At 41.2% G+C, this 285,095-nt stretch overlaps 19 protein-coding genes across 25 annotated transcripts in view; 9 read left to right on the plus strand and 10 right to left on the minus strand.

The window, feature by feature from the left end:
• Positions 1 to 320: 320 nt before the first annotated feature.
• On the minus strand, positions 321 to 21,029 carry ppm1aa (protein phosphatase, Mg2+/Mn2+ dependent, 1Aa). Its single transcript, XM_080043071.1, has 6 exons — positions 20,701 to 21,029; positions 18,920 to 19,773; positions 18,686 to 18,803; positions 14,897 to 15,008; positions 14,715 to 14,772; positions 321 to 5,350 (listed from the first exon to the last, which is right to left on the minus strand). Exons 2-6 carry the CDS (start codon positions 19,754 to 19,756, stop codon positions 5,321 to 5,323), a joined length of 1,155 nt encoding a protein of 384 aa, XP_079899197.1. The 5' UTR covers positions 19,757 to 19,773; positions 20,701 to 21,029; the 3' UTR covers positions 321 to 5,320.
• Positions 21,030 to 24,238: 3,209 nt separating this feature from the next.
• Positions 24,239 to 32,770, plus strand: dhrs7 (dehydrogenase/reductase (SDR family) member 7). 2 transcript variants are annotated; one of them, XM_080041792.1, is made up of 7 exons: positions 24,239 to 24,470; positions 28,814 to 28,966; positions 29,223 to 29,329; positions 29,584 to 29,823; positions 30,054 to 30,176; positions 30,287 to 30,506; positions 32,520 to 32,770. In XM_080041792.1, the coding sequence occupies exons 1-7, from the start codon at positions 24,338 to 24,340 to the stop codon at positions 32,525 to 32,527; spliced, it is 984 nt and encodes a 327-aa protein (XP_079897918.1). In that variant the 5' UTR covers positions 24,239 to 24,337; the 3' UTR covers positions 32,528 to 32,770. The 2 variants fall into 2 exon arrangements, with proteins under 2 accessions (XP_079897918.1, XP_079897917.1); XM_080041791.1 differs by having other exon boundaries at positions 30,287 to 30,502.
• Positions 32,771 to 32,879: 109 nt separating this feature from the next.
• Positions 32,880 to 44,761, minus strand: pcnx4 (pecanex 4). Its single transcript, XM_080042979.1, has 11 exons — positions 44,633 to 44,761; positions 42,989 to 43,763; positions 42,694 to 42,873; positions 41,425 to 41,963; positions 40,926 to 41,026; positions 40,524 to 40,646; positions 39,502 to 39,862; positions 37,652 to 37,755; positions 34,995 to 36,100; positions 34,699 to 34,885; positions 32,880 to 33,874 (listed from the first exon to the last, which is right to left on the minus strand). Exons 2-11 carry the CDS (start codon positions 43,684 to 43,686, stop codon positions 33,623 to 33,625), a joined length of 3,651 nt encoding a protein of 1,216 aa, XP_079899105.1. The 5' UTR covers positions 43,687 to 43,763; positions 44,633 to 44,761; the 3' UTR covers positions 32,880 to 33,622.
• Positions 44,762 to 49,190: 4,429 nt separating this feature from the next.
• Positions 49,191 to 63,306, minus strand: lrrc9 (leucine rich repeat containing 9; the record flags this gene model as incomplete). The annotated part of the gene is made up of 32 exons (XM_080042263.1): positions 49,191 to 49,224; positions 49,339 to 49,495; positions 49,689 to 49,878; positions 50,878 to 51,003; positions 51,908 to 51,976; positions 52,819 to 53,036; positions 54,500 to 54,636; positions 55,135 to 55,274; positions 55,361 to 55,469; positions 55,603 to 55,733; positions 55,819 to 55,941; positions 56,028 to 56,248; positions 56,357 to 56,534; positions 56,712 to 56,852; positions 57,252 to 57,377; positions 57,461 to 57,652; positions 57,857 to 57,976; positions 58,066 to 58,245; positions 58,591 to 58,715; positions 58,805 to 58,945; positions 59,049 to 59,184; positions 59,532 to 59,652; positions 59,752 to 59,931; positions 60,020 to 60,151; positions 60,271 to 60,479; positions 60,621 to 60,776; positions 61,044 to 61,226; positions 62,088 to 62,158; positions 62,255 to 62,318; positions 62,565 to 62,705; positions 62,901 to 63,119; positions 63,250 to 63,306. 32 exons carry the CDS (start codon positions 63,304 to 63,306, stop codon positions 49,191 to 49,193), a joined length of 4,527 nt encoding a protein of 1,508 aa, XP_079898389.1.
• A 979-nt stretch (positions 63,307 to 64,285) lies between these two features.
• On the plus strand, positions 64,286 to 84,052 carry rtn1a (reticulon 1a). Of its 3 annotated transcripts, XM_080042110.1 has the most exons (9): positions 64,286 to 64,699; positions 72,280 to 73,005; positions 73,888 to 74,562; positions 81,397 to 81,604; positions 81,692 to 81,830; positions 82,007 to 82,076; positions 82,365 to 82,411; positions 82,498 to 82,556; positions 83,221 to 84,052. In XM_080042110.1, the coding sequence occupies exons 1-9, from the start codon at positions 64,477 to 64,479 to the stop codon at positions 83,261 to 83,263; spliced, it is 2,190 nt and encodes a 729-aa protein (XP_079898236.1). In that variant the 5' UTR covers positions 64,286 to 64,476; the 3' UTR covers positions 83,264 to 84,052. The 3 variants fall into 3 exon arrangements, with proteins under 3 accessions (XP_079898236.1, XP_079898237.1, XP_079898238.1); XM_080042111.1 differs by lacking the exons at positions 64,286 to 64,699; positions 72,280 to 73,005; positions 73,888 to 74,562 and adding an exon at positions 74,698 to 74,771; XM_080042112.1 differs by lacking the exons at positions 64,286 to 64,699; positions 72,280 to 73,005; positions 73,888 to 74,562 and adding an exon at positions 79,507 to 79,636.
• Positions 84,053 to 84,645: 593 nt separating this feature from the next.
• Positions 84,646 to 121,428, minus strand: tdrd9 (tudor domain containing 9; the record flags this gene model as incomplete). The annotated part of the gene is made up of 37 exons (XM_080042264.1): positions 84,646 to 84,744; positions 84,878 to 84,950; positions 85,040 to 85,158; positions 85,502 to 85,640; positions 85,723 to 85,819; positions 86,012 to 86,121; positions 86,215 to 86,285; positions 87,000 to 87,167; positions 95,652 to 95,909; positions 96,019 to 96,108; positions 97,098 to 97,313; positions 97,425 to 97,536; positions 100,083 to 100,253; positions 100,355 to 100,455; positions 100,648 to 100,755; positions 100,935 to 101,051; positions 101,845 to 101,898; positions 102,280 to 102,324; positions 102,880 to 102,943; positions 103,073 to 103,136; positions 103,287 to 103,449; positions 103,632 to 103,763; positions 103,849 to 103,946; positions 104,024 to 104,128; positions 104,242 to 104,299; positions 104,380 to 104,464; positions 105,267 to 105,386; positions 105,476 to 105,579; positions 105,661 to 105,825; positions 105,903 to 105,983; positions 107,454 to 107,576; positions 110,713 to 110,934; positions 111,401 to 111,468; positions 117,992 to 118,110; positions 119,106 to 119,214; positions 120,010 to 120,113; positions 121,301 to 121,428. The coding sequence occupies 37 exons, from the start codon at positions 121,426 to 121,428 to the stop codon at positions 84,646 to 84,648; spliced, it is 4,260 nt and encodes a 1,419-aa protein (XP_079898390.1).
• Positions 119,015 to 120,401, plus strand: rd3l (RD3 like; the record flags this gene model as incomplete). The annotated part of the gene is made up of 2 exons (XM_080042903.1): positions 119,015 to 119,328; positions 120,035 to 120,401. 2 exons carry the CDS (start codon positions 119,015 to 119,017, stop codon positions 120,399 to 120,401), a joined length of 681 nt encoding a protein of 226 aa, XP_079899029.1.
• A 387-nt stretch (positions 121,429 to 121,815) lies between the features above and the next one.
• kif15 (kinesin family member 15) lies at positions 121,816 to 135,551 on the minus strand. The gene is made up of 35 exons (XM_080042534.1): positions 135,442 to 135,551; positions 135,151 to 135,181; positions 134,552 to 134,738; positions 134,308 to 134,384; positions 134,148 to 134,185; positions 133,954 to 134,051; positions 133,673 to 133,852; positions 133,290 to 133,499; positions 133,076 to 133,201; positions 132,464 to 132,586; positions 132,198 to 132,345; positions 131,871 to 131,950; positions 131,552 to 131,761; positions 131,200 to 131,365; positions 130,979 to 131,102; positions 130,273 to 130,414; positions 129,988 to 130,152; positions 129,770 to 129,898; positions 129,384 to 129,486; positions 129,103 to 129,268; positions 128,875 to 129,025; positions 128,682 to 128,767; positions 128,492 to 128,570; positions 125,992 to 126,078; positions 125,796 to 125,900; positions 125,511 to 125,633; positions 125,209 to 125,355; positions 124,996 to 125,073; positions 124,693 to 124,857; positions 124,350 to 124,444; positions 124,178 to 124,244; positions 124,054 to 124,091; positions 123,813 to 123,945; positions 122,675 to 122,806; positions 121,816 to 122,574 (listed from the first exon to the last, which is right to left on the minus strand). Exons 1-35 carry the CDS (start codon positions 135,458 to 135,460, stop codon positions 122,491 to 122,493), a joined length of 4,092 nt encoding a protein of 1,363 aa, XP_079898660.1. The 5' UTR covers positions 135,461 to 135,551; the 3' UTR covers positions 121,816 to 122,490.
• A 2,685-nt stretch (positions 135,552 to 138,236) lies between these two features.
• On the plus strand, positions 138,237 to 147,516 carry tacc3 (transforming, acidic coiled-coil containing protein 3). Its single transcript, XM_080041788.1, has 17 exons — positions 138,237 to 138,334; positions 140,332 to 140,497; positions 140,913 to 141,043; positions 141,871 to 141,917; positions 142,005 to 143,736; positions 143,855 to 143,897; positions 144,001 to 144,109; positions 144,323 to 144,381; positions 144,473 to 144,603; positions 144,722 to 144,809; positions 144,952 to 145,080; positions 146,466 to 146,533; positions 146,623 to 146,666; positions 146,756 to 146,916; positions 147,015 to 147,121; positions 147,204 to 147,324; positions 147,424 to 147,516. Exons 2-17 carry the CDS (start codon positions 140,333 to 140,335, stop codon positions 147,487 to 147,489), a joined length of 3,201 nt encoding a protein of 1,066 aa, XP_079897914.1. The 5' UTR covers positions 138,237 to 138,334; position 140,332; the 3' UTR covers positions 147,490 to 147,516.
• A 1,064-nt stretch (positions 147,517 to 148,580) lies between these two features.
• Positions 148,581 to 176,470, minus strand: LOC307261310 (fibroblast growth factor receptor-like 1). The gene is made up of 7 exons (XM_080041816.1): positions 176,208 to 176,470; positions 175,429 to 175,524; positions 159,553 to 159,825; positions 153,667 to 153,753; positions 153,043 to 153,327; positions 152,090 to 152,443; positions 148,581 to 149,948 (listed from the first exon to the last, which is right to left on the minus strand). Exons 2-7 carry the CDS (start codon positions 175,511 to 175,513, stop codon positions 149,500 to 149,502), a joined length of 1,533 nt encoding a protein of 510 aa, XP_079897942.1. The 5' UTR covers positions 175,514 to 175,524; positions 176,208 to 176,470; the 3' UTR covers positions 148,581 to 149,499.
• A 1,479-nt stretch (positions 176,471 to 177,949) lies between these two features.
• Positions 177,950 to 202,728, minus strand: zfyve28 (zinc finger, FYVE domain containing 28). Of its 3 annotated transcripts, none has more exons than XM_080041903.1 (14): positions 202,391 to 202,728; positions 187,989 to 188,129; positions 185,596 to 185,733; positions 185,192 to 185,394; positions 184,959 to 185,048; positions 184,748 to 184,837; positions 184,552 to 184,653; positions 182,961 to 184,439; positions 182,624 to 182,719; positions 181,967 to 182,130; positions 181,760 to 181,876; positions 180,033 to 180,134; positions 179,784 to 179,887; positions 177,950 to 179,648 (listed from the first exon to the last, which is right to left on the minus strand). In XM_080041903.1, exons 1-14 carry the CDS (start codon positions 202,424 to 202,426, stop codon positions 179,517 to 179,519), a joined length of 2,994 nt encoding a protein of 997 aa, XP_079898029.1. In that variant the 5' UTR covers positions 202,427 to 202,728; the 3' UTR covers positions 177,950 to 179,516. The 3 variants fall into 3 exon arrangements, with proteins under 3 accessions (XP_079898029.1, XP_079898028.1, XP_079898030.1); XM_080041902.1 differs by having other exon boundaries at positions 180,033 to 180,137; XM_080041904.1 differs by lacking the exon at positions 182,624 to 182,719 and having other exon boundaries at positions 180,033 to 180,137.
• A 1,792-nt stretch (positions 202,729 to 204,520) lies between these two features.
• On the plus strand, positions 204,521 to 208,569 carry cfap99 (cilia and flagella associated protein 99; the record flags this gene model as incomplete). Its single annotated transcript, XM_080042868.1, has 15 exons — positions 204,521 to 204,634; positions 204,722 to 204,866; positions 204,975 to 205,069; positions 205,183 to 205,289; positions 205,392 to 205,569; positions 205,730 to 205,810; positions 205,999 to 206,067; positions 206,198 to 206,284; positions 206,405 to 206,493; positions 206,743 to 206,947; positions 207,133 to 207,274; positions 207,364 to 207,512; positions 207,770 to 207,975; positions 208,102 to 208,291; positions 208,447 to 208,569. 15 exons carry the CDS (start codon positions 204,521 to 204,523, stop codon positions 208,552 to 208,554), a joined length of 1,965 nt encoding a protein of 654 aa, XP_079898994.1. The 3' UTR covers positions 208,555 to 208,569.
• Positions 208,570 to 209,681: 1,112 nt separating this feature from the next.
• Positions 209,682 to 215,399, plus strand: LOC307262059 (uncharacterized protein). The gene is made up of 9 exons (XM_080042798.1): positions 209,682 to 209,781; positions 211,084 to 211,257; positions 211,713 to 211,851; positions 211,953 to 212,041; positions 212,302 to 212,365; positions 213,347 to 213,435; positions 213,528 to 213,640; positions 213,750 to 213,906; positions 214,718 to 215,399. Exons 1-9 carry the CDS (start codon positions 209,724 to 209,726, stop codon positions 214,873 to 214,875), a joined length of 1,041 nt encoding a protein of 346 aa, XP_079898924.1. The 5' UTR covers positions 209,682 to 209,723; the 3' UTR covers positions 214,876 to 215,399.
• Positions 215,400 to 216,053: 654 nt separating this feature from the next.
• Positions 216,054 to 218,113, plus strand: mrpl35 (mitochondrial ribosomal protein L35). The gene is made up of 4 exons (XM_080042947.1): positions 216,054 to 216,097; positions 216,324 to 216,489; positions 217,592 to 217,736; positions 217,850 to 218,113. Exons 1-4 carry the CDS (start codon positions 216,067 to 216,069, stop codon positions 218,036 to 218,038), a joined length of 531 nt encoding a protein of 176 aa, XP_079899073.1. The 5' UTR covers positions 216,054 to 216,066; the 3' UTR covers positions 218,039 to 218,113.
• A 146-nt stretch (positions 218,114 to 218,259) lies between these two features.
• reep1 (receptor accessory protein 1) lies at positions 218,260 to 226,306 on the minus strand. Of its 2 annotated transcripts, XM_080042102.1 has the most exons (8): positions 226,238 to 226,306; positions 224,485 to 224,557; positions 224,296 to 224,372; positions 224,060 to 224,180; positions 223,524 to 223,637; positions 223,121 to 223,283; positions 221,401 to 221,663; positions 218,260 to 220,386 (listed from the first exon to the last, which is right to left on the minus strand). In XM_080042102.1, the coding sequence occupies exons 1-8, from the start codon at positions 226,267 to 226,269 to the stop codon at positions 220,315 to 220,317; spliced, it is 915 nt and encodes a 304-aa protein (XP_079898228.1). In that variant the 5' UTR covers positions 226,270 to 226,306; the 3' UTR covers positions 218,260 to 220,314. The 2 variants fall into 2 exon arrangements, with proteins under 2 accessions (XP_079898228.1, XP_079898229.1); XM_080042103.1 differs by lacking the exon at positions 221,401 to 221,663.
• A 926-nt stretch (positions 226,307 to 227,232) lies between these two features.
• chmp3 (charged multivesicular body protein 3) lies at positions 227,233 to 231,016 on the minus strand. The gene is made up of 6 exons (XM_080042397.1): positions 230,878 to 231,016; positions 230,378 to 230,438; positions 229,669 to 229,848; positions 229,410 to 229,531; positions 229,159 to 229,273; positions 227,233 to 228,992 (listed from the first exon to the last, which is right to left on the minus strand). Exons 1-6 carry the CDS (start codon positions 230,920 to 230,922, stop codon positions 228,853 to 228,855), a joined length of 663 nt encoding a protein of 220 aa, XP_079898523.1. The 5' UTR covers positions 230,923 to 231,016; the 3' UTR covers positions 227,233 to 228,852.
• A 2,140-nt stretch (positions 231,017 to 233,156) lies between these two features.
• On the plus strand, positions 233,157 to 240,522 carry hspa4l (heat shock protein 4 like). Its single transcript, XM_080042514.1, has 19 exons — positions 233,157 to 233,480; positions 234,516 to 234,573; positions 234,683 to 234,823; positions 235,069 to 235,191; positions 235,280 to 235,379; positions 235,655 to 235,788; positions 235,878 to 236,122; positions 236,212 to 236,288; positions 236,385 to 236,536; positions 236,651 to 236,757; positions 236,920 to 237,053; positions 237,500 to 237,696; positions 238,003 to 238,077; positions 238,435 to 238,578; positions 238,675 to 238,800; positions 238,945 to 239,052; positions 239,200 to 239,319; positions 239,550 to 239,711; positions 239,814 to 240,522. The coding sequence occupies exons 1-19, from the start codon at positions 233,374 to 233,376 to the stop codon at positions 239,994 to 239,996; spliced, it is 2,493 nt and encodes an 830-aa protein (XP_079898640.1). The 5' UTR covers positions 233,157 to 233,373; the 3' UTR covers positions 239,997 to 240,522.
• Positions 240,523 to 250,814: 10,292 nt separating this feature from the next.
• Positions 250,815 to 257,007, plus strand: plk4 (polo-like kinase 4). Its single transcript, XM_080041950.1, has 15 exons — positions 250,815 to 250,934; positions 251,903 to 251,998; positions 252,322 to 252,417; positions 252,981 to 253,095; positions 253,199 to 254,165; positions 254,261 to 254,352; positions 254,524 to 254,870; positions 254,970 to 255,074; positions 255,205 to 255,307; positions 255,409 to 255,558; positions 255,665 to 255,893; positions 255,992 to 256,094; positions 256,318 to 256,455; positions 256,544 to 256,650; positions 256,741 to 257,007. The coding sequence occupies exons 1-15, from the start codon at positions 250,905 to 250,907 to the stop codon at positions 256,850 to 256,852; spliced, it is 2,790 nt and encodes a 929-aa protein (XP_079898076.1). The 5' UTR covers positions 250,815 to 250,904; the 3' UTR covers positions 256,853 to 257,007.
• A 439-nt stretch (positions 257,008 to 257,446) lies between these two features.
• itpk1b (inositol-tetrakisphosphate 1-kinase b) overlaps positions 257,447 to 285,095 on the minus strand; it is a 28,148-nt gene continuing 499 nt past the window's right edge. The window contains exons 2-11 of the mRNA XM_080041771.1: positions 284,746 to 284,899; positions 280,926 to 280,950; positions 274,005 to 274,130; positions 269,666 to 269,783; positions 262,701 to 262,799; positions 262,362 to 262,402; positions 261,867 to 262,032; positions 260,617 to 260,684; positions 260,364 to 260,520; positions 257,447 to 260,099 (exon numbers count right to left, since the gene is read on the minus strand). Coding sequence (XP_079897897.1) covers positions 259,780 to 260,099; positions 260,364 to 260,520; positions 260,617 to 260,684; positions 261,867 to 262,032; positions 262,362 to 262,402; positions 262,701 to 262,799; positions 269,666 to 269,783; positions 274,005 to 274,130; positions 280,926 to 280,950; positions 284,746 to 284,840 — 1,215 coding nt within the window. The 5' untranslated portion in view covers positions 284,841 to 284,899 and the 3' untranslated portion in view covers positions 257,447 to 259,779. The remainder of the gene's footprint in view (positions 260,100 to 260,363; positions 260,521 to 260,616; positions 260,685 to 261,866; positions 262,033 to 262,361; positions 262,403 to 262,700; positions 262,800 to 269,665; positions 269,784 to 274,004; positions 274,131 to 280,925; positions 280,951 to 284,745; positions 284,900 to 285,095) is intronic.

Here is a 285,095-nt window from a genome sequence, read left to right on the forward strand (position 1 = left end):
AGCGGCCATGGGCAAACATCCTCTCTAAAAATCGGTATCGGTATTATACAAACCCATATCGATCAACCACTATAGCAGAATATTGTACTGTGGTGCATTTTCAAGTGGCAACATGGAGCAAAGCAGGTTAATTTTCCAACAAATATTAGATAACTCACAATTTTCTGATACCAACCAGCATGTTTGGAATATTTATATTTATGGACTTTCAGCCCTTGCCATTACATTTTTCATTATATAATGTAGCTTTCCCTGAAATAACAGCAATTATGTTTCACTTGTGCAACAGGCCCAAACATATAAAGTGATGAAATGAGAGGTACAAGATGACAACCCATTTATTTAGTAATACATTCTGCAAACTAGAAATTTTATTCAAACTTCAAAGGCTAAAAAAATTAAAGAAAGGAGGGAAAGAAGGGGGAAATGTATGGAGCAGGGAAAAAATGCATCAATTCACAAGCAAGGAATGCAATTTGTTCAACACATATAGTACAATTTAGTTCAGGGAACAAAGCATTTTTAAACAATTTCTTTTTTTCTGCCATTCCTTTGGAGCTAGAACATAATACAAAATATACAGTTATTGAACTTTGTAAAATCACTCACATAGGCCTCTGAGAAGCATTTGAATCAACAGCAACAATATTTATCTACAGCACTCTAAAGCTATTCTTGAATGGAACCATAACTATAGCAGACATGAATGTATGTATGCACATATTGAATGCTTACGAGGTTACCATGTTAAAACACTTGCATTTGTTAGAAGTATGACATCACCTGCAGTGGAAAGTTAAATAAGCTTTCAAAACCGAGATTCAATAACATGGGAAGAAAAAGAAAAAAAAGCATAAAAACCACCAATGGTTGAAAAGTTGTACCTTGTGACAACCAGGACCAAGTCACTTTGTTGATAGCTTAAGTACCCTTAAACACGGGGACAGATTAATCTAGAAGATAGTGATGCCAGCAGCATCACTCCTCCTCATAGTGTTTGTACTTTAGGGGGCAACATGAGATTGGGTAAGGCAAATCGGTGAGCTTATTAATGAGCTTAAAAGGGTCAGCATAGTGAGGCTAAGGTCGCCCTGTCAGGAGACAAATAAACCGCCACTTCTGAGGGTCACACAGTTAACGCAACAAAGGAGGTACATCAATAAGTACAAGAGAGCAAAAGCATTTAAAATCTCTACCAACTTCTGCCAGGCAGTCCTCCGTACGTACAAGAATATACAGGATGCATTCCAGGCAACCAAAGGTAACTCTGTAAATAGCTATTTAATCTTTTTTCAACGATAACAGTTCTTAAACAAAAACAAAGCTAATTATACAGATGATCAGTGCATATGACAATTGTCATTTAGTCACACCTATTTTTCTCACACATCTTACACCCTGAACTCTCGATACAATTCTAGATTTGAGCTAATTGAGAATCACACAAGTTAAATAACACAGGTGAGCATTGGGGTCAGCTTATATGACAAGGCAAATAGTGTCCCTAGTTACTAGAATAAGTTGTCATTTGCAGGGGCCACTTAAAGCTTGATTACTTGTTTAGTCAACATCAGCACAATTCAATCAAATACTGCACATGAGCACAGGGTAATCCTATTCAAATACATCAGTGTTCATTGGTTCTAGGTAGGGTGGGGTTGTTTTCATTAATGTCTCTCCACGTGAACTGGTTTCTGAACAGTTTGGATCTACATTAAACAAGAAAACAGCATTTACTATAAATGTTATGAGGTATTTCAGTTCATGAAAACTTTAAAACAAGTAGAATAGATGTTTTTTTATGTTTTTTTGTTCTTTTTTTGGAGGTGTTTTTACAATTGGGAGTAAAAGGTGGAAAGTGTAATGGAAACTTTCCATAAACTAAACACCCAGATATGACTCTCGATATCTGCACACATTACAACTACAGCAATTTGATTTTAAAAGCAAATTTTTCCCTTCTGTGGAAATGGGTTATTATATGGCATCATTTAAGGGCCACATTTTGAATTGTAACATTTCTGGAAAGTCCAGGGGCGTAGGGGGTATCAGTGGCCTTCAGAGGCAATGAAATATTGTTTGTTCCTTTTTAAACATGAAGAAAGATTGAAATGTTGCTTTAAAAGTCATCACCACCTACCAGGTTTGCAAGACGCAGCTGGGTGCTAAAAGGTGTTCAATAAGACAGACATTTAATGTACTCACTTAATGAATAAGCAATTTAGCGCAAAATAAAACAGCTAACAAATCCTGCCTAGTGAAAAAAAAAGCCATTTTCATACACACTAATACGTTATTTTCTCTAACACACTAAGTCAATTGATGTGTGTTCAATAGTAGGTACACAAGTATTGGTGGTAGAAATACAAAACTGCAAATTCAAACCAAAAAGACGTGAATTAAATAACATTTAGTTTCAATTTAGTTTTTTGCTTTTTTATGGGAAGAAATAAAAACAATAAGAAAACATCCACATTTTCATGCAAACACACAACAAAATAAATGTTCCTATTCAACATGTTTACAGTCTTGAGTCAGCAACACTTTGACAGGGGATCTGCTGAATTATGTTCTTATTCATGCCACTTATTGACTGACTGCTGTTCAAAAGTTCCCTATAGAGTTTCCACTGTAAAACCAGTTAGGCTAACATTCAAACTTTTACCAAAATGCATTTCACGTGTCTTTAAGGCCTAACGCACATGTGTAATGCTATTGAATACCTCACATAAACCTGTACTCTTTACATCAGCTTATCGTCTTTTATTGGTTTATTAACAACACTTTAATGCCACATTTCCATGACACAAACTGTTGATACACATTACGGCCCCCTGCAGGCAGCAGAAGGGTGTTTCATGTCACCCGGCCTGTAGGTTCATGCTTGTAGAGCAAATACCTTCTCATTAAAACATTTCTCTATAGCACTACCGGTGGCCAAAACATCCACAGTGTGTCTTTAAGTAAAAAATTTCACATTAAAGTAACCATCGATTTTAATTGCTTTTTATGAATTTTACAGGATTATAGCTAATGTCTAGATTATATTGTCCATTTGATAGATTTAGCATTTACAAAAATGTAGTGGTCTTTGGCCTCTTGCCACAAAAGCATATTCAGAAAGCAGCTACTTCAGGATTATAGTTAAAGTCTGTTAAAGATTAAAGATTTAATAATACGTCACCATAAACCTAAATGCAGTGAAATTGTTAGGATTGTCATTTTAATAAATGAATTACAAATTTAGTAAATTATTGTTTCTTATGAAAAGAAACTGTTCGAACCCTCCTAATAGATTGGAGAGAAACATTTGTTTCTTTCCAAAAACACACAAACTGAACTAACCATTTCAAGACAAACCAGAATAACATTTTGTCCATGGCAAAAACTAACTCAAGCGACATGATTTATTCCTTGAAAGTTTAAGTCAAAATATATACATACATATCCAACAATGCAATTTTAGATAATAGAACATTTTTGCAGAAAATAAAATTGAAATAAAACCATTTCTCTTCAGAAACACATCTGCTGTTTGTGAGTTGAATACAGATTAAGTCAGTGACTATGTTTTCAGAGGGAGAACATATACCAAACAATAACAACCCATAGATTATACACATTAGCAGCAAACTGTATTGTGCTCTGGGTTGTGGTGCCGGGTTTTGAGCAAAGCAAACTTGATGGTACTAAGAAGGTGCTATACAACCATGAGAACTAATTGCAGTTAGCGGATTTGTTCTTGGTTTGAATGTCAAAATTAAAAAACTGATCCTTAAAAGTTTTAGAGTCAACAATTTCTCCAATCATCAAACAGGTCATTTAATTTTATCTAAAATAGTCAGTGCTTAAACTGTGCACATTAGTCAAATTGTCAGCTTTGAAGGTAGAGGCTAAAAATCTATCTGTACCACAAAGAAAAAAAAAACTTGGCATAGGCTGTCATAAAGCTGAAACAAGTGATTTTAAATCATATGGCACCCACAGAGGGAACTGGTAACAATGTTTGCTTAGAAACTGAAACCTGACTAGCTGCAAAGCATTGTACACTATTGGTAAATTGAACTACTTGTGTAATCTCAGGTTACAGTATAGATAGCTTGAAGTTGTTCAAATAGCGTAACATGTAAACTCTGTTATCCAAAGCTTTTTGGAATTAGAAGTAGTGAAAGCCTATGTTGGGTTGATATGAAACGCTTGCTAAAATAAAAAGGGTAAGCATTGGGAGAGCTATTTCCTTCAACTCCAGCCTGGTCTGCTGTCTTAACCACCTTAGAATATTTAAATTAGAGTTGCACATACAGATCTGCCTTTACACCAACAGACTTGCGCACATACATACAAATAAGCACCCACGCACGCTTGCAAGTATCTATTTGCACTGACAAAAGGTGTTAACAGGGGTCTCTTTTCCTCAAATGCCTCGAAGAAATAAAAAAATTTAAATAAAAAGATTAGTTTTCACTTCACACTTCCAAAATGACTGAGAAACACTTTGCCATTATTATTTGAGCATGTACAGAAAAACCACTTACAAAAATAAAATACGATAAAAAAGCACAGGGGAAAAAAATTCGGATTTAAATGGTTTGATATAGAGAGCTTACTGTGCTGTCAACTATACAATTTACCCGTTTCTTGGAGCATAAACTAACTGAAAAAATAAAATGAAAAAATATTTAAGTAAAGTAAAAGCGCAGAGAGTTTGTGCCTGGAGGACAAGCAGAAATATTCACTGAATAGACATTTGTTACAATTCCAGAAGAGCAGGAAAAGGCAGATAGTGCATAAAAGGTTCTCTTTTTCATTTCTTTCATTTTTTAACTTAAAATCAAACTGCATTAAATACAGGCTGTTTGTACAGGACAATTGCACTTCACAAAAACAGAAATATACAAACACACAAGGAAATGTGAATCAAATTAATTACAGCAACAACAACAAAAAATACATAACAAAATCTTACTAATTAGCTGATTATTAACAAAAAGAAAGAAGACCTTGTCGACTCGCTTTTTATGGATTTTCTTTAGAGGTGAGTATTAAGGTGGGTGAAAATAAAGGGGAGACAATACAGTGGGGATCCTGAACTCCAGAGTGGACTGGTGCTGCACTATTCCAGGTTTGTGTGCATGCAACTCCTCTTCTTCCTCTTCCTCCTCCTCCTCTTCTTACTCCTCCTCCTCGTCCCATGAAATTCCCTTCTTAGAAACCAAAAGCTCAGCTTGACGGAGAGACAAACTGCTGAGCTGAGCTGCAGTGGGTCTTGAGAGGATGGTGGTTTGTAAACTCTATGCTGTGTTAGTGGTAGAAGGTTGTGTTACCACATGTCGTCTGTGGACGCCGAGTCCTTGATAAGAGAGAAGAGGAAGGAAAAACCCTTCAGACTCTGGGAAATCAACCACCACCAGATCCCTATCAAGAGCTGGACAGGTTCAAACATGTATGGTACAAAATCATCCAGGAGTGAATGGAGATACCTTGGTAGTAACACCATTATCCTCCCCAACATATTTGATGCAATTGTAGATACATTACAAATAATTTAGAGATGAAGTAATACAAAATAAATAAATGCTCTCATTTTCAATTGCTTCCTGAACAAATGCACTTCCCGCCAGCAAGCGCTTAGGCTCTGGCGTCGTAAAAACACTACTGCTTATGTCGAAAGGGGATGCTAGAATCAACAGAGACAGAGTTCCTCGTAGCCACTTTAAGGCCTTCTTATTATTGGGATTGTTTAAGGTTTGTAGGGAAGTGTCTATTTTTAGAAACTCCTATTGAAAAATAATATCTAATTTGCCATAGTTGCTAAATAAATTTGGATACAAGTGAATTAAATGGAATGGAAAAAAATATATTACAAGCTCACGTATTAAAATTGTTCAGACTGATTGTTTGAGGCAAACCTTATGACCTTTCACTGCCAGTTTAATATAGTAATTAATCATCCTTTGTGTTGGAACAGTACATGTGAACATGAGCAAATACTCATAATAATGACTGCCAAAAGTGTTGCAACTGCCAATTTTTGCCTGGCACCGCCCGCCTACGTACTTCCGCTCAATTTCCCTTCAGTATCAGTCAGGGTCTGCGGTATATTCGTGGGTTTTCTCCACCAGATTTTTTGGAGGTCCAATCAGCGAGAGTGGCAACAGAGAGAGTGGCTGAGAACAATGACGTTGAGTGTCAGTTGTAGTCAGAAGCCGGGCATGACATACGTCACAACCAAACATTATGCAATTGGTTGGAAGATCCAATAGTTTTAAACTTCAACAGTCACCCGCCTTCAAGTGAGGTAAGGTTTGTCAATTGAGCGATTCCAGACCCTCGGTACAAATTAAATTAAGTACGATGGTCTGGTAGGACCAGGCTATGCCATTTTAGCACTTCCTGCAGAATACATCACTAATAGTCATGTTTAAAGCCACTATGAGTAACATTTAAATATCTTTTAAACAGCCTCATGTTTCCTCTGATAATCATAAATTACCTTTAACAGCAAAGATCATCAGAGCAAAGAAAGACGTTTTTATTAGGGCTGTCAAATTAACACGTTCATTTCGATTAATTAATCACAGAAAAATTAACGCGATTAAAAAAATTAACGCAGATTAATCGCACTTCTATAATGCCCTTTGACCCGGTGCAAAAGTGGTGCGGAGCTGCACCATGGACATATGAGCTGCACCTGTAGCTTGCCGGCCCGGGCGCGCGGTTAAAAGGGAGAAAAGTGAAGAGAGAAGCAGGGGAAAGAGGGCGACTCGAGGGCTCTATGGACGGTTTATGCGATGCTTCGGGCAAATAAGCATGAAGGTAGGAAGACATCTTACTTTATTCTCCGCAGTGTCCGTGCATTATTGATTTAGTGGGTGCAGTAGGCCTATCTCTCAATCTTATTTTGTTTGCTAGCTGTCTCGCATTTAAACGGACACCCGACCCATGTGTGTGTGTGTGTGTGTGTGTGTGTGTGTGTGTGTCATTATTTTTGCCTATGAGTACGAAAATGGTGAATGAATCGGCATAGGCTATGCCGATTCATCGGTGGCAGTGCAGCGCTGTCTGTTGTGGGAGATGGAAAGTCGTAATTTAGTCTGCTTGTTTTTTTGAGAAAATTCGGCGCTAGTTTATGTATAAAGCTGGCTGAAGGGAGGAGACAGAAGTTAGAAAACAGCTTTACGACAGCTGGCGTAGTAAAAATACTACCGCTTTTGTCCGAAGGGGCCGCCAACTGACAAAGTTACTCGTAGTGGCTTTAAATCATGATTGACTAGTAAATGGTATGACAAATTTGAATATGCTTCAGATCTCTACTAAGCAGCATCGATGTAGAGGTAGAAATAGTTTTTTTTGTCACTGATGCATAGTATTTAGATTTTTCATACTGATTATATACTTTATATATTGTATAACAATCTTCTATGAGCTATGATGACGGCATGCTCGACAGAAGCTAAGCTTGAGAAGGGAAAAGTTTCACAAACAGACAAATGTCACTAACCACTCTCACGGAGCCGAAAAGAGTCCGGTGCCCTCACACTTCAACACACGGACATGCACTATATTGCGTCCTAATCATTTGACACTCGCACGGCCGGCGCACGCTAGAAAACAGCTTTACGACAGCTGGCGTCGTAAAAATACTACCGCTTTTGTCCAAAGGGGCCACCAACTGACTCGTAGTGGCTTTAACAGCAAATCCTAAATTTCAGTAAATATGATATTTGAATGGGTCACTATCAGTTCTATTTAATATGATCAAATTCCCATCCTTTCACCATTGTTAAAAATCTGCAATCCTTTAAGGGAGCCTGGCTGTACAGTGCAAACATTCTGGCAAAAATGCAAGTGAAAAATAAGACATAATTTTTGACAGTCAATTTTCGCCAAGGGCACAACATTTTCTTTTGGACAGATCTGAGTTGATATATTTAATTAGTTGTCAGGTGGTATTTTGAGTGTGCACTGGGCAGCTGTGTTATTTTGATAAAGATATGCTTTGGGATTGGCCTTGGTACCCATTATCAAAGGACTTTTGAATATGCGAGTTGTGACTTCACCTAGACACAATGAGTGAACTGTCTGCAACCAGCTTGGCTGCTAGTCGACAGACCAGTTCCAGAAGCTCACTCATTCAGAATCAATGTCAGTTCTGTCTCAGTTAAGTCTAAAATAATCCAAATAAAGAGGAAATAAACATATTTTTAAGCCAATTTAAGACAGTTAAATAAATACCAATGGAATTGTAACTCGGTCCGTGAAAATAATTTTCCACTTTGTTCCATTTGTCATTTGACTATTTAGCTACCTATTTAATTTAATTTTAGTATTTATTAACCTACCTAAAACGTTAGGAATTGTTAAACTTTTCATATACATTTCATTCTTATTCAAAAAGAAAACATTACATTTTAATTCTTTATACCAAAATACTAGTACAAGGATGGAGTAGTTAACCTCCATACTAAAGTTGATTGTGGTTTTGTCAAAGTAACACATTTAATCTTTTAAGAAAAACATCTTTAGTTTCTTAAACTGCTATGATTTCAATGTAAAAGGAATTGTCACAATCATTAATAAGGCCTTCGGACTAATAGTTTCCCCTACTATACAAACAAAAAAAACTGCCAATGTGTAATTTCGCTATGCAAGAGATTCAAAACAGAGGTAATTCCAAATACCCACCAGAGTCTACAAGGTTTGTCAGAGAGAAAATAACACAAAAGAAACAGAAAAAGTGTTCATCTGGGCCAACTACCACTGTATGTAGTAATTTTGTTCTTGACTACATGTATTAATCCACCTCTGACATTTTTTGTATTTTGTGGTGCTACAGCATGAATTTATGATCGTGAATTTCTTATCATACATCAAATTTTTTTCTTCTTCAGAAGGTTTCCCATCAATGTGAAAGTTTTCTCTGAAGAATAAGGGGCTAGAATGTGCTGGATGGATACTACCAGTGAAGGATATAAGACTATTCCTACAGGGTTATACTTTAATAAAATAAAAAACTGCATATACTTTATTAAAGCGATTCAGACTGGGTAACAGAGGAGAGCTATACACTCACCGGCCACTTTATTAGGTACAGCTGTTAATTTTCTTGTTAACACGTATAACTTATCAGCCAATCACATAAAAAGCAACTCAATGCATTTAGGCATGTAGACCTGGACAGGACAACTTATTGACGTTAAAACCAAGCATCAGAATGGGAAAGAAAGGGGGATTAAGTGACTTTATACATAGCAATGTTGATGTGCCAGAAGGGCTGGTCTGAGTATTTCAGAAACTGCTGATCTACTGGGATTTTCACACACAACCATCTCTAGGGCTTACAGAGAATGGCCAGAAAAAGAAAAAATATCCAGTGAGCGGCATTTGTGTGGCCGAAAATGCCTTGTTGATGTCAGAGGTCAGAGGAGGATGGGCATACTGGTTCAAGATGATAGAAAAGCAACAGTAACTCAAATAACCACTCGTTACAACAAGGGTATGCAGAATACCATCTCTGAACGCTAAAAAGCAACCAACCTTGAAGCAGATGGGCTACAGCAGCAGAAGACCCCATCGGGTGCTACTCCTGTCAGCTAAAAACAGGAAACTGAGGCTTCAATATGCACAGGCTCACCAAAATTGGACAATCAAAGATGCCCTCTACCATGCCATGTTAAAAGTCACTTAAATCCTCTTTCTTCTGCATTCTGATTAGGGGTGGGAAAAATAATCGATTCTCCGATGCATCGCGATTCTCTCTCGAACGATTCCGAATCGATTCAGAAAAGTTAATAATCGATTTATAAAAAATAAATAAATAAATAAATTCAATACTAGTATTTCCTGCGCCACAGCGCATGGACACCACACAAGTGCGAGTTGTTAAAAGTGGCGACAAAAGTGCTGAGAGCAGCAAACCCATATGACCTGCACTGGCTTTGTGTCTGTTTACGTTTTTGTATGAGAGCTGAATTCCAAGCCATACTTTTTGCACAATGTGTTGAGATGACATAGAAAATAATAGAATAGAAATCCTATAGAAACATGATTTACATGAGTAGAAAGAAAATTAAAGTGAATCAGTTTTACATACTTCCATATTGTGTTTAAATGCAAGCTGCATTGATTATTGCACTGTTCATAGAAAGTCATATTTGTTTTTGTTTAGTTTTTTTAGATTTTTTTTTTGGCATTTTCATGCTTTTTATTGATAGTGTAGAGACAGAGCCGAAATGGGGCAGAGAGGGGAGTGACATGCAGAGAACAACTGCGGGCCGGAACCGAACCCGGGTCCGCTGCTGGCCGAGGCCCATGGGGGGGGACCCTACCAACTGAGCCAAGGGCGCCCCCCTGAAAGTCATATTTGTGACAAGAAAAGCTTTTTCTCTAAAACAATATTAGAGAAGGCAATTCATCTGTTGATTGTATTTAATGATCATCACAAAAGTAGGAAGTGATTAGCAAACTCTGAGTAGCAAACTCAGATGTATAAATATATTTTAGAAAATCACACAAGGGTATGTACTTTAAAAAAAAAAAAAATGCATCGGGATGCATTGAGAATCGATTTTGAATTGAACCGTTGACCTCTGAATCGGATCGAATCGTGAGGTGCCAAGAGATTCCCACCCCTAATTCTGATGCTCTGTTTTAACTTCAGCATGTTGTCTTGACCACATCTACATGCCTAAATGCACGGAGTTGCTGCCATGTGATAGGAAGATTAACTTTTTGTTTTTATAAGCAATTGAACAGGTGTACCTAATAAAGTGGCCGGTGAGTGAGTGTGTGTGTGTTTTGGGAGTCGTTCCTCCAATGCTTATTTCAGATTGTGAGTGGACCTGCACTATACGCCTGTGTGTGGTTGCTATGGCGCTGCTGCAGCCAAGGCTCCAGTCCAAAATGAATGACTGGCGGCTGTTACTAACGTTCATGAAGCGTTTGGTTTGAACGCAGGGTTACAAGTAGTCCTATTGCAAATTTCTTTTCTGTTCTTTCACCGGTAGTCCCAGAGTCACACACGGAAGACACTACCAGTGAAGGCAGCACAGTGGGGCTAGGAAGCGCAATGTTCCGATTTCCGCTTCAAAATAAGTAAAAATGTACTTTAAAGCTGCAGTTGAGAGTTTTTTTACTGTAATATTTGGCAAAACTGTCATAATAGCCATTCAGCTATATGTAGGTGAAGTGGTCTGAAAATATTTTTTTATCACTTTGCTCCCCCCTGCCTCTGTGTGCTGCCCCCCAAAATTGCCACCGCTCATGTTAATTTTGACCAATCAGAGCGAGGTCAGATTCTCCATTCTTATTGGCTGTGGGACCTTGGCAACGACGTTGATGCGTCAGTTGCGTGAGCGTTCACGACCCTAGCAGTCTGACACTAGCCTACTGTTTGGTACAAAGCTACTACGGCGGACAGCGAGTAGCAATGTCTTCACAAACGAACCCTCAATTTACCATTCCCAGTATATTAACAACTAACACCGCTAAGACAGCAAAAAAACGAGGAAAGACGAATATTGAAAAGTTAACTGCTGAAAGGGAGACGGAGAGAGCTTGAAAAAAAGTACACCGGCCATGTCTTCTTGCCCTATCACATCAAGACCTCTCTGACCGCGACCTCGCGACTTTTCTTTTCAAAACAGCGACAAGCGACAAATCTAGCTTTTTTTCTGGTGTTATTGGTGACTTTTTTCGCCAAAGCAAGTATCATCTCTTCTCAACGAGCAGCGGGAGCACTGACACGCAGCCCGCTCTGACCGCAGCTGGGAGGGGCTGCTGCGCGAGGACCGGGCCGTCTGTCAGTGCTCTGTGACGGGGGACGGGCCAGGAGGCTCCCGCTGCTCGTTGAGAAGCGTTAAAAGTGATATTTGCTTCGGCGAAAAAGTCACCAATTACACCAGAAAAAAAGCTAGATTTGTCGTTTGTCGCTGTTTTAAAAAAAAAGTCGCCATGGGGGCTCAAAAGTAGCTAAATATAGCGACAAAATTGCTAAGTTGGCAACACTGCCCGAGCAGCCCCTCCCAGCTGCGGTCAGAGCAGGAGCATTAGTAGGAGATACACACACACACACCTCTCCGCTCTGTTGCAATTAGTTTGCTATCTTGCCTGGCTGTTACAGCTACTTTTGTTAGGCCTACCAGCACACTTACAATGATTTTAAGCTAACATACATGTCTGTGATTAAAATGTATGCTCAATATGTACGTATGTAGTTATCATTACTAATGTTTAAGCACCTCGGAATCGGACATGGTGTTTGTCTCCTGTCAATGTAACTGAATTCACATGAACGCGCGTAGCTGTCGCTCAGAGGGAGGAGCTACAGCAGGTAGAGCGTTGGGAAAACAGCCGTTGGGATCCCAACGGCTGAAATTATCAACTGCAGCTTTAAGTATTGCCAGTTAAATGCTTTTAATGTGATGTTACGCTGAAGGAAATGTTCAGTTTGAATTAACAGTAACTTAACTTTGAGCTACATGTATTGTTTGTGGTGTTGTAGGGTTTTCTAACATTACTAGTTTTTGCAACAGCATGTGAAGAAACTACAATGTTTGTTAAGATAAAATTAAAGTTAATCTTGCGATAAATACACACACACACACCAAAAAGGCTGCATGGCATAATATTTGTTGTTTGAAAAGAAGGTAAGTGAAGACTGAAAGGCACAAAGAGTCCAAACTCAGCCAACTGGTGGGAACAACTAAATACTGACAGAATGTTTGTGCTTTAAAAAGACTAACAGTGCACTAGGGGTGTAAGACTTCTGTGACATCACAATAAGCAATTTACAAGTAGATTATAATGGCATTAATTACTTTGTGAGGCACAAAAAGTGTATCTAAACAAAAAGAAAAACAAAACTTAGCCGCATTCCCTCCCTTCAAATGAGAAAACAAGTGGACAATATCCAGATGTGCGAAAGATTATAAAGATGTGTCGTAGAAGATCCTAAATTGTAAATGCTGCCAGTTGTGGTTCAAATGACTACTCACTGAAAAGGTTAAACACAGTTACAAATACTCGAAGAGTTGCTTTGAATACGTTTGCAAAAATCAAAACCCAATTTTTACTTTCTCCATTTAATGCTTTGTGTAGACTGGCAGCGATTGGTATTCAGGTTGCACCACATTATACAGAGAAAGTCAAGAAGCAAACAACTAATCTCACAGATAGCTCAATGTGTGAAAATAATTCAAAAAGTCCATCTTTATACAAACATTAAATAATTAAAACAAAAAAATAAATGTTTAACTGTCAAGGTCAAGATGACATGCACAATTAAAATGCAGCTGACCCACTGAACTTAGCTGAGGAAAATTGAAAAGCAGAATATCTGAGTGGACAAGGGTGACAGCTTTGAAGTCTGTTTTTGTACAACAAATGATGAGCAATGTTCATTCTAAACCAGTAAATGAAAGTATGTAAGTTATTATTTCATCTCCACACAGAATACAAGACAATTTCACATATCAGCTCCTGTCTTTGATTTACCGAGCGCTAATAAGTGAAAACAGTGTGGTTAAAAACAGACTCTTTGGCACAGGACCCGCAAGGCAATTGTGGCCTTTGTCAAAATTAAACCAAGTTATGCAGTTTAACTAGGACTATTTGTGTCCAGCCAGACAGAAAACTTGTCAAATTACAGCAACATGATGGTGTTTTGATAAATGTTCTTGTTTTCTACGCAGATAAAACTAGACAGCAGGCAAAGAGACAACCTGGATAGGTCACTTTGTCTTCACAGAGTCAATTGAAAATAATTTTCTTCAGGCTTAATTTTGAGTTAATTACACTTAAAGGAATACTTCACCCATACGAAACAGGCGTTCTATCATTATAAAATCACTATCATAATATAATGAATGAGGTTTTTCTTCCCTCTGTCTTCCCTCGGCCCAGCTGTCCTGTTAATCCTACTGTGATGTCACAGTAAGGAAAATGTAGGCATAGACATAAAACACTCTTTCTGCCTTTTCTCAGGCTAGGATGAACCAATTAAATTTGCACATTTATACTAAATAGGATCTCAGAATTCAATACACCTTCATATTCACACCGGTGAAGTAGGTTTTTAAAGAGGACCTATGATACTTTGACTTTTATGACCTATAAACGTTGTTATAATGATTTATAGTCATGTGTAACCATACTAGAGTATCAAATAATTACGTACATGCATTTCGACTGGGGTGGCTATGCAGAGCACTAAACACTATGGCAGCCGGTCGAGCCGAACTCGTTCAAATTTCCGGATTGTTTCTGTCACGCTCGGGTCGTTTCTGTCATGTTTCCATGTATGGTAATGCTGCCGCTCAGGCAAGCTCCGGCTGCATGCCCCCACCTTCCTGAAAATGTCCCGCCGCTGGAAGGAAGGTAACCAATCACAACGGAGTGGGGTTTGCAGCAGGGGGGAAGGGGCGGAGAAGCTCAAAGCAGTGTGTAGAGAGAGACTGCTGTGCTCGCTAGGGTAAGAGGAAGAGTGTCCCGAAAATCTACATAGTTTTTTGTGATGTGATTCGTGTCAGGTTGCTCTATAGCAGTTTTTAACAAGAAATGAAGACCAGAAAAGTAGTATAATAGGATCTCTTTAACATGTATGCCTCCCATCGTGTTGAATACCAATGACATGCAACAAGTCACACTTCAAAAAGCACGCCTACTTTAAGCCAAGCACAACTATAGGGAGTTAAAAGACGAGCTTGTATACTTACTGTGTCATCACTTCGGTAGGGGTTGAGTTTGTTATAGACTGCTTCAACAACACTTCGTCTGAACAGAAGAAAAAGACAAATATTTGATTAGTTTGAATTCAAACAAGAAAGGAGAAAAAGACAACCAGTGATTTAACTGACATCACATCCAGAAACAAAGACTATCTGCAAAGCCAACTTACTTGCTTGCCAGCTCTCCGCCTGGAGGGAGGTTAGGGATGCTCTCAGATGCTAGCGTTCGCATAACATGGACCAAATCTGGGACACCTTCATCCCCTTGCTTTTTGATAATCTCTGTTGGAAAACCAAATTGTAAAAGTTTTTTTTTTTGGTTGAGAAATATTATGGTAAACCTCCCTTACTATAAGAAGGATTTGGCTTTGTTAATATCAAAGTTTTACTATTATCAATATAGCTCTTTGTAGAAACACTCTCTTTCTCTGATGTAATAGAGAAAAAGTAATAAGATACCTATCCATGTACACAGAAAAGTTAAGTGTACCTTTAATTCATCATCATTACAATAAGGTTTTTCTTTGTACACATCACATCTAAAGATTTGATTTGATTTGAATATTTTATTATTGTGTCATGCATTAGCATGCCCAGCCCACAAGGGCTTACGAGACGCCATTATAAAAACACAGACAGACCAAAAACCAAAAATAGATGCTAAACAATACTAACATTAACGATATAAACCATCCTGACGTTTCAAGCATTGCACATCCTATTTCTAAAGTTGTTTTTCCGCAGAGGAAAGTAATTTGAATAAAGGGTCGGAAATAAGAGATTAGAGGTTGCTGTTTATATTGCTTTGCTTTTGGCTTTTATAGAATTGATTTGACTTCATGGCATGGGTCAGTGCGGCTCAGATCGGGACAGTTCAGTTACGCTAAATCTGGCGTGCGTCTTCACCGCCACCACTACCCTTTAGGTAGGCGGGGTTTATACCGGATGGCGATAGCCGCCACCAGAATATGGGTCAGTGCATCGAACCGTGGAACGACTGTGGTCAAACCAGCTGTCTCCAGTTTTTGCTTGGTCAAACCAGCTGCTTATATATTTATACCCCCCGTATTGCGAGTGTATATGACGGTAAATGCACAGAGATAGCCAGGCTTGGGGTGAGTCAACAGGCACAGCGAGCGAACAGCGCTTGCTGCTGCAGCTATGTGACTCTGGTGACATCATAGCAGCAGGACACAGTGTAGCCCGCTGATTTACTCAATAAAGAGGAAAAACACCACACAAACAGTACTGCGTGCAGACATTTTTCACTTAACACAAGACTTCTAGGGCCCTATGAAATCCGTTTTATTTTTTTCCAAATTCCGTTTTATTTTTTCACAAATTCCGTTTTAATCTCATGACTTCCGTTTTTTGACTATTAACACTCATTTAATAATCAGAACTAGTGTCTAATTAATGCGAACAAATATTCTAACAATTTAATCAGATATAAGACTAAATTTAAAATACATCACAACATTTCACTGTTTTTAGTGCTTCAAATAAAAACAACTAGGCTACATGATTGTAAAACGAAAAACCAGATGTGTTGGTTATAACAGAAAATAAAGCCATTCATTTTGTCCTTTAAGTAAAACATTAAATATTTTTTTTGCATAAATAATAAAGTCCTTATAAACTTTTCAAGAAGCTGGACTAGAGTGAATATTGGACAGGCTTCATAGGTCCATGGCTTTTACATGTGGGACAGCGATTCAACAACCTACAGTCTGTTGTGCGACGGAGAGCTAGTTAACATAGCATCAGCGTTAGCCGACATCACGACAACAGCTGAATAATGTAACACATAAACACAAGTTACACTACATGAAAACAACGGGCTGTTGACGCTAGAGTTATAATTGCGTGTAAGGAAACATTGTTGAGACTGGAATTTATACCGCAGCGGCCGTTCCATAATACAACACTTCCTTTAGCAATGATTGAATATAAGACCTTCCTGTGCTGTGTATCTGCGGGAACGAGTGGCATTAATAACATCAAAACAGTAAACGTTTAACATGATTACGTGCTTTTAGATGCTTTAATCATATGCTGAATGTATAAACAGACCATATTATTAACAATAAATTAAGTTATGTGCATGCCAGAGTTACGTTTATGGATACATTAGTAAGTAATCATTGAATAAACAGATTTGTTAAAGGGGTTTGGCGCCGTGTGTTACATTATCGGTACTGCAGCCAGGCTCTACTTTTCGCGGCAGTATTTTAGTCTTTAGATGTCACCAAACCAAAATTCCTCCCTAGTTCTGCTTTAATTTCAACCGTGTTGTAGGCCTATCCCTTTGCCTTGGAAACTGAATTTCACCAAAATAATGGCGAATTCCGTGACATTCCGTGTTAACAGTACATTCCGTTTTTATTGCGTGATTCCGTCCGCGTTTTCGTTATTGCGGAAAACATAGGGCCATAGACTAGAAAGAAAGAGTAGAAAAACCTTAACCAGAAAATGATTTCAGAGAGTTCAAGTCAACATTGAAATCCAGGTGGCAAGTTTAATTCCAAGATGAAACGGTCACCAATTTGAACACGCAAAGAGTCTCATCCATTGATGCCGTTAACATGTTAATCACTGTGGATTGCTTTTGTAAAAAGATGACTCAAGTTTCTTCTCTATTACGTTACATTTAGGGATGCACCGAAATGAAAATTCTTGGCCGAAACCGAAACCGAATAAAATGAAACAGTTGGCCGAATGGCCGAAACCGAATACCGAAAGAGGCTTTTGCAGCTTTGTTTATTTATTTTGCCACTTCTTTCAACATTGCATACATGAACTCCCAAATGTTCTCCTCTAAACATAGCCTACAACTAAAAATCAACCCAAAATAAATAAACAGTAAAACCTTAAAATCTAAGAGTAAAATTAACATTTTACTAGGAATGTGATTGTGAACCACTCATTGATTTGTACCTTGACTTATATGAGGAAGAATCTACAAAAAGATCGACTTATTGCCATTTTTTTCTTTTCTTTTTTTGCAATGCAGTGCAGGTTGAGTTGCTCTAAAAAACTGCACCACAACTCCCACCGTAATGATCAGACTTCAGAATTTGCATCAAAGCCTAATGATCATAACAATGAGAGGCTTTAAACGATGTCCATGCTTAGGAGGTGATTGTAACTTTTTCGGCTGTAGACTGAAACTAACGGGGGGAGGCGGCTCACTGGACATATATTTAGTTACGCTGTCAGTTTGCCAAGATGGCTCTGTATTCCATGGACATATAAAGAAATGTATTCAGGCTCGAGCAATGCAATCAGATCGCAATGACTTATTTTGCCATTTTTGGTGGCCGAATGTTCGGTGCATCCCTAGTTACATTTACAGTGAATGTCATGTAATATGTTCTACAATATAATAGCCATTTAGCTGAAATATATTTGAAATAAAAATCTTTACACATTAGAGTGTGCCAACACATACTGATTGTCAAGTGGTTAAAACATTTTTTTCAAATGGTTCAAACTAAAATACACAAACCACTGTATACTGCTGCTGATACAGTGCACCCAAAAATGGCCTATACATATACAAGGATACACCTAAGAGGTTAAGTGTGATCTTATTAAAATGCGTTGGACATTTAAGAAACCCCAGCAGTTATGTGTAATTATGCAGATTACAATAACATTTGTAAACCTAGTTTATACTGCTCTAGTTTTTGTAATTTAATATTTTTGTGCTTGGACATCAAGTGAATCATACAAACACAATTGCTTTGTTTTAGACAGGCTTCTGGATGTCTAGACACAACTGTAGCATATATACATTTAAAAATGTTGTTTTCCCATCAGCCTAAATTTTAGAAGGATGCAAACCATTTCAAATCTAATGTAAAAAAACAAGTAAAACATGAAGTTAACATTAAACAAGGAAAAAGCATTCAAAAGAGAAGAAATTACTAACCCCAAATATATTTTTTCTCCCTTACCTTCTACTCTGCCCTCCAGATATTTATCAAGCTCAGCCTCCCGTTTCACTGCTTCTGGAGTTACCTTTGGGGCTCCAGGCAAGCAGATTAACACAACACTCATATTGTCCCGGCTTCCCTGTGAAAAAAAAAACAAAAACAAAAAAAACAATCAGTCGCATGAAAATTAACCATGATACAAAACAGACAAGTGTATAACAACAATTCAATGTGGGTTTTATAGACATGCCATACCTTGTACAAGCAGGTGTCAACAATTTCATTGCTGACTCTTTCCAGATCATCTGTCACCTCTAGCCTTGACCTGACAAAGTCACACAGTTCCTCGTTGGCCATGACATCCCAGATGCCATCACAAGCTAGTACAATGAATTCATCTTCTCCTTCGCTTCTCTCTATTGCATAAACTTCAGGCTCAGGAGACACCAGCTGCTCTGTCGGCCCTTTCCCATGCACACACTTGTAGTCGAAGTCTCCCAAAGCCCGAGATACAGCTAGGGACCCATTCACACGCTGGATCATGACTGAGCCACCGGCATTCTGGATCCTTTCCTTCTCCAGAGGGTTGCTGGGTTTGTGATCCTGTGTGAAGAAGTGAACAGCTCCGCCCCGGCTGAGGAGTCCCCGTGAGTCGCCACAGTTGATAAAGTAGATATGGCTTTGAGAAATCATCACTCCCACTGCAGTGGAGCCACTGCGATCCACACCATGCTTCTTCTCGGAGATGGTTCGCATGTGTTCGTCAATCTGCAGGAATCCTGTGCGGATCCCATTCTTCACACTATCCACGGAGGTGTCCTCCTGCAGAGCTCTCTGGAAGTCTGGGTTGCTGGTGATGTGCTCCAGCAGGTGCTCACAGCAGTACTTTGCCACCTGCGAGCCAGCATGCCCATCATACACGGCAAAGAACGACCAGAGGTCGAGACCATGTGGCAGACCAATTACTGCTGTGTGTGCATCTTCCATCTCTACCCGCCAACCCTGCATGCTACTGAGCCCATACGTAAGGTTGTTACCCTCACCGCGGGAATTATACTTTTCCATCTTTGGTTTGTCCAGAAATGCACCCATTGTGTCCCTCTACGGACCTGAAACACAAATGAAAAGAGAGAAACATATTTAAAAAATACGATATTACAAAATATGGCAGAAAGGTAGTGTTTTAAAATATATACAATAAAATGTTTTGGAAAAAAACAACTGTGATTTATAAAGTTATTATGCAAAGGTATATTGGAAAAATCTGAATAATAGTACCAACAAATATGTAAAGGCCAACTAAATGTAGGGCTGAACAGAGGAACACAATGTTCTATATTAAATGAGTTAAAACAGATATAATCCATCTATTTGTGGCAAAAGATTATAATCTTGGAGTCGAGTTCAGGCTCCCTGCTGTAATCTAAAAATAGTGGACCTGGGTGCACATTTTGGTTACATATTAGGAACAGCGCTGGTGAGGATCAGACTGAAACGCCCTTAGACCACTGGCTGATCAAGATAAACATTAAATCTAATTATATGAATACAATAATTTGACGTTAATCTCTGACCTTTGCATTGCATATCATTTGAACGTATTAGCTAGTGGGGGTAATATAAATTTAAGTCGTTACATGCCTGCAGAGCTAACGTGAGCTAACTGACTTTACCAACCAGTTACTCGTTAACAGTTACTCGATAACCAACAAAAAACTATTTCAGGAGATCTGACAAAACCAACATAACGCCGACGATGTGTTAAGATAATTACACCACGAACCTGCTCAGTAGGATTGATTTTACTGCTGGATTAACAAATTAGCTCCGTAGCAAGTGCAGACCACAACCCAAATAAACAAACAGCTCTCCCTGGTTGCGGGCCTTGACCCTTGTCCCTCACAGCTAACTTTGACAGGCCTCCCTCTGCCATAGCCCTCGGCCTCTGCTAATGTATAATTGCTAAATGCTAACACCGCTAACTGCCAGAGGTTCATGAACAGCTGCTAGCTTACAGAAATATGAGTATGACTTACCAAATAACCGAAATAGCAGTTGACAGCAACGAACGCTGAGACAGTGACACAGAATGACTGACCGCGGTTCAAACTGGAGGCTCACGGTCGAAACTAGGGGGCTTTAGCTAGGCTAGCTAGCCTGTGAGCTAGCAATGAGCAGTCGTCAGTGAAGACTCAAATATAAATGTTGTAAGTGCGAAGGTCCCTCTGTGCGCGTGCCCGAGCGGCATTACATTATCTCAGCCGGCAAATGGACTGTTTCCTAGCGGGTATTTCTTGTAGTTTGATGGGCCGGAGCTTTGTGTGGCCGAGCCAGGGGGAAGCTGAAACGTCTGTCCCAGCCTCTCCACCAGACAGCTTGACAGCTCGCGAGCTAACGTTAGCTTCTGAGGAGCTTCACAGGCGCGAGCCCCTGAACGGCGCAGTGGCTGCGCTGTGTAATTACAACTTCCGGGATCATCACGTCACGCGCACTGGCCCAAAAAAGCCTTTTCCCCATGCACAACAATTGGAAAAGGAGCGGCTGTAGAACGATAAATAGTTTTTTTCAGCGTTACAAACCATATGAAATAACTATTTTTATAATCATAATTTAGTCCATTCCGTCTACTAGCGTTCAGAAATTAAGTATCCCATTCGTGTCGTGTGTGCGGGTGACCAGTATTCAGGTTTTGACCGCGCATGCTCATTACTGGCTCTACCGGAGAAGGACTCCTACGTCCATGGGTCAACAACATGCTTTATGAAGCCCGTGGGATCATGGCGGGGGCTCATGTGTTCTCAGTGAGCAACTTAAATGTGAATGAATGGGGCACCATCTTTAAACGCGGTATCAAGGTCTCTTAAACGTAGGGTGAATTCGGGTAATGTGGGACGATTTTTGCAATTTTGACTTCAGCGACCTATTGCGATAACTATCCAACACATAATCTCAACATATTATACATTTCTGAAATCTGTAGAATGTTTTCTACAACACCAGAAGAAAAAAAATGTAGATATGATACCAAGAAGAGACATGCCACAACTATTAGAGTTCTTTGTGACAAATTAAATATTCGGCCTAAATTTGATAATCTGGGACAGGTGACGTTGTAATCTGGGACAGTTGTATTAGCCTTTAAAAAAAAGCCTAAATCACCGTATTTTCTGCAGTTTAGCCTCACTATCAACAAGTCCTATACAAGCATTGTGGGAAAATGACAAAAAGAAAGCTGAATAAGTCAAATACATTGTACACTTGATGAATTGATCTACCATATGCAATTATTCAAAACATTTTCTTTCAGTCGTAGTCTCTTTTCCTGACATTGTGGGGCCATTGTACTCTGTAGGCCTAATGCATTGAATTTTGTACATTATAGGTCATTTATTTTTATATATTTTATGAGGTAGGCTATTGTATTGTACTTTGCATTAGTAGTTAAGCACTGTAAATGCATATTTTTCCAATTTGGATCATTTAAATGACTGTCCCAGATTACCCAAACCATGCCGTCCCAGATTATCAATCATATTTGATAATCTGGGACAGCAACATAATGGTTGAAAAATAAAAATCTAAAACAAATATTCAACATATTATTGCATATTTTGTTTCTTTAACATATCACAAACATAATTGCCAAAAAAAACAAGAATATGCATTATTTTTGAAAGAGTTATATCCTTAACATTAAATTGATCAGAATCCTATGTCATTGACCAATTCTCGAAATTCTCAGGGGAGCTTCTGTTTGATAAGTGCTCTTCCTCTTCCTGTGACATCCCCCCCATGAAGACATATCATTTCAGTTGCGTGACATTCATACTAATCCTGTAGTATTTTTTTTTTTTTTTAAACTTTGTTAGATAAGGAAATAAACACATTTGACCTTAAGTGTCCCAGATTACCCAATGTCCCAGATTACCCGAATTCACCCTACTCCGAATACTCCATGGCACAGTGCCTCATAGGCAGGACCCGGATGTTGCAGGTTGCGTACCATATAGCCTACTCGAAAACATTACATCATCCCTAAAGTGCTGTGGCTGCTCTGGTTGCAACACAGAGGGCATGCATGCATGAACACAAATAATTGTTTTCTAACTTTACAGTAGGCCTATAACTTCAATTTAGGCAGAATGTTCTATTCCACAATGATGCATTAAACAGTTAAATGTGTTCTGTAAAAAGAATAAATACTGTCAATACATTTATGCATCCCACAATAAGATACAGTATTATAGGCACAAATATCGATTCCCCAGTTATTCTGTAGCCTATTTGTTAACTTTAAATGGGTGAAATTATTGTATCAAAACTAAATATATTGAAATCAGTCTTTGAATTAACCACCATGGCTCAATTTATTTTCTTATTTCAAATATGAACTTGTCTGGTTGACAAACCCTCAGATTCCAGGAAAATATACAGAGGACATAACTTCATTGTCCTCGGTTTTTAATGCTTACAAGCAGTTTCATTTAAGACCATGTTGTTGCTCTGTGGTGTTCAGAATTAGAAAAGGATTTTACAAGCCAGTACTGATCTGTAAAAAGCCAACTGTATGACCTTTCCCATGAATTAATCAATAATCAGATTATATTAACTGACTTTTCAACTACAAATGCACAATGTTTAATATGAGACATCCGGTACCTTGTGTTTTATGCCCAAATGGGCTTTTTGCACAGGCCCAGTGTCACAGTCATCTTCTTTATTTTTATTTTTTTTAGCTTTTATCGTCCATTCTCTGTTGACCTGTGCATCATTACAACAACATTCGAGACCCTGGACAGAATTGTCATATCTCCCCTGGTTGTGATAAGTTGACAGGCCACTGCTGGACATTTAAAAGGTGAGTTTGGCCTATTTTGTTTTTCGGTCTCTGCTCTGAAAGAGTATTGTGTTTAGAGACAACAATCACTTTTAGAGAACAATCAAGGGTGTGCAACTGTTGTGGTCAGTTCAAGATTGCAAAAGAGGACATTTACCACAGAGAAAAGAAGGACAGTTTCTGCAACTTCAAGAGGGAAGGAAGGATGGCATCTAATACCTTTTGAACGAAAAGCAGATAAAGAAGATTTATTGATTGAATGATTGATTCATTTATGGATTGATTGGTTGCAAAACCTGCATTATAGTAAAAAAAAATTTAAACTGGGGAGGGAAATATCACTTAAGCACAATAACACTTGACATATTAGCGACAAATACTATTTTTAAGACATTCATTGTTTTGGTCCAATATTTGCTTACTAATAAATGTTCATAAATGATTAGATTTTTACCAAATAACCACACAGAAAACCTGGGGCAACATCAAGACGGCAGGAATAAGGACATATAGCCTTTTTAACTAAAAGCAGATAAAGAAGATTGATTTATTGATTGGTTGGAAAAAATATTTTAAAAAACTAGGGAAAAACTGAAGAAATTCCATATTTTGTATGAATGTCATGACTTTTGCTCGAAGGCTTCCAATAAATATTTTAAAACACAATCGTCATGCGCCCAGCTTTAATTTTGAAAATATCCTAGCGGAAGTGATATAATTTTGCCTGAGTTGTTTCTATGTTTTTGTACTGGTAGACTACAGGGCACACAGTATTTCCTCGTTACTTTGGTTATAAGTCCATTAACTCGTTGTTAACATTAACTCGTTGTTAACAAATGGACTGCTGTCTTTTATCTGCTCTGTGGTGTGTCATACCGCTTTGTTTACTTATTCTATCCCTTATTGGGTTCGTGTTTGCGGATGCAGACTTCACTATGCGCTGGGCGACTGTGTTAGGACACAGTCCAGGTGAGTTAAACTCGTGTCTTTTAGTGAGCCGTCACAAACGAATAAATGTTTTGAGTGTGAGAGGGCGACAGTGACACACAGTGACTTTGACCCTTTGAGGTAATGTCGGACGATGTTAAACGTTCAGTATAATCCTTTAGCTAGCCTTCATGTTTGAACCATGACAGTAACTCACTTCATTCGAGGTTTTCATAGGCTACCTCAACACATTTGCATTTTAATTGCAGTGGGAAATCTTCCACAATGGCGTAGTTGTTCTCGATATGAACCAAAAGTAAATGGTAGTAGAAGGCCTATAAAGCAAAAGCTCTGTTACAGCTGAAAGTACACCAAAATCAATTACAACCCCAATTCGAAAAAGTTGGGTAGTTATGTAAAACTTATATAAAAGCGAATGTGATCATTTGTTAATCCTTTTTCACATACAATCAGGTTGAAAACCATACAAAGGCAATGTATTTTATGTTTTAACCTATCTATTTCATTGTTCTTTGCATGTGCTGCTTATTCAGAATTTGATGCCAGCAACACATTTGAATTTTTTTTTAGGACAGGGGCATTAAAAAGCTGATTGTTAAAACAAAACAAAAAAACAGTTTTGAACATTACTCACATGAACATGTTAACTGGTAAGAGGTGATATTATCATGAATGGATATAAAGGGGTATCCCATAAAGGTTCAGACTTCACAAGCATTTATGGGGTGAGGCCCAACACTTTGGTAAGAACTGCAGAGGAAAACAGTCCAACAGTTTAAATACAACATTCCTGCAAATAATTTAAGAATTATTATTATATTATCGACAATCCATAATATAATTAAAATGTTTTGAGAATCCGGAGAAATCTCTGCACGTAAGGGGCAAGGTTCAAAATTAAAATGTAATGCCCATGACGTCAGGTGGCACTGCATTAAAAAATGACATGATTTTATAAAGGATATCTCTAGATGGGCCATGGAACACTTTAGAAAATCATTGTCGGTAAACACAGTTCGTCGCTACATCCACAAATGCAAGATAAGATTCTACCATGCAAAGTGAAAGCCTTCAACATCCACATATGCTGCAGACTTCTCTGGGCTCATCCAAGATGGACTGACGCAAAGTGTAACAGTGGGCTGTGGTCTGACAAGTCTACATTTCAAATAGTTTTTTGTAAATCATGGATGTTGTGTCCTCTGCGCTCCAGAGGAAAAGGACCATCCAGATTCTTACCAATACAAAGTTGAAAAGCCAGTATCTGTGATGGTATGGGGGTGGGTTAGTGCCCATGACATGGGTAACTTGCACATCTATGAAGGCACCATTAATGCTGAAAATTACAAACAGATTTTGGAGCAACATGCTGCCATCCAGACAACGTCTATTTCAGGGATGTCCCGTCTTATTTCAGCTAGACAATACCGAGCCACATTCTGCACTTCTTAAAGGTTCAGTAAGCGGAATGGTCAGTTTAGCTAACTTCCTGTCACTAGCCCCTTTTACACAGAGATTGCAGCATATTGACGGAACAACATCACTCCAATATGCCATCTTTGCTTGCTTCTGTGTTATTTACACAGAACCAAGCAACGCCGGCCTGCTGGCGCATCAGTAGCCCCTTTTACACAGCGTTCCGGAATGAAAGAGGTGCTTGTAAACAGCGTCAGGTGTGACGTAAACATTTAGCGCCGCGCCGGTCAGCTGCTTTACGACAACAACACTGGCCGGTGAATTGAGAGCAGAAGTGCTGGAGCTTGCAGTAAGAGGGCCGTATTTTACTGTCCCCACGATGTGCCGGTTGATCTCGCGACGCACTGAGTCCAACATCTCTGGGACTGTTAACCAAACTGACAAAAATCACTCCGCTGCTCACTGCTTCACCTCTGTGCCTGTGTGTGTTTGTGTGACAGGTTGGCTGTGAGCAAGTCTCTTTGTGAGGGCAGATATCTGCCAATCAGACATACACATACACACAGTGTGTGAAGTCACGTTACTGTAGACAGAAATAAAGTGTGGATATACGCTCAGACTTATAATAATAGCGGCGGCGATCCGGTCGCAGCCTAGCTTAGCCTAGCCTAGCTTTCCCATTGTGTGTGTGTTTGTGTGACAGGTTGGCTGTGAGCGAGTCTCTTTGTGAGAGCAGCGATCAGACATACACACACACACAGTGTGTGAAGTCACGTTACTGTAGACAGAAATAAAGTGTGGATATACGCTCAGACTTAGGATAATAATATATAATAGCGGCGGCGATCCGGTCGCAGCCTAGCTTAGCCTAGCCTAGCTTTCCCATTGTGTGTGTTTGTGTGACAGGTTGGCTGTGAGCGAGTCTCTTTGAGAGAGCAGTGATCAGACATACACACACACACACACACACAGTGTGTGAAGTCACGTTACTGTTGACAGAAATAAAGTGTGGATATACGCTCAGACTTAGGATAATAATAGCTGCGGCGATCCGGTCGCAGCCTAGCTTAGCTTAGCCTAGCCTAGCTTTCCCATTGTACAACTTCCCCCGGGCAGAAATAGACTCATACACTCCGCAAAATGAAGCGTGGGGGTTTGTATTGAGCAGCAGACCTTATGACCAGCTAGATTATACGCCGTTCCTTTTATTTGGTGATTTTTACGGGACATCAGGCCGCCGTGGTTAATCTTAAACACACGTCCTTCAACTGCTAACATGGTTGCATGTTTAGAACGTAGGCTATGGAACATCAAACGCCCCCCTGTTCCGCATCAACAAGCTGGCCGCATGTAAACAGAGAGGCGGAACTGATTGTGTCGGCATTCCCGGAACAATCTCTCGCACCTTTCTTCCCTCGTTCCGCAACGGTCGCATTTATACAGCAGGGCGGAGGGCCGAAATTCCAGCATATTCCTGGCTTTCACTGGCTGTGTAAAAGGGGCTAGTGACTGCAGTTAGCAGTTCCCTCCCTCGTCCCCACGTCACCACATTAATGCACTGCGGTCTTCAAACAGCGAGTTATCTAGCACCATCTCAGATAAGTAAGTGTGATAAAACATGATAAAAACCATCAAAACAGACATTGGGAAGGATTTTTACCTGCTCCGCCATTGTAGGCGCATAAACATTCACCAATCTGTCGCTCTGGCGTGTACCGGCAGTGAGACCATGAGTGAGACAGGTGTCGGTTTGTAGCGTTCTCTCTTGTGATTGGATATTGATTTCGGGATCCCCGAAAAGTTTATTTGCCGATTACATGCAGAGCAGCTGACTGAGAGATCGGCTTTATGAAACTAGCACACTATGTAAGTGATCACTGTATGAATAAAGAGCGATTTAACACTTATATTAACATAAATTGCTTACTTCACCTTTAATACAGCTTCGCTTCGTAAGAACAGAGTGTGGGTAATATAGACTGGCCTGTCTGCAGTCTATACCTGTCTCCCAATGAAAAAATGTGGTGCATTATGAAGCACAAAATATCACAATGGAGACCCCGGAATGTTGAGCATCAGAAGTTGTATTTAAATCAAAAATGGGAAATAATTTTGCTTTCAAAATCTCAACAATTAATGTCCTCAGTTCCCAAATGCTTACTGAGTGTTGTTAAAAGAAAGGGTGATGTAACACAGCGGTAAACATGCCCCTGTCCAAACGTTTTTGAAACCTGTTGCAGGCACAACATTTAAAATGTGTGTTTACGTATTTACAAAAAACAATAAAGTTGATCAGTTTAAACAAATACATATGATGTGCTTGTACTGATATTGAATACACGTCGAAAAGGATTAGGAAATGATCACATTCTGTTTTATTGACATTTACATAACGTCCCACCTTTTTCTGAATTGGGGTTGTACACTATAGTGCATAATAGCCTATGATAATAGCCTATTGGCAATCTAGGTTTGATGGTAAAAGCACTCATTATGCCGAACGGCCCATGTCAGAGTGATATTATTAACTCGATTAGGTAACTGTTATTAGAACAAAAAGCATTTTAGAAATGCATTACCATTTTGGGTTTTATTAGTTTCGCAGGGGAAAACCTGTTTACAGCAAGCAGGCCTATAGCTGTGAGGTTAGTATGGTGTAAAGTAGCAATAGAAATACACAAGCAAAGTTAAGGTTCTTCAAAACTATACCAAAGTAAATGTTACTTGAGCCCCATATGTTGTATCTAAGCTGAAGTCTGATTTTGAAATTAGTAGTGGATTATTAGGGCTGAAATTGAGGGGACTTGTTATGATGCTTTGTTGACTTTTTCAGTTCACTCTGTTTTATGCGTTCTACGTTTGCTTCCAGGGAGCTGTCACTGCAAAAACCTATATTATTTATTTTACGGAATATTAGTTGACTTTTGTTGTGTCTTTTTGTTTACCAGAGAAGAAGCTGAAGGGGCTGGTGGTGTGGGTCACTGGAGCCTCCAGTGGAATCGGAGAGGAGTTGGCCTACCAGCTAGCATTGTGTGGCTGCCGTCTCATCCTGTCTGCTCGACGTGAGGATGAGCTGAATAGGGTCAAACGTCGCTGTTTAGGTGAGAATTTTTTTTACTGCAAGCTAATATAATGCATGGCCTGCCTAAAATCAATCCTTCTTAACCCCCCCCCCCCCCCCATTTTAACTTGAACTCTTTATCCGTGGCAGCAATAACACTGCAGTACTTTCCTTTTGTTCTCAAACCAACCGTAAACTGCATAAAGGTTTCTATACGTAACAAGAGTTTTTAGTTTTGTTAACATTCAGTCTTTAGTTGTGACCAGCTGAATTATTTTCATCATATATTCCTCAAGAGTGCTCCGACCTCCAGGATAAAGATGTTCTTGTCCTTCCTCTTGATTTGCTGGAGCGGACATCGCACCAGGGAAAAACAAAGGCCGCAATCGAGTACTTTGGACATGTAAGGCCACCCTCATTGCATTGTAAAAAAGTTTCTGTAATAGATTGCCTTTGCATCATTAGTTTTATTACAAATGACAATATTTGACTTACTGGTTTTCAGTTGCACAGTACACTCCCTCTTCGCTTTGTTACAATGACATATTATACTGTGTACAGATGTTACTTAGACCAAGCCTTAGCATATTGTTCAGGTCAAACACATTTTGTTTCAAAAATCATGTGTTTTTCCTGTTCTTTCCTGTGACTTTTCAGATCGATATCCTAATAAACAATGGCGGCCGGAGCCAGCGCTCTCTGTGCTTGGAGACCAGTGTGGATGTGTATCAGGCCTTAATGGAACTCAACTTCCTGGGAACGGTCTCCATGACCAAGCAGGTGCTGCCTCACATGACGAAGCAGGGCAGCGGGAGCATCGTGACTGTCAGCAGCGTAGTTGGCATCGCCGGGGCACCACTGGCAACTGGATACTCTGCTAGCAAGCATGCTCTGCAGGTGAAGGGAACAGAAATGGCAACTGTTTGGACCAGAGTTACAATAATCACATACCTTTTTAGGTTTTTATTGGTTTTCTCTGATTTAAAATGTGTCCCCAGAGAGTGGTTGCAAATAAGTTGTTGATGAATATTTAATATCTTGATTTATCTCGATCACCCTCCACTTTGTGTTCCCTTTTCGGCCAAGCCCATGTATATTGTGTGTGCTGTTACTATATTTTTCCACAGGGATTCTTTAATTCGCTTCGGACTGAACTGACTGACTTTCCAAACATACTCATCAGCACAGTGTGTCCAGGGCCTGTGCAATCCCAGATTGTCCAAAATGCCTTCACAGAGAAGCTGGACAAGGTAATGTATTCTGCTCCCTATAAGGTAGTATTATACCTGTTTTCTTAAATATTTGTGTAGCTACTTCAGTAGTTTGTTTTAAGTTTCCTGTTTTCCTTCCATTACCTAAGAACGTGGCAACAGCTGGTAACCAGGAACACAAGATGCCAACAAGTCGCTGTGTGCGTTTGATGCTGGTGGGAATTGCCAACGGTGTGAAGGAAATGTGGATCGCACAGCAGCCATTCCTCCTGTTTTACTATGCATGGCAGTACACCCCAACGTTTGCCTGGTTTATCACAAACATGTTGGGCAGAAAAAGGGTGCAGAATTTCAAAGCTGGCCTGGTAGGTATACAGTTTCCCTTTTTAGAATGGCTTTTTTAGGTGTTTCAATCGTTTATTAGACAGTTAGAGATAGAGTGTGAATGGGAATGGGGAGACAGGAGGGGGGTATTTAGAGAATGGCCTGGTCCTGAGTCGAAGTAGCTGTGAGAAGTACTGAGCCTTTATGGTACGTGCTCTGCCCGCTACATCATGGGAGCGCCACACCATATAACCTTTTAATAAACATTCCTCGCTGTACTCAGAAATCGATTAATATGATAAAATCAGTTAGTTTCTTTACGTTTGGCCAGTGGCGTGCACAGGTAGACCTGAAGTGGTGCTGAAGCACCTGCCCCTTTCCCCTGGCCCAATCAAGTGCCCTTTTGAAAAAAAAAAATTATAATCTGAAAGTTCGTTTTTTTTTATTTGTTTTTTTTACAGTGTATGTGGCGACATTATCATCTATAAATGCTCAACGATTAAAAACTTTTGACAATAATGCCCCAATACATATGCCCCCCCTCCTCCTCCTCCGCACACACTTCCTTTGTCAACGTGAACGCGCAGAGTGGACACAAACGGAGGCGCGTTGCCGCAGCAGTTCACAGCTTTTGCACACACACACCTCACCTACTCCCCGGACTGCCCTGCCCCACCAGCGAGGTAACACATACATGAATGGAGTCAAGAGTGTATTATTTGCCCCCTAAGCCTCAGTTGCCAAGCTATAACTTGCATTTATTTGTCTCTGTTATAAAGTAGCCTCTATCATGCAGCGCCACACAGCTGAGCATAAATTAGCCGACTGTCCTGCTTAACAAGCTAGCCCCCCCCAAAAAAATAGATATGACGTGATGAACACAACTAATGTCGGCAGAGTTTGTCATTGGTACAGCATGTGAATCTATCAGTATGCTGAATATTTAGTGTTGTTTAGGTAGGTTTACTTTAGGCTATATAATTAACACTTCACTTGCAGTAATTTATTTGCTAAATGACAGAAAAAGTAGCCTTGTGCCTTGTTGTAATGTAACCAAGCAGTCTTATTCATATGGTTGGTTTACAAATTGCAGTATAATGCCTAGAAAGGAGAGGATAAAAAAGGGAAAAGAATGGGACCTACAGCAGGCAGCCCAGGGGAGCAGCTCTCTGCTCTCCTCGATGAAAGCATCCACCAGCAGCTAGAAGGACGATGATGAAGATGAAAGGTCAGAGTTAAGACCAGAGTCATGTTAACTGTTCAGGGCCTTTTAAAGCTTAGATTTTAATGTTGAACTGTTCCTCAAATGTTATTGAAATATCTTAAAAGCTGTCCACACATTTTATTTTATTTTTTTGGGGGGGAGGTTTGTACAAGTACCCTTAAAATGATTTGGTCATTCATCGATAGAATATACTGTATTGTGCCCTTTTTTTTGCACTGAGCACCTGCCCCCCAAAATGTCTGTGCACGCCACTGCGTTTGGCCTAGGTTCTCACAGTGTCAAAAGACTGAAAACACTTGGATTAGCAGAACATGGCAAGACACTATGCAGAGCTGTCTCTTAACAGCTGTGGGGCCTCAGCTGTTGTTGACCTTGCTTGAGTCTAAGAAGAAGAAGAAGACGGTGGCCAGGGAGTGACAGTGAGCATGAGTATTTCCCTGCAGTGTTTGTTGACTGACTTTTTGACTGACCAGTGTGTGTGTTTGCTGGACAGTGACAGCTGAGGGCCACGGCGAAAGGTCACGTTCCAACCAGCCAGACATTGGAACATGCAACATGCTTATGCTTCAGTAAGGTCTCGAAGTATAAACTGCTGTCTGGAGCCTATGCAATTTAACACAATCTACACAGTATTCATCGACAGGGAAGACACTGGAGTTAAGGCAATGTCAAGGTCATTCTTGTTGAGACACTACAATTACTACAAAATGTACAAATCTCACCACGATGCAGTACATAGACAGTTTTCATGTTGGAATAAAAGTGTTACAAATTTTGAATCCATTTTGCAGGAGCCATCAGTGCTAACAGCTAGCCTTTTTTTATTTTCACAGGATGCTGACTCTGCCTACTTCAGTAAGCCAAAGACCTCCTGAAAGTCACATCCTCAAGAGGAAACACGTTTATTGCATTTCTTAAGTTTGAAGTGATTGGGTCCCTTTTTATTTAAACACCTATATTAAACAGTTTGTTTTTTTGGGAACAAGGATCTTTAGATAATGTGATCTACTGGATGAGAGCCCACATGAACTTGTAACAAAGTTGGATTCTATGTATGAATAAAACACGTGTTCTAAGCTTTTGAAAGCCTAATAAAATTCAGTTTGGATACATTTTCTGCTCTGATGAGTTTGTTTATTGAGAAACAACAGAACTGCTTCTGCCAAGCTATTTTATTATAAGTATATACAGTTACACATATAAAAATCCACATGATGTACAAAGAACTAAGGACACAGATTCTTTGAACTCTTCATTCCAAGTTGTAAACAAGTGAAGTGTAAACAAAACAATAGCACAAAACACCTTACACATACAGCGAGAAATATCCAAGGCACATCCTTGATATCTTAAAACATTAAAATTCTTGTCCAGTTTTTTTTATTGTGGACACAGGGGATATCACGTGAAAATCGTGAAATCTAAAAAGTACAATAAAACCAGAAGTATTCAGCAGGTGTGTCCTAAGTGGGCAAATGTATTCATTTTTAAGCACACACATTAATAAACAAACCACAAAACGCATGTGCTTCGGTGGGAACCTATCAGGACTCATTCAAGATACAATAGGAATTTTTCACCTTTTAATGTGCTATTCTTGGAGGTAGTCCACACGGTCAGGCAAAATCTGTCGACAAAGATTTTGCAACTTATGCAAGAGTTCAGTGGTGATGCCACTGCTTCTTCCTCTGTGGTGCAAGAAATGAAGCGCCATAAAAGTCAAATCAATGTGAAAACAACAGGTTCCAGTACATACATTCCTTTAATGAACTCTTGTGAGTCAACTCTTTCAAAAGTGAAACTCCAAAATTGATTAAAGTTCTCTCTTTATTTTTACAGACATTGACTTTGGAAAATTGACATTTAGCTGTTGTCGTACCAACTGAAATGCATCGTCTTCCCTCTCCAGAGCAGAAAGGGCAGAAGGAGCCATAGGTCAGAGGCAGGGGAAGTGAAGGGGAGCTGATGAGTAGATGGGGTATCCTAGAGGGGGATCGGCTGCCTGGACAGTTAGGTTCCTTAGCATGAAGGGGTGAGCCTGGATGCTGTAACGCTCCTCGTCGTCATTAGTAGCATACAGGAGCTCCCAGGAAAGGTTTGCCCACTGGCCTCGCACCCCCTCCCCATTCAGACGGCCCACGTGCACTAGCTGCTCCTGCAGGGACAGGACTCGCCCTGTGTAGGTACCCTGTTCACAAGGACAGTCATACAAATGTAAGACATTCATTTCACTGATTGGCTCCAAATCGTAATTTTAATTAACCAAAATTTTATAGAACAAAAAACAAAGAATAAGCAGCAGATCAACAGCAGTTGTAGATGAACAGATGTACTTTAACCCATTGATGACTATGGCAATCTAGGATGCATGTCCTTAATGCCTGAGGGTTTTCTGAAAAAATAGTACGAATTGTCAAGTCTACCAAAACCTTAATATCTAAGCCTGTGTAGCACATAGAAACATGAAATAAAATACATTTAAAAGTTAAGGTTCACAGGTTTTATTTAAACATGCTCCCTTAGCGCTTACAAACCAACAAATATTTCTAAAAATCGTCAAAATTAGATGAATTAGAAAATTATTAAATATTGTTAATAAATAGATGCAATGTGTTGTGTGATTTTCGTCAGTAGTCTATAGTAGACCTTGATTCTGCGCACCAAACGCCACTAACTGTTCTGTCGCCGACATAGCTGGCGTATTTTTTTATTATTATTTTGTTTTATTTTTTGATTTTTTTTTTTTTTGATTGACATGATTTTCGGCAAACCACACAACTTTTGGGTGGTCACGTGGTCTTAAAAAAATCAACAAAACCCATCTCATGTGTATTTGAACCAATGACAGTGCATTCTATGCTGGGATTGCCATGAAAATTAGATAAAGTAATAATGCTGCGCGACGCAGCATCAGGCAGGAGAGCCAATGTGGCATCGCGCAGCAGCCGTCATCAATGGGTTAATATTCGCAAGGTAAGACAGAATGTAAACAAGAAATGGTCATGTTATTACCATAGCGAGGTCGTGTCCTAGAGAGAATAGGAAAGGTTTCTCCTGAAGGACACTGTCGTGCCAGCCTTTCTCTGTCACCAAGCCGATGTACCAATCCCTTTCGTATTCCTCAAGTGTGCTGAACAACTCCTCAGGGGATTCCATGGGCCCTAGACTTGCTTGATCAAACAGCAGCTTGAAACTGAACCTGAAGCCGTACAAAACCATAAAGACAGCATTAATTGAGACGTATCTTTTTTTTCTGGTAACAATAAGCCCTAGTCATCAGGAATACTGAAACCTATGAACAATTTTACCTGAAAGCACGAAGTGCGAGCTGGTAAAGTTCTTTACTGGAGGAGAGCCAGTCGAGTCCTTCCGTCCACGGTATATCTCCACAATAGAGTCTGTAGACGTAGCTGGGACTGGTGAAGGCAGACTCTGCCCCCAGAGAGATGAGACATGAAAGTGCAACCTGTGCGTGCAGCTCCTTCAAGGCATCATCCTCTTTCAGGGCTTTGGTCATGTCCTCTGAGGTCTCGCCCTGCATAGCGCGCCCAAACTGCCCCAAGGTAAACCGAAACCAGTCCTCAGGAAACAAAGGCCTGAGCTGCAGCAGGCGCGATGGTAGCAAAGGTGCTGTCCTCCACCCTGTTGGCAGATTGAATACCTCCGACTGGGGGCAGCTGAAGTTCAGCTGGGGGAGTGAGCCAGGACTCTCTCTGAAGACTTCTGGGTTCCTTCCTTTATCCACTGCTGGCATCCCGATGCCTAGACCCAGAGGCTGCAGCGGCTGCAGGGCAGAGAGAGCCATGTTTTCAAAAAGACTGTCCATCTCCACTGAGCCTGGTAGAGAAGCCCCTGTCTGCAGCACTGTGTGTCCTGGCTGGGCCTCTGCAGTCACTAATGCCACTGTCCGCCTGGCTGGTTGAGGTCCAAATAAGTCATCCTCGTCCGACCAATCACCAAAGGAGGTCAAACTGGAGCTGTCCTGTCTAAACCTGAGAGAAGACACGTTGGACTCCACCAGGACGGCTTCGGTTGGCTGGTTACAAGTGGTCTGGGCCAACTGGGAAGACTGGGACTTCCTGCCTCCGACCCCCGGCCCTTCTTCACTGCTCCATAGGAATCCTTTGTGCTTCTGCACACAATATCTGAGGAGCAACCACACCAGGGCTTTCAGGAATTCATCCTGAAGTTTTCTCAAGTTGTCATGAGAGTCGATGATGCCGGAGAGCACATTTCGGGCATCGGAGTAGACGCGCACTGCGAGGCCAGCACAAGGGGTGAGAGCGTTCCCCCAGTGCAGGTTTAAGCCCTGGGTCAAACCAAGCCGCTCAGGGCGCTCGAAGGCGGCCTCGAACACCTCATCCACCCTCCGTGCCTCTACTGTGTGGCAAGAGGTCTCCTGCAGCTCCAGACCCTATAACAAACCACATCACACTTAGGCCTTTCACACCGCTGCAAAATCGGAGCTAGTTCCGGGCTAGTTCGGAGCTAGAGCCAGTGTTTTGGTTTCACAACGCCAGAGAGCCGGCTCCAGGCTGTAAAAACCGGTTCAACTCAAACCCCAGGATTGAGCAGGGTTTGAGGTAAGAACTGCTTGCGCCAGCGGCTGGGGGAGGGATTATCCTGACCAACCAGACCAACTCAAACCTCATGCCCGCCATATTTAAAAACACCGCTACTACGAGACGTAAAAATAACATAATTACCGAACGTAGCGATCAAATTGACTGGCAAAAATACGCTGTATGGGTCCTGTTTGCAAAGTAGGGTGACCAGATCCCAATTCACCAGATGTGGGCCAAAGACTACGTTTGTGCGGGACAATGTGCCGTTTTTTTTAGCAAAATAAACTTGTGTCACCACCGGTAATGCCAGAGACACGGCTTTCTATATTGAAAAACACTATCTTTAGATCAGCGCGCAGCAGTTAAGTTACAAATAGAGCATTAAGGCTTCGGCTTCACATTAAAAGCATTTCACTGGCTTCACATTAGCATTTCTCTGGACAAACGTGAGTTGGCTTTTATTTTGAAGTAACATGAAAGTAAACGCTGAAGCAGGCAGCACCTTCACAGTATGGACATATAAACACAGAGCCCACTGAGCCGAGCAGCGCGACAAACGGAGACACACACACACACACACACACACACAGATAAAGTGAGAGCCAACACGTGTAAAAATAAGACGTATTCGCCGCTGTTGTTGTGCTTAAAGCTAGCGCTAGCTTTAGCGTTAGCCACGAGAGCAGCGGCGTCGGGCGACGTACACACACGTTTACAGTGACGTCATGACGTTGCTCTCTTGCCGGCTCCATGGCTGGCTCTGGTCGTTGTGAAACCAACCGGTTCATAACTGGGATAAGGCTGTAACCAGTTTTGAACTGGCTCATGGTTCTTTTTGGTGTGAAAGGCCTAACTGTGTACTTTTGTTGCAAATAACTGCAGTGATTCTTAAAGGTGCACTACGTAACTTTGTGCGTGTCAGATATGTGAATTTTTTTAAAGTATATTTTCATAACTTAATAAACAAGCTTTTGTCACAGGAAAATTGGATCCATGGAACACTGAAGTTAGAAAGCTACATTAAAAGTTAGTTTAACTGTTGTTGTTTACAGCAGCAGGGCCCACAGTTTTGTTTACAAACATCTTACGTTTGTTCCAGGTGCCTCAAAATAATTTGGTTTTGATTTAGGATAGAATTATTCAATACTAAATATAACACGTGTAAAAAATATGTTTTGGGGGGCGCCCATAGCTCAGTTGGTAGGGCGTCCCCCGCCCCCGGGCCGGGCCCAGCAGCAGACCCGGGTTCGATCAGTAAAGCATAAAAATGCCCCCCCAAAAAAAAATATAATAATTATATATATTGTAAACTAACTGAAGGCTCTGCAAATGTAAACAAATCCCCCTACCTTTGAAACCGCATAGTGCACCTTTAATGGACAAAAAAAAACATACGGTACCTTAATATTGACTGTACAGTATCCATATCCTCTCTCCAGGATCATTATCCAAACCATACGGTCCTGAAAGCGGCCAAGAAAATGAGAGCCTGGGGCTAAAGAACCTACAGACGGGGGAAAAACCATCAGCCATCCATGCATCAAACAAGTAAAGACAGTTGATATGTACATTTGGGGGCAAGAAGCAAGGGAAACAGAAAATGTATGTCATGTAATCACACTTAAGTAAGGGACTGCGCATCCCTTTCATTTTGCATCAGCTGCACGTCCCTCTGCTGACTATGTGGATAACATGGCTACTGGATGAGCTGCAGGGAGACGTGTACCATCCAGTTGTACAGGAAGGTCATGATACTGTTTTAACTGCCTGAGTGCACAGAGATCTAAATATTGAATATTTCCTCTGCCTTAGTTTTCCATTCGTCTCTAAGATCTCACTCCCTTTTATCCATTGCTGGCTTTTCTTTTTTTGGGCAGCAGACGTTTATTTCAAGTCAGATGAACAGAGATGGCAAGGTGACGGGAGGTTTTTGTTTTAAGTTGCCCGGCTCAAGAATAATGTCATTTCCCATAGCAGCGTCTCAGAATAGTCCCTGCCACTACCTCATGATGGGAAGTGACACGCTGGGCCAGCCTTTCCTGCCCGCTGCTCCACGGCCCCCAGTGTGAGCAAAGCAAAAGAACACTACAAACTGCCATCGTTAAGACTGTGAGCATCAACCTAACAAGCCCTTATTCTGAATAATGCATCCACAGCTACAGCAGCCTGAGCCCTCTCTCACACAGACAAACAAGGAATGACTTCACCGCTGCTGTTTTTTTATTCAGTTTTGAATCATCAATCCATAAATAATGCTTTTCTCTACTATTTTTCCTTTCCCCCCTTGCTGATGAAGCAGAGAGTAAAATCCTCGCAGCAGCTCCGTTTGGCCTAAAAGTATTATGCGGTTAATGGTGCGGAAACATTTGGATGTAATGAATACAGATCAGAGCAATTTTTTTTGGGTCACTTCACAGGAAGCTTAACTGGATCATGCAAGCTCACATTACTGCCAGCAATTCCAAAGAGCTGCTCACGACAACATTCGTCTTACTATTAAACCATATGAGGTGATGGTTCACTGCTCTTTGATCTGCACACTCGCCCTACTTGACCGATAGGAAAGTTCAGTCACTGCCATTACCACACAAGTCAAAACACAAATTCATGAAAATATCAAAAGAATTGGAATATTGGTGGAGCTCTGTAGACAAGTGTGTGTACTGTGTACCGTTTTGGGCTGTAAATTTCAAAAATCAGCAAATAGAAATACTGCTTAGCAAACTAAAACGTTAAGACACACAAAATGTGTTTTTATAATAAAAATTGTCAGCATTATTTAGATTTCATTGAAATATACAGTACTTGTATGCACTTAATTCTACTACTATTGATATGTCTATTTTCATTTTATGAGTATTTTATTGTGAAGCTTGTAATGCATGTAATTGTATAATTCTTAAGCACTTTGAGCTGCATTTCATATGAAATGCAGATCAAATTCTTGTATGAAAGGTGCTATACAAATATAATGTATTATTATTATTATTATTATTATGATTATTATTATTATTATTATTATTATTAATAATAAATAATTTTATTAATGGGCGACTTTCAGGCCACTCAAGGACACCTTACATCTACAAATAATTAAAGATAATGTGGTTATCATCACAATAGAATATTCAGATTTGCGGATCTACAAACTAAAATTTTAAACACTGTTTTCTTGAAACATTTGAGAAAGATTTTGAAAAAAAAAGACAGACACCATAGACAGAGGGGATATCAAGCGTGGATAACTTACCCAGTGACCCTCTTGCAAAGGCCATCCTCAGAGCTGAGGCCAGACTTCTGCTCATCTGTTGGTAGAAGATGGAGTCCGGGCAGGGACAGGCGGTACCCACGGCGCCTGGCCAACTGCGCTGAGGCCTGGGGAACCCCACCAGGAAGATGGGTAGGGTGAAGAGTGGCAGCAGAGGGGCAGAGAGCAGGGCAGAAAGGGTTACCACCGCTAGCAGCAGTGGGCACATGGAGGCGTTCAGAGCCAAGAGAGTTCCAGCCGACTGCCGGCGCTGCTTCTTCTCGGTCCAAGACGTCACCAGCACAGTCAGGGTGAACTTGAGCTTTGCGAGGAACTGGGTCAGTCTGTCAAAGAGGAGGCCAACCTAAATCAGAAACAAGCAGATAAAACATTAAGAGCACTCACCTACTGAGGCACCATCAGGTCTTATCAGTCTGTGTGACATACGGTATGTAAAAGTGACTTGTGTGCTTCATTCACTTTTTAAAATTTTTACTTAATGTAGTTTTGGTTAAGTTTTTTTTTTAAGGTTATTTTTTGGGAATTTTTTTGCTTTATTAGACAGATTGGGGAGACAGTGTTGAAATGGGGCAAAGAGGAGAGGACATGCAGAGAACTGACCCGGGCAGGATTCGAACCCGGGTCCGCTGCGGGGCCTTGGCCCGGGGGGGGGGGGGGGGGGGGGGGGGGGACGCCCTATCAACTGAGCTATGGGCGCCCCTAACATTTCGGATGTAATACAGGCAAACCAAACCATATATTTTACTGCAATATTATCAAGATGCACTAATCTCAGCCACAAATTCTACCTCTACAAGAAAAGAAAAGCACAAGTTTGACTGACACTGTCCGAGAGGTATTCATTTATTAACTATTTGTTTACTATTGAGGTTGTAGTGTGTAGTGGTGATGACCTGGACTAAATGATACTAAGATGTGTTTTGAATGGTTTTCCTCAATGCGGATAACACATAAAAAGCAGAAGAATATAATCTGAATTTAAAATAAGGAAGAAAATGTATCACCAGAAGAAGTTGAACTCCCGTGCCCAGGTTGTCCCACCCTGGCAGCATGTTGTTTCCAGCTGCAATCCGCACTAAGACCACCACCACCATTTGCATCAGAGCATCCTCAGAACTCTGCCACACCTGCACCGCAACAAAGAGCAACCATTGCGCTGAGCACGACATGCATAAAAATCCATTAAACATAATGGGATGAATCACAGCTCATATTAAGAAAAAAAAACAAGAAAATTGTTGTGTTTCATTTTATTTTAAACAATGATCTATGATTCGATTTGAATTGGTTAAATTAAGAATCAGCCAGGAGTAACATTAAAAAAGGTCTTCTCTATAATAATTATTATCTGCCTGTTATGTACACATTTATACTTAGAATTGATAGAATAATGAGTGTAAGCATACCACTCTAAAGGCTCGCGTGAATCCCACACAAAGGGAAATTCTGTGGAGCAGCTGCAGAGATTTGTCCATTGACAGAAAAGCAATCATTGCAAATGGAGAAACTGTGAAGTAAAATGGTAAACACAGGTTTAAAAGATGTCCATTTGGAGTTGTTTTAAACACCTGAGAGAGAAGTTAAGATTTGAAAACATGAGGTGGCATCAGCGTTTCTGGAGAATGCTTGTTGTCAAAATCAGTGAACTCACAAGTGTTAATACACAGCTTTCTGTAAAGGGGCATGTTGCAAGCCTTGCAAACCTTTGTTTGTTGATGTGCATGTTTGTGTTTACAGAGCCTAGGCTGTGTATTAACAACAGACTTATTTTCAATGTGCACACAGCTAGCGGATCGTGATTAAGACAAAATTAAGATTGTGATTTTGACAATAAGCGATTTTAACAACAAGCTTTCTCCAGAATCACTGACTCCACCTTTAAAATACACACTATTACAGTCTCACCAAGATAAAGAAGGACTCTTCTGATTGCTGCGGCAACGTATAATCCTCTGTTCCTCTGCTTAAAGGTCTGCACACTGGACATGCCTTTAGGGTACAGAGGATTGAGGAACACCCCTCCAAATACATAGGCCCCCTGGATCTCTCGGAGAGCCCAGCAGAGGCAGAACAGTACGAGGAGGAGGTAGCTGACAGAGGCTTGGGGTCCTGTAACCAAGCTCTGGGACTGAAATGACCCGAGGAAGTGATGCAACAGTCCCGCTTCCACCATGGCCACCAGTGGAAGGCTTAAGTACAGCAGCAGCTCCCTGCAACCCAGATTCCAGCCAAAGGAACTGGGAGGAGGAGGAGGAGACACCCCTCTGCAAAATCCACGGTCTGCATAGGCTGCCCCGGGACCTCTGCAGAACGCGCTAACCTGGCTGAGGTCCAGGCTCAGCAGAAATCCCGTAGAGATGGAGAAGAGAATCACACCCAGTGTTGAGGGGATGAAGTAATTACACACAGCCACGCCGGCGGATCCACCAAACATCAACAGCAGCCTGTGGGACGGCGTTCACACAAAAACACAGGGCTGATGTTGTACAGGCAACTGTCACATTTGTCACATCAATGGCTCTATTATAATCTAAAGACTGGCCTTCCCCCAAACATTACTAGGATGTGAATGAACAAAAACTGTGTTTTGCTTAAATTTCTGCTATAATAATCACCAAATCGGCTGTCTGTCTGGCTATTTTAGTGTGTGTGTTGAAGCAATGAATAGACATGGCATCTAATAAAATACTATGTTTAAAAGCAGAGCTCAAATACAGGGTAGAATGATTAACATAAATAAACTTTACATAGTATGTGTGATCTAGTGTTACAATAACTAGAACCTCAAAAAACAAATACAAATGGATGACTATGGTATATCTTACTTGCACAGACACATGCAGGATACTAGATATATGAAATGACAAATGCAACCTGGCCCTAACTTCCGAATCGCATACTCTTTCTTTTGTGACCTACTAAATCTTTTTTCTACCATACTATACTAAATAGTAGAAAGTATGCGATTCGGAACGCAGGGATAGCCTTCATTTGAGCCAGAGTAAACTGAACACATAGGAGGGATCCACTGATGTTATTCGCTAACATGATGTTGTTGTTTATGTGCTTTCAAAGTATGTGTAAAAATATGTTACTAATAAAAATACTTTGATTAACACCAGTGTAAATCTACTGATGAAAGCTACGGGTGAAGGATGTACTTCTAATTTGTACCTGAGGTTGCTGGACATGGGCGAGCCTCCTAAGCCAAACACAAGAGCCTGCTCCATTCCCCAGAGGAGCAGGGCATCCAGTGGGGGAAGGATACCCAGCGCCCACAGCAGAGGTAGGAAGAGGAACATCACATGGAGAACCTGGCTGGCCAGCTGGAGCTCAGGGACTGGGCTTGAGAACCTAAATCAGAGCAAGACACATATATATATACGGCAGAATTGTGAAACACAGTGGCATTCCTCAAAGAGGGCTTCTCAATTCATCAGTCGACGGTGTTGCTGTTGCTGTTGCTCACCTGTCAGCCAAGTCCACAGCAATGAAAATAAAAATGTATAGGGGCCGGGTGAGTGGAGTGATCTCATAAGTGTCCTGTGCCTGGAAAGTGGCCGTCTCTGTGGCTGTATTTACGATGAGGGAATACTCAGCAATACACAGCGTCACCCAACTCAAGACAAAAACAACCAGGGATATGCCAATGCTGCCGTAGAGGGCAGTCAGTCTGCCCAGGAACACGTACCATGTCCCAAAGCCACACAGCACCCCGGCCAGCACCGTATGCAGCACCACATTCAGCCCAAACCTCTTCCCGGGGGCAATGAATCGGACCGTCTCTGGGCTCACGCAATGGGTGAATTCCACTTCCTCCTCATCGACCAGGATGTTGGGAGGACCGAGCCTCTCCACTGTGCCATTTCTCTGAGCCGCATACAACGCCAGGGCCTGGACACCAGCTGCAGCCCCGAACATTAGCATACCAGCAAGCACTGTTGCGTGGAGCTCCTGGAGCAGCTGCAGCTGGCAGAGCAGAGTGGCAATGCCCCCAAAAAGCCATGGTGTCAAGAACAGCAACACCTGGTTGACGTAGACATACGGCGGAGCACAGTAGCCCAACTTGAAGCGTGGACCCCCCAACACCGTCTGTGGGAAGCGCTTCCAGAAGAACTCCTGCTTGTACTCATTAAGAAGGGGCACATCTGGCCCCATTCTGACCATTCCCAAACGGGTGGCAGGTCATCTCCACACAGCTGAAGGAGGCTTTCCATTCATCGTCCCATACACGATGAAGCTGTCTGCAACAAAGCACACCTTCAGTTAGGCAATATGAAGGATAAATAATTACAAAAAAAAATAGAGATGCACTTACACACCACTTATAATACATATTTTAAAAGTGCAACATACTGTCAAAGTATGTCTACTGCCTGTACCTTTTTTGGAAATGCATAACAACTTCTCATAAGCCAGAAGTCACACTTCGTACAGCTTTCAATCTATAAAAAATAATATATAAATGGTCTACTGCAAACAGGGATTGAAGTGAATACGCACTAAGATAATGACACTTGTTGTTTGGCCATTGTAATTTTTCTCTACAAAATAACAACTGTTAAAGCCAACAAGAGAGGCATGTCTGATAAGCCGTACTCTCTTTATCAATCTGATAACATAACGTTATCAGAGCATCCCTGAAACAGTGAGTGTACTCTGACATGTTGAAATTGTAGTTGGGAATTATACAGTTAGTCTTAGAAGTTATTAGAAGAGGATGTTTTGATAACAGGTCTCGAATATCTTTCGGTTAATAACGTTTAGCACAAAATAAGATACAGGGCACGCGCAACAGCTGCCGAGTTGCCATGAAAACATCACAGAAGAAGCAGCTCGTGGATGCGCTAACATGTTCAAGATACTGACGGTGACCCGAGAATTCCGAGTCACATCTCATATAAACAAACCTGGTAACTTCCGAAAAGTATAAATGTTTTCTGGACCTCTCTGCGACAGTTATTATGTTTATTTTGTGTCTTTACCTTAGCTAGCTATGTTTCTGCTAGCTAGCCAGTATTTTCAGCTCGACTGTCCGTTAGCTTGCTATTACCAACAGGTAAATAATAGTAGGTTGGCTACATGCGGTGTCTCTCGCAAGAGCCAAACTTACCGTTAACAGCAGAGTAGCCACCTGAAGGTAGGCTTTGTGTAGTGTTTGATGATGTAGATAGTTGTAAGAGGAAACAGGCTAAAATCTCCAGCTTTAACATTGGCTGCGAGCTAACCGCTTGAAAGCCAAGCAACATCGGCATTATACACAGACAGATTGTAACCAATAGCAGTGGAGACAAGAGGAGAGCGCGACCCGTGATTGGCTTATAATACATAAACCCCGCCCCTTCAACACGTTCTTAATACATAAACAAGTCTTGTGCCTTTGGATAAATAGCAAATAGGCACAAGGCACTCTTGTCAGACTTTAGGTTGAACCTACCTGGATTTTCTTTTCATTATTTTCAACCCATTAAGGTTAAGCGAATGAACAGCCATCAGCAAATTACATCAAAGCAGTGTTACTGATATGACGTTGTCTGCACTAATTCATGTTAATAATATTAAAATGCATACCACACACACAATAAATAAATAAATAAATAAAAGGCGAAAAATTAAGTCTTTCTCTGTATTTACAGTTAACAGCAGATGTATGTTGGTGAGGACCGAGCGCGGCGCTCTGCTATGCACTGAACTACCCGCCATTAGCCTACCGTTAGAAATGCAGATACATTAAAAATAAATAAAAAATCCAGGTTGTTTTCCACTGAACAATGACCATCTCTCTTTGCATTAATAAAGCATCAATTGACACATCGCAAGGATTTGTTAATCCTCCTTTGTCTGAATATTTTTCAACCTGTCACTTGCCAATATCTTTAAATCCTGGGTCTAATGCTGTTTATTTGACCCCATACATTGACACAGGATTAGAGATATTAGTCTTACATTCCAAATCCATGTTATTTTGTTCTCAATACAAAAAGAGCAAATCCTACAAGTATAATATTATTTTAATATAATGAAAGTGATTTTGGCCCAGTGTCTGCCTTTCCAAAATGTTGATTTACTTAGCGAGAAGCAGGGCAAAAAGGAGGATCATGAGGTGATCAACTAAAAAGACCACAATATCAACACAAAGAAAGATAATAATCTGGAGCCAATGAGATTAAATTGCTGTTTTTGTTGTTGTGATTCTTCTTTTGGGATGAGGGTCGGCAGGATGTTGTGTTTCCTTGTCATCTTGAAAAAGCAATTTCTGCTAGGACACAATAAACAAAAGAAAAGCCCATTGTCAGTTGCAACAACATGTATTGCACCCTGTAATCCTCCCATAGCAACACTGGTTAAAATAATTTCTCTATGTTTGTTATGGCTGCCTGATAGAAGCATATCAAGTTGAATTTAGACTTGAGTCATTAATGGGGAAACAAATGCAAATATCGTAAAAGATAAAACAAAACTGGCCACAATCTACAAAAAGCAGACCAATGCTCTTAAAATTGATTCCCATTAAATTTAAAAGAAAGTAGGTATTTGTCTGTTGGGTTGTGGTTGTTATTACCTTGTTTTTGCCATTTTAACCACACACCACCCTTTGTGTGATTGCAATAATTTGATAAATCACACCCAAGTCCAGAAATGAATAGCATTTAAGATTTAATGCCTCTGTGAGGCGTGCTCTCAACCAAAATGTCTGCGCAAAATAAAAGCATTTTCCTTTTCATTCTAATTGTCACTCTTACTACATTCTTTTATCCGTATTTTCCCAATTCGCTTTCTTCATTCACTCTTTATTCTAGGGGGCCTCACAGGAAACAAATTACAGGGAAATGACAAGAATCAACAATAACTCAATGACAGATTTCAAGAGAAGCAATATGTCAAGATTGTTTTTGAATTGGGATGTATTTGTGTGGGTGAAAAACGAGCTCTGGACATAATATGAATCTTTTAAAAAACGAAATAATTCCTACATCTTGATAATGACCTGCAGTTGGTTTCCATTTTTTTTATATAATAGCAATTCCAAGTCGAGTGGGTTTGCTGGTGTAAATGTAACCTTCACTGAGGCACTTGTGAAGACAATACAAGCTGGTAAATGTGAAATGCATGTGGAGTTTAATCAAGCTGGTAAATGTGAAATGCATGTGGAGTTTAATGCTGTTCATCCATAACACATACTGCGCATAATGCTTCGATAAGCAATCGCACAAGATGCAGCATTATCTTCGGCATCACACATCAATCAACGTCCTGCTCCCCTCTCACCTCACCCACAGCCTCAACCAACACTAGAACCGGAGCAGATAGCAGTGAAAACATGGTCCATTCAGCAATTATTCACAGAGTCTTGGACTAATGGGGCTGCAGATGCACAGACACAGCAAATGTAGGGAGTTAGTGGACCAGCATTAATGGCCCCATACAGAGCATGTGTTTTTCTGTGTGTGTGTGTGTGTGTGTGTGTGTGTGTGTGTGTGTCTGTGTATTTGTGGGGATGGGGGAAAGAACATCATCTATAACTGATTCACAACAAGCACAAACATGTCTAATTATGAATCCAGACCAACTCACTTTCCGCCTTCCACTCGCCCTCTCTCTTTCTCCCCCTGCGCCCGAGCCAGGCTCCATATCAGGCAGATGAAAACATAACCTGTCACATTCCATCCCATTAAACCAGCTACAAACCATGTGGTCTACTCACACTGAGGAGTGAAGAGAGGGAGAGAGATAGGCAGAGAGCAGTGCATCTGGGTTCACTCAGAGCAGATGAATTATTCACAATCTTTATGCAAATGTCATTTTAATGTTAAAAATACTGACAGATATGCAAAGAGAGACGTAGCTACTGTATGAAGTGCAGTGCTAACTAGAAGCTTACACAACACATAAATAACCATTGCATTAAAAACAGTTCTATCTCTACCATATCCATGCTGCACATACTGTACACAGTACATATGAAATGTTTAATTATCCTTTGCAATACTTAATGCATTAGAGAGCTCTAGCTGAGCCCCCCAAATCTGTGAATTAGAGTGTTGTTTAATGTGAGTTCATCAGCTGACATTTGACGGTAGGCAGAGCAAGGTAATGCCAGGGCACTCACTTGCACAGTCATTAGCCCTGCTTAATGCTGGGAATTAACACAAATTAAGTGAAGTTAAGTACATGCATTAGAGGAGCTTTTTCTGTGAGAGGTTTTCATTTTTGCTGCCTAAAATCTGGATGTTGCCTCACATGCCTAAACAGCAAAGGCAGCACAGGCCTGAACACAGAACTCAACCATACACAGGCATCTGCCTCCTACTGATACATTACTACCTTCAGGGCAGGTGGTAAATTAATTGATGCCTGATTAAGCTGTCATAATGGGGGAGTTTATGGAGCTCTAAGGACACCTAGTGGTCACATAAACACCACTGATCCGTAAAGACCAACGCTCATGTTGGTGATAGAAATATTAAAAGAAAATGATGCTTCTTTTGGCTTTAGTGGATTCAAAGTTATGTTATTTGGAAAATGTGGAAAATAAAATCTTTGCTTTTGCTGATGTGATTTTTTTAAGGAATAAATCTTATTAAAAAGTACAGGTTTCACGTTAAACACAATATTAGTTAAATTGTAGGCGGCCTGCACTGGGACAGTAATAAAAGCTTTCTTTCCCGAGCTAAATAACATGTATGGTTGATGGATGGGAATGGCTGTCCTATTTAAATCTTCTCACATTGAGGTTTTAATGGTACAATTATTTGTTTAGACATGCCAGAATTAAAAGGTTTTAGATCACATAGCACAGGCTGTATCCTCCACATTTAAGGCTCAGACTGCTGTTTTTGTTAACTACAGGACCGCTAAATTGACAGGAAGACAGGGGGGTTTATAATCTAAAGCTCAGTGGAAACGAACATCATGAATATCAAGGGGAGTAGGTTCATTTCCCCAAGATTTGCCTATTACTGCGGTGGGCTATTTCGAAAAGAGGCTAACATGATGAAACCGAAATCCATTTGGACTTCATTCAAGATTATGTCTTTATCTGAGTGACTGCAGATTATTGTCCATTGAGAGGTGTGCTAAAGCTGGATTATCCACTTGTTGGGGGATGCATTTGACCCAATGGACGCAGCATGCCACTCTCACACGCCCTTACATCTGTGGGTGTTTTTTCGCTTGTTTGAGTCCAAGAATGGGATAGCAGTAGAAATGACACCAAAACCTCTCATCCTCAGATTACCATGGTTAGTGATCCACATATGTAGATGGGAAATAAGGTCACAGTCATTATGAATGCATTCGAAAGGGATGAACTACCATCAACCTTCAAGTACTCAAATATTTATTTAATACAAAACATGTTCTAATCTTAACTAAAGATTAAAATATGTGATTTATTGATTCGTAAACATCAAAAAACAGGAAGTCATTTGCGAAAAACAAAAGGCAACTGCATTGCCCTATTTCCTGACTTTTTCCTCATTAAATGTATGTATGAAATTAATGTAGCCCCTCAAATACAAAAAGGTACACTTACAAAAACACCACCTTCAAGATATGTCCTAAAATGCTATGATATATGACCACACCACAGTCATGGCTGCCCTATGTGTTCACCTTATGATTGTGTACTGGTTGATGAGTATCGGTGTATGATCCATCTCTTCTGCCTGCTACATGGGTGGAGGTTTGCCACTATTTGTAAATCTGGAACAAAAGAACAAAGAAGACAGTCAACTGGCAGTGTACTATGTTTAAACAGATCCCTTCACATTTTAAAAGAAGCAGAATTATATCTCTTGGGATGTTGGATTTACCGACCTGGTGTCTTGCTCCTGGTTGGGATACGTGATGGTGAATCTGTTCGCATCATGAAGAAGAACTGTGGCTGGCAGGTTGTTTCTCGTTCTTCGAATGTGTCTTAAGGCAATGTCAGTTTGGGCACTTCGAGCTGTAATAATGGGCTTGTTCTTCTTTTCTGAATTGGGAATTAACACAAGGGGATAGGTTAGATCACCGCCATACCAGTGGTCAACTTATTGAACAGCTTTCTCGTATATCTAAAAAGTGAATCCCTAATGTTTGTTTAGCGAAGATCGATGGCCCACGTTAAGAACAACCACATTTATCAAGTTACTATTGACCATCGCGAAGAGAAACGTAACACTCACGCTTGTATGAGTAATGACATTGGGCTTCGTCCATGTTACTTGGAAGGATATCTTGCCCAAGCATACAGTTGTGTAGTCCTCCACTAATACTCATTCCTCTTAGAGGGGTATTTCGAGGCACAAGAGGTCGCAGTCCGAGTAGGTTTATTTCAGTGGTAGGAAGAGAAGCTCCAGGGCATTGGGAGCATACCTTTAAGAGAAAAAATAAAAAGGGAGCATGGGGTTGTTAGAAGAAATACTTCAGGAGAAGATTACAATGAAAAAAATAAGCAAATATTCAAATAATGTGTAAGAAATATCTCTTCAGTGCCTCAAGGGTCAACACGACCTCCTAACCCTGCAACAGTTTCCTTTTTCTTAACCTTCCCATGGCTTCTACTGACACTGTAGTGAATTCACTACAACCACATACTTGACAGGGGCTTGGTCATTTGAATGCTTGTTGTTCCACATACATAAGCAACTTGTAAGGGAATAGTAATTACCACTCATCAATAACAATGTTCAAATACAAACAATGCCAGACGCAAGTTCAGAATAATAACTGCGATGACAATTATGAAAGTCATTAGTGGGAGGTTTGTAATTGTGTTTTTAATGAGAAAACCCAGGATCTGTGCTCGGTCATTTCCACATCTACGATTAATAAGCAGAGGGGGTCGTGTTGACCTGGCTAATAGGGGGTAAATCCACTGGTGCATTATCGGCCGGGCACATTTCATCTAATCAGCAGGATGATGCCAGTAGCCTTTAGGCTGCTTTAAATTCAGAGCTGCAGGAGAATTATTGCCCCGGTCTCTCAGTACATGAACATCCAACCATTTAGATCAAGTGTTTGATCCAGGCTTTTCCCATTTTTTTGGCGGCTGCGGTTCAGTTGTTGTCATTTTGTCTTTCAGTTGGACTATATTTTGCATGATGAGGCCCATTAAGATCTTTTACACAAACAAGGTATTTGTCATTCAGTTTCTTACTGAAATACATACAAGATTCCTTTATTTTCCTAAGTAAAACATCTTGAAGTGTTAAATTGCTTTAGCTAGAATATTTTAGGAAACACTTTTTATGTCTCAACCATAAGTTCTAAATGTTATTCCACACTGCCACAATAGAATCATGGGGCATAAATGCTGGAGCCTTATTAGAGTATGTGTGAGTGTTTCTGTTTCAGTTGTGTTGCAATTCTCACTGATGGATCAGCACTGAGGAGTTCCGCCCTGGTCCTTTCCTCCAGGGTCACCATCACTCCATCCAGCACCTGCAGCCGGGTCAAACGGAGCATTACCGCTGGTCTGTGGAGAGAATTTTTGGCCACCTGCAAGAGAATAAGAAAGCACAGCTTTTACCAATGTTTTCGTAATGATGTATACTGACCCTAAGTATCATAGAGCAATCTGACTGTGGAGCCTGAGTGAATCCGGGGCAGAGACATCTGGGATAAACATGATGCTTTGTGGGTCCCAATGTAGTTATTATGTGTAACTTTTGCAGTGACCCAGCTGAAGCAGCACATAGCGCCATTCCCAGCTGAGGGCACATTTTGGACAGGGTTCAGATTCAAGACTTAGAACTTCATGTTTCTATAGGACACTGCTGCTGTGAATAAGTTAAGTGATTTCATGCCAATGGATGTCCAATGGAGAGGAGGAGACAGACTTTGGCAAGAGGAACATGGGTGAGGTAAGGATCTCATGATGTCAACAGCAGGAGGCATTGTCTCCAGGGTGGCTGTTGGCCTCCACCCCCTGGCAGGATAAACCTCTCCTCTGGGAAGAGAACGGGGGATGGGGCATAGCACCACCACAGCTGGGCATAGCTCTATCGACGATAGGGAGGCCCTGGGCTCCAGGCTCTGCTCAGGCCTGATCTATGAGCTCCAGATGGGTGATGTAACGGGGCCAATAGCGCCCTGCCATTTGGTCATCGGATTTGTTCTTGATGCCGGCCAGTTTGAGGCACAGCAGATGGCCCATCATGTAATCGCTTAATTTGGAACTACGGAGTTACACCGGGATAGTGTTTTGGATTGTGCAAGTCAGAAATCTAGCCTGTGAGTGCACTTTTGATGATTTGTCTGACAGTGAAAATGTCCGAAGTGTCCTGTGACTGACAAGTGAGTAGATCCACATCACTTGGCAAAACTATAAGAAAAACATAGGCCTACCTGGATAATATTATTTCCAAGTTGTTTAAATGCACAAAACACTTCTTATACTCACCGGATTGCCAACAAGAGAGAGCTCTGACAGCGAAGGTAGGACTTCTAGTTTGTCAAGCTCTGTGATTTCCTACAAAAAGCAAAGAAACAAAGAACATTCACTTCCTCCTGGTTGTAGCATACTGTGGGTTAAAAATGGAGACACATGCATGAGGGCTGAACCTTTCATAATTTTGGTGTAGGGAGGATGGAAGAAGCTGATGGGAGAGATTACATGTGTGACCTCTTATTAATCTCATGAGAGAGTTTGGGCACGCAACATGCAGGGCATGGAGGGGGTGGTTCTGTTATTCCCAGGTTCATGGCTGCACTTGGCTGTGATTCAAAGAGGCCCCCTACTGTGAGAGCTGTTGAGCTGGGATGATTGCTGTATTTTATGTCTTAATTGAATGCATGAAAACATTTAGGAAGTGAAGGGAATAAAGAACTGGCAACAAAAGTGCAAATCACCCACCCTGGGTGAATAAGGAGATGCAGACTGAGAAGCTGATTACACGTTGTCCTGATTGTTCAGCTCTTCCTTCATACACACAGCCATGACCTTCAATCAAAATTGATTCTCCTTAATGCTACCCCTTGCATGCCACAGTGGGGTGGTAATGACTCATGATTACTATATTTCATGTCTTACTTTGCAAATGCACGGAAAAGTAATACTGCTCCACACCGAATGAAATACATTCTTAAACATCTGATACACTTTGCGTATGAACCAATCAGTAAGATTCGGTTGCAAATCAAACCTGCACAAAAGCTTTCTGTGACCTTGGTGGTTGCCTTGGGAAATCACTGTATTATGAGTGGTTGAGGAAGCCCTATTGAAAATCTGTATATGTCGTTTTATTAAAAAAACTGAATACAAGTATTCAAAAATCCAGCATGTGAGGAGACTAATGCTGCCGGAGGAGCTACCTGCAGCTTGTTCATGCCAAGAAAGAGCTTGCGGAGCTCAGTCAAATAATCTAAATTGTTGAGCTCCCGGATCCGGTTCTCTGCTAGGTGCAGTTCTAGCAGGACCTTCTGGGCTATGAAAGAGTTATCGGCAAAGGCTTTGATCCGGTTCCTGTCTAGCACAAGCTCTCTGAGCTGGTGAAGCCCCTCCAATCCTTCCACCTGGCTGATCTCATTACCTAAGGCGAGAGAAAACAATGTCAGTGAAAACAATTATCGAAACAATGGAATATAAATGTTCTTCTTTACTCCTGCCAGTCTTGTTAGATGTTGAATGACTCCCAACGTTATCTCAAGCTTCTATTTTACTTCTACTGAAAAATTAAATAAAGATCCAGCGGAAAGCAGCCCCTCTTCATACTGTGGTCGCTCATGGATTAGTGGTTAGAGCGTCCCCTAGAGGATCAGTACTCATTGCAGCAGACCCGGTTTGAATCAGAACCATGGTTGATTCTCTGCATGTTCCTCCCCTCTTTGCCCCATTTCAATTCTGTCTCCAGAATCTGTCTAATAAAGCGAAAAAGGCCAAAAAATAATCTTTATATTTTGTTTTGGTATAATGTGGTCACATTTTAATTTCTTCTTACTTTCTGTAGCATTGAAATCATCCCCCCTTATCACAAGCATTCTAAGAGCTGGCATGGTATATTGGGTTGTATGTCACGGCACTGTGATCAGTGTTGATAATATCTTACATATATTATACACCTTTGGTTCAATCCTAGTTTAAAACAATTTTGATAGAATTTTTTTTTTTCTATTAATGCAGTAGCAACACTGGCTATGGCTATGTAGGAGTAAATATTGAATATATCCTCCCAGCTCTTCATAAAAAGTAATTTTCAGAGCTGATAACCGAAATTAAAGAAGCTTTGCAGTGCTGGTCTATACAACCTAGTGTTTTTGCCTAAATTTTTTTTATTAGCTTTAATAAGATGATCTCATCATTTAGCTTGGCATGCAAACCCCCAAGAGCCTGAAAGATTATTATTCAGACAAACAAAGAAGACATTTGTCTGGTGTTGCCTCATCTGATTTATAATTTTTTTTAATGTTTTTGTTACGTTTCGAATTTATTTTAGTTAAACTGATAGGTCCTTGTTAACATACAGTTATATTTGTTGCAAATATGGTGGTTGCAAAATAATTGGTATGTATATTTTTCTACATTCACAACTGTGTTTTGTTTCGCAATTGAGTGATATTTCTATATTAAACAAAATTAGAGTAAATTGCGCATTCTAAACAATACAAAAAGCAGCATTTTAAGTTAATATTAACATTTGTAAGGTATTTTGTTGTGTGCCCTGGGTGTAAAAGGCACTGAAATTACAGAGACAGCTTTGAAACCTTTCTAAGCAAAAGGGGGGGGGGGGGGGGGGGGTTGGGAGGGTTAGGGGGGGGGGAGACAAGTAAGGTTGGCTTTGTGGGACAAATCATCCTGACAAAGCAAAACTCAATCAAAATTCATCAATAGCAGTTGAAAAGAAAGTCAGTCATTCTTTTCTTCAAAAGTCCCACCTCCCACCTGGCCTAAGGTCTATGGGAGACATTGCCCTCAGCGCTTGCCTTTTCACAGGCTATATGCACTGCACTTTTAACAGGCTTTGTGAGGGAAGTGTGGCACAGCAACCATACATACCTTGAAGAAAGAGTGCTTTAAGATTGGTGAGCCTGCTGAGCTGCAGATTGGCCATATTGGAGATGCCATTGTGACTCAAATGCAGTACCTCCAGGCTTCCCATCAGTGGCTCCAGCCTGCCAGTGGGCCCAGTTTCCCTTAAACACAGTCACATAATGACAGTTTGCAACATCTGTGGTTAAATGAACATCTCTTTCTCCCCCCCCCCCCCCCCCCCCCCCGCTGCTTCGTTTAACTGGTCAGATCTCACAGGTGCAGACCACCTAACGGCAATTATTGTTTGGGCAAGACTGTCATAGCACAAGAAAAATGTGATTGGAAGATCATATCATTATTCCATTAATGTGTTGTCAATGTATAAATGTAATATATATAAACCAAGATTTAAATATTCAATGAGTTTTAGAGCTACTGTACATTAACTTTTCTATACAGTGTTGTTAAAGAAAACATAACATTTACATTTTTTTTAAATTGCAGTATCATGAAAATGTGTTTAGAAATATTTTATTATGTATGTAATAGGTTTATAGGCAAAAACTCTGACAAAATCTGATGTAAGTGTGAAGAGGGCTTTCATACATTGGGTGGTCAGTGCTGCCCCCTAATGGTAACAGTCTAGAGTTGAAGTTTACCCTTTGCCTTTAGATGGGCTCTGTTGTCCGTAGCCACTGGAGTGAACTTTGCTGTACAGTATCTGTCTGTTTGTCAGATGAGCCTGAGTCTTTTGTCTGGGCAGGATGGACTCCACGTGGTTGTAGTTCAGACACAGAGCCTGTAAAAAATGTATATATTTGTCCACATCTCAGGTGCAAAGCATAGCAGGTGCATGTTGATTTTTCAAATTTTTGTAAGTTGTACTTTGATGTTGGGAAGGTAGATGAGGCCTGAGAAAGAGGTAAGGTTGTTGTGGTCTAAGTTGACGCTGCGCAAACTACAAAACAGGTCTGCCGGAGACAGATCGACCATCCTGAGGGTGGAAAAAACACGTTTTAGTCGCCCTGTATTTCAACGCCTACTTTTTCAATACAGTAAATTACCGTAATTGTGCTCATTATTGGAGGAGGTTTGCGTTTTTCTTTCAGTGTCTTTCAGGCTAGTACCTAATGGAGCTAGACTGCAGGGTGAGGTAGGTGATGTCTGTGTAGTTTGAGTGGCCAAGCTTCTCTGTGACCATGTCAGGGTTAAGTCTTCCCCCAAATATATCCTTTGCACTTTCACACTCAGTTGCCTCCTAGAAAAACAACAGAAGATACAATTATGTCACCACCACTTCAATATCTGAGAGGTTCTGGATGTTTTCTGTCGTCGGTACATACCACTGCAATGCCATCCAGAGCTTTTAGGGAGGGTAGGTGGAACACGACATAAATGCGATAGTTTTCCAGTTTCTCCAATAAAGGATTCCCATAAAGATCTAGAATGATGAGGTTTGCCAATCCCTACATGGAAAGAGGAGTACAAGTTCAGGAAACACAATGAAAAGAGTGGAAATCTAAAACCTATTGTCATCATCCCCCCTGCTTGCCTTCAAAAAGTAGATGTCTTGGGAAGTAGAAATGTGGTTGTTGCCGATGTAGAGCTCAAGAAGAGAGCGAGCTCTCTGGATGCCATGAAGGGAACTGATAAAGTTATTCTCCACTGACAGAAAAGACAGGTTTGGGAGCTGATCTAGGACAGAGGCATCCAGACTAGAAAGCTGATTCCCATCTACACTCAGTTTGTTTAGGCAGCGCAGTCTTGATAGGCCTGAAGAAACAGAGCAAAGACAGACACATAAACAATGAAGAAGAACACCTATTTTTCAGGTTTATCTGAATGTGGTGTTATCTTCAAGTTCATTGTGAAGTGACAAACCAATGAGTGTGCTGATGCTGTTGTTGTTGAGGGAAAGCTCCTCCAGCTTCAAGCAGCTGTCAAGACCCTCTACTTTAGAAATGTCATTTTCATTAAAGGAGGCCCAGCGCAGGTTGACTAACTTATTCAGATTGATCATTTTGGAAATCCTCTGGTTGTCAAGGTTCAGGGCAGTGATCTGGTCAAAATGGGGGGTCACATTTGCATTAAAAATACAAATTATTACAGATGTTAAAACTTGTATTACAATTGCTACAGTATGGACAGCATGGTATCTGGTCTATCCCTGGCCGAAGGGATAGACCCAAAAATTTGCTAATTTTTTTTTAGAATTCACTCCTTTATTATAGCCCACCTTTGCAGGCCAATCAGGCTCCAGCTCTGGTTTGAGCCCCCAGTGTCCCGGAGTGAGACGACATAAGAGCTGGGCTGTTGACAGCAGGCTGAGACTGCGGGGACGGTCACTGTTGGAGCGCGAGTGAGCTAGCAGAGATTCCTGCAAGCAGAGTGTCAACAGGTCTGATTTAATTACAGTACATCCTGAAATATGCAGACAGATGTGCAGTTCACATACTGCACTAAAATAACAATAAATCCACATTTAAAAGTACAAAAGATGTCTATTTCTCACGATCCAAGAACAAATTATAGTCACATGAAATGGGCCTAGGACTGAAACTAGATCTCAGTTAAAAACATTTGTTATTTATAGACGTTACATGTTTTCCATACATGTTATGGAAACATGTATGGCCCTCATACATGAGGACCGTTAGACGGCCCAGTACGATAATTCTGACTGCTTCAGGCTGGTAATAGGAAAATAGCTTGACTTTATACTTCTGCATTCTTTCAGCCACATTTGCAGAAACTACAGCATGTATAAGTTCTTTACCTGGTTCATTTTGGATCCGGCAGCCGTCTGAGCAGCATCAGCAGCCTCATCCTCCGCTACCATCACATCGTCCAGATGTGTGAGGGCCGTTAGACGGCCCAGGACGATCATTCTGACTGCTTCGGGCTGGAAAAATTAAATTAACTTGACTTTATACTTCTTCATTGTGCCTTGTATGGCATCTGATTGTATTTAATAAGAGCACACACCCTTATCCAGGGGTTGTATCGGGTGTCTAGCTTCAGCAGAGCAGGTGTGTGTTTTCTCAGCACAGCCGTATCCTCTCTGGCCTTGGTCAAGTGGTTCCAGCGCACATCAAGCTGTTTAAGCACTCCTAAACCCTTCAGCCCTTCTAGGGTCACTAGGCAATTATAGCTAGCGTCCAAAAATTCAAGGTTGGGCTGCAATTTAGGTAAAGCAAACAAAAGAAAAAACATACCTATGCATTTAATACTGTGGTCCAAAACTCTCTGCATCATGTGCCACTCCTCTATTCTATTTCATTACATTTTACAGAAGCAGGTCACTACTAAAATGCTGCTCTTTAATGACTTTTGACACAAGTCATTAGAAACCTAGAAAGCAATAATAATATTTGATTTTACCATGTGAGAAATGTCATCCAGGCGTGTTAACTCATTGAAGCTGATGGTAAGATGCCGCAAAGCTGTGAGGCGTGAAATCTCCTTTATTTTACTCAGACTGTTGCCATGAAGGTTCAGCACCTGGGAATTCAATACATTGAAGGTATTCCATTGTAAGTGTATGAATTGGCTTAAAAATCTGTTGACCTTTACAAAGCCAGGGCACTTACAGTGATCTGACTGAGGACGTTGGCTCTGGCCACATTAAGCAGGATTTTGTCATCCAAGCTCAACAACTTGGGCTGTGGTTTCAGCACAGGTTCCATGTTGAGGACTTCTTTGTCTAGCATGATATCGTTGGAAGGGGCATCATCTCTGCCTGTAACATGGCCCGGCATAGTCGGCTGTTCCTTGTAACAACATATAAAAAAGATTTAAAACAAACTGCCCACTAGGTACACAACGTTCATATGTAAAACATTTATAAAACGTATATATATAGTATGTATATATATATATATATATATATATTAGATAAATAGCAACAAGGAATGAGACACAAATAAGAATGATGTTTTATGCTCAGTGAGCTTTGGTTAAAACCCTTGCTCCTATTTTTTGATTAACTCAGAGCTTTTACTCCTTTTTTTTGTGCTCAATTTAATTTAAGTTTAAAATAACCTGTCGAGCTGCAACAGCCTGTTGATTTGCCACGCCATCGGGCTATACAATGAAAACACCAATGATTTAATTACCCCGGTGATGTATTCAAAAGATATGATGTACTCGGGCAGGACAAGCTCATGGTCAAACACAAACCACTGTCTACGTCTGGGAGCACACTCAGGAACAGTGTTTGTTTTGGAGGAGCGGGGTCTCTCTGAAAGAAAAACACACACAGATGCAATGGTATTGTACATATACTGACTGAAAAATAATTGTATTCATGTCTTTTGATAGATGGTACACCTTCACTCATGGCAGCCCGTTGCTTAGTGTCGACATTGCGATATACAGAGTGGGCTCTGGGGTAGCTGCTTCTGTCCATCGATTCTCCCGCTCGGATAGGCACACTGTGGCCCACAAACACTTTGGAAACGACAATTTGACCTACAGACAAGAAACTAGCCTTTTAGCATTAAAGAAATATAACAACATCACTTGAAGGTAAGGGGAATATGGGGACATAATACTATGAGCAAAACTAACTTACTGTGCCTGAAGGGGATCGTTTCCATACTTTGTTTGGAATCGCACTGGCTGTCCCTGCACAGTGCCTGTTCCATTCTGATCTGTTCGGTTTCACTCAGGCTATTGGATAACATTATAGCTCCCTCTCTCCCCAAAGCCTAGTTCAAAGTCATCATGAGTTACGAGTTAGGTGAAAATAAAATGTTGTTGTGTTGCATATCACTTGTGTAATTCTTTCTGTATACAAAAGGGTGACCATGGTGTTGACCCAACTAAGGCTTTCAATACGTTCATACTAATAGAACGTTTCCTTGTACAAAAAAAGTTGTGGAAATTCCATTTTTCAAATGTTCTTTATCATGTTATGTCTACGAACTGACTTTCTACATGAATTACTAGCTGAACATTTTCCCTTAAGGTTAGGAGTAATACATTCTATGTGAGGGGACTAAGTGTTTGTAGTAATCACGAATTTTGAAAATAACAGGAACAGCAGTGTACAAACCTTATATTGTTCGGCTGTTTTGAAGCCTTCCTCTAAAATGCATAACAGTTCTTCCTTCTCATTAATTTTTTGAGTGTCAGCTTTGTAGAACAAGTGCTCTAGCCGACGTCTGTAATTCCTGCTTGAAAAGTTTCAAAAAAATAACGAAGGGTTACTACCTGTCACTGTTTCAATTAGGACAACCACTACACCAGGAGCGCTACAATCTAGTTTAGCTTACTGTGAAAAGATTGCAGACTCTTCGTTGGCTAGCAGGGTGTGAAGTCTGTCCTCAAAGCGAAGCCTCAAAGCACTGTTGTGGATGCGGATAACTCTATTGAACTTAATGTCAGTGATGCCGTGAACCTTGAAGTCTGAATAAGAGAAGCGGGAGAGCAGGAGGTCGCAACAGGAAGTAAACCTGAAGACAACATAGGAACTAGGAGTTAAGGGAAGTCTGTGAATTGTAATGATGGTTTTAATTGTACTTAATGAAACTTAGTATGTACCAAGGGTCTGTTGAGCAACCCTCTTCCAAACGAATATTTCCAACACTTTCTAGCTCCATCAATAGAAACTGGACCGTACATTTCATCATGCTTGTTGCATGGGCCATATCCCGCTCAAACCAGGCTTCTATCCTGAGTGTAGAGGAGGGAACATAATTCACATTAGAGCTGTTCCTTTCACCAGGAAATATGAGACTAAATCGTATAAAGCGCTGAAAAATTCTCTCCGTATATTATTTAAATATACTGACTCATGCAGCCTCCTAGTCCATAGTGCCAGTCTCTCTCTCAGTGCTTCCATCTTCCTGAGTATCTTGTGCTCCGTGGCAGGATCGCGACTGACATCAGTGGGCTGGTCACTTCTGTCAGCTGAACCTTCAACCAGGTGGGTCGATCCATCCTCCGAAACGCAGGCATGCTTCTTACAACCAGCCCGCACCCTGGAGAGTTCACGTTCAAGCTAGGTATGCATCCAAATAAAAGCAGGCGACTTAATGGTGAACATCAACAGCAACCTGCAGATTACAGCTAAATAACAAATCCAGTACTTACAGATGCTAAAATATACATTTGCAATTTTTCAAGGTTTTTTTTTACATACATTTTTGAGAGTGTGATTGACTGTTCTGATGCATTCTTCAGGTAACTCTAACATAGTTTTCTTCCTTTCTAACAGACTGAGTCGGGTCTCTTTCAGGTTCCTTTGAGCAGTACGAACACGCATGTTGTAGTACATCATTTTCTTCATTACTGTGGACTAAAGGAAGAAAAAAAGGTAAACAAAACACATAATCCATAAAATATCTAGAACTCGGGATATACTGTAGGAAAAGTGTGAATCCAGTATTTGAATATTTAACTTATAACAGAAATATAGGGCAATTTCAGGGAAAACCACTTAGAATTTGAAGCAAATGATTAGCCATCGACATAAATAGAAAATGTGTATCATCTCAAGAGCCAAACAGATACTCAGGTGAACTAAAAATTGGTAACAGAAGGGTTCTGCTCGTCTTCTCTGTACCTCAGCTGCTTCCTTGACTTGCTTGCTCGAGACATCATAGGTGTCAAGTCGCTGGAGGCCTGGCATGTGGTAAAGAACGTGGGTGGCATAGTTACACAGTAGACACACTGGGTTTGGCGTTGACGTGGGGTCCTTCAGTGCCAGTTCTCTCAGATGGGGTAAGCGGGCAAGCAGGGTCAGCTCCTGTTACAAAGACAGCAACAGAACACACAGGCCAGTTGATAACTAGGGTTTTCTACGGATCAGGTCGTGCCATGAAAACACTAATGTTTCTCAAGAAACATTTTAGTCAAAGAGGAATTATATACAAATCAGATGCCCAGATGTGCAAAACAAACTGTCTGTAGCCCCTGTCTTCTGACTCTTACTAAAAACGAAGTTTAAATATTAAACAAATGCCATATTGAGACAAAAAATATATATCTTGGATCTTACAATTTATTTTTCTTCCTCTCCATACTCATTGCACAGCAGATAAAAATAAATGTCAAATTATAATGACTAAGAAGCAAATACTTTTTCTTTTTCTTTCATTTAAATTATTGCAAAATCCTGGGCACTCTGTGCAGTGAGCAACATGATTGCTTTCTTTTCAAAAGGTGGATTGCAGGAATATGATATGAGGTGTTAATATAATAAAAGCTGAAGCCACAGCACTTTTTTGTGTTTCCTTCCAAAATGACCTCGAACAAGACAACGATTCAGTGTAAATACTCTGAATGAGCTTGTCAGCAGCAGAATATATCTAAAATGTACAAACAAACTGGCCTTCAAAAAAGTTCTTACATTGTATTTTAAAATACTTTTTTTAAATAGATGTAATCATGAATGTATATCATTGAACACATAATGAAAAACATTTTAATTATACTGCTCAATAACTCAATGAAGAGTGAAGACCTTGCTGTTGTAGAATTGATGGAAAATCTGAATTGGATACCCTAACAGTTCATAAGACATTTAGACCAAGGATGTTAATACAATTTTACAAAATAAATACTAAATGTTTTCACAGAAAACAAAACAAATACAGTTTAATCTTACCTTAAAGGAGTTAATTTTGTTCCCAGACAGATTTAGATGCTGAAGGCTGGAATTAGGATCAAGGCTATGCCCTTAAAAGAAGTTAAACATTTATGTAATTTTTTTTATAGATTATTTAATCTCAATCAAATTTGACACAGAAAATACAAAGTCTTCGAAAAACATACCAATCTTTTCCACATTGTTGTCAGCAAGGTTTAGTTCTTTGAGGTTTTGAAGTGAGTCCATGCCCTTCGGATGAAAAAAAAAAGCACAATCACGCACAACAGGCAACTGATCACGAATGGAAATGAGCTACATATTTACTGAAATATTAAATTGAGGTTTCGGTGAAAATGAAATATGATGCCATAAATTGGATAGATAGATAGATAGATAGATAGATAGATAGATAGATAGATAGATAGATAGATAGATAGATAGATAGATAGATAGATAGATAGATAGATAGAAGAGTTCATAATTTACAGTTCAAACCTGTATCTGAGTAATGGAGTTATTGTTGAGCCACAGGACTTCTAGGTTGACCTGCAATTCTAAATGTGTTATGTCACATATTTTATTATCATAAAGGTATAGTTTCTCAAGCTGCAGACAATTGTGTAGTCCAGATATTCCCTGTAAAAAGAGAAAATGGGACAAATTGTTGTTTATACGATATATGTTGTACAATGCACTAATACAGGATAATATATATTGCTAAACGAAGGATTGGGCTGTCCATGCAAGATGTGTTGTCATTAGATGCCACAGATTGTTTCATATTATTGTAGTATGTGAGAATTAGAAATCTTGTAATCAAAACAGACTTACTGTGAGATGGCACTGGACTACCCAGAGCTCCCGAAGCAGAGGACAGCACTCAAGTCCTTCAATGTGTTTTATGTTCTGGCCCACTATGGTAAGCTGGCGGAGCCTTGGGAAGAAGGAAAGTCCAACCATTCGAGGGAAACCAGAGAAGAAAATCTCCAGGGAGCTGATGTTGCTTCCTTCTTGTGCAATTTTTTCATAGGACACCCCATTGGCAATGCACTGTTCAAAAAATATTCATGTCACAGAAGAACTTAGGCTATGCTATAAGCATCTTTAGGATAATTTAAAAGATCGAATGGGCCTATATACCATTATAATTTTAAGGAAACAATGTGAATGTCATACTTACCAGCTCTTTGACAACCTCCTCATCACCGCGGTGCTTTTGACTCTCACTCTGTATCATAACTTATTTGCCTTGAAATGTAGCCTACTGCAACTGAGCTAAACTTATGTAGAGTTGTTAGTTATTTTGCCCCTATAAATAATTCATAAAGTTATGTTACATAATGCCTCATTCTCCGAATAATGTTAGTCTATTAGAAGAATAAAGGGAAAAGCCATGGCAATTAGGCTCCCAGATACAACAAGGTTGGCCTAAGCATGGCAAGGTAAGTAAACAAATCCACTACGCGTCGCCACACATTCATGCTAACTTCACTAGCCTCTATAGTTATGCGCGGATATTGGGACTGTTAGCTCACGTTAGTTAAGTCCCAATAATGCCTGTTTAAACAAAACATAAGATAATAAATTCAACTTTGCATGGCAGTTACCATTAGCATTGCAAATTGCATAATACCGGGGAACGTCTGCTCGAACACCAAACTCTCCGTGGCCTGCCGCCTGTCTGAGTTTTAGCAATGTTTGGCATCAGCCGGTGTCCAGGCAGGAGCGTCCGGTTGCTAAGGAGCCATGTTGACACTTTGGCGGGTCCTGGTCATATTTTAATCTACCACACGAGGACGCCACACTGCAAGATATATATATACAGTAGCCTATATATATATATTTTTTTTTAATAATGCTTTATTGTTATTCTATTTTATTTCACAGGGACGTCACATTTGAAATTCTAACTATGTTTTATATTATTTCTTTTTTTATTTTATGACCTCCTTCAGCTTGTATTTCTTTGTCCTCGCGCGCTATTTCACTGTCTTATCTGAAGAGTCACTGTTGCTTGTTTCCACCACACAAAGCGTTTTACTCTGTCAATGTCAAACATTTTACTTCAGTTACTTGTGCACCAAAAAACGCCTCTCATATTTGACTTAGCCCAAAATTTGAAAAGTGCCAACCCCGAGCCTCGCGGATACTATGACGTCACCCTTGGAGCAGTGAACTAAAACAATCACCCTCACTCCTCTCCTTTACTCCCCGACCGACCGCACCGCCTCGTCCGCGGCGTCTACATACCGCCAGGCTTAGCTGACAGGCGCCAGCCAAAGAAGCTGCATTGTTTTTGCGTTTGTCTCCGTCACCCATACTCAGATTACTACATCACGGCCCCGGTACACGGTAGAGAAGAAGAAGCCCTGGTAGCTAGTATATCTGTCCGACAACAGGAAAAGACATGTCTGCTCAGCCCGGTGAGGAGCTAGGCTCGGAAGGGAAGTGGTTTGGAGATGACTCTGAAAGGAACGGCCTGTTTGGGAACACACCGACCCGTTTCGACGAGCTACGTGAAGAATTTAAGCCGACAGACGGCGTGGTGGCGGACGACCTGGATCGACAATTCCATCCTTTCCAGGACGACGGGAAAAGGCCTCCTGTTGCTATGGAAACTGCATCTACAGGTAAAGCAGACAGTTATCTCACAGAAGTCTCTGTATTTACCTATTTGTTGTAGCCTATTTCAACCTCGATTTCCCCCCCAGTCTGTCATTTAACCCATGACGGTATATTTGAGGTGAAAATACAGCGAGAGGGACGCAGCCTAGTCCATTTCTCACAGATTGAGCGTTACGACAGTCGGCCTGTCTTTCTGTCTGTCTGTCCCTGAGTTAACTTCTCACAAAAACAAAGGTGCTAGCAAGTAGCCTAACTTTCATTGCGTGGTGAGCTGTCACAACAGAGGTTTTGAAGTGAATGATGATAGACATCTTCAGAGTTAAATTCATTCAGATTTAGGCTAGTGTTTACAGCTTTAGGCCTACAGCCTGTTATAGTTATGGCACACGAGATTGGACCCATTGTTTCCCCCGCTAGTCTACACACGTATTTGGCTGATGAGATTTAAATCCGTAGGGAGGATTCAGATGGGATGTAGCATGCATTAACAAAAAACCTGTTGAACTCAGAGTGGCCTATGAACATTCCCACTGGCAAAACTGCTGTGGGCCTACCAGCTACCAGCTCTATACCTGCACTCCTGATATGGTGGGATAGAGGGATGCTAGATAGATTACAGGCCTTAGCCCCTTAGCAACGGTAGCCAGTGACTGGGTGCAAAATAAACAAATACTACTGTTTATCAACAGAATGAGGTCTGACCAAAATATTTTGTTAGTCCTGCCATAATGTGGAGACTGCATGAAGACAGGTGTTTTATATCCCTGTTGTGGTAGTGTTGATGATGAGACATATTATTGGATGCTGGAGGCAGTGTTTTTGTGGTAACATCATGCAGACCTAAGTCCGTCACTCTCCTCGGCAAAGCTCGCCTCATAGTGCTATTTTTAATCCCGGAGAAAACAGGTTCTCACTATTCACTTGGCGAGCAAAACTAGAGCTTTGCACTTTCATTCACGAATTCACTGAAAAATTCATGAGATGATGTTAAAAAGAAAGAAAGAAAAAAAACGGCGCCTAGTTTCCTCTCTTTGCTGCTCCGGCCTCTCTCATATCGCTGGCCTTTTTTGGTGTATCTCTTTAGAATAGCATTATATTGATTGCATGAATTTGACTTGAATCCATTGGGGCACCGAATTTGGTAGAACTTTAACATGTGCTTGAAGGGTTGCAATGGAACACAAGGTCTAAGCTAAACAAAAAAAGCTAAATATGATCCGCTGTAAGCAGACTGAGATGATGATGTGTCTATTCGATCATTTGGATGTCCTACTTTCTGCAAAAAACAAACAAACGAAGCACATGGTACTACTACTTTCATAAACGTCTGCCAGAAAGGCTTTACCTTGTGCAGACACAAAAACACAGGCAGACAGATTATGTTTTGAATTTCCTAAAACAGAAAATAATTGCTGTCTCTGATTGCTGCGATTCTTGCTGAGCCGTGTCCCTACCAGTGAAGTGATCTACTCCGTCACTTATCTTGTTTGTGGGCACTTAGCAGATCTCATCATATAGTATACAGCAGTGCAGAGTGGACATTTTCCTTTTGACATTTTCCTTTTGACATGTTAGTCTGTTCTGATCTTTGTCAGTGGACATTCACTCCGTCTTAGACAAACTTTCTCTCTCTCTCTCTGCTTTGCTGGTTCTAGTGTATAATCACAGATTAATACATTTTCAAGTTTTGGAAACTTAAACATAAACATTATTTTTTTTTACTCAGGCCAGAGAAGAACGTTGGTCTTTGAAGGGTACAAACTCTAAAATAGTATCTCTTCAAGATGTCTAGAATTGCCTGGCTAAGTAATCGATCCAGGCCTGTCTTAAATCTTGTTCACACTACACTGATCTACCCACAGGACACCGATAATGCTGATTCCAGTTGTATTCTGTTACCACGACAGAGCAGAACCTCAGCCTCAGATCACAGACAGTACAGTGTAGCCCCCATTTATCTTCAAAAGTTTCCCCATCTGTTACATTTTTAAAAAGACATGAGAAATAAAGTTGTGGCAGACATTGCTCTCTAGCATAGAAGAAAACAACTAAGTGCATTTTGTACAGAAAGTGACACCTCGTTTTGACCTCCCTTTTTTTCCCTAACAAGCTCTTCGTAACTTTGTATAGTGCATTATAATGGTCACTGTATTAGGTCCTGACAGAATGTATCAGTCATGAAAAACGTTCTCCCACAATCCAGTCCTCGATAGATGGATTACACACACACGCCTTTCTCTGTTTCAGCACACGGGCAGTGACAAGGATGAGACAGCTTAGTCTGGCCGTGTCCTTTCCTTATCCGTCAGATAGAGAAAGCACTTAGTGGACTCGGCTGGACTGCATAAGCCCTAACAGTGCATTTGTGCCTTTAGCTCGTTAGAGCCCTGCCTCTTTTCCCAGGGGGCCAAGCAGTGCTACATCTTTTCAGTCCAGATGATAAAGATGCAAGATAATACAGAAATGGAGGAGGAGGGTGGGGGGAGGGGCGGGGGCTTAATCGTAAGAGAGGCAAGGCTGTTCCGAGAGGGCCCATAGTTCAAACGGCCAGACTGTCAGGGAAAAATAGGAATTACAAATAACTGTCCTTCACAGACGTCAGTGGTCAGCAGAGCAGCTCCCATCCAAAGCCAGTATCTGCACGTACCTCTATTAAAGGTAGAGTCAGCGTGGCTCTCCGGTGGCGTAGTGGATAGAGCGCTTACCATATTGGCTCCGGCCTTCGTTGCAGTGGTCGCAGGTTCGAATCCGACCCTTGGACCTTTACTGCAGCCTGCAGGTCATCCCCCCTCTCTCGCTGTCTCCCCATTTCAACTATGTACTATCCAATAAAGCTTGAAAAAAAAAATGCCAAAAAAATTATCTTAAAAAAATAAAAAGGTAAAGTCAGCAATTCCGGAGGACGCTTCTTGTCTAAATTACTTTTTGTCCAAATCTATGAATATCTCCTCACAATGTGTTACCTGTACTGTGTGTGCGCTGTTAATACACAGCCTATCAGGCTATTTAAACTACTTTGTAAACAAACACTGTAGCTAGCAACATGCCTGTTTACAGAGCCTGGGCTGTGAATTTACACTGGATTGCTGATAACCGGACAGGTAGCAGATCGTAAAGGAGATATTCACTGATTTTGACAAAGTGAGTTTGACAACAAGTGTTCTCCAGAATAGCTGATTCACCTTTAACTGTTTTTGTTCTAATGTGTTGTCCAGCACCTTACATTATTTAGTGAGGCTTAAGGCGTAGTGCAATATACTAGTGTGTCTGCTCTCAAGAATAATTTGGGCCCACTTGTGTTCATCCGATGTTACCTGCCAGGTTTCTAATCTCATTTATTTGTCTCCAGGACCAATTAGCTAATGATGAGGGATGAAAGGATAGATAAAAGCAAGACACACCATCCAATAAAGCCCCACTGCACGGAACAACAACAAAGCATTACTGCTACGCATATCAATAAATCATAATTTATCATGTCCTTTGATCGCCTGTGTCTGCTCTGAAAACAATTAAAAGCAAGCATATGAAATATGATGCTATATTCAAAACGTCCGGCTAGGCAGCCTGTGGGCATACAGTAGAGTAATCCCTGAGTAGTGTTGCAAAACTGCTCATGGGATTAGAGACACTGACATCAGTGGCACTTCCAAACAGCATTGTCCTTCTAAAATCTATGTGTTGTTTAATCTACGCATGGCTGACACGATGTCTCTATATGTCTGTATATGTGCGCTGTGATGTCAAAATCTGTCTGTAAATTTAAAGGCAAAATCCAGTCCAAAGTCACCCTATATTGACAACTTTGACCCAAAGCAGACCACCTGCAGATACTCAGTCTGGATCCTTCCACATCCTCTCCATTCATCCATGAGGCTCCAGCCAAGATAGAGAATTATGATCGATAGAATGAATGACAGGTACTGTACGTACCAACACCGCTTCAGTATTCAAATGGGGACAGATTAGCTTCTATTTAAACAGGCTCTACATTGATTTATCTTTGAAAAAAGGCTGCTGGAACAACAACACTTGTCCTGTGTGGCGTTCAGTGATTTTATTTAAATGGTGGAGAGGAGACGCTGACTTTTCTTACAGTAATTTTACATTCTCATTGTTTTGGATCAATGCAGCTAAGAGCGTTGAATCCCACTGCACAACTGTTCCCCTATCGACCTCCTTTAGTAGTTTTGCAGTACCTCAGCTTTTAGTATATGTCTTTGTGCTCTTCATTGTATTTCTTATCTTAGCCAACATTAAAGTGGGGTAGTTTGGTTATTCATCTATTGGTACAGTCTATGTTAATGTGTGGCAGCCAGAGACAGTAAATCGTCAGAGTGAAGCTTCAGTTAAACTGTGACAAATAAGTAGGGACTTAATATAGGAATCTTATATTATACCACCTTCTAATATAATCATTGTGATTCAGTTATGTCATCCTTATGACTAATTAATACATTTCATTGTTAGTATCAATTCCAGAATTCAAAATGTGATTTGCATCCATTATTATGGGGGGAGAGATCACTATCATTTAGTCTAGATTTAATTGTTCACGTGGACTTTTGCATTGGACTGTTCCCAGTAAATATGAAGGTTTATGCCTAAAATAATAAAAGCTGTTGCATTTAAAATATTCAACATCACAGGCACAGATGGTTTCGAAAGACGAGTACAGTGAGCATTTTGATGGATTGGTTTCCCCAAGGTCATGGAGTGAAAGAGAACTCCTGAAACGTAACACCACGGCCGAGAGGGTCACAGATGGAGTAATGGAATCATTACAGTGAGGTAGATTCAAAGATGTTTAAGTAAACACGGACAAACATGGACTATTCCTTTTTTTACAGTCTGTTTTTGATGTAAAGAGTAGAGTTTAGACTGATAAATCGGTCGGCCGATGTCTACATTTATTTAATAAATGTTAATTTAAGTTATATTTTTAGTTTGCCATATGCTATTATTATTAAATTAAGTTAACAACTTGATACAGGCATTATTTATCGTCCTTTGGCTTACCTGCCCTCTTCATGCCTGTATCTGCATTGACCATTGCAAAACCCGTATCAGTCGACTGTGTCTGCACTAGACTCTTTGCTACGAAAAGTGAAACATGATGTTCTCGAGATAAACAAACGGGAGAAATTTCTCTTTTCATCTCCTGAAGCAATTTCAAAATTCCCTTCCTATCATTTACATTAGTAGTATTTTGTTGTCTCATTCTATTCCACATTGGATATTGTCTTCAATGGAGTCCCACGTGCAGCTCACTAAAATCTTAATTTCAAAGTTGTAATTTGTTAATTTTGCAACTGACGAAAACATGTGAGCACAGACAGTAACTAAAGGGCCGGCCTTTATGCATCGTCTGTGCTCACATGTTTTTGTCAGTAGCTTGCAATTAGGAGCCCATGCTTTGGCACGGCAAAGATTGTCAGGCTGCATTAGTTTCGGAGTTGCACTGGCTGCACAGAGGACTACAAAAGGACTGCCCCTTCACAGTACATCCACCAGGACTTATTTATTTAACTGCACCACCCTTTCTATGACATGATTATGGTGTGTGACTACAGTGCGAGCTGAGGATTCCTCTGTTGTCGCATCCAATCCCATCTGAGCGCAAAGCATTTGTTTCAGCCTCATAGGGTTTTTCTCCCAGTGTCTGGGTGCTACGCTACATCAGCAGATTGAAAATGCCCTCGATCTCAGCACACCAACATCTTCAGAGCGGCTGGCCACATGGCAGTTAAAGCCTCCAGCTTCTTTATTGTTACATACACCTAATGGAACTGCTGATGAGTTTACCAGAGTTTTTGCATAGAATGGGTCGATTGGGGAAGGGTTCATACAGTCGACAGGATTCCTGGCAGTTCTCAGATCCACAGATCACCTCACTTCACAGTTTTGGAGTAGCTCTGAGTGCTTCCCACATCTGCACAGTGGGTATGTGTGTACCTTGAATCAGTGAGTGTTAATCATGATGGTGTTGCCAGGGTGATTGCTGATGGGACCTTTAGGACGGTAGAACACTAAGAGGGTTATACATTTAACGACATTCATGTCGCTGAACTGAACGTTGCTCAGTAGCAATGTTGCATAGGCCTACTGCCTGGATAATCTGGAGCTCAACAGTGACACGTCTCCCCTCCCCCTGTGTCCCAGCATGGGTGTGTAGTGTTTATGCCATTGTACTGCGGTATGATGTATTGTTAATGACCGAGGGAGCAGCAGTAGAAGGGACAACAAAAAGGAAGGGTGGAGGGGCTTTTTGGAGGAAGCAATGGGCGGGACGGGACGGGACGTCCTGACCTGTTGGGTCTTCTGTCAGTCAGTCTGCATCCTCCCGAGCTGACCCTAAGGCTGCTTTCTAAATCCCCCCCTCTCATCCAGCCCAACAGCTGGACCTAGCCTATTTATAGCACCACCGCTGCCCCGGGAGAAGCAGGGCTTGAGAGCAGGAGGAGCAACTCGCTTTGTGGACGTAGGACTTGTACAAAGCACAACACAAATATTAGCATCAAATGTGTGGTGAGGCTTAGTGTGTTTGTGCAGGGTTACTGTTTATACTGTATGTGTGTACAGGAGGCAGTGTGTGTTTATTGGCAGAGTTAGTAGCATGACTTGGACTTGAAGTTTGATATAAAGTCAACAATTCAGAATTCTTGATTCGACTTTGGTATCTGACCTGATGATATTAATAACTCCCACATCGTGTCTGCCTCTTCCTGTTTCGCAAGTAATATGAAATATGAGCATTGAGCATCCTTAACGTTTCCCAGCAGCACTGTAACAAATTATTCAGTGAGATGTTGAGATATTTTTACAGTGGAGCACACACAAAGTCACAGCTGACATCAACGCTGTCTGTCGGTATTGAATTCTTAATTGTAGATTTAAAAACCCTTACCATAACAAGTGTTATTGTTACTGTCACTGTTTTAATTAGCGTTTCAGATTTGCGTGTGTGTGTGTGTGTGTTGAATATGAGGAGCTAGTGAGCGTGCAGTGTTTAAAATATTTATGACTTTACAGTTTTGTCAACCAACCTGACATAGCCTAGCTTATACCATTACAACTCTGGAGATGCTAGCTACCTCACATATGTTGTTCATATCTTACTGTACATGTGTGTTCATTTTCATGACACTCATTTGTGAGGGGAGCTGCAGAATGAATGATTACAGAGCAGAGATGTGACTATAGAAAGCCCATTGCCTGCTTGATTTAGAACAGCCTCTGGTTGTGGTGGCACTGTGTTTTTTTTGGGGGGGGGGGGGGGGGGTGAACAATCCCCCTTTGTCCCGCACCGGGTACAAGTCCCCTCTGTTACTGCTGCCTCGCTGATCTTCACAGCCGAGCACCCAGTCTGAATGTGCCACGGCCCAGCTCCCTGGCAGCAGCGCCGGCTACAGCATTGCCTTGTTTGACTAGATGTTTATATTATTCGAACAGCGCAGGCGCAGGCTGATTGATTTGATTTGATCGTGTGACACAAAGAGCGCTGTCATTAATCCCTGACAGTTTTTTCTTGTGTGTAAAATTCTGATTGAGTTTTATCTTTCTGTTCCTGTACATTTCTCTGTAGATGACCCCATGTCTGTCCTGTTTAAGAAGCCTATGAATGACGACGGCGATGTCTACACTTCCCTGCTGTCAAACCAGAGCTTCACATCGGGTCGAGAGGCCTCCTACCTGTCGGACGACCTAAAACCTTCCAAGCCCTCCTCCGGATTCTCTGACCTGGATCAATTCTCCAGCGACGCCTATAGCTTCAGCTCCAGCACAAAGATGACTTCTGAGCTACTTGACGACATGCCAAAATCCATGTTGGGCTCGGATAAGACAGAATCCTACAACTACATGGACATCAGCCATGGGGACGAGCGCCATGACCAACACCCCACGGCTCCACACAGCCTGTTGGACATGGGATCAACTGGTTGTGACTCATTGGGCGGCTACATGGACAATAGCCCTGGAAGAGATGAGGAGGAAGAGGAAGAGGAAAACCTAGGACCAGCGCTGGACTCCCACTCCTTCCCCTACGTGGAGGAGCCGTCCGACGAAGAGCTGTCTGACTACCGCTCCTACCGAAACCTGGGTGGCACCCCGCAGACGGCCAGCCCAGTGAAGATCACCTTGACTGAGTCCCAATCTCCAACTGTCAAGACCAAGCTGCCACAAGCCGCTCCAGTCACTGTGTCCGAGCGAGAGAACGTCCTCAGCGTGGGCCTACAGGGGGTTCCCACGGTGACGCTATCAGAGCCAGAAGACGACAGCCCCGCTTCCACCCCCAACGCTTCACCAACACGTAGGAGACACAGCACGCACACACAAACACCTGTGATCAAAGATACAAGTGGGATTTTGGGTTATCGTCACATGGCCTCTGATGTTGATGCCAAGTCAGGGCTACTTCAGCATTTAAAAAGAATAATAATTTGGAGTCACATTGTTGTTTAGAATCAACCTGAGTCCAATTTTAAACAGTGATCTATCTTTTTTTAATATAATATTTAAAAAATAAATAATAACATTAACAAAAGAACCATTGTTGTTTTTAAAAGAAAGAAGATGCAGCAGGGAATATACCAAATCAAAAAAACAAATTCAAACAAAAGAAGGCAGTTTCTGGGATATGTCTCTTCCACTTTTCCAAATTTACTATATTGAGCCTCATTGAGAAAGTGTTTATTTCCATTATAAAGTGTTCACAGATAATACTATACCAATCTTCTAGTGAGGGAATGTCTGGTTTATGCCATTTCCTTGTAATTGCTTTTCTAGCAACTACAACTTCAGCACTTTAAAAGTTAAACTTTGTAGCATAACCAAAGCAGAAGTAGAAAAGAGCCATAAAGTCAACAAACTTCCTCAACAATGTAATTTATATAACAATAGCAACCTTAAGTTTGTTAACATAAACTAATATTAGTCACCATAAGCTGCTAGACATACCAGGCCCAATAAGGTAGTATCAGGAAAACCCCTGAGTATGTTGGATATAGCAAGGATGTGTTTTATTGCTTATGAGGCCAACATTTCATTTTGATTTCAAGTAAATTGTGTTGTTTTGTCTTTCAAAAGTTACATGCTAACAAGTCATACAGTATGTGCAAGGACTGTATGTATGAATTTGTAATGTCAGTGAAGACTCTAATGTCCACTTTTCTTTGCACTTCTTTGTGAGCAGAAAAAGAATTCCCATCCCATGACATGTACAAGGCTGACACAGTGAAGCCTGCAGCTTCCAAAAGCACAAAGGCCGGCAGCAGGGAGCACGACGGCAGCAGCGCCGAGTCTGGAGACTCTGAGATTGAACTGGTGTCTGAGGAGCCTCCAAAAGCCAGTAGCAACCCATTTGCCCAGCCTCCTAAGAGCAAAGGCCCTTCCAGCCAGCCCAGCAACCCCTTTGACAATCCCCCAGTTGCCAAGGGGGGTTTGGGCCTGGCTGGAAACCACGCTCCACCCACAGCTTACAGCATTCTGAGGGAGGAGAGAGAGGCAGAGCTCGACAGTGATCTCTTCATTGAGTCTGCGTCTGAAGAGAGCCCAAAGAGAGAGCAGGGCTTCGGTGGCCCCAAACAGGGAGTGAGCCCTCCCTCTCCCCTGGTTCCCAGTGCCGTCCCTCCCCGTGCCACGGCCGAAGCGGCGCCTGCTGAGCCCCTGATCACAGAAAAGGGCAAAACCCCAGTAAAAACAGACGAAGATCGCCCCAGCAAGCCCAAGCCCCCCACTGCTGCCGTGCCCCCAGAGGTGCGTTCGGAGAAGCCCCACCAGGACAACATGGAAATGCACAGCAATGAGGGAAAAGGAAGCCTAGGGAAACCCGCTGCCTCGGTCTCTCTGGGATTCAATAAACAAAAAGGTCAGTTAAAAAAATCTGGATTTTCTCATTTGGTTGGAACTTGTTTTTTTTTTTATGAAGAATATATAATATAATATAATTTGTTTGTTGAAGTTAGGGTTTCACAAAACCTGTAATCTTTTCATTGTTGCAGTGCTTTCACCTTGGCTTATAAGCTACTATCTTGAGTACTGGCTTTCCAGAAATAATGCTGTCAGCTTCTGGAACAGGTAGTGTTGTATGTACTGATGTGTCTTCATGCATGAAAAAAAAACTCCCCCATCATAGCTAAGGATACAAAATGTTTGGAAATGATTGACAGTTTTTCTAACCAAATCACTAACGCAGTACACGTCTTTGTTTACTTCCTGGTAGCTAGCTGCATGGTGTGCTTTGACGTCCTTTTGTTGACGAGGCCAGGAAAGTGAAAAGGATTCGAGAGGGATGGGATGTTCCAATAGTGAGTCTGTGTCTGTGCAAAGGGCGGGTGGGAAGTGTTTGTGTTGTACTTTCCTGAGGTCTGCTTCCCCCTGGTGGTAGATTTGAAAACAAAAAGCAGAGTAAAGATGATTTGATTCACATTAATGGCAACGCATGGAGACTGGAACTCAGCAGCTACACTGTCTTGCCTGTGATAATTCCTCTCTGCCTTCAGAGGAAACAGATTATGGAACTGCAGACGTCCTGCATCTTGACAGCAACTGGCTCCTTACAACACGCATGTAATCACAGCATCCTGTGATTACATGCGTTGGACATGCCAGTCGCAGTCAGTAGGAATTAATTCTGTCTAAGCTGCACATTTGATGATGGCAAGGGTATTTTGACTTCTATTGGCGGTGCTCTCTGTCCTTGTAAACAGTGGGTTTACATAATCCTATGATGTCAAAACTGGGCCAGACTCTTACTCTGGGGCTTCCTCTTGAATTTCAGAGTTACAGAGCTAAAATAAAGAAGAAAAAAAGACATTTGAATGAATGGTGTTTGGCTCCTCTATGGTGAGACAGAGACGGGTGCCTGGGTTTTCTGAAACTACCAACTACTGATGAACCCTTATTCAACAGAATGATTGATTCAGGAAAACATAAATACATTTAGCTGTTGAGGTGACATAGCGGATAAGAGAGGTTCTTGTTTTGTTTATTCAGACTGTAAGAAGATTCTGGAAATGTTGAAAAGCAGGTCATGTGTTTTATATCCACCACTAGAGGGCGTAGCGCACCTTCGTCATTGTCGCTCTATGAAAGACTAGCAGATCAGTGGGTGCACTTCCAAACCAGTTGCCATGGCAACAGTGATGGGGGCACGTATTCAGTCTGGTTCAGAGAAATCAGTTTTTGTCAATCCTTTTGGTTGGTACTGGCGGTGAAGCTAAAAAATGATGTTAGCCATAGAATGTAAGAGGCATCGTTTTCTGCTCAGTGTTGTCACCACAGCAACAGAGCTATTTCTTTTAGACATCGTACATTGCTCTTTCAGACTCAGGTCTCTTACAGCTCCATTTGCATTTCAAATATATTCTAGGGAGGAAACTGTATCACCTCTGGAGGGTCCTAAACAAGGAGCATTGGTGGTATAATGCAGTGTCTCTCGTCATGAATTATTAAACCACATGCACTTTGCCTCCTCAATTATCAGTGAGTCATGAACAGCTAATTGAGTCTCTGGCTACAACCTTAAATATTGTTCGCCGGAAATAAAGAACATGGTACCTGGCTGTTGGCCAAATTTGTTTTCTTAGCAGCATGGTCTCAGGTCTAGCCATTTTCATCATAAAAACATTACTATTGCATCTTGTCTGGTATGAAACATGGAATCAGACTATTGATTACTGCCTCTTTTAGGTTGAACAGAGGGTGGTAACATGCTATAAATGTAGCCTATTGTACTGATTGCACCAATAAATACGCTTCTGTAACACAATGAAACTAACAAGCTAGAAGAGCATGCTAGATAGCATATGACAATGCTTTGGTGTCTGTTGGGTGCGCCTCCCCCTGCTTTTATCACAAATATTACCACTCTATAACAAGGCTGTTTGGGCTTTTATTGTGAAAGCTACTGTATCCTACCTTTTCAAGAAAGAAGCTTAGCATCTTCCGATCACCCACCCTCTAAACCCCCCTAGCCTCTTAATCATTGCATGCATGGTTTGCTGCAGCAGCTACTGTGCTACGGTGTTTACAATTTGACCCCCCCTTCCCCCTCCCCCAGCACACAGACATACACATACGCACTTTCCCCACCGCTGCCTCTGTTCTAGCCATCGCTGCTCCACAGCATCAGTCTGTGTGCTCCGCGAGCCGGCAGCACCTTGGAAACCTTTCCTCCCTCCCTCCCTTCTTCACTTTACGAAAGTCATCTCCGCATCCTTTTTTTTTTACCATTCATTCCTTTCTGGGATGAGTGGGTAAGTCGGTGCTACTGGAGAGGTTGACAAAGAAGAAAAAGGATATCATAAAGAGAAAGAACAGGGACATAACTGATCACCAGCATGCAGGCCGCTGCAGACGTGACCAAGAAGGAATGCTCCTGGACTGGATGGAAGGGCCAGGGTACTGATGCGTTTTCTGTGATTTTCTCATAAGTGTGTCTGAGCTTTGTTGCTGTGAGAGACATGTGGTTATCTCTGCATGTAGGCTAAACATCCATGATTCTATACTGTTTGCCTGTATCCTTGAATGTGTGCATTGCATGTGTACATTTCTTGTAATCTAACTGTATGTCAAGAGTTGGGGCTGCGCTGTCAGCGCTGTTTACCTGGACCTCCTGTCTCGCGGACACGCCCTGATGACGGATCCTTTCTGCTGCATGTGTGTGCGTCCGACAAAAAAAAAGGAGTGGGGGGTGACAGACGCTGGTGGGTGTTTTGGAAAATAAGCGTGAACAGCAGCATGCTGGGAGCCATCTGTTTTGGGATAGTATGGATGCCAGTGTTGTGTTGAGTCATTGTTATCCCCCTTCCCGCACAACCATGCAGGGGAGTAGCTTTTATATGGGGTATACTCCATTTTTTTGTAAAAAGGTAATCCGTTCACCCGGATGGCACTGACACAATGTCTCCATGGTAACCAGGGCACACCCATTCTGATTACATCAGCCCTATCTCCCTGGCTGCCATGGTACCTTGCAGAGACTAGGCTTGAGAACAGCATTCCCGTCTGTCTGTTTTCATAGCATGGAGGGCTCGTAGAAACCAAGAGAGAAAATGGCGCCCCGTCCCCTACACTGGTTATGGTTAATATCTTCCAATTATTTTACGTTTTGCTCAGCAGTGAAAATGCAATAGAACGGTCCATTTATTATATCCCTATCCCTATAACAGAGACAGCATCAGTCACTTATTGTGGACTTGCAGCTTTATGAAAATGATCTTGATGACAAACCCCCATTTGTCATTATTCATTTCCTTTGGCCAAAATTAATATCTGAGGCTATGAAACATGATCCCTAGCTGATTGGATCAGTCTGCATATCGGGGAACGCATCAAATGAAGCTGATAGTTAATCAAAGCACAGGACAACATTTAGCAGATTTACCTTCTGCAGTTGAATGTTGGGACATCGCCTTGAAGCCGTGGTGATTTTTTCTGTTTAGTCATTGTCGTTGCACATTCCCAGTTCTGACTCTGCCCCGAAACTACTCAACAATAATGATAGTTATGCATGAATAGCCAAAATTGAGTCATGCACCTACAGGGCTCAAAATGACACATAACGGCCTGTAGGTTTTCTAATGCATGCTAAAGACCAAACGTTATCATTTCTACTGTGTACAACATATTAGTGGCTCATTTACTGCATTTGAAATAATGTCACAACCACAAAGATGAACTACAGATGTTTCGCTTAATATGGCAGCTATAGAACCATATTTAATTTGGTACATTCTAAAATACACGAACATCAAATCTTAGATACTCTTGCATATTCAGTGGTGGTGTTTAAAACTTTAACACCCAATTCAAGTTCTCGTCACTGAAGTCCTGAATCCCAACTGTTGGCAGCAAAGTCCCTTTACATGTTTGCTAACTCTGGCTGATGGCTTGTTTGAGGCCACAAGGATGTCTTCAGTGATTTAATGAGGTCAGGCTAAACTAGTGTCACTACAGAAAGAGGGAGGGGCAATCATATTATTATCACTAGCTTTAATCATTTGATCTAGTTTTGCTCAGTGTATGTGTCAAATATCAAGAGGAACGAGCTTTGTTTGTACTTCCTCTCTACTCGCATTCAAATTTCCGCGGTTCTGACATTTGACACATACCATCCTTTGTTGTCAGAAATTAGACTCACATTTATAAAATTATATAAGTCAGTTAACTATTGTTAATTATTTATTTATACATTTCTCGACAGACTAACTAGCCTTGTTAAACCTGCCATTGTCCCTTTGTGCTCCACAATAAAGGAAGATGCTGTCTTCATATGTCGGGGTGTGGAGACATTATGTGCTGCTGATCCCCCAGATTCTGGCAAATTAATCTCTCTCTGTTCCCAAAGGAACGCTCTTTCCCCTCCCTCAGTCTCTCTCCTGGCCCATCCCTTTCTCCATCTCTCAGTGAGTGGGGAGAAAATGGAGCATGGTTACTATGGTAACTGCATCAGGCAGGTGCTCAGCAGATCCTTGCCACTGAAGCGTTTTAATGGAGAGGTGGAAAATGGCTACGGTCCGTTTGGTTTGTTAGCACACAATATTATACGGTAGTCGTCTCATCTTAAGCCACTGAATTAATTTGATGCAATCTTGACTGCGGTTTCATTTACCATTTACATAGTCTTTTTATAGTCACCGCTTGCAGTCTTTGTCACGTGTCAGCAGGGCTGTGCTTAAAAGCCTCAGCATAAAAGAGCTCACAGAGAGAGGGCGTATTTGTGTGTGTTGGATTGCAATGTGATTCTTTGGCAACCGCACCCCATAGCCCCCCCCACCCCCCCCCCCTCCCTCAGTCCCCCCTGCGCAAGTGGATGCTGATTTGCTGGTGTGTCTGTGGCCCCTCCCCTCCTGTGCAGGGGGGACTCCCCCTCCGGTGCTCTCCTTTTGTCCGTGGATAAAGCAGCTGCTTCTTTCCCTGTTCAGCCATGGGAGCCGCAGGTCAGTACATGTTTCTACTGCACTAGCTAAAGCTTTTCAGTCTGGTTGCAGCCTGTGCAGCAAATCACATTGCACAGCCGCTGTCACCTGTCAACACCTGTCTGTTGCTGATGTGTGCGGTTACAGCTGCTACTTGTCCTACCTGTGCCTGGCTGTGTGTGTTTTTTGTGTGAGCATCTCCATTCAAATCAGTAGCCACATGGAAATCTTGTCACTTAATGCCACCAACAATGGCTTGTGTGGGGAGTGGTGTCTGTACAGCAGCTGGGGCACATCATGGATCCTTTTATCACTGTGTCTGAATGAGTAGTGTCTTGATTGTATTGGGAGGAGCTGTACATCAATATTGGTTGCTGAGAGGATACAATAGATAATACATGTTATTTTATAGAATGGGAATAGTTAGTGTGAGTGTAGCAGGAATGTTCTCCTGCCACCAAGGTTTAGCCTGCCCTTTTGGCATCCACAGATGCCTTTTAGTGGAGAGTAAAGATGGCCGTCATCACTATGCTGCTCACAGCTCCACGGCTAAAATTAGAGCAGGCAAGCTGGCGGACAGCTCAGAGAGGAAGAGCAAGACACCCAAGAGACCACAGCAGTGATTCTCTCTTTACCTTTACATTAACATACCGGTTCTGCTTGTTTCCCTCCATGGCACAAAGGATTTCCAGGTGCCAGAACCAACAAATGGACACTTAGCCCTTGTGGTGCTGTTAGACTTGCAATGAATGGTAGGGTGTGGGGGGGGGGGGGTGTAAGACAAGCAGCCGACAGTTCTCATGGAAACAGGGCCGCATTTCCAGCAGACACAGACGACTGCCAAAGTAGGACCATGTCGGCTTCTGAAGCTGTAATGGTACACTGGGCTAATCCTCAGTTTTCATTTCCCGCTCATCTGTGCTAGTGGCTTTGAATTACAGGCCCCACCAGCCAAATAAGTGTGACTATGTTAGAATAGAAGAAAAATGGTCCAGCAAGATGTATGACTTCCTGCAGGCATGTTGGTCATTGTATATTTCAACAGTTTGTTTCTGTGTGAGTCAACCGTTCGGAGGAATCATGGTGTGTCACATTATCGATGAGGCACTGCATTGGAAGCATCGTCATCTTTCATCGTTGACCACAGAGCTGGTCAGGTCACATTGAACCGTTATCTGCAAACTGCTGATAGTGCTCCTATTTCAGCTACTGCCTCCACCAAGCTGTAGGTCAATCATTAATTCAGTTCTCTGAGCAACCAGTGCAGGTGTACAGTCAGTGTCGTACGATTTCCCCTGCCTGTTGGTAAGTATGTTTGCATACGTATGAGACTAGACCAGGTGCTAGTCACGATAAGTACACGTCAGATGTAAATAAAAAGTCCCACTGGTGGGGAGTGTGGCCACACAGACTGAGGCATTCGCTGGACAACTGAGGTTCTGCTATTGTCCAAGGTCACTCTATTTATGGGAGTTAATAAACTGAACTTGAGAATTGTCACTGACACCTTACAGCTCCCTCTAACATAGTGAAGTGCTGGGTTAGGAAGCTGGGTTAAAACAGGATCACGTGACAGCCCAAGCTCTCCGAGGACATTGCGTTGTGAACAGCATCCAGATAATTGACCCAAATGTGCGGTGTGTAGCGCGCAGCAGCCTAATACACTTTGAAAAGGATACAACCATGGACACCCAGGCCTGCATGTCACAGAGTGAGAGGTCAGGTCATGCTGGTTGTGGGTTCTCACAATGTTTGACTTTGTTCTGTCCTCTTTCCCTCAGCGGTTGACCTGCTCTACTGGAGGAATGTCAAGCAGTCGGGGGCTGTGTTCAGCAGCGTGCTACTGCTCCTCTTCTCCCTGACCCAGTTCAGTGTGGTCAGCGTCGGAGCCTACTTGGCCCTGGCAGCCCTCTCCGCCACCATCAGCTTCCGGATCTACAAGTCTGTGTTGCAGGCCGTGCAGAAGACCGATGAGGGACATCCTTTCAAGTGAGTAAAATGGATGATTATTGAGTGAGATGATTTCATTAAAAGGCCCATGGCGTTAACCTACCGAAGGGATTTGTCTGTTTTCAGAGCCTACCTGGAGATTGAAATCGCTCTGTCCCAGGACCAGATTAGTAAATATGCCGACAAAATCCTGCTGTACACCAACACCTGTATGAAGGAGCTCCGCAGGCTGTTCCTTGTACAAGATCTGATCGACTCCTTGAAGGTTTGCCTCAAACTAGCTTATTTGTCGTATAGCATCACTAGCAAGGGATGCTTATAGTAGTCAGATACTTTAAACTGCATCACCTTCAAGTACAGTTTAAAATCAGCTCTTCTCGCGGATCATTTTTGACTGACACACAGGTGACTGAAACATGTCCGTCTCTGTATGTGTTTCAGTTTGCTGTTTTGATGTGGCTGCTGACTTATGTGGGAGCTCTCTTCAACGGCCTGACACTGCTCATCCTAGGTGAGGACATCCTGACACACAAAGTTCGATAATCGTCAATATGTATAACAAAGCTGTATAACTTTATGTGTGTTAAGAATGGGAGTTACTGCATGTCCTTATCTCTATGCCAGAACCAAATAAATGTATCGGATGAGTTTACTTTATTGTTGAGCATGTATCCGTTTACTTTTAGCTTACATTAGATAAGCCTGTGCTGGCACAAATGTGTTTGTTTGAGCATATTCCCACTGTACAGTAGGTAAGAATATGTTGACATTAACCATTATTGTCTCCTTGCTTGGACAGCTGTGGTCTCCATGTTCACTATGCCTGTGGTCTATGAGAAACATCAGGTAGGAATCTGAACTTCGGGGTAACTGAAATCAAGCTTGATCAAGAAAAGATGAAGTATTTACACCTGTCATTTTCCCTCTTTCAGGCACAAATCGATCAATATGTGGGACTAATACGGACCCAGGTCAACTCTGTGGTGGGGAAGTGAGTGTTTGCCATTCTGGCTTCTTGTTAAAAGTTCACTTATGCTATACCCAGATGTAGCTGCAAGCCACAACAACAATAAATCAAGGTGTATACAAATCCACTGGGGAGTTGTTATAGACCAGTTTTCATCCTAATACTAATATCGGGAGGTAACAACCCTTGCTAAAGCAGACAGGACTGCAGTTGTACGTGTTAGCTACCAGGTATTTGTTTATGTAACTTTGAAGGTGTGGATAAGGGCGGTGCTGAAAAAATAATTTGTACTGCTGTGCTAACCTTCCAATATGCAAGCTTTACGAGTAAACAATTTTGAGCCTCATAACCATCAAGCATTTTTAAAATAGATTAAAGAGGCTACAGATTGAACATGTTGTGAAGGGTGAAGAGTGAGTCAGCATAATAGAAAAATGGGCAATGGACAGTTAAAATACATCAGCTCTTTGAAGTTTATCTAAGGGTCAGATGATGCTAAAATGTCCGCATGCAGTTTTTGGACAGACCACCAGCTATTTACCAATTTTAGTAACACCTGACATTGTTTTATGGACTGCCATAAAAACAGTACAAAAACAGCATGGGTTATAATAAGCACAACTAAACCTAGAATAAATATATTGTTGGACTGGAAGTGTATGAATTAAAACCTGTTTTCTCTGTACAGGATCCAAGCGAAGATCCCCGGGGCCAAGAGGAAGGAGGAGTAGACCCGTCTGGCTCACGTGACGCGGACAATCCAGTCCAGCTCAGAGTCAGACAGATCACTATTGAAAGGGCCTTGTCGTCATCTGTGGGGCGTACTGAAATGTCATCTTGGTGTTCTCTTAAAGCATCCACTGGAGAAGCCTTCACCCTGTCTATAGCAGTTAAAACACTAACACAGTCACACGTACATAATCCTGTTTCTAGGTAGACAAGTACACAACTCGAAAACAAAAAAAGAAACTGACTTTTTTTGTGTTGCTTATTATGAAGTGCATGAAATTGAGCCTTGGGTGAATAATATTTGATATCTTTTGTGCAGTTTTTAAAATCACGCTACATTTTTGCTTTGCAGTGCTTACCACAAACTGTATGGTTTAGCACAAAAAAGCTAAATGCTCAGACGTGCTCTGCTGCCAATGTTAAATACTGCTTCATGTTTCTGAGTTAGCAGACGGAGCTTCTCTCCGTATATGTCGATATATATAAATATCAAAAATGTTTTCTTTTGGTGTTTCCAAGCACAACATAATTTAACAATATGCGTCTTAGATGTGGTAATTGTAGGGTTTTTGCTTTTGTTTAACCATAAATGAACAATACACGCTCATGTTTTAGGTACTGTTGTACAACTACTATGAAGACAAGGAGTATCTGGTGATATTTAGCTTGTTTGAATTACTGTCCAACTTTGTACTAAGTTCAACTATACTCTGTAGTTCTTTAGACCCGGGACTCTTTAACTATTTGCACTTACACTATGTATTTAATTACAGTAAGAAAATAAATGTACCTTGATGTATAACATCTCCTCAGCCGCTTTACTGATGAGTTCACATTTGTGAGATGACTTCAAGTGAGTGAAGATGAGTTTGTGTGTGACACCACAGCTAAGTTTAAGCTGATAACATTTTGGATGGAAGACCTGGAATGATGGGCTATAAATATAAGCCAATGAATTGTGGCACAGATGCGCCTCTCATCCCATAGTAAGAGTTGTGTGTGTGCGCACAACCTGTGGTTAAATTTAACTTGACTCTTAGGTCACAATGAGACTATGTATGAATGAAGACTGATTGACAAGCCTCATCTGTTGCAAAACACTTTTTAATGTCCCACTGCTGAAGCGCTGTTACAACGAGCCATCAATGAACATGTACATTTTCTTTACTAGCAGCTATTTGTTTAAACAAGGCATAACTACTTCAGTGATGGTTTCATACAACAAATAAAAAAATGAGGGTTTTGCTGTGTTGCTCAAAGCTACAGACCAATTTGAACTTAAAAAATATACTCCTCTGAACATAATTAAATTAAAATTCCAGGCAACTGCTCATAGTTAGAATCAGTTCAAATTCAACACAAATACAAGAAGTAAAGCAGCTTCCTAGCTGTTGAGGAGAGTGACAGGATGCAGCTGGAAGAGGACACCTTTGGCCTTTCCACCTCCAGGCTCAACAATGTCCATCTTTAGAGCAGGATCCACCTACAGGTTCAATTCACAAACATTTTAAAAACACACAGAGCCAAAATGTGCTCACAAAACAGCATGTATCAGGGCTAATGAGCAAATTAAAAACATCAAATAATTGACGCAAAAGCGTGTTCATATACCGTACCTGGTTCCATTTCTCAAATTTCTCGTAGTACACAGGAATAACAGCTTCCCTTGGCGGCGACTTGGTGAACAGTCTGCATTAAATAACATAAACGTGATGTAAATAATTGCATATGCATTGGTCAAACTTTAAACTGATTTTCTGTGGGTGTGTGCAAGTGACCTTGTGAGACGGTCCCTGCAGTCCTCCTGCAGGTGGCCGATCCTGTCGGCCCCCAGATGCCGGGTGCCATTGGGCCCTCCACACACCAGACGGTTTATAGCCACTCGCAAAGCATTTATCTGAAAAATAGACAAAACATAGAACTTATCAGTAATGCACAACAGAGAATTATTTAATAAAGTACTACAGTAGTAGACAGTGTTGTAGAGGATTAGCACAATGTCAATGCACACAGTGCAAAATTATATTAAGTTTATTACTGCAATTACACTATAGTTTTATGTATTACTTTTAGCTGTTGAAACTCTGAAATAAATATACAGTAATAAATAAAAAAGCAAAAGTTCAACATTTGAGAAACAGTACCAATAGTCTGTCATCAATGATTGACAAAAGCTCTTGGATCTGTACTGCCGTCATTCACAACACAATTGCCGCTCTGCCTCTCTGGTAAGGTGTTACCTCAGTGATGTCTTCAACATCAAACTTGACGTCAAAGGCGAGTTCGATGTCATGCTCAGGTAGGATGCCCTCCTGGCATTGACTGTTCGGACCCAGGCCACAGAGGGCGCCAGTGTAGCATGTCCTCTCCTCGTTAGTGCTGAAAAAAAAATATATTAACATGAAATCCTGATTATGCTAGCTTTACAGTCTGTAGTGATACGTTCTTGGGTCTGACTGACCGTAACTCCATGATGGGCGTGAAGAGCATGGTGATGAGTGCAGGCAGTCCAGGGATGTCCGGCATGATGGAGGTATCTCTCAGTAGAATCCGTGTCCCTACAAAATAACCACGATTAAGATGTGACATTTAAGCAAAGAACAAGCTGAACAAAATATAGCCCTGATAGTTGATTGATGTCTTCAAGCTGCTTCTTTTACATTACATGTGGTCATTTAGTCCATTGTTAATATATAAATGAATATTGATTAATGGTAAGTGTATTTCTGAGCAGCCGTTGTATCTATTACCTGTGGAGTTGACTGACACAGTCCCAGCCACCAGCATCCTCAGATGTTTGAAGTGAGGGTTTTCATTCAGGGCCAAGCAGTTGATGCTGTTCCTCTCAATACACACCGTCCTGCAGACACACACACACACACACATACATATAAGCATGGGGGGTGATTCTCAACCGGCAAGTTTCTTTTGCTCTTGTATGTGTGACACTTACTTGTAGTATGTCTTGTGGCTCAAGCTGTGAAAGCTTATCTTATTAGGACTATGTGGTCCGTGCAGGTGAACCTAAAGTGTTAGAAGGAAGGCAATAGTCAGACACATCACATGACACACTCATGCATCCATCAGTTATGGTGATTCACAGTCAGTCACCATGTCGTCATTGTTCTGCTTATTTGACAGAATGGGTGTGCCTCTGTCTCAACACCAACACATGGACTGAGCCATTAAAATAGCACCATCTCCTGGACAAAGTAAGAGCAACACTCAGGGCTGAGGTGATGTAATCATCTACCCGATATCAAAATGTCAACATCTCGGACACTAAAGCCTATGTCCTTCTTCAGATCCATCCTCAAACCTTTTCTGAAGCCAACTGATTGTAAATGTTTTAATCCTTGTAACTATTTTCCCTTTATTATTGTATCACACTTTGTAACAGATTTCATAAAAAATTTAATACATACAATATGAAATATATGTTACTATTTGTGGCACGCTGGTGGTTATGTTTATATTTGCATATTTTTGAAAATGTAAATGTCATGGCCAGACTCCAAACGAAACATGTAATTCCTGCCATCTGCAATAGCAATACACAACGACTCCCTTCTGAGAGAGAAGACTCCTTCACTGAGTGGATATTTAACAATAAATACAATTCTGTGTCATTGTTGTGAATTAGTTTTGCTGTTGCAATGATATCATTCCCTTTTGGGGGTGAATAAATTATGCTATCCATCGATCTATCTATGTTTTTGAAGCGGCAGTGCATCTTGCCTTTGTCTTGGAATAGGACTGGCGGCTCTTGGAAAAGTGGGCGAGCAGGTCGTCAATGAGCTGCTTTTCTTCATTTTTGCGATCTTTCCAGGAGCTGGTGGCACTGTTTGGGACATATGTACCTTTTTCCATGTCCTTGTACAGGGACATCACTGCTTCATGGTTTTGCTGTGGGAGCACAAAAATATTATATACAGGTCCTTCTCATATAATTAGCATATTGTGATAAAGTTGATTATTTTCCATAATGTAATGATAATAATTGAACTTTCATATATTTTAGATTAATTGCAACTGAAATATTTCAGGTCTTTTGTTGTTTTAATACTGATGATTTTGGCATACAGCTCATGAAAACCCCAAATTCCTATCTCAAAAAATTAGCATATCATGAAAAGGTACTCTAAACGAGCTCTTAACCTAATCATCTGAATCAACTAATTAACTCTAAACACCTGCAAAAGATTCCTGAGGCTTTTAAAAACTCCCAGCCTGGTTCATTACTCAAAACCGCAATCATGGGTAAGACTGCCGACCTGACTGCTGTCCAGAAGGCCATCATTGACACCCTCAAGCAAGAGGGTAAGACACAGAAATAAATTTCTGAGCGAATAGGCTGTTCCCAGAGTGCTGTATCAAGGCACCTCAGTGGGAAGTCTGTGGGAAGGAAAAAGTGTGGCAGAAAACGCTGCACAACCAGAAGAGGTGACCGGACCCTGAGGAGGATTGTGGAGAAGGGCCAATTCCAGACCTTGGGGGACCTGCGGAAGCAGTGGACTGAGTCTGGAGTAGACACATCCAGAGCCACCGTGCACTTTTGAACCAGAAACAGCGGCAGAAGCGCCTGACCTGGGCTACAGAGAAGCAGCACTGGACTGTTGCTCAGTGGTCCAAAGTACTTTTTTCGGATGAAAGCAAATTTTGCATGCCATTCGGAAATCAAGGTGCCAGAGTCTGGAGGAAGACTGGGGAGAAGGAAATGCCAAAATGCCTGAAGTCCAGTGTCAAGTACCCACAGTCAGTGATGGTCTGGGGTAGGGATGTAACGATATGAAATTTTGGGTACGATACGATACGATACGATATTGCGATTGATATCACGATACGATATTAAGCGCGGAATTCATTTCTACCCCCTCAAATGAAATGTTGTACCGCTGATTTAAATAAAACATAAACGCAAGAATAATTCAAATTTTTTATATCTTAATATGAAGAAGAGATTTCTGAGAGATTTAAACAACTTATCACCAAAACAAAGACACTGCTTCTCTACTGCTGTTTTTAAAGAAGCTTTACATCTATATTTTTCAAACTGAAATAGGAATTTTAAATCTAAACTTAATTTAGTCACTTGTCTGTAACTGTAAAAGTATGTATAAAATAAAAATTATTTAAATAGTGTGATAATTTCCCCATTTATTTATGTTTTATTTGCTTATCAACTCTATTTTTGCAAGCCATGCTTTTACCTTATTAGGCCTACATTATGACAAGCACAATTAACTCTGTAAAATATTTATTTATGATTTTTATTTGTTATTAACTTAAATTGCAGTCTCAAAATCAATGTTTTTGCAGTGCACTCCTCTCCCCCTCCCTTCCTCACACTTTCGCAACGTCACCTTCATTTGACCAAAGTAGTGTCACCTAAGTTTGACATAGTAGGGATTCCATAGTATTGCGCAACATGCTGTTAGCTACTGTCTGCTGAGTTCACGTGAAGTTGTGATGAATATATCAAGGATCTTTGGACTTATTTTCTTCATCTGCCTTTCACGGAAGTTCGCCGACTTTACCGGGGATTTAACGCGCGGTGGCGGTGGATTCTATTCTAGTCTGTTCTATTTTTTTTTTTTTTTTTTTATAATCTCATTTCCTCACGTTCGCCTGGATTCATAATGATATAATTGACCCGCGAGCAACTTTCTCTTCAGTCTGGTAAGATAGTCGATCTTTTTCTCTATCTCTCCCTTTTCTCTTTCTCTCTCTTCTCTGCTGCTACGTGACTCAATGTTGTGAAGCTGCACGCGCTAGTGTAAACAACGGCCCACGTGAGACGTGACTGTTCAGTTTAAAGTTAGAAGTCATGTTTCAGTGATAAGATGTTGTGTCAATGTGTTATTGTTTGGTTTCCAATGTTGGTGTGGCCCATACAGTGTTAGATTGAGTGCTACGTTTATGACAACGTTGCTTACCAGACTCTCCACAATGACGGAGCGCATTTACCATGCATGCTCGCCTCAATACCGTGACGCGGTATAACAAGAAAAAACTTACGGTTGACATTCGTGGCCTTTTCATATCGCGAACGACCGTTTTGCGGTATATTGTTACATCCCTAGTCTGGGGTGCCATGTCAGCTGCTGGTGTTGGTCCACTGTGTTTTATCAAAGGCAGGGTCAATGCAGCTAGCTATCAGGAGATTTTGGAGCACTTCATGCTTCCATCTGCTGAAAAGCTTTATGGAGATGAAGATTTCATTTTTCAACAAGACCTGGCACCTGCTCACAGTGCCAAAACCACTGGTAAATGGTTTACTGACCATGGTATTACTGTGCTCAATTGGCCTGCCAACTCTCCTGACCTGAACCCCATAGAGAATCTGTGGGATATTGTGAAGAGGAAGTTGAGAGACACCAGACCCAACACTGTGGATGAGCTTAAAGAGGACCTATTATACTACTTTTCTGGTCTTAATTTCTTGTTTTACACTGCTATAGAGCAACCTGACACGAATCACATCACAAAAAACTATGTAGATTTTCGGGAAGCTCTTTCTCTTATTTTGGCGATCCAGCACGTCCTGTTAACACTTGAGTGTGTGTGCTTCGGCAATCTCCGCTCCCTCCGCCTGTGCATCGGCCATCTCCGCTACCCTCCCCCCTCCTGCAAACCCCACTCCGTTGTGATTGGTTACCTTCCTTCCGGAACACTTTCAGTGGCGGGAAGCGCGAGCATGGACCTATAAGGGCGTGAGGCAGACGCGAACAGGGAAGCATGGTATCTGCCAATTTTTAAAGTTCAAATTTAAAGACATTTAAGACCTTTTTAAGACCTCTAAAATGGAAAAATAATACCAATACCGCGGTAACAGAAATCGACAAACTACACTATACTCCGTAAAGGGTTACATTAAATCTGACTACCAAATATTCAATGCACTTTAGCTAACAACTGCTGTCTAATTACAGAAAATAAAAAACAAAAAGGTCCAACTAGCTGATCTTTTGAGGGAACTATTAGTATCTTTAAAGATGAGCTAGTTGGACCTTTTCGGGTTGAAGATGGCCTCAAAATCAACTCCCAAACCTACTGCCAGTTTCTAGAAGATACTTTCTTCAGTGGTACAGTAAAAGGTCTGCATCTTTCAAGAAGACCATGATTTTTATGCAGGACAATGCTCCATCACATGCATCGAAGTACTCAACTGCATGGCTAGCCAGTAAAGGCCTTAAGGATGAAAAAATAATGACATGACCCCCATCCTCTCCTGACCTAAACCCTATTGAGAACCTGTGGGCCCTGCTTAAACGGGATATTTACAGTGAAGGAAATCAGTACACCTCTCGGAACAGTGTCTGGGAGGCTGTGGTTGCTGCTGCACAAAAAGTTGATCGTCAACAGATCAAGAAACTGACAGACTCCATGAATGGAAGGCTTGTGACAGTTATTGAAAAGAAGGGTGGCTATATTATATTGGTCACTGATTTTTTTTTTTGACATGTCGGACATTTTTATTTGTAAATGTTGAGTTGTTTTATTATTCTCACTGTAACAGATGAAAATAAACAAGTGAGATGGGAAAATTTTAGTTTTTTTATTTAGTTGCAGAATAATTCTGCACACTAATAGTTACCTAATAATAGCAAAACATATATATATTCTCGTAAGAAAGACAAAACCTCACCTTTACTTTCGTAAACATTCAGGTTTAGGTTCATTAACATTTTGGATTGACCGAGAGCACTGTAGTTGTTCAATAATAAAATTAATCCTCAAAAATACAACTTGCCTAAAAAATTTGCACACACAGTGTAAGAGATCACTGTAAAGGCAACCTGAAAACCCATCATTACCACCTTTTTAACCCATTACAGAACTGTATCAATTGGTTTACATTTACTGATTAATCGAGTAACAAGAACAGTTTAATCAATTTAGAAAATATGTGTTAGGTGCAGCATACAATATTTTAATTAGGCTAAATTAAAAATGGGATATTTTTGGGAGAAGAATAATCCGAATGTTCTTCATATTTTAATTCCTTATTCAATAAATAACAAACTTAGTCCATTAACTTTATTTTTCAGAACTTATGGCAGAAACTATTTAAAAATTGGTTCCACAGGTCAAGGGAGGTTTTTGCAATTTCAAAATCGTATGTTGGCCCACTGTAGATTTACATCCATGCTCACGAGACCTGCGGTAATTTGCGCAAAGTAATTTTTTCTTCATACAGTATTGTTGCAGGCGTTCAGGTTAATACACCGAGTTGTACCGATTGGCAAAGGAAACGTCGTCTACTATCTGCGATTGATGGGAGGATCGGCAATAGTTTTTATAGCTGTCAGAAAGGGAGTGCAGAGTGGAGAGAAAGAAAGTGACAGAAAGAGACCCGCGTCTTACTCCATGAGCTCACGCCAAGTCAACGCGACCTGAATGAGCTGAATGAACGTCTGATGAGCAGCTATTTATAAATATAGATACATAAACATTGTTCACTAAACACAATCAACGTGTTGTGTGATTTGCGACAGTAGCCTACCTATATCATCAGCGGACAGGTGGTTGCGCACCTACAAGCAGCGGCAGTGTGTGGTCGCGGTCGCGGGGTGAAAAAAGCCAGCCAGTCGTCCTCCCTCCACCTCTCACTGAATTTATAATAGCTGCGCATGCATTTCGCTGGGTCGTTCTCTCCTTTTTTGCTCTACCGCGGCCGACTTCAAATTCGAAAGCAGGGAACACACATTCTTCTTCTACGTTTTAAATGCGGTACTCAGCCTCACACGGCCGTACTGCCTCTAGCGTAGGCGTCGGACTTGCCGGATATCTTTGTATATAAAACACCGATAAAATAAAAACATAGAAATCTAACAATTAAACTATAAAACTAGAATGAAACAAATAAGGCAAGCTCATTAATTCTGCCCCCGAGTAAATTTAATGCCGCCCACCCAATAATTCCAGACTTTTTAAGACATTTAAGGCCTTGAATATTGAAACTTAAATTTAATGACTTTTAATGCTTTTCAAGATCCGCGGCAACCCTGCAGGGAAGTGACAGCATTACCATACATGGAAACATCCGCGTGGTGACTTCACAAAGTTACATGCGACGTCACAAAGTTACAAAGGGTAGACCGCTTTGAAGACGTGACTTCTCGACTGGCTAGAATAGTGTTTAGTGCTCGGCACAGACACCCCAGACGGTCAGCAGGGAATACGTCGAAATGCATGTAAGTCATTATTTGATCATTTAGTATGGTTAAGCATGACTATGAATCATCATAACAACGTTTATAGGTCATAAAAGTCAAAAAGCATCATAGGTCCTCTTTAAGGCCGCTATCGAAGCATCCTGGGCCTCCATAACACCTCAGCAGTGCCACAGGCTGATTGCCTCCGTGCCACGCCGCATTGAAGCAGTCATTTCTGCGAAAGGATTCCCGACCAAGTATTGAGTGCATAACTGAACATAATTATTTGAAGGTTGACTTTTTTGTATTAAAAACACTTTTCTTTTATTGGTCGGATGAAATATGCTATTTTTTTGAGATAGGGATTTTTGGTTTTTCTTTACTTTTTTGCCAAAATCATCAATATTAAAACAATAAAAGGCTTGACCTACTTCAGTTGTGTGTAATGAATCTAAAATATATGAAAGTCTAATGTTTATCAGTACATTACAGAAAATATTGAACTTTATCACAATATGCTAATTATATGAGAAGGACCTGTACTGTGTGTATATATACGGTGTGTGTGTGTGTAGGCACTGAGTTCTGAAAGCCAGATTTCTCTAAACCTATATATTGTTAAATCAAAAACAATAAACAACAAACAGGCACGCACGGCCGATTTCAAATAAGTTCCTCCCTTTCTTTCTTTCTTTATTTCTTCCTCACAAACACACACACACACGGGACGTATATGAAATGTCACGACGGTGACTTCAGGTTTGCCCGTAGCCTACTGTAGTTTGGTCTAAATGATTAAACATCGCATCCATCGACTTAACGGACCCGTCCCTCACACCGAGAGCCGAAAAAACGTAGGGCAACAAGTCAAACCTTCGCCGATTCAAACTACCGGTACTACTTCTATTCAACTTAAAAATAAAAGACAGCATTCATCATTATGTAGGACTACAGCATAACTGATGGCAACTCCACTCCATAAACTTTATCTTAATAGATAAAGTACCAGTAGCATATGCCCCATGGACCTGTCCAGCATCAGAATGTAACCATTTATCCACATTGCAGAGCTTAGGTTTGTCCGTCAGTAACAATGAAAACACAACTGCTCAATTGAATATAAAATGCAGAATGGATTGCACTCGGTATCAATTCATCCAACTTTATTATTAAATAAACCCCAAAAAAGTTTCTGACTCACCAATCTGACTCCCTGGCTGTAGAAATAACCAAGACGATAGTAATCCAGTGACAGTCTGACTGACAGCACAGCTAGCTAGCATCCTTCCGTTCATGTAGGCTACCTGTCCGTTTGAAATGCTCGAACATTGTTTGTCCCTGTTGCTGCTGTACACCGTCCAAGGCTGGCGCAGGCCTTTCTCTTGCTATTCATTCTGTTCCTTTTTAAATTATAATCCAATTTGTTAAAATTCCTCCAGTCTGAAATATCTGCGGGCATGGACACGGCAGCTGCAATGTTGACTTAAAAATCTGCGGGGGTAACGCGACGTGAATGAGCATAGCCAACGTAATGACGTTGGCCTAAGATGCGTAAATGTCTAGTAAGATCTCGATTTTAATTGGTCCATGAATGATATGTAACGTAAAGGCTTATGTGGCATACCATTTACGTAAAAAAGGCACAAAGAATTATGCTTATTTGCGTACATGTTAAATAATACAGAATATTTTTTTTTCTTGCCGTCCACAATGAATAGGCGCAAAGGCACTGATTCTTTGCCGTACACAATGAATGGGAAACAGCAAAGGCACAATATTTTTTTGGCGTAACTTACTAACTGCCACGTTTCAAATCAAAACGTCTACACTTTTTTAAAGTAATCGCGGATTACATGTAAAGATCGAAATAATTAACAGTAATAATACAAATATAAGTTTATTAAATAAAAAAAATATTTTATTTTATTTATTTATTTTTGCACACGGCGCCAGGGTAGGCACTGCCTACCTTGCCTACCCTGACCGCACGTCACTGTGTGTGTGTGTGTGTGTGTGTGTGTGTGTGTGTGTGTGTGTGTGTGTGTGTGTGTGTGTGTGTGTGTGTGTGTGTGTGTGTGTGTGTGTGTGTGTGTGTGTGTGTGTGTGTGTGTGTGTGTGTGTATATATACATATATCAATATACACACACACACACACCTATAACATCAGGGCTTCTTGTAGTGCTTTACAGTCTGCGTGGGCCCAAAAGCCCCGACCAACTTCATGATCCATGCTTCTATTTTCATGTTAACAAAGTAATGCTGCTCACAGCATCCAACCACAACATCTGCTGGGAAAATTCAGTACTGCAAGGGGAAAATTATGATCGTGTGATTAATTCAATGTTCTATGTCAGAATACACACATACTAAGCGATTGTAATCTAGAATACGGTCAAAATCAGTTTGTATCTACTTGGGCTGTGTATTGGCAAGAATCTGCCGACACGATACATATCCCGATACAGGGGTGACGATACGATATACATTGGGATCTACAAACAAGGCGATTTTTAAATATATTTTTTTTTAGTTTATTTTTGGAAACATTATGAAATTAAATGTATAAACAGTGTTATAAATATAATCCTCTATCATAAAAAATATTTTTAAGATATAGAAAATAAAGATAAAGAAACTATAATTTGTAAATTCTGCGTAAATGATGGCATGAAAGCAAATGAAAGTCCATATCTTATCTTTATTCACTGTATGTCTATTTTAATGTGAAGCTTGTAAAGCATGCGAATTTAAGGCAAGACAAACATTACTGGTGGCAGCGAAATACATATACTAAAAAAATAATTTAAATCGATTTTTGCAAATTATGAAACTCATTTTTTCAACACCCCTTATATCTACTCACCATCCGCTACCTGTTCGTCAGGTGTGCACGCTGAAAAAAAGTAGGGTATAAACACACAGCAGCTAAGCTAACAGCAATCTAAAAAAGCTGGCTCAGAGTCAACAGCTGTTTATCTTATACTTACAGCGTCCCTAGTATGTCTTTAATCAATCTAAATTCTTTCTATGTTAACATTTGCCAAAATATAGCAAATTAAATGTAATATACTGCAGACCTGTGTTGAGAAGTTTCTAAGGATGCTGTTTATTAGTCATGAAAACTTTGTCATATACTGTGACAATAAGGTATAATAGCTTTTTTCTTCCATTATTGCACATGACCCATTATAATTCATGTAAGACAATCTGCGACTAAATTGATGAGTCACCTTGGAATCAAAGCTCTCTTCGGCCTTCACAGCATGTCCTTCTTCCACTAAGATGTCTACCACGCTGGTATTTCTTGTCTCCGTGTTGATGAGCAGCTGCACACGCATGATACCGTGGAGGATCGAGTAGAGCGACACTATGAGTGAAAGGCCCTTCACCAGTGTGTTGAAACGATCGCGGGCTCTGCTGCTCCACTGGTTTCCCAGGATGATGGACTGGGCTGAAGGACGCATTTCAATCACTTGGAACTCCTGAGCCTGAGACCACAAGCAAAGTTTGTGTTATTGTTTGTTCACAGTTTGAACAGTGGAACAGATACGTGCGTCTTCATTATCTGACCAGTGGTGCCACTCAGTGTATCGCTACCTGGAATGGGTGAGACAGGATCTCAGAAGGAAGCTCCCTCAGGCTGCTGCAGGTAACAACTGCTGCGTTGCCAAAGTCCAAGAAGAACACCTGCAGGACAATAACATATTGTACATGAAGTAACATCAGCAACTGCTATAACAAACTACTGTCAAGAAATACAGACACCTAACATTTATCTGTCCCTCTGCCTTTCTCTAAATAATTCACCTTTTTATAAGGGCTGTCAATATTAACACATTAACGCAGTGTGATTAATTTCTGGAATTAATGCGCAATTAACGCATGCACAGAATGACCCACCCCGTTCATCCCACCCGCTCTGCACTAGTCGCTCTAACGTTGTGACTGACCCAGGATCAGTAACTGCGCACGGCCAACACAATCAAGTTGTATTCAAGAATGCACAACCTATGGATTCACCAAATAAATGCCATTATATAGCCTATATTTACTCAAAGACATAAGCAAAGAGACAAATTGAATTATGGTGTGGTAGGCATATATTTAAATGTGTACATTTTAAATGTACATATCCACCTTCTGTCATTTATCTTTCCGTTCATACAACAATATACAGAGAAAATCCGAATTGTAATCGTTTGACAGCCCTAGTTGTTATATATATCTGCCTATATCACAATGACTTCAGACAACTTGTGCTCAGAAATTAAGCTAAATAGATATAGAACTGATGCTGCTGTTGTATGTGTAGGGCAATACATGGAATAAAAATGTTAACATTGTTCCTTAATCTGTTGTACCACCATGCCAACATTCAGCATTTGTGAAAACAAAAAGGAAATCATTCTTCATCAAAATAACAAGAAATTGGCCTATTATAGCCAAACAGGCCATTTATAGTCCGTTTTTGGTGGGGTAGAGGTGCTGGTCAAAAGGCAATTTTAAACACTGACATTAGTAAGGTTCAATTCCACTATTTTGTACAGACAACTTTTCTTTTTATCTTTGCAGAATTATATAAGAAAATACAGTAAAAAAAAAAATCAGACAGAAGACATGTTATGAGAAAGTACTACATCTTGATTAGAGATCTACCATGTGCGAGCGATATTCACCTCCACTGTGTTGCCGCGCAGGTGCAGGATCTTGGCGCGATAGTACAAGCTCTGATCATTGATCTCAGAGTAAGGAGCCAGACACAGAAGGTTGGGGTAGAGTGACACGGTTACAGGATGCTGTGTACGTGTGTTTATCTCGGCCGTCAGATGGCGCTGCTTCTCCAAACTGGCTTCATCTGCCTGGAAGCCCCAGAAATGTCCCACCTCCACCACCTGCAGCACAGTTTAGAGTTGATATACTGTACATTGAAACTAATTTGAAAAAACAAATGTATTCCTTGTAGATTTAGCTGTATTAGACTAAGCTAAGTGTAAATAACTGACCTCTGTGATATGGACCACAAACAAGGGGTTGGGCGGTAACTTGTCTGGGTTGATGGTGCTGCTGACCAAACCCACCGGACAGACAGACTGGCTCTGGAGATCAACATTCACCCTACACAGAAACAGCCACAAAGAATTGGAATTGAAAGTAATGCGAATACTCACTTTCACTGCACTCACACTGTGAGTGATGTAGAAAACTGTTTATGCTGCTTAGATGCTACTGTCATAACATAACATTATTCTGGTGAGTTAACAAAGCTGCTGGGCGAGTATTCGTCAGGAGTCCGAAATCAAAGCTGACCCTGTGCAAAATGTAAGTTTATTCAGAGTTTTCTACAGATCATCACAGCAATCGAGGCAAAGGTTTTCCAATATTGTGAATGAGACATACTGGAAGTATCAGTATTAGGACAGAGCTTCTGTGTCCTAAAACAGGGTATCTACAGGTTTCAGCATGTCAAATTTAAGACCTAAAACACAATGCATAGAGGCGATATTTGAGGGGGGCGGGGTCCAGCTGTATTACAACCCAAGCATAGCTTGTGTGTCACTCATTCAAGTTTACTTTTTGTCTGTTTATTGAACATAAAGTGATACTCATTTATATCAGAAGCTAGGAAGAAAGTAGCCTCTCAGGGTATCTGCACATTTTAAGACCTCTAATGAACACCAATACCTTGGCAACATAAATCTACAAACTACACTACAGTATGCTCTGTAGAGTTTTATTAAGTTTGAATAACAAATATTCAATGCACTTCAGCTAACAACTGCTGTCTAATTACAGAAAATAAAAAATGTTCAGCAGTCTGAATGAAGACAATGCCCCCCCGCATTTACCATCAAATAAATATTAGATCACTGTAAAGGCAACGTGAAAACCCATCATTACCACCTTTTCAACCTATTATAGAGCTGTATCAATTGGTTTACATATTCTGATTAATCAAGTAACAAGAACAGTTTAATTAATAAAGAAAATGTGTTAGCTGCAGCATTAGAATGAAATACAAAAATCTGGTAATTTATGGGGAAGAATGTCATTACAATTTTAATTATCCTACTTATTCAAACAACAAACTTTGTCCATTACCTTTATTTTCAGAACTTATGGCAGAAACTATTTAAAAATTGGTTCCACAGGTGAATGTTTTTGCACTTTCAAAATCGGGAAATAGGCTACTGTAAAGTAGGCATATACTGTAGGCCTATACAGGTTTGCATAACTGGGGGATGCCCACGGGACCTGCGGTAATTTGCAAAATGTTTTATTTTCTTCATATTGTTGCAGGCAGCCAGGTTAATAAACTGCAGGTATTAGGGTTGTACCGATTGGTGATGGAAATGCAGGCTACTGTCTGCGATTGACGGGACGATCGGCAATAGTTGTTAACTAGCCGTCAGAGAGGGAGGGCAGAGTGGAGAGAAAGAAAGCGACAGACAGACAGAGAAGCAGAGACTCGCGTCTAACTCTGTGAGCTCACGGCAACTCGACCCGAATGACCGTCTAATGAGCAGCTATTAATGAATAAATATAGATAAATAAAAAAATGTACTAAACAATAAATCTGTTTGTTTCTGTGTGAGTTGCATTTGGGTCAGTAGCCTACCTACATCGCCAGCGGGCGGGTGGTTGCGCACCTACAAGCAGCGGCAGGGTGTGGTCACAGTGTGAATAAAGCCAGCCATGATATTTGTCGTCCACCCTCCACCTCTCACTGAATTTATAATAGCTGGGCATGCATTTCACTGGGTCGTTCTCCCCTTTCTTGCTATTCCGCGACTTCAAATTCGGAGGCAGGGGACACACATTCTTCTTCTACGTTTAAATGCAGATCACAGCCACACACGGCCGTAGGCTACTGCCTCTAGCGTAGTGTCGGACTTTTATATGAGCAGTTAGTTGGAAAGTAGCCTCTCTACATCTCCTTCTCGGAAAGTCGCGGAAGAAAAAAAAAAAATGACATTGAATAGTCCTGCCCCGACAAATTTAAGACCTTTGAGTAATGGATTTAAGACTTTTTAAGGCCTTAATTAAGGATCTGCGGACACCCTGTAAAAACAAAGTACCGGTACTTCAACAGCATAGAAGCTTGTCAGTTAGAGGCTTGTATCCAGTTCTATTAGTTTTGGTTGAAGCATTAAGAAACATGTTGCCAAATAAAGAGAATAATAAAACCTATACAATATGAAATATATTTGAGATTATTAAAACATGACAACAAAGCTTCAGACGGGAGGAATTATCCCTGTTTAAAAGACAAAGTAATTAGTGAGAATAATCAAATTGTTGTTTACTATCATTGTTAAATAGTATTGGACAGCTAATAATGTCACATGCTTTTCCCACCTCCCTTCCAGATGGTGTAGGAAGAAGCTAGTGCTGTCTTTGCCTAAAAGCTCTCCTAACTGAGTCCAAGTGATTGCTAGGGAGAGTCATGTAGAGTGCGTGGATGTTAGAATACGTTTAGGCTCAGTGCAGGGGGTTCCACTTTCCAAAAAGACGGTCAAGAATGGCACTTGTTTCAGCCCAGGAAAGACAGAAAGTCAAATCTTTGTGCTCATATGAATATATTATGCCCATCGAGCTAATGGATTTTTTTTTATTTATTATTATTATTTATATCTTATTTCAATAATGTGTGAATAGAGTACCTTGAATATTTCATGTGAGTTATGGTTCCGTTCCCAGCACAGATTTCTATTTGTTCAATGGGGTAGGTAGAAAGCTCCATGGGAGGACTCTGATTTGCCAGGAGGAGGGCAAGGGACACCTCAGGCAGCACGCCCGAATCTTGGGATGTCCTATAGAACTCCACATATGCTCTAAACAAACACACAGACACACGCAAATGAATTAGCACATTAAATAAAATGGTTAAAGTACAAGCAAAAGACGAATGATTTGCTACAGTGGCCTTCCGTACCTGGAGCTCTCAAAGGAAATGGTTTTGACCTGTCCACACAGGCGGAACAGAGACTGCAGTTGCTTGTAATACAGGAAACTGTATGGAGGGAGGTTCCTCACCTAAAAAAAAAAACACACGTGGTCTGATATTATAAAAAAGAAATCACTATGCCCTGCGTACCAAGTCTAAAGAATGTAGCCATACTAGTGGCACAATAAGGGTTAATTGTTCATTCATGTTAATTGCACAACAGAAAAGTGTAAGTTTTAAATACAGTAATAATGCTTCGCTTCAAACACTATGGATCATACCATCACTGTTGTTTTGGGGTTGAAGCCGCTCAACTCTCTGGAGGCCAGTTCTTCATCTATTTCCCCCTGGATAAAGTAGTGTGGGTAATAGGCACCAGCAAAGAGCACCTAAGACAGAGAGATGTGCAACCTGAAACAATCTGACATTTAGGTATGGATATTCAGCAGCAGAATATTCCAGTCATATTTTGATGACTGGATCTAAAGTGAAAAGTGTTAAGCTTCACTTTGACATGGGAGATAATGTATGTGATGTACATCCCACAATATGCAGCACTGACTCTAACCTGAAGAATGAACTTCTGCCTGTGTGCGTTGGTGTAATCCAAAGTTTGCGTGTTGTCTTGCACATTCATGTTGAACTGGGACACACGCCTCCTCAGGTCCTCGTACAGCTCTGCAACCTGGACAGTGAGGAGTTTTATTGTAGAATATTAGCTCAATAATATGTGATAGTTGACGTGTTTACCAATCCATAAGCAGGGCTCAACGATAAGGTTTTTATTTTATTTTTTTTCACTTGCCCGACAAGGCAAGTGGGTCTGAATTCGAATTAAATTAAGTACATTTTACTGGCCCCTATTAGGGGTGTTAACGTTTACCAAAAAGTCTAAACGGTTACACGGCTGCAATTTTTCCGTGTACACGTTTAATATGTGGGGGGAGGGGGGCTGGACTGACTCCCGCTGTCGGGGACGTTGGGCCCATGAGCCGAACAGCTGATCGGACCAGCTGTTTGACATGGAGATGAAAACAAAAGTGAAACTGAAGGTGGGAGCAGTTAAATAGTTAGGCTAAATGAATAAATATTGTAACCAAACACAATCCTTTGTTGTTTTATCTGCTTTAGTAGCCTACAGTAGCACATGTCGACCCCACTCCTGGAAGTAAATTCAGTAATTTTCCAAACTTAAAAAAATAAATTAGGAAATGAGTCAGGATTTGTTACTGAAAATCAACAGCATTATACAGTTAACATATCAAGTCTGACGGTACCAACATCTTTACGCATCTTAAAAAGCAAGACTGTCAGTTACTCAACAGAAGCAAGTTTCATTCTTGGTAAACATGAATACAAACTGCAAGATGAATGCCTGTAGTTCTCTGATTGACTAGGTTTGGTGACGAGAAAGACATCCTGAAATGTGGTTTGATGAACTCAAAACTGTAAACCAGCTCTCTGCTTCATCTCTGTACCTCTCTGATCCTCTTGATCTGGATGAAATTCTCTTTTCCCCAGTCCAACTCATCCTAATAAAAGAAAAACAGCAAAAGCAAAGGAACTTTAGACTCAAGATAAAACACAGGAAGGAACCAAGCTTTAGTCAATTGTTTAAATTTTAATTAGTCTCCAGCCGAATAAACTATCTAAATAGGGATAACACTCATAATCTGCTTCACCGTGGCAACTGCTCTGTAAGCCAGTGTTGTGCTAAATGTCTTTCACAGTGCTAACTCTTAGCAATGGCCCAGAGCAATTATTGTTATTAATGCCAATTTTGAGAATAGTTCATAATAATTAACTACAGTGTGTCAAGAGGTGGCTCTGTACAACAGTAGCATACTATTCAGCAAGTTGTTTATGTGTGTGCGTTTTTCAGGGAGTTCATATTTGGTTGTTGCTTAGCTTACCTTTGGGTGTCTGAGCTGTCCTTTCTTTTTGGAGATGTGCCATGCCTAGCAGTAAGAGACGATAGAGAAGGGTTTTAATTACAGGCAAATATGCAAATCCATCTAACACCACAACTAACGCCTCTGGAGCGTGTCTGCGTCCTTTACTGCTGCGTCTATCTCTCTGTTGTAGGCCACACATGCAGCGTCTCACTACTGCTGCAGCGCTGCTTTTAAAAGACTCCTCATAGAGTTTGATAGGTCCTTTGACAATTCCCATTAATATGAAGTTGTTTCATGTCATGTTATCATACATATGATTTATATTGAGTAACGTCAGAAATCCCTGTGCCTCATTGCCTTTTTTTCCTCCACATTTGCGCTTGTGGGAAGTTTTATTTTGAAAGAGACACACCAGGAAATGGTGAAACTGCAGTGAATGCTGCTGGTATGAAGTCAATATGACTGTCAACAAAGTATTTATCTATAAGTTAAAGAAGTGAGCGTATCGCCGGCGAGCATCCCGAGGTGAAGATGAGTCCTGTTGTAGTCTATTAATACATTCAACGAGAAAAAAAGGCAGACGCAAAGTAGACGCGGAGTAGGCATTAAATAAATTACCTTGAAGGCATTCACAAAAGCAATGGAGTCACTTGGTGTGCCACGGGTAAAGGCCAACTTGCTCCTGGAAAAACAAGTATTATTCAGTACATTATGAAATTTAAAAAAATAAAACGGAACCAATATGTTTCTGGCCTTCAAGTGGTCTGTCTACACTGACAGCCAATCACTGCTGCTTCTGGATGTGAGTCACCTGTGGCCGGCAAGCTGTTGCATGGACGGTATGGCAAAGAAACTCTTCAGAGAGTGTGCAGCAGCTAAAAGATAAGAGAAGTTGTTATTGTAGTTTGTTTAAACAGCCCAAAACACATGTTCTATTATGCACATTATACAACCTTTGTCTCTACAAGTGTAAACATTTCCAAATGCAATAACTTAGGTCCATTCTGATAGCATGACAGACTGACCTATGATCAGACACTCATCCAGGCAGCCAAAGACGTGGCCCAGAACAACCATCTTCCCAAGGGACAGGTCCACGGGAAGGTGGGCCAGCACATGGCCCAGGAATGTTAGTTCTCCATCCTCATTTTGAGTCTTCCCATCACTTTTCACAGATAGCGCGCCCATCTACATAAGGAAAGAAACACTGGCTGACACAAAGCTTTTGTCAAATAACTCCTGGACTTATACTCAGTGACAGAGCTGTGTGGTCAGCTGCCTGTTCTAATATTTCATTACAGCCACAAATTCAAATGTAAGGGACTAGACGTTAATGGCTCTCACAGAGGGGAATCATAATGCTTATGTACCTCTTTGAGTTGGAGCACTGTCCTCACTATGTCATCAAGATTCGGGGGTGAGAGGGCTGTGGAAAGGAGCGAGCGAGGATCTCCCATGTCCAGTAGCTTTACCTTCAACATGATGGTGGCCAACGGGGCAAGCTTAGAATGAAATAAACGTGTGTAATTATGGTCAAAGCAGTGTAGAAAGAAAGAAAAATATCTGGTCATCCACACAATCTCTTACCAGCATCTCAGGGATCATGTACTCTCGGATCTCATTCCTCCAGAACTCTTTGGTGATAAGACGGTAACAATAGCCCTTAGACACTCGGCCTGCCCTGCCTGACATAGAAAGGAAATAAGTCTAAAAACAGAAGTGAACTGATATTTATTGACTTTTTGTGCTGTGTGTATTGTACCTCGACGCTGGTTGCAGTTGGTTTTGGATGCCCAGGTGAGACGTAGAGACTGATAATTGGTATCTTGGTCACAGACCAAGTGACGGGCAAGGCAGAAGTCGATCACTGTGATGATAACAACACAACAAAAACACCATTACCAATTTAGATTTTGTAAGATTTCATAATAAAAACACACATTGTGCTAATGCATAAAACCAAGCAGAGGAAAAAACCACCATATTTGACATCTGGAACGGTCACTGAACTCTCTGCGATGTTGGTGGAAAGAATGACCTGTAAAGATGAGGAGAGATCAGTACATCATTTTGTGTGAAAATATTTAAGACAGAGTAAGATGAATGTTTTTTTTTTACCTTCCTGTATCCAGGGACAGGGAACAGAAACACACCATTCTGTTCCTCCAGAGTAACAGTGGAGTGGAGAGGATAAACCTGCAATCTGAACAACGAAAGCGCTTTCATCAAGTAAAGAATTAGTGCTGCACAAATAATCTAATAGCAATGTGAGCTTGTGCAATTACATAATCGCACAAATGGCTGCGATTGCGATTTAATGTAAATAAATGTGCGCGAGTGTCTCGGACCCCCACATTTCCTCCCGTTGGAAACTAGAAGCACCATCCGCATATTAACAGATGCACGTACGTTGTACATGAGTGACATACGTATATGGTGACGAGGCGTTAGTCCAGTGTATCAACACCTGAGACAGCACAGAGAAAGTAAGATGAACGCATGAGAGCGATGGTGGCCCAGCCCAGTTTTAGTACGTTCACAGAGGTGTAACACTGCTACTGTCTTTGCACTTTGGAGGAATGCATTAATTTAATATATTTTTTTTTTAAATTCATTTTCAAAACGGTACGTACAAGCTTTATCTTTTTATATTTTCAATTATTCTTTATTTGTTTATGTTTCAAATTGAGTTATACGTGTTACAAAACTATCAGTTATCTCATTTTCATTGAAAATTAGGAAAGTGGAATAATACCATTTATTTATTTTATCGCAAATCACAATATTAGCCACTATAATCGCAATCGCATAATTTCTCCAAAATCGTGCAGCACAATAAAGAATAATAGATTAACGAGCCCTATGAGTTTTAGAGATGCTAATTCTGATTCTTATTACTGATATAGAAAACTGATTTGTCTTAAGAAATAACCCAGCAAAACAAAAAAGACAATACATAATAGTTACAGAGAAAGATTCAACAAGAGGTCAACTCAAAAGCTCACCTTTTGTGGACCAGTTTGGACAAGGCCTCCTGCATGTAGTGTATCTCATGTATACCAGGAAGGAAAACAAGCACACTGCCTCGCCCTGATGAGGTTGTGCCACTTCCTTTCTCTGCTTTGCTGCTCAAACCCAAACCCACAGAGTAATTACTTTATGTGTCTGCCCATTTGTTAAATCAGTCAAGGATGCTAAAATACTAATGCCTTACCTGGAATCTTTGCCTTCCATCTCATCAAAGCTCTGAATAAGACTGATGGCAAGATTGTATGTCTCTTCTGAAATGTGAGGGTCATCTGGGTGAGATGACTCAACCTGATGTAGAGACACACACACACTCAGAAATTTGGCCTAAAAAAAAAAAAAGAACAGTAGCATCATCAAGCATCTTCTTACCCTGTATGGAAACATTTTGTGGAGGTCATCCAGATAAAACTCCTCAATGGCATAGGGGGCCCCCTCCACTTCAAACACGTAGGCTGGGTTCATCTTGCCCTGAATGGGGGTGCCGAAGTACTCAGCAAACTGTCTGCAGTTAATGGTGGCTGACATGAGGATGATCTGGGAAAAATCACAGGTCATATGATCAACTCATGCAGGAAGACAGAGGAGGTATATTTTATTTATATTGAAAGTACCTTGACATAACGAGAGTTGGAATGAAGAAGTTTTCTCAAAACCAGCAGGAGAAAGTCCATTTCCTCAGTGCGTTCGTGAACCTTGGTCAAAGCAGCATAATATTGATGAAACCACAGAAGAAGAAAAAAAACATTTAAAGGCCCTGGCAACCCAAATTCACTAAATCCTTGTAACTATGTCATTTGGGGGGTGAAATGAATGCTAATAAGAATTTGAAAGGTTTTAGGAATATACATCAACCCCCGCAAACATACTGTCATGTCAGTTTGTCGACCATTTGAAAAATCCTGATTGGAATGTTGCTTTAGATCTCTGTCTTCAGTCGTCACACGATTCTAAAATACATTGCAATACCCGTTAGATAATTTCTGATTCGAACTTTGGCTTACGTCCTGTCTTCAGTTCAGTCACACGTTCTAAAAATCTATTCTATACAATCTCTCTGGTGCCTCGCTGGAGATACAAACTGTCTCTTACACTCAAAGCCCCGTCTGAACGAAGCAGCGCTTCACCCGGCGCTGTGATGTTGACGTTCACAGTGACACCTTACGAGCCGCCGTGCAGAAAAACTCTGTGGTTTAAGACTAAAATGATCACTGGGGTTTCCTGCACGTTAACGTTGTCTAGGGGAAAGTCTTCCGAAATCCGATTGCATGTCCCGAAACTGGATACACAGAGACATGTCTCCAAACTGACTGCGCGACTAACTGTAGAGTGAAACAACCGCCTCGCTCCGTTAGTTTCAGTCTACAGCCGACACAGTTAATATAATCACCATAAAGTAATAAAACTTGAATTAAACATGAAAATAAGGAAGAGTATTTTTTACATTTAATTAAAGAGGACCTATGATGCTTTTTGACTTTTTTGACCTATAAACGTTGTTATGATGATTCATCGTCATGCTTAACCATACTAAATGATCAAATAATGACTTACATGCATTTCGACGTATTCCCTGCTGACCGTCTGGGGTGTCTGTGCCAAGCACTAAACACTATTCTAGCCAGTCGAGAAGTCACGTCTTCAAAGCGGTCTACCCTTTGTAACTTTGTGACGTCGCATGTAACTTTGTGAAGTCACCACGCGGATGTTTCCATGTATGGTAATGCTGTCACTTCCCTGTTTGCGTCTGCCTCGCGTCTGCCTCGCGCCCTTATAGGTCCATGCTCGCGCTTCCCGCCACTGAAAGTGTTCCGGAAGGAAGGTAACCAATCACAACGGAGTGGGGTTTGCAGGAGGGGGGAGGGTAGCGGAGATGGCCGATGCACAGGCGGAGGGAGCGGAGATTGCCGAAGCACACACACTCAAGTGTTGACAGGACGTGCTGGATCGCCAAAATAAGAGAAAGAGCTTCCCGAAAATCTACATAGTTTTTTGTGATGTGATTCGTGTCAGGTTGCTCTATAGCAGTGTAAAACAAGAAATTAAGACCAGAAAAGTAGTATAATAGGTCCTCTTTAAAGAAATTACAAAAAACAAACAAAAACCACCCAACTAATTCACGGTACCAGTTACATTAATAAATTATGAATCTTGTGTTAATTCACCTCATCTACAACGATGTGTGAGAACTCTGTGAGGCACTTGGCTGAAACCAGTTTTTGAAGCAGCACTCCTGTAGTCATGTAGATTAGCCGAGTGTGCTCAGTAGCCATCTTCTCCAGTCCAACCTGAAATACAAATATTCAGAGTTGTTTCATAAATCTAGACAACACCATGCATAGTTTTATTTAGGCCCTGAAAATTACTATAATTTATTTTTTGCAGTTTTAAGTCTATAAAGGAACCTGACAGGAAATAAAATCCATTTGTGTGGGAGATCTGTTTGTTGTTGTTTCACTTGACAATATAAAGATAAACACCAGCTCAGTGCAGTGCAATCCATACATGTTTTGGTTTACTTTCTATGGTCAAATTCTTTGATGTTTTTTTCTAGAATTGGAATGCATTTGCAGCACTGCACATTGCACTACACAGGGCACATTACAACTAGGGATGCACCGAAATGAAAATTCTTGGCCGAAAGGCCGAAACCGAATACCGAAAGAGGCTTTTGCAGTTTTGTTTATTATATAGTCAATTATTTCAACATTGCATACATGAACTCCCAAATGTTCTCCTCAAACATAGCCTACAACTAAAAAGCAACCCTAAATAAATAAATAAACAGTAAAACCTTCAAATCTAAGAGTAAAATTAATATTTTACTAGGAATTAATTTGTGAACCACTCACTGATTTTTACCTTGACTTCTATGAGGATGAATCTACAAAAAGATCGACTTATTGCCTTTCTTAATTTTTTGCAGTGCAGGTTGAGTTGCTCTAAAAAAAACTGCACCACAGCTCCCACAATAATGTCCAGACTTCAGAATTTGCATCAAAGCCCTGATCATAACAATGAGAGGCTTTAAACGATGTCCATGCTTAGGAGGTGATTGTAACTTTTTCGTCTGTAGACTGAAACTAACGGGGGGAGGCGGCTCACTGGACACATGCTCGAGAAATGCAATCAGACCGTAGGAGCCTTTTCCCCCAACAGCGCTAACGGACAGGATATCTCCGGTTATCATTTTAGCTGTCAAACTAAAGTTTAAGGCGAGGTGTCACTGTGAATGACACCGTTACCAACTGTCACAGAGTTGCACCGGGTGAATCGCTGCTTCGCTCGCGCAAGGCTTTTGTGTTTCTATGGTGATTAAACATCAGTCTTGGACGAGCGTTTTAACTTTATGCTGCATTAAGCATTGCACTGTCTGCGCCGTGTTTCACCCAGTTGCTCCCACACTGGACTCTGACATTTTCATGCACGCACCAAACTGCTCCTGCTGCGCGCTCACAAAGAGACGTGGACTCGCATACACGGTTACGTCTTTCTTTACTGCCATTTCCTGGTTTACAAGCGCGCAGCTCTTTTAAAAACATATTTCCTTAGTGTCATTTAGTTCGCCAATTTTCGGTAATGTTGTTCGGCTTTTTAACTGTTTCGGGCTGAAACCGAAAATAACTTATTTTGCCATTTTCGGCCGAACTTTTTCAGTGGCCGAATATTCGGTGCATCCCTAATTACAACCATTTCATTCCTTTCTGTCATATCAAACGCACAGGAACATTGTGCCGCATCATGCTCCTGTCAATAAGGTTATATTCTATTACTTCATAAAGGTGAAGAGGAGAGGACACAGTATGTTCCTCTACAGGTCTAGATTCAAAACTAATGTCTACAATGCCAACATGGCTGTATCTGGTTGGCCTTTGAGAAAATACCAGTGACATGTAATAAAGTCGATTGCCACCAAGTGTCTTACCTCAGGGAAATACTATCCAGTTCGCTGAATCAACTCTGAATAAAAAATGTTGCTAACTGCACAACTCTAACAAACCAAAACAAGACAAGGGAATAAAAACTGTGCTCTGTTTTTGCAACAAAAATATATTTTGGATGGCAGGGCTCGAAACTTTTTGGTTTCATTGGTTGCACCGGTGCGCCTAACTTTTTCATCTAGGTGCACTAGGATACATTTTTATGTATCGTTTCAGTGCACAACACAGCCACACATCCTGGCAACAAAGCACACACAAGAGCTCGTTTTGCATACAAAAACTCTTTTTAAGTTCTGAGACAGGTGCAATTAGGGCTGTGCGATATGGCGATATATATCGTCTGACGAAACAAAAACGTCTATCGTTTCATTTTATGCAATATCGTTTATTTCATCCCACTCTTTAGGACACAAACTATACATGTAGCTCGCAGTTAAGTTACTGTTATTCAAACCGAAGATTTCCTTCAGCGTAACTTCACATTAAAAGCCTTTAACTGGTGAAATGTGAGGAATTAAAGTCAACTTTGACTTTTATTTTGAAGCAGAAACAGTAAGCGCTTCCTAGTTCCTGGCCCTGCTGCGCTTCCATCACACTATTTCAGCCCGACCGCACTTGGCTTTTCTAGCTTGTGTGATAATCAAAGTTAATTTCGGACACTGACACCCATCGGTAACTAACAGACCTGTCGGTGTTTGCACCATGGGGAGAGGATCATATATCCCCGCTGACAGAGCAGTCGAGCCGGCGTTACCTGGGCAGCGCTTGACAGGCTCGCGGGGTTAGCAGCCAAGCTAGCGGGGCAGTTCGGCTGCTGTCCCCGTGGGCTGTCAAACGCTGCCCAGCTCGCGGTGTAAAGTTCCCAGAATGCGCGGCTCGGCTGCTCTCTCCGCGGGGTGAATTTACAAGCCGCCGCAGCCTCAGCTAAAGAGGATAGCTCCATTAGGCTAAAGAGCTTAGCTAGCGAGGAATCCACCAATTCAGTCAATTCTGTGCACTGAAACCCCACACGGCCCAAAACTACTCAAATGTCACATTTGCATTGTCTATTTTGTTGAATGCTTGAAAATTTGAGTTTGAATTAAAGCAGAAAATAATCAAATGTGGGTAAATACTTTATTTGTTGAGAATTTAATTATTTATATGACATTTTTATATTTATTAATTGAATTTAAAGAAAATATGCTATATTGTCAAATGTATCGTTATCGGGATATGAAATTCCTATATCGGGATATGAGATTTTGGTCATATCGCTCAGCCCTAGGTGCAATGCGTGTTTTTTGTTCAGGGGAACCGGGTATGGTCTGGCATGTATTACTACAGGTCAATGTTCAGTCAGTACAGTGTCATTTGTCACATGGCTTGTGCACAGGGGTTACTGTTTTTCTCACATTTTATTAAACAAACAAAACAAAAAAATAGACTTGCGTATGTATCTTCAAAGTTTAGGAAAATAAAACAGTCCAAATGTTGCACTTACCTGATAACCCACCAGACTACCCAGGGTACACTTTCGCTGTGCGGCAACCCATCGTGCAATACTGGTGGCCCCAATTTTGCGTGGTTGGGTGACCACAATGTTACATAAGGCATTTTTGTCATTGTAGTGGTCCAGAATGTATTGAGGCAGCTGGGTGGTCTTGCCACTGCCTGTGGCTCCTCTGATGATCACTACAGAGTTGTTTTCTACAAGAGAAATCAGCTGGAAGCAGGCACACACACAAAAAAAAACACAAGCAGACACGTGGCTAGTTAAAAACCCTTTAGGCCATTTGTACCATATGACTGAAATAGAAAATAAATAGAAAATCAATTATAAAAGTAAAATTGTAGAGCAGATTTGTAACACTTTATGATCTGCTTGTAGAATGCAGAGCTTAAAAGGTAGCATGAGCTTCTTAAATATACACACACTACTCTCATCATCAGAAAATACACCAGTCAATTTAAAGTTAGCTGTTGTTCTGCAACATAAAAACATTGAGTCGTCCTGAGCAAATGGTACAGGTTTAAGTGCACCAGTGTCCCGAGGACATAGTAGTAATCTAAGTAATATAACCACTGAAATGGCCAAAAGAAAGAATACTACAGAAGAATGAGAGGGCACTTTCAGACCATCAGGGTGTGTGGTAAGTGTGGTGTATGCATGCATGTATGGAACATTTTACCTCGTGTCTGTTTTTGGTTATTGGCAAACTGGGGTACTCGTAACTGGCAAGTGGAGGAGGAGCAGTACCTAAAGAAACACACAAGAAATAGTGTTAAACAGTTTAGACTGAAGGGGCATATCACTCTTAATCTGAAGGGCTGTTTACTCAGTAACGCTTTCAAAACAAACGCAAAAGTATTTTTACGTTTTGGGCAATTCATTTTACACAACAGCGTTATCGGGGACTGAAAACGCAAGTTTTTGACACCAGGCTCAAGAGGGAAATCTTTCGAAAACGCAACTCCAGCGTCACCATGTAAAAAACAATGCCGTTTCCTGTGATAATGAGGATATCACGGCTCCACTCCGCACAAGCATAGGCATATTACATTTGCTGTCAAATAGCCACATGAGTTAGAAGACAACATTTCATGACGCGATTATCGAGCTGTGTTTGTGTTGTTATCTCTGATAAGTTTATTAACGCTCCTCCAACAAAGTGTGGATTAACTGCATGGTGTCTCTAGGGTTGCCACCTTGGATATAGGAAAAAAAGGGACACTTGATGTTTGGGGCGGAGGGCTCGGCCATTATTAGGCTACCAGTTAAGACTGACCAGTGTAATGACCTATAATAACCATAAACACCTACAGTGCTTTTTACAGTAGGATATATATAAGGAGACTGAGGTGGGAACCCTGGACCTTGTAGGTTTTTTTTTTTTAAGAAAAACGTGGCCTATCTATGCAAGTGCTTATGATGTAGGTTAAGATGAAACCTAACATCAAGTTGAATACTCACCCCCAACTGATTCTGCTTTTCGGAACCGCCCTCCATCTGAGTTCTCATGTTTAGGACTGCCCTCATCAGGAACCTTTGATGGGCTGAAAATAAAAGAAAATTTGAGCAATTCCCTTTTTTTTTTACACTCAATTAACCAATTAATTTAAATAAAAGGCAAACCCCAGTCGTTTTCAGTACCTGTTACAGTCATATGAAAAAGTTTGGGAACCCCTCTCAGCCGGCATTATAATTGACTCTGCTTTCACAAAAAAAATATAAAAGTGGTATGTCTTTAATTTACCAGGAACAGCTAAGTACTGGGATGTTTTCCAAACAAAGATTTTTTGAAAAGCAGTATTTGGTTGTATGAAATAAAATAAAACGTGAAAAACTGGCTGTGCAAAAATGTGGGTACCCTTATGGTTTTGTTGATTTTAATGCCTGTAACAGCATGTAAAACTGATGACTTTAAACACAAAGTTGGTTGGATTATGTTGTTAAGCCTTGAACCTCATAGAAATGTCTGTTTAATCATGAGAAAATGTATTTTAGGTGCCTAAATGCAAGTTGCACTTCTCTTTGACTCTCTGCTGAAGTGAGACAGAATGGGATCATCAAAACAGCTCCCAAAAGATCTGAAAAACAAAGATTGTTCATTGTCATGGTTTAGGGCAGGGGTGGCCGAGCCGCATGCGGCTCTTTGTCCAGCTTCGTGCGGCTCTTCAGTTCATATCAAATTATGTGATTATAATTTTTTTTCCCTTTTTTTTTGTGTGGGCCTATGTTCAAGATTCAAGATTACTTTATTTTGTCCCGAAGGAGATTTGTCTTAGACGTACAGACTGCTGTATAACACATAACACAACAAGACAGTAGAAAAATAGAATACTATATAGAAAAATACAGTGCCTAGCACACAAGTGCTGACAGTGCAATGATAAAGTGCATACATACATACAGACATACATACATACATACAGATCTACAAATGGCATTCTACTAACGGCCTGAGTTCAACAGAGTAACGGATAGTGGAATGAATGAAAATTTATACCTGTTCAAATATCTGTATCTGTAATATATGTGTGTGCATGTTCGCAAACGTTTCATGCGGCTCTTACGTTCGTTTTACATGTTGTCTATTATTTCATTTTTTATTTTATTAATGTGTGTAGGCCCTATGTGTATGCCTGTTCGCAAATGTTTAATAGAGGACGCAACATAACGTTCGCAAACGTTTGGTGCGGACGCAACATAAAACTGCCCGCTCAGCTTGGAGGGAGGTTTTCCGTGAGTAAACTATTTGTGTCAAGTTCGCTCCGAAACAGAGTGGGAGAGTTCATATTTTTTGTTGAACGTTATGGCAGGCCATTCTGCCTTATATGCCAGGTGTCATTTGCGCATTTCAAGGCTTCAAATCTTCGGCGCCACTTCAGCTCTCTCCATGCTAAAAGTAAGTCCCACAAAGCAACATGCATAGTAAGAGAAAAACGCTATTTTAAATTGTTATATTTTTGTTTGTGGACTTGGTTGAACTGAGAGTTTGTGTGTGAGGCAGTGCACACAATGTTCATTGTTGAAAATGACTGCCCTGTCGTCTTTAGTACTGTAGGAGTCCAGTCCTGTCATTATCACAGGGGCGGCTTTAACGATCTGGGGGCCCGTTTCAAGTCCTAGTGTGGGGCCCCCTGTTTTTTTTTTTTTTTTAATAAATAATGCTTGTGCATGCATGTGCAAGCTCCCCGCGAAAATAAAAACGCCCCCCCCCCCCCCTGAAATCTTACTTGCCACCCCAGTGCCCCCCCCCCCCCCCAGTTCAAATGTTATTTTTTATTTTCATTTTATTTTTTTAATTACATTTTTTTCCTGATATGTATCCTAGTTCAGAGATGATATGTATTTTTTCTTCTTTCTTAACTTTTGTTGATAGGTAGTTGCCAAGTTCATCACACAAACACTCCAATCCACTGATATGAGATCAGTTTGCAATTTTCAATTACTAAATTAATGGTAGGACTGTGGCCACTAGAACTGGTCTCTGGTCAGCAAAGGTCTTGAAAACAGCATAAGTGTGCTTGTGACATGCGTGCCACCCATGCATGTGTATAGGCACGTGTCCCAGCAGATTTTTGAAATCTGAATAAAAAAATTAAAGTTTGTAGTTAGCGAGTGTAACATGTTCTTAGCAAGGGCAGACTTTCATAAATAAATGTTTATTTTTTTAGCAAGATATTTGGTCAAAAGCTAGTGGTCATCCGTCCCTCTGTGCAGTTGTTAGGCATCTGGCTGCTAGCAAGTTATGTTGTCTTGCTAATTTTACTATTCATCTGAGCTGAAATAAATATTGACTTTTTCCTTTATTATCTTCGCCAGAATGCACCAGAAAGCTTAGATTACATGTTAAAAACACAAAAAAATCTTCTGGGGGGATGCCCCCAGACCCCCTTCAGGGGTTTAGTTTTCTGACAAACATTACAATGGATACTAACATGATTTGGGCATTTGGGATTATAAATCATCTTTGAATTGGTTGTACAGCATATCACATGCTATTCATTCAGGGGTGCAATGGCCACCCCACTCTAACTCTGTGGCCCACCTTGGCCACCCCCAGTCAAAATTTCCTGGAATCGCCACTGTGTGTACCCGTGTGTACGATGTGGCTCTTTGCAGTAACACAGTAAAAAATGTGGCTCTTTGTCTCTGACTGGTTGGCCACCCCTGGTTTAGGGGAAGGCTACAAGAAGCTTTCCCAAAGGTTTCAATTGTCAATTTCGACTGTAGGGAACGTTGTCAGGAAATGGAAGGACACAGGCACAGTGGCAGTTAAACCCAGGCATGGCAGACCAAGAAAATAACAGGAGCGGCATAGGTGGAGGATTGTGAGAATGGTTGCACACAACCCACAGATCACCTCCAAAGACCTGCAAGAACATCTGGCTGCAGATTGTGTATCTGTACATCGTTCAACAATTCAGCGCAATTTGCACCAAAACATCTGCTTTTTATAAAGACCAAATAACTTAATTTTTGTCTCATCAGTCCAAAGCATTTTCTTCCAATATGAATCTGGCTTGTCTAAATGAGCTTTTGCATACTCCATGCTACTGTATCTGTGGCGTGGGCGCAGAAAGGGCTTCCTTCTCATCACCTGGCCATACAGATGTTTTGGTGCAAATTGCACTGATTTGTTGAACCATGTACAGATACACAATCTGCAGCCAGATGTTCTTGCAGGTCTTTGGAGGTGATCTTTGGGTTGTGTGCAACCATTCTCACAATCCGCCGCATATGCCGCTCTTGTACTTTTCTTGGTCTGCTAGACCTGGGTTTAACTGCAACTGTGCCTGTGTCCTTCCATTCCCTGACAACGTTCCTTACAGTAGAAATTGACAATTGAAACCTTTGGGAAAGCTTCTTGTAGCCTTCCCCTAAACCATGATAATGAATAATCTTTGTTTTTAAGATCTTTTGGGAGCAGTTTTGATGATCCCATTCTGTCTCACTTCAGCAGAGAGTCAAAGAGAAGTGCAACTTGCATTTAGGCACCTAAAATACATTTTCTCATGATTAAACAGACATTTCTATGAGGTTCAAGGCTTAACAACATAATCCAACCAACTTTGTGTTTAAATTCATCAGTTTTACATGCTGTTGCAGGCATTAAAATCAACAAAACCACAAGGGTACCATATTTTTGCACAGCCAGTTTTTCACATTTTATTTTATTTCATACAACCAAATACTGCTTTTCAAAAAATCTTTGTTTGGAAAACATCCCAGTACTTAGCTGTTCCTGGTAAATTAAAGACATACCACTTTTATATTTTTTTTGTGAAAGCAGAGTCAATTATAATGCCGGCTGAGAGGGGTTCCCAAACTTTTTCATATGATTGTATGTACAAAAATTCAGTGTAACCACTGTTCACATTATACCTTCTATTTTCATCCAGAAAGCACTAAGTCACACCAAGGAGCATTGTGGTAGAAACATGCAGTCACAGAAGCAAAACGTGTTGCATGTAAAGGTAATGACACACTTAAATTAGAGGATGAGCTTTATAGCAGCTTTAATCAATTGCATTTAGTTTTCTTGATAAATTTTAGTTCTGTGCATCAACTATGGTGCTCCGTTTAATTTCCAAATGTATTAATATGTAGCATTGTGAATATGGTAGAATTTGTCAGCTCTTAAGCTAGTCTCGTTTGTTGAGGCTAATGCTTGATACTGCAGAATAGGGTTGCCGCGGTGTGGACATTTTCATACCGAGTAATACACGTGCGTCAACACCGGTGTTACCGGTGTTGCCAGACAGGCGCTTAGCCTATTAGAAAAAAAAAAAAAAAAAAAAAAAGCCTATTATTAGGCTTCACCGCAGATTTCAAGAGAAGACGGTCAGTCGGCTCTGTAGGCCCTTACTTTGATCTTAAACATTAGATTGCGCAATTTATTCTTGAACAAAACAAATGCTTTGTGTTTGTAGATCATTTGGTTAAATTATTGTGCAGTTTGTTCAATATGAGCCACCGGAGCCACCGTACTGTGTTGCCTCATCGAATCAGAATGCCCGGTGGGCTACTTCACTTTTACCTGTCTGTATCGGAGCGCAGCTTATTGAATGCTTGGATTAAATGCAGTCGTTTAAACTCGGTGTGATCCTTGACTCATACCAACCCATATGAACTTTCTACAGTGTTGTCAATAACTGTTGTCGTGCACTTTGAGGTGTGTCGGTGTCGCGCGACGTCATTTTACCGGGGCTTCAGCTCCGAATGTTTCGAGTGAAGCTACCACGGATAGGCTATATTTGCGGCGTAATTTCCACTGGGGACGTAACATGTCCCTCCCCACTTAACAATGTGTTTATTATTTTTTCACCGCAAGCTGTCATCGGCACGGAGCAGCAGCACCTGCCTCTGTGTAGGCGCGGGTGTGTGTGTGTGTGTGTTACCTCCCGTTGCTGAATCTTCAACAGTTTGCAGACTACCTAGTTTAGCCTACGTTTTCAGGTTCCCTAGTATTGGGGTTTCATCAAAAATATTGCCAAATAGGCGCGTTTGCTTTGGGCTTTGAAGCCAACTCCTCCGCCATCGTCTTATAAACTCTCTCTACGGGAGTCTCCGCTGCTGTGACGCGGCTCTGTGCTGCACGGAGCGGAGCAGACACTTTCAGTTTCATTGTTTTCTAAATAGCCTTATTATAACTTAGATTATAAATTTGAATTTAGAGTAGCCTCTGTAGTTTTTTATTTAGCCGAATGAACTGCCGCCGTCACGCAAAATTGGACCAATTGGCTTTTATGTCTATTTTTTTTTTAGACTATCGGTGTTGCTCGGTGTTGAGGCTCACACCGGTGGTGAGCCTCAACACCGAGTAACACCGGTAACACCTACTACCGCGGCAACCCTACTGCAGAATGTAATGCTATTCCACATACCAAAAACCCAACTACACAATGCCAATTTTAAGTAAATGTTAAGTTAATATCATCTATAAAATTACAAGTTTAGTAACACTGAGGCCATCATTAAAAATATTCTTCAAATATAAGTTAATAGCTGGTGAAAACAGCAGAAACTTTTATTTATTTCGCCGTCAGCTCCACTAGGCCCAGAACACTGTAGCCGGGAGCGCGTTTCCAGTTGTCTCTGCCTTTCGCTCTCTTTTAGTGAGTGGAGGATTTTATCGCAGCAGCAGGCGAAACCTCTGACAGTGCTAAGGGGAGCTCAAATACAAAACACCCACGGCTCGTGCACACACATGCACTCTCATCCTCTTCCTTTCTCTCCAATGCACACAGCTCGTGCAAGCTACAAAGCAGCTGACCTTCCAACAAAGCTGCACACTGCACAGAGGCAAGTCGGGTGAACGGACAGGAGAGGTGACAGTCAGTCAACAGTTTGTGACTAAAAAGTCTGGATGACAGGAGCAGGACAAAACAATAACTGCAACAGAAAGAGGACCAACACTTCAGACACACGAGACATCGGAGGATTGCTGCCAACACACAAGTGAAGCACTCCTTTGAAGACTGAAAGAAGGAAGTTTACATAGACAGACCCATGGAGAAAAGAAGAGCTGGAGACTGTTCTCAGTGAAAAACTCATCTTTGCCCAATTTCTGAACACTTTACACCGTCAGCTGTGCAATAATCAATGTAAGTACAAATCTTTCTTTAAATTTTCAGCCACATATTAGTGTTATAATTTCATCCTGCAGAGGAGGACTGACAGTTGTTTGAGTGGTGATTACTATGTGGAGCACTTCAGATATCTGAAAAGCCACTAGCGTTTGTATTTTGTGAGGCTGACCTTGCAGGCTGTGTAATGCATCTAAATCCCAGGTGGAAACTGTATTGAAACCATCAGTCTGGAAAAAATGGCCAAATACACACACCTGGGACATCGTCCTTCACCTAGTTTGATAACTGAAGGCAATCAGAGCAGCCTTCAGGTAGGGACCAGAGGTCAGTTTGGTTTTAGGGTGATCATCTTTCACTGTCAACCTTAACTTTTTAATTATAACAGCGCATCACAGTAATGGACAAAACGAGAATCCTCAGACAGAATTGACGGTTTGAGATTTCATGACACATTGCTCTTTTGGTCTTGGAAGTGAAAAAATGAACTCCTTCTGATACAAGTGCAAAATTCTGTCTCATTATCAGCATGAATAACTGACTAATTTTCCCCCTTTCTTTCCATTTCAAGAGAAAGCAGCTCTTGGTTTGAAGCGACAGATATTGCCCCATACAGAAGCGTTAAGACAGTGCTATGGGGAAGCCATGGCCTTACGATAACAAATCATTCTTGTTTCGTCAGTTTTTTAGGACCGTCTGCTGTGACTGCCATGCCCCTGTTCAGCTGGATGAAATGGTCCCATGAAACGAGAGTACAGGCACAGGATGAAGCTGCACCTCTAAAGACCCCGGGGGTCACACCCAGTCTGGTGTTGATCAGGGAACTCCTGTGGCATGTTGAGGAGCGTGAGCGCCTGGCAAGTGAGCTGGAGCGGGAGCACAGGCTGGCCCACAGTGCCCTGGGTCTCCACTGGTTTCAGAAGTACCCCAGGTTACGGACCCTCATCCCCACACCAGAGCTACACCAGCTGGAGTTCCTGTGTGCCCAGATCCCACCCATACACGCAGCCATCGTGCTTTCCAGGTATTCGGCCATGTCATGTCCTCACATTAGTATGCTGTCAACAGTGGCTAGCTGCTACTGCATCAACACAATGCCTGACAGTGAAGTCCCAAAGGGAAAGGGAGGCAGGGCAAGCTGCCAAGAAAGCCATGATGTGTTACTGTCACAGAGACAGGCTATGTTGGGTGTGAACATGTGGCGGTGAAGGATGCCCTGTAAGACTGAACCAAGCCAGACTGCCGGGGTTTTCACTCATCTCTGTGTTAGCCATAATGATATAAAAGAAAGGTTGAGTAGTGGTTCCACATGGATGAGCAGGGCACTGTGACCTACTTACTTGTTTTCCATAAAACTCACAACTGTGTGCTTACATAACCACATTTTCAAAGAATACCACCATTTAGAAATAAATGTCATCAATCATTATAAAAAATCTTTACATTATTTCCCAGATAGGCAATTTTTGAAACTTACTGTTTTCCGATTGATCGGCCATTAAATCTGTCAATATTTGTTCTAAATAGTTTGATTTTGACACAATAACTCAAGAATCCCTTTTTTTCTGGCTGGTAAAAAAAATGTAAAGTTCATTTTGAGCCCCGTTTGTGATGGTTAAGATTTGTATTTTTAAAAACTGACATTTTTAAATGTGGGACGCTGACACTGTCTTGATGGATATCTTTGAAAAAGTGTTAAATGAACGTTCTATGGTGGCATCCATCTGCAGGTTTCGTGAGGTGCTTGCCACTGACAACATAAGGCCCTGGGAGCTGGCGTCTGTCTTCAAGCAGGTGCTGAGGGACTTCCTGAGCCAAAAGCATTACGATGATGAAGAGGTCTTCTCAGTGCAGACAGCAGAGTTCCGACCAATGGAAGCTTGGACCAGCCGCTACAAAATAAAGCAGGGCTTTGTCACACCCACCGTCCTGCTTTGTGGAGACCACCAAAGGGAAGAGATCCCAACAATCTCTGGATATGTGGACCGTGCCATGCGGCACTCCACTTTGTTCACAGGATCTAACAGGGACTGGGACCTTTCATATCACTATCCAGTTCCTTTCAGACCTGCAGGGGCATACAGCACGATACTGTGAGAGGACACTTTGCTCAAATGTCTGTGGTCTTGTTTTTAATCACATCCGCAGCATGGAGACAAAATGCAATAATTAACATAGATTTGTATTTTTCTATGGATTAGATTAATCATAGCTTCTGACCAGTACCAGGTTATGTGAAATTAGGCTAGGTATACATTGTCAAGAACTGTTCATTACAAGAACTTGTTTGTCACCTTCTCCTTTTAGTCTTTACTTTAAGGGTTAGGGTTAGTGAAGTTTTATATTAGAAACTTTCAGTCAGACTTTGTACAGTTGGGCATGGCATGTTTTTCCATAAGTGTATCGTCGGGTCTTACATCTTGTGCCCTTGGCACACCATGGCTGGGGCGGCAATAGGTCCAACCGCCCCAGCCATAAGTATTTCGAAGTTAAGCAATATCTACTTGTGACTGCTTGTTTAAAAGTGGCTGAACATGCCAATGAGTGTTGAGCAGCTAAACCAAAGATTGTTGTTCCGTTTTTAGATTGAACAGTTTTTAGAGCCCCAGAGAAGAAACAAATGTAGTGTGTATGAGTATTTTCTAAAATACAGTCTACTATTGGAATCGTCTTCCATTAATGTAAAACATTATCCATATATAAATTGATTGGCAGCCATGTGAAATACTACACTTCAACAGTAACTCACCATGCGGTTGCCTTAATTATCAAACTTTGCATGGACACAGGTTGTCCTGCTCAAAACATTATGTGCAATGTGTTACTTTGAAACATTTAGATTGAACCATGTAAGAATTCAAAAGTAAATTAAATCTGTAACCGGGAATATGTATCTAAAACTACTGGACAGGTAAGGTGAGAACAAGAATGGCAATTAGCATGAGGTCAGCCAACTTTAAGCTAGCTACCGCTAACTTTGCCTAATTTTTTCTCACCTGCTCTCTTTCGACGGTGCTTCATCAAATTTTCTTTCAACAACTTCTTCTGTAAGTTTAATGTTAGCAAACGTCGTCCCCGATGTGAACCAGTCCGAAATTTGTTCTGCAGTGAACACTTTCTTCATGATGCAAGCGTTTACAATTGCATTTTTTCACTCGTGCCCTTCCTCAAATAATAAACCAGTCGAAGCTGGGTTGGAGCTAAAAGCGCGAGCAATTGAGCGCGAGGCAATTGAGGACTGCGCTCTACATCGCCTCCTGGTGTTTGGAATACAAATCAATTCCTGCAATATACAGCATATTTATTCTGGTGTATATTGGTGGAGGTATTAAATAAAAATTGTAATCCGTTTTATATTATCTTACAATTGGAATATTGATGTAGAAGAACCATTCTTTATTCATCACAATGGGGAAATGCACTGTTACATGGTTACACACACACACTATAGGAAAGATGTCAGAGCGTAACTTTTAATGATATACATATGCATGTATTATGTCAGCAAAACCTTTATGTTGTAGAAGTGGAGCAGTGTTTCGCACTGTTATATGTCAAAGGCTACTGGTGCTCATCCATTTATTTACCATTATTACATGCAATGAGCTAGATGAAAAAAAATCTTCATCCGCCAGCTTTTGTGACATTTCTTGAAGTTTTGGTGGTGAGATACCACAAAATATGAAGCAAGCCAATAAAGATTACTAGAGGCAAAAACTTAATATTTTTTAATTCCAGTACAATAATAAAAATGACCATGCTTAAAAAATTCATTGGCTATGCATTACAGAATGTTGGGAAAAATACAATAAACCATATACTATGGATATCACTCAGATGTTCAGTCAACAATCACATCACCAGACACTAGCATCTTCTGAAAACAAAACAATTTCACATTAAGCAATAGGGTACAATGTGATTATGTGTACTAATGTACATCCAAAACAACCCAACAAGACCAAGAAATTATGGAGCCAGACTTATGGAAATTGTTGTCACAGCTTGTCTGTCCAAGCTGCTGTAATAGCAGATCAATGTTAAATGTACAGTAATGCCTCCAAGTTAAGGAAATACGTCTTATAACCAATACATATAGAAAGGACAAATAACATGAATCACAATGTTTTTGTACTTGGAACCATACAAAAAACATGTTTTGGAAGTTTCACCTCCAACCAAACAGCTAAAAATCAGGGATTTGCGAGATCTCCAAACTTCCAGTGTGGTCTCGCATGAAACCAACCTCCGTTCTGAGCTTCTCATTTTCCTTAATAAGAATAAGAAAAAAGCACAAGTAAATTGATGCGTTAACAGTCTTCAGTGACTAAAGTGGAACCTCTTTTGATGATCACAGAAATGTTATTTACCTCTTGAAGTTTGGTGTTCTCCTTTTTCAGCTTCACCAGATATTCAATTCTCTGTTTGTGGTTCTTATGTCCTATAAGTTTTCCATTCTCCTCTGACAGCTGAACGTTCTGCTTGCGGAGACCCTCGTTCTCCTGTAAAACAGAAAAGATATTAGTACTACAGCTCAAACAAATGATTAGTAAATTGAAAGAAAAGTAAAATGCAACACTTTCAATAATGGATCGATTGTTCAAGTCATTTTTCATGTAAGAAAAAATAAACTCTAGTTCCAGCTTCTCCAGTGTGAATATTTGTGGCTTCTCTCTTTTCTATATCAGTGTAATCTGAATATCTATAGCTTTTTGACGGTCGAATGGTCAAAATAGACACTCCAGTATAACTTTTTCAACAAATACATTTTGACATGTCACAGTAGGAAAACAGTGGGAGGGGTGTTGATACATAAAAATAATAATAACACTAAAAAAAGCCAAGTTGTTAATTTTTTTTCTCACAATTTTCTGATATTTTACAGGATAATTTTTTAATAAATAGATTAAAAAAAATTAAAAAGCAATTAATGAAAATTATTTTAAGTAACTTGTAACCATAATCAGCACAGTTGAGTGCACAGTTTTGCAGTTATTAGATGGATAGACACTTTGTGTATTTTTGTCATATCATAATGTCAAACACGTGAATGTCTGTTTGTATTTTATGTTTCGGACCCCAGGTCAGGAAGATTAGCGCTCACTCTGATGTGTTGCTAATGGGGATCCTAATTAATCAAATCAAATCAAATATAAGAATTAAAAAGCTGAATCATTTATTTGAAATGAAAAAACATAACTCTAAATGGTCCTCTAACTTGACCTGATATGTCCTTATCATAAAAAAGTTGTATGGTAAAGTTTCGTCGACCCAGCATGGATGGCAGACTATCTGGTGTCATCTTCATTACATGATTGCATCGCCCCGTTGTCCTAATCTTCCAGAGTAAAATACCACTGATCAACTGCGATCTCACTAGCAGTCTCCCTCAGGTGACTGTAAATGTACACCTTTCAGCTACTGACTACGTTGCTGGGAGTCCATTTCGTCATACTTGAGAGCTACGTCACCCCAAAATGCTTTCTTTGGTGAAAGATATACTGAGACCTGCAGTAGTTTGTCCTCATCATGTATCCTGTGGCTCAGATCTCTCAACTCTAGACAGCGGTTCCTCAGCTCAGTGGTCAGCTCCTGAACACAGGTTTGAGACTGGGCCAACATCGACTCCTGTGCCTGCAGTCTAATAAATAGCACAAAAGAACAAAAACACAGCAAATCAAACATAAAGAATGAATAGAGGTTCATAATAACAATGATTAATTTACTTAACTAAACCATAGGTGCTTACCTTTTCATTGCATCAGACAGCTTCTGCATTATTTTGCTCTGTTAACAAATGAGAGAAGAAGAAATTTTACTTTGACAATTCGATAAAGAGAAAAATTAAAACCAGAAGCTAAACAAATACAAACCTTCTCTTCTCTCTCTTCCTTTAGCTCTTTAAGCATGGACTGCTTGATGGCGTCATTCAAATCATCACTGAAAATGACAACTTAACATTAATAATTTGACTTAAGCCATTGGCAATGTAAGTGAAGTATTTTAGGGCAGTGGATTGCTAAAAACTGGATGAAAAAACTCCACCTAGTATTATTTCCATTCTGGTTCTGCTTGGTGTAAAACTTGTCAAGTAAAGTCTGGATCTCGATGCGGACCAACTCTTTCTCATTCAGCTGCACCTGAAGACAGTGAAAACACATTCTTAATATTGACAAAAAGCTCATTATAACTGCATTTCTGGTTAAATGCAATGCCATAACAAAGAACTGTGTGCTTTAAATTGAAACCTTTTTCAATCTAGTATAATCTCGAGCAAAACAAAACAGGAAGCTTCAATGATAGTTATTTATATATTTATTCATATTGACTATTTCTGTCCAAAGTTGAATGGTTACAGATTAATTAAACTTGTTGCACAAAGACAAACCTTAAGCCGTCGGATCTCTTCGTTCTTGGCAGCCCTTTCAGAGTTCAGCTCGGTTAGAAGAATCTCCATGCTCATCATGGAGGAGCGTCGATTCTCCAGCTCCCTCTCCTGGTTCTCTAGCACCTGAGTCATGTCCCTGTTGAAACTTCCTGGAGTGCAGGGTGTCTTGAGAAACAACAACATTTCAAACAAGATTAGCACATGCTGGCACTGGCGACTGGAAATTTAAAAGCCAGAAATAAGCCATAAACAGCATTTGTTAAAGCAGAATTAAAGAACAAACAAACCAAAGACAACTCTTACCCGAGGTAATGATTTAGGTGTGGCTGCGTGACCACCATTTCTAATTGTTCTTTCAACAGCTTCTTGCTGTTGTTGCAACTGGTACAAAAAAGGAGATATTGGGTTATATGCATTTATACTTTTAATAGGATGATGTTCTTTAAATGAGATTTTTGCCTTGTTGATTATTCGTTTGCTTTGTAGTAAGATGATTTTTAAAAATTGTAAACTCACCTTCTGCTGTAGATTCAGTATCATGACGTCCTTCTTGGCTGTTTGCTCTTGGGAAGCTTGGAGGAAGCTATTCTGCTCGTCTAAGACCTTAGTGAGTCTCTCAACCTCCTCAGTGGCATAAACAATCTCCTCCTGCAACACCTCCACCTGACCACAGATATTTTGGACACATTTAGCATATCATAGCTTCATTATTTAGCTTACTTATTTTGCTATCAATCATCAGAACATTATTGCAGTAAATCTAAGATAATTCACACAACAATGCATAACACAGAGCTGTCTAACGTGATCAAACTCACCTCTATTTTATTGGATGCCACCCGCCTGTCTGAAGTTTCTCTCAGATCACAGAGTTCTGTCTGCATCTTAGAGTTATGGTCACTAATACCTTCCCTTTCAAGGCAGGCAGCATTGTACTTGGCCTGGTAGACAAACGACATTAATATTATAATCATGCTAGGACTGATTCAAACATTGCACCTACATACAGTTCCAGCAGGTAGGCTAAAGGAAAAGCTAACAACAGCAAACAATTAAGTTATTTATGGCAAATAAAGGGTAAAATAAAGGTAAGAGTAAAGTACTGTGATGTCTTTGATGTCTCCAGACAGGTGTGTTATGTTCTGGTCCTTCTGGCTCAGCTCAGAGCGGAGGTCTCTGGTTTGGTTGATCAGATCGAAAACAACATCCTGTAAAATGACACAGATGGGATTCAGAAAGGTAACGGACAAACTTCAGTCATATTTGAAACAATAACAAAAAAGGGAGAATCTTGCTTACTTTGTCCTGTTCAATCTTCTGCTCAAAGCCTTTGATCGTTTCAGTGGCAGAGTACAGCTGTTGCTCAAGATCAACACTTTTAGAAACCTTCAAAGCAAAAAAAAAACAGATAAATAGGATTTTGCTACTAGGCTGGAATTGCTGTCATGGCAAGTTACATCTTTAAGAAATGCATTCTGTTCTTAGGACCATGGTATCTGCCAATTTTTTAAGTTCAAATTTAAAGACATTTAAGACCTTTTTAAGACCTCTAAAATGAAAAAATAATACCAATACCGCGGTAACAGAAATCGACAAACTACACTATACTCCGTAAAGGGTTACATTAAATCTGACTACCAAATATTCAATGCACTTTAGCTAACAACTGCTGTCTAATTACAGAAAATAAAAAACGAAAAGGTCCAACTAGCTGATCTTTTGAGGGAACTATTAGTATCTTTAAAGATGAGCTAGTTGGACCTTTTCGGGTTGCAGATGGCCTCAAAATCAACTCCCAAACCTACTGCCAGTTTCTAGAAGATACTTTCTTCAGTGGTACAGTAAATGGTCTGCATCTTTCAAGAAGACCATGATTTGTATGCAGGACAATGCTCCATCACATGCATCAAAGTACTCAACTGCATGGCTAGCCAGTAAAGGCCTTAAGGATGAAAAAATAATGACATGACCCCCTTCCTCTCCTGACCTAAACCCTATTGAGAACCTGTGGGCCCTGCTTAAACGGGATATTTACAGTGAAGGAAATCAGTACACCTCTCGGAACAGTGTCTGGGAGGCTGTGGTTGCTGCTGCATAAAAAGTTGATCGTCAACAGATCAAGAAACTGACAGACTCCATGAATGGAAGGCTTGTGACAGTTATTGAAAAGAAGGGTGGCTATATTGGTCACTGATTTTTTTTTTTTTACATGTCGGACATTTTTATTTGTAAATGTTGAGTTGTTTTATTATTCTCACTGTAACAGATGAAAATAAATAAGTGAGATGGGAACATTTTCGTTTTTTTATTTAGTTGCAGAATAATTCTGCACACTAATAGTTGCCTAATAATAGCAAAACATATTCTCGTAAGAAAGACAAAACCTCACCTTTACTTTCATAAACATTCAGGTTTAGGTTCTTTAACATTTTGGATTGACCGAGAGCACTGTAGTTGTTCAATAATAAAATGAATCCTCAAAAATACAACTTGCCTAAAAAATTTGCACAAACAGTGTAAGAGATCACTGTAAAGGCAACCTGAAAACCCATCATTACCACCATTTCAACCAATTACAGAACTGTATCAATTGGTTTACATTTTCTGATTAATCGAGTAACAAGAACAGTTTAATCAATTTAGAAAATATGTGTTAGGTGCAGCATACAATATTTTAATTAGGCTAAATTAAAAATGGGATATTTTTTGGGGAAGAATAATCCGAATGTTCTTCATATTTTAATTCCTTATTCAATAAATAACAAACTTAGTCCATTAACTTTATTTTTCAGAACTTATGATAGAAACTATTTAAAAATTAGTTCCACAGGTCAAGGGAGGTTTTTGCAATTTCAAAATCGAATATGTATGTTGGCCCACTGTAGATTTACATCCATGCTCACGAGACCTGCGGTAATTTGCGCAAAGTAATTTTTTCTTCATACAGTATTGTTGCAGGCGTTCAGGTTAATAAACCGCGGGGTATTAGAGTTGTACCGATTGGCAAAGGAAACGTAGGCTACTATCTGCGATTGATGGGAGGATCGGCAATAGTTTTTATCTAGCTGTCAGAAAGGGAGTGCAGTGTGGAGAGAAAGAAAGTGACAGAAAGAGACCCGCGTCTCACTCCATGAGCTCACGCCAAGTCAACGCGACCTGAATGAGCTGAATGAACGTCTGATGAGCAGCTATTTATAAATATAGATACATAAACATTGTTTACTAAACACAATCAACGTGTTGTGTGATTTGCGACAGTAGCCTACCTATATCATCAGCGGACGGGTGGTTGCGCACCTACAAGCAGCGGCAGTGTGTGGTCGCGGTCGCGGGGTGAAAAAAGCCAGCCAGCCAGCCAGTCGTCCTCCCTCCACCTCTCACTGAATTTATAATAGCTGCGCATGCATTTCGCTGGGTCGTTCTCTCCTTTTTTGCTCTACCGCGGCCGACTTCAAATTCGAAAGCAGGGAACACACATTCTTCTTCTACGTTTTAAATGCGGTACTCAGCCTCACACGGCCGTACTGCCTCTAGCGTAGGTGTCGGACTTGCCGGATATCTTTGAAGTAGCCTATATAAAACACCAATAAAATAAAAACATAGAAATCTAACAATTAAACTAGAAAACTAGAATGAAACAAATAAGGCAAGCTCATTAATTCTGCCCCCGAGTAAATTTAATGCCGCCCACCCAATAATTCCAGACTTTTTAAGACATTTAAGGCCTTGAATATTGAAACTTAAATTTAATGACTTTTAATGCTTTTCAAGATCCGCGGCAACCCTGCTTAGGACTGACCTGTTGTTGATTTTGTACTGTCATGTCAGAGACTTGTTTTCTAAGCTGTGTATTCTGCTCCATGGTTTCAATAAGATTTCTGTAGGCAAACAACAAGGACACTCGTGTTAGTACAGGAGTTATTTTGAACGTTGATAACAGTTGTAAACAATTGGAAAAAAAGACACAGCAATGAACACCTAAAGCTTACTTTGATGTACTCTCTTTGTTTTCTGTTAACTGGGAGATCAGGGTGCCTGTGTGCTCTTGCTCAGTCTTCAGAGCATTATTCAATTCCTGCAACAACAAAATATATAAGAGTTTAGGAGAATTAAGAGATCAAAGCCTCAATTAAAAATGTCAGGATAAAAAATTAACCTAGTTGAGATAATGAGTTAACTAACCGTGAGCTGTTCCTTCAGTTTATCCATCTCCTGCTGCCTGTGGTGCAGCTGCTGTCTCGCCTCATCAGCCTCAAACTTGGCCTCTGCCTGCAGCTGGTCAAATGAATCCTGCAGTGTCCGATGCTGCTCCAGAAGCTGCTCCCACTCCAGCCTGAAATGAAGACCATGACACAGTTGTTTTGGGCACGTGAAGTTCCAATCAGATCAAGAAGAGTTACTCATGCTTACTGGACTTTATCAAGTTGAAGCCGTGTGCCGATCAGACTGTTGGAGAGCTGGCTCATCTCTCTCTGCTGTTCGCTCTGGCCTTCTCTTAGCTCGTTCTTCGCGGAGGTCAGCTCCTTGTCGGACGACTGCAGCACCACACGTAGATCGCGGATCTCACTCCTCAGTACTGAAAGGAGGGGAAGGACAGAGTTGTCACCCTGACCATATGACAGAAACATGCCAGGTCCACACCGCCAGCAAAGTCCAGGCGGGCAACAAGGGCAAAAACAGCAGAGCTTTACCTTCTGCGGCTTGCTGTTCAGATTGAAGCCTCTGTTTCAGCTCACTAACAGCTTCTTGCAGGTTGAGCTGATCTCTGTTGTTAGCTCGTTCAGTAGAAAGTAGCTGCATCAGGTATAAAGCACAGTTATGAAATACAGAATAGATAAAGTGGCTTCAAAGATCTTTCCGTTTATTATAATTCTAGGAGCACCTTTGGACAAAAGCTGTAGTGTTTTTACGACACCAGCGCCTAAGCAGGTACCGGCATGTATTTGTTTTGGAAGTGAGTGAAAGAGAAACTGTGGGGATGCAAATTTCTTTCCACACATGAAATAAACATATTTTGTACAAAATACTAAAGTTCGATGAGAGAAAACTGTCAATGAGGAACATTAGGAAATTCTACCTCATCTTTGCGCTCAGACTCCTGTGATATCGCAGCGATCTGCTCCTCAAGTTTTGCAATTTGCTCCAACAGCTTGCTGTTCTTCATCTCCTCCTCGTTGAACCTTGTCTGGACACAACTAGCTTGATCCTGATGAGAAATTATAGAAGGAATGAGACAATAAGAGGATGCGGATTTTTGTACACATAATCAAAATGGGATAATCCAAGTTATTGTACCTGCACTTGACGGAGTTCCTCAGTCAAGGCCATCTCAGTCATGTCTGAAGGAGGTTGTTCATTCCAAATGTCGTCTCCATCTTCTGTTCCATTTAGGTGGTCTGGGCTGGAGAGAGGCACGAGACGGGACCGCAAGTTGTACGCTTTGGTGGGCGTAGTCAGAATCTGGTGTAATAGTAATTTAAAGGATAAAAATGGATATCTTTTTTTAGATATTCTGCATAACAGTGTAAATATACGGTTTGCCTCACAGTGTTCTGAATACAATTTTTAATGTCCGCTCACCTTTAAAGTTTCAACATGAATTCTGTTCAGCTCAGAGACCTCCTGCTTTTTATAAGCGTGTGTGGCTTCCAAAATGTTTTCCAAATGCCTGTTGGACTTTTCAAGGTATCTTTTCTCAGAAACCAGCTGAGACATCTGTTGTCTAGAACACAGAGCAACATCCAAAAAACCCATTAAGCCTTGAAAAAACATACTTTATAAGCCTATAAAGGGCATTGCATAAAAAATAGCATATTTCATTACAATCTCAAAATAAATCCACTTAACAGTGAAATAAATATGATATTCTAGTCGTAAAAACAGCTTTTAGAAGCTAGAAAGACCGAGCCGTACAATAATATTGCAAAGTATAATTTTTGGGGGAATTAAGACTTTAAGATTGGAACACTGTCAAATAAATACGTTGGAGACATCGTTTTGCCTAATTAACCAGCCCAAATGTAAGACTGGATGCTTAGATGCTTGTTCTAGATGATTATTCATCATTCATTATAAATAACTGTTCAAACTCTTTCACCCATTAAGAATTATTTAAAAGTTCAGACACCAGTTATTTACAACAACAACAAAAACTTAGTGGGAAACGTTTTGGGGATCTATTTTTAGCTTTTGGACTGAGTATTTCCTTAACATCTGCTAGGCTTTACTGGATAATGTCCATGCACCTTTAGTTAAAGAGTGGTTCTTTATTGAATACCCGGCTTACTTTGAGATTTCTTTGTACTCCTCATAGGCCTGAAGGATGCCTGTGAGGTCGGACTGTTTCTGGAGCAGTTGAGCCTTCAGCCTTTCAGCTGTAGCTGCTGAGGCGTTATCTGCAGAGCTGTGAGCTGTGGAGCAACATGGATTCATTGAGATGTATACAGATACATAAGATATAGCAAATTTACTTGACCTTTTCTCTGATGAAGCTGATAAAGATCTTACACTCTGTCGGTCTTTCTGTGGCCATGGCCCTCTGGAAGGCCTCTTCCATCTCAGCTGCAGCCTCTTCAGAGTTCACCACTGCTTCAAGGGAACGGAGATGACGGTTCTCCTGTCTGAGGCTGAAGTTCTCTGCGATATATCGAGTCATCTTTGGGTGGTGTTCAACCTAGAAGGGCAGAAGTGTGTACACATACAACAAGGTAAACACGTACATTTGTGGAATTTATGACCATTATTTCAAAAAAATTAAGTAATACAGATTATCTTGAAACTGGATCATCCAGATATCATACACGCATATCAACCACCAGCAGCGGGTTAGACAGTGTCCGAATGGTATTCAATTGTGTACCTGATCTCTCAAGATCTTGATCTCTTCTGTCATCTGGTCAATCAAAGCCTGAGACTCCTTGTCTGACAGAGAGCCTTCTCCTGCCTTCAACTTTTTCTCGAGGCGATAGATATGGTCCTCTCGAAACCTGACAATCATTCGACTGGAGTGGATGAACTTGTCTTTTTGGGCCCAGGCCTCCTCAAATTGAGCCACTTTCTCGAGCAGAGTCTGAGTGAAGTCAAGCATATTGTAAGTTTCCCTGCATCAATGTTATTTCCTCACGGCAGCAGAAATTCCCAAAAATAAAGGACAACACAAAACAAAACATTTTATATACCCTCTTCTCTTCTTCTCGCTTCCTCCACAGACGAACAGCGGCCATGAACTTTGCTTTATATGAGCCGTTATGTTGAGTATCTATGGATGGATGAGAAAAGCTGATTTACACTTCTGCAACATACCAGAAAACATTGTGTAAAAAAACATGTAACTTGAAATAAAATAATCTGTGTGACTGTATTTATTATATTATTGTATTGCATTTTGAATGTGTGCACATTTAAAAATATATATGTATGTTACTTTGAGGATGTAATGGTGTCAAAAAAGATTGATGATCAGGGCCATATGGTTATGATTATATGTATGATCTGCGTATTGTTACCCATAGGGAGTTCAGGGCCTCCTGGCGCTACGTCTCTCCCATAGTCCACTGACTGAGACCCCAGTGCATGTGCCAGCTGCTCCTTCAGCTTCTTCACCTCAGCTTGTAACTGCCTCACATTTCCCTGTGTGTCTTCATTGATAACGGCCTGGAAAGACAGATTAATTACACAGGAATGACATTATAAAAGTGCTACAATTTTGAAATCGCTGCGTTATGTCTAGGTTGTTCTTAAACCATACAGAGTAGTTTTTAATGGCAGATACCTTATTCTTGATCAACTTTGCTCTCTGAGCGAAATGCAAGGTGGACAGTGTTTCTCCAAAACACTTTGAACCAGGGTGTACATTGGCTATGATGTAGGTCTTTGCATTTCCTCCAAGAGAGTCCTGAAATTACAATAAAAAGTTTGTTTCAGTGCTTATTATTCATTCAAATTGCAATAAAGTCTTTGAATACAATATTATAAAAAGGTATATTCTATGAAAGCATAAAAACTTTAAATGATTGTTAAGCTAAATTCAATACTTTGAGAGCTCAAAATTGAATCTTTCTTGTTTCAAAATAGAACCAAATTGTTCAGAGTTCATAATTGGGTCAAATGACTATTACACAATCTCTATCCAAAACAAACATCAATAGTGATTTCAGTAGACATAACTACAACATGAATACATGCATTCATTAATTAATTTACAAAAGGTTCACATAAAAGACACCAACCCAGCTAAACAAAGACATACACTGTAATGTTCGAACAAAGCCATAATTAAAAAGGGCAGTTGCATCCACTTTCATAAAAAATTAGATATATCAATTATAATATATTCTACGGCAAAACAACACCCAATTTGTAGTTTGAGTTCTGAAACACTCACCCTTAGCAAAAAGGTGAGTTTAGAATCCCTGTAGCAGATGTGGCGGTTCTTCCCATTGGACACATCAACCAGGGCCATGATCACCTGACCAAGGCACATGAGGGATCGGTTGATACTGCTTGCCTCCTGGAAGAAAATAAATGCAGACAGCAGCTGTTAGTAACAGCAACGACCATAGTACCTCAGTTTGAGGCTTATTTGGACGAAACCCTACCTTAAGTCTGGAGCCTTCTGTGTGTGTGTCTTTCTGCCTCTCAGACCCGGCCAGGTCTACAAGGTTCAACTGGGACGTTCGGATGTTCACCACTTCATTGATGGACTCTTTTGACTCCAAAGTCATGGTGAACACTGCATGAGATCTGGAAGACTCGCGATTCATGGAGGTGGAGGCAACTCGTCGATTGCGCCAGCCCATAGACAGCACCTTGGTGGTTTTAAACACAAATTCTGTAAACTCCCACAGTACCGTATGTTATTGTTAAGTTCTCACCTGCAGTCAATTAATTGTCAATTGAGTTTGATGTCAACTATGTGTAAGTTTGACACCGCTCAATAAAGAATATTTTATACGAGTCACAACAAGCAAGGAATGAATACCTGGTAGGCTTCAGCGGCTGAGTTGACAAACTTCTCCACGGCTCCTTCAACAAACAAACCTTTCTTGATGTTCTCCCTGAGGAAAAGGCTGGCTGAGGCTGTGTCCAGAAGGTCATAGATTTGTTCATTGTATATCTCAATAAATGAACATTTGCAGAGGAAACTTTTGGACTGGGCAGACTTTGAGGAAAAAGAACAAACAAGGCACCAAATAAGTTAGAAAAACAAACATGAAATATTAGTTCACAACATCTTCGTGGTGCTGAAATGTTATAGCTCACCCTTTCCACTTCTCTATTGATGAGAAAAAACAGGTACTCAAAACTCCGGGGAATAACCCCCCTGTGTTCATCTGTGAAGTTATCCAGCTCGGATGGTCCTAGAGCAGGAGAGAAAAAAAACGTCACTACAATTATGCTGGCTGTAAAATAATTAAATGAAGTACACAATGTAAATGTAAGTATTACATTCTCACCAAGCATGGTAAATGTTTTCCCTGAGCCTGTTTGTCCACTGCAAAAGAAAAATAACAATCCAATGATTGGGGTCACTTGCACATGAGGCACAACACATTGAATTGTGCCATTCAATATTTTCGTTTTATACTGTACATAAACAACATTAAGATCACTTACTAGGCAAATATAGTACCATTGTATCCATTCATGCAGGATTCAACAATATTCTTGGCCACACTGGAGAACACAGACTCCTGTTGAGGAAATATAAAGATCATGCACATGCAGACCAGAACCAACTGCATGAGTCATGTAGGGCAGGCTACATCCCACGTCAATTGATCAGGTTACTATTATTCACTGTAGGTCCTTTTGCCCATGCCAGTGAAGAGGCTGTCAATACAATAACTGTGCTCCAAACCTGAGAAGTGTCCATGTCAGCAACATGGTCGTATGTGAAGGTCCGTGGTTCTGGTTTTGAGTGCAAACGGATGGTGTTGGATGAGGTGACTGTGAGACACATATTTTGATCTCCATCTGTGGTCAGCCCAGAACCCTGGGTCATAGGTCGCACACGCACAAAAACCTTGATGGAATCGCTGTCACTGCTGTGCGATCGGAAATAAAAACATTAACATTTGTAAAATACACAAAAAGAGCTGATGGTGTTCATTACAAGTAAGTGTTTGTTTCTTCCTCTGTTCATTAAGTTTGGTTGTCATGAAGAGATTTAATACACTGTAGCTGTTGTAAATGTACTTTCTACAGAGTCAAAACAGTCAACTTAAAATAGTCAAATTAACAATTATATTAGAAAAAAAAACAAATAAATACATAATCACACACAGATACCTCATTGTACATATATGGCATTAGCCCTGATTCAGGACAAACTAAGTAGCATGGGTGAACAACAATTCGTCTGTAAAGTTAAAATCAGCAACGTAAACTATTGTTAAAGGTTTTTGTTTGGATGAAGCCAGGATGAAATAAGCAAACCGACTCCTAAATGTAAATTACCTGGCAGCAAGTTGGCTTGAATCGCCAGATCCTGTTGAAAAAATGTATAAGATCGTTTGTTAAAATGTCCTTAAGTTTTACACACAGATTGTTTATAGCTACACTACTATCGTTAGTTATGTCACTATGGGTAGGCCTACACTTGAAGATAGTAGCGTTAAATTGTTTCAGCGTATTCATGTTAGCTGATTCAAACAAGGTAAACGAGCCTAATTACGTAAATAAAAACAGTGAATGTTAGCCTCAAATATGTGTATGTGGGATGATGAGCATATGAGTTTGGTGCGCTACCTTTTCCACTGGTATTCATTGTTGGCAAAGAAATGTTCTCCGTTATATGGTAAAATTCATAGCTCAGTCTCAGACAGAGAAAATACGACACTGTTTACATCCCTTAAAATTGGCGGGCACTGCCTTTACGCATGCCTTTACGTGGCTTACGTACGCTTCTTCTTCGTTCTTTGTCGGGCTAAGAACCGGCGTGACTGGCTCGTGCCGCCACCTCCTGTCCTGGAATTGCAACAGCACAACTTCAGGTTTTCTGATTTTAGCCTATTTATGTATATTGAAATCAAAGCTCTCCCAGTCCCAAACTTCCACTCTATATATCCTCTATCTCCAACATCCAGTTAGTCCATTTCCACCCTGTTTCTATTTTACTCACCAACCCAACTCTATATGTTCTTTTTGTTTGTTTATTGTTTTGTTTTTGTAAAGCGCTCTGAGTGAGAGAAGAGCGCTATATAAATAAAATGTATTATTATTACTATTATTATTATTATTATTATTATTATTATTATTTATTTTATATTTTATTTTGAATTTCAGCCTTTTTTTTAAAATAACCAGATAAATCCGTTTAGCCTACGTGTTGCTTATCCCTGATTTTACAATAACCCTTCATAATTCACATCCTGTCAAACTCCATAAGCCTGTACTTCAGAATTTTGACAATCCAAATATTATGATGGATAGTCATTTTTTAAGTGTCACATTTATGAACTGTCAAAGGAGCTTGAACACCATTTGAGTCAAAAGCCAGTCATGCTGTTAAGTAGCCTAATTAGTCAAAATGCTTTGCAGCCTTCTTCTATAGGTAGGTTTATGGCAGACTTGCTCTTTGTTAGCATGGATAAAGATTACCAATGGCACCCCGTAGACTCCTAAATAATTTATTACTGATTTTTAAAGCATAAATGTTATATCAACAAGTAACAACCAAGATATTCAGTATTGTAGGTGTAGTTTATGCGCATACATAAAATATTAGGATTTAATAATGTTCATATTGCCTAAATATATCATTTTATAAAGGCTACAGGCCTGACTCACGCAGTGTCTGGTCAGGAAATATGTGAGAATTCATGAGTTGTTATACAAAATTAATGACCAGAGTTTAAGGCAGGGGTGTCAAACATACGGCCCGCGGGCCGGATCCGGCCCGCGAGATGATTTGATCAGGCCCGCGACCTGTAGAGCATAAATTTCTGAGTATGTCAAAAAAAAAAGTAAGTCTCTAGCCCATTCCTGTGAGGAGTTATGAATTTTTAAAGAAATAACCGAAATGCTCACTCCTGCCGCTAGGGGGCAGCCTAAATAAAAAAAGCACATTTTAGCAACGTGGTAAATGGTAAATGGCAATCCTGCTTCACCGCTATTAATGTTTCCTCCAGTGCTTTATGGCAAAGTAAAAACCAAAAAAAAAAAAAAAATTTATTTTTAGTACATTTATTTTATTACTTTTTAATAAAAATAAAACTATTTTTATTTTTAGTGCTGAACAATTAATGTACTAGCAAGCGCGGTGTGTCTGTGGCTCTGTGTGCGCAAAACGAGCAGGAGCATGCTAGTGTAGGCCTACAAGATTTATTTCCTAATTTTCAATGCTGCTTTATTTTTATGTTTTAAATTGGGAAAAACAAATTCCAAAACAACCAATAACCTCTGTATTTAAAAATAAATCAAAACAGTAGAAGTTGCACTTTTATTTAATTGTATTTTGTACAGTCTGCATGTTTGCACAAAATGTGTACCTGTACATATAATAAACAAAATTGGACAACTGTAAGGTCAGTGCCTGTTGTATTTGTGTATTCAAATAAACAGTTGTTTATTTCATTAGTGCACATTGGCATCTTTGAGCAAAATACCCCCAAAATTTTTGCTGCGGCGCTTCGCGCCGCACCTCCTATTCCCATGGCCAGCAGCAACCTTTACTAAGACATTTCCTGGGGGGTACAGAGATCCCTTGTGATCCGTGATAATGTAGGTTGCAAATGTAGGCTGAGTGATAAAGCATATTACTGAAAAACAAAGTTAGGGATTTGGAGTTATTTTGCCATTATTTTACTAGTCCGGCCCACCTGAGATCAGAGAGGCTGTATGTGGCCCTCGAACCAAAATGAGTTTGACACCCCTGGTTTAAGGTATAAGCACTAGGCCTGTTCTAGTTTTCAACAGCCACCCACACAAACATGTATGTTTAATGTTTTGTATTTTGTACTGGTAATAAACAAACAAACTAATAATAATAAATGAAGAATCAAATCCAAAATGGTGATGGTAAAACCTCCTGTTATTTGATTGGAAAAGTTTTATTCATAGGTTTTATTTCTTAACAGAGACCAGTGACATTTTTTGGGCAACGAGAGAAGTATCCCAACCTCACTTCCCACTTCGCTTGTTCGTTTTGAAACAGAGTGAACATGTTTTTCCGTAATTACATAAATAAACCTTCAATGCGGATCGTAGTGTAAATCCGTTTCCTGATGGCAATTACAAGCAAAAGTTTGATTCAGTGACGCCAAAAATTTAAATTTGATTATTGTTGCGTGTTGTGCGCTTGTCAACTCGGTCCACTCTGGCTGATTTTTTTTTAGTTGTCAGAATAATTATCTTGTAATTTCTATTATATTTAACCTACGTCCTTAGGCCCCCGTCGTTTATTGGATCATATCCGCGCCTTTGTCGCGATTGGCTGCATAACAAGGAAGCGCGTTTCCTTTGAATGTTTCTTGCGATTTCATTGGTACGTTTCAAGACTTTAAATTCCAAACGGTTGTCACGCAGAGGGACAGAGGGATTTTCAAAAACACATCACGCTGCGTGTGTCTGTGTCAGCCTGCTGTTGAATGCTGAGACGAAAGACGTTATAATTTTGGCTAACTGCATCTCTTTTCTTGAGGTATGTAGTGACTATAGAATCATAGTACTTAGTAACGTATGCCTAGCACTGTTGTCCATTCATAAAGTGTGAAGCAAAGTTTGTTTTCCACTCGAGCTGCGTCCAACGTAAATTTCCAAGGACGCTAAAAGTTAGCTTAGCTTTACTAAAACGTGGTTGTTAATTTACTTTGACACTACTGGTGTTTATATTAATCTCGGTGTCGGCATCATAAACGTAGTGTGTTTTGCCCTCGTGCAGAGTTGAAGGCAAATGTGGTGTATCATTAACTTTAGCGTGAACTAACGGACGGATGAAAACGTTGTCAACAATATTCCCAAGACCACAGTGAGACAAAGATCATATTCACAGGCGATTTGTGCCATTATTTGCCTAAAAGTAATAATGGAATATATTGATATTCAACCTGTGTTTGGCTTTAATTAATACCTCAGGATAGAGTCAAAATGTAATGTATTTTTAGGACCAAGGTTTTAAAGTTTCTCTTGTAGCTGATGTGTGACCAGCTACTCAAATATCGAAAAGTTGTGTTGTCTAATGTGTATTGGTCCTGCAGATCCTCAAACAAATCCTTTTAAAGGCATTGAATTAATTCAGCTAAACATAAGGCCTTTATTGCTATTAAAAAGTCTTTAAATCAACATTTCAAAAGATTAAATGCTTAGACATTGGACGTATGCATCTATTTTTCATTTACATTGAAGCTTCATCCATATTTTTGGCCTTTTTTATAAGGCATTTGCAATGACATTTGTTACAACATTTGAAGCAGGTAATCTAACTTTTTTTTAATGGACCAAAGGTCATGTTTTATGTCAGCAAAAATTCATTCACACTAAGTAATTTATGGCTGCATAAGATGTTGCCAGTTTCAGGGACCTTGCATTGTGCATAGTTGCTTACTCGATCTTAAATGGGACAATTACATTGTTTATTTTAATAGTACATGCTTCAGGTCAAATGTCTTGTTACAGCCATTTCTTAAGTTAAATTAGCGTATTAATTGTTAACAATGTTTAAATGTTAATTTAATGATAAGATGGTTGGGGGCTTGGTCTTGGGCCACCTGCAGTTAATGGCACCTGTGTATGGCAGCCAGGCAGTCCAGCAATGTTACCAGGTGGAGCAAGTACTGTGGTGCTCATATCATTTTGACCACTTGGATTAAATGTTTGTTCTAGCTTTTCGTTTAGTTTAGAATTAATTTGTTATTTTGAAAGCTTCTTTTTTGCTCAATTTTTGGAAAAAAAAATTGGTTCGACAATAAATACTTTTTGGATGAGAAAACAACGTTTCTAAGTGCGTTTATCAAAAACCACCACAGTTAATGCCCCCGAGGCATCAGCAAGTCGGATGCCGTGACATGTCTACTGTGGAAAAATGTCTTTATTCTCATTCTGAATGACTGATGAGGTGACCCGAATCATTCTTCTTTTATATTGAACCCACTTTGAGAACAATTCTATATTTTTTGAAACTGATATAGCAAAAAATACATATTGATAAGAATGTTGCCAGGATGTGTACTAAGCTAGACATATTACAGTTGATAAATTAACTTGTTAGCGCTCTCTGGTGGACAAACTATGACGTCATTGTTTCTACCCCAAAACATGTTCACAATGCTGTTCTGTAATTTCTTATCAGCCAACATGTACATTATTCTAATAATAACAGCAGCATATATCTGCAATAAGTTAATGTCAGCCAACAGAGATAGACCTAGCGTAGCACACTTTGTTGTCTGTAGATTTTAACCTCAAGGTATCATGGTCAATATTTAAATTTTCCACCATTTGCAGATCTGGAGTGTATAATACCACAAAAAATTATAGGCAAATAGTTTACTAACAGAAATAAATTGTGGCTATCGTGTGTATTGATTGTGCTGTCTGCGTTTTTTTTTTTTTTTTTTTTACAGACCCTACGACAGTGTCTTATCAACTGGGTGCAGCTTTCGTGTCAACCCCTTAACTTACAGTTTAATCTGTTTGCAGGATGAGTTCTGTTGGTGTGAATGATGAGAATCGTGGGGTCTGCCCTGGAGGAAAGCAGAACAGCAATATTGACGACATTTTTGCCATTGACCAGCCAACTGGAAGGCCCTCCATCCTTCGTCAGTCAGAGAATCTGCCCTGCAAGACGGTGCCAAAGGGGTCAAAGGTATAGAATCGGCTCACTTTTTTGTTGTGTCCCCCTTCTCTCCATGTTCTATTCTCGAACTGTTATAGACAGCAGGTTGAAGCTTATTGTCACGGTTTCTTGTTTACCTGTAGAGGCAGAACTTGAGATTGGTAGATTTGTTACACATGGAAACCTTTTGAAAAAATTAAAACTTTTATCTTTTGACCATGTGAAGTTTGTCTCTCCCCAGTGAATAAGCAGCAAAGCTATACACAACTCTCAACAGATTATAATAAAAACATTTAAAAAATACGCATTGATGGACTATGGTACAAAAAGATAGTTTCCAACATTGTTTTCAGCATAAATCTTTTGTTACTTATGGTAAAAGAGATTTTCTTTTTTCAGATTTTTATCCAACGTTTACCATACTAATACAATTACACGTGTGTAGGTTTGTTTTCAGACTCCAAGAAGAGATCCTCACACTAAAAGAATTCTACTATCTCCAACCAAGTCTGTCAAGATGATTAGTGTGGATGAGTGTACACAAGCATTGGGGTCCTTAACTTTGGATAAAACAAAGTAAGTAACATTTCTCACTGTTGCATGCCTCCAATAACATCGTACTACAAAGGAAGACACCTCTGTATGGGTTTGTCTGTCCCATAGATAGTAAATAATATGGATGTAGCATCTGGGCTGACCTCAGTTATTCACACGGCATCCAATAATCCTGGTTTGTGCGCGTCGCCATTTTGTGAGGGGGAGGGACGAGGGAGATAGCTGACGTATACCTCCGAGGCAAAGTGAGGGACAACGGGCGGAGAGCTGTCACTCAAGAGATCACGCCAATACATTTTAACCATAAAAACTAGCGTGGTCTGAAAAAATTCACCCCCCTCAGTGTTGTCATGGAGATATAACTTAAACATACAGACTAAAATGGTTTTGTGGACCAGGCTGTAAATAGGTTTAATAAGACTTTGAAAACAGCCTGTTTAACAAGTGAGTCAATGAGAGATGGCTGTCTTCTGCTTCCACCCCCCTAGTGGCACTTCAGGTTACTACAGTTGTGGTCACTTCCTTATTGGATGCTGGTAAAAATCGCTGAGGTTGGGGCTTAGTCTGTCCGCAATTCAAGTTTCTCACCAACCAACCAATTATCCGATCCACTTCATACTTGATGGAGGTTTTACTAAAGGACCCAAAGGCAGTGTTAAGTTTTGGGAATCAGTGGTTATTTAGAAACCTGCAAGAACCTGGTCATGCCAGTGTGACCTCAATGCGTGTCTATTTGTGCCGCTACAATAACAGCACTAACAGAAGCACATCAAAATCCAACTGGCTGCAAGGGCACATCCAAAATGGACACTGCAATATTAAGCTTTTTTTTGTGTGTGTTTTTACAGCAATTTGGCACCGACTGCCACTGAGCAGCCTGAAGAGCCCACACAAGGTAACTCAGACAACATTACCAAGTTAATTTTTTTCCTTTGTCTCTCTTTAAGGCTGGAAAAATTTACTATCTTTATTTTTTCTACAGAAGTGTCGTCTTATCCTGATGATAACATGCCGATACAAAGCAAAGGAGGTTATCAGTTGGATTTTGAGAACCTTGAAGCTATGAATCCATTCCAGGGGTCCAGTAAGATTGTCCTTTCTCCTGCAAGGCCTGCTGTAGAAAACCCTCCTACAGCTCAAACTGAGCCGCAACACGTACAACCAGAGAATATGCCGGAGGAACTCGCCAAAATACAATCGGCACTAGAGTTTGACAACATTGACGCAATTAATCCATTCCAGGGGTCCAGTAAGGTTGTCCTTTCTCCTGCAAGGCCTGCTGTAGAAAACCCTCCTACAGCTCAAACTGAACAGCAACACGTACAACCAGAGAATATGCCGGAGGAGCTCACCAAGATTGGATCGGCACTCAAGTTTGACAACATTGAAGCTATGAATCCATTCCAGGGGTCCAGTAAGATTGTCCTTTCTCCTGCAAGGCCTGCTGTAGAAAACCCTCCTACAGATCATACTGAGCCGCAACACACACAACCAGAGAATATGCCAGAGGAGCTAACCAAGATAGAATCGGCACTTGAGTTTGACAACATTGAAGCAATTAATCCATTTCAGGAGTCCAGTAAGGTTGTCCTTTCTCCTGCAAGGCCTGCTGTAGAAAACCCTCCTACAGATCATACTGAACAGCAATACACACAACCAGAGAATATGCCGGAGGAAGTCACCAAAATACAATCGGCACTCGAGTTTGACAACATTGACGCAATTGATCCATTCCAGGGGTCCAGTAAGGTTGTCCTTTCTCCTGCAAAGCCTGTTTTGGAAAACCCTCCTACAGATCAAACTGAGCAGCAACACACACAACCAGAGAATATCCCGGAAGAGCTCACCAAGATAGAATCTGCACTTGATGAGACACTTCCCTTCACCCCATCTGTGGAAAACTCAATGGTTGACATCTCTGCCAACACCAGCTCCACAGAGAGCAGCGTGGTCACAGTCTCTAAGATCGAGGAACACGATTCAATGTTCTGCACACCTGATGTTAAACCATCCTCAAAAATGTTTTCTGAAGATGCCCCACTGCCAGCAAAAGGTTCTTACAACTTCGATTTTGACAACCTCAATGAAATAAATCCTTTCCAAAGTGGTGGCCCTAAAATTCAGAATTCACCTGACCTGGGTAGAAAGGTGCCAGACAAAAAAACACCTGTCGAAGAGACGCAGACGAAGGAAAATGATATTGACATACCAGAGGTAGCCCAGGAGGTGTCTGTTCAGCCTGAGGTGACAACAATCGCTGCAGTGACCCCAATCCCAGATAATGTTGACAAACCTTCAGCTGCAGAGTCTGAGTCCCAGCCAGATGATGTCCCAGTCAAGGAAGGACCAATCAAACTCGAGTTCAATTTCGATGACGGCAGTGAGGTCAAGAAGAAGCCACCACCCAAGACATTTGGCAAAAGGCCTCCTGGTCTGAAACCTAAAGTGGGGAAGCCGGTGTCTGACCTCAATCCGGCAAAAGAAACTCCAGTGGAGCTGGCTGCCGGTGACGTTGCTGACGTTCCCCTTCCAAAAGCGTCGTACTCAGTTGACTTTAACACGTTTGAGGATCCCTACTTCAATCCTTTTGGCACGAAAGAAAAAATGACCAACTCTCCAAAGTGCAGCAAGAAATCCGACCCTGTGCTCATGGGAATGTCCGTTCCAGAGCAAACTGACAAGCCTGCGGAGGAGGAAGCTGTACCACCAGCTTGGTGTGTGTTAACCTTTTTTCACTGACTGTATTGTATCAAGCATTTCTTTGCAGTGGACACTTCACTTGCCAGCAACACTTTATTTCATTGTGAGTCTTTTTGCCTTTGCCCCCTGTAGCGCTGGAGAGAGTGTCCCAGCTGCTGAAACCAACCCTGGAGCGGTAAGAGAGTGATGAATTCTTAATACTTATCTTTCCTTTTTGATGAAAGTGTTTTTCAAAAAAAAAGAGAAAAGAATAATACATTGTTATTGTGGAATGACAGAATGCTGAACACGAGGCCACCCCTGATAATGGCATTCAACTTGAAGCTGAGCAGAAGTTCCAGAGCGCTGCGTCAGAATTCAATGACGAGTTTGTTCCTGGAACTATGTGTAAGTAAATGTCTGCCATAACTCATTTGTCTACTTTCACAAAAAGTTTTCTGCAAATAGTAAAAAAAAAAAAAAAAAAAAAAGGTTTGTCCAATAGTAGTTAAATTACTTTTCTTTTGAAGAAATGCTTCGTTCTGTGTAGTAATGTATACTTTGAAACTCCATTTAAATGGAAAGCTCATTTTGACGTGAACCTATGATCTTTATCTCTAGTCATGGCCAATGACTTTGATGGACAAATGGATTACCTTGAACAGTTTGGGTCGGGCAGTGTAAGTACTTACTTCATATGTTAACATCACCAAATTCTACAATTGTCTGCATGACCTAAACATATTCAAATGTTTACGTTTTTGCATGCAGTTCAAAGAGTCTGCATTGAGGAAACAGTCGTTGTACCTTAAATTCGACCCCCTCATGAGGGAGAGCCCAAAGAAGTCTGCAAGCGCAGCCCCTCAGACCCACGTTGCTCGGCCCGGGGCCTTTGTTTCACGGTATGACGCACTTCTGTTTTCACTTACTCTGATTGTTGCTTGGTGTTAGAGCTGCTTTGGACATCCTGTACAACATGAGATTTGTCACTATTGTAACCACTTATTCTCCCCAATACAGGCTTGAAACTGCAAAAATAGCAGAAGAGGTCGTTGCAAATGGAGCAAAAACGGATAATTGCAAACTGTTTGATGATTTTACTGCACCAGTAAGTCATTATTGACAGTGTGCCTGGTATCTTAACCTTGAGTAAAAAATAAATGCCTGTGTCCATTATTTTGCCAACAACATCCAATGTTTCCCTGCTACATCTCCCAACTTGATTTATTTACACTGGAATTGTCATCTAGGCTCCTCCAATCCTCGAGGGCCTCGTCCCTCCCTTCCATCAGCCAGAAAACAAAGAGGATGCCATTATTGAAGTGTTGAAGTACAGTCAAAAAGACATGGACGAAGCCATCGCCAGGGTCCAGGCAGAAGTATGTTCCGCTTTGTGATTTAACAAATAGAAAGGGTTGTTTCGAAACTCATACCCAGGGGGCAAAGTGATTTTATGGACATGGAGCGTTGTAAAAGGTTGTTCACCAAAAATGACATCTAGGACCTTCCACGATCGCAACCTGGGTGGACAACCTTGTCAACAAGCTGCTGGAAAGCTACAGCGTGCCGACATAGCAAATCAGAACCACTGTTTAAGTGAATGGGGATGGGGTAATGGGGAATTTTTTTAACTTATAGATATCATTACAGTATTTTCCAAAATGTTTAAATAAATATGAAAAATCATCAATATCTTACTAATGATGCGTACATTTGCATATCTACAAAGCCCCAAAATCTAGATGTTGGAAGAAAACAAAGTCAATTTGTTTTTTAAATTTTTGAAAACAAGTGTCCAACTGCCTGAAGCCTATCCTAATCACAGTTCAAATTTGATCAATAACCCATAGAAAATAAATGTTTTACATAGTTACATTTCATGTGCCATGGACCAAAAGTGTCCTTTTGGAGTCTCCAGCTGGTATTTTAGGAAACGGCTAGACATTCCCTTGGAAAAAACAGTGTAAAAAATTCATTTTCTATGGGTTATTGATCAAATTTGAACTGTGATTAGGAAAAGCTTCAGGCAGTTGGACACTTGTTTTGTTTTCAAAATTTAAAAACAAATTGACTCAGCTTTTGTCCAACATCTAGATTTTAGGGCTTTGCAGATATGCAAATTTACGCATCATTAGTAAGTAAGTTATTGATGATTTTTCATATTTATTCAAACTTTTTGGAAAATACTGTAATACAAAAAGTTGTTGTTTTAATGTCAGTAATCAACTTGCAAAGTTTTTCCATTTGAAGTCACTTTGTTTTGGGTGGATGTGAATTGGAAAAAAAAACAACCCCACCAGACTTTGTTGACGGTGTGGTGGTTTCAGTGGTTTTCCAAACATTTTTGTTCAGGGGAATTTTCTTGCTTAAGCAAGAAATTTGGTAGAAGTGTATTGATTGTTTAGAGTTAACATCATTAAAGATCAATATTCCCTATGTAGTGGGATTGCTCCATAAAATCCAGACATTAGGTTGAGCATGTTAAAATGTCAACAATGGCTCCAGGTTTGTTTTTGTTTACACTCAAAAGTCCACCCTTATACTAATTTTGTAATAGATCAAGCTTCAAAATTGATTTTTAAAATCCAACTTTTAAAAAATGTAGGTTCAAATTTTATGGTGTCAACGCATAAAACACATATTTAAATGAAACATTTGATTCCTGTTGAACAGTGGCGGTTGGAAAATGCCCTTACTATTAACTAAATGACTGAGCAGATGTAGCATAGCCTCCAGAATAATTGAAGTGTGCATTTTCTCATAGGCATCAATAAAAGAGGGGCAGTGGAGTGCAAAGTATAAAAAGCAACTTGACGATTGCCAAGAAATGAGGTAAGCCGTGCTTTGCTTTGTTTTACTTTTGTAGTTTTGATTCAAATGTTTCACGCCATTTGACTAATTTTTTATTTTTTTTTTCACAGGAAAATTATTGTAGAATTTGAGCTCATAATTTGCAAAATGATGGGTAAGTTAAAATGAACAAGTCACATTTTAGGGACATTTCATGTGTAATGTTTCTAAAAAGAGCTCTTTAATTTTTCTTGAATCATTCAGCCGATCAAGAGGAGGAGAAGAAGGTGTCCCAGGAGAAGCTCGACACGGCTCTGCTTGAGAATGAGCAAGTGTCCAGGGACCTGAACGCCATGGAGAAATCTTTCTCCAATCTTTTCAAGAGACAGGAGAAGTACAAGGAAGTAATTGAGGGTTACAAAAAGGTAAGAAAACATTTGCCCTGTTGTAAAGCACAAACACTTGACACATCCCTAGATTATGACATGTCATTGTAAATTTGTTGTCTGTTAATTTTTCTCAGAATGAGGAGACTCTGAAGGCTTGTGCACAGGATTATCTGGCAAGGATCAAGAAGGAGGAGCAGCGCTACCAAACCCTTAAAGCCCACGCCGAGGAGAAAATTGGCCAGTAAGTAACCCGACTCTACTGTGTTAATAGTCTAAATTGAAAGACTTGCGGTGTCTGACTGACATTCATCGTTCACCCTCAGTGCCAATAATGCAATTGCTGAGGTGCGGTCCAAGAACAACTCGGAGGTATCTGCACTCCAAGCCCAGCTGCGCCGGGAGCAGATGAAGGTGCAGTCACTGGACAAGAGCCTGAACCAGAAGGTGAGGAAAAATGTCAATTTGATGGTGTGAATTTAAGGAAGATATCAAATGTTGTTTTTTCTAATCAAGTTTTTTTTTTTTTTTTTTTTTTTCATACAGGAAAGGGAGGCTGAAGATCTCACCAAACTTTGTGACGAGCTTATCAGCAAAGTCCAGAGGGGTTGAGCTCACGTTCTTTATCGTTGTTTGTCCAAATAATTTTCTTTTGTAGTATGTTCGTTTCTATCAATGTTTTTAGAATACTGTAAGTCTGTACATTTAATAAAGATATTTTACAAGTGTAGTGAATTTGATTATTATTATTATTAAACTAACAGTTTAATATCTGCATGATTGCAAACCACTAGGGGGCGGTGTCTGTCCTTACAATGTTTTGGATTTGAAGAATTATTCATTGCTAGGCTGTTAGAAGCCTTAAAAGAAAAGTATTGTTCTGTGTAAGAGTTTCTACTTTAAACACAAAAGCTATTCAGTGTAGTCGCCTCTCGTCTGTCTGGAGCCAACGCTCATCCCCATCCTGCGATGCATACAACCAAACGAGAGCTCACCTGACACAATGCTCCCCTTCTTCCCCGAGCAATCACAGGGTCCTGTCGCATCACTATCCCGGAGTGGGACAATGCACTTCCTAAACTCTGAAAGGAAATCCTACCTAGATTGGAGTTGAATGAGGTGGTAGTGCGGACCAGAGGGGAGGGGAGAGAGGGTTCGATTCACTTAAACTGGAGAGAAAGATGCTGGTCGCTCGGTGTAGTCTTGCAGGGGCCGTCAGTCACTCATCTAAAAAGGGGGACTGTGTGAGACTGCTCTTGTATGGTATCCATTCAGTCATTCATCACTGCCACTTCTGTGACTGTCCCTCTGCTGGCTGCCCTCTGCCTCACCCTCGGCAGACACTTCAGCTCGCTCAAAGGAAGAAAGCTGACCTGCGTGTACCCAGCCCACGTAAACCCCTACTGTTACCGTAAGCTTATTCACAGGAACTATGAATAAGATGAATTATTTTTCTGCTTTGTTAGAAAGCCGACTGCAGTCTTTGTAGGAGCTGCATACATAAATCCTGGCGATGCATGTGACTAATTTGTTTCAGGTCATTTATTTAAACTAGCAAACCATCACACTTTAGATGATTTTAGATTTTGAGCTGTGAACAGAGTACATCATACAAGATTGTCGATTATAACCAATTACATACAGGAATACCTAAATATTGGCATGAACTAAATGTGATTAAACGGGGTGACAAGTATTCAAAATGTACTACACATAACAGTATACTTTAATAACATTACATAGATATGTAAGATGCCTTACTCTGAAAAATAAACCTTTGATACAATTTTTTTTTAACAAAATAAATTAAATAATCATAATTCAGTTTGATTATAAATGACTACAGCTTCATAAACTGTGGTTGGATAAGGTGGCGGTCTAAAAGACTTCATCTTCTCCTGGTTCACCTCAACATGCTACTGAATGATGATGATGGGAACCTACTTAACAAAAACCTAAAAATGACAAAGACCAATTCGCTTAACATGGAAACACAATTCCTCCATCCCTAGCAGTCTTGAGAAAGGTTTGCACGCCATAAAAAAAGGCCTATAATAAAACGTACCAGTCCACTCTACGTCACTTTTAACGGAGAACAAAAGTAAGGGATGGAGAACGGTAACATACAAGGTAGTGGTCAGCATTCCAAACATAATGCTTCTATAAAATTTAAAAAAAGGACTACCTGAGTAGGAGCAACAACCCCCTTTTGTAAAATCTTGAGTACCATTTTCATCTCATTACCAGGCAGACCATAGAGAGCCTCTGCGCTCCAGCAGCTGAATATGTGAAAGGTAAAACCTTATACTGCCACTTTCAGCTACACCTCTGGTAGGAGACCTTTTCAGCTGGACTGAATAGCTGAGCAAACACCGCAAAAAGAGAGTCCTTGTCCTTTTTGTATTAAGTGCACAACAAGGATTTGTGGATTTTAGTGGTGTCAGCATCTGACAGGTATATATATAAAACAAGCACCAAATATTGGAAGTTTGGATGTAAGAACACAAGGTGTGTATCACTGGCCACTGTTTTTTTTGTCACTCAGGAGCTGCTGTTCAGTCCGCAGCTCGTTGTCCCTTCTGAGATGCCAAGCAGTTTGTGTGGGGTATTTGGCACCAAGGGCTAACACTGAAAATGAATGTGTTGATGCTGATGTACTTTCCCGTCCACGTGGGAGTGGGAGTGAGTGTGCGTGTGAATGTCGGTGTAGATTTTGGGGTAGATTTTAGGGGGTATTGTTGGTCCTCCCTGGGCCAGGAGGAGCTGCTGCTGTGCCAGGTACTCCTCATAGTTCATAGAGCTCATGCAGTCTTTCTCTGGGCTGGACGAGCTGGAGGACGGCGCCGCGCAGCCCCTCTCCCTCTCTCGATAGGGCAGCCGGTGGGAGCTGTGCAGTACCTGTCCCGTCGCGGCCGGAGCACTGGGAGGGGGGCAGTGCTTTCTGCTCTGGCAGAACCACAGCAGCACTGTGCCAAATATGAACACTATTCCAGCAGGGATGCCAATGATGACAGGCCAGGGGAGGGAGCTGGAGGCTGGTGAGAACATAGGAGTGATGGGAGGCTTCAAGTCTGCAAAACAAGAGGGGCATAAAATAAAATTAAAACGAGTGTTTAAATGCACAAATGAAGTGTTTAATGTAATACTCTGAGTCCTTAGCTATTTTGACCATGTTCGGTTTGAACACAAAAGCTATAAACATCTTTCTTTTTTTTAGGACAACCTAGGCTATAAGAGTGTGCTGCAGTGATGTCACTTGAATGTTAAAATAGTGATGGGACCATAATAACTCCAGAACATTTTGGTAAAACAAATAGGGGAGAACGGGGGAATGTGAGGCATCGGGTAATGTGAGACACCCCCTGTATCTAGGCAATGGAACACAATTTTGGTTATGTGAGATATATGTTTTCAAGCCCCTCTCATTTCCCCTTGGCCATGAAAGAGAGGACCTCATGGTGATGTTATAAGCATGTTTTTTTCACAAAAAAATCTTTTTTGTATGTAAAAGTAAATGTTCTTGCTGTCAACTTAATCGATTGTTGCGCCAAAGCAAATTGATTCAGGTAGAAAAACTTCTATCATACATGTTGATGAACTACCAACATATGAAACCATATGATGATGATAACTGAAGATTAGCCTGATTTGCTGAGAGAGGTAGTTTTTTCTCAAATTGTGGCAGTGGGGTAAAGTGAGACAGTGTCTGTGCCCTCTTTTAATGAATCCATTATATTTGAGGTAGCAAGGGACTAGTTTGAATAAGACAAAAGACAATGTGGGCTGGAGGTGGGGGTTGATGGTTGAAGGGGTGTCAGCAAGGGCATGGTTTGGCACGTATGTATGTAGGGGACAGGAGAGTGACATTAAACATCAATAGACTCTAAGTAATATGTCTGTATTCAATGAATGATCCCAATAAAACAAATGCAGAAAAATATTAATCAAAGACTCAAAAGATGGAAAATGACAGCTGGGTCTAGTCATGTGTTCTGAGTCCCAGATTCTAACTGTTACAGCATGTGTTGTTATGGTAGTTTCAGAGTGGAACAAGTAAGTGGATCAGTTTACCCCCTTGATTTCTCTGGTCTGTCTCAGTTTACCCCAGACAACTTTTTTTAAAACAATCATATTTTCACTGCCCTTTGTCATGAATAAATTCTGCTAATGCCCTTTTCTAGGAAACATCCTGAATTAATGGGAAATGTGTAAATTTGACTGAAATCATTTTAGCTTGCTTAGAGGGAAGCAAATGTAAAAAGTGTCTCACATTACCCCATTCTCCCCTGTCTGTTAGCTAACGACAATTAACGATAAAAGGCATATCAATATTGGATCTATGAGTATGTATTAATGTACAAAGTCCCCGAAAAGATGCATAAGTTCCAAGATTAATTGAAAAGCTTTACTTCTGTAAGGGCACAGCTGTTGGCTTACAGGAGAAACACTCAGCTACGATATATGGTACAAAAGTTATTAAATCAAGGGGGTGCCTTTAGCTCAGTTGGTAAGGCGTCCCCTCCATGGGCCTCGGCCTGCAGCGGACCCGGGTTCGATTCCAGCCCGCGGTTGTTCTCTGCATGTCACTCCCCTCTCTGCCCTATTTCAACTCTGTCTCTACACTATCAATAAAGCATAAACATGCCAAAAAAAAATATTATTAAATCATCAATAAATGCAGATTATTGTTGCATGTGACAAGCTCGGTATAAGAGGTTAGACCTGGCACTAATGATCATTTTCATTGTTTATCTATTTTTTTGATTTAGCACTAAGTCAATTGAAGGTCTGAACGACAGTCCAAAATACTATACAGTCCTACATATAGGATACATTATATAGTAATTGATCATTCAGTTTATGTACAGATAAACTGAAAAACCTTAACAAAGCTATTGAAAAGCTTGAATGTCCAATTTGACGGAATCTTAATTTTTTTAAGAATAACATACGTCGAAAACATATCAAAAACTGATTGCTCATTGACATTTCTTTGTTTTTATCTGTCCTAATTCCTTTTCCCCTGGATATTCGTGAAGTCTCGCTTTCATTTCAGTTTGACTTTTCTCTGATGATTTTGTGTTATGTGTATCAATGCAGATTCCTAAAAATAAACAACCACGTAAAATACACAAATTGATACGCAGTGTGTTTGTAACAGCGCCTGCTGCTGTGGTACACTGTAAACAAGACATTACCCAGCAGGCCTCACCTGGCAGCACCGTGAGGAAGGCGCTTCTGAAGCTGTAGCCCATGGTGTTGGCGCCTAGGCAGATGTACATGCCAGCGTCGTCCTCCTTGGCGCGGGTAATGAGCAGCTTGTTAAGGTAGGAGCCGTCGGGTCGTGACCACACCTCCCCCGTGGGCAGCACCACGAAGCGGTGGTCTCCCACCTCGATGGTGGAGTTGTAGCGGCTTTCCTCGTTGGTCTCCACACGCTTGAGCCACTGAATGACCGGCTTGACGTCGCTTCTCACTTTGCACTGGAACGACGTGGTGCCTCCGTAGTCCACCGTCGTGTTGACTGGGTGAGTGCCCGTCAAAACAGGCTTGGAGTTTGTCCTCTCTGCATAGACACACAGGGAAAAACGGTCAAGATATGCACAGACATCTTTTGACATGAGAGCCTCTTCTGCGGATAGAAAGGGTCTTAGTAGTCCATGCCATTAGCCTCCGGCTTAGAACTTATAATTGACAGAGAGGGAGGAATACCACATGTAACACAAGAGGTATGTGTGATTAGTTTCCTCTCTTTCGTTGCTCCTGGTTGTACAGCACACATTTCTCATAGGAGAGGGGGGCAGGGGGTCTGGCAGACAGCTGGGCTTTAATCAGCTCCAGATTGGGATAAGGGTCTCTGACTCTCCCCCCTGTGCAAACACCAGGGCACAAGCGCTTGCTCTCAAGCCTGCTTCCTCAATATGCTTCTGATATACATGATTACACAAGCACATTCATCCATTCTGCACGGATATGAATAAGACCTGCTGATTGCAGAGATTTTTTTTCTTAAAGGTTCTCCCTAAGCCCTTTTAATTTCCTTGATCTCTGTGCAAATAATACCCAAAAATTATCCACACAAACAGCAGAAATCATTTAAATTAACTAGCTTTGCCTCATCTGCTATCATTAATGTTTCCAGGTGTATTTGTCTGAGATACTCACGTATGACTTCAACTTTATACGTGGCGTTGATTTCCCCGGCGCGATTGGAGACCCTGCAGGTGTATCTGCCGCTCAGCTCCGGCGTCAGGTTCCTCAGACTCAGAGTCCATTTCTTCTGACGGCCCTCGCCGACCTCCCGCTCCGTCAGCGGCCGGTCGTCCTTCAGCCACAATATATCCGGTCGAGGATTCCCACTGGCCATGCATTTGAGCCGCACTGAGCTCCCAACAGGACGGGCTATGACCCTTTTTCTCATCTTAGCGGGCTGGGTGAAGCGGGGACGCACTTTAGCGGAAAGAAGATTAAACATTAGACCATTGAAACTTGTTCAAGCTAGTTGTCTCATCCATTTTTTTAAAAGTCAACCTGCAATTAAACTGTATAGAAAGCAACAATAGTGTCACTTTGACATAAATTGAATGCAGACATTACGTTTACTGCGATGGTTTTAGGAGTCTGCTATTAGAGTTTCAGATTCAAGAATCACACACATCATCACACAGCGGGATGCTTTGAAAAATGTTTAGCTGTGATGTAAAGTGCATGGGATTAGGATAAAATGTTCAGAACCACTGGTTTTAATTTACCACTGCACCACTGACAGCACACCAACAGAGCTCTTACCAAATTTTTCTGACAAGCCATCAGAGCCCAGGTCCGACTCTGCTCCATCAGCTGCCCCGGGTCCAGATTTATCAGAGCCCGAGTCGTCTGTGAACACAGCAGGACAACAGTTTGTCAATACTTGAGGGCCAAATGAAAAATTGTTTAGTTATTTTGTAGTGAAGATAATGGAGTCTGGCAGCACATAATTCAAACTACTGTCTACTATTGGCAAGTTTTTTAATACTATTTTACAGTCTTTATGGCAATATTAAGAGCTATTTAAACTATGATATTGCAGGTTTGTTGTTACTTTGAAAGCCTGTATTAACTGTTGACAGCGTCACCATCACAGTTCTTATTGCAGTGGGCCAACAGCAAACAGGTCCAGCAAAGTGTTCTTGGCTCTATCTGAGTAAATTTAGCTTTTATAGATATAGACTCCTCTGAGCGTGGAGCATGCTCAGGTCATACTCCGTAACATTTGGAAGTAATATGATCAGTTTTCATAAGCCTAGTTCCAGGAGACAGCTGTGGAGTTTATGTCATGGGCTGACATCATGCAGCGGAGCTAAGACGGGGGGCTTAGAGCAAATATAATGAGTGAAACCTAATCGACAGTTTGTGATGCGTATCTTCTTTTCGAGTTAAGCGTTGGCGAATTAACGGAGCACGTCGGGGGGGATCCTCGCCAATATCTGATACTCAGGAACAGACATTAAGCAGATGAGTATTGAAGAAGGGGCTGCTGTTAAAGGATTTTGTATGTTACCACTGAGGTGTCAATCCACATTAGTGTCATATAGTAATCTAAATTATTCATTTAAAATTCTGACAAACTAACCAACCCTAAGTCAAGGCAATGATACATCAATGTTAAGCTAAGTTCACCGTGCGTTTTAATAACTATAAGAACTACCCGCCGATTCTTCACCTTTCATACCTCTTTTTTAGTTCAAGTTCAGTGCAGCCTGAATCTGGATCCTTCTAGATGCAGTTTGGCACAGTGGATTCCCTCTCAGGGTTTGATTGGGCCAGGTAAAGAGACCAGATGTGACTTCTAACCCCCTCGTTCTGCCTCCCTCCAAGTCCCCCCGAAACCCTCAAAGCTCTCTAGGGTTCTCCGGGTACAAACCCTCCTTTGTTTGTCCCCTGCAGCACCAAGCCCAGCCATGATGTCATGGCTATTTGAAGGGGTTTAACTGGCCAACTATAATAACCCATGCCTTTAAAAAACTGCCTCCACTGGAAGAAATATTTCTCTGTTGCTCACTTGGGCTCTCAACATTCCTCCCGGTTCCTGAACCTCCCAATCCAAACAGAACATGGTCCCACACTGCCGGGGTTTTTCTTTTTGACTTTTTTTCTCTCCTGAATCTATTTCCTCTCGACTTTTTGGCATTTCTAGGAAACAATGCCGCTCTTTATAAGTCTGTGCCGTTAAAGCTATCCCCTGCCCCTATTGTCCTCACACAATGTTGGCTCACTAGACAGCAGACAGGGGCGAGAAAGGACTTCTCATGGTTGCCATACCATTGTTATTTTTGGAAGATTAAAAAATAAAATAATAATCAATAAAGGAGAAGTGACTGTTCTTGTGTACTGGAAAGCAAGCAAAAGCTGCAACCTATTATGGAATCAGTGATCAAACAAAAACCCTTTTACTTAGTGCACTGTATGAAATCAAAGGTCTGTTATGTAAACGGAAATTCAATCACAAAAGTCATGATTCAAGTGCTTGCTTATTCAAGTCAATGCTCTGAGGGGAGGTATCAAATTGTTTAAAATGCAATCAGCCTCCATGCCATGCGACTTAAATCCATTCATGGTCTTGCTAGAGTGTTTAGGGTCTGACGCTGTCCCCTCCCACTTCATTCACAAATCCAGCCACAGGAAACAGGTCACAACAAACTCTCTCCGGCGGCCTCCTGTGCCAGCTGAATCACAGGAAAAGGCCCAATGATGATTTGAGGTCAAAATGAGCTCCAGATGTTGGGGACATTGTAAATGTCCAGGGAAAAAGTTATGCGCAGTGGCCTTGCATCACACTTCGGAAAGCAGCATCAACAGCTACCACATGTGATCAGTCTCAAATACACACACACACACACACACACACACACACACACTGGGCAGTTTATCCTACAGTTGGCCTTGCAGCGTCTCCCGAGAGCAGCGGAATGAAAAATGTGCTGCGATAGCCGACATCTCCATGTAGGAATAACAAGCGCTGTCAGCCTCTGTGTTTGTGCTGTAATATATCATCTGTGCAGACATAAACATTAAATAGACAATCCTGTAAATGTTAATATGACAATGAAGCCTGCTGTAGCCTGAGCAGCTGAGGACGAGAGAGGTGGCCTATCCTGGTGGGGGTGCTGGGAGGTGATGGGGGGCCAGTTGTCAAGAGACCACCCCAAACAGGGGCCAAACAGCCAGCTGGAGGGATTGAGAAGGCGCCATGTTGCACTGACTGACTAGATTCTTCAGATAGCTCAGGGGAGGACAGGCAGTCTGCTGGCAGATGGGAGGAGGGATATCTCTCCAGCTTCTACTTCTCCTTACATCACCCTGCAGAACCCCTCCATCTCCCACTTCATATCTCGCTTCACGTCTTCACTGTCTCTTTATCTTAAAGTCTGTCTTCTGCTCGGCTTCTCTGCGGCGTCCCAGGCGATGTTTTCAAAAGTTATGCTCTCCACATTAGGCCTTGAACTTGAACAGCTGCCAGGATTTAGGAGACCCCCCTCTCCCCCTGACCGGCACTGTAACCGAGGTCTGCATTTGCCTCTCTTACTTTTTTTCCCCTCTACGATCCAGTAAAAACAATAAACTGGTATGTGGAGCTATGCAGGGACTGGGAGCTACCCCTCATTTACAGTATTTCAAATAAATAATCCCCCTCTTCTGATCTTTTTGAGCAACATAATAGGCCTCCAAAACGGTCACTACAGTTTACTGCACAAAACTAAATTAAAATTGCTAGCAATTAGGTGATTCAACGTTAATGGAAAGTGTTGCTCATGATAATTGCGGACTATTTGGCTGTATTAAGCTGGCTGCAATCGTCAAAGTATTTTGACAATGAGGCCCCCTAATCTTTGTAGCAAAAAAAAAAAACAGGCAACCAGAATGCAATGCAGCTCTGATGGAACAATTATCTATAAAAACAAACGCTGTGGTGACGGCCTGCCAGCGCCTAATGGGATGACAGACAAGAGAGCAGAAGGAGAGGGGGGTGTTCTAGTAAGATGCAGATCGTCCGTTTAGTGTCTTGGGTCTGCGAGTCACAACCACCAGAGGACAAAAGGAGGAGGTGGAACAAAACCAGATCAGGATTTAGCATCAGGCCAGAAAGTCTCCAGGTAACTCCATAAAGGGCAAAAAACAGCCAGATAACAATCTCATGGAAATATGCTTCCCAGAAAGACTTGTGATTTAACTTCCAATGGTATTTCTTTCCTAACGTAATCACTGAGTGGGAGTAGAGCAACGCATGCAGTCAGGTTGAACTGATCTCCCGGCACTCCCCGCCAGTTTCATCACATCAGTCCTAAACTGTTTTCATTCAAGTCTTGGTTCTCACTCTGTCGCTCTGCAGCAGAAGCCAAAGCAGACACACGATTTGTCACATAAACACACCGCAGGGAAGAAGTTATTATCTATCACAGAGACGAATTGGCCAACTGTGTGCGTCTCTGCTATATGTGTGTGTGTGAGCTGTAGATTAGCATTAGTTTATCAAAATCCTCAACCTGTATCTCCCGGCATTCCAAATCTTAACTGCACATGCATGTGCAGTATTTGGCTTTACTGCAAAGGCAAAAAAATATATAAGCATTCTCACATTTTGAAAGAAACCAGTGCTCAGGGAAACTCTGTGGCCCCTTTTCACTTTATTTATGTTTGTTTATGTTTGTGCAAGCTCTTTCAAAGACCTCTAAGAGATCACAAACCTCATTTTTTTTAAAACATGTGAGAGTAAGTCCAAGTAAAGTGTTTCTCTGTTGAATTCTATAGCTATATAAACCTGTGAAAAGGACAGGTTTTTCTCAATTAATTTTATCGTTGCAAGGGTCTGTTAATTTTGTATGGGCTTTATGTATTAATGTGCTTTCATCCAGCAATGGTTTTCCCTCGGAACATTTCTTTGGATAGTTCAACAAATGTATACTTTTTGTCAGTAGGTACAGAACTGAGACATCCAGATCAATTTATTATTTATGCTTTGATTTTTATCTCTCTTCTGTGCTTGAACTTCAACTGAATCATCACCTTCTTTAAGCGCTTCAACTGCTAATTGAACCTTTTTCAGTATTTTGCCCACCACGTCAACTTCAAACTGTTCATTTAGTTATTTCATATGTTTCAACTGGGAATAAGTTATGTTTTCTTCCTGAAAATATGTCTTTTATAGCCTTTTTCATTTCTTTATTTTCAACATTCCACCGTGTAATAAATTCTAATCTTGTGACCCAAATATTATGCCATGTAGAAACTCCTTTTTTCAACTCAAATTCCACTTAAATAAAAACTATCTGCCCCTGCTGCTTTGTTTCTATCTACACTGACTCCACTACACACTTCAAATAATCTAGTCAATCTACATTTACTTTCTGCAGTTGAAAAACATTATATAGACCTTCTCCAAACACACATCAAAAAGCATCCAATCTGCCATCAAAAGAGCTTTGAAACAAACTTAGAAAGATACGATGCCTGTTATCCATCACAACTGATTCTGAATGTGATCCACCAAGGAGTGTTCAGTATACTGTATGTAAAAAACTCAAAATGCCCTTTAAGTGCGATGTAGACCACGTCTGACTTTGATACTAAATAAATAGCACAACTGTAGTATGAACCATGACATTAAAGCTGGCTCCATGCCTCAATCGCCAACCTTTCATTTTAGAACAATCAGCAGACACCCTCTCTTTGAACTCAACGGCAACTTCATATTGAGGGGGACCTTAAAATAAACTTTGGTCTATTTCCTACTCATGATGAGCATGATTTACTACATAAAGCATCCTTTTTTGAAGTGCTCTGTGTTTTTCCATGTCCGCCTGATTATGGCTTTTCTTCTGAAGCCCGCCTGTCACAAGAATCGGGCTGCAGCTCCTCCAGCGAGAGCGAGAGAGCGCAGGCTCTGGCCCTAATTAGCCATCTTAGAGTAATTAGACTAAACACAGCCTTCACGCTCCACTCTGCTCATTCATCATGCTCTGCTCTAGCGCAGACGAAGTGCACTGTACACACATGCAAAAACAAGTAACACACTTTGGTCCGACTGGGGTTAATCCTGCAGGCCCCATTCAACAAGAGCTGTGTGAGAGTCTGGAGACAAACCGGCACTATTACACTGAATGTGTTTCTTATTGCGGCGCTGCAGACCTCCTGCCTCCACAGAGTGTATAGCCTAAGGAGAAGGAAGAGCTTTAAGATCCAATTGAGTCACAGAGGATGAAGTGGTATGAAACAATATCCCGCGCCGCTGTTGACTTTGGGCAAGTGAGAGGTAGGGGCTGTAACAGACAACGGAGGAAAGGATCAACCACTAAACCTCCATAAATGCGCTTGTTTTTGGCCTCAACCTCTGTGAGCGACGTTGCCTTTTAGAATTCGCTTGAGATTTCTGACTGCAGGAGAGAGTTGGTTCCTTGACATCACAGCTGTAGTTGATGCACTCTCATTGTACAATCGAGGAGACTGACTCATCGCCATGGTTTCTGGTTTTAGTTACCAAACAGGTGATTTCATGTTTTATAGATCATGCACTGGGCTTGATTTTTTAACAAGAGTGACACCTTTTACGACACTCAATGATCTAATCTCACAAACCTGCAGAAAAACAGGTTGTGCTATCAAGTGTGATACACGCAACTGCCTTTTATTTGGACTCACCGATGACGATGAGGGTGTAGTTGATGTTAACGCTGCCGAAGCCGTTGGTGGCTTTGCATATGTAGGTCCCTGTGTCGTCTGGCTCCACCTCCTTGATCTTCAGGTCTACGCGGAGGATACGGAACCGGATCCAGCCGCTGTGGATGTTGCGGCCATCTTTGGTCCACATTATGAGGGGCGGGGGGTCTCCTTCCACTGGACACGGCAGCTTCATGGCGCTCCCGAGTCGGGCCGTCTGTCTGTGGGCAACCTTCTCAGACACTCGCGGAGGTCCTGAGGAGACACAGACACAACAATGACAATTTTTTTTTACTTCATTATGTGTTTGAAACTACAGCCCACAATAACATAAAAGAACACGGGTTACTGGGGACAAAACCAATACTTTTTGATGGTATTTCCACATATTTACCCATGTCCCTGCCGAACAACATCAAAAGTAAACAGTTTTTCATTCATGTCAGGATGAAATAGACAATGAAAAATCATCTCCACCAGTGATTTTAGACCGTTTTTGATCCGTGACCCTAAACAATGCAATGTCTACTTTCTTGGGTTACATATCTCTCCCCGTTGTGAACAGCCTTAAAGTATTTAATAATCTTAAGAGAAAGATGTCTCTCTTGTGTTTACTATCCAAGTGAGAGTGAAAAAACTTTTTTTTAAACATCCCAGTATGCACTATGCAGCTTAGCTTACAAAGGTGTACTCAAATCAGAGAATGAAATGGAATATCTGAATCCTAATTTCCCTGTCCAATACCAGTTCTACAAACAGCCCGGATGAGATAGAGGAAGGTAATTTTTTATCTTTTTTTTGTCTGATTACCCAGAAATGTCCAAACCAGATTGTAATAATTGGACAGGCCCTGTCGTCCGCTGCCTGCACACAGAGGGTAAAGTGTTCTGGCTCTGGTTTTGCGTAGCGTGCAAGAGATCAAAGCGATGAGGGGGGCGGGTCGCAGAGAGACGGACAGCAGCCCGTTCACTCTGCTCTTAATTGGCCCAGGTCTGCTCCCTCAGATCTGGTGAAGTGGAGCGGGCCGAAAGACCCTGTGATGGTGTTGGGAGGCACAGCACCAGGCGTTCAACTAAAACCTTCCCCACCCCACCCACCAAAAACTTAAGAAAAACCATGAATTACTGGGCAGACAAGACACCAGAGAGAGACAGGAGTTTGGGGGAGTGAAAGACAGAGAGGGGGGTAGGAAATGCAACCAACCACTATATGGCTGCCGAGGCCCCTCAAAAGTACACAGAGCCCTGTCTGTGCCTCCGAACAAATGGCCGGTCTGGTAGTAGTAAAAACAATGAGGAGGGTAAGTACACATGGCCTCTCCTAACACATACAACACATTCCTTTGATGCATTTCACGCATATGGTAAACAAGAAGTTCATTAGACTGATGGGTCTGCACTGGGGGAAGGTGAGACATGCAGGTAACTCTCTATCTTGCTGTTTTATCCGTCGCATTGCCAAAACATGTACCTCAGCTGCAGGTACAACATCTGGACAGCTGGGCCGGAGACCTGTGATGCTAAAAAAGCTGGACATTGTTAATTTTTTAAGTCATGAAACAAAACATATGAGCGTAAAACCGTTGACAACCGCCTTGCCTTTTTGTTCCCGTCTTTCTCAACCACGCATGAAAACACAGACACACTCAGAGTTTTCCTTCCTCTCTGCGGATGGCTTTTCCTGGTCCACGGCATGAACAGGAAATTGGAAGTGTCATTGTTTATGTCCGCGGAGCAAACGTGACCGCAGTCTTTTTGGCCGTTGTAAGCTGGCCCATATCTCACTCCTCTGCTACCAGGAAAAGCCAAACACAGGCGCTGACTGTTCAGTTTTTCTTACTCTGCGGACTCTGCACAGGACCACAAACAGGTCACAATGTTGGCTGGGCACTGCTGCTCGAGCTCACATGAACTGAGGTGATCCTAAAAACAGAATTAACTGTCTGGCAAACACAAAAATACGTAGTTTTTTTTTCAAATCTTGAAACAAATGGGCTTCAGACATTTCTGAATTTCGATCCTGCAAGCCACTCAACCATGTGTTTCTTCTGGATTAATGGAGGGGAGTGACACATAGAAACAAACCCTGATTCATGGAGTTAGGTTAAGCTGAAGCCAATTGTCACAACACACTGCCCCAGCATTGGTATTGCTCCTGTCAGAGAAACATTTCTGAACACTGGGAGGACATTTCAAATGAGTTACGTCCCCTTGACAAAAGCTGCTAGCCTGGCTCTGTCTAGACGTAAGTAAATCCACCTCCATGAACCATGACATGAGAGATCACTCATGAATACATTTATATCTTGTTTGTTTTATCCACTTAGGAATTTTTTTTTATATAAGTTAATGAGCTTTAGAAGTGCTCAAAGGCTAAATCAAAACAGACAAACAAACAACAAAGTAATTTCATGAGATGTCGAACTATTCCTTTAATTTTGATAAGGGTCTACGTATATGATCTTGAACTTGGGTTGTCTAGCGCTTGGGCTTTTTGGCTTTATAAAGTGGAACGCTTTGGCCGCTGCTCCAAGTGCAAGGAATGTGAAACAAATGATTTCCTCCCTCCATCTCCGCTCTTTAAAAAACCTTTTGAAGTCCCTTTGAAAAACATGGCTTGAAGAGGTGCTGAAATCAAGGACATCGTCTGAATCACTTAATAAGTATTTGTGCTGTGTGCATGACCACCATCCTTTCTTCAAGAGGAACTCCCCTCCTCCTCCTCCTGCTCTTTCTCAAGGACAGGTTCTCTTAACCTTGGAGTTGAAAGCTCTGAAACTAGCACACAGAGGCCCCTGCAAAAAAAAATCCAATTCTGACAAAAGGGGAATTATTGCCTTGAGTTGGTGATTGTGAGATACATAATTCAAGATGTACGAATGCAACATGTAATCACACCATACTGTAGGTAAAATGTACCATAGTTGCACTTTAGCCTTAGTCTTCTGAGGCTCCTGCCAGGTGGCTGAACTAAGCATTATGATCCTTTACGGAGGCTATGATGAATTGAGACAGCCAGATTTATGACAAACTGGTGAGTGTTTACTCAAATTGTTAGAATTGTTAGCTACTCTACAAATGGAAAATGATACCCATGACCACATGGGCTTCCCCGTACTGCAGCGTCGGTATGGCCGGCGCTCCTGATTACAGTCAAGCTCCATGTGTGAATGGAATCTTTCATAGTGCAGGAAGCGGAGGAGGAGGCCTGGCGTCTTTCAGAATTAGCTGTGTTTTTCTTTGCTCAAATTGGTGATGGATTATTTAAAGAGAAAGGGGCACATTCAATAAGAGGCATTCTTGTGATTCAGACTAAATATAGCTTTTTCTCTTTTTTTACAAAACCTTGTGAGGCAGGTTAATGAACTGTTGATCTGACGTGCAGGCATGCGTGGAGGAAAAATTTGTTGGGAAAGAGGAACATGAAGAGAAAAAAAAAGACAGACTACAAAGGCCTTTAGACTGGAGCAATGTTCAGATGTGCCGCTACCGCTCTCCTCATTTATTTTCTCTTTAACAAAACACCTGTGGATTTGTAATGATGTGTACATGGATTTCTCCCCCCATACAAAGTGCTTTGGTCTTTCTTGTCATCGCAAACACGTCAATAAAGGCTTGGCTTGGTTGCTGACAACAGCTCAAATAGCGAACACCTGGAACTAAACCAACCCCAATGTGAAAACAACTTGATAATGCACGCAATACTGCATTACACTATGCCCATGACAGGATATAGTTATTCAAACAACATTTTAAACATCTACTAATACACAGGATTTGGCCCATAATCTCCAGCCCACTGCAAGCATTTCTTGTGCATCAAAAGGTACTTTTGCACACTGCCAACTGCAGTGATTCATTTCTTAGATAAACACTGATCTGAGTGAATGTGTCTCTTCAATATGTGGTATTTACAGAAAGGATAAAAGTCAGAGAGACAGATAGAAGCCGGAGAATGCTTCCTCCTACTCAGCAGCACTGTGTTAGCTCAGCAGACCGTACCAGAGCAGACAGACCTCGGGCTCCAACATGAGAGAGGAAGTTTAATGGAGCCTGTGCTTCCAGGGAAATATTCTATCATGCATCTCTTAAAAACCTCAGGAGCACTTCTATGATAGAAAGCAACCAAATGGACGGAGAAAAGTAAGTCGAGTTTGAGGAAAACGAGAGGAAGGGAGAACAAATGCACAAAAAAAAGAAGAAATGACATGAAAGCTAGAAACTAAATCCAGACCTTACTTGAGAGTGGAGGGGTTGTTTGGTGAAGGCAAAAGGTGGGGCAGAAACAGGCAGCTCTGGGAGTGTGTGAAAGGCCAGAGCTTCTGTTCAGAGCCCGCCGCTGCGCTTGGCTATACATTTCACAAGCGAAGATAAAAATCGGCATAAAACAGTAAGAGGTAAAAGAGAGGGGGAGAGTCACCTTGGCAATCCAAGAAAGGAGGTGAGGTGAGGGAGGGGGGGGCATAAGATTGTCAGGGTGAAAGGGGACGGTGTACGTGGAGTGCTGGTGGAGGCCGTTCTGACAGCAGGGGGGCAGCGGAGGGTGAAGAATGCCGTCTTTTCTTACCCCCCTCCAGACGTCCTGCCCAGCAGATTTCACCCAGTGTGGTAATCAATACCTGTTATTTTCTCCTCTCGGCTTTCCAATCAATAGATAAGAGAGGGGTACGACCAGACTTGGACAATGGCTCTTTCTTCGGCCCCATCTGATGTGGGGCTGAATAGCAACTGCTTCGCTGGTGGGAATGGAACAGGAGGAGCTATTGGGTGACATGAGGGACTAGAGAAGCAGCAGCAGAGAGGGGGTGGAATAAAAAGAAAAGAGAATACGAGAAAGAGATGCTTCAGGTCGATCTATCTGATTAAAGCAGTATCAATGGAAAAGTGTAGTGGTGTTTGCAGTGAGGTCTGCGTCTGCTTCCTTCACTAATGGCTCCAGAGCAGCAGGCTCCTGTGCCGACCCCTCATCAAAAGAACAGGGAGAAATTACTCCAGCGTCATAAAGCTTCTGGAAACATCTCCATCACGCGGCCTAGCCTTAACAGGGCCCTACTGTGGAGCCTTTGAACTCTAAGCTGCTATATTTCATTAAACCTGACTGCCTTCTCCCGGCTCCAACTACCTCAGCGTGCGTATGTGTGTTGTTGTAAACTCCTTGCTACAGTCATCTGTGCAACAAAAATCAGTATTTCAAGAATTTCAATAGGCATACATATTTGTTTGTTTGTCAATAAAGACAGAAATAAAGGACAGATTTATTGTTATTTTCCTGAAACCATATCTACTAACAAAATAAAAGATCACTTCACACTAATTAAATAAAAAATAAGCCCCTTAGAAAATAAAGCAAATGCCATATATTTAGCAGGTGCGACTATTGTTAAGGAGGTCATTCTCTACTAACTAAATTGATCCCGAGACAAGACACATCTGGGTCCATGTGTCTGTCTCAGCCAACAGTTCCCTTCGGAGAAAAATCCTCCGTTCATAGATTATTTACTGAAACTTTGATTATATGAAAAGCCCCTTCTATTTCAGTTTGAGGTTTTCCAGAAGGACTTCATGCTTTTCCAGACTTCCACAAGCCTGGAAAAGCACGGAGCCCTTACGGAAAGTCCCTAACTTGAATTAATAGAGGCCTTTCATATAATGTTTTTGGAGTGGCCAGGGTGTCTCTTACCTGGACAGTGCATACAGGTCACAGTGGAACAGTTTTTATAGTCTTCTTTTCCGATGGTTTACCTGTTCTGCCACTGTACAGAGAGTGAGATGCACTTTCTTTTAAAAGTTGTATCTATTTGGGGTTATTATTCATATTACATTATAAGAGACGTGAAGAGTAACTTTTTCTTCTTTTCTTCCCTTCTTTATTTGGTTTGTTTTGTATTAGTCACAAAGTCCCATGAACAATCTACACCAACACCAAATTGATGCTAGGAAAGTATTGCCTGTGTGCTCCATTGTTGTACCAAAACTATATAGAAAAGAGCCACATTGTTGCAATGGGTGACATCTTCCTTCGTCATGATGAATATGTGCACTGTACTGTACTGTGTAGAGGCATCCCACATACACCATCATGCATCAAATGTTTGTCTAGTAAACTGCATTCAAAAAAATACCCAACAAATAACCAATGTATTCCTATTTATTTTCTAAAATGTACAGTTACCAGTAATTATAGAACTTTTTCAAATTTAAACTATTTATTTTTGGGGTTTGAGTCTGGCAGGCACATACAGTGCAAATAAGTCAGACAGTATTAACCTATTAACATACGGACTAACGTCATATTGTTGGTTGGGCTTCTTCATTGGATTTGTTGACATAACAAAGTCATAGAATCACTCTAACCTTTTCATGTAATGTGTTTGATCTCTTTCTAGTTATGTGAATGTTCACTTAAAAAAGAAAAAAGGAGGGTATAGCCAATATAAGAGCACCATGAAAATAGATTAGTTTGCTTTTTCTCTCATTACAAATGTCATAAGGGGAATAAAATCAATAGAATTAACGAGAAAAAGACTGAATACTTGGTTTGTAACTGGTGGAATGTTATGAAGTGACTGTTGACTATGAAACGTAACATTAATCAAACAAATATCAACGTTAACCTAAAAAAAACTAAATAACATTCTGAAATACAAAAAAGGGCACATTTTTCTAAATATCTTTAGAAAACACACACTAATTCAGTGGCATAACTTTTCATGCAAATGTGTCACAAAGGGGGCACAGTGAGTGGCACTCTAGTCGCTTTATCTCACTCCATTAGGCTAAGGCCCCGTGCACACACAGGGGCTGAGTGTGTGCTTAGGGACACTTATCAGGAGAGAAGCAACAGGAGGGAGGCTGGGAAGGAAGAGAAAGGCCAGAGGAAGAGAGACAGAGACAGAGGAAAAGAAAGAGAGGGGTAAGATGAAGGGAGAGAGAAAGAAAAATCAAGCCGTGGAGAGAGAAGTATAGGTTGAGGGTTGATTTAGAGAGCGCCGTGGAGGAGCAGAGGCTAAGATGGCAGAGAGGCCTCCTTTAACACAGCTCATAAGGAGAGGGGAGTGAAGGGGGATTAGGTGGGCCCAGGCGGCAGTAACCAGGAATCCCAACAATCTCACACCCCACTCCCTGGCCCGGGCTCAGCCTCAGCCACATGACACACTCAAACAGACCTGTCTCTCTCTCCAACACAGAGCAGGGCACCAACGAGCACCTGTTTATTACAGTCTGTCTAATGTGTTTGGAGATGGACCAAACCACTTGGCACTGAAAGGGACATTGTGTGAGCACGCACACATGTTTGGCTGCTCTGGATTGCCTGAGTATTGTCTCTTGTTCTCTCTGTCAATGACACACACGTTGATATGAAAGTGTACAGGCAAAAAGACTCGTAAATCTGCATTTCATTACACTGTAGTCGGCATGCCATAGACAACAAAGGGCGTTAAGAGATTAAAGCCCTTAATTTTAGATTAGAATTTAGCCACATGCTTCCTCTCCACTCTAAAGCAGTGGTTCCCAGCAACTTCCAGAGGGGTTGAGACAATCAGTATAATATGAAAACAAAATGTTCCCATGATAAATCTGCAAGGCCCCAAGATGATTAAATAAATACGTAATATAAGAGAGAGGACACATCTACTTTTAAGGAAAATTGCGATAATCTTTTTCTGACTTTTCTTTGTTTTTGTTTTCCTTGTGTATGCTTATGAACTGTGTCTTTTTGGTTGAACTGCACACAACCCATGTCCAAACTAAGACCATAAACTGGGTCACAAGCAGACATTGTTTTATTTCAATGGGGTTTCAGTTCCCAAGTTTCTGTAAAAATAACTAAAATAAAAATTATTTTCTAAAGCCAACTTTAGAAAATGATCTAAATCAGGAAATTGTACTTAAATCAGAAATGATTAGAAGGAAAAATGAATAAGTAAAAGTACTAATTCAACCAAAAATACTGGGAACCACTGCTCCACAGAATGCTTGCAGGACAATAAACCCTGGTGGCCTGTTACACCGTCTCCTCATAACAAGGACTTTGTTTATGTTGTTTCATGGCCTCCATCAGTCAACAGTGAGGTGCATCCTGTCACTCCCTGCATGCCTCTTCCTTAAACCTTCCTGCATTCCACAGCAGGAGAAAAATAGCTATCCAACCTGTGTTTTGCCCTTTGTGTACAGTTGACACAGTCGGGAGTCCAGTCTGACTGACTGGAGGTGCTGAATGAGATGCAGATGTCTTATTAAGTCGCTCTGCATTGGTCTGATGTTCTACTGACTGCCAGAGAAGCACAGAGGCTGTAAACAAGAACGTTTTGAGCCAGACATGCTGTCACCGGCGTCCAGTGTGGGTAGCCTATGTCTGTGTGTGTGTGCATGTGCGTGTGTGTGTGATGTGGTCACATCTGTGTCATGATGATGATGATGATGATGATGACGATGATGATGATGGCCGAGCCTGGTGCTGAGTGACTGACCCTCGGTTCTCTGTCTCGCAGAACCCTACACCAGTGTACAGTCTGAGGATCAGCCAATCTCCATGACACTGGGAAGCACTTTACACCAGCGCCTTTGTCAACAAGGTCCTTTCAGGAAAAGGCCAATGACAGACTGCGATGTAGCAGGAGTGTTTGGGGCAGAATGGAGCGATTCAGAAGGGAGCAGGAGGGAGGGAGAGGATAGTAGAGTACTGGGTGAGGGAGAGAGAGAGAAAGGCGGGTGAGACAGAGACGAGACAGAGCGGTGGAGAAACAAGGGCGAGACAGACGGAGGAGGGGGTGGAGGAACTGGCAAAGCTCTCACTGACAGCAATGGGGCCTCTTGACAATCCAGGAATATTGTCTGAAATCAATCTGTCATCGTGGAGCTGTTGAGCCTGTCATTACGACGTGGTACTCGCCCTTTCACAGTGACAATTTGTTCAGTGCTTTCCCAGTTCACCTTACTACTCCGGTTGTAGAAAGGTCACTGCCCTCCATCCATCTCTGTCTGCCAGCTTGTCTGTCTCTGTCTTTGTTAATCAACTGTCCACACTGAGCTATACAGTCCATTTTATCAAGGTGACCCGCAGAGGATCGGGCGGCTGATGACCAGAATAGATGTCCTGCTTCTAAGACTTTTTACTATATCATTGGCTCTGCTTTATTAATACTGTCAACTATCTGATAAATATAAAAATGCCTTAACGAGACTAACAGTCTACAGTGGTTCTTTAAGGCTTTGCTAGAGTTGCTTTGAGGTAAATGCTAAGCCTAAATAATATGCTCACAATGATAATGATAACGTGTATAATGTTCACATTTTGTAATTAGCACTAAACACAAAATATGGCTGGGGCTGATGTTGTCTCAAACTAAAGTATTTGTCAAAAACATAAATGCTGCTCTGGAGAGGGTGCTGGATTTATGGTCAGGGGATAAAAGTTTTACAATTCATCCCTGGAAAAGTCACTACAATACATGTTTGCCACCCATGTACAAGCATGTACAATATTTGGTACAAAATTCATCAAATAGACGTTGAGGTGTTTTACTGAAGGAGTGTAAAGTTTTACCTGCTGATCTGCCTAGAAGAAAAAACAACAGATCATCAAAGTCATTTGAATTCAGCCTCTAGGGACCTTGAATTTCATGGCAATCCATCCAACAGGATTGCCATGAAATATCAATCTAGATATTTCATTCTGAACACCAAATGTCAACCTCATGGTGGTGCTACAGGAAAAGTCAGAGGATTATAAAATCCTCTGGGAACCATAAATGTCTGAACCAAGATTTCATGTAAATCCATCAAATAGTTGTAGAGATATTTCAGTCTGGACCAAAGGGGTAGGTGGATCAACCAACAGACAAGCCCACATGCCATCCCTATGGTCATTTTGCCAGAATGGCCAAAAATAAACAAACAAAAAAAAGTCATTTTAGCTTCATATTCAATCTAGACAGAGAATAACTGTGTGAATGGAGCAGTGCCCCCATCTGCCAAGCCTCTAGCTCCAACTGCATCCAGCCCCGGGGCTGATCCAAAGCCCAAACACATCCCTGTGCATGAGGAAATCAAATCAGTTGCACTGCATGACGCAGGATTCCAGTCTAGGATTGCAGTAGCCCGGCTATAAAATATGACAGATTATACTCTTTGCTCCTGAAATGATTTTTCCTCCCTTGTCCCTTTCCACTCCTCAAGTCAAAGCGGGGACATATTTTTCCATTCCTTACAGAGGTCCCCTGAATAAAAAATCAGGGCCTCTTTCCTCGCCTCCAGTGTTGAGAGTGGCTGCTTTTGCTGGAAACGGGTGCAGACAAATTCCAACCCATAACGCTCGCAATGAAAACTCCTATTTTGACATACTGTGGGGAGCGGTCGCCAGAACCGGACCCTTTTATAATCTTAATCAATGGGAACAATGTGCAAAAGAATTTCCGAGGTCGCTCAAAAGAATCGCTAATGAAAAACAAAGTGGAAGAGGAAGAGCCACAAAGCCATGTGGGGTCTCATTGAAGCCCATCGGAGGTGAACTGAAAGTGGGGGAAGAAACTGGAAGGAGGGTCCGGGGGTGTGTGTGTCCAAGGCAGCGGAGGGCCTCATTCAGGGCTCGTTATCCCAGCTGTCCCCTGGCTCGGCTTTCTTCAGGCTCAGCCAGCCATCGCCTTTGCCACCATAACTTTCAATCAACCTTTTAACTGCAGAACGGCTTGGTGTGGCTTGGTTTGTGTGTGTGTGTGTGTGTGTGTGTGCGTGCGTGTGTGTGTGTGTGTGTGTGAAACCGTCCATGAGAGAAGGAGGTAAAAGAAAAACAAAGACACAGGAAACATACATAATTCTTTGTAACTGATGCATAAATGTCTGATATCCGATGGTAAAAGTGACTGAACACACAACTGCTTCCCTAAATCATAATAGTAGGAGAACAATGAAAAACAGAAAGATGGCAAAGAGAAAGTCAAAAAAAATAGAGAGGAAGCTTATCATCACGTTATCTGAAACAGGTAGGTCCTGGTTGCCTGATTTGGTATTCCGATAAGTCCGGATGAGGCTACAGCAGCAGGCTGTGGCAAGCACAGCAAACAAGCACACACAGTACGATGGGCCAGATAATATTTCTGCAGTTTAAGTCAGCCTTTTATTCACTAACATCACAATGACAACTGTTGAACTTGTCCAAGCCTGCTCAGTCCGAGCAACATCCTGAAGGCCACCATCACACACAATGGAGTGGATATGTTTTCCTGAGGCAACAGAGGTTGTCATGACACATGTTTTGTAGCTTCTTTTTTTCCAAGGTGGCTCAACACCAAGGATAGGCCAGAGGAGACATAGTAGAGGAGCACATTCTAGAGGAAGAAAGGAGGGTGAAAGAAGGAGGGAGGAGAAAAGATTCACTCCACGACTTGGCTCCTCAAAAGAAAAAGGGAAAACAGAGCGGGACTGGAAAAATGAAGGAGCCTTAGAAATAGGGGTTGCGCAAGACAAACACTTCCCACTGTGGAGCTGAAATGTTATTGTAAGGTCACTTGTAAGGTTCAAGCGAGGCGGACCCACACCCCCACCCCCCACCTACAGGCTCGCTTCAAGTCACTCAGTCCAATCTCTCTCTCTCTCTCTCTCTCTCTCTCTCTCTCTCTCTCTGGCCAAGGGTGTAACACAGCAGCCTGACCGTGGAGTCCAAACAGTGTCCAGTATCATCAGATGCTCATTGAACACATCACAGCTGTCAATAAATTAAAAGTTATTCCTAAATCTGGTCAATCCTGCGAGTCAGACCAGTTGATTATCATTTGAATGGTGACAGTCTGGCATCTCCGTGGGCACTTTGTAAGCACCTCCGCTGGGTTTTGGTAAGGTTAACAGGAGCAAAAGGAATTCTATTTAACTGAACCCAAATCCATTCAGCCAGCAGGAAGAGTGTGTGTGGTCTAATAACACTCCGTGAGCCAACTGCCCAAACAAACTAATGAGCCTTGCACACCCACAGACCCTCCTATGATTCAATATGACTTTCCCCAAAAAAAAAGAATTAAAGAAAAGAAAAGAAGCAATTGCCCTCATGTGCATCTGAGCATTAGCGTACAGCTGGAGGTGACAAATGCTGAGAGTGGACAAAGCCTTCTTGAAAATTCTACATGAATGCTAATTGAAGAGGCCATTAAAATCAGTCAATGAGGGGAGTGAAGCTCACTGGGATTATATGACCCTGCTAGAGTAAACACCAACTGACCTCCATTATGACTACTTATCACAGCTACAGCCCTTTCCTTTCTTTCCCCCATGGAGGAGTGAAGTCTGACACATTCCCCTCTCAGAGTGTTTCCTTCTCAACCAACAGGGTCAGCAGTGTGCGCTGATGGATGGGGAACACGGGTTGTAATAGTGTTGCAAACATTATTTCCGTGATAGAAACAGAGGGATCATAGAGGGAGGAATATTATTTCCACCTGGTTAGGAAAGGAGGAGGAGGTGGAGCGGGAATAGTTGGTGGTGGTGTACCTCTGAGGTTTTCCAAATTGCCCTGTGCTGCTTGGATGTCTCATTATCATGACTTTTCTCAGGGTAATTTCAGCCTGCTTAATAAAACACACGCACATTTTCAGGTGCACGAATAGCATGGCTCACTCACCCTCGTAACTTCTTCTCACGCAACTCTAAATGGCAGCGCCTCAGTAAAGAGAGTCCCCCGTCTGCTGTGAGTTCTAATAGATGGCAAATAAGTAAAGTCTACAGGGATGAGGAGTGTTTAAAATTAATCACTGCTTGCCCTGTCTGACCTGGGGGACCGCAGCACTTAATAATCCATCCATTGTTCTCCGCAAATGGGCCCAGACTCAGTACAAACAGTGGCCACAGAGAATTGGGGTGGGAGTAAAGGTCAGCTCATGCCTTGTTTTAACGACAGCACATTAACTTAACTCACTTCCTTCAAACTTTACGCCGGTAATAAAATGGGAGGAAATGCAGAAAAAGGCAGGGAACAAGAAGGGGGACATGTGTCGTGAGGGTGGCTGCTGGTTGTCTGGTTTGGAAAAAACACAGAAAATTGGAGGTGATGTACTACTAAGCAGTCACACAGATTAAGGTTGAAGCAGGAGACGTGAGATGTTTTACTGTCCTTTGAATTCTACTGTTGGTGTGGGCTGGAAATACAAAATGCAACATGAAACTGATTGTAATTCAAATACCTCAATGGAGCATTAAAGTGCGGGTAGGGCGATGATTGTAAAAGAAAATTAAAAAAAACACAGGGCACAGCCAAGCTTTTTCAGAGCAACACCTTGGCAAACAGCTTAGCCCACCAGCCAAAACACCACTGTTACACCTTCTTACTATTCAGGAGCTATTCAAAAAAAGAAAATAAGAGGACTTTGGGGCATTTGGTTACCGAGAAACTAGCCTCATTACGGTTAAAGGAAATGGAAAACTCTCTAGGAGCCAAATGGCCTTGTGATTTTTAAAAGCCCTTGGCATACACTTTATCTCCATAGTACCTTCTTGTTATGGAACCATGAGGTAACACAGCTATAAAATGTATACTTTTCCAACAGGTTCGCGGATCAGTTTGCATGGTCTAAACTTCCAGGACGGCCCTAAAAGAGGTGAAGCAAACACGTGTGCTGTGTTGAGAAAACAGGAACCAAGCAGAGTAACATACATGCACACAACTGTTTCTAATTAAAATACACCAAATTCGTACCGTTTTGTGTGTGTGTGTGTGTGTGTGTGTGTGTGCGTGTGTGTGTGTTCATTGTTAGCTACGTCCGGGTGCATAACAGAGACACCTGGTGCCTCTCTGTTTCTCCCAGGGTGCATTTCTGCAGATCCATATGTCCGGGCCACGGCATTCCTCTGTTAGTGGAGCCCAGTGGTCCCCAGGCCTGTCACCACATTAGAGGCTCTGCTGGGACACATCACTGAGCACCTCCTCCAGCTGTTGGGGGTGGCGGAGGACCAAAAGGGGGGGAGGAAAGAAGGCGCTGCTGTTGGGACGGAGGAGGTGCAGGGGTTCCTGGGGGGGTGGAGGGGGCTTAAGAAGTGATTCTTGCTTGGCCAGTCGCAAAGTCACAGCATTGAAAAGAGGGATGGTCAGTGTGTACCTCTGCGTGTGTGTGTGTGTGTGCGTGTGTGTGTGTGTGTGTGTGTGTGTGTGTGTGTGTGTGTGTGTGTGTGTGTGTGTGAGAGAGAGAGAGTGGGAGAGTGAGTGCGCTCGCGTGTGGCACAAGGGCAGGCAGGTCAGATGTCGCCTGATGACTGACAGCAACAGGCTTCAAATCGTTGAGCCGAACTTACTTGTCTTCTAAGGTGCATTGTTAGGAAATGTTTATACAACAGCAGTAAACTAACACTTTCAAAGTGTTTTTACTGTTTCACACGTAAGCCAAAAACCAGGGGGGCCCGTCCTTAATAATTTAATTTAAATCTGTCAAAGATGTCACCATGCATTGTTAAATTTTACTGGGACAGTTTTACAGCTTTTCTGGCCTCGGCTTCAGTTATAAAAGCACGAGTTTGGACTCCTGACTGTATTTCACAGCATGTCGCAGTCAAGCTGTTGCATTTGGACTGGAACACAGAGCTCACTGTATCGCTGCTTCTGCCGGGATATTAACACCTCACAGATTGTCAAGCATTGTTCAAAATCATCTCACTCTGAGAAATTATGAAAAGCAGGCTGAAAATTTTCACTTTTGTCGGACATTTAATCAGTTTAAACCCATCAGACCTACGCTCTACATCATCCCATCGGATTCCCCCTTGGGTTTCTCCTTTGCTGAGATCTGCTAATCTGTAAACATACAAAATTGCCTGTCTGATCTTATTTAGCCTCCACGTCTTGTTTACTTTTGGTTTAGTCGTGCCGTGAAGGCATGGCCGCCACACTGTGAATGAGGCATTGTCTGCAGACCCACAGATCTAATCTCCCCCTAAAACCACCGCCAACTCCCTTACTGCCCCCCTCTACCTCCAGCCCTGGTAGCTACATGCAGGTATTCTACCTATCAGGCGCCTGATGAATTCACTTCCATGGCTGGGCAGGAGGATGAAGACAGCCCTGCTTGTTTTGCCAGTGCTTGGTCTTTCCGGGTGGAAATTTGTCTGGCTTTCAGTTTTTCTCTCATTAAAAACGGAGTGTAGTTTCAAGCTTTGCCTCGGTCGCTTGACTCATGGCACTGGATTGTATCAGCCATGGTTCAGTAATCAGTGATGGCGGATGAACTCATAGTAATTGCATAACAGTTATTCATGACCTTTTGACAAGCTCACTGTAAGTTATCTTTATAAAGCAAAGTATTGATACTGGCACCATAAGCTGTGCAGTGAATTGTGGTCAGACCAAGGTCTTCCCACTCTCAACTCGATGTTGCAGCCATGAATACACTCACACACTTGCGGACATACACACATGCACACACACACATGCACACAAACACACACACACACACATGCTGGTGTGAGGCAGTCCTTTGGCCAGTAGCAGGAGAGCTGGACTCTTACAATGACTTGTGTTCTTTCACCCTGGGAAGCTGATGGATGATGTTTGTTTGGTTAAGCTGTAGTGAATGTGCACACACAGTCACACTCAGCCATAGCTGAACACACACAAACTGGGGGTAGGGGTTGGCTTGCCCTCTCTCGTTCCCCTGCCCCGTGTTGATTTTGGGCCCTGTTAAGAGATTTATTTTTTAGTTCTCAGTTTTCCGTCTCTTACTCCCCTGTGCGTAAATGTTCAAAGATCCATCTGAGACTTTCTTCATGCTCACTATAAACCAGCCAGTCAACTTGGGTTATAATGAGCTACGAATCTGAAATATATTTCCAGGTTCGAAACACGCAATACGAGTAAAAAAGAAAGGAGAGGAGAAGCAGCTCTCACCTCTTGCGCAGTCGGTCAGCAAAACAGCCTCAAAGATGAACAGCACAATCTTCAGGACGCCCATACTGTCCAAAGACAACTTCATGTCCCCTCAATCTGAAAGACACATGGTCACAGTGACACAGGGTCTAGAAACATAGCAGGGAGAAAAAGGGGGATATAGAAAAAAAAATCTAGACAGTTTCACAAGCTATTATTGAAAAAATTATTACTTTAACAAATATAACATTATGATATAGGCCTACACAAGTTATATCAGTGATTTTTTTTTTATATAATTGAAAGGCAGTTTTTATGACACTAAAAATACTTTTGCAGGCTGGACAAAGTTTTTTTGTTGAGTTGATCTATGTGGTTCTCAAACTAGACTCCTGGGACATAAGGGTCCGAAAAAGGGTCTGTGGGGTCTAAAATAATACCCAAAAGAAGTAATTTTAACAATGGGTTAGCACAATCGTTAGGAGTTCAGACTCGGGTTTGGGGTCTATCTGGCGGTTTACTTGGGGTCCACAGTATTTTAGGGTCCTTGTAAAGTTTAAGTGTACTAGTGAGGCAAATGAAGCTTAATAGCCAACATGTACAAAGTTGTTGCTAAATATTCAACCGGCTAACCGACGTCTTGAAAAGCAAAACATCTGTTTTAGCTAGTTTGTCTTTGCTGCACTTACAATAAAATATCACTGATGCTGCTCACATGTAGCTCGGGGAAACATGCAAATAAATAGCATTATTTTAAACAAAAGGGAGTTAAAAGGAGAATAAATAAGTCGACAACATACCTGGATATTCAATGAATGAAGTTAGCCCTGTGTCAGCCTCTTGACAGAAATGCTTTTAGCTAAAGTCCGTGTTGAGTCCATGAATCAAAAAGTGACAGACACTGGTCGACGACCTCAACAGACCAGCGCGCGCTCCTTTCTCAAATTAAATAACGGATTCAAGGCTGTAATAAAACAAGACTCACTCAAAAACCACAATAAAAGTCCCATATGCTAATTTAGAAAATAAATAAAAAATCTCAGTCCCGTCTGTGTGGTCCGCTTCGTCCACCAAGTGACTTTTCCAGTGCGCATAGAGCGAAGGCTTGTTGTCCGTCCCAGCGCTGCAGCCGCGGGCCAATCACAGGCCGCAAAAGCCGGACACATTTAACTCTTTCTCCCTCACCCACACAGATCTCCGCATCACACAAAGACATATCCGCTGTCAACTAGATGTATGAGAAAAGAGATAACAGCTGTGCTGTGGATATTCTACACAAATATCAATGCAAAATGAAGTGCTTCCCTGATTGAGGAGAAGAAGCACTTATCTCTAAGATTTTAGTATTTTAACAAAGTAAGCTAGAAGCACTGATTTAGTACAAGGCTAAAGCTGGGCATCACCATAGATAGTAAATAATAGGGCATCACACACTTATCACCCATTATCATTGAGGAAGTTGTAGATTTGCTTTTCAAACCACTTGATAAGCCAAACAATTGACCTATCAATACGGGCAAATAATTTAACTAAAATTAAATAATTTAGCCTACAATAGTTTAGTAGGTAAATTATTTAGGCTACAGTTCCAGATTGATAAATATCATTTTAAGAACACACAGTAAACACGTGCTGCCACCTAGTGGTCCTTATGATAAACAGATCAGTTCTTACCATATTGTAGAGATCCCCAAAGTAGGCTACAAAAAATTATAATAGGTCTATACAATAGATAGGCTATATATAAATTAAATAAAAAATATATTAAATATACTCATTACATTATATGTAAGCAAAATTGGTTTCCTGCTGCCGTTTTATTCTCTAATCCAGGGCAGAGAGCAATACCTGTGGGATTATTTTTCTGTTTGTTGTTGTACTAGTACAGTACTGTATAGTACATATTGGGGTGTTGAGTTACTCCAGTAATATTGTATTGCAGGCTTGGGGTTTTTCCATGACAAGGATGATAACAAAATTTAAATATAAAGAAGCAGATGCTGAGATATCATGACTGAGTCTCTGGAACCTACATTTTCCAAAACACAAACAGCAGCATAATTTAATCCATGTCTGGTAAAGACCCACATCTTCCAAATTTCTTGAACCCATTTTGTAAAAAGGCCTCTCTAAAAATATTAAGATAATAAAAGGTTGTGTGGTCAACTGATCTCTTTGTGTAAATCTATGAAGTGCCCCTTTAAGTATGTGGTAAAACCTAAGCTCTATTATTTTTGTCACTGCAACTCTCCACAATACTCAAAGGATTCAGCAGGGTGTTGCTCTCACTCACTGCCAACTCAATTGGCAGGAAATAGAAACAAAAAATAGTTTGAGAATATTCAGTGAGTCAATATCTCAATCATAAAAACACTCAACTATAGCAAAGTTGATGGTAAATCGATCAATCCACAACACAAATCTATTGACTGATTTCAAGGCAGACATTGAATGTTAATTTTCAATAAAAGCAAAGGAGACCTTTTAAGTCCACATTTTGAAACAGGAAAAAGTAATTTATTTCAATATACATCGCATTTAAAACTATATAACATTATTTGTTTGTTGAATATTTCACACAGCTCTTATCATGGAAATGTGCTTTATTTTTTCAAAATAAGATCAAGCTCTAAAACAATAATAGGATATCCGGCCCTTAAATTACTGCATGATTACTTGTATTTCACATAAAAGTAATTTTAACTTCATACATTACATTTGTTCTTTATGAAAGAAAAAAACATAGCTTTGCAAAGTGAGTTCATATGTTCTTTGATGAAATTAAGATTGATCCAACAGTGTTGAGTGATTCTGATTATGTAATGCCTGAGGAAACTGCATTATGTCAGAGCAGAATGGCCATTATGTGATACATCATTGATGTTGCTCAAAGGTCCATATGTAGATTGGCCACTTCAGACCATTCCAATGTACAAACTGTAAAATATGTTGAGCATGGAAGATATTTCTTTGTATGATGTCATTGCAAAGGAAGCAGATTCAAGAGCAGAAAGGAGGTCAGGAGCAAAATGTCCACTCCTGTCCAGCAGTACCACCAGGGCCAAAGATGGAATAATTAAAATGTGCAGGTCCATTGAAGTTAGTGGTCAGGATATTGCACTTTGTCTAGTGTGAGGAAAGGAAAAATTGGCCTGCAGTCTTATAGGCCAGCACCTGAGAAGGCCCCTCATTGAGAACAAATTGTACACTTCATGGCGAAGAGAGGTCAACTCTCCACTAGGGGGCCTTCAAGACCTGACAGAGATGACTAAGGAATCCCTTTTATCCATCCTACCCACCAGAAAACTAATCATGCCATGTCGAAACTGTAAAAGCAATGGGCACAGCCCATTGCCACCAGACGATCAAGCTTGTCGGCACCTCGACCCCTTTTGACAAAGTGATGCAGAATTACACATTCATTGCCATAAAAAGCATGAAGGAACCTCAATATAAAAAGCTGTCTGTTTTAAATTTTTGCTTTCCTGGGACTGGTAGCCTGGCGAAGATTGCTTTCCAGTTCCATATAACAGCAACAGTTTACTGAAAAACATTGTAGTATAGCTATTATCAGAATTATCCTTATTTACAAGGTTATCATGACTTACATTCTTTTGAGTAATCCGAGTCCCGTGGGAGCTCTGGCACAAATGTAGGAAGCTCGCTAAAGCATAAGAAAATATGTCACAAGTTCTTTCATTTACAACTAAGCAACAAAAAAACAAGCCTGTTTGGATTTTGTGCTGCAAACTGCAACAGAGGACTGTTGCACAATGCCAGGTTAAAATATTTGATTGCTTGTCTATCCACTTTCCCTTTTGAACCTTCATTGTCAGACAGGCATTTGTGAATCATATGTTTGTGTATGTTGGCTGGGCACGGAAGTCAAAAACCTTTGGTTCCCCACCAGTCTCTTCGAAGCAACAGAAACCGGTCGAATCTTCACTTGTGGGTGTGTGTCTTGTCCCTGTCATCTGCAAAGGCCTTCCTCTGGAGCCTTGCTCAGTTTAGCAGAGCGGTGTGACAGTTGCTTTGTACATAGCCGTAGATCTTTCCATTGCATTTGCTCTTGCTGTAGTGGACTGTGTGCTTTTGGTGATAGTCTGGTGTCAGATGTTGGGCTTGTCGCTGTAGAAAGGCGTGACATGAAACATGTAGCAGTGTGTGCACACCCTGACAGGCTTCACCTGGCCATATCGGGGCAAAGGAGCAGAATGGGAGGAGCAGCGAGAGCAGAAGATCTGAAATGGCAGAGTATGTGATGTATTAGGTACTATACATGTGATGACGACGCACAATGCTATCTGTTTGATCAACAACACAAAAGTCTTAGAATTTTGCCACCTGGGCTCCCCCAAGACTGGGAGTTGACGTACCTTTCCACAGCTTCTACAGTGATGCTTCCTGCGGATGACAGTAAAGGGAGCTTTGCAGGCAATGCAGGAGTTGCAGGCTTCATCAGGGACCCAGTCTGGAGGGTCTACACAGAGCCAACAAAAACAAGTTAACACAAAGTAGACCTGTCACTGTCAGTAGGGTATGTCTACATGGAGAGACAATGGGGGAAATCAACAGGCTGACATTTCAACTAAACTCTGAGTGGCACTGTTTGTGAATTTACTGACCTTCGAACTGGCCCTCTCGGGCCTTGGCTGCCAATTCAGATGAGGAAATGGTCTCCTGACAGAGAGCACAGTCCTCCAGTACTGCACTACGCAGAACAGGACCTGCTGGACAACATAGAAAAGGAAACTAAGACTGGCATATTGTGTTTAGGCAGCTGAAAAGGCATTATAGCAGAAATAAACAAATAACAAGAAAAGAGGACTGAACCACTGCTTTTTTTTTTAAAAGGTTATTTTTTTGGCATTTTCAAGCTTTATTAGATAGTACAGAGTTGAAATGGGGAGACAGAGAGGGGGGATGACCTGCAGTAAAGGTCCACGGGTCGGACTCGAAACCGCGACCACTGCAACGAAGGCTGGAGCCGATATGGTACGCGCTCTATCCACTACACCACCGGAGTATCCCAACCACTGCTTTTTATATGAATTTAGATTGAGGTAAAATGAAACAGATTTTAAAGTTATTTATTCAGTTTTACCAAATTGGTAAACCTGCACTAACCTAATAATTAACTCATTTGGCTCTGTTTTTGGTTTCTACCAACATCTGAGGGAGATATCTGGCTCTTAACCCATTGATGACGGCTGCTGCGCGATGCCACATTGGCTCTCCTGCCTGATGCTGCGTCGCGCAGCATTATTACTTTATCTAATTTTCATGGCAATCCCAGCATAGAATGCACTGTCATTGGTTCAAATACACATGAGGTGGGTTTTGTTGATTTTTTTAAGACCACGTGACCACCCAAAAGTTGTGTGGTTTGCCGAAAATCATGTCAATCAAAAAAATAAAAAATAAAAAAAATAAAACAAAATAATAAAAAAAATACGGCAGCTATGTCGGCGACAGAACAGTTAGTGGCGTTTGGTGCGCAGAATCAAGGTCTACTATAGACTACTGACGAAAATCACACAACACATTGCATCTATTTATTAACAATATTTAATAATTTTCAAATTCATCTAATTTTGACGATTTTTAGAAATATTTGTTGGTTTGTAAGCGCTAAGGGAGCATGTTTAAATAAAACCTGTGAACCTTAACTTTTAAATGTATTTTATTTCATGTTTCTATGTGCTACACAGGCTTAGATATTAAGGTTTTGGTAGACTTGACAATTCGTACTATTTTTTCAGAAAACCCTCAGGCATTAAGGACATGCATCCTAGATTGCCATAGTCATCAATGGGTTAAGCTAAATGCTTTAATATGTTCACTGTGTCTGCCTCACGTTTAGCGCTGAGCAGGTCGTATGTCGTGTTTAGAGAGCATTTTTGCTGAAAACATCTGCCTGCCGTGTCTGAAAACTGAGCAAACAGATTGGTAAGTCAACATACAGTATATATCTAAGTTGCAGGCTGGATGTCTTAACAATGAGCTGAGATTTAGTATAAAGCCGTGTAAAGCTGAGGAGAGCTATTACAAAATAATCTTTTACAGCCGATTTTACAATATACTGTATGAACACAAAGTTTTACAGTCAAATATTAAATCTTTGTTAGCAGATTTGATGTTTGAGCAATAGAGCTAATGAAGTCAGTGAACAGTATCCAGGCCAATTAGAAACACTGTCCCCATATTAAGGTTGAATACATTATATAGGGAAGAGCCAATGTAAGGCAAAGCAAGGCAAGTTTATTAATATAGCACAATTCAGACACAAGGCCATTCAAAGTGCTTGCTTTTGTACTGTGATATACTGTTTAACCAAAGACATGTTCCTCACCTTTCTTTTGCTGGTCGTCTTCTCCCTGCTCACACTTGGTTGCCATGACTTCAAACAGAGTCTTGAGGATGCTGCGAAGGTCACTAGCATAGTTTGTCTGCAGCTGATCGGCAACACCTGCATCGCACCAGAACACATAATGAATATTGGCACGAGAAAAACAAAAAAAGACGGAGGGAGAGCGACGAAAAAAGCGAGGGCTTGTACCTGATATACAAACAAAAAGACGGTGGATGAGGTCGCTGCTGCTGTGGAAGCGTGATCGGATCTTGTTCCTGGCAGCCATCTTTGCATCCTTGAGGGCCAGCTGGATCTCCTGGTGGTCTAGATCATCCGATGTCCCTGAGCTTGCAGTCAGGCTGCTGACGGGGCTAGAGAGAGCGAAGAGAGATAGGGCAAGATTAGTTTTATTTCTTCCCTACTCTTCAATTTGATCTTCAAGTTACAAATGAAGGACGAATGAATGATGTAAAATGAAAGTTGAAAAGGAAACAAATCCAATATCAACACATTTCTCCAATATTTTTAGGCATATTAAAAATGGCCACTTTATTTGCTGTTATCAATAAATACCCTGTGCAGAACTTGCATGGACATCAACACTCTAAAATCTGTCTAGCGTAATTAAATCTGCAGTCTTAAGCCAGGAGGCAAATTAATGCTGTCACATGTAGCCCACTCGGGAAGGAGTGACTGACACTTCAATCAGTGGTTGAATGTGAACAAAGGCAATAATAGAGACTGGAAACGAACAAAGCAATCTTTTCATCTACCACGCAAGGACTTTTTTAGTTATAATCAGAGCGTGGGCAGGAAGAATCACTTACAAACATATGAGAGTGACGCACTTTCATGATTAGTTACCTGGGGGTGTATGCTCTGCTTGACAGACTACAAGTGGTGACCGACACACTCTCACAGTCACTATCTGACACAGAGCTGACGGGGGAGTTCTGAACACTAAAAAAATATAAAAATAAAAGATATTTAATAAAAAGGAGAAATAAAAAGTACAGAACAAAACAATGGTAAGTGCAAAACAGGGAAAATGGATGATGCAATGGAATCATTGTAAATAAATTATGAAATATGGTGAAATAAAATAGATATTTATGTTGAAGCAAGACTGTGTCAAGGTCATTTGTCCCCGAAGAAGATTAACAACATCAACAAAAAGCTAGTAATATGACTCATAGCACACCTGTTGCCCCTCTTGCTGTCCTCTTTGGTGTCACTCTTTAAGTCATTAGTTCCTGGCTTGTCCTTATCCATCTCCTTGTCCCTCTCTCTGCCTCCACCGGCTTGCTGCCTATTGTCAGTCAACACTTGATGGCTGCACGGGGACGTGACATCCCCTCCGCTGGTGCCACAGGCCCTAGCGTGTTGCCCCGGCCCCGGAGACACCACCAGGCACTTCTCACAGAGCTGAGAGTTTGAATCCTCATTCAACAGAGCAACTTCAGCTTTACTGTGAAGCTCGTTACCCAGTGGGGACAGCCGGCACGCAGAGGACTTGGGGGCTGCAGTCTTACATTGTTTGTCCAGTCCCAGGGAGAGTCCTAACCCGAGTGTGGTGGTCTCCGTGGAGACGGTGTCCTCGTGGCCGTCCTCACAGCTTCCGCAGCAGACGCAGGAGTTGAGCAGGCAGTGAGTGGCCACCAGGGGGCCGCAGGGCTGAACCTCAGTGGGAACAGGCCGTGGCAGCAGCAGCTTGTCCACAGCCAGCTCCGTCAAGCTTGGGGAGCGCGGGTTGAATATGACCGTGGCGGACAGTTTCATTCCACCCATGCGGTGGGCGATGACCTCAGCTGTTTCAGACGCAGTCCCCTCCAAACCCATCTCCCATCCGTTGGTGTAAGGCAGAGGTTCGGAGCCAGCAGCAGAAGTAAAAGGGGGGCGCTTTGCGTTAGGAGGACAGAGTGTGTTCTGGCTGAGCGGCTGCGGGCATGGCTGCTCCAACTGGGTCTCTGAGTACCAGCCGTTCTTGGCAGAGTCTGGCCGGGGTCCGGGCGTGCGCTGCACATGGCGGGGCCCTTTGGAGGGAGAGGCGACGCAACTGCAAGCCTCTCTTGAGATGCTGTTGATGCTTTCTCCTGATGCGTCCAGGTCGTCCATGAGGAAGACCCTGTCCTCCTCCTCTACATAGATGCCTGTCCGTCCCGTCCGGCTCACCAGGAGCCTGCGGGGAGAAGCCTCTGTGCTGGAGGCCCCGCTGGAGGCCCCCCCCTCTCCTCTGTTGGGCCGGCGTGCAGGGGACTGACCCTGGCTGGGAGGCGACAGCAAGGTGGACATCTCGTCACCCACACGGTACACCATCATGTTGAGCTGCTCCAGTTCCTCCTCGTCGTACTGCATGGAGCAGGCCAGCTCCGCCTCCTCCGCCTCCTCGCACAGCAGGCCCTGCTCCTGCTCCTCCTCCCGCCCCTCCGTCTCCACCTCCTCCCAGCCCTTCTCCATTCCCGCCTTCTCCTCATCCTGGCTGGGACAGACATACAGGGCTAGAGACTCCTGCTCCCCCTCACAGGTGTCACTAGCGGGGCAGCAGGATGACTGAATCTCTTGTACCGGAGCCGGTTGGCAGCTTGTTGCCTGGCTCGTGGACAACTCCCCGTCCTGAGAGATACACAGGTTCCTCTCCAGCGTTATCAACTCCTCCTCAGACAGGGTTTGCAGCAGGTCTCTGCAAAAGCATCGGAAGATTGTTGTAACATATTGAAAGAGGAAAGATGGTCATTTAAAAAAGATAAAAGGATCTCTCTGGGATGTTTAATATTCACAGGATGTAGGCCTACCTGATTTTTTTCAATAAAGTGCGAAAAGGCCGGAAGAGCTCAGACATGTCCTCTGACTTTCGTTCTAGGCTGAGAGGTCCCTCTGAATACACAACCAGACCACTGAAAAAAAATGTTTTAAATTCTTTAAGAGGCAAGTAGGGAGTAGAAGACAAAGCGAGTGGGCGGAGGAATCGACAGGACATGCAACACTTACCACACAATGGCCAGTCTAGGAATTGTAAACATCAGTGCGGGTTCATAGTCATCGATCATGTCTTGTGTGAGATAGCCCAGCTTTAGAGCCCTGAGACCAATGGGAAAACACATCAGAAAAAAAAGTTAACCACAGTATCTCCTCATATTGTTTAGTTTCTGGTAAGTACAAGATCAAGTTCTTCAAAATGTTGACTCCGCTGTGAACGCACCTCTCCACAGTCTCGCAGAACAGCACAATAACCTCCTGCTGTACATAGTATTCTTTGGGAGACTTCACAGGCACCATGGCTGACACATAACTGGCAAACAAAGAAAATAAAGTGAGTGAGACTGTAATTACATTCACGGCTTTGTTTAATGTTTTTTGGCAAAAGAGCCTCAAAAGAAATCCTTCAGTTATGGTGTTGCTACAATTGGCAATAATGTCTGCTCCTTCTTTTACCTGAGCTCAAACTCAGCAAAAAGGCCGTCGAAATGTCGCAATGCATCCCTCATGCGGTCCGTGTATAGGTTGAGATCTCTCAGGGCCTGGTCCCTGGTGATGTTGCGGACCTCCTCAAGGCTGCGAGTGAGGTCCTTAGCCAGGGGTCTCATTGCTATACTCTCTATCTCCCTGTTCATGATGATGGAGCCAGCAGCCAAGCACTGCATAGGAACACAGACATCATAAATTCGCCTGGTACAGAAGATTAAACTAAGAAAATAATGTTTACTGTGGAACAAGTGATGATCAACAAACACCATGATTGTGAATTGTAAAATTTGAAATACAGTATTTTCATGCACGCGTGTAGGGTTTGTGCAAGGTTGTTTTCTTTCAGACCAATGCTGGAGGGAATACACTACCTCAGCCCCAAACCACAGCTGCCCTGCCAAGTTGTCATGACGAATCTCCTCGGGGAACTTGACAAAAAAGTCTCTGTTGGCCCGGTCATCGGGGATACATTCATCCATGATCTGATTGATAATGTTCAGCACATTGTCCTGCGGAGGAGCACAAGAGTGACAGAAAACAAAATTGAACAAACTACTTAGTAGGATAAAAATATGTACCTCAAAAACTATTTTTCAGTATTTCAGTTGACTTACTAATGTTGGTTAATAATCCAGGTCTCAACTCTTTCATGAGGGCCATTATATTGCAGCGTTCAAAGACCATTTATTAGCGAACAAATGAAAACAATTTGACAAGATCATGACACCATTATGAACCTTGCAGCAACAATCTCTTTCAATAACACTAAACTGAAGCCCATAATTCCAGCAGGGAAAATGCATTGTCACACGCAGCAAGAGCTAATCAAGAGCTTATGTGCCACTGGCATGTACAACAGCCGTAACAATGACTTACAATGAGCCTTTCAGTCAACCGCAGCTGCACTGTGCACTGTAATCTTGTCAGGCACAGCACTGCGTCTTTCTCTGCTCGCCCCAAGGAGAAAGATTAAAAAGCTTTGCGAAGGAGAGCTAAACCACCGATTCCTGTATGGCTGTGTACTGTGTGTGTGTCCTATGCCCTGTCTGAGTACTAACCCCACTGTCTGCGAGCATCTCCCACCATGCTGTCAGTTTCAAATCATCCAGAGGTGGTGACTCTAGTGTGATAACCATCATGCCAGAGACACAAAAGACTGGCTTCTATCATGTTTTTTTTCAGCCTTTCCTATCTCTCTGTCTCTTGTGTGTGTCATCTAACTTAATATGAGCAGCATGCCAACAAAGGGCCGGGAATAAGAGCAGATAGCTGCAGTGGCAGGTTCAGGTTCAAGTGTAAAAGTTTGGCTTGAGTGCACTTACCTTCTATCCTCTAGGCTGTGGGGTATCATGCTGCTTAATTCATTCTACAAAGCCCCTGAGGAGGGCACGCCACTGAAAAGACTCCTCTCTGATCACACGAGTGCTGTTTAAGTCTGCAGTTAACACATTTTCACTGCAATTCTTTAGGGTGAGATAATCCCAGACTAATTTGAGGTACAGACACACATCCGTTACAAGAGCTAATCATTCACAACTGCTGAGAAGCCTCAGTTGACACTACTTGGGTTGATAACAAAATTCATTTAAAAAGTAAAATAGGAATAAGGGTAATCAGAGAACAATGAAAAGAGAAAGAAACAGTGAAAGGAATACCATAGAAAGACAAGGTGACAGATTGGCGGAGGGATGGATGGAAGGGGAAAGAGAGTAGAACAGTCGGGGACCAAGTGATGACCTTATTAAGTGGCTCTCTCCTGTGTGCTGCAGCAGGTGCAGGGAGGCTGAGGCACAACAGGCCAGATGACAACCTCCCTCCACCACCTCCAGCTCTCTCAGCATGATGCAGCATACGCTCCCCTCAGCCCTAACATACAGACCCCAAACAATAACCTGTACCAGCATGTACAATTGCTGAAATGTACATTTATATTTTAACATTCCTACTTTTTTATTAAGCAGTTAAAAAATAACAATTTTCGACCCATTGCTGTTTCGAAAAACCGTTTCCTCAATCAAAGCCAAGAGCCCCCTACTAAAGAAGCCGCTCTTGTAACCATTTACTAATAACCCACATAACACACAACTCAGTGTTATCAAACACAAAAATTAGCATGTGCAATGGCTGCTTCCAAAAAAAGGCTACTTGACACAAGGACCCTTGCCAACCAATGTTTTGTCAGGCAACAGTCATATCTCTACGCCTGTATCAAGAAAGAGGTGATAAGAGTGCTGTCTTTATTTAGCTTCCAGGCCTATCCAGGGTCCAGCAGGACAATTATGTACATTTAAAATAATCTAAAATAGATATAATAATTCGTAGCTCAGACTCAAGAGACTTATCCAAGCTGAGGTTAAATACAAAGGATGACAAGCCTCATAGTGGCTAAGATAAACTTTTGAATACATTTTCTTCACAAAATGAAGGGTGTAGATTTTGCCCCCAATCAGTCATTTTTAAAGGGCATAAGAAAGGGATCACTTTATGAACAATGTGTGTGAGTAACACGATGAATGATAACAGCGTGCAAAACCTATTTCAATGGTCACATTGGAAACTGTATATTGTTTGATTAATGACAAATTGTGAAACTCTCCTTCAACTCCGTTTAAGCTTTAATTCACTTTCATTTTTATTTGTGTTATTTATAATCTCATAATATGAAAGTAAATATGAATTTAAATAGACTGGAATTTATTGTTTTTTATAGAAAAATAAAATTCACAGAAAGAAGAAGATTGTGTTGGCTTGTGTGCCTGCTGACCTGACAAGAGCGGAACTGGTTGACCAACAGTGTACATCTCTGAGGGTCCTTCCTGCCGTCGAGGCTGTCCAGCTCAGTGGCCACCTGATTCAGCTCCTCATCAGCGTAGTAGAACTGGGCCAGGAGCTGAGGGTCCGTTCTCTGCACGGAAACGCAAAGAGACACAAGGAGGTCATTTTTTAATACTGGTATGGCTGTTCATGACGCAATGCACTGAATTTCCACACAGAAATGGATATAAATTAAAATGACTGAGATGATTAAATAATAACATGTCTTAAATGTATAGTCTACCCCTCCCTCTAGATGTGATGTGTGTCCTCGAGTAACCATGTTTGCATAGCTCATTGAGCGCGTTCTTTCTCGACATCTTATGCCAGTCCAGTAGTTTGCACTAAGGCCGGAGCTAATGACCATTTTTCATTATTAATAAATCTGTTGATTGTCTGCTTGATTAATCAATTGGTTGTCTGATCTATAAAATGTCTCCATATGGTAAACAAAAATGCCAATCACAATTTCCCAAAGCCAAAAGGAATTTCTTCACATTTTCTTCTTGTTTTGTCCGATTAACGGCTTAAAAAAATACAAATAGTTAGTTCATTATCATAGAAGAAGGAAATCAGAAAGTATTCACATCTGAGAAGCTACAACCTTTAATTGTATTCTCTTAAAAAAAGACTCAAAGCAATTAATCAATTATTTGACTGATTGTTACAGCTGTAGTTTTCACAATTATCCACTCTCTTAAACTCATTTGGTATATTTTCTGTGCTCTGACTTTGAATCAACCTACACCAAACCTGACCCCTCTTTAAAAAGGTGCATGCAGCCTCAGTTAGACAGAAGCCTATTTTTTCTCCTTTCAAAAAAGCTGAAACTCTTTTCTCTGTCCCCAGATAATTGAGAATCTATTAATATCTATATAATATAATATCTATATTTTAATGGCTTGCTCATATCCTCAACATCCTGTGGGTTCCAATCACAGGATATGAGCTGTAGCTAGTGGAAGTCATGCTGCCAGGATCCACTGATCACAACAGAGTTCCTTCGGTGCAAAAAGGTGAAGTGTACTTTACTAACTGCTTCTTACACTGGGGCCCCAAATATCTGAGCCGAGAAATCATGTGACCCCGAAACAGAGTTCACAAGAAATCACTGAATATTCAAAGCAAACAAGACCTCTATTTGACTCTTTGCAGAACACAGGCCAGGCCAAGCCAGGATAACAAGTCTAGAGACAATGTGCTAGGTGTTTCTGTTATCAGAGGCTGACTGGGAAAGAAAAGTGTGTCTTACTTAAATATGAGAGATACGAATAAACTCCCCAGTCACCAGTGTCCAAAACTTCCCTCTCATATCTCATAAGGTGAGTCAATTAATTTAAACTGCAAACATGTAGTCAGAAGAAATACAGCAATACTATATACACAGGAGAAGGACCTGTCCTCATGCATTACACTAGCTTTAAATGAGTCACACTTGGGGGATTTAATATGTGTACACTGTTTAAAGCTCACCGCGAGTTATGCATGGACAACTGCAGTCTCCAAGATAAAACGTTTGATGCTCTGTGGTTTTCTAACTGTGTGTGAGTCAACACATGAGTTGCATATTATGCTCAGCAAGTCTCCTGGTTACAGCAACACTGTGCTACTACAGCACTTTTGTGTTAACAAGTGGAGTATTTCCTCCCGCATAGTTTCCCCCAACACAAAACACCCAGAAGTGAATCTAACTCAAGGGGATGTAGACCCTGATGGCAAGCAAACATACCACGAAACTGGGAGAAATAGTGTGAAGGCAATACCAGCACAGACAAGAGGGCAGCATAATACAGCAACATGCCATTGCTGCTGTTCTGTGGGGGACGAAAATAAAAACCAGGTAAGTAGGGCGTTGTGTAGGCCAGCTTAACAACAGATTGCTCTTCAATTTGCCAGTGTGTTCGGATGATTCAGGAGCAAACACAAGAATGGGTTGATTCCCAGTCACGCATAAACACATTTACAAGAAGTATGGGAAAGTAAAATTATTTTTATTCTTTATATTGTATTAATCCTGACAAGAGGGTTTAACAATAAAATAGTGTGAAAGCTTAGGTGTAATTAGAGGATTTATGTCATTATATCCAACCATGCTCCCCTCTGTGTGAGCAGGGATGGGAGGGGCAGCACAGTGCAGCAAATCACTATGCTGCTGGGTGTAGCACACAGACAGCTAATACATACAGCACACACACTAAACACAATTGATCATTTGTACCTTTAACCCAAAATAAAACAAAAGTTTAAATGAAAATTTTACAGTACAATCAAGCTGCCAATTTTTAAATCATAACGTCAACAAACACTGGTTGTACACACACACACACACACACACACACACACACACACACACACACACACACACACACACGGCTCGTGTTGATCAAAAGGTTAATGGTTTTGGAAATGGAGATCACATGCATCATCGCAAACCATACCAACGCAGGGACGGTACGGGAGCTTAAAAACACAGCAGGACTGTGCAGACTGGAAGAAGGGAGAGCTGGTGCGTCAAATCTCCGGTAGTGTTCCTCATGAAGCCAAACTGAATTCGTATTTACCAACAAAAAAAACACACAGGAGCTTTTCCCTTAAGTTTGCAATGCTTCCTGTTGCGTGCTGCTCCTCCCTATGGGCCCCCCCTCGCTTCTCTCTCTGAATATGATACATGGCGCTGTTCCCCTCACTCTCTCTCATTAATAATGAAACAAACGGCAAGGAGAAAACACAGAGATAAAACCTAGAGCTGGGGCACTTGTCGCATTATTACAGTGAGGGGGAAAACCTATTCAGAACAGTTATTTGGAGGACTGAGATATACCAAAGCACAAGGAGACAAAAAGCTAACTTCTGATTTTGACAAATGGTAACATTAATTTTTGTGTATTTTTTAAATGCAGTTGAAAAAAGATAATTTGTAGTTTTTGAAACAACTGGTATGGTCCTTTAATGTGTGATACTTGAGTTTCAGAACAGCAGCGCTGGACTTGAGCAGTTTTGTTTAGCATTTCTTTACTAAATCCCAATTTGTCCCAAAGAGCAAAATCAAAATTTTTCCTTCATGTTTTGTTCATGTGTGTGAATTTAGAAGTCTCTGTCCTCTGTCATGTTAACTGAACACGTAAATTGGCAGAGTGATGCACAAAATACATCAAACTTGAACAGGAAACTCTGAGTCTGTATGAGATGAGGCAGTTATAGCAAGTGTTTCACACTCTTCAAGTTATCTTTCTTAACAACATTACATACGTATTTTACATACCGTGAGAAATAGGGGTTGACATAAGACATAATTATCAGCAGAGAGAAGACAGTGCATTGCAATACTCATCATTGCATTGGTATTACTATGAAGGAAATAAATGCGAGTGGGTGTCTCAAAGTATAGGCTATTGGGAGCAGAGCACAAAAGCAAACAAACTCACAGCAAGAGGAGGTGTTTATCTTTACATCCAAATCTCTGAACAGCGACAAAGGCAATGATGTCACCAAACAGGAGTCAGATCTGACTGGACTTTACCCAGCTGCCACACAATGACGAGCCTATGATACAAATGTCATGATGACCCAACAGGAAACAGGAGTGGGAGACAGTGAAAGACCTTTTTCTAGCACAGGCACAACACAGGCCTACAGTGGTGGCATTCATTTAGAGACTTTCTGAAGCATATAGGCCAACGCTGACAAAAGGAGGAACGGCGCGTTGGAAACAGACGCCGTCCTATAGCCTCCTCCTGCTGCTGCATTCCTCAGGCAAGAGGGAACATTCCTGCAGCAATGCATCATGGGGGAAACGTAAAAGGCAGACAAAGTTCAACACATGCTTATTTTATTTTTAGATAAGCAGCAAGATAAGCTGCTCGGTCTAATCATTGAATATTAATTTTGAGTGTAACATATTGTTTGGCCATTACAACTTGGCAGTTATGTTACAGCTTAGGCTGCATTGACTTCCTGTTTACATTGCTTTTGATAAGACAGCACAACAAATGTTTTTTAGCACCCCTTAAAAAAAAAATATGACAAGCAAAACTAGCTTCATAGCGGATGGTGCAACCAAATTCTGGGTCAAGGCAAAAGCCCTAAACATGTAATCAAATTCAGCACAGTTTACACCTGGATTAATATAGTCATAGAGATGCGGCCATGCAGGTTATGAAATGAAGCCAATTCTTTGTTTGAAATTCAAATGTAAAGCCTTAAATCTGCAGTGTGTATAATTTGGGGATTGTTTTCATAGCAAACTTGGTAGAAAATTATTTTATTATCCATAAGTATGTTTAATTTCGTGCATAATAGCTGATTTTTTGAATTTTTATTATTATTATTTTCCTTAGAAAGGGTCTCTTATATCGCCGTATTTCTCCATACCATGGACCAAGGCATGGGCGCTGCCATGTTGGAAGCGTCATAGTTGGAATGTCTTCAGCTCTACAGAAGCACAGAATGGAACAGTTGGCCACACTGTGTCCATCAGAACTACCAGCTGGAATGTTCTCGAAGAATTTCTGTTGCTTCTCTGAACGGGAGCCATAGAGACGAACTGTTGAGATCTAGAATTGTACCATTTGATGATGTCATATTACACACTGCACCTTTAAATGGTAATATAGTTACATTAGTACATGGACTATGAGTCAGTAATAATGATGTTTGAAAAACCCCCAAAAAAGGCAAGCTGTCTGTTTGACGAATGCCTACCTAATCATCTGCTTACATAACATTTGTTGTTGGCACAGAGTAAAGTATTGGCCTTGACATTTACTTTAAACCAGGGGTTCTCAAACTTTTGATAGCTGAGGGCCAATTTAGGAACCCAACATTGGACCGAGGGCCGAAGGAAAAAAAATTATAAAACTGAAATAATTTCAATGGCCAGCGTCTTTGCGTCTTTACAGTTTACATGTATTGGTCAGCATCCAATACTGTGTAATTAACACATTTAAAGTAATAAATGAAGGGCTAGGTCTCATTTCAACATTGGGGAACACACATTAAAAGCGGGGGTCTGGGGGTTGTCCCCCAGAAAAATTTGAGGTTCGAACACTTCATTTTGTGCATTTTGGTTAATTTTTATGCAGTAATTTGTGTCTTCTGTATTCATTTATGGTGGAAATGTTAAGGAAAAGACAACTCGCTCCCATTGACACACATTCTACTTTATTGTTCAAAACTTTCTACACATTGAAAACGTATCACCTTTTGGAGTGTTTTTTTGTAGGACTCACTACTCATGATGCAGCAGCAGTGTTAACTATTATGACACTATACATTGGAAATAAACAGGGTGGGCTATCAGCAGTCAACTAGGCAGATAGTTCCATGGCTATCAGCAGCTAGCTAACGTTAGTTTGTTAGCTAAACTTTAGGCAAAAGAGTTAGAAACCAGATAATGTTAGCATCCATCCTTAGACACTTGACCTAATCTAATTCACCTTGAATGTGAGAAAGTGCATCGTATTGGGCTTGACAAGGGATATTTGTGTTTCGACCCCTGTACTGTTTTTACTGTTACGGGGGACGCATCCCCTCCATGCGTTTCAATTAAAAAAATAAAAAAAAATAAAAAAATATGATTTTTTTTTTTTTTTTTTTTAATAATTCATAATTCAATGCGGGCTGCACTTTGAGAACCACTGCTTTAAACGTAGAGTAAATAGGTAAAAAAAAAGATGTCGTCAGTAACTTGCAGTCACATTCAACTATTACAAAAAGCTAAACAATTCCAACTTAGTAAACATCCAGACTGAGAAGAAATACATATACGATGACAAAAACAACAATCAAGTTAAAAAGCCGAGAAACGACACCTTCCTATAACTTCTTTAACAAAAGGTTAAGTGTGTGAACATCTGGAGAATGGACTCCTGAACTTGCGAGTTGTGTCATCATCACCACAAATGACAGCCTATACCTCCAGTTAGTGAGGAAATGATTCAGCAGACTGGAGTCCTGTCCCCTGCGGCGTGCCACTCTCCTGTTCTGCTCCTGCTGTCAGTCGCCCTGGGTGCCCTCTCTTTGAGATGACTCTTAAAGACTCTTATCCACTGCGGTCACAAACTCCCTCATTTCAGACTATTAGACTCATGCAACTTCATCCAGAGAGACAATTACTGCTGAGCCGCGGCCCTCAATCACATCATTTCACAATGACTGTGTGAAAGTTCTGTCGCTTTTCTTTACCATGAAATCAATAACAGGCGATGACCGTGTGACTGTTATTGAAACGTGTTACTGAGTGTTCCGTGCTGCTGTACCATCAACGTCATCTCAACCAGCTTTCTCCTTGAGCTGTCCATTCTCGGCTTTCCTTTCTATTCAGACTGTTGCCGGGATGACGGAGGCGTCCACAGCATTGGTGCATGGCACACACAGAGCCCACTTAGGGACTTATGAGAAACCTTGCCCCTGCCCTCATACTCTATTCCAGGCTCAATTTGCTGCCTTCTGGCTGCATTCCAAGGGATCAGAGGCAAATATTTTTTTTTGGGGAGGGGGGGGGGGGGACCAGTTCACTCTGCTTCATTCAGTCAGTTGGCAGAAAAGCAGCCGGATACAGTTCATCGCCTTATTTATTATTCAGGATTCAGCATAAAAGCACTGTCAAGAGTGAGCCAATTGTTTTGGTAACACACAAGGAAACTTCCTGGACTATCATTTATATTAAGTTTGGCAGAATAAAAAGTATTATCTTTCTGCAAATGCAATGTTATGCTGAAGTGGGTTCGTTCAGGTTCAGCTTGCATCAGGAGTTTCTCTCCTCGCCTCCGTGTTGTTTACTGCAGCTACCAAGTTATTGATGAACGAGCTTTCAAGCGTGAACTCCGGCCGTTTTAAAATTATTCTGGTCACATTTTAGGATAGACTTTCTGATTAATAAAAGTGTAATTAAATGAAGTGCACTAATCACAGACTGCTGAGGGCTATTTCTGCACTAACCAGCTGAAAGTTGGATCCACAGCAGACTACGGATTTAGCTCAGTCAATCGACTCAATATACTCAGAGTGGTCTGCCCATCTGGACTGATGGCATAATCTGTGTGCTTGTCTCCACTATCTAAGGGCTGTCCTAATCTGGCATAGGACTAAGCAAATGACCTGTGTATGTGCCTGACACATGGTTTAGCATGACAGGCCGAGGTGACACAAGGGCGGCAGCAGAGGATTTGGGTGGCGTGTCTAGGATCCCCTGATAGTAGTTTGGTGCCAAGTCGGGACACACCCCTCTTCTTCTTACGCAACAAATAATCTGGTCATACAATGCAGGACTGGCTGCTGAGTTGCAGTGACAGAGGGGAAGATTTTAGATGAGAAAATACAGGCATGACTTACATCTAGGAATTTCACTGAAGCAAATCAAACTCAAACAAAACTACCTATACTGTCATGATGATTCTTCCATGAAATTTTTGACCCACATCCCCTCTTCACTGTTGAGGATGTGCATGACTAATGGTCAGTCTAATTCCATCCACATACCTTTCATTGTTATGAACAGCGACTGAAAGCTGGCATTGCCCAGGACTTTCCAAATCATGCACAATGACAGCCGTGGACAGAAACAGCTGGCTGTCTTTGGAGATCAAATGTGTGCAAGTCTACGTGCAAACTGCACTAACTCAAACTCATAAAAAGATATGAAAAACAGTAGTAGTTATCTGTTAGCATCTTTCCACTACTCTTAATACATTTTCCCCCGTTACAACAATTTATTTTGCCTGGCATTACTTGGTATGAACGCTGTCATACATATCATCATCGTCACAAGAAAAAGAAGGAACTCTTTGTCTTTTGGCAAAAAAGAAGAAGCTTTATATCACTCTGGCACCGACAAATTTCTAACCTCCATTGTCAGTTAGACATTACGGGTGTTAAGATGAGAACACATACATATTAATATCCATCTATCTATCACACATAACACAATGTTTTCCATTATCATCACAGCCCTCGAATACAGTAACACTAGAGCTGTTTAAGAGTGAACATCCTCAAATCTTATCTCAACTGTAACTGAGGCCAAAATCTAATCCCAAAAATACAGGCCCCACTTTTATCCACCTCTCCTCCCAATCTCCCCTGCTGCTAAAACAGAGGTGGCCTTTCATTTTCTGGCTCTACCTCGCATAGTCATATTTACTCATATTTTAGACAAAGGGCACCTTGAGCATACGCTGTATGTTAATCATCACTGACAATAAAGAGTGGAATAAAAAAATAACAAACTTTGATCAGTGTACAAATTATTACCGATAAGATAGATGTGTAGAAAATGAGTGCAGCCTCTCAGTTGGTACCAGGACTCACTGATTCTCTGTGGTACCTTGAAGTCTCACTTTCTTTCAATCATCGCCTCCACACACCTTAGACGGTGGTTCCAGATTCCCCAATCCTGCAATGAATTTAAAGAGGCCTTCAATCGTCAGGCCTGTCTCGATGTGCACTAGGGTCAGCTCTCTAAATCCCTGCAGTTGACACCAAATCAATTACCGGCTGGTGGGTAAGCAGAATGGGACGTCCACAAAGAACTCCAGAAAAAGGGCTAAATATGAAGGCATGCTGGCCGCTGCTCAGCAGTTTGCAGTTCCCTCTTCCATCAAGTCTGTGCCAACTGTGCAGAACCAACTCTGCAAAGACAAGACCCTAATTGCTTTGCCGGCCCTCCGTTTCTCCTGCTCGTGCGTTTGCAATATTCCCAAACAAACCACGGTAGTGATCGATGACAACCGACGGGCAAACAAGAGGCTGAGATAAATCATGAAAACAACAGCAGAACCTACTACAGCCAGTCAGAAAGGGGAACAATCATTACTGAGGAATTCAACCGCCATGACTCAACAGTTCTGTGTAATGTGACAAAATATTTCCAATAAAAAAGAGCAGTGATGATGTATAATAATAACAACAACAATAACTGATGAGTATTTGTATGTACATATATTTTTCTGACATACATATTAACTATGGGAAAATAAACTAAATATTGGCAAGAATAGGTTGTAATCATTTTGAATTCATCAAGTATAAAATTAGTCTCGAACTAACAATTATTTTCTTTATCGATTCGTCAGCTGATTATTGTTTTGATCAACAAATTATTAATTTGCCCTATAAATGAAAGATATTCCAAATAGCAAATCCCTCAAATCCCAAAGTTGGGGGCAGTGAATTTGGGCATTTTTGACAGAAAAAATTACTAAAGTGATTAATTTATTATCAAAAATAGGGACGATTATTTTTTCTGTCGACTGACTAATCGATTACTTTCGATATTCAATTAGAATCAACCTAAAAGGAGCAAGTCTTATTTGTTTGATGAATTGTTTGGTCTATAAAATTCCTTAAATATAATCCGAGCAACAGACCAAAATCCAACAATATTCTATTACAAATGTTATACATCGGAGAAACAGATTTTCACATTTAAGAGGCTTGTACAAGCTCTTAATATATAGTAGATCTGACGAACAAAGTTATGAAACTTGTTGCAGATCAATTTTCTGTCAATTAATTTATTGTTTAAGCTCTAGTTACATGAAAACAATCCGGGAGCTTTCTCAACTGAAATGTTGTATTTTGTTTAAAAATGTGTTTAAAAGTCATAAACTTAACGCATGAACACAGTCACATTTCATGACTTCTATCAGTCAAAAGGTGACTGAAAAGACATTCTAATGACCATTGCTTTACATCAACACAGATTCTAGTGAATTTGTAATAAGACATTTATAGTTATTACTGCTGTTTTAATCGTGTGTCATCGCCGCCTCTTCATAGATGAACATTTCCTTTACAAAATCAAATTGAACCGATGCATTTTAAGAAGGGTCTGCACAGCTGGCAGCAGAAGGAAGACTAATCTAGCTTTTGTCAAAACCATCAGCTGTCAACACGGCAGCTTTTTTCTTTGACAGTGTAGACAAACATCTCTAAAGGCATCTTTTATGGAGACTTGACAGTGATTTACGACCACGGTAAATACTTAAATGCCTCGTCGTTTTTCTTTAACATGTGTGCAAATAATTTCAGAATATTGTTCTTTACCCAAAACAGAGGATTTAATTAAATTTAACCTCAAACTATCGAATATATATATGTTGAACTGTTATTTGAGATGAACTAATTTGATATTAGGATAAATGTTTTACTTTTTTTTAAAACACAAATGCCAAATGTTTTTGTGTTGCTATGAGAAACAAGACATTTAAATATGCAAACTCGGGCTTCAAGAGATTCTGATGATGATTGATTATTTTATCCTGCAAATTAATTGATAATGGAAATAATCATTAGCTACAGCTCCAGTTACATATTTTTCACTGAAATACAGCTTTATATTATATTTAAATGCAGCGCAATCATAGCAACTGCTAAATTAAAGCCTAACTGTAGCTTGGTGTCTTACAAACCTAAATCCAAAACTGGTTTTATATGTTTACCATATACTAAAGATAAAGCAGCATAAAAAAACACATTTATATTTTTGTTTTTAACTAACGTATTTTCTCCTAGTTCTGCAGAATCAGTGATCCGTCAGGTGTTTGGATGACCTTATCAGAGTCATAGGGCATAAGCATCCCATACTGTATGTCCATGCACTTGCAAACATCCTACATTGTTACACACTTACATCTGTTTGACATTTCGATAAAGAGGAGTGCAAGAAAGTATCAGCTGCCCACACACTAAACTGTCCAGTGGGGGAATGAGAAGCAAATTAGTAGCGTCCTGTAGATGGAGGTGAGTGCACCCGGCCTGGTGCGAGCTGTGAGCCCGTCACGCTGACGGATGAGGTGGTGTGGAGCTGAAGGTCAGCTCCTGAATGCCTGATGGAATAACAACCAAGAGAGGAACACAGGCTACATAGGAAGTGTACAGGCTTAGCCTCCTGACATCTCTCTCTCTCTCTCATGCCATCAGTCACTCTGCAAGTTTGCCACCGATGAATGCGAGATGAGGAGGAGACAGTGGCCATTTTGGCTGCTCGGAAACCTGAGCCGGCTCTCGTCTTTGTTTGGCTATGTGTGATGATGAAGCAGATTTGTTTATGAATACTTCTCCGAAGCCTCTTTATCAATCTAAAACTTGTCAGTGCAGAATGTACAGTTGAAGTTTACCAAGAGCAAGATGCAAAGACATCCTTTCTAGATATTTTGGAAACTTAAGGTTAACTATTCACACACAAAAAAAACTGCTAAAATAGTATAAAAGCTGAGAAGGAATGTGGAAAAAATGTCACTATACAGAGGTATGTCATTGCTTTGGGTGAGCCGCTCCCCCTACAGAAGACATGGTCAATACCCTTCTTGCACGTTCATATTTTTCCGGTTTTAGCTGGCACTTTGATGGCAGAGTCAAGCGGAATAGACAGGTACATTATGTCCCTCACCGAGCTGCACACTTTTCCCTCACACACACTGAAAAAGGGAGCCGGGCGATAAAAAAGTCCTCCTCAGTGGGACTTATCTGGAGAGGTAAAGAGCGGCTCTGGAAATATCAATAGCACCGCTTCAGTCAAGGGAACACGCTGATTCGACACTTTTCCGTCTGCAGGAGAACACAGTTCAATAATAAACGGCTTAGAGTTTATGCAGACTGACAATGCAGTGTGTTCAGATATAAATGCCAAGATATGTGGGGTTGTGCACAGATTTTAATTGCCACCCGGAATATTTGCTCTGGGTGCAAAAGGAGAAACTACTTGCTATAGCTGTGACGCTGTTTTCATTAACAAAAGCACAAAGTGATCTCTGTCCTTTCATTACTGTTGTCTTTTCATACCGTTTGGCGTAGTTACAGAGGCTTTTAGCACGTCTGCTTGTTTAAAACCCCACAGACTTATGTTTAATTCTGTTCATTCCTGCCACGGCTGTGATTTGTCAGAAAAGACACTGATGTAATTGTCCAGCCCTTCAGAGTCAGTAGGCATTCAGTAATGTGACAATACACTGGTGGTGAACCCTAACACTTAGGCCAAACCCCCAACAATGGACCACAAAACGCTGTGACAGCAAACATGGTTAAACAGAAAAGAGGATTGACGCAGGTGTGTGAATGTGGTAAAGAACAGGTGGATGGTATGTAATCAAAGGAATTTTATCTTATCCCTCCTGTGTGACATTTGGGTTTCAAAAACTCAAATTGCTGTTATTATTAAATATGGAAAATCAGGGGTGTATTCCACTACCAGAGAGAGGCTTACTTATTAACTTACACTGGCGATTACAAAAAACATGTTGACAAGCCTTTTAAAGCTGAAAATATCATTATGTATGCCAAGAAATACAACTGGACACAAGAGTCAACAGCTTCTTTAAAAGGCTGTCTGGAGTGTAATTTCCTCGATTTCTATCTATATAGAAACCTGCTGACAACCAACAAAATAAATACACACATGTCTATACATATGTTTATAATAAAGAAAAACAGAAGAGCCTGCCTTGGAATGTTGTATAGTACTCGTTGGGGGCTTCATTTCACAGTGTTTTTCAAATAAATATTTGCTGTGTTTTTCCAGCCACACAGCAAAGTTTCCACAAGAAGATATCAGTAATCACTACAGGATTATATACTGATCAACCAAAACTTGCCTCATATTTGGGCAGTTTTGTGTGTTTGCGAGATACAATTTATCCCCTTCACACCCATAAATCAAAAAGGATTCTGTTCCTGGACAAATATTCACTTCCACTCATTCTAAAAAGTGCTGGAGTTGGCATATATTAAACTGTTCATTTAACAAGGCGACCGAGCCTTCAATACTTCTTCTGCTGTGTCAGGCATGTTTCCACACTCTGAGCTTGATTTAAAGAATCACAACACATCCCTTACTCGCTCACCACCAATAGTGATGATTTTGCCTACAAATGGTGTGTCCTCCTGGGCCTGAGCTGCAGCTGGTGCGATGGGTTTATTTTCCCAATTTATCCAGCTCCGTGTGATGTCTACAATCAACAAATAAATCAAGCCCAATCAAATGCTCTGGTGATAAAACAGTTAGTCGTTTAATGAAGTCATTATAGAAAAATTATTGCCAAATATGTTTATAATCAATGAGCCGTTTCAGTCATTTTTCAAGTTTAATTGCCAAACAAATTAATGAACACTATTTCCAGCCTCTCAGTTGTGTGGAATGATTCTGCCTTTATTTGTCTTATGGGGTAGTAAATTAATGTATTTAGGCTTTGGATTAGTATTCAGACAAAACAAGCAATGTGAATATGTCATCTTGGGCTGGATGTCCCAGTTAACCGTTAAGAAGATCTTTAACCAGTTAATACTAAAGGTTAAACGGTTAAAAAAATTAAATCATCTTAATTTCTCTCAAATCCGGACTCCGGATGTAAAAATGCAAAGTAAGAAAGTAGGCTACGCTCAACTTTATAATAGGTCCATGGTACGCTCCCAGAAAGTTAGGGTACCTATCCCTTAGCCTGTACATTTGTAAATGTCCATTTTCAGTCACTTATTGCACTTTCCGCTCCTACATTCTCATACTAGACCTCTTCTCACAACAGACGAGGTGTCGTGTGAATGTCAAAATGTAGGCATATAAATTGGCTACTGGTCCCTGAATTGTTTTTAAATTAATATGCCGGTCCTTGGCACAAAAAAGGTCAGGAGCCCTGCTCTAATGCTTCACGTATTTCACTATAAATAGGCTACATTAAATCTTAACGGAAAACATTCTAAATGGCCATCCCTACTTCAGGGTATTTTTTTTTACTCATTAGAAAAAAGGGCAGATTCATTGATAATAATTTAAAAAAAATACATATAAGTTACAACCCTGAGATTCTAAATAACTTTCTATTTACTTTTCAGTCAAAACTTATTTTACTTTTAACTGATTTTTCTATTTTGTAAAATAAATAAATATATTATTATTTCCTACATAAATACCATTATCATTATAATTGGTGCCATTATTGTTACCAATAATAATGTTATAATAGAAAGTGATTTACAAAGAATGTGTTTTTGTTTTTATTATAGGCTACCAAAAGAAAATAAATCACCAATATCTACCATGAATGACAAAGTCAGCTGAAGGCAGCATGTAAGTCAATCGGTGTAATTCAGTTGCTGTAACATAGTAAGCCCTGACATAGCGCTTTAAAACAAAAGCATCATGAACAACAACAACAACAACAAAGGAAGAGCTGCTGGTTAACACAGTGTAACATCAGGATCACAGGCTAACGTTAGCAGATGTGTGCCACTGGCTGAAGTAATCGGGCTAGCGAGCAGCACAGATCGGCTGCTTCCCTGGCTATCTCCAAAGCTATGCACAAAAATATAAAAACTAATGACTGCAGAGCTGACATGGGGTGTGAATAAGACATAACTTACCTTCGGCTTATACAGCCACTTTCGGAAGCGGTTCATCGTTACCTCGCCACCTTCCTTTGTCGCCAACCCCTCCTCTCTCCTCTGCTGTAGGCTACCTGTGTGTCTGACAGTATCAGCGGTCGGTTTGTTGCTAAGCTAGCTCGCGCTGGTGGCTTCCAACAAAACGGAAAATGTAGAAAAACTCAAACCCCGGGTAAGTTGTCCTAAACCGTTTGCTACAATGCAGCTCTGAAAGCGTTCAAAGGAGGCATTCGAAATAGAAGACTTATTTCCATCTTCCCCTGAATACGCCGAGGTTGGCTGCCAGTCTCCCCCCGCCTGTCCACTCTCCAAGTCCCGACGATACAGACTCACTGGCGGAGCGGCGACGGCTCTGCTGCTCGGTGCCCCCCCACCCAACGTCTCTTTACTGACAGTCAGTCACGTCACGTTGACAACATTCACCTCCCACTTTCCCAGGAAGTGGTGCCATCAAGTGCCGCTCCCAAACACCGTGCCCCCAGCTGCGTTTATGGGAATAATACAATAATAAAACAGACCATATAGCCTAAGAAGCGACTCTTTATTTTTTTAAAGATATTCCCCCCTGGCATTATTTGGCCAGATTTATATTACATTTTAATTTAAAATCCAAATTGTAATATTGGGTTCGTTTCTGTTATTTTTACTTTGCACAAAAATTGTGCAATATCTATTATTTTATTATTTAGGCTACTTTACTCTGCTGTCCTATCCCTTTTGCTGTTGTAACAATGCACATTTAAATTATTATCTTATCTTATCTTATCTTGTTGCAAAGGATTAGGTAGCCTATCTTGAAACAAGATTCTGTGATTTTTTTATTAAAATGTTGGATGCAAAATGTCTACTTTATACTGAAAAGTCTATTGTCAGTGTAGGATTCAAGTTGCAATGTCATTCTTTTCCCAATGGACCTTGATTGGTTTCCAAACTAGTTGTGATGTCATATAATGCTTCATACAGATTTGAGATCGGCACAAATATGCTCCCCCTCTTTAGATGAATGTGAAGACAGCCATCTTGTGGAAAAGCTCTGCGTGTAGGCCTACATCACTCTGCACAGACAGTGCAGGTCAAACATTCAAGTAACAAGAAAAATGAATTTTTGAGTGTATATGTTTACTTTAATGCAAGTTATTTCTTGAACAGGGAGTTGGCAAAACAACCTCTGTTCAAGGTTCATCTGCTTGTTCTTGAGTTTTTACCCTTATCACACTGCCTTCATCAGCAGAAACTTTACAGTTTGACTAGTTGTAATGAAACTATAAGTAAGACTTTTCATCCATATGCTCGTCATTCTAATAGCTCAATCTTAGATTGATTAGTCACTTTTAAGACTTGCGCTACAATGTGACAATTCAAATATTGAACCTGTTTAAAGTATTTATGACCTTAGTAGCCTATGACAACCCAAAAACTTTGTTTACATGTTCACAGACAATCTTCTTATTGTAATGAGATTATGGCAGGAAATCAGAGGATGCATTGTGAGAGTAGGCCTACTCTGAAACCCCAAATTGCATGTGATTAGTTCAGTAGCCTAATCAGCTTTTCGCCACCCACAAACCACAGCAGAAACCCCGAAGTGAAGTAGTCGTTACGTTGATGCGCGTATTGCAACAATTCCAAGGGTACGTGAATGCAGCGCATGGCTCGCACAGACGTCACAATATGCTACGTCATAATTATTGTTTTGGCAGCCAACAAAGGATCACACTGTTAATCTGCATCAGATGGATTAAATCCATGTGTTTTTGTATATGCTGTAAAAAAAAGAAGAAAAAAAACCCCACCACAGATAATTAACTATGACGTTTTTTGTTTTTGTAATGAACTTCTCTTCAGGGGTTTGAGCTTCGAGACGTATCTGTTTACGCTATTGTGTTGCTAAGCAACGACTGAACATGGCAACGGTTCGCGTTGTAAACATAGATAGTAGGCTACATAAAAGGTTGTAAACAAGCCACTCGGGCTTTATGAATGTAGGCCGATGTAGCCTATATTTTCATACCAACCATAAACAATGAATTCGTGAGTATTGAACATTAGAGCAAAGGTCTTTTTTCACCACAGTTACCAAACTACAACCTTTCTGCAGGTCGATACAAAATGGCATCGAGCTATGGATCACTTGTCAAGCAGGCCATAGTGCTACTCGATAAGTTCAACATAGGCAGACAGTGTTTGGATGACTTCATGGAAGATGCTTCAAAGGATCTGCAGGTATTTTGCGGGGTTAGACTCAGATCAACGCCCCAGTGCTGCTTGTGCTGACAGACACCTGATTATCACATGTGTTATTTGCTGCAGGACATGAATACTCTGCATAAAAAGTTTATACTTGACGTTGTTTCTGGATGTATCGAGCACAAAAAGTTACTGGACGTAGTTGTTGATGTCTTCTATGGCGTGAATGGGAGATCGTTGTTCAGAGCTGACCACAGCCAGTTTATCAGTAAGTGTAGCCTATGCACTAAATACTAGTAGGCCTATATTGTTGCTTTATAAGATGTTGTTACAATGTTCACTGCAGGTTTATAATACTATGTTGTTCGTTCTTCAGTTATCAGTTACCTCACCATATTTGCCATTGATGACCTTGGCCTACATCGTTTTAGCAACATTGTCAAATCTCTGGACGTGAAGAAGATGTACCAAGTAAGAAAAACGTAACTTTCTGCCAACTTCAGTGTTCCAATGGAGAAAATACAGCAATGATTAGCTCTATTATTTTTCCTCTATGTAAATGTGTGTATTGTTTTTGGCTGTAGTTCCTGTTCTTCTTCTTCACAAACCTCACCACGTGGATACAAAAGGAATGGAATAATGTTTATGATGCTGCATATGTGGAGAAGCACTGGATTGGCCCTCTGCTAAGGTGAGAAAAAGTACAGTAGGCTAGGCTATAGCAAAATATCTTTCAACAAATGTAATTCCAAAGGAAGTAAGGACTGCAAGCACATGTCTCTTTGTCCTTTAGATGGCGCCCTGACGTCATTATTCTCATTGACCAGCTTGCTGCCAAGGTGTCTCAAGGGAGTCAGCTCAAGAAAGCCCCAATTAAAACCATTGAAATCCAGGAGTTCTCTCTCACTAAGCCTAAACCTCCGACTCTGCCCATGCCTGAGCTCATTCCACAGCAGGAAAAGTGCAAACCAGTCAGCCTCATTTACAGTTATACACCACATTTCCTCCACACATTGCCACACAGTTAGTTCACGCATGCACTGTACCTTAAAGAGAATGTAGACAGGTCGTTAGACTGCATATTGTGTTGAGACTGTGATGGATTTACCACTAAAACCCTTTGTTTTATAGGTACCAAACAGCACATACAGGGCCCCAAAGGAGATGCAGATGATGGAGAAAATCAAACAATGCAACCATCATAAAAATGAGGTACAATTATAATCAGAAAATGACACATGAAAGGCAACAGGTGGTTTGTTGTTAGTTAAAAATGTTGAACTGCTTTGTTAAAATAATTATGTTAAAGTGGCATACATGATTATTATTATTATTATGAGCATTGCTTATACAAACTTTATTTCATGCCTATGTGACCTTTTATCTGTTTTTCACCAAAGGAGTTGCTGTACGAGGCAAATAGGAAACAGTTCAGATGTGTGAATCCACAAAAGTCAGAACGCACCAGGGTGAGGGCTGATTTCTTCACATTCTTTTTAGATTAAAGATAGATCGGTAGATTGAACATTCTCTTTCTACCAAGTTAGTCAGGAGACAGGCCAGAGTGAGTTTTCTGATGAGCGGCGGTTTCTATTGCAGAGGGTCATGTCTCAGATTAAGGAGGAGTTGGATTCAAAACTCCAGTTCAATTCACGTCTTTCATCTGTACCTCCTCCTAACAACAAGGTGAGATCGGATATTTTTTCTGCTAATGTGAATCAGTCTTTAGCATGACAGTGATAAATGTGAATGAACAGTCTGTATAATATCCATCGGCATGTGTGTGTTTTTGGTGGTTTTGTTAAGACAGACAGCTGGCCCATCAAGCTCAACAGTGCAGCCATCCTAAGACAGGGGGCGCTATATGACCGTCAGGTGGAGGAGCAGCGGCAAAGGTAGGACTACACCACAACATTTACATGCCAAATATGCTTGACTGTTTTTTAAGGTGATTATGATAAATCTCAGCAGGATCAGTCTCCTGCACGACAGTACTGAACTGCACTGCGAAACATTTTGAATCTCAGCAACAATAACATTTTGATATTACTTGTCTATGTGTGAAGACTGCTAAGAGCATTTAAATGAATAAAGCGCAACAAGGTTAAACATGCCATCGTCATTTCTTCTTATTTATGACACAGAATGGAGCGTCTGGTGGAGGGGGCCCGGGAGCCCTCGTCTTTCCTGCTGTGGCAGAAGGAGATGCGTGAGAAGGACCTCCAGGAGGAGCTGGCCAAGATCGAGCGCAGGCGTCTGGAGGGACGCATCAGTTACGAGGAGGCGGCTATGACCCGCAACCGCATTATGGAACGCAACCAGAAGACCACTCAGCTGAAGAAAGAGGAGGTGGGTAAAGATCACTCACCAGCTCATGAAAAAATGGGAATTTACAGAAGGCATTTTACAGTGCTTTACAGTGTGTTACGTGAAAGGGGTATCTAGACAAAGGCATTGCTGTTCTTTTATAGGGATTTACACAATCATTCATGCAAAGTGTGTTTTTCTATGGTTGGGTTTTTGTTTTCTTGTAGACAGCTCAGCTAATGCGGCAATATGCTGACAAGAGGCTGCGGGAGGAAGAAGGAATGAGAGACCTGGTGCAACAAGTGTTGGAAGGCCACAAGAACTCAAAGTCAGCTAAAGAGAAGCTACAGAAATTCAAGCTAAGTATAGGTGCGTCTTTTCCTGTGTTGTCCTGTTGAATATTACAGGATTCATTGGTTGCCTTTTCATTCTCGTAAAGTTTAATGCTAATTTCACAGCGAAAGAAGTGTCAGAGCAAGGCCGAGAGCTCCTCCGGCAAGCCCTCGAAGACGCCCAGGTGGAGCTCAGCAGAAGATTCCAGATCATCAATGAAATCCGCGCCATGGAATCGCTTCCTCATGCCGCCAGGAATTTCGACAACACAGAGGTGAGTCAAGGGAATGCACAGACTCCACCTCATGGTGAATGCTGTACTTCTTGACCCACGTTTTTGAAGGAGACATGGGCAAAGGTTGCTCATCGCTAATTAGCTTATCACAAATAAATACTGGGAGTCAATGGAAAGGTTTAGCCTGCCTCTGCCGACAGTCAGAAAATACACTTTACAACAACGGTCCTGTGTGCTTGTTGGGACTGGAAAAAATGTTGAGCTATTCCTTTGATCTCCTCCTGTCCCCGCGTCAGATTGCAGGCCACGAGCTCCTGGGAGAGATGTCCCTGGCCGAGCTGAAGGAGCGGCTGGCCCTTCTGAAGGAGGAGCAGCAAGCTGAGAAACGGGAGAAAATGGAGCTCATCCTGGAGGAGAAGCAGAACAAGAAGCAGCTGCTTTTAGAGCAGTTGGACACCATTGACCTCCACAGGAGAGCGCTGGCACAGGCTGCCAACATAAGGTCAGGCAAAAATGTTTGGCTCGGGACTGCTAGGAAAATGAGGGCTGAAGCAAACACATGCACGATACACACACGCACACACAAATATATCACACAGGCCTTGATGGTAGTTTTGGCACGTTGCAGGAAAGAGAAGAGGAAAGGCAGGCTGGGGTCTCGGCAGACAGTGACTCAGGACGAGACGGTTTTGGCTCTGCAGAGAAAGCTTGAAGAGAAACAGCGAGAGCGCCATCAACTGAGAGAGAGCGAAAGCGGGGCAAAGGCCAAAACCTCCGAGCAGGCGACAGTGCACACTGATACACACGCGGACAACGGAGTGAGTATCAAATCAAGCACAAGTGGAGAGAACTGACTTCCTGCAGTTAGTATTATTGTACACTCTCTGATTTTCTTAGTGTAGGCTTTACTCATTCTAGGTAGCAGTAAATACTACTCCTCACACATTTTTCTATTTGTTTCTTGTTCCTCCAGAAAAGATTGAAGGAGAGAACCTGGGAGGAAGTGGAGCGGAGCTTAGAGCATCATATCCAGAAGGACGCTCCATATGCTGTTTCTCTGACAGAAACACTCAAGACATAAACATGTGCAACAGGCTCCACGGGCCTATCATCGTTTCCTGTTAGATCATAAAGATCAACCATCATATTTGTGAGATAATTAGATTGTGATCCTTATTATGTTCTTAGTTTTTAACATGCTTTGAATTAAAATTGCTGCAAACATTTTAGAGTACCGCAATGATTTATTCCCACAAATAAGCTGATTAGAATTTAATGTCATTACTTTTGGATTCCCTCGTGAGTGAGATTATGCAGGATTGTTTGATGCCAACCTATGACTTTTAGCATACTTGCAATGTTTAATTTCAGTTTTTGCCCTGGCGTGTGTTAGTAAGTGACAAAAACACGGTATCTCCAGTCCCAAAGTGAATTCCACCCACATGTGTATTATGAGGTATAAAAAGGGAAGTGGACCTTTAACTTCAGAAGAAGAAATGTCCCTTCCCGAAAACAATGTAGCAGTTGTTTCTGTGGTTTGTATGTTTTGGTAACTTAGTGAGGGACTGTAGAAAATGTGACTCATTATTACTCAGAGGTGATGCCCCCACATCATCTGTTAGAAAACACCCATTCCAGAGCAGAACTTTTCCAAGTATAGTACAGATATGCGACGACAAAACTTGTGTTTTTACAATGCAATATAATTTCTATCTAAATACATTTTATATAAATAAACTCTCTATATGTAGATGTTAGATTTATTTATGAAAAATGGGAAAATTATGGGCCTATTGATAATATTACCAATACCCACAAACAACAAAGTAGGCTACAATAAATGATAATGTGTTTGTAGTAAGACAAAATAAATAATTTTTTTATTCTTAATTTTTTTACACTTATTTTTGTGGACATTCGGAATTAAAATACTAAATTTCCCTTTTAATGGTTTGAACAATTGACGTAATGTAGAATACAGTGTAGCCCTCCTTTCATGGGCGCCCCTGCTGGCTGCCCCGTGTAACAACCGTAGATGTGCCTAAATCCGGCCGATTTCTGCTCAGTTTTCCCCCCTCAGAAGCAACATCACATGATGTGTATATTTGTCATATGATACTGATGACAGGACTGATCCTACTCCGAGCGAGCGTCGCCGGCGTCCTCAGTGGAAAAACAAAAGGTAGCTCGGCCACTCGTCAGGGATGAGATGCTGTAGCCGGACATTGTTTGGAAGTAGTTCTCGTTAAAATGTGGAGGATGGACTGCCGGGGAGTTCTGCCTGCGATATGCGCCGCTTGTTTCATAGGTAAGCTTAGACTCTTCTGGCATTCAAGAGAATCACTGCTGCAATACTCAAGGCAGAGCTCTACAGATCTTTTATAGAAATTCAATTTATGTAGGCTAATAGTTCAAATGAAATAGGCTACCATAATGCTATTTCACCATCTTAAATCACTGTCCGAAGTAGAATGGCCTATTACAGACCCTTATTAAACTTGATAAATGTGTTTTTGTTGGAATAAACAGGTAGACTAAAAACACTTAAATGCACTAAAACTTCATGCTGGGTCAATGGATTAATTTGGTCATCTGGGTGATAATGTTTTCTGAAATTGAAGTTCATTAATTGCCTCACTTTTAGTTGTCAAGGTTATTTCAGCAGGAATTTATTGTAATTTAGAATCTGAACTTTTTTTCTCACAAATGTATAGGTTTTTCATTTAAACCTGACTTTTTCTGCACACTAACTTTATAACAACTCATTATGAAAGGGCTACAGAAGGAATGCACTGTCTACTGTGTTTCCATGGCCCTTTATAGTGGAATTAATACTGACTTAGTTTAAATTATGGTATGTTACACTGTATTATTGACTACAGCATTTCTTTCTGCCAGTTTAACAGAGGTTTTCCAACCCAGAGGAGACTGAACCAGAATAATCACATGACACCCCCCTCCCCTTCCCCTCTCTCTGAATAATTGCGTTTCACGAGGAGGATGGCTTGTATTCAGGAAAGCACTTAAGCACATGGCTAATGTGATTACTGCCACAATGTGGCCTCTGTTTTGCTGTTACCTCCGCATTCTCATAATATAGAATAATATAACCTACTTAAGATGTTGTGAGGTGATTTAAGATATCACAATGATAACACAGGTTGAAAGAAGAACTTCCTTATTTTTTCCCTCTGATGTTCTTTGAGGACATAGAGGGTGAGGCTTAACTTGGTGCTTCTAGATCCACATTTAGAAACATGTCAGACTTACAATGCCTGGGTGAAGGTAGAGACAGCCCCAAAGAAAATAACCTTAGGCCCAAAAAAGGTTTTGGACAGACAGTCACTTTAATCATATTTAATAATTTGCCTTTATTTCCTTCCACTAATGTATTAAACATTTGGGATTAAACAACAACCAATAATCAATAGTTAGCACTTAGCAATATTGCAATGACACAAAATGAGGATAGAAATAGGGAATAACATGCACACAAAAAAGACGGCTCCAAGACTTTGAAGCTTAAACTCATGAGTTTACATTACAGCACTGAATAAGTCCACAAACTAGGAGTCCGATTTTATATCATCCAGTGTCCCCTTCCTTTCAGGCATGGTGCTAAGCCAGACCACACTCAGTCCTGCGGTGACGGACACCACTTTCATGGAGAATGTGACAGGTCTGACTGTAACTCCTGTGGTTCTCAGCAGCACAACCCCAGGCTGCTCTGCATTCAACACTTCTACTTGTGAGCCCTGTGCGCCCGGATCGCAGTACGACAACAGTGAGTTAGTGGTTGTGTCATTAATCATAAAGACAACGTTTTACTCCCTTTTTGTGTGTGTGTGTGTGTGTGTGTGTGTGTGTGTGTGTGTGTGTGTGTGTGTGTGTGTGTGTGTGTGTGTGTGTGTGTGTGTGTGTGTGTGTGTGTGTGTGTGTGTGTGTGTGTGTGTGTGTGTGTGTGTGTGTGTGTGTGTGTGTGTGTGTGTGTGTGTGTGTGTGTGTGTGTGTGTGTGTGTGTGTGTGTGTGTGTGTGTGCGCGTGTGCGTGTCTGTCAAGGGGAATCACAGAAATATTTGCATGTTTTCAGATTGTGTTTATTAAATAATTGTCCTTTCTCTACTGAGTGGAAATATACACATATGAGTAGTAATAGTCTATGCTATGGCATGGATTAAAGCTGTAAAAATGGACAACAGAGTTAAATAAAGTTAAAATGTTATCTCTATCCTCCCCTAGACACCCTACTATGTGCGTGCTGCTCTGACCCTGGGCTGTGTCTATTTCCTGGAGCATGCCTGCCATGCAACACAGGTTTCTATCAGCCACTAGCTGGACAACAGCAGTGTCTGCCCTGCAGCCGTGGCTCCTACACAAAGTAAGGACGCAGATTTTGCAGAGAAATTCCACTATTACTAGTAATGGCAATGGCTGCTCTACTGTCTGCCTCACTGGTGTATATTTTACACTACCGTGCAGTTTCACTGGAAGTCCATTATGTCATCCCTGCCCTGCTGGATCCTTCAACAACAACACTGGTGAAGACAGTTGCACAAGTTGCTCACCAGGTGTGTTTATTTAGCTGCAGACTAAAACTCACATAACTGTTGTAAATAAGTAACTATGATAAGCTTTTAAACATCAACAGCATGCTTGTTTTCAGATGTTAGAGTTATATTTATAATGTGAAATGGAACTTAAGTTTGCTAATAAAATGATCTATCGACAAATGTGTATCAATCCAATGATCTCAATACTGTTTCATATAATTTGAGAGAAAACAGAAATGACAAGTGTTGAGTTATTATTCTCTGTCCGCTGTTTTCAGGCTTCTTTTCATCGCGGCAGAGTGCGACCTCATGTGCACCGTGTGCACTGGGACATTTTTGCAAGTAAGTTCCACTTTAACCAAATTTCTGTTTCAGTTTTTTTATCTTGTGACTAAGACCCAGGAATCAGGGTGGAATCTTTCATAACTATCTCTGTGTTTGTGAAAAATCACTTATCTAACAACCAAATCGAACGTCACATGCTTTGATCCCATGGTTCTGTTTTGCTAACACACAAGCACACGCACACACACACACACACACACACACACACACACACACACACACACACACACACACACACACACACACACACACACACACACACACACACACACACACACACACACACACACTCATGAGACGAAGAATTAGCAGGGTGTATGTACCGTATGAAAATTGAAGTGGCATGTTTCATCATGATCATGAATTGAGGTCCGCAAAACTGGACTTTAAAATATAAGATGTTCCTGTGGATTCAGTAGCAACATGATTTATAAATCCATATATTTCTTTGTCACAGACAAAGAGGCTGCATAGTCCTCCAGTGTCATGATGATTAACAGGCTCAATTGTATTGGTATTTTTTGGTCTGTATGGACTCTACTCCCATCTGACGTACCCAGCATTCCTCCACCGGGAGACATCTTGATCAAAACAAAAGGAGGAGGAGTGAAAGCTGTTACCCTTAGCTCAGTCACATAACTGATCCCAAACACTTTGCAATCTAGAAAATGGGATCTCATTCAAAGCTCATGATGGCTAGGGTTAGAAGGAACCCCAAATTCTTCATTTACATACTAACTTTTTTTCACAAGATAATGATGTCACTTTTCATTCAAACCTTATGCTTAACCTTTGGACAGTGGACCTACGCAAACCCATTGTTCATGCGTCTGTTGGCGCTGTGAAACTGAGCTGCAACAATGGATTACAACTAAATCAGCTTTGGCATTTAAAAAAAATGGCCCTGAGTTGCTTCTGGCAGCCATGAACTCCATAGCACTTCAAAGTCACTTAACAAGCGTCTGTCTCCCTTGACAGCTCCTCTGGTTGTCCCTTATGTGAGACGTGTCCTGGAGGATCAGAATCTCTACTAACAGCTGCAAGAGAATGCACACTGTGTCGGCCAGGTAATCCAGAAGCACACGTAAAGCTGTAGGGATCCTTTGTGTGTATTAGAAAAGGGGGAATAACCATTCAGGTGTTATCTGGTTTTGAACAGGCATGCACAAGGCTCCCCATCAGACCATGTGTCAGATCTGCGGCAGTGGCTTATACCAGATTCATTGGGGCCAGGAGAGCTGTGATGTATGTCCAGACAATCACTACTGCCCTGTGAGTACTACACCTTCCATGGTCTGTCTTGCACAAGATTCATTTGAAAAAAAGTTTGTGAGGAAAATTGTTGATTTTGTTTGGTGACAAAGAATGTTGTATCTCTCAGAGTCCGGACGTGAACCCCATTCAGTGTCCCAGCGACGCATTTTGTCCAGAGGGGAGCTTGGCTCCAGGCTACTGTATGGAGACTTTCTTCCGCAAAGCAGGGGAAACTTGTGAATTGGCTCCTGTCACTATTGCTCTTTTAGTTATTGGAGGAGGGGGTAAGTAACAATGGTAAAAACACATAGAAAGAATCCTTTATTTATTATCTTGGATATTTTTCAAATTCATTCTTATTTGTTTCTGATATATTCTTTTTAATTTATAACCAGTAAGTTTTTATGATATTTCTGAGCTTCATTGGTTATTATTTGACCTTGACTTAAACCCCATGTAAAATGCAATCATTTTAAAAAGTAAACCCACAAGTCCAATTACAGCTATGCTTTTCAAACTGATTGCCTTTAAAGTTGACAAGCTTTAAGCTGCAATGTCCCACATGCATACAATCTGATTACACGCAGAGCAATTTCTTTAAAGCAAGTAATAATTGCTAGTTATTGATTTAGCAATGGTTCATAACTCCCTTGGGACGCTTTTTTTCTGAGGATGAATAGGACCAGCTTTTCATTTTAAACATGAAATGAATTGAGCAAAGATGAGACAAAACTAAATAAGCAGCGGGGCTTCATAAAACGCTTTCCACCCTTCACTTAGCAATGGCCTATAAAACAGAAGTACTCCTTTGGACACATTAGACTGCTTTTCTTATAACTAAATAAATGTAAATTAACCTTGTTTATTTAAACTTCAGCCTTTTGAATAACGGCAGACCACTCAGCAGGCAAAGCCAATGAAATTTATTTTTTTAACATTGATATTCTGTTTATGCCCATGATGTATGACACTTACTATTTCTCACTCTGGTAACTGAGACCACATCATGCAGAAACAGAACATAATAATCATATTAATAATGATGATACAGTAAATTAACTTCCTTTAACATCCTCTGATGTATTTTCTCTACAGTGGCCCTACTCTTCGTCATTTTAATGGTACTACGTCGACGGAGGGACACTGATGGAGAGCTAAATATGGCCCGAGCTCCATTATTACGCAAAGAGCGACCTCAGGGTCGATACTATGGGATCCCCTGTGATGGAGAACCCGTGTATGCTGGCTGGTGATGCAAAAGACCTCAGCCTATAGCTTTCATAAGTGCTTGGTAGGACAACACCGACTACAGCCTTTTCTCCATGTGGGTCCCTACTCAAGAGAAAAAATAACAAAAGAACTGATATAAAAAGACTGATGGTACGATCCAGGACGGGAGCGCTGAGTTTGACAATCCACAAATAAGACTTTTTCTTGAATTCTAGTAGTTTGACACTGTAACAGTTGTTCCACTCAGAGATGAACATATTGGATTATGAGAGGTATGCTGGAATGGTGAAAACGAGATGCTTGCCACTTTTTTTCACAGAAGTAATTGATTTACTTTGCACTCGTGTGTTGGTAGACTCATGGGCCAATCCATTTACCCCTGTAGTTCCAGAGTAACAGAGAGGCATAAAGTGTGGCTTCTGCCTCGTGTTTTTTAATGCATTTGATCACAGTATATCGTAATGTCACAGATGTCCTTTGCTTGTTGTTTTTCATCTGCTTTTTTAAAGGTTATATTTCTATGTTTTAAAGAAAATATATTAAAATGTTTAACTTGACCCTAATTTTTTATTTATTATGTATTGTCTAACATTTTAATTGTTTTTCCAAAACAGTCTATGTGACAAAGATATCAATATACTTTCTGCCTGCCATGAAAAATATATTAAGCGAATACCATAAGGCAGTGCTTCTCAAATGGTGGGGCGTGAGTTGTCAAGGGTGGGGGCGGGGGGGGGGGGGGGCGCGGGCTGCCTTGATTTCCAACTGACCAAAAAAAATAAATAAAAAAAAATAATTATTATTATATTTTTAAGTGCTAGCAAGCGCGATGTGTGGAGGTGGAGCTAGTTTTATCTGCCTCATATTCTGTTGTGTATAATTATTATTTACATTTATAATACTTTTTTTTACTTTCTTTACAACAAGGCTGTCAACACAATGTAGTGGGTTAAAATGTAAATATTTTCTCCCTGAAAGGTATAAAAGCCTAGTATACATTGGCGAAGGAATAATTCAGGTAAAGTAGCACTAGAAAACTGTATTTGAAGATTTTCTAGATAGGGTAATGGAAAATATATCGAATATTGGAAGTGCGTGCGTAAATATGTCCAGTAACTACTGATAGGTGGCAGTAATGAGCTGTATATTTTTTTACTTTGGATGCGATACAATGAGATTTGTCCAAACGGGATTCCGTACATTCAGGAAAAAACATGGCGGCCGCCTTGGCAAGAAGGGTGTCCGGTGTGTACCTACAATTTGACATTCATGCTTGATAATTTATATCTCATTCATCCCGTTATTACATAGTATTGTATCCATATTTGTATTGTACTGGACTAATGTTGGAGCAGATGTACGCACGTGCAGTTTGTGACTACAGGTAGTCGGAACAGGCTATGCTAGGTTTTGTTCTCTCATCTGTGACTGCTCTTATGTGTTTTCATATTGTCCTTGTGGTGTGTGACAGGGCTGCTGAGGCCACTCTCTGCCTCTCTGTGTGCCCGGACACCGCAGCTCTGTCAGCTTTCCAGCCTCATCCAGCCTCCGCCTCTCTGCATCGTAGCGGCAGCCGCATTCCGCGCTCCTCTGCGGGCTGGAGCGTGTCAAACACCCCGCTACAACATCCTTCAGCGGTAAAGGAAAACTTCAGCACTCCTGTCAAGTGGATATTTACAAGGCATAGGCTAGTTTAAAATAAAACACATCTGGCATTATTTATGTTAGGGTATTGTAACCAGTAGAATGTGAATGGTTAAGGTCTCTAGGCTATAAATGAATTGGTTAATAGACACCATCCCATCACAGGGTTGGTTGGCACAATGTTAAAATGGTTTATTAAAAACAAATTAAGCAAGCAAAGGAAACAATGTGAACATTGAATTCAAATGAAAAAACTGAAAATATGAACATTTTAACGTATATCTGCCCATTTTCAAGACAATATTTTTAAGCAATACATAACAAAGAAATGTCCAATTCACGTTGCCCCTTACCATTCAATATAATAGCTCTCAACTTACATATTTGGAGCTCTCAAAATTCCCCAACAACAAGTTTTTTACTGAACGCCTTTACATATGTGCCAACCAACCCTGGTTACATTAGACCCAAATCTGTGACGAAATTGTTTGCTGGCCACCATCTCTCATCACTGAAATCTTATATGAAAATGTAATTGATTCCTGGGAGCGCCTTGGTAGCTCAGGTGTTACCTCCCAGGCCACATAATCGCAACGTCACCGGTGCAATTCCAGCTGGCGATAAATGAGCATCTTTAATTTGCTAAATAATACATCCAGCACCAGCAGTGACCACAGCACTCTCAAGTACCCCTACGTGTTTTATGGAATCAGGACTGTTGTAGCTAAAATCAGCATTGGGATATGAGTCTTTAAAGGTGAAACAAAACAAAAAAAGATGACATTCAATATCTACTTTGTCACCTGAAAACAATTTGTTTGTTTTAATGATGTACTCCTAGTTGAATTACATAAATATCTGTCAACAAAATTCTATTGCCCATTTTATTTTATTTTGAGGAGAGTAAGAGGGATGTTGAAACGCTGATCAAATTAAACTAAAATGATCTGCATATGTAGTGAAATTATTAGTGTTGTATTCGTGTTGAGTGATAAAATGTTTTTTCATTTGAGTGAATAGAACAATTATTTTAGATCCTTTAATTAACAATTGTTGTGGCCTTTACCTAACACAGCTTTCTCTATGTTGTTGCAGTGTGTCGTCACTCATTCCCAGTCTGACTCAGCAGCCTAGCAGAAGTCTGACATACTACAGTGTGAAGAAGGCGAAAAGGAAGTCTGTTAAATCTGTGACAGAAAGGTTCATGAGGCTTCATAGTGGCCTCTGGATCAGACGCAAGGTGCGAGTCTTTTAACTGTGAACTGATAAAAATCACTGATTTTCTGTTCTCTACTTATTCTTTTTAATAAACAATTTTCGCCAGTCTTGACTTGTTTTTTTTGGTGTGAACAGGCCGGGTACAAGAAGAAGCTGTGGAAGAAGAGTCCTGCCCGGCGAAAGCGCCTCAGTGAGCACGTATTCTGCAACAAAACACAGAGCAAGCTTTTCGATAAAATGACAACTGGCTTTTGGAAAAGGAGGAACTGGTTTGTTAACGATCCATACCTGAAGTACCACGATCGGGTCAACCTCAAAGTGTAATTTCTCATTTCATGTTCTGACATCTTGTTTTCGTTTTGAATATGATGTAATAAAGTTATATACGTAATGAAGTCATATGTATTCAGTGATCCATTTCTTTTAGATGCTCATTTAAGATAACAGGAAAAAAACACACACGCACACACAAAAGGTTTAGCTTCATATTTAATGGCCTATAAATCGATTTAAACAGAAACATTTAACTGAGTAGATCGATAAATTGAAAGCCATCATGTCATCACTTCACTGCTTTTTGTTTGAAAATTCACAATCAAGATTTAAGTCATTTGACATTCTGGCCTGCCAGAACAAAATTTATTAGGATAACTTAAAGTGGCATTTCCTCAATAATAAAGTCAAAGTGGCTAATTTATTAGTAAATAAGACATGGTTTTTCATATATGTGAGGCCAACATGTATGTATAGTTTTAACATTTTAAATTCTTTCTTCAAAACAACCAAAAATGACAAAATCAACACATTGTTTACCAGGCAAGGGATCTGAAGAAGCCAACGGCTTCACACAAAATCATTTAAGAGACCTAATGTTCATACAAATGAAATGAATAACAAACATCATGCACTGATGAGTTTATCAGACTACGCACAAAGTATACAAATCTGCTACATAGCAACATGTTTTTTTCTTTTTTACATTTGCATGAATTTTATAGAAGGAAAACACCTCCAACACTAACACGGATACTACTTACTCTGAAATACATGATCAGATTTTTCCGTTTCCTTTTTTTTCTTCACCATTTATCCATTAAAATGACATTTCTATGTGCACAACAAGTGTATCTACAACATTGGCGTGAATGACGTGTAAACAGAACAGCTGTACCTGAGAAGCCTTTGTTTCAAACTTCATTCCACCTTGATACGATGACGCAAACTATAAATCTAGTCGATCCCTGTCAACAGCCAACACAGTGACACTTTGTGTAACATGTTGCTATGGTTTAGGCTCAGTGAATAAAGTACATGATGAAAACATACCACGCAATATTAAGTGAAAGGTAAACCTGAAAACTAATAATAATGTCACTCTGATGAAATCCTAAAATATAAAAGAAAGCAAGTACAATAAAAGATTGTTGGGTGTTCAGTGTAGCTCAGTTAAGAGCATAACACTGCATTACACAGTGATTTCAAACATGGATAAAGAACCATGTTTAAATGCATTAAATATTCACTCATCTTCATGCGCTAAAGCTGAAAGTGAAATGTTCCTAATTTGCCTTGAATGCCAAATAAATTGTCACTTAAACTATAACCATGAGTACTAAACAGTAGATTGTCAAAAACAGTCTGCTTCACTGAGAAAAAAAACCTCGTAGTCGTGATTTCTGTCATTTATCTGTAATGCTTATAATACTACTTGTTAAACAAGCCACAGTTCCTTTGCCACAGAAGAAATAAGCAATAATGACACATATATTGGCAAAATATTCTGCTAGTATTTTCTTACGATAATGTTTTATGTCATTTTTGGCCGTTTCTCAGTATTGAGGGCAGTACTTTAATATTCTAAACTTAGTGCAAAATGATTGTTTAATGAGAACATAGTGGTGTTAGAGAGACATTTAATATATAGACGTCTCTGCTGTGTCTTTCTTTAAGGCTTTAATAGAGAGGTAAATAACAATATCGTCTTCCACTGCTGGACGACGGTTCATTCCAACCACGGTAAGTCTTCTTATCTCAGATAATTGATGCCATAGGTATTCAGTAAAGAATTCAGCTACTCACAGATGTTCTCCACAACAGATTGATACATGGGTAAAAACGGTCACACTTTTCTTTTTTGATCCTTGGCTTTGCACACATTCCTTTAACTGTGACCGTGCCACTCTCGATGCCAGCCGTAGTATTCAGTGACCGTACATTCTGTCTAATAATCAGCGGACTAATGACTCGGAAGACACGCATGCAATTGCCTACCCGAAACCTGATATATAAAAACAATCAAATCAGAAAGATGATGTACACACAAACTGTACATAAATACATATACAATAACCCACAAATTCAAAATGTCTACTAGCATGAAGCCCATTCATTCATTTCATTTGATCTCAATGTCATAAACCTTTTATTTTAATTTTTTTTATCATGAGCCTCGAGCTATATGCTTTATATAGAGGGGTCATCATAGGTCACTTTGGTAATACCTTATTCCAAAGCAATGCTGCTTCAGTCATGTAGCTTTTGGCCGTTCTGTATTTTCATGTCTTGCAGCAAAGGCAGCTGGAGGAGCCTTGAGGACAGTTTCACATGGCTTCATTGTTCGAGGAAAGAGCACTCCTGGATCTTGTGAGGGGCCTTAGGACTCTAACAGGCGGCTGGAAGGGAGGATAGATGAAAGGGAGTTTAGTCAGTCAATAGCTGCAATGTATTTCAAGGATACGGACGGCATTATTTACACATTTTCTCTCTGTCAACAGATCCCAAGGTTAGACCAAAACTATAGATGTGTGGGTCCATCTCAGTCCAAAGCCCATTGGTCCTGACTGAAGACATACTTCTTTTAAACAATGTCAAACATATTTAGTTTACATTTTTGAAAAGGCATTAATTTCCAAAACTAGCCCTGTATTTTTATTAAACAATGCTGAAACAGGAGTACAACGTGTTTTGTTTTCAGCTTTCAGATTAATACACATTTGGTCTACTGGAAACCAGCAGCAGGAGGTTGTATCTGGGATAGACTGAAGTAAATTGCAGTGCCCAATGTTCATCATGTCACCCAGTGCAACAGTGTGGCCCTATGATGTGTTTTTTAGGAGTTTTTGGACAATAGACGTATATTTCACACAGGAATAAGCCAAATCCGTCTTTAAATCATTGTTGGTTTTGTTTTTTGGATGGGATTTGTTGACTGAATGAACCAAGAATTTTGCCCGTCTTATCCAACACTTCAAACCACGTTGATTTTTTTAGTTGAGCATCACCATGCCAAACAAAATGATTTTTTAATGTTGATATGTGTTAATTCATGCTAACTCATTCCAGCAACTGATTATGCAGAATCCTTTCCATAGAAATTAGATAGTTATTATAAATTATTTCGAGGGGTGAAATACACTGGAAGATAATCCACGTCAATATATGTCACCCATGCCACATTTCAAAAACACGTACCAAAAAACATACAAGAGCAGGATCACACATTTGATTAAGCCAAACAATAACTCCACGCACGATTCAGCTTCATCGGTGCAGAAATCTATTAGTACTGAACCACAATGCTTTATTCAGACTAGAAATTAGTCAACAACGGGCGAGTAATTCACCACTCTCGAGGGACGGTTAGAATCAGGTAGCAGCTGAGCAGGCACGTGGGCGAGGCGGTATACCTCAGGAGCCTTCCTCTTAATCAGCCTGAGCTGCGGAGAGCTTGACGCTGCCTTCACCTCTTTCCCCACCTCCTCGGGCTGCTCTGGAGGTGGAGGACTGGGAGGTGGAGAGGGTGTGGAGGGTTGGGAGGACTGGGGTGTCAGTGATGGCGTAATGGGGGTGGACACAGACTCACAAGGTAAAATTGTCTGGGACAGTGACCCCTTGTTGTCCCATTGGTCCAACCCCAACATCTCATACTCAGTCATGTCAAAATCCTGTCCTGTGCCGTTAAAACAAAAGGGGCCAAAGGAAGGGATGAGCAACATGTAAATCCTGTCTCTGCTCTGTTGAATTGATTGAATCGTAAAGCAATTTTCATTCCCCCAGACCACAGAGCAGAGGCCGAATAGGATAATAAGATGGGACCAATTTGTTGCAGCACAAACAAACCTAACAAGCCTTTTTCCTAGTTAGTTTCCTCTGCTATTTTTCTTTTAATATATCTGCACAATTATGTTCAACAGTGCCAATTTCTAGTTCACATGTTACAAAGAAAGCAGAATAGTCAAAACAATATTGACAACATTGTTAAAATTTAGTTTAGAAATGTAACAATAGTCTAAAGGACAATTTGGGTGATAATATACAGTGCATTTTGCATATTGTCAACAAATCCCTTTAAAAAAGAAAACCAACAATGAATTTTTCCCGATAAGTTACCCTGTTGTTAGTGATAAGCTGACCCCCATTGTTGTCCAAAAGCTATAGAAAACACATCAGTGAGCCGCCTTTTTTCAATCACCACCATGGACCGTGGCACTGAATAGTTGTTCAACTGAAATCCATCCCACATGCACACATCCTGCTGCCATTAATGCTTAAGCACCAAATGTGTATTAATCCATCCGCGCCTGGAAATAGTCCCCAACAATTTGGAAGTTCACTCCCGTTTTAGTTAGGTAATAAAAACAACAGCGCACAGGCACAGCTGTTTTGTAGAATCATTGAGCATTCTTTAAAAATAAATATATGTGACCTGCTGTTAGATATTATATTATATTAGCGTCTTAAGTAGGAACCAATGGCTCGGAGCTGAGTCACAGACAGGGTGTGGAAGTCAGGAAGTATTTAAAGGAATAGGCATTGGTCTTTTAGTGGGATATGTTGACAAAACTAAAAAATTGTAATAATGCCAAAATGTATTCTTCATGATAGCGAGAACCCATCATTTAATTAATGTCATAAAATGACAGCAGCTAAGATAAAATATATAGTCCCTCATGACCAGAAGTCTTCTCAATCCCTAAACTGGGCAGATATTTAATTCCATTGTAATTACTTGTGTCTAAATGTATCCACAAAGGGATAATTATCAGCTGAAAAATAAATATAAGACCCGAGACAAATTAAGACAAACATCAACTGTTCCCACATGATGGTAAACTGGGAACAAATCCCCCCAGCTACACGTGAGTGTTTATCACAGGATGGTTAGCCTGGCAGCCCTTTGAGCCTGACCTGCTCCAAACAGGAAGCCAGGACTGACATTGGAGGGGGCCACTCAGGAAAGCAGAGGTACAAAACAATATCTGTCCGCTTAAACTAACTTGGACAGGAAGACAGTAATCTACATGGCAATCAGTTTTTACACAAATGACAGCATATGCTGCTATTACATTATAAAGGCACCAATACGGCTAATGTGCTCTGTGAACAGCCAGGGTAAAGTCTACTCACCCTTACTGTGGCCCTCTGACTTGCTGCGCATCATAGACCTGGTCCGATGCTGTGATGCTGCAGGCTGCGGAGTGCCAGGGTCGGTTTTAACAGGCTCTTCCTGATAGGAAGACAAATCCTGCATGCTGAAACTCCTCAGTCTGTCTGACAGGACACCTTGGCTCTAGAAATGGTTACAGTCATAGCATGGATTATCTTCATGGCACACATAATCCGATGCAAACATTACAATAGGTTACTGGATCTCCTATTTGAAATACAAACATTCAAAGCTTTATTCAACAAGCCAACTAGCTTATTGTGTGAATAGCAAACAACATAACAGAATTGATACCCTTATCTACAATGACCCTTTACTGTCCCCCTAGGTCAATACAAAGCAAATGTCCACAGTCTGCAGTACCTTTGTTGCAGCCATGACTGCAGCTGTGGCTGCGACATTCAGCCCTTTTCTGCCAAAATGCACCAGGGTGTCATAGCTTTTGTCCTTCGCTTGGCAGATATACTCATCAATGTCCTGTTACAACAACAACAAAAAACATGTAAACATAGTGTCTCTCATTGTTTTTGCCCAACTCATTGTATGCACCGTGTTGACATGGTATTTATTTTCTTTCCAGTGAGCATTTTTCTTTTTAATTTAATTTTGTATCTGTCGGTTTTCTGAGTCAGAAGGAGGAAAAGGGAAAGGAGAAATGGAGGAACATCATGACATGTCCTGTCTCCTGCCACGTAAAGAAGCTATTTAACAACTAAAGTGGAAACGTCAATTGGCACAAAGGAACTTTTGTTCTTGGCTGCGAAGCTCAAATCACAAAACCATGCACTCTCACTTAGAGCCTGATTTTAATTGTTTTCCTAACCAAAGCCTTTCCTTGAACCGTACCAGCAGGAAATAAAGGAAAATCCAACAAAGGAAAGGGAAGGTGTGGTTTTCACCTTTTCTTTTGAGGAAAGCGTGGGATGAACAAACTTCCTGTACAGCACACTGGATCCTTTGGTGTAAGGGGACAGCAGCCACACCACAAAGGCTATCTTCAGTTCATAGTAGAAAGGAACCCTGCAAAGAAGACACAAGCTGATGGAGCCACTGTGCAACAAAGCATAATGACAAAAACACAACAAAAGCCAAAAGCTCGGCTATATCATTAACATTAAATATCTGAGGTACTTACCAACAGAGAAACATATCTGTAAACACTTCCACTGCAGTGAATATGGCAAATATTATCCAGTACATCATCCATTTCACCTGAAAATGTTACGGAACAGTGAACATAGTTAGGTTTAGATACACGACACCTCGCAGAATCATTAATATGAGGATGGTGTTTCACAACTAACATTACAGTAGGTATACTCACATATTCCCTCACATCTTTCGACTTCACAGCTTTATAAGACGAGTACGCAGGATATAGTGTACCAAACACAAGTCTAAAAAGCAGAAAATTGTGTCCATCAACTCCAGAAACAAAATATGTCAACACTGCAGTCATATATTATAAATGTGCACAAATGACATCAAATTATAACGTTTCAAGTGCAGTTTCTGGACAATATATTACCGGTTAAGCAGATATTTCAAATTAATCTTTTGAAAAATACCTAGGATGAAGAGAAATATGCCTTCATAGATCACTGCAAAATATCTCTTTAAATGTGCCCACTTGGGCAATAGGTTATTGTTGCTTCAATGCATACATGTACACAATGCATTTTTGTGCAGGAGCTTTCTGAGCTGCAGCCTACATAAAATCAATTGATGGGCAGGTTGTCAGCAAGATCAAGGTCAATCATAAAAAAGGTGTCATTGCTTTTCCCCCCCAGATCAACCACACCTACGCGGCTACGCCTAGGTAGATTGTTGCCCTAGCTGTTTTGGCTAAACCAAGGTGCTGACCAGGTTCAAATCGTCCACCCATGGGGTAAAATTAGCTTACATGTGTTTTCTCCCTATTCTTTGGCCTACATTTCCATTCTTGTTCAGACACCTGTGCTACGCCTGCTGGGTGACCGGGCAGAGTCATGGTCCTGTTGAAGTGCCAAGCAACAGCTGAGACTGCGACCTGATCAAATTACTGACCCACATCGTGTTGCGCCACTCTGGCCTTAGGCTAACTGTCCTCTCTCACACAGAGTTTTGAAACACAAGGACACTAAAAATAAAGATATCATCTGTGGGAGACGCAGCCTAAACATTTCCGTCGGTGGTGGTCGGACCCAAAATCACACACATAACCAGCTTGTGAAGAGTCACAGCTGACACAGTCCCCCTCGTTGTGAGTAACAAGATACTGAAATCTAAATTTAATTGCCTCACTATTTTGAGGTCGGGCCTGCCTGCTGTTACTCCACACGGTCTGCAACAGCGCTGATTCATACTTTTTGTGCAGGTATAAATAGCCATAACTCACAGCAATAAATGTCATTGTTTTATATCATAAAAATCCCCTGCTATATTAGGGAACATATCTGGTTATATGCACAGGCTACAACTGTCATTATATGAATAAGTCTTGCATTTGTAACCCGAGTAGGCTGACCCATCCCTTTTGTTTCTTTCCAATATGGGACATCAACAGAGAATATAGCACCGCTCATGTTGTGCAGTTCCCTCGCCACTCACTGACATTCATCTTTATACAACTGAAAGACGCTTCTCATTCCCGGATCTGACTCAGAAGAACATTTCGTGGATGATTATAGATTACTCAGCTAATCACGTCACCTCTTTGTCTGAAGCCTTATACAAATCCCACTTGATAAACACAAAGAGTGGCAGGCTACTGAGCATGTTCACAAATACAGAAAGGTTAAACAGGCCTGGCTCGTGCATTCCCGCTGAAATGGCAAAGTGCAATCCCGAGGACTTCGGGCTGTTTTACAATCAGAAAGGAAGACATCGACATCTTTCCTCTCCTTACACGCTGGCGATTGATTCTGATGAAATATTATACAAATTGCGGGGGCTTGTAAGCGTGCAGCTCCTGCACCGTCACGGACTCGGCTCAAATACCGACAATAATGAGGAATGTACATTATTATTAAAATCATCATATTATGTGGACTGAAGCATTTGGATAAAAAAAATACATAATAATAAAAATGACTTACACCACAAGTCTAGAGATGATCCAGGAGACCATTGCGCTGGAGAGGCTACAGGACGCGCTGTCTGCTGGGAGGAGTTTCCTCCAGATGACAGGCGCGTCCAGGCGGCAGCGTCTGGACGCGCACAGGCAGCAACGTGATGCAGGATAAACAGAGAGCGGAGCATAACTCTTATCCATAGATGGCAGTGTTGCATTAGCACAGGCCACACACACGCATCCAAGTCTGCTGATGAGTATTCTTGGCTAAAAGTGCCTTTAGATATAATATGATTGAATATATTGCCTGCTAGTGGGGTTTACAGGCAAATAGATTAGGTTTGGCCCTATAGACTCCCTGCACTCCTTTCCAGAGAGGTACCAGAAAATAGGGATAAATCACAACTCCCTAAAAGTCTTATGTTTGACTATGTTGTCCGATCCACTGTCCAACATCACATACTATTAAGTTTAAAGTGAAATAAAACATAACTACACAGAATCTTCTCATTGAGAAAGCTTGAGCCAGAGTATAGTTAATAGTTTTAATTTTTGAGCTCCACATGTTAACATAACAAACTAAAATAATGCTCATTTTAAGTATATTTTGAATCAGGAGCAATGTTCAAAATAAATTGACACTTAAGGAATTTGGGAATGTGTCACTTTGTAGGTTAACCAGTGGCATGTGAGAAAATAAGCAAGGGTCAAATTATTAAAGTGGTTTGATGTAAGTCTGTTAAAATGTGGTTCCACTTAGTTTGATGATACCACAGGGGGGGGGGGGGGGACTGCAAGTTAATTAAATGTCTGTCTCATTAAAAACAGCTTAGTCTACAATATGTGGTATCACTATCAATTACATGCACACAGAAACCTGGATAACATTGTTGTAGCGGCTTCCCATTAGCCACTAGGCTGCATGTCGTTGGGTGTCTGTACGCGTGCATATAGCCTACAGCTAACACTTGCAAACTTTGAATGTCCACTCGTAGTTAAGGTTTTGAATGCTTTCTTTTATTTACCTACACAAGCGAAGTTGCGACTTGTACATACAACTATGCATTATGTGTTAATCTGAGCTCCATGAGCACGGTCGAAAACGATTTGCCTTCCGGCATGCAAGCACCTGGCTGGTGTGAGTGCACCATATTAGTAGCCTTGCATCAGGTTCAGCCCCGCCACCAGGCGGTCGAATTGGGCATAGTACTGCACAATACAAACAAAAAAGAAAGGGGTAAATGGCTCTTACAATTGTTAAGAAGAGAACATTTTGCCAGGGAATTCATTTCCCCAAACTCTGGCCACCAAAACCTGAGAACACCCAGTCCATTGTGGATACAGTACCTTTGCTTTTGTCCCACCTCTGCATGGCCTACATACTGCAGCCAGAGAAAAGAAGTGAGCTTTGGTTACAGCATAGCAGAGGGCTGCTGAGGGAGGGCTGTGGCTGGTAGAAATCTAATCGTTGTGTCCATTTTGTACTGAATGGTTTCAAAACAAGGGTACCTTAAATGAACTGCCTATGAGATTGACATTTCTTGTCCTATTTGTCAGTCAGACAGGTGTTTGTGTAAACAGAAGTAGATTGGATGTGCAGTACAGTTTCTGGCCTGCTGAGGGGGCCGTTGCAAGCCAGCAGGTTTCCTAAAAGCCTTTTCCTTTAAATAAACCCAGCATCTAGTGGTTACTGTGATGTTCAATGGCTAAATGTTAATCTGATTATTCCTAAAGGCAGAGACAGGCAGAATAGATTCTTCTTACTGGCGATCTTTGTTCTTAAAAGTTTATTTCCTTATTTTTCCCCCCAGTCACATAAAAAAATTATACACACAATACTTCAACAATACATAGGTTCTGCACTAACCAACCTTTCCCTTTCCTCTGCATCCTCCTGCTGAGAAGGAACTTGACACAAAGTCAAACATTTACGAGTTGAATGTTAATGCAAACAATGAGTTTAGGTAGTATTCGTGCGTTTTTCTGATGAGTTGACCTTACATGTTACCACATATAGAATAGATTCAGTTTGACTGTACACAGAATTAACTATCAAAAAAGAGAAATCCATCCACCGCCTTTAGTGTTTCAGATAATGACTGGTTACCAGTAAACAGAACAGTAAAAAAATGTATCCGAACAGAATAGAAACCCAGATCTAGGATGTGATTTAAGTGCAGGGTGGCTTCAATAAAGAGTTATTTAATCATTGTTTGGATCATAAATACCCAAGTTACTCCACATCCAGTCCAGAGCTTAGGACAGAGGAATATGATGAAGCACTGTAGGCACAGCAGGCTTGTCATACTTACATTATATACACTTTCTTAAACCTTCTGTTTGACTTTGGATAATAAAGACTTACCTAGGGTTACAACCCAGATAAATCAAGACAAAAAGCAAAAGCACATTTTCTTCTGGCAGAAAAAAACATACATTATAAAAAAAAAAAAAAAAAAAAAAAAAAACTTTAAAGACATTAACCTTCATAGCACAAAGTTAACCCAAAATGATTATGTGAAATAATAATGAGAATATGAAGCGCGGAGGATGCGCGGTACTGTAAATCCCGTACCAAAATTGTCTCTGTCCTCATTGGAGTGAGCAAACGTGACTTTGACAGAGCTGTGACAGTTCACCTTAGCTCCTCAGAGCTGCCAATCTTGACTGCATCTCTTCAATGTCCTCCTCTGACTCCTCATCTGAAGCTGCGGCAGCACCAGCGGGCTCCATTTCAGGCAGGGCATCTGTGACTTTGCTCGGCGCTTTTCCAAGGGCACCTAACAGAGCAAATACAACCATAAAAGAGAATTCTCAGTATTATTAACAGATGGTTTGATTCAATATGTGGTTCATACTGTAAATTCTTTAAAAAACACAATCTTATAACAAAACATTAAATGTGACAATGTGTTGTTACAATTGAGTTTAAACAAATCTCTTCACCTGCTGTGATCTCAAAGAGGATCTTGTCCACTTCCGCCTCCGCTGCTTCCTCCATATCCTCCCCATCTTCCATGCTCTCAAATGTGTCCTCCAACATTTCCTCAATTATTCCTGCCTAAAAGAGTAATATGTGTAAATGACTACATGGTTTAGCAGCTGTTTCTTACCAGGAAATAATAGTACATGGTGACTGGAGTCAGCCACAGTGACATATAGTCACTTTGATTGTTATGTTGGATGCTGCTGCTCACCTTCATCATCTCCTTTGATAGTTCCCTCATGGTGGCCTGAATCTCTGGGATTTTGACTAGGTTCTGCATGGCTTTCATTACCTCTGTGCTCTTCTGCAGGGCCCCGGCTACGCGCACTACAGCTACAAAACACAATTAGGCCAAAGATTAAGTTCTACTACAAAAGAGCAAACTGTTCAACTAAGGAGGAACAATTTTTTATTATTATTTTTTGTTAAACGTAAAATACATTCATTTTCTAATCTTATCCCACACTCACCAAGTTGATTCTTCATGCTGAGTAGCGCAGAGTTCATGTGGGCTTTGGAAGCATAAAGTTTGGTGACAGCTCGTTTGGACTGAATCATCTCCTTTGCGAGAACCACACAGACGTCCTTCTGGCCCTTTTTAGCTGCATCTTTGATGGATCTTTTAACCTTTTCTTCTTCTCTTTGAATATCTGTAACAAAGAACGAGGCATGTCATGACAGGCAACACAACAGCGAAAACAATTTAAATAACTAGGTCACTGACATGAGTGTTTGATTAAGTTATACAGCATAAATTTAGCAGCTTCAAAAGTCACTGTCTGTAGTTTAAAGTCAATATACTTTTATATTAAAATTATTTTATTTGACATTTATCTGTTCAATGATGTAATGAGATAACTCACTAGATGTCAGTTTATATAAATGTGTTTCAAGGTTGCTGTTTTTTTTAAGCAAATGGTCCCGTTGTTGTTTTGCTTTAAGCGATTGAAATTCAAGTGATGTGATCTGTTTCGAGATATTATTAAATTCAATGACAGTCTTAAAATGAAACTACATTAAGGTAAATACACACACACACACACACACACACACACACACACACACACACACACACACACACACACTCAACAGCATAGATACATGACATTACAGATAAAAAGACAATACTCCTTTTTGGAAAATGTACAGTTGTTCAGTGTCACATGATGAGAATCTTACCTCGAATTTGTCTGTCAATCATCCTCATTTCCTTCCTCATTTTTTGAGACCACTCATTGATCTGAAATGACACATTGTCATTACAAACTGCAGTGTGTAAGCCCTGACTTTCAACATAGTGTAACATACATAACTTGGAACAACCAAACTGTATCAGATCACGAACACGGTGTTTGTTTACATCGAAGCGACTGACAGCGGACCAGGGTTAGCATCTGTGCTAACTAGTCAAAATAAGATTTGCTGGTTGATTAATGACTCATATAGACAAACGTATATGGTTGAATACGGTACAAACAATGCGGATAAACCCTTAGTACAATTACAAGGACTGTCGGCTCATTTTTAACTAGTTAATTTAGCTTCAAGTAGCAACGAACTAAGCTGAGTTAAACTGACAGCTAACGTTAGCACGATTAGCAGAATAAAGCTGTCGGTTTTATTTCTTATTAAGGACAAACACTTAACGACAGTCCCGGTCTTCAGTAGTCAGTACTCACAAGCTCTTTTGGTGGTTTATCCGACGTTCTGCCGAACAGCCCCATTATGACTACTGAGTTTAAATACCAAGCTAAGCTTCCTGACTACAACTAGCTAGCTAGCTCAACCTGTTCAACAATATCACTTCCTCGTTGTCGCGCAGGCCCCTCGCGCTCAGTCCCAACATGAAGACAGACAACTAGTCCATCTCGTCCATAAAGAAATCTCAGGAAACAAGGAAGCGTAGCGCTCAATGGAAATGGAACGAGCCCCAACCAATAATAACTAGTGAGAATAATCTTCTCAAAATGTCTACAACTAAGTTTAGCATGAATGCGAACTTCATATAGGCTAGGCCTACTGCTGTGTCCATATAAATTATCACTTTATTTATCGTGTAGGCTATTCTTTATTCGGATCTATTAGCTTCTACAAAGTCTTCTCTAAACTTCATGGAATCCACACAAATTCAAAAGTAACTTTAATTAAATACATTTACATAATAGAAGAGGTTATTAGGCTAGTACAAATTTCAATTGAAGATAGGGCTATCCAACACTGGATTTATGACCTCTCAAAACTAAAGTCAACATATCTTGAATAAAGTTAATCTGGTGCATGGCTATCTTATTTGTCTAATCACAATAAAACTTGAAATTAAATGACCACTGGTGCAGCAAAAGGACAAACTGTAGGCTACCAGGCAAAATAACAAAGTCCCTATCCATGTTTGTTTTCTGTTGTGGTTTATTCATCTTTGGTAAGCAATACAAAAAAATAGATCATGTTTCCCGTTTCCTCTTGTTCTGGTAAAACAAATTCACAGACTCCCTCAGGTGCTAACTGGTCCCATCCACCCTATTTAAATACAAAAAGATGGGCTTTAGTAGGCTACTGCCCAATTCTTATAACTCAAACCAAAATAAAGACAACAAACAACACCAAAACTATGAAGATGAAACAAAACATAAAATAAATCCTAAATAAACTCACTCTAATGAAAAATAAAATCTACTAATCAAAAACACAAAATAAATATTAGCCTACAATACTTCTAAACGACAGTTTTTAAAATATAAAAGCTGTCATTTTCATCTTTCTCTCTGCTGTTGTGTTAACATTTGGGTACATTTAAAGTCATGCTCCGCTGGTGCTTTTTATTTCAGTAATGGTAATGGCAGAACAGGAGAAAAAGCAGACATATAGTCATTTCCATGATAGCTACTACTTTCTACTCGTACATCACTGCCTTTCAGATGGGCATAGTTATACTCCACTGCATTTTTATCTGACTGATATATTTGTTGGATTTTATATTGAAAAACAGTGTGTTCCGTTTTTAAAACATAATACATACAACCCAACTGTATAAAGTGGAAACACATTAACATTTCAGAAATATTAGTTAAATAATGTAAGTTATATATAACATACCACAAGTGCCAAAGCAAACTATTTGTTTTTTCATATTGCAAGTAGGCCTACCGGTATAGCCTATTGTATCTTATGTGCTTCAACTGAAATAAAGTTTGAATGCAGCTGTTAGGGACTAGAACTATTTTATTGTATTGGCATACCTACTATTTTATTAGATCAGGTTAACATAGTCTAAGTGAGACACAAAAATAAACAAAGAAAATAATTAAATTAAAATCGGTGTAGCCTAAAATACACTGAGAACCCCAAGATAATTAGATATTCAATGCTGTAGCCTATACCAGCCCACCTGAAGTTAACATTATTTTTCCTCTTTCCATATTTAATAAATAGAAATCTTTCCATAGGCCTATTTGTAATTTCATATGCATGTAGGGATGCCGCGTACCACCTTTTGCAAGCTCAAGATATAACTTTGATATCTATCTGTATAGCTTCATGGTTTCATAGATGTTACAGTAATAAGCACATGTCCATGCTGCAGGGCGTGAGCTCTGGCTGGAGAGACTCTACCTGACAGGTTTAATTTAGGGCAAACATGTCTGTGTAGCCACTGCTGACCCCACTCACTGCTTGTGACGTTGTGACCAGTCTATGGTTGTGACGTCATCCACGGCCCCTCTTTTCAGGGGAGGGGTGGTGGTTTCTAGATGTTTCTGTAATCGATTTATCGTCGCACCAATCGCGGACGGACAATGGGTGTGACGCAGCCAATCACAGGCGTCAGAGGCGGGCTGGAGAGCATCAGTCCGTCAGAGCCGCTGGGTGATGCTCGGGCCGCTTTGGAGTGGGAGAATCCGCTCTGGACACCATTGCTCCCTGCCTAGGCTTACTCTGAATGAGTTTGCTATAAACAGCTTGACTTACGTAACAGCTAGTAATTCAGTCAGTGCACGCTCAGCTAGCAATTTCTCGTAGGCTATACTTTCAAAGCAGAGGACACGCCTTATTCTATTTTATTTTGAAGTAGCCTAGACCGCCATCCTATCCTAGGTTCTATTTTTCTTCTCGTAGGCTAGGTGTCAGGTGCGGTCGTTGCGGAGGATAACTTACAAGAGGTGAATTTCAGAGAGCTCGTCATGTCAGTGGTAGGCATTGATGTGGGTTTCCAAAACTGTCACATCGCTGTGGCCAGGAGCGGTGGCATTGAAACCATTGCCAATGAATACAGTGACAGATGCACACCGTAAGTATCAACATTGACAGGCATCATCGCCGTGAAATTTGCTCTGTTAGTTTTTGTTATGCAATGTTCGCACCGAATGACGGCGGCGAGATGATGAGGCCTGTTACTACTGTTTTTATTTTTTTGTATATTCATGAAGGTCATAATGTTGCATGTGTCACCCGCTCTATCCAAAATGACAATTTCTTCTTCTTCAAAAAAAAAAACCGACAGATGACAGGCCCTTGCTGCGCAGTGCGCGTCAAACTTGCCTGGGATAAACAACTTAAAGAAGGCAGTGTGTTATTTACGTCATATAGCACGTTAATATTTGAGTGTACAGTATGGTCTAGCGGAAAATAAAAAGGTTTTGACAGGACATGGCGAAAGTGCGTCTATTATGGCCTTCCAAATAGCTACCACCTTAGCACAGGCTACTTAAAGGACCATCCTAGAAATTACAGGAATTTTACTCCCATTTTGCATAGCGTTTTTTAAAGAGAATATAACTAATACACTAATCTCATAGCTTGTAAATGTCCATGTGGGGTTTATGATTCTGGAGGGACATATAGAGGGCTAACTGGAGTAGCCTACATCTGCTGCAGCATCCTGCAAACAGGGATGAGCATCTGGGAAGGAGAATGTGCATTGCACCTTTAAGTGAATGGAGATATTTTTGTGGCAAGGTGAAACTAGGGAGTGTCTCTAGAAGCCAACATGAAATGGATCCCTAAACTCTGTAGGTAGGGTACACACAATGTGTCTGTTTGTCTGCTGAAAGATGACAGAGAAAAAGATGTGCTCTGACACGATGAGCTTACTTTTTGAAGGTGAACTGATCCGTCTCACTGCCCTACTTTGTGGCTCTTCATCAGACTCCCCTGTGAAAATCTCCCTAATCGAAAATCTGCCTCTGCGCTCGACATTTGTTTCTGTCTGCAACAGTCAGACAATTACAGTTCTGCCTCGTCTGCCAGTGCCACAACTGTGTAACAGGAATCTTTCTGCTGTGGCCTCCCTAATTTTTTGCTGATGTATTTGTCTTCCATCAAGGGCTTGTGTGTCTTTGGCCTCCAAAAACCGCATGATCGGAAATGCAGCCAAAAGTCAAGTAAGATCATCCATGGCAGTTTGTCTACCTCTTTACAAGGCATCTTTACAAATCAGCTACTATGAAACATGGCTTTTACCAAATGCACTGAGTATCTTCTTATTTTCAGATCATATCAAACTTCAAAAATACAGTCCATGGCTTTAAAAAGTTCCACGGTAGAGCATTTGATGACCCGTTTGTCCAGGCGGAAAAACCCAAACTGCCCTACAGCTTACATAAACTGGCCAATGGAAACACTGGAATTAAGGTGAAGCACTGTAACTTCTAGCAGATTCTTTTTTACCCCCTTTCTCTCTGACCCTGAGCATTTTCTGCTGTCACTGCACACCTTTGTTCTGTTAATTCAACCATGACACTGGGATATACAGATGTTTTTTCTTTCTTTCTACCGCTTTTTCTCCAAACAATTTATTGGCTGCATGCTTTATATGCCTTAATCTCTAGCTTTTTTTCAAATGAGCCTTGGAGGTCCTGACTGTATTGTGTTTTCAGGTCCGTTACTTGGAAGAGGACAAAGTGTTCACAGTGGAGCAGATCATGGGGATGCTGCTCACCAAGCTGAAGGAGACTTCGGAGGGCGCCCTGAAGAAGCCAGTGGTGGACTGTGTCATCTCTGTGAGTTGTACAAACACCACAGAGGACCAGCAGCATAATCCTCCCAAGGTGTCCAGTGAAACACATTGATATGTTCTCTCTTTTCCAGGTCCCGAGTTTCTTCACAGATGCCGAAAGACGATCAGTTTTTGACGCAACTCAGATTGCGGGGCTGAACTGTTTACGGCTAATTAACGATACTACTGCAGGTCAGTGTTCTTAGGCTTATTGGTAGGGGTGACTGTCATGTATAGAAAGGGTGCACAGGACTTAGGTGTAAAGACTCTAGGCTTTTGTGTTCAGTCTTAGAATGGCACCCATCTTTGCTGCGGTCATAAATTCACTTTAGAAGGTACCCAAGCCCTTGTTTTGACTTTTTTCTTAAAAAAAAGAAAGTAAGAAAGCAAAAATAGTAAACCTTATTATCTCTACTCGATAACAACAACCAAATATACATATCTATAAATGTCCTTCTTACGAATAGTGGCTTTGGCCTATGGGATCTACAAACAGGACCTTCCCAATCCCGAAGAGAAGCCAAGAAATGTGGTATTCGTGGACATGGGACACTCATCATTCCAGGTCTCTATCACTGCCTTCAACAAAGGCAAACTCAAGGTTAGCCTTTCACCTTTTCCCCACCTCGACACACAGCTACACCTGTGCCTTTAAACCCCTTAAGCTCACTGTCCATTTCGGTCTGTCAGGTCCTGTCCACCGCGTTCGACCCGTACCTTGGCGGGCGCAATTTTGACGAGGTGTTGGTCGATTACTTCTGCGAGGAGTTCAAGGGCAAGTACAAGCTGAACGTGAGGGAGAACCCAAGGGCTGTGCTGCGGCTGCACCAGGAGTGCGAGAAGCTGAAGAAGCTAATGAGTGCAAATATCTCCGACCTGCCTCTGAACATAGAGTGCTTCATGAATGACATCGATGTCTCCAGCAGGATGAACAGGTGCAGAAAAGTTATCCTCCTTAATCATGCATGTCTAAGGTAGACATTTATTTAAAATGATAGATTTTTATTTTATTGGTCACCCACAGGGGCCACTTTGAAGAAATGTGTGCTCAATATCTGATGAGAGTGGAGATGCCACTGAAAGCAGCCCTGGAACAATCAAGTAAGTCCCTCAAATTTGGTTCTATTCATGAAGGTATATTGTTTAAATGCTATTGGAAGGAAGAATCGACTAAGTACTGGGTGTGTTCTGTGGCAGAGCTGAGCAGGGATGACATCTATGCAGTGGAGGTAGTCGGAGGGGCCACGAGAAGTCCGGCTATCAAAGAGAGGATCAGCAAATTTTTCTCCAAAGACATCAGCACCACGCTCAACGCAGATGAAGCGGTCGCTCGAGGCTGCGCGCTTCAGGTGTGACTCCCAATACTTACAGAGGTCGTCTCTAAGTGCTGTACAAATTCTGTAGTTGATCAAATAAAGTGCAAATGTCTTTGTGTGGTGTGTGTGCTGATTGTTTGGGTGTAGTGTGCGATTCTGTCTCCAGCATTTAAGGTGCGCGAATTCTCCATCACCGACGTGGTTCCCTTTCCAATTACTCTTCGCTGGAAATCGCCATCAGAGGACGGATTGGGGTGAGGGACATTTTACCTTTATCTTAATCGATCATAATACAACAAAGTAACACTATGTAAAACAAAGACACTATATTTCTTTTCAGTGGTAACATACAGTGTTTGCTCTCTGTGTTTTAACTACCCGACTTAACTCTAGCTCTGGCTGTGTTTTTGTCACAGGGAGTGTGAGGTTTTCTGTAAGAATCATGCTGCTCCGTTTTCCAAAGTGATCACCTTTCACAAGAAGGAGCCCTTTGACCTTGAAGCCTTCTACAACAGCCCTCAAGAGCTCCCCTACCCAGATCATAGGATAGGTAATTATGCTCACTCTGCCCTCTGAAAGTCCAACATGCATACTTTTTAATCCTTGAGAGACTGCCCAACAGCTTTTAGGATGTAAAACCCCTGCAGGTATCTGGCTTTTACCAGCCACACAAATCTATGTCTAGAGAGGAAATAGATGCAAGAAGTCAGTTTTTTTTTGGGCTGAGTCCCTATGGCAGTGCTTCTCAAATGGGGGGGCGCCGTGAGTTGTCGGGGGGGTTGATTTCGACTGACGAAAAAATGTCTGTCCCCTAGGGGGGGCATGACAGAAAATAATTGAGAACCACTGCCCTATGGGAACTACAGCATCGATGGGAATTAGGGAAAGGGCACAGACTCCCACAGTTGGGTCCTTGTGTGAGTTCACAGTTATGAGGGGAATATGTTGAGGGCGTGCAATTAAACATCTTCTTTCCATGTTTCCATTTGTCACCAGGATGTTTTTCTGTACAGAATGTGGTTCCCCAGCCGGACGGAGAGAGCTCCAAAGTGAAGGTCAAAGTGCGCGTTAACGTCCACGGCATCTTCAGCGTGTCCAGTGCCTCTCTGATTGAGAAGCAGAAAGGAGAGGGAGAGGACATGCAGATTGACTCAGAGCCAATGGTGCAGAATGAAGGCAAAGCAGAGGACCAGGTAAGATTATTTTTTTGTTGCTACAGTTGCTTGTGTGAGTGTGTCTGTTCAACACTTTGGAGCTCTGTGAACTTTCGTGATCACAAATGAATCACTGGTCGATGAAACCAGAGATGTCATGTGGCCTGTGTAGACTATTAACTGATAACTGACTATTAAACTTCTCTTTCACATCCTTTTAAGATAATTTCTTCCCAATTGTCTATTGTACAGTAGTTTTTTATTGCTCTTTCATAATTCAAATATTTTGTTATTTAAATTGAATCTGACTTGGACAAAAATAGCCCAACATGTGTTGTGTTTCAGACCAAAATGCAGGTGGACCAGGAAGGCCAAAGCCAGGGGGACCAGCAGAGTGAGGACACCGGTTCCAGTAGCAAGGTCAGTTGGAATTGGAACTAGAGATATTCTGATTTTCTTTTTTTAAGACAATACCAGGGTCCTGTATTTCCCTGCTTGCATCAGACAGTGTTTATTTGCACTATGATACAGAAAAGTACTATAGGCCTAAAGTAAAATACTCCAAACAAACATAGAAAAATGGTCACACAAATGCTCATTCTAAGATAATGAATCCATGTAAATAATCCAAACAGACACATTGTTACAGGAATAACATAAAATCATATTAATAAGGCTGAGAAATAGAGTAGTATGTATTACGTTAATGAAGGGCCCCATCTGTAAAAACTGTTACATATAGTTGACTGAATAGTGTTTTTTGGTTTCCAAATCCAGGAGGGAGCGGCCGGGGAGAAGCAGGATCCAGCTTCAGGGGGAAGCAAACCCAAAGCCAAGGTGAAGAGTATTGATCTTCCCATCATGGCCAACAACATCCGACAGCTTGACAGCTTTGTCCTTAACGACTTTGTGTCCTACGAGGTGAGTGCTGCTGCTGCCGGCCCTCGTGCTCTGAATGAAATGGCTTTGCTGTTATTGTTTACCTACTATTTGGCAATTTTTTTCTTTCCTCTGCAGCGTCAGATGATTATCCAGGACAAACTGGTGAAAGAGCAGATTGATGCTAAAAATGCTGTTGAAGAGTATGTCTACGATTTGCGGGACAAACTTTGTGGGGTCTATGAAAAGTATATAACGGAGGAGGTCAGTGCTGCTTTCTTAAATTGCTGTGCTAATAATTGTAAGGCTGACATTGTAAAGACTTGCATAACTGAATAAGATGTACCAAGCAAATGATCTACTGCTGTGTTTACTCAATATCTGTTTGATATTGGTAATCAATAACAGGACAGTAACCGAGTGACACTGATGCTGGAGGACACAGAGAACTGGCTGTATGAGGAAGGAGAGGACCAACCCAAACAAGTCTATGAGGAGAAGCTTGATTCTCTCAAGGTTGGTTTTTATTTATTCCAAGGACATTTCTATTTTAGAAGTAATAGAAAAAGCTCTATCAACCTACTGAGCTTAAAGTTACTCTTAAAGTAGCTCTTAAAGTGAGATTAACTGTCAATATTTACATAAAATGGAATTATATTCCAGAGGTTGGGTCAACCCATCCAGGATCGGCACAGAGAGCAGGAGGACAGGCCGAGGGCCTTTGAGGAGCTGGGAAAGAAACTGCAACTTTACATGAAGTGTGTGGATTCCTTTAAACATAAGGTAAAATCCTTAAAATCTCAGGTGGAAACATCTTCTTTACTTAAAAAAAAGGTTTAAATGTAGTATTAGTATGATATAAACATTTTGAAGTGTAAAAAAAGAGGTTTCCTGAGCTGTTTTGTCACTTAACCTGAGCTGCTTATTTGTATGTCTCAGCAATGCGTGTTGCAATAATTTTTTGCTTCCAGGATGTCATTTTAGTAATTCTTCTATATCAAACTCTTTCCTAGGATGAGCGATACCTGCATTTGAGTGCAGAGGATATGGGCCATGTTGAAAAGTGTGTGAGTGAAAGCATGGGCTGGATGAACAGCAAGATGAATGCACAGAGTAAACTCACTATTACTCAAGATCCCATTGTTAAAGTAGCAGACATCATTGCCAAAATACAGGTATGTGAACGGCTATTTAGGTTGAATTCTTGCATCTATTAGCAGTGTCAGGATCTGATGATTGTTATTCTGCCAACATTTTCTATGCTTCTCACTCGCCAGGATCTAGAGGATGTATGTAACCCAGTGATCAACAGGCAAAAGCCCACAGTGGAGCAGGCCCCTGAAGTGAACGACCAAAACAACGGAGCTCATAACGACGGAACAGCGAAGCAAGGAGCAGAAGGGAAGGGAGACGCAAAGGGGAGCCAGCAGACAAAATCTGGCACGATGGAGGTGGACTGAGATCAGTGTCCGACAATCAAAATATCTGCATCCACCACAATGTTTACCACAACTGACCATTTAGACATCGCTACCTGGGACCATTTCTCCATCGTCACAGGACACTTTTGTGGATTTTTTGTTTTTGTGTGCCCTTCCACCCATTGGACTTTTCCCTTTTTTAGGTTCTTGTTTTCACTCTTTCATCCTTCTGTGTGACAATGGTGTGCTTTTTCTCTCTCAAAGGTTTGACATACCTAATAAATGAAAGAATGATGCAATAGATTAAACTCGGATTCTGATGTAAACCTGTTTCCTCTGTACCGAAGGTAGCCCTTTGTGTTTGCTTGTGTCTCATCAGTGTCAAGTATCTGCATGAACCCTATCACTCATAAGAGAAATAGATAGTGGCGTGGCATCCCAACAATTGCTACTGAAGAGCTATTAGTTAGTATGCAATGATACTTATATATATTTGTATTTAATAGTTTTAAATTATATCCATGTCTAGAAACTGTAAATACTATTTTAGTAAATAAAATCAGCAAGAATATATAATATGTACATAAAGATCATTCTTAGCTCAATTACAATGCTTGATACAGCACATATGTTTAGTGATGCCTAGTTCCTTTTGTTTTCCTACATTTTTCCATACTTAAGTCATGGGATTTAAAGATGGCAAAAATAAATACATTTGTCTGTAAGACAAAATCTTAACTCTGCAATGTTTTGATTTTCTGCAACTGAAACTCAAAGAAATTGGCCCAAATCTCTAATGTACCCGTGTCTGAGTGAAGCACTAGAATGAGATCATGTCAGCTCAGAAACGTAGGGGGTGTGGAGGTTACAAGCTGAGACAAAACTATAATTGTGGATCCAAAACCTACACTTGTCTCCAGAGAAGAACTGAAGGCCAGCAATTGGATAAAAACCCAAGTGTTTTTTTCCCTTTTACATTCAGCTGGTAAAAAAAAAGTTATTAGACGGAATGTGTTTAAAAAAAATATTAATTAATACATTTGTCAAGAAATTAATTACCAGATTAATTGCTTATGAATACAATCATTGTTATAGTCCAGATGCCCCCCCGCTCCTCCACACACACAAAAAAATAGAATAAGGTGAGTTGAAATGTATCTAATTATTTTCTTTTATTATTAATGACTTTATAATTAAATTAACACTTAAGGTCTCCTTACAATAAATACACAACCGTTATGTTCATACTACAAAAACAAAGCCTGCAAGTGTAACATGGTTGGTTGAGTTCTTGTTTAAATCCAGCTAAAATGGTTCAACAGTGCCATCTACTGTCGTAAACGTGTACCTGCACGGAGTAGTTGGGTCATTAGGGCAATGAATTCTTGGGTTTCTCCAAAGCCATTGAGAGAATTCCATGAGGTAATACGTGTGTTGAGTCTGTGCGCATATTTAATAATTAACTATATGAACTGTAGTTAGAAGTTGAGTTGTTTATGTAAAGTAGGAAAATATATATGTTAAAGATACGTTTTTCCATGTTTTTGCTTGTTTTCAAGTCGCCTTTTGTATGTTTTATTGGTCGGGAAAATTCCTGTTTTAAGCTAGCTCACGTTATGTGCCGTCTTTACAGTGAACACACTCTTGTCCGTGCCCACGTTGATGACTCTCTCCGCTGTTGTTTTCTATAAAATATGCAGGTATGTACAGTAGCTATGTGTTACTTTTGCAAGGTGTTTTAATATTGTGCAGCTATAATATTGTCTGCTGGTTTATGTGTTTTATTAGGGCCCGAGCACAGACATGTGCGAAAGCCCTATTGTAATCGGTGTGATTATTATTCTTCCCTATTATTATTATTTTTAGTCATTTTTGGCACTTTTCACCCACTTCCCGTCATGCATAAGTTGAAAATATGTGGCGTACCCATCAGACCTGCAAAAAATTGCAATGTATCAGTAGTTCAGGATTTGATCTCAAAAATAGCGCCCCCTATGGCCAAAAAAAGGCCTATGGCATGTTTTTCAGGAAATGCATGCTCAAAAATTGGGCTAGAAGCCTGAAATTACAGGACAACATGTAATGGCCCAAGGCGCACATAAATGCCATTGTATGTCATTGGCCAAAATCAACAGGAAGTCGGCCATGTTGGATTTAGTGCCTAAAACCGCCACTTTACATCTTTTCGCATTTCGACGAACTGGTCCTAGAGTTTTTACGCCAGCGACGTCAAACCACTTCTCAAATACAAAAGACCCTTGCCCGATAAGGAATTGCGAAAAGATCAGGAAGTTAGCACGGAACCAGGGATCTTTTTGGGGTCAAAGTTCGCGTAAATACGCACCTCACGAAACTATAATTCATCATAACTCAGGCTGTGTTATACCTAGCTGCACCAAATTACAACCCCAAATGTATCTCTGCAGGCCCCACAAAAAAGCCTCTTGAAGCCCCGCCCCAAAATCAACGGGAATTTTTTAAAAGTGAAATATGTGAATTTCTGACTTGAAAATCATCACAAGGTTCAAAAATTCATAACTCCTAGCAGGAACATATTTAGCAAAACGACCATACTAGGGACACTCATAAGACATGGAAGATATACCAAAAAAAAATTGTTTGATTACGAATAACTATGACGAGATGGGAGCCGATATTCGCCAACATGGCGCCAAAAGTCAGAACTCCACATTACTCTGCAGGATTGCAGAGCAAAGTGAACTCATAACAACTTTTTGTGCAAAAAAACATGATAGGGTATGTCCTCCGACATGGAAGATGATATACCCGAAAGCTCGATTTTTCCGGAATAACCGTCTTGCAGCACTGGCGCCTGATTGGCCAAAAAACATCACAAACGCACGTCATGAACCCTTTCATTGATCATAACTCTGGCTGTGTTGTACTTAGAACCACACAATTTAATACAGCAATGTACAATCCCAGTACAAACAAAAAAGCCTCTTGACGCCCCGCCCCAAAATCAACAGGAAGTGTTCTTTTTAGCAATATTCGCCCAAAAAACAGGAAGTCGCCCTAACTCCACCATGCTCTGTCTCATCTTCTCCAAATTTCTTATGGTCAATGAGACCCAAGGCCTGAGGAAGCCCGCACGCTAATATTCATATAAAGTGAGAGCGCCAACTGCTGGGTCAAGTAAATATTGCATGCTACTTATTTAACTCCACGTCCTACACACTCGATCAAATCAACCTCAGAGCACCTCAGGGAGGTCTGGAGACAGTGACAACACGGGAAGCCGGTTCTATCGGATCCGTGGCCTTCGCAGTTTCTCGACATCATTGCCACGACACAGGAAGTCGCTGTAATTTCGCTCTGCACCGTCCCACGCGCTCCAAACTTCACCCGCCTGCTGACTTCACCCGCCTGCTGACTTCACCCGCCTGCTGAGAGCCCAGGCCTGAGGTCGTCCTCGCGTCCGTATCGAGCGCGTCGCCGACACTTCCGCGCTTCCGGCGTGCAGCATGTGTGGGCGAGGGCCCGTTCATCACTGCTTGCAGTTTTAATTGTCACTTTGTAATACATGTTAAGAGGTTACTAAAAATATGGTAATAGCAGGTTAATGCACTTATGTGAGCTCTGTGAAATTAAGAATGTATTTTTGTTATTATATAGGACATTTCTTTATTGTTTAAAAGAAGAGTGAGACTTCTGTTATGCTTTATTTATTTTATTTATGTGAACCAAATACCACTATACGATCACACTGTAATAGTTAAAAAAAGCCATTGAGAGAATTCCATGAGTGAACACACTCTTGTCCGTGCCCACGTTGATGACTCTCTCCGCTGTTGTTTTCTATAAAATATGCAGATGCAGAGCCATTAAAAACTGCTGTTGCCAAAACCTGGGTTCCGAGACGTTATTGTGCGAGAGACCGACCACAGAGGTCACATTGGTGCCGTGACTCGTCCATGACCACGCCGGACCGGACAGACGTCTTCTCGCCACTACATAGTTTTGGAACTGTGTCCTTTTTATTAAGTGTGTTTAAGTGCCAGCCTAGTTGCTATATTTGATTGAGTTCTTAGCTATAACTGGTGACTTTTGATGACAAAAATGAGCTTCAGTAACTTTTGTAACTCTGATATCACTCCACTGGGTATTGGCAGGGGTAGAGGGTTACATAGCACCCCAGTCCCATTTTCTCTTGGTGATCATCATGTGGGGAATAAGACATATTTTGGTGATGATGTAGCGACACCTCACAGTGAACCTAAAGTTGAGTTACACATCAGCCCCAGCCCCTCCCCATGATGATGTTAGACTCTTTGACCAAATGAGCACTATTGTGCAGCAGATAGGACAGCAGTTGGCTGATAGCGTAATGTCCCACCTTAACACATCGAGCCCCAAAGCTGCTGCACACACAAGCCATGATGAGTCTTGCAATAACAAAGAGTCCTTCCAGAGCCACACACTAGATCAATCCAAAGTCCAGCTGGTCGCACAGAGAGGAGTTAAAGACCCACCTGCGTTTCGAGGGGAGAGCTCGGATAAACTGGATGTTGATGACTGGGAGGACTCGATGAAGAACTACATCAATAAAAGTGGCGTGCAGCTGGAACATCAGGCTGAGGAAATTCTCGTCCACCTGAGAGGCAAGGCAAAGGATGTGGTGAGATATGGGATAAGAAATGGTGAGATTGATGTTAAGCGTAATCCACATGCAATCTACAGGCTACTGCACAAACATTTTGGCTCAAGCCATTGCTCCCCTGTTCCGCTGGCTGACTTTTACTCCACTTTACCAAAGGGGGAGGAGGATCCATATGAATATTGGATAAGACTTAACAGAGCTGCTGACGATGCTGTAACTTCTCTCAAAGAGCAAGGGAAAGTATTCGACAACCCAAGTGTTGAAGTCACACGTATGTTCATCAGACACTGCCCCAACAGAGATTTAGCCCTTACCTTTAGGTCCAAGACGGTTGACAAATGGTCCACACGAGAGGTTCAAGAAGTGTTAGATGAATACCACCTTGAGAAAGGAGTAAGATCTTCTGCAGTGAGAAGTGGAAAAGTAAACATGAACAAAGTCGAGGTTTGTCTTAACACTGCGCCTGTTTCAGACATCCCAGAACAAAAGCAAGCTGTGAGCCAAGACGCCGGTGCTCTGGAGAGGATGATTGGAATGCTGGAGAAAGTGTTGCTGCAGAGCCCTGGTTACACTCAAGCTAACAAGAGACCACGGAACAGGCCGCCAAGGATTGAGGGCTTGAATGAAATGCCATGCAAGCTATGTAAAGACGGCTCTCACTCTGCTCTCACAGACTGTCGCGAGCACAGGCTGTGCTTTCTTTGTTACTCACCTGACCATTCGCGTCGCAACTGCCCTGAGGGAAGACGCCCTCCTCCCCATGGTCAACAGGGAAACTAAATGATCTGCACATAGGGGAGGACAGTGTAGATCAAGTAAGTGAGCCTCCCACCTTGAATATGACAGAAATCAAATATTATGACACCTTATGTGAGACCTACAGCAATATTTTGCCGTCACATAAAACAATGATTGTACAAGACTTGCAGAGACTCTCAAAAACTGACAGCCTATTCTACACAGATGTCACCACTGCTAATAATCTAGTCCTGAGAGCATTAGTGGACAGTGGTTCTATGGCATGCACCGTAAGTGTGGCAGCTGACAACAAACTTTCCCAGTCCATCCCCGACATGAAAAAGAAATCAGCTGAAGAGTTTGTCATTGTTGGTTGTGGGGGTAACCTTGTCACGCCTACTGCCATGTATGACCTCATAACATCAGTGTATGGCTATAAAGTGATAATACCAGTTCTGGTTGTGCCAGGCCAGACTGATGAAATGATTCTTGGCAGTAACTTAATCAAGTGGCTTATCTCACAGATGAAGGAGACAGTTGGTGAATTCACATCTCCTGTTGAAAACACTCAAGGTGATAATCTACCCCATTTAATGTCTCTGTTGTCTGACATGGATAAATGTGAAGCCGGAGCGACGCCGAACAGGATCGGCACGGCTAAACTTAAAAGATGTGTCACTTTACAGCCGATGTCTGAGCATTTAGTGTGGGCTAAGTTACCTGCTTCTGATGTATCTGCAGTGGGAAAAACAGTTGTCATTGAACCCACACAGTCCAAGGCCAGACCTGCACAAATTCTTGTGGGGAGAGTTGTGACTTTGTTGTCAGGAGAAGGCTGGGTTCCAGTGAAAATATTAAATCCAACTGAAAAGCCACTCACGCTTAAGAGAAATGCAAAGGTTGCCGATGTGTCCCCATGTCTCTCTGTGCAGGACTTACCGGAACCAGAGCACGTCCAATCCAGTGCGCAGCACACACACAGTTCGCCTCCTAAACCAAGGTCGGAGGAAGAAATATCACGCATCTTGAGCGACCTTGGCCTGCAAGATTTGGACCTTTTATCCTGTGAAGTCTCTCCGGAGTGGAAAGATAAACTGCTGTACATCATTGAACAGTATGAGAACATATTCTCGAGGCACAAAATGGACTGCGGTGAGGCAAAAGATTTTGTACATAGAATCCGTTTAATGGATGATAAGCCTTTCAGACTTCCATACAGACGAGTCCCACCCTGCCATTATGATAAGCTCCGCACTGCCATCAATGATATGGAGGAATTGGGGATAATTCGCAAGTCTCAGAGTGAATATGCATCTCCCCTCGTCCTGGTTGTCAAGTCAAATGGTGATCTCCGCATCTGTAATGACTTCAGGTGGTTGAACGCAAGAACTGTCAAAGACGCACATCCATTGCCTCATCAGACAGACACTCTCGCTGCACTCGGTGGAAATGTGTTCTTTTCAACGATGGACCTCACCTCCGGGTTCTACAATGTCAGGCTGCATGAGGATGACAAAAAATACACAGCGTTCTCTTCCCCCTTTGGTCTACATGAATATAACAGGATGCCTCAGGGTCTCACAAACAGCCCTGCTACTTTCATGCGAATGATGATGTCCATTTTTGGTGATGAGAATTTCACAAGCCTGTTATGTTACCTGGATGACCTAATGGTTTATGCTCCATCTGAGCAGGTCGCACTCCAGCGGTTGCAGATGGTTTTCTCCCGCCTTTCGGCCAACAATTTGAAGCTTTCGCCTAAAAAGTGCCACTTTCTTCGCCGGTCTGTCAAGTTCCTGGGGCACATCATATGTGGAGATGGTGTTAAGACTGACCCGAGTAAAGTGCAGGCTATTAATGATGTGCAGGAAGCTGACCTGATGGAGCCTAATGGAGAGACACCGTCTGCAAAGAAAATCAGATCCTTCTTAGGTATGGTCCTCTATTACCATCACTTTATTGAAGGTTGCTCTGCCAAAGCTAAGCCATTGTTCAGCCTCGTGGCTGAACCCGCTGCATCACCCAAAAGAGGAAGGGGAAATAAACCAAAGTTCAAAAAGGGCCCAGTTAGACTGTCGCCATCTGATTGGACTGACGAGTGCAGAGAAGCTTTCAGGGTTTTAAAGCATGACCTTATGCACAGTGTTACTCTAGCACATCCTGATTTTGACTCCCCATTTATCCTTGCTGTTGATGCCTCCTTTGATGGTTTAGGAGCTGTCCTCTCACAAGTGCCTCCTGATGGAAAGATTGCCAGACCTGTGGCATTTGCCAGCAAAACTCTCTCAAGCTCGCAGCTTAACTACCCAGCACACCGTTTTGAGTTTCTTGCTCTTAAATGGGCAGTCTGCGGTAAATTTAGCCATTGGCTAAAAGGAGCTAAAAAGTTCTCAGTTTGGACGGATAATAATCCATTGACGTACATGTTAACTAAGCCTAAGTTAGATGCATGTGAACAGAGATGGGTTTCAAAGCTTGCTGCTTACAGTTTTGACTTGAACTATGTCCCTGGCCCAAAGAATGTTGTTGCTGACGCACTAAGTAGAGAGACATTTGTCCAGTCATGCATGAGCCACCGCCTTGTAAATGAGCCATATGCTTTGTTGCAGAATCAAGTCAGTGGGTTGTTGGATAGGACAGTACAAGATGCGTTCAGATGTACTACTAACTGTCAGATGGTTGTAGATCAGTCTGAGAAGGAAGCTGTTGTCACATCACCATCCTCTCATGGATCACTGTCTTCACACGACGTCTCAGCTGTGTTGAATGCACATGACACTGGAGGTTTAAGCCAAGTCAGAGGCATTGGACCAGATATTCCCCAGCTCGCTCCTGTCGACCAAACTGCCTCTCTGCCAAGTAGTGAACTGGTAAATCTGCAGGAGCAGGATGATGTTCTGGGCAGAGCTCTCTTTTATGTCCAGCGTCACAGGAGGCCCAGTAGACGTGAACGTGCTGGTGAGCCTCGTGGTGTTCTGAAGCTGTTACGACATTGGCCCAAGCTCTCCATAAAGAACGGTGTGTTGTACAAAGTGAAACGAGACAAACAAATGAACATGACAACTCACCAGTTCGTTGTCCCAAACGCCCTCAAGGCACAAGTCCTCAATGGTCTCCATGACTCCGCTGGTCATCAGGGGCAGGCTCGCACGCTCGCACTTGCCAGACAGAGATTCTTTTGGATAGGGATGGAGCAAGACGTTATCAATCATGTCAGAAACTGCTTTCGCTGTGTGGTTGGGAAAACTCCAGAGCCTAAAGACCGTGCCCCACTTGAAAGTATTTGCACCTCCGAGCCAATGGAGCTTGTATGTATTGATTTTTGGACTGCTGAGCACACTGACATAAAAAGTGTTGACGTTTTGGTTGTCACGGATCATTTCTCTAAACTGGCACACGCTTTCCCATGCAAAAACCAATCAGCAAAGCAGGTTGCTCGTCGCCTTTGGAATGACTTCTTCTGCATCTATGGTTTCCCTAAACGCATTCATTCGGATCAAGGAGCCAATTTCGAGAGTCAACTCATTAAAGAGCTCCTAGAAGTGGCCGGTGTCCACAAGTCACATACCACCCCGTACCATCCCATGGGAAATGGAGTTGTGGAACGCTACAACAGGACTCTTGGGAACATGATCAGGGCCCTGCCTCCCCACTCAAAGGCTAAGTGGCCACAAATGCTGCAAATGCTGACATTCTGCTACAATTGCACTCAGCACAAACAACTGGTTTTGCACCCTTCTTTCTTATGTTTGGCAGGATTCCCCGGTTACCAGTTGATGTTTTGTTCCCTCCCCTGAACATGACACACAACCAGTCATACTCACACATGAACATACAGTTTGCACACAGCCACCACCCATTTGCACTAGGGCAGGTAGACGTGTTAAACCTCCAGACAGACTTATTTGTGAGATGAATGAACAGGTTGTGGATGATTCAGTATCAACAGCTGATTCTTTCTTTTCTTTTGTCAGAAACATGTTTTCGGGATAGTTTCTTGCAGTTGTTTTTTTACTCACGCTAGTGCTTGTCTATGGTGACTTATGGTTATCCCTGTGAAAGAGTTGAGTTTATTGTACGAGAGGTGTATACGGCATCTTTTTAGTCTATGTTTGTGAGGGGTCTGGCCAATCTCTTGCTGACATAATTCCATGTGGAAAGTTGTTGAACTGACTTTATGACTGTGAATATGCTCTTATGGGTAGCTACATGTATATATATATTTTTTTCTTTCTCGTTATTGTGCCCCAATTTAGCAGGATTTAAGGGGGGTGTATGTAACATGGTTGGTTGAGTTCTTGTTTAAATCCAGCTAAAATGGTTCAACAGTGCCATCTACTGTCGTAAACGTGTACCTGCACGGAGTAGTTGGGTCATTAGGGCAATGAATTCTGGGGTTTCTCCAAAGCCATTGAGAGAATTCCATGAGGTAATACGTGTGTTGAGTCTGTGCGCATATTTAATAATTAACTATATGAACTGTAGTTAGAAGTTGAGCTGTTTATGTAAAGTAGGAAAATATATATGTTAAAGATACGTTTTTCCATGTTTTTGCTTGTTTTCAAGTCGCCTTTTGTATGTTTTATTGGTCGGGAAAATTCCTGTTTTAAGCTAGCTCACGTTATGTGCCGTCTTTACAGTGAACACACTCTTGTCCGTGCCCACGTTGATGACTCTCTCCGCTGTTGTTTTCTATAAAATATGCAGGTATGTATGTGTTACTTTTGCAAGGTGTTTTAATATTGTGCAGCTATAATATTGTCTGCTGGTTTATGTGTTTTATTGTCACTTTGTAATACATGTTAAGAGGTTACTAAAAATATGGTAATAGCAGGTTAATGCACTTATGTGAGCTCTGTGAAATTAAGAATGTATTTTTGTTATTATATAGGACATTTCTTTATTGTTTAAAAGAAGAGTGAGACTTCTGTTATGCTTTATTTATTTTATTTATGTGAACCAAATACCACTATACGATCACACTGTAATAGTTAAAAAAAGCCATTGAGAGAATTCCATGAGTGAACACACTCTTGTCCGTGCCCACGTTGATGACTCTCTCCGCTGTTGTTTTCTATAAAATATGCAGATGCAGAGCCATTAAAAACAGCTGTTGCCAAAACCTGGGTTCCGAGACGTTATTGTGCGAGAGACCGACCACAGAGGTCACACAAGCACAGACCTGAGTAGCCTACATACAGTACAAAAAAAAATTTAAACAATACAAATTCAAGCTTTACAGATACGAACTTAAATGCAAACGTTTACAAAGATATGATGAATGTATTTAAGCACACATCCAAGTCTTTGAACCGCTTTGAACATTGGGTTGTTGAGGACATATGTTGGCCCCTTAAATGGGGCGTGGTAAACCCTTATTGTTGTCATGTGACGTAGCGTGTGACGTACTCACGGGAGTAACGGGCGGATATTTTCAAAATGGAAGAAATGGCAAAGTTTTGGAGGGGAACACAAACACGGAATTTATTTGCCATCTGAGGACTCTTGCACCAACTACCGATGAACTCAGCAGACCGAGGAAATTTACCACAACCCCACATGCATACACGAGTCGAAAAGGAGGCACGATGAGTGTTTCCATCGGCGATAAAATCGAGGTGAGTGCTTTGGTTGCGCTGCTATCGCCCACAAGCTAGCTAACTTAAAAAATAACTCGGGCTGGCCACGTTAGCTCTTTAAAGGCTTGAGTTCATGATTATTTGCTAGGTAGCCGTGATAAAATGTGTGTGTTTCGCTTGATTTTAATCGTGAAAGGCTCTAAAGCAGGCTGCTGCATTTAACTGCAATATATCTTCAAACTATCCGCTAATAAAGAACTAGTAACTCCATTTAATTTGATTAGCCAATAACACAAGTGTTTACTAATTTTTCGTTCGATCGCGTATGTTTAATATGTTCTGAAAGTATTCGTTTTGATCTAAACTTGCTATCATTATTATCTTTTGTGTTATCATTATTAGTAATATCTGTGTTTTCGGTGCTCTCAGCATTGTGTCCCCGGGTGTGTGACCTCACCGTCTCTCTCCCGGGACAAACGGGTTGTTCAGTGCATCTGTTTGGTAATTCAACATGCTGCTTGGAAACGGCTACAAGTGCTCTCCCTCGTTAGCGGGAGGAAAGCCGGGATAATTAAGGGTTTTGGTTGGCCATATGACAGCGTCAGGTGTCGGTGGGATGTTTGACAGTTAACGCTTGTTGTGGGAGGATTTCTTTCTTCTTGAAGTGGTTAGATTCTGGATTGTCTGGCTTGACTGTACATCCAGCATGTCGCAGGCAAGAGAAGGGACGATGTTTGATCAAGTTGTAGAGTCAGACCATCTCTTCTTCAACCTTTCTGCCGACCCTCAAGGCAGCAGAGATGAGGAGAGAAGTTTATGTTATGTTCAGGAGCTCAAGATCGAGGTATAATGCTTTTAAACAAATACATTAAAGATCCTGTCTGTCATGGGATCAAAGTCGCGTTTTAATGAATTGTTTTTACCTGAAATCACTGTTATATTTCCCTGAAAATACAATTCATTGTTTGTAAAAATAAATGTTTACTTTTTTCTTTCTTCTCATGTAGGACTTTAAGGTCCTCACCCTCCTTGGCAAAGGCTCCTTTGCATGTGTTTACCGGGCGAAATCAGCAAAGACTGGTCTGGAGGTTGCCATCAAAATGGTAAGAACCCCTCACCCACTTGTCTGAGTCAGTGATTATAAGGTAATTATAGCATGCTTTACCTGTAATGTATGCACTTAACCAACAACCCAAGCTGTTGCCAGCGACAGACAGTTGGTGAAAAACTGGTACTGTTGGATTATTAGATCTTTAGTATACTCAGGGGCTTTCTTGTGAACCCTCTGAGGAGTTTACTGTCTTTGTGGGTGACAGATTTACTATTAGCCACCAGACCAAACTGCCGTGTAGCATCAAAGTGCCACATTACGCGTTGAACCTACCAGTGGCAGGTGTATAATTATATCTGTTGTTCCCGTCTGCAGATAGACAAAAAAGCAATGCACAAAGCTGGTATGGTCCAGCGTGTGACAAACGAGGTGGAAATTCAGTGCCGATTGAAACATCCTTCAATACTTGAGGTAACATTGGACACACACACATCTACTTCCTTGTTATTGTGGGTTATTATTACACTATCTGCTTTGTCAGTCAGATATTTGTTCTGCTTAAGATTTTCTTTGTAAAACAAATGTATTTTTTTCTCTCTATAAAATACACTTTGGGTACTAGAAATACACTTTTACAATGTACTGACTATGCAGTTAAAGGCAAACAGCACTGCTTGTGGGAATTCAATTGAGTTTTTTGGAACATGAAAAGTCTTTCAATCTGCATATACAAACTTTGTGTTATCGTTGTCATGGTTATGCAATGTGGGGAACTTGCCCCTACCTCCTATCATTACTTTGTTCAGTGTTACTGTCACTCTTCCACTTTTTTCCACCTCACTTAATTTTAGGGTCGGTTTTCAGTGTGCCTTCAAAGATTAACCAGGGGACAGTCTCTCTTGCTATCTCTTGTGCACATTTTTAGTAGTCCCCCTGGAGTTTAGATGTGTCCTAGATTTCTTTTTTGCGTTCGTCTTTTTTCTTCGCACTTTGACACGATAATAATTATTGTTATATATGATGTATTTTTTAAGCTGTACAACTACTTTGAGGACAGCAACTATGTGTACTTGGTGTTGGAGATGTGCCATAATGGAGAGATGAGTCGGTACCTTAAAGAGCGGAAGACAACGTTCTCTGAGGATGAAGGTCAGCCAGGATTATTAAATATGAATTATTTTGCAGTAAAAGTTTGAGGAGTTTTGCTCCCTCCCTCCCTTTTTTAAAAGAAAATGGTGTTTTTGTTTCACAGCAAGACATTTCATGCTTCAGATACTGAAAGGAATGCTGTACTTGCACACCCACGGCATCTTGCATCGAGATCTGACGTTGTCAAACCTTTTGCTGAGCAGCAACATGAACATTAAGATAGCAGACTTTGGTCTTGCCACTCAGCTCAAACTCCCAAATGAAAAGCACTTCACCATGTGCGGGACCCCCAACTACATCTCCCCGGAGGTAGCCACCCACAGCGCTCATGGTCTGGAATCAGATGTCTGGGCACTGGGATGCATGTTCTACGCTTTCCTGATGGGCCGCCCTCCCTTCGACACGGACACAGTCAAGCAAACCCTGTCCAAAGTGGTGCTCGGGGAATTCGAGATGCCCAGCCATGTTTCTCTAGAGGCTCAGGACCTGATCCATCAGCTGCTGCAGAAGGACCCGGCCCACCGGCCCAGCCTCTCTGCTGTGCTGGACCATCCCTTTATGACCCAGAGCCTGCTGGTCAGGGCTAAGGAGCTGGGCATGGGCGACGATGGATCCATGGACAGCGGCATCGCCACCATCTCCACAGCCTGCACCTCCTCCACCTCAGCCAGCAGCGGCAGCCGCCTCCAGAGGAGAACCAGGCACGTGATCGGCTCTGCCCTGCCCAACCGCATGGCGTCCATTCCAAGTCTCCCACGGCAACACAGCAGTGACTGTTTCGAGGAGGAAGACCAGCGGACAGACAGATTCCACAGAGAGGGCAGGGGCAGGGCTGTTCATGGTGGAGAAAGTGGACCGCCTCATTCTCGCTACCTGAGGCGGGCTCACTCTTCAGATCGCACTGGCTCTTCTGTGCAAGGCCACACATCCAGTCACGCTGAGCTCGGAAGATGTCACTCAGAGGAGGCTCTGACTGGTTTAGGGAGATCAATCTTCCCTGTGTCCTCCACTCCACACCCATTCTCAGAGCGCGGCAGGCTCCCATCTCCCCCTGTCAAGCAGTCATCAAAGTAAGAAGTCTCTCTATTCACGACGGTCTTCTATGCATTTTTTACACATATAATTAAATTAAATTAAATTAAACAAATTGCACATTCTGTTTCAGTTCTGGGTATTCGTTATCCACACAGACTGCACAACCACCAAGCTTGCAATTTCAAGACCTGGACGGAGTTACTAATTGGCTAAATAATGATGGTAAAATTTATGTTTTTCTTTGCTTTTTTCTTATCTTTGTGTGATAAATTGCTTCAATGTTATCCCTCACCTAATTTTCTCAATCAGTGCAACTTTTAGTTTGACCTGCCAGTGCTTTGGTTCAGGTCACTTATTCTTTGATATTATTACATTTTCCCTTGGATTTCTCAGGTTCTGGGCACAGGCCTGCAGACGGCAGCACTCACAGCAGCAGCGGCAGCTTCCACGGCAGCAGAGGACCTTTAGGGGTTCACAATTCTTGGACCGACAAGCCCATGGGCCGAGGAGCTAACCCTCATCACAACCAGCACCACCTGCCCCACAGCCATCCGTCGAACTCTGACTCGTACAGGGAAAATATCCCTGGAGCAGATTTCCAACCACCTCACGACAGAGAGTTAAAGCTCCCTTTAGTCAAGCCCAGCGCGGTGAAAGAGAAGAAATCGATGAGAGACATAATTCCGCCCCTGTGCGCGTCCAGACTGAAGTCTATCAGACAGAAGACCAAAAATGCTGTTGTAAGATATTGCTCATGTTTTTTTGATTGCTCATGTTTTTCTGTTATTGTTCACTGTGTGAGCGATTGAGTTAATTGCTGGTGTTTAATTTTCCCTCAGGTGAGCATCCTGGACACAGGTGAAGTGTGTATGGAGTTGTTAAAAACTCAAAGTGGTCAAGAAAGGGTCAAAGAAGTTCTTCGGATTTCCTGTGATGGTTCAATGGTGAGCTTGATTTAATGCCTTCTGAATTGCTAGAGGTATTTTTATATGTGACTGTTAAGAGGTGATATAACAACGTAATATGACTGAAGGCAGAATATAATATAAAGCTTATTATTATCATCTCCTATAGGTGACGATATATCAGCCAAATGGTGGAAAGGGTTTCCCTGTCCTGGACTGTCCTCCAGCTCCTCCTGAAGATATTCTGATTTGTAGCTACGAGGACCTTCCAGGTAATCTAATAAACCGATCGCAGCCACTGGTATGAGCTTATATTAGATTTAAAATGGTTTTGTAGTAGTGTTTGATAATCAATTTAATGTTTTTGTCACAGAAAAATACTGGAAAAAGTACCAATACGCCTCGAAGTTTGTACAGCTTGTAAAATCCAAAACTCCAAAAGTGACCCTTTATACCAAGTATGCAAAGGTCATGCTGATGGAGAACTCTCCCACTGCAGACCTGGAAGTTTGCTTTTATGACGGTGAGTCAATTGATTTATGCTAAAACATGAGCGCCCCACTGAGGGAGAGGCTGGCTCAACAACCTAGCTTTTCTGTCTGAGTTCATAATGGCTTTGTGTCATGCAGGAGCAAAGACCCACAAGACGTCAGAGCTGGTGCGAGTAGTAGAGAAGAGCGGGAAGTCGTACACAGTGAAGGGTGAGGTGGGCCTGAGTGGTCTGAGCCCAGAGAGCAGGCTGTATGTGGAGATGTCTGTTGAGGGCCACAGCATGTGTCTGTCTCTGGAGGTCGCCATTGCAGCAGAGGAGCAGCGCAGCACCAACAACGTCCCTTTCTTTCCTATAACTATTGGCAGGTAAGAGTAACACCAGCCGTTATCTGTATTTTCTCTGGTTTTAATGCTGTCTTCGCCTTGTGTAACTACTGTTAGTTTCGTACGTGACCCCCTCCTAGGAGACCAGTCAACCCAGACTCCCTGTGCACAACGTCGCTGCCCTCGCAACCGGTGCTTCCTGATAGAGCCTCACCTCCTAAACCTCCACAAATCACTCCTTCGGTGAGTGTCGCACAAGCACTACACTCCGGCATGTATGAACAGTTAATTTACACTAAACAAAAATGTAAAGGCAAAACTTTTGTTTTTGCTCCCATTTTTCATGAGCTGGAATAAAAGATCTAAGACTTTTTCTATGTACACAATAGGCCTATTTCTCTCAAATTTTGTCCAGTGTCGTTTTAATTTAGTTTGTCTTTAATTGGAAAAACGACTGTATTTTCAGATGATCTCGTATGATGGGTCTGATTTCACCACGGCCAGCCTGAATAAAAGAAGCTCCCCGGTGCGACAGGAGCTGGTGCAAAGCACAGGAAAAGTAGTAAAGTCGATATTTGTGCCCAATGTTGGATGGGCATCACAGGTAATTAACCAAATAAACCTGATCTTTTATAACCAGCAAAGATGATGTCTTTGATTAAATGATAGATTATTTATTTTTGTATCTGTAGCTGACGAGTGGTGAGGTTTGGGTGCAGTTCAACGACGGGTCTCAGCTGGTGGTTCAGGCGGGAGTTTCCTGCATCACCTACACATCTCCAGAGGGGAGGATCACCAGGTTAGGAAAAGTCTTCTGTTACTTTATGGGCATCTGTGTTTCTCAGCTTTCTGGCTTCAGCTGATTCTCACTGACATTTTGTCTTCAAAGGTATAAGGAGAACGAGAAGTTGCCAGAGCACGTCAAGGAGAAGCTGCACTGTCTCTCCACCATCCTGGGACTATTGGCCAACCCGACAGCACATCACCTACATCCTCATTAATACCTCATGGTTAACGAAACATCCTGGCAGCTCAGAGGCCTGACAAGGAACAGAAAGTAGCATTAGAAACCTTTTTATACCGTCTTGTCTGGTGTTCTTCTTGTAAATATATCTGTGTTTCCTCCTCTTTTTTTTCTTTTTTTACATGTACATAAGACTAAAGATTATGAAAATATATATTTTATTTTAAATAAGCCACTGTTTTGTATAGAGTCTTCAATGTAAAAAGTTTGACATTTTTACTGTCTCCTAATTCTATGAAATGTGCGATTCTGAGGCAATAAACATCCAGAGGCCCGTGTAGAAAGGCTGCACTTTGTTTTACAGTCATCTCTTTGCCCTTGATAATCTTTTCATGAATTTTTGTAGAAAGAAATTAAAGTATTCAGAGCCGCATTATGGTTTCAGTAATACAGAATTCACAAATACATCAAGTAAGCTACTACACATGGTCCATAAGGGATCAACTGAAAGGACTGAGCAGAATTAAGGTAAGGATATTGTTATACTCGAAGATTAACCTAGATAAGAACATTCACAAATAAGGCTTTTACCTACAAAGCAGTTAAGGGAAAAAAATGAAAAATTACCACAAACTGTTTCACATGTTTATTTCGCCCTGTTGATTTGGCCATTTAATTAAAAGAAAAAAGGTCACAAAATTGTGGATTCCTCTCAATACAGAACTGATACAGAACATACTGTACGGATGTAAGCCTGGGCATATATACACATACTGTACAAGACACCCAAGACTTAACACATTCAGGTGGAAGCTGGGAAGGTGATGACACTGTCCGAGTTGCAGAAATGGATCAAAGGGTAGGATTAACCATTTAGAAGCACAGTAAAGGAACACAACATAGGACACACAATATAGTGGTGTACACATATCAACCTTTCCAGGAACTCACTCAACTTCACCCCTATGTCTAGAGGCGGAATCTAGAGAGGTTTCCCTGAACCTGCCTATAACACCTTTACATTTTGAATTTAATGTAATTTCAAGACACCCCCCAAATTTTGGGGGATTAGAACAGTGCAATGAGGAAATATTCTGCCACTGTCTGTTGTGAAAGCCAATTTTCAGAAAGTCGGTGTTCTCCTGTCCCAGAGACACTATTTTTTACGATCATGTGGGCAAGCAAATGGACAGTCGGATCCTTCAGATACTGATGGAGGCAATTAAAATGACTAGAAGGAGACAGTCTCTGGGACAAGAGAAAACCAAGCAGGCGCGGAAGAACGCAAACAAAATAATATCTGAATGCGCTGCAGGTTGGCACACCTTCCCACTAGATGCTAGAGGGAGACAACAGCATCAACCACAAGCTCATCCGTCCCTTTTGAGACCCACCACCATTACAACCAGACCCAGCAATTTACTATACCTCTGGTAAATATCCACTGTTTGTTCAAAAATCATCCCGTGCTATCATTTCATTTATATAAAACATGTTTTCCCCCATAAAATCTCAATAAAATAAAGTTGCTCTTAGTAGATATCAGGACAAAGATATTAACAAAATTGGAGTAAAAAAAATCTCAGTGAACACTGGGAACAAGAGCTGGACCGTCTCCCCTACTTCCCCTCCTAATGATTTTAACATGTGACACAAATACAGCAGCTGGAACAGAAGACAGGTCGGAGCATGTAAGCCTGAGGCAAGCTAGAAGTGTTCATTTAATGGTGTCAAAATAATAACCAGTAGGCGGGTAATCGAACACGCATATGACCATTCATTTTAGAGGAAGAATTGATTTTCTGATTAACGACTCAATGAAAAGTGAAGAGCTACACAGCAGCCCAGAGACTGTCCATAGGTCAAGTTAGTTGCCTCATGAGAGTAGTTTGCTCACATTACAGATACAAGCACTGAGGACACGTGGAGAGTGTTTCAAAAGTGGAGGAGAGAAATCTCACAAAATCCCACCGGAATTCTATGGAAACATCCACAAAAATTAAAAAAAAGGAATGTGACCCTCATTTTCCTGCACCGAAGCCAGGCAAACTGGGATTCAAACAGAGGCGTTTTGTTTTTTTTGTTTGTTGAACACCTAAACATCCGGCATTTGACACACAGTGAAACACCCGAAAGAACTTTAAACATTGTTGCAAGAACAATCTTTGAAAAATAAAGAAAAAAAAAATAACAAACTTGGTCACATGGTCATGGAGATTTACTTTTTTCCATTTAAGCTTTGAAGATTTGTTTTCTGTAGGCGACCTTACACTCAGAGCAAATTTGATGGCACTCGTTAGAGTAAACGTCTTACCTCTTTGATCAAACTAACAAAAGCCAAAACTATCTTTGCTGTCATGTTCAGACTCAGTATGTCCTCAGTTGGCCACAGTCACATAGCAGCCCGGGATGTGTGGAGTAGTGTTCAAATGTCCGGTCACCTCTTCTTCCCCTCGCTCAGTGCCGAGGGAGTCAGTGGTATTGACCAGAATACAGACACACACATCACTGGCACAATGTAAAACGTACCTGTGTGTGCGTGTGTGAGAGAAATACAACAGATTATACATTGCACATCTAGTGGCACATTTTGTCTCCTGTCCTGATTCGGCCATTCCCATAAACTACCTCATCTGGACCCTTTTTTTACAGAGATCTCACACAGGAGAGAAAAATAAAATCAGCGATTAGGCAAAAGTTCCCAAAAGTTCACATTACAGTACTGTTAAGTCTCATTAGACAAAACGAAAAATACAAAAAAGGCAAGAGAGGAAAAAAGCTTACACCCAATCACCATAATTTTCAATAACTATATAGGAAAAGTTTTTTTGATTAGATATATTATCATCATTAACATCATAATTATTATGATTATTATTCATTATTATCGTCACCATTGTTGTCCGTTGTTTTTTTTTTTTTTTTTTTGTTCAGGGATCACACGGAGTGGAGACAGGGGAACAGTCACTGGGAGGAAGCCTTTGTGGCTATCGTGGAGACGCAGTGCTGCTGAAAGTTGGGCGACATGGCTGAGTTGCAGCCCAGTCTCTGACGAGGTCCCTTCAGCCCTGCGTCGCCCTCTACGATCCAGGGGCTGCCGCCAGCATCTTTACCCAGCATGCCGCAGCAGGCGGGCGCCGGTGGGGCGGCATTGGGTACTGTGGTGCTCACTGGCAGGCTTTTGGGCTGCTCGCTGGCAGGGGCCAAGTCTGGGTTGTGGCTCTGAAGCACACTGGTGATGTGGTTCAGGAGGTCGTTGAAAAACTCTGGGACGCCCTCATAACCTGAGGACACAGTTTTCAGCCAGTCAAAAAATGACTCAACCTCAATTCTCTTTAAACAATTATTTCAAAGTACCCTGCCTGAGAAGATTAACAGGGAAATTCCAAAGTCTCTTTGGGGATTTCAATAGAACTAGTTGCACAAAAAAATTACATCACAACACCTGACAATTTTTAAATCACGGAACCAGGAAGATGTCCCCAGTCCTCTGTCAAAGTGAAGCTTAATAATGTGGGGATAAAATAAATATGGGAGGCTGCACCTACCAGGGAATGCATTGATGTCAATGACGGCATGTTGGCCAGTTTGGTTATTGATAATGACGTCAATGCCAAACAGGGACACGCCCAGCGCCTGTCGCAATGACCTGGACAACTCTCTGATGACATCATCACTTGGTGGCGATGTCTCCACGTTCTCCCTCTGAGATAAAATATTTAATATTATAAGAGTATTAGCAACTTAAAACTTAAAAATAATATCACATAGGATGGCAGTCAGTTTACACTTTGAACGTACCGTGGTCAAGTCTGAGGAAGACTCTGGTTTGGAAACATTGTGGCTGTTGAAGAAAATTGCTCTCCTGTCTGTAAAGGAAAAGAGGGAAAAAGTGAGGTGGAATTTAAACATTACACTTCTTACCTCAGGCACTAGGTGGCAGCAAAGCTCAATCTGCAACATAGCACCAGAGCCTTACTAGACTAATGTATTTATTTACTGGTTTGAGCACCTGGTGTACAAAAAAAAAAAACCCAGAAACCTAAAACTAAAGCTTCCTGGCCTGACGTCTTTTAACATTTAACCCTCTCAGTCATTGCCCCGCCATGTTGAATGTTCACTCATAAGCAAAACAGCATGTAAGTTGTTTGCCACAGGCGAGGGATTTTCATTGAAGGAGTGGTGAATCTGGCAGAATGAATTGACAAATGTATTGCCCCGCTTTCTTCTCTGTTATCACTATAGTGATTCACATTAGGGAATGTCAGAGGAAAGGAAGAGCAGCACACAGAGTGGAGAAAAAAGTTAAGTCCATCACTGTCCAAATAAATATGCTCCTCTGCTTGTAGAGGGCCGTGGTAATGAAGTGTTAGGAGCTTGGGCTCCTTCATCCCCAGACTGGATGTACAAACACCGGTTACACTCAACAGGAGCATGGGAAGGAAGGCTGGATGGGAGAGGCCATCTCTCAAACTGTTCACACTTCGGTTCTTTTCAAACACTCATCCCTACTGCTCTATCTTCACACCTCTCTCTCTCATCCAACACATCACTCCAGTTATTAGATGCATAACACAGTGTCTAGCGCCAGGCTAAAGAAGTGCAATGATATAAATACTGTGCAGATGTTAACACTGTGGTATGCTTCTTCACATGTTTTTTAAGCGTCAAGCTTGTATGCTGCCCCACTCGGCATTCCAGGCTGAAAGCAAACCATGGTTACACAAAGCAGACTGAGGGGTTGGACACTGGCTTTGCGTGAGGGTTTCTACTCGTGTCAGGGGACAGCCCTGTTTTCAGGGTTGCATCATGGGTAAGGCCTCTGACATGTTTATGGGGGGAAAAATGCCGCTCCTCTTGTTTATTTTTCAATAGCATGTACCAAAAGTCAACGGCACTCTGCTGCATCCCTTAAAAGGTTCAATCACAGGGACTGTAAAGCGATTTTATGGAGGTCTTTTATCGGGTAATCTGGAGAAGCCCTGCAACTGTTAACAGTCAGTCAAGTGCTGCCGTTAGCAGCCGTTGGACTTCCCTGTGTGTCTCCTCACCTGCTGGTCCAGCAGGGAAGTTCTTCACCGAGGGTCTCTCCACCACGGTGTAGGAGTCTCCCACAACGAACACCTTGTAGAGCACTGCATTGTGGTTAATAAAGCTCTGGATCACACAGGGAGGCTTCACATCCTTCAGGTCCTCTTCACTGAAGATAATGGCCATCTGTTGACAGATTTACAGTCAATGAGACGCTTAAAGCTAAGAAGAAAAATAATCATCAATCAAAGCCGTTCAAAGCAAGAGGCACTTTCAGACAAGTCTTGTATGTTTGGTTAACTGATTTTGATTCAATGCAGTGAGTGTGGAGGAATGAAGAATATTTGGTCAGCCTGAAAGGGGTATTGATTTCAGCTGACACACCAAGATACAGAGGTATAGCACTTTATCTGATTCTGTTGTTTGGACTTTCGGTCGAATGACAATCCTGGGACAGCCCAGGTGTAAATACTTGCTGTGGGTGTGAGTGACCTCTGAGCCCTGTGGCTTCTTACCTCGTGGGAGTTGGTTCCATGAGCCACCCGTGTTTTGCAAACTGAGGAAGAAAGAAAAGGAGAGGGGGAAATAGGAGAGTTTAGCAAGGTTACTTAACTTGAAAAGCAGAAATCAAACGTTAGCACGGGAACCACAAATCACACTTTCAACACCCTTTCTGACATGTTGACAGTGAACACACAAATGTCAGACAACAAGTAGTGAATTCAATCTCCAAAGAACAATTAGTGGTTAGCAGTAAAACATTAGGTCTTGGAAGTGTGTATGGAGTACAGATTTAAGTCCATTATATTTAGAGGGTGACGGAGGCAAAATAAAAAATAAAATAAATTACTCACTGAAGGGGAATGTGAGTCCTTGCCTCTTGATCTGCTCCAGCACATCAGGGCCACAATCTGTGTTCAGGACCATGAATGGAGGAGAGCAAAGCCTGTCATCTGATAAAGAGAGAAGTAAAAGAACATGGAGAGAATTGATGATTTCTGATTTGGTCCCGCTATCAGTGCAAGTGTGTAAAATAACAGGTTTATTGGCACTCCCTGGTGAACAGCTTTAATGGGTTCTGTGATTCATCCATTCATTCAATAGGTTTTCCCCCCTGAAATAGCAGCACCTGAAGCTATTCTGTTGTCATTCATAGATTACTTAGAAATAAATGAAGGGCCGCACATCCTATTGCAGCCAGACACACTTTATTTAACATGATGTGGCTGTGTATTATTATTTCATACTTGTGACAGGTTTAGACAACAAACACAGCAGAGGTCATCGATGGCCCAGGGGCACAAATGACTCCGGTTCAAAGCAATACAGCTGAAGGCCGCCAGGCCCTTCTCAAACAACACACACCCACAAGAAAATGCTGAAACACAAGAAGACACACAATCCTGAGGAACCACAGACTTTCAAACGAGCTCAAAGGTTAACAAAGGCATCAGATATGCCACCTGTCTGAGAGGCCGGATTGATAGCTCACTTGTCATCCAACAGTGAACAAAGCAGGTGCAATGACACATTACAGACTCGGCTATACCTGAATTAAACATAACTTAGGCCACAACAAACTTCCAGCCTCTTTCTCACCTATCTCCTCCCTGCTTTTACACCGCACCATGCGTCGTTAAGGTCCTATTTTTACATCACATCCTGTGGAGGCAGGTCGGTCTGTTACGATAAGACTGCAAATAACAAACATCCTGCAGCTCAGTCGTGTTTCACCATATCAGGGCTCAGGACGCATCTATACTGCCGTTCTGACGGCTGTAATTTCCCCTCTACAGTAGCTACATGAGGGTTGATAAGGCAGCTGGTTGGGAGATACCACAGGAAATCAGCCAGGGGGCCAAACCAAGAGCTGGCAAATTGCTAATGACAAAAACACAATGGAAACATGCCGGTCTTTGTGCGCTGCGGGCCTCAGCATTAACAGGGTTCTCTGCTCCCCGCTAGTGCTGAGGTCAGGAGAATCTCATTTACCTACATTTTACCCCAGTGCTGAGTGTTGAACTCTGGGTGTACACCTGTAGGCCAGAGAGTGAAGATACACACACAGACTTTTAGAAAACCCCAGCAATGAAAGCCTTGGCACGAGGAAAAATTACAAAAAAACCCTGAAGTGACATCAAGCTGTAGAGCAAGTTCCAGAAAAACCAGTGCTGCTGTGAGGTGATAAAGCAGCGGTCCAGTTAAGGATCCTCGCTTACTGCACAATGACGTAGTAGAATCATTCTGGCTTGTTGTAGGTTTAGACAACAAACACAGCAGAGGTCATCGATGGCCCAGGGGCACAAATGACTCCGGTTCAAAGCAATAAAGCTGAAGGCCACCAGGCCCTTCTCAAACACCACACACCCACAAGAAAATGCTGAAACACACCTACTGCTAATAAAAACATATACTAGAACCGAAAAAAAATACCTGGCAGATATAGATTTATAGAACAATGACACTTTTTAAGTGCAACCATTTACAGGTTTTCTTAGGTCTCCATGATATCGAATTGAACATCTTTTGGGGAAACAAAGTGATTTTGCGCATCCATGTTCTGACAATTTGGTAAAACAATGTGTTAAATACTAAATGTGGAGTAAATAACTAGCATATCAATGAATATTGAAAATAAATGTTGCATTGACATACAGGCCTAAACTGCACTCATCTAGTTATTTGCTGAAATTGTGGAATGTGGTGACATTTAAACAGAACAATGAACATGAGCGTTCAAAGGGTTCATAAAAGGTTTACAACAAAAACCAAGGTCAGCGAAACAAGGGAGAAAGTCATGCCCAAAAATTGCTTGTAACTATCGAATAGTGACTAGTACTTCAATGTATTGAGTTACACCAGCTATAGTAATTTGCATCTCTTTGTTTTACATATATTTTTATTGTTTACTATGGCTGTACAGATGGTATATTCATTATAGGATCTACATCCAGGATTAACTTTGACCTGTCAAACTTGCACAGCATGCATAGTGTTTATGTTAATTATTACTGAACTTAAGAGTAAAATGTCTTTGGTTTGATTTCTTTTGGCTTAAGTGTAGCGTGCTTACAACCTGGCTATGGCTAACCTATGTTGGAGTAATGTTGCTAGTACATCTCAATAACTCGTCAATGACATTGGTGAGTTCAATGTTATCACAACGGACAGAAATGATGACCACAGCTATGGAAAACAACCTAGAATAGTCATTCGAGTGTTCACCTTGTAAATGTGTACTTGGGCTTAAATAACTTATCCACTGCCACTGAACATGTGCTTTCACTAGTACTACATGTACAAGACTAATTTCAAAGCCTAAACAGATCTAGCACGGTTCCAACTTCTTAATTTTTTTGCTGTTACATGACAGACACACAATACTCCAATTCTCTTTCACAGGCAGATACTTGTTCTCCATAACCATTCCCTAAGCAGCTGGACCTATTCCAGTGTTGGCTCTGCAACCAGGCACTTTTGGGAGCGGAAGCCTGAAGGGTTACCCATCAGCCATCTCTGCATTGGTTACAGCCATGCCTTGTCATGCTGCTGTTATTTTACCATGGACAGGAATAGCAGTAGAATGTCTTTCAGAAGAAAAAGGGTCTGGTGGGGAAAATACCCCTATTGCATCACAGTGTTCCCAAAAGACTGATGGTGCCCATTTTCTTCAAACATAAAACTGTCAAAAGAACTAAACCTTGTCAAACGGAAACCATTCCGAGCTCCACGTTAGGGATTTATAATAAAGAGACCAGGGGATGGTGGATAAGAGAGCGAGGCCAAGTTTGTAATAGCGTGCATTGCTTGGCTCCGGTTGACACTTAAGGAATAAGGCAGTTGGAGGGGAGGGTGAGGGGGATCAATCTCTGGCTCTGTCTAAACACTGCATGCTCTCAGCAGACCCAGCGGAGCCGAGGACGACGTTTACGGGACTCCTCGGTCAGATGCTTCTTCAATGTCATTATCCAGTTACACTGCTTTTCTTGTTTCTCTTCTTCTTTTATCTCATCGGGACATCCTCTGCTTTTCCTTATCTGCCCGCTCTGTTACATCATATTCGGGTGAGCACACAAATGAACTTATAGGAGTAATGACTGGTGTGCCTGAGAATAAACAAAGAAGAGATTCCTCAACAGGCGTGTTTATGCCACCTGAGATTCCGATAATTGAGGCGTTAGGTGCAGAGAACAACAGAGAGCCAAGATACATTAGGCTTCATAAAGTGCTGTTTAAGTGGAAGGCTGAAGTCTCCTGTTGCTATTTAGAGCTTGTTTCCAAGAAACCCCCAGCATCTTCTCTCTCTGCGTCCACCCCCATCTGGAGGCAAAGCAGAATTTTCAATATTTTCAACTGAACGCCAAACACGGCTATGCCCTAAGAGTAACAGCAAATTCTCTCCTCTCAATAGCCAATTGTCTAAGAGGCTGGCGCTCCAATTACATGAGTCATTTTGAAAAGAAAATGTTTATTGTTTTCTCACAAGATGTTGATCTTATAGTCATTTGATGAGATATTCTTCCTTTTCAGCTTGTGACAAAAACATTACCATACCCAACAGACGGCTAATCTTTTAGTGAAGTTGGCAATCCTGTCTGCCCACTTGGCCCAAGTGTCTCAGCGTTGTCTCTCATGCTGCAACTATGACTAAATATTGATCACTTAAATAGGCGGTACACTTGTATAGGTTGGCCCTTGCAAAAAGCATGGATTAACTCTAGCATGGAGAACTTAAGACAGTCTGAGAATTATCCAAATAAACCTAGGAAGGGTTGAGGTTCCAGAGGAATCCACTTGTAATTCAGGAGAATTATTCTATTCTGAGCTAGGATAAGCTCAAAACATTGAGAGAGGCTTTTGATTTACAGGAGAGTTGACTTGACGACGGTCTCTGTCTACAAAAACAGTCCAGAGTTATCAAAAACAAGAGCATACACAGGAACCAGAGGATTCCACTCAGTAACATAAACCGTTACCTTGCTCCAGCTCGCATAGGAAACACATAATCAAGTCAGACAACAGAGCAGCGGCCAAAGTTCCAACAAGAGAAACTATGAATCAGCAGTGACACTGATCCAGTACCGCTCATGTAGCCCTCGTCTGGCTATTCTCTATCAAACATTACATTAGGATGAGATAATACTTGTACTTACTTTTACATTTATTTAAACGATACAAAGCAGAACCAATCTACCATGACTGGGGCCATTTGACACCGAGAGACCCATCAAGAGATAAAATAAGGTTCGCTTTTTTCAGAGAAAGCACAAGCGCATCTCAAGTGCTTCCTCCTATTGACTAGTATTCTGAGTCATGCAGACTGAAGTATGACAGGTCAGGCTCTTTATGACCTTTTACTGGGTTGCCTTGGCAGCTGCTTCAGGACTCCTCGGTCTCCGCTGATAAGGAAGAGGAAGTGGCGGTGACTAAGACAGCTAGGTAGACTTAACACACTCTTACACTATCCACTATTTAACTTTAACCTTCACCCAGTTCTCTCAGTCGCTCGTTTGTTTTTTCTGAATGAAGAAATGACTGATCCTGAGCCACATGATGCCTTTTTCTCCAATCACTATTGTGCAGTGTAGGATTATAAAGGCTTACACACCGTTCTTTTGTATAAACCCACTGCAATTGTCAAGAAGGTTTGGTATGCAGGTCTAAGTGTTGGCAAAGAGCACCACTTGCATTAATGGGAGGAGAGTGCTGAAAATATAAATGGAGCCGTTGAGCCATTTTCCCCTTTCAAACCAAATACACAGAGTGGGACTGAGTGAGGCAGCTTATTCTCTTTGTTACATAACACAGCCATCGTGTCTGTTTGGATAAAAAGACGTCTTCTTGCCGTTCTATTTTTGGAAACTAATGACACTGCCGACATGCTGAAATGGCTCTGATCCGGCGCTCTGAGACCAAACCGCAACCCCTCACAGAGTCACGGTGAAGTAATGCTTAAAAAGGTTTATGTTCCCGCCATGTATGGGAGTAAAGGAAAACGTGGATGAGTCACAGGTGTGTTTACAGGCTGTGTGGGTTGCGAATGTGCTCCTGTCGTCACTGCATATCTCTGCCTCCATCCAAAAAGACATTGCACCCGCCAATTATTTTATGGGGCTCAACGACAGCGGAAAGGTGTTGCTGGAATAACTCGTTGGGATGCTTCAGTGAGAAACACACAGAGCCGAGTTCATATTGGGTTCAAACAGGAGAGGTGCTTTTTGGGTTGTGAAAGGAAGCAGAGGAATTATGATATCAGCACAGAGTCGAACCGGCAGGAATTAAACATCTGCTCGGAAGCATCCAGCGACATAATTCAAGTGAGCGGCGACAGTCGTGCGTTATCTGTGTCCCCTCTGGAAGTAAAGAGGAAAGACAGGCTGTCCTTTTAATAATAAGAGACACTTAGAAGCCTGAGCCAATGGAATCGACAGTTATTTTATTATTTTAGACAACTTCTGCTTTTATGTAATATTGAGGACTGGGAGGGGAACAAAGACACTAATGTTTTTTTTTCCTAATTTGATCTCATGACACACACTTTGGTTGCGTTCCGAATCGCATACTTTCTACTATATAGTATGTGGAAAAAAGATTTAGAATGTCCCGATTCTTGTGGCCAGATTTAGGATGGTTAGAAGTACCCGGATGTCCTACTTCATGCGGCCAAGATTGTTAGTGTTGAAAACTGCATCCTATTTGGGCGATTCTGACCCACAATCCAGTGCGCACGTGAAGTGACGTCACATCGACGAAGCCTCCATATGAAAACAAACGGGGATGCGACGGATATAAAAGCAAGAGGCAAGATCAAGGCGCAATGTTATGATGAAATAAGAGAGTATGTCCCAATAATATGCCTACTGCATCCTAACTAGATTCTTTTTATCATCGGATGTAGTATGTAGAATAGAAAAAAGAAAAGAGTATGCGATTCGGAACGCAACCTTTGTGTTGAGGAATACACAGGAGAAAAAAAAAAGGTCACACAGCAAAGTGAGAGAAAAATACAGTCTTCTGGTTTACAAGGTACAACTATCTAAAATAAATGCAGTCTACTACAACTGCCCAGCAGTACATTTTATTTTCATGAATGTTTGAGTGCTGTTGAATTGTACTGCATTATACTGAATGGTGTTCCTGTAATTTGTTCCATCCTTATTCATATAAATGTGTGTGGAGTGGAAAAATATCAGAAACACTTCTAAGTGTAATATGGTATAATTCAACCACACTAAAACTGTCACTGTTATAATGATCATTAAATTGATTGAACACCTCTTACAAAATCATAAAATTCATGAAGGTGGAATTTATTGCGGGCCTGTGGTAGTAGTTGCCAGCTTATTAGGTACACATATCTAAAACTAATTCAGTCCGAGAGTAAATTCGATGTCTTCCAAAATAAGTGGCCCTGAAAGCTTGGCGACCCAGGTCAATAACGGTTATTTTCAAACCAATGTATCTTCCAGTCTTGTCTCACAACTGATTCCAAAACATGCTGAATCTCTTTTGTGGAGCAGTTTATACTCAGATTATGCAGGAGTATAAAAACATTGGATAATGCAACACAGCTAATATCACAGCTTCCTCAATTTTGGACTTCACTTTGTTCCCTCAAGAGACAGCAAAGCTCATTGGTCAACAGTTTAGATGCGTTTGTCAAAATTCACCAAATGTGACTTCTATGTGAAAGTACCTTTCACATTTACTTCCCCTTCGTGAAGGATTTCATTAATTGCAAATTTGCAATTATTGCTAAATTAAAACGTCTCTCTTATAGATACTGACTTGTGCCAGGTCACTCAGTAGATCATCTCACCTTGCATACAGCTCTCTATCCTGTGGATGAGCTGGTAGGACTTGCAGCGGTCCAGCAGAGTTCGGATGGCTGGAAGAGGATCCAAGACGATGGTCTCTGGGTGGGCATCAATGTAGTCCTGAAACATTAATACATAATTAATAATAGTTTTATTAATTTATTTTTGTACACCATTTATGGCCACATACAAATAATCAGAAGACATTTTTTAAACACAAACACAAAAGTCCGTCCATACAATATTTGGTCATCATGTTACACTGCTTAACCTAATAAGTGCAGTATATCAGCTTCAGTCTGTGGTGACTGGTTGTAGCTTTGAGTGTTGCAACTGCAATTGCAAACACAATTAAATCGATTGATCAGAAAAAATAATTTACAGAACACTTAATTAATAAAGGCAATGATAGAAATGTGTGGGTCACTATGCATGCTTAAGAGAGGGCTGCACCCTGGCATACTGAGGTTGCACACACCACGTAACACTCTGCCATGACACACAAATAACTCCCTACAGAGTAGAAATGTTAAACAAACACATTGAAGAAGTGGGCAAACTTAAAATACAAATGCGGAGTTGAAAGGCCTACATGCCTCACTCTGTATGTGAGCTAGAGAGCACAGGCGATGTATGCCAGCGGGTCTTTGCAGGTTACATCACTATGCCTCTCTGCATGTCCGACTGTTAGGTCAGCTTGAGATTCGCTATTTTACATAACTGCCTTCCTCTCCTTTTGTCGGCTATCCCCTGGCTCTGTCCCCAAACCTCTCCACTTTGCAGCTCTCTAAGCTCTCCACATTTCCATCGCTGCTCGATGGGTTTCTCTGCCAACAGTTCCTTCCTAGCAATTTTTACTGACTCACAAACGCTGTGAGGTGGAGCTGGCTGTCCCTGCACATTAAACAAACAGCCTGCCTGCTCACATCACAGCCCATTAACAAAAAAAGAAAAAGAAAAAAAAAAGCATAGCTCCACTGTCATAAATGTTCACATTAAATTAAACACACGATGAAAAAGACATCGAACACAAATGTAGAGCGGACGAAAAAATTCCCATTTCTGAATAGAATAGCCTCTTTTACCGACGCATGCAGCATGTAAACAAATGCCCTTTTCTTGGCATGTGGGACCCATCTGTAGGATTGGCCAAGATCTAACAAGTAATGTTCAAAGCCAGTTGAGCGGTTATGTAAATCAAACATGCTGCTGCCGAAAAAAATAAAAAAAATAAATCCCAAATAAACTTAGAGTTAAAGCTGGGTTATATGATTTCTGATTGGTCAAAGTTAACATGAGCTGTACACTTTGACCAATCAGAGCGAGGCTCCGTTTCTCTGTTCTTATTGGCTGTTGGGACTGTCCATTCACTTTGGCATGACTTTGTTGGTGTAGAGCGTGTCAGGAAGGGACCATAGGGGAGGGACCAAAGAGAACAAGTGGAGCGGTTGAGGTATTGAATTCGAAATCTCTATCCCAACTGCCATTTTCTCCCCAAATCCTCCACCCCAGCTTTAAGAGGAATACTCTGTTGATAGGGACAGTCACTTGCTGATGAAGATGAAATGCATTTGAACGCAGACAAGAGGGGGAGCCGAGATGGAGACGAGCTCCGGCTAGCAGGTGTTAGAGAGGAAAAGAGCCAGACGATCATCAGTGTGGGTGTAACAGAGTGGGTGTTAGGGCTTCACATTTTCTTGTAAATTTTTTCCAAGCTGATCCGTTTCCATAGGGAACAACACTGTTCAAAGTCTAAGAAAACTATGTTGAGCAGAGGAGAGCCATGTCTGCAACGCCACAGGCATCAAACCTGAAGTGGAAAATAATTTTTTCTCCCACTAAAACCAGATGGGTGCCATTGAACACATCAGCTTGATTCACAGAAGCTGTCAATCATAGAAAAACCTACTAGACTCAAAACTGAATTTATTTTAAGCAAATTACACCTGTATGGTTGTAAGTTCAACAGAAAAAACAACTAACACAAACGTCTCTGAATTTTGTCAACTTGTATTCCAAATGTAATCATCATTGGTATATGGCATAAGTTACATTTCAATCATTACATTTTAAAAAAGGTAGCTGAAATTGTGAAAGACGTGTATGAAAAAAAAGATACAAAGGTCAGCAAACTGGTTTAGTTACTTGAACTCAATCTCCTACATAGATAATTTATGATGATCATTCTTATGATTGTCACTATACCCATAACCGTGAAGCCCTGAAATCATGCCAATAATGATTTAGTTGTGCACATGGCGATAAGATACACACCTCAGGCCATTGACTCATAATTGAGTGTATCCTAGCCTGACATTTCGTATTTAATAAAGAGGTATGTCAGGTTAGGTAAGGGCTTATTCCCTCCACCAGACAAGAGATTATTTGTGATCACAGCTGTAGCATTAGTGATGCATCAGTGCTTACATTTCAAAGAAAATGTTATCACAGATGACAGCTGTGTTCAGGTAAGTAGTCAGAAATAAAAAGGAGGTAAGACAGGGCTCAGCCATAAAGCTGAGCTGTTGATTTATCAGACTATCAAACCTTCATGTACAGTCACAAGCTTTAGTTTGTTAGAGACAGACAATATTGAATGAAACCACCTGCCCATGTGGTCTGAGTACTTTGTATAAATGCTTATAGGGTACAATGATTTAGAGATGCAATATGCAAATACTTCATAATTAATTTTTAATAGTGATTTTTTGGCATTTGTATGCTTTATTAGATAGTTCGGAGAGACAGAGGTAAAATGGGGAAGACATGCAGAGAACGACCACAGGCCAGATCTGAACCTGTGGTCTGCTGCTTCTGAGGACTGAGCCTCTATGGGCAGGCGCTCTAAGCACTACACCACGAGCGCCCCTGTGACCAAACAATTCTATCAGCAGTAATCCATCTTTGAGTGCTTGTGTTAGGTGGGGCTCTGAGTGTAAAAGTTCACTAGAAATGTTACCTAGATGAAACTTGGTTAAATGGGCCACTTACCTGTTACTACATGGCATTTGACAGCTAAGAGGTCATGATGCCGTTTGTTGATGGACAAAGAGTTTAACAAATGACAACCAGCGCCATCCCTCCGATGAACACAATTTAACTTTAAAAAGAGACCAAGGATGAGCGTTGCTGTTGTAAAGTTGTGACCTATGGTGTTTTGTGCCAACTATTTATATTAACCACGGTGTTTGCCCAACACCTTCATCCTGTTTGGGCTTCCTAATAGAGAAGTCAGGAACATGTTGACAGAACTGCGTGACTTTGATCATGAGCAGCTCTTTAGTGTCCAACACACAGGCAGCGAGGGAGAGAGACAATTCATTTTCACACCATGTATAGCACTTTACAGCATTTGGAGCTGTGACCTGCTGTCAAAGTGAGATTTTTCGCACTTCAGGAAGAACAAGAAAATCTCTAAGAGAGCTTTCTTGTGAGTCACCACATGCTCAAATATATTAGCCTATGCCCATTATGTTCCTGGAGCTACGTTTAAAGCTCTAACTGGGACATACACACTACAATCCTGATTCCTGACTTTCTAGTTTTATTTCTATTTTTCCAAACTGTTATGTGAAGGGCTGAGTAAATGTTCTATATCTTGCAGGCTGATGCGGGCAAGTGTTCTATATCATGCGGTAGCTCAGCCACATGATCACTTCGGTCATGTAATGTAGTCTGAGAGATTAGGGCTGGGAATCATTTGAACTTTTTAGTTACAGTACTTTGAGATTATTTATTTTTTAGAAGTAACAATTAGAATGATGTTTAGCTACCAAGGATTTTCAATCATTTAAAAAATTAAGCCAAAGCTCTTTCAAGTTAATTGGTGTTTAAAAAGCATACTTAAAAAGGAAATCTGCCTAAATACTAATTTAAAAAGTGCAACATTTTTATTTAAATCTGTAGCAACCAGGGGGTTGTTTCAGGAAGCGGGTTTTGAGGTAACTAAGATTATAGTCACGTCTCTGGGTTTTCTGTTTCAGGAAGCAGGTTCAGCGCAACTCAAGAGTCCGTGACTGCGGCAACAGACTCAGCAAGACTAGCCTAGTCGCTGGTAGGTTTGCTCCAACCAACTCCTGAGTAGGTTGTCACATAGCATAAGGTTTTACCAAAGACGTGTTGCGCCAGTAACTTTTGCTGCTGCTGATATGCGTAACTTTTTCTTAAAAATATGGCTTCTCATACCGAAGTGTAACGGAATTTTATTTTTTCATACATTCCAATGTGTACATTTTGTAAGCAGGTACTGTACATTTTTAAAAGGGACTGTGTCTTAAGAATTTTGAATGGAAATCTATCAATTTCATTAGCTCCACTTGCGATCACCCATATGATGCTTACCTGTACTCTTTGCACCAGCAGAACAGCCTGCGAGTCATTCTGGTCAGCCTCCAGGATGAGGTCAGTCAGTTTGTGGATGATGACGTCCAGAGGACCCTGCTCCTCCAGAGGCTGGCTCAGGTCCAGCTGAGGAGAGAAGGACAGCCATGGGTCAAGGATTACAGCGGAAACAGAGCCATCCAACAACACTGATTCATTCATCTCATTTAGAAATGGTTAACATCAAATCACTTATGAAATGCTAAATTGTTTCAATGTTTAAAAAGACCAGAGTGTCTCTTCAATGGAAAGCATTGCCTATTGTAACTTACTGCTAAAATGGAACTGAAGTAATGCCTCATAGTAGCTGTAGCCATTACTTTGGCACGGCCAGGTTTGTTGCACTTGTTTTTATTTACGCCATCAGGATTTATTTCTGATGTCATTTATTCTACTACAAGTTACAAACTCTCTCCGTTTGGCCAGAACTCCAGTATCCCTGAGCATATTCCTCTCTGCCTCTAAGAGAATGCCATGTTTGAAGTTTTCCGCAGACGAAAAACTTGACTGCACTGGTATACAAGTAGTTCATAAGCAGTCAAGCAGGTCTCAAAGTGTGAGAACACACTGTGTGTGGGTCAGTGCTTGAACAAACATAGCAACATTACAAGAGAGAGAAAAGATTATAAATCCAATTCACAAAAGCCTTTTATTGTATATTTGGTTTGTGCGTGAGACACTTTTTCCCATTAGAAAACGCAAGGGTGCTTGAAGTTGTGCTGCTTTTTTTATTGTTAGATAACAAAAGGACCTTCTGAACTTGAGAGGCAGGGTTGAGTTAAAGGAGGACAGACATACAGACAGACAGAGCAGCCTTCAATGTGTGGCCAGACATAATAATTACCGGAAAAGGCCATAGTAGTCAAAGTATATTTTGAGATAAACTTATCAGAAGTCTCTGGTAAGACCTTAGGCTAGGACAAAATAATGTAACAGCTCATTGTAGCTGATGGTGTAGAATAGAAAACATGCGATGCAGAGAGACAAACCAGAGTAAACACATCACATTACTGAGAAGCAGTAGTACAACAACTCATTCGCTTATCAGCAAATGGGAATAACCGGATCGTTATAGACAAGACAAGTCAGAAGCACATGTCAATAAGAAGAGCCAGGCAGGACTCCACTGTCCTTTGTGCTGTCAGGAGGACAGAACACAGACTGAAAGCAGATACACCTTAGTCACACAGGTGTGGATCAATGCAAGAACTGTAAAACTGTACAGTTTCAGTTGGTTTAGGGCTGGACACGGTTAGAGCTGACATTTCCTGGTTAATGATTGTGAGGGGTGTGATGGATAGATAACTGATTAGCGTGCCCTTGTTCTTGCACTGAAAAGTCAAATCTCACACAGTTGTAAATCTGTTGAATATCAGATGATTTATGTTCTTTACACTGGTTTCATAAGAAGGAACTTAATGTCCGAGCTAAGAGACCTTGCCTTGATTCATTGTTCTTATCAGTGTCCGGCAAGGAATATGAGCTTTTGTATGTTGAGCAGCAGGCCCAACCTATGCTATCCATCATACAGTCTTTGCAGAGGACGCCAACACACCCCTGTAGTGTTCAAGTCAAACCTGTATTCCCTCCAGAGCTCATTATGCTACATCATCCTGGCATTTCTTTCTCGGCCCCATCTTAATGTGGTCGATCTCATTCTACTCCACGCTCCATTCCTTCCACCTGTAGCAACACGCCCTTCAGCTCAAAAGTAACATGCCGACACCAGCTGCAAAAATATATACAGGGGCGATGAGGCGGAAAGTGGCCTGTGACTCTAGCACGTCGCTAAAATGGACTGAATTCTCATATCCACTGTATCTGTAACTAGTTTGTTGTTGAGATGATATGAACAAACACGTCTATCACAGTATGTTATTTTACATTATCATGATATTGATATAGGACATAATACATTTGATGGAAAACAAATCGATAAATTGTCAATGCAGGAAAAAAAAGTCACTGATTCTGGCTAATCCTTATTTCCATAACACCTGGTCATTGGCTTGTAACTTTGCTTATAATAGTGTAATACACCAGATATTTTAAACCTATCTCATTTTAGAAATGGTATGCCAAAAACATATTTACTTATTAGCAGGAGCTACTGTGGAAGACAGTGGATGATTCATCATTTATACAATAAGACATTGTAGATTTAAACAGTTTATGATGCAGTGCTTGAATCAGTGGGATACTCGACAACCTGAGGAGGTGATTTGCAACACTACAGTGACAATTAGACATTTAATAGTTATAATAAGCCAGTAGGATCAAATAAACTAGAAAAGCAGCCGGACCCAGGTTATAAACGTACTCTACAGGTTTTTGTGTGCCAGCAGTTCAGCTGGTTTATCAGGAATCATGTGACAGGGAGGTGAGAGCATATGATAGTCGAACAGGCTGCCATGACCTTAGTTGTCCTCTTTTGGTCAGTCAACCCTCATAAACTGTGTGGTCACCTGCGGATAAATGTACTACTGTGGGTTTATAATCCTGGATGCTATGGGCAGCAGTGGTGACAGGACTTTAACAGTGGTGGGAGATACAGCAGCGCGGTAAAAACGTAAGCGTCGGCCTCGTTTTCTGTCTAGCTAGCACTGTCAATGTGACGGGTGGAAGGGAATTGTGTCTGAACTCCACTGAGGCATGGCTTTTAATCTCTTGCTTACACAACACAGAGGGCCCATCCACAGCCTGGCCCCTCCACAAAAACAGGACTCTACATCGGAGGGGTCAAAACCCACTGGCAAAGACACATCGCCGAGGATGAAGCTCTCGTTTTCCTGTGCGTAGTCAGCACGGCACCGCTTTAGAGCTCATCCAAAAAAACAAGTAGAAAATGTCACTGATGTCCTGCTAAATGCTAAAAGCAGAAATGTCAGCTGACGTCTTTTGAAAAGTCCCTCTGGGAGTGAGTGCTAGCAGTGAGCCATAATGACGGACAGAATAAAAAACACGCTGGATCCTGGAGGGAGAGTGTGGGTCAGGGCCAATGTACTTTCAACTTTGATGCGGCTCCAGTGGGCCCAAGCAAAACCCAGGGGGAAAACAACCCGGATGATTTTCAGAAAACAGTGCACTGCTTAGACGTAAGCTACAGTTTTCAACACTATTGTGTCTAAATAAGGTGAACACAAACTGTAGGGATGATTGTATGGAGCGGATATTTGTCTGTGCATGGTGAGGTTTCCATGGAAAGGTTTCTTCCTTTAGATGTCTCTTTCTAGTTGCCCTCAGCTGGATCAAATCTCACCTGGCATTCCCTTTGTTGTCAGGCAGGCCCAGAGAGAGAGAGAGACTGTGTGCAGAGTGCAGACAGACATGTGATGAATGATTTATATTGTGAATGCCACGCACTGCAAATGAAACCCTAGTGCACGAGAAACATACGTGTCTGAGATCAACTGTGTCTGTCGGACACGCTTCACATGAAAGGCTGAACATGAGAAGGGATCAACGTGAAGGTGAATCCCTCACCAAAAACCATATGGAGGATCAAAATGGGAGCTCATTAGGCTAATGGCCCCAACTCCTCACTCAGCCTCCCTGGAGTCCTCACTGATGACTCTGTTGTGCAACGCAATCTTTGGAGGCAGCAGCCTTTCTGCGTTCATCAATGAGTACATTAATGCATATTTTGTTTAAGAAATTATTAATAATTATGTAAAAATATAAATAATAAATGCAAGTCATGGGGGATGAAAACGATTTTTTTCCAGAAGTAAAGAGACTTTATACCTGAGGAGATAAAGGAGTCACTGTGGAGTTCATCTTGGTCAAATATCTAATGACAGACTTATTGCAAAACATTGGCTTTGTTGCAGTGTGACCTGCACACCTATGTGATGGATCGTTCTGTATATTTACAATTTGCTGCTTCATCTTAGCTTATGTCTATAAGCACGTTGAAAATACCAGTCACCGATCAGATTTCTTTGGGTCGTGCATCATCAGAGGATCAATAAATAACATCTCTTTAACATCAGCTTCCACAAATTCAATAAGTAGGTGAGATACAGCAGCATGTCGAAAATTAACTTACCATATAATAAAAGCAGTAAGTCAATAACGTTCACTGAACAGCCTACTCAAACGAGGCTTCGTCAAAGCCGTGCCTGGTGAGTTAACCTCATTGGCTCTGTGATACAGACAGGCTAATGTAAAGAGCGGGAGGATGGCTATCATGAGCTCAGGGCTCAGGAGTCAGTATTGATGAGCAGGTGCAAAATCACCAAGGAAGGATAGAGGGGTGAAAAGTAGAGACAAGGTGAGCTTACTATGAAAAAAAAGAGTGAGCAAAGATACTTGAGACTAAAAGAGCAACAAACATGTAAATGTGTAAAGTAAAAGAGAAATGCCCTTTTCCGTTTTTCAGTTCTGTCAGTCCTGATGGGTATACATGTTGATGCTTTTCCCACACTAGAAATGGAAATATAAAATGTACTAACTCCCTGGGGCGGCCAGATTTAGCAAAAATCTGTTCACACAGGGTGACGTCGTCACCACTGCCGACCCTCTGGAGGATCCAACCAATTTTTGGCTGATACCATGTATATTGCTTATAGGTTAGATTTAGTAGAGTGTGAGGCTGAAATGATTGACAATTTGAAAAACTCACATTTGAGGAGCTAAAACTAAGGCTAAAGGTTTTTGCTTAAAAACATTACTTGGAGCATTGATGGACTATCAGCAGAGTTATAGTTTCAGTTATTGTAAACAGCTATTAATCCAACAGATCGGAAAACAAATAGGTGAATTAGCTTGATATAAGGCTGTAAACAAAGTGAATTTATTGTTTATTCTGACAGAAAAAGCCAAAGATTAATTTCTCCTTGGATACCCAAGGTTGAGAGGTTATAATCAGTCTGTCAGGCCACAGGGACAAGGTTAGGTGATTAAATTGGCTGCAAGAGATAAATCTCAAGCCATTTTCTACTCCAGCCTTCTGGAGGATGTTAAATGTACTCCCACCTACTCGTAAAGCTTGAAAAACAAAAATGAATAAAACATAAACAACACTCAAGCAGAATACTTCATCTGCAATGATACACAGTTTCCATTTTGAAGCAATGGTATAGTGCCAGACAATTTTTAGGGCCTAATATTTGCTGTGTAACGTATGACCACTGTCGTTACAGATGGCCAGTCAATTAAGAACTGGGCCTTAAGGACAACACATACATGATAGAATATATAGAACAACACAGCATTAGAAATTGCATACTCGATTACAACTTTGACAGTCTTCGGGGAGGTCTAAGAATTGCTAGGCTCAGAATTCGCTACTGCAATGAGAACACAGCGTTGTACAACAAGGCCAAAGCATTACAATGGCTACCATTATCTTGGCTTGTGATGCGGCCATTCTAGTACAGGCACTGACTGGCATTGGGTGCATCTCAGGCAGCCGAGTCAACAACGCAAGTTAAACATAACAAAAGAAAAAAAGAAAACTGAAACGAAAACTCCGGGTGTCTGAATACATGGAGCTTTGTGCAGTGGCAGCCAAAACCCAGCTAAGCATAAAAAAGAGTTCATGATGATTTGTTTGAGGGACAACAGGTAAATCCTGGAAAAAGAGAAACAGGGAAGGCCAGAGGGCTGCTGGGTGCCCCTAACTAAGAGTCTGTGAGGATCCGCTGACTCCCAGGAGGGTCTGAATGCAGAGTGGGAAACAAAGCCCTGCTTACTTTGGGACCATTCCCAGGACAAGGCTTATACTGGGTGTGCTGATATAGTCCGCACAGCAAGAGGAAAAAAAATAACCTCAAAGCAAGGGAGAAAAAAAAGAGAACCCCCAAGACGACAAGAGAACTTATTTAAGAAGAAAAACTGAGTCAGAGGCGGAGAGAAAAGGGCAGGGAGGTTTTCTCCTGAACTGCACCACTTTAACTGACAAGTACTTTTCAGCACTGAGTCTACAGGGCTTAGTTACAACTGTTACTATGCTGCTGTGTTCACTTACTCAATGTAGTGTACTGTGCAATATCCATTAATGACAGCAACCTTTACATTCCCAGTGGTCTGTATTTACCTGAGCACAACTAGGCTAAGCTTAGAGTTAAGTGATTACTGAAGATAGACCATTGTTTTTCTTTAAAGCAAAAAGCTGCATCTGCTCAAGTCACGTGTATGCCATTTTAAAATGTAAAAAAAAAAGTTGCTCTTGGTAAAGGTGTCTGATTTCAGATACTATGAAACTGGCAATCTTATGATTGTTGTAATCACACAAAACACACTCACAGAATGAGTAGCCATTGTGAGATTCCTCTGACGTACAACAATGTTTACAGAGTTGCGGGCAGGTGTTGAAATATCCTGGTGAGAAGAGTTGCATCACAGCTTAGCGATGAACATGCTCTGGTATGGTCAACTTTGACTGATGATGCTTACAGACTGAAAATAGCAGGAATGTAAAGCAACTACACCAGGTATGTAGGGGGGAGGACATTCACAGTACTTTACAGCACACATCTGAAAAATACAAGTGGAGCAGTTGGCTTGAATGAAATAATGTCTCAACAGGAATATAAACATAAAGCTGGGGTGGCGGATTTGTTGAGAAAATGGCAGTTGGGATAGAGATTCAAATCCAAATACCTCAACCGCTCCACTTGTTCTCTTTGGTCCCTCCCTGACACGCTCTACACCAACAAAGTCGTGCCAAAGTGAATGGACAGTCCCAAGTCCCAACAGCCAATAAGAACAGAGAATCGAAGCCTCGCTATGATTGGTCAAAGTGTACAGCATGGTCAAAGTGTACAGCATGTTAATTTTGACCAATCAGAAATCACATACCCCAGCTTTAAGATTTCCCAACAAAAAAACAGTAAATGACTGGTCAATTTTGTTTTATTGTAATAAAAAAATCCTTACCTGAACAACTTCTATCCCTCTTTTCCTGAAAAAAAGAGAAAAGTAAATGAATACATTTAACGATAAATAATCATGATGATCAGTCAGAAATACACATTGCCATGCATCGAAAGCTAGAAGATATTTTGTTTATGTATGCCATACGTAGGTGAGACTGTCTGTGTCTCAGGAATGTGGGTGAAAAGGCCCAAGATAAGACTTGAATAAACTTAGACTAGAAAAGAAGAAATCCAACACAAAACAAAAGTAACAAGAAAACACAATCCTATTTATTTTCCACTTTCATGTGAGTAAATGTGTAAAACATGTTTTAGCATCAGTTGCCTTAATGGAGCTCTTTCCTCTCAATGTGAAGGTTCCTCTTCATAAGGGGAATTGAACAGAAACTCACTGAAGGTATAGTACACAATAGTGAAATTATTTCCTAAACATGCAATAAAAAAATCGATAATGTAATATCTTCAACTATAATCATAATGTAAAATGTTGTGTAATAACTGACAAATAATTAGAAAAAAAAACATTTAATTAAAACAAGTTGCTGCATGTGCACATACGCACATGATTGCTAAAAGTCTATACCTTAACCTAGCAGTAATTATTTAATTTTAAATTCAATTTTTTAATAGCGTTTGTTTTATTCTTAAAAACACAATTTTCATAAAATTAGTACATAAAGAGGCAACAGGAGGTCTACAACAATATGAACAGTAACAGACGTGAGCGAGCCAGGATGTAAAAAATAAATGAAAAATTAACTGGAATTATTTGGTAATCTGTTTGATAGCAGGACAGTAAAGTAAGATGCAAAATACAAACATCCCATCACAGAGCTTGAAAATATTCTACTATGCAGAACGACTGTGTGAGATGACTTTTTCTAGAAGTCTGTCAAGAGACACAGAGGCTGCCCAGCCCCACTATATGTTTAAACCTCTTATTTAAAACCTTCCCAAAATGATTCAAAAACTTCCTAAAAAAAAAAAAAAAAAGCTTCTGAAATGTCACAAATAAGCCAAAGGGATTCAGTATAACAATAAATCCTGAATGGCCAACTCTAGCCCAGTTGTTTTTGAGATTACAGCCCCATGGTAACAGCCGTGCAGCCATTCACTGCTTCACAACAATGTGGATATTTAATACTGCAGCTGGTGTGTTTCATGTGGTGTGAATGGGGCCTTTAGTTTCGTCCCAACTCAGATATGGAGATTGTCTGCTCGCTGATACACAGCCAGCCGAACGAATGAGATGACCAGAGAAGCAGAAGGATGACATTTATTACACTCCATCTTGAATATAGAATTCAATATCAATAAAATGTATTTATGGTACACCATGATGAATTTGCCATGTGTTTGAGTAGGTGTAGTAGTTTAGGCAAAAATGAAAGCAGGAGTGTGACTATTGTTTAAGGTGTGGCTGACAATCACCACAAGAAACTAGGACGTTTTTCTTTAGGACACAATGAATACATGATGCAGTGGTCTAATGGATGTTGTGCAACCACAGTTTTAGTAAACCAAACAGGTGAGGCAGCTTGAGCTGTTTGGGCGGTTTTCTCTGCTTAAATCAATGCAAACTGTTATTTACATGTTAATAGATTTTAAAGTGAAAATAGTCACACAGTCTTCTAAATCCCTGAACTCAATTGTATTCTTTGGCTGAAAGATTGCATGCAAGCAAACAGTGGGTGTAGCAGTAATCTCATCAGACTTGTTGTCCTAGGGTGCAGTGGCCTTGCCTTGAGAGGACGAATTGACAATATTTTTACATTATCCAATGACTCTCTGGCTGGCTGTTCACAAGGACATACCATTTTTCCATTAGGCATATGCGTATAAGACGAAGCCTTTCAAAATTACTGTGCAAGCTTACGGGACAAAAACATAAACCCAAGTGGCTCTGACCAGCAGGAAACCATCAGGACCAGCTGCATGAGACAGGGCAGACTCCATACTGAAGCACCAACTGGGTCAGCTGCATGACACATAATGAGGAGTATAATAATGGCACAGTATGTAAGGTGAAATATTAGGTGTATCTGTGATAAATTCTAATACCACCTGGCATGTGAAAAAACTTCACAAATCTGTAAAATAAAAATGAAGGTGCAAGAAATTAAATTCAAAGAGTGCCATATGGCCAATGCAACCAATCATTTATAAATACAACTGTTTTTCTGACTTGAGGTCTAACAATTGGGTTAACTATTTGGCACTAAAGCTCAACTGCAGGTTCAAAGACATTTTAACAAATGACACAGCCTTGGTGAGTTGTGTCACCTCGATGGACAAATGCCCTTTAAAAAGCAATGTGTAAACAGGAGTGACACATAAGAAGGTTATCTGAGTTCCATCTTTTCCTTCCTGTTAAACAGGGACAGTTGCTTTCTAACTCGTTACATGATATGAAAAGGAGAACAAGACGACAAGTTTCAGTGACTGGGGCAAAGCAGTCATCCACTTAGATATACAGTATTGGTATTCATTTGTTGTCGTCTTGTTTAAAAGCCATGAATGCCACTTTATCTTCTGTTACAAACTACTTGTTAACACTTTGCCCCCACCCTTCATTATAAACAGCCCTCATTCCAGCGGATGGCAGGATGAAGCAGGCAGACTGTGTGGGGGTGTTAGGAGTTTATGAAGAGATTAAAAATGTTTTGTGGATTACTGTGTCGTAATCTGTGCTGGCTCAACCAGGTTGCTTGTTGATAAAAAACAACCTTCTTGGAAAAATAAATAAATAAATAAATAAATAATGCACACCGACAACACATCTGACCTACTGCTCGTGTTTTGTCAGTATGCATTTCAGCTTTTTTTCCATTTACTCTCACTGTTACCTCCTGTCATTGTTTGAATAATTGCAGCCTTCATACGGCACAGGCAGGGAGCTAAGCATTGTGCAAGACGAGACGATAGGGCTGCTGCTGCCCTACCTTGGAGCAAGTCTCCAATCCAGTTTACCGTACCAACTCATGTCTGCTGAGGAAATCTGTGCCCTACTTAATAACACCTTATATAACAATTTACTCAGTTGGAGATGGATAAGCTTAGCTACGCTAAAAGAAGATAACATGCATACAACACTCGCATAGCTGTCCCTCTCAAGGCTGGAGAACCAAAACAAATCGTTTCTAAAGAATAAATCCCCCTCTGAAAGAAGTTGTTTTATTATGACTATGCGTCTGGGCTACATAAGTCAGTTTTCAACATCTCACAACTACACACAAAATAGCCAAAACTTGTCAATGTGATTTCACACTGTTTAAATAACAATCAATAAGAATGCAGTAATAGTCACTGGCTATCCATTCTGGCTCATATATGATAACAAGCCAGATATGCATTATTTCAATCCACCCACACACATATAGATTAACTTAGTTAATGGAGCTGTGGCACCTGTTTGAGCTGCTTGTCCTGTTACACATTCACCTAAGGCCACTTTTAACTGTCCTACCCACGCACATTTTCTGACCATGTCTCAACGAGCACAGTCAACACTAGACGAACAAAACTCACTACACTTAACGTTTGCCTGTGTCACCTTCCCTAAGCAATACAGCAGAGAGAAAAGAAGCAGAACCTCTCAGGCATGCTTTCAGTGAAACCTAAAATGCCGAGCAGAAATAAGTATAGGACATTACAGATGCTGTGTGGAGGTGTGAAAGAGAAAGTTCAGATGAGAAGACTGCAAAAGAGCCAAGCGATGACAATCAGTCTCATTTGCCAGCGAGTCATTAGGAGGAAGTGAAGCATCAGCACAGCTCTTAATTCACACTGTGACACGGATTGGTAATGATGTATCCACGTACCTGCACAAATCAGCAAAGGCCTGAAAATTCAGCTTCTTCATCTTCTTCTCGCTGAGCCAGTAGCCCACTCTCCGGCCTTTCAGGAAGGTCTGCATCTTCACTGTGCTCCGGTCCCTTCTTTCTGGGAGGTACAAGGTGTGACTGAAGGCTCAACCTGGACCCGGTGAAACACAGGAAACACACGGTTTAGGAGGGATACTCAAGTTCACGAATCGGTTTGGGACTTGTTACTCAAACACAGCAAGAAGTAGCGCTTTCTACCGTTTAGTTCACCTCGTGGAAGGCTGAACTACCTCTTTATTTTTGACATTATTTAGTTTGTCAGCGTAATATTACAGTGCATATCGGTT

Source organism: Ammodytes marinus (genome assembly GCF_949987685.1).
Source record: "Ammodytes marinus genome assembly, chromosome: 15".
NCBI lineage: Eukaryota > Metazoa > Chordata > Actinopteri > Uranoscopiformes > Ammodytidae > Ammodytes > Ammodytes marinus.

Excerpts from the sequence above, each read along its gene's own strand:
- plk4 (XM_080041950.1), top strand. The coding sequence starts at position 250,905 with ATGAGTGTTTCCATCGGCGATAAAATCGAG. Across the intron at positions 255,075-255,204 it reads TTTCCTGTGATGGTTCAATG|GTGACGATATATCAGCCAAA; the intron begins GTGAGCTTGATT and ends CATCTCCTATAG. Across the intron at positions 256,456-256,543 it reads ATGTTGGATGGGCATCACAG|CTGACGAGTGGTGAGGTTTG; the intron begins GTAATTAACCAA and ends TTGTATCTGTAG.
- LOC307262059 (XM_080042798.1), top strand. The coding sequence starts at position 209,724 with ATGTGGAGGATGGACTGCCGGGGAGTTCTGCCTGCGATATGCGCCGCT. Across the intron at positions 212,366-213,346 it reads GCACTGGGACATTTTTGCAA|CTCCTCTGGTTGTCCCTTAT; the intron begins GTAAGTTCCACT and ends CTCCCTTGACAG. Across the intron at positions 213,907-214,717 it reads TTTAGTTATTGGAGGAGGGG|TGGCCCTACTCTTCGTCATT; the intron begins GTAAGTAACAAT and ends TTTTCTCTACAG.
- zfyve28 (XM_080041902.1), bottom strand. The coding sequence starts at position 202,426 with ATGAACCGCTTCCGAAAGTGGCTGTATAAGCCGAAG. Across the intron at positions 180,138-181,759 it reads AGACGACCAGCAAAAGAAAG|CAGGTCCTGTTCTGCGTAGT; the intron begins GTGAGGAACATG and ends TATGTTGTCCAG. Across the intron at positions 179,649-179,783 it reads ACTGTAGAAGCTGTGGAAAG|ATCTTCTGCTCTCGCTGCTC; the intron begins GTACGTCAACTC and ends CTGCCATTTCAG.
- dhrs7 (XM_080041791.1), top strand. The coding sequence starts at position 24,338 with ATGGACTGCTGTCTTTTATCTGCTCTGTGGTGTGTCATACCGCTTTGT. Across the intron at positions 29,330-29,583 it reads CAATCGAGTACTTTGGACAT|ATCGATATCCTAATAAACAA; the intron begins GTAAGGCCACCC and ends GTGACTTTTCAG. Across the intron at positions 30,177-30,286 it reads TCACAGAGAAGCTGGACAAG|AACGTGGCAACAGCTGGTAA; the intron begins GTAATGTATTCT and ends CCATTACCTAAG.
- kif15 (XM_080042534.1), bottom strand. Across the intron at positions 133,500-133,672 it reads CAGCCGCTGAAGCCTACCAG|GTGCTGTCTATGGGCTGGCG; the intron begins GTATTCATTCCT and ends AAAACCACCAAG. Across the intron at positions 130,415-130,978 it reads GAGTACAAAGAAATCTCAAA|ACAACAGATGTCTCAGCTGG; the intron begins GTAAGCCGGGTA and ends TCTGTGTTCTAG.
- tacc3 (XM_080041788.1), top strand. The coding sequence starts at position 140,333 with ATGAGTTCTGTTGGTGTGAATGATGAGAATCGTGGGGTCTGCCCTGGA. Across the intron at positions 146,667-146,755 it reads CATAATTTGCAAAATGATGG|CCGATCAAGAGGAGGAGAAG; the intron begins GTAAGTTAAAAT and ends TGAATCATTCAG. Across the intron at positions 146,917-147,014 it reads TAATTGAGGGTTACAAAAAG|AATGAGGAGACTCTGAAGGC; the intron begins GTAAGAAAACAT and ends AATTTTTCTCAG.
- reep1 (XM_080042102.1), bottom strand. The coding sequence starts at position 226,269 with ATGGTCTCCTGGATCATCTCTAGACTTGTGGT. Across the intron at positions 224,373-224,484 it reads CGAAAGATGTGAGGGAATAT|GTGAAATGGATGATGTACTG; the intron begins GTGAGTATACCT and ends TAACATTTTCAG. Across the intron at positions 220,387-221,400 it reads TTAAGAGGAAGGCTCCTGAG|CCGCCTGTTAGAGTCCTAAG; the intron begins GTATACCGCCTC and ends CCTCCCTTCCAG.
- LOC307261310 (XM_080041816.1), bottom strand. The coding sequence starts at position 175,513 with ATGAAGTTGTCTTTGGACAGTATGGGCGTCCTGAAGATTGTGCTGTTC. Across the intron at positions 153,328-153,666 it reads TGGCTTGTCAGAAAAATTTG|TGCGTCCCCGCTTCACCCAG; the intron begins GTAAGAGCTCTG and ends TTTCCGCTAAAG. Across the intron at positions 152,444-153,042 it reads GTATAAAGTTGAAGTCATAC|AGAGGACAAACTCCAAGCCT; the intron begins GTGAGTATCTCA and ends GTGTCTATGCAG.
- chmp3 (XM_080042397.1), bottom strand. The coding sequence starts at position 230,922 with ATGGGGCTGTTCGGCAGAACGTCGGATAAACCACCAAAAGAGCTT. Across the intron at positions 229,849-230,377 it reads GATTGACAGACAAATTCGAG|ATATTCAAAGAGAAGAAGAA; the intron begins GTAAGATTCTCA and ends TCTTTGTTACAG. Across the intron at positions 229,274-229,409 it reads TATCAAAGGAGATGATGAAG|GCAGGAATAATTGAGGAAAT; the intron begins GTGAGCAGCAGC and ends TTACTCTTTTAG.
- ppm1aa (XM_080043071.1), bottom strand. The coding sequence starts at position 19,756 with ATGGGTGCATTTCTGGACAAACCAAAGATGGAAAAGTATAATTCCCGC. Across the intron at positions 15,009-18,685 it reads TCTGGAGGGCAGAGTAGAAG|AGATTATCAAAAAGCAAGGG; the intron begins GTAAGGGAGAAA and ends GTTTTCCAACAG. Across the intron at positions 14,773-14,896 it reads GGCGGAGAGCTGGCAAGCAA|ACGAAGTGTTGTTGAAGCAG; the intron begins GTAAGTTGGCTT and ends TCTTCTGTTCAG.
- rtn1a (XM_080042110.1), top strand. The coding sequence starts at position 64,477 with ATGTCTGCTCAGCCCGGTGAGGAGCTAGGCTCGGAAGGGAAGTGGTTT. Across the intron at positions 81,831-82,006 it reads ATCTGATCGACTCCTTGAAG|TTTGCTGTTTTGATGTGGCT; the intron begins GTTTGCCTCAAA and ends TATGTGTTTCAG. Across the intron at positions 82,412-82,497 it reads TGGTCTATGAGAAACATCAG|GCACAAATCGATCAATATGT; the intron begins GTAGGAATCTGA and ends TCCCTCTTTCAG.
- hspa4l (XM_080042514.1), top strand. The coding sequence starts at position 233,374 with ATGTCAGTGGTAGGCATTGATGTGGGTTTCCAAAACTGTCACATCGCT. Across the intron at positions 239,053-239,199 it reads AGAAGCTTGATTCTCTCAAG|AGGTTGGGTCAACCCATCCA; the intron begins GTTGGTTTTTAT and ends ATTATATTCCAG. Across the intron at positions 239,712-239,813 it reads ACATCATTGCCAAAATACAG|GATCTAGAGGATGTATGTAA; the intron begins GTATGTGAACGG and ends CTCACTCGCCAG.
- mrpl35 (XM_080042947.1), top strand. The coding sequence starts at position 216,067 with ATGGCGGCCGCCTTGGCAAGAAGGGTGTCCG. Across the intron at positions 216,098-216,323 it reads CTTGGCAAGAAGGGTGTCCG|GGCTGCTGAGGCCACTCTCT; the intron begins GTGTGTACCTAC and ends GGTGTGTGACAG. Across the intron at positions 217,737-217,849 it reads GCCTCTGGATCAGACGCAAG|GCCGGGTACAAGAAGAAGCT; the intron begins GTGCGAGTCTTT and ends TGGTGTGAACAG.
- pcnx4 (XM_080042979.1), bottom strand. The coding sequence starts at position 43,686 with ATGGTCAGAATGGGGCCAGATGTGCCCCTTCTTAATGAGTACAAGCAG. Across the intron at positions 39,863-40,523 it reads CGGGAGTTCAACTTCTTCTG|GTTGGCCTCCTCTTTGACAG; the intron begins GTGATACATTTT and ends TTTCTGATTTAG. Across the intron at positions 33,875-34,698 it reads TAGGACACGACCTCGCTATG|GGTACCTACACAGGGCGAGT; the intron begins GTAATAACATGA and ends CCTTGTGAACAG.